This window comes from Tamandua tetradactyla, chromosome 1 (assembly GCF_023851605.1).
Source record: "Tamandua tetradactyla isolate mTamTet1 chromosome 1, mTamTet1.pri, whole genome shotgun sequence".
NCBI lineage: Eukaryota > Metazoa > Chordata > Mammalia > Pilosa > Myrmecophagidae > Tamandua > Tamandua tetradactyla.
In genome coordinates, this window is record NC_135327.1 from 101120229 (window position 1) to 101408586 (window position 288358).

A 288358-nucleotide genomic window follows, 5' to 3' on the forward strand; every position below is an offset into this window, starting at 1 on the left:
GTTATTCACAAACCTGAACATAATTATTCACAATACTTCTAGGAAATGTATGAATTAAGGTATAAAATAGAATTATATTTAGTTGCACATTCAATATCTCAAATATATCACTTTTATTAATAAGAATAATAGATTTGCTGAAACACCGCCCACTTTAAAACAAATACTAAAAACACTTTAACTCTACATTCTGCAACAAAAACCTCATTTCTTTACTTTGGTTTATAGCAAAACTTCTCAGAAGGAACATCTATGTTTGTCTCCAGTTCCTCGCCTCCATTCTCTTCTGAAGATGATAGTTGTGGGCAGCCTCTGAGATGTCCCTCAGTGACCCCCACCTCCTGCTCTTCATGCCCTTGTATAGTCCCCTCCCGCTGAGTGTGGGCCACACCTGGTGGATTTCCTCCAAAAAATAGAACGCAGTGAAAGTGATGGGATGACGTTTCTGAGATTAGGCTATGAAAGACTGTAGTTTCCATCTTGGACTGCCCTTTCTTGCTGTCTCTCGCAGATCCCTCACTCTGGGGAAAGCCAACCATGTGAAGAGGTCCACTGAACAGAGAACCAATGCCTTGGGCCATTAGCCCACAAGATCTGAGTCCTGCCAGTGGTCACACTAGCAAGCTTGTAAGCGGATCCTCCCCGAGTTCAGCTTTGAGATGACTCCAGCTCCAGCTGATACTTTGCAGCCTTGTGAGAAACCCTAAGCCACAGACACTCAGCCAGGCTTGCCCAGATAGTATTTATTGTTGCAAGCTGCTAAGTTTGGGGGTATTCTGTAATGGCAGTTGATAACTGGTATACAGTCCAGACAGATTTTTGTTTCCATGATACCCTGAAAACAGCTCCTCTCAAGGTCAGCAGTAATCCCAATCTTTCCTTTACTTGACCTGTGAGTTGCAGGTGACATGTGTTCACTGTCTCATTCTTGAAACACTTTTTCATGGCTTCCAGGTCCCCACATTTCCCTGGTTTTTCTCCTAACTCGTGACAGCTTCTTCTCAGGCTCTAAGACGGGCTCCTCTTCATCTTACTCACCTCTGCACTGCGCAGCCCCTCAGGGCTCAGGGCTCAGATCTCGCTCTCCTTGATCTTCTCTTAAATTTAAAATTCTGTCTCTAGCGGAGTGCATTCCCCGACCTGCAGACTCATATATCCCGCTGACCACACCATTTTTACTCTTGGGCTTCTGAAAGACCCTTCATTTTTCATCCCTCAAAACTCTTCTTCCCACCTTTACTCCCGTTTCAGTCAATAACAACTTCGTCTTTCACATGCCTCAGGCAAAACCCCCGGAGGCATCCCTGCCGCTTCTCTTTCTCTTACTCCTTCCATCCTCCTATCCATGAGCAGGGACTCACCTCCCTAGTCCCTGGTTATTTTAACAAACTCCTAATTGGTGCTTTGCTTTCAGCTTTGCCACCTACACTCCATTATCCACACAGCAGAGCCAGAGGGAGGTTTTTTTGTTTTTTTGTTTTTAAACAAAAACATAAAGTCTTGTTATTCCTCTGCTCATAACTCACGGGAGGTTTCCCGTTTCTCTGAGTGTAAAGCCAAAGTCCTTTCAATGGCCTACAAGCCCTCGCAGGACTCAGTCTCCATTTCCAATCTGTCCTCCCCCTCATACTCTAACCCCTTGCTCATTTGCTTCAGATACAATAGCTCCTTGTTGCCCCTTAAACAAACCAAACGTACTCCACCTCAGGCCTTTGCACTTGCTGTTCCTCCACCTGAAATTCTCTTTCCTGGGTTTCATTTCAACTTTCACTGTCTCTTCTTTCCAGGCTTTGCTCATAAGCCACCTCATAGGTGAGGCTGAACTCAACGACCCTGTATAGAGTGCCAACTCTCCTCATCCTGTCCAATGCATTTATTTTCCTTGCTCTGCTTTATTTTTTTCCATAGCACTTTCACCTCCCATCATATTGGAGATTTTCTTGTTTGTTTACTGTTCCTTTCCCCTCGTAGAATGTCAGTACCGTGAGTACAGAAGCTTGTACCCACCGCACCCAGCACTGTGCTTGGCACATCTTAGAGCCTCACTCATTTGTTGTTAAATGCTCATGATTGAACTGGAGCAAAATTCCACCATGCTAACAGTGCTCCACAGCCTTAGACAGCTTACATGTGTTCAAAAGGAAGAAAAGACTATTAAAAAAAAGTGAGGTCTTTTTGCTCTCAACTTACTTAGAACCTGACTATAGGGGCTTAAACAGATAGGGATTTTGTTTTCCTCACATAACAATTAAAAGCTAAATGCAAAGGTTCCACATTGGCAACAGGAATCCAGGGTATTTCTTTCTGTTCAAAATCCTTAAAATGGAGTGTTAGCCCTTCTGATTGATTCTTCATAGTCACAAGTTGGTTGCTCCACATCTGTCATCTCATTTGCATTCCAGGCAAGAAGACTGGGAAGGGAAAGGGCACAGGTAGAGGCAACTGAGGTAGTAGCCCTTTTCAAAAGTGCTTTCCTATAAGCCCCATTCAGTGATAATGTGTTATATATCCTCTAATAGCTGCAAGAGATACTGGGAATTGTGATTTTTTTGGTTTTATTTTATTATATTACCATCATGAACAAAAATGCTTTTGTAGTAAAGAAATGAGGTGGTCATGGAAATAGGCTAGGCATTCAGCGGTGGCTATGCGCCTCTTCCTTTTGCACAAGAAAAACAATTTTTCCACTTTCTAGTTCCTAAAAGAATGTAACCCCAACACCATGTTACATGTTTCTTCTTTAATCCAGATGGAGTCCCAGGTAGTGAGAACAGCATGTATAGACTTTCTGCAGGGACATGGAGGAGCTTCTCAGTGACTGGATCTCAGAGTAGGTGTATGGGATGGAGAATAACTGCAGACCGAGCATTGTTTGGTGGTTTAGTATGTAATTCTCCAGATCACTGTTGCCAAGTTTAAATTTCAAGAGGGTAGAGATTGTGACTGCATAATTTCTGTGTAACTACAAGCAGGCAGTTGCTAATAACTGTGCTTGGACATATGGCGATGGGTGATGCCAAGTCTCCTGATAACATTGTCCTTTCCGATTAACGCATATTTATGACCCACATTTGGAAGCTGGGAAATAGCTGCCAGGCCCGACCAAATTTGGGCTGAGTAATTGTATGCAGCATGCCACAAATGACCTTCCCTAAATTGTGGTTTTAATTTTAGAAAAATTATAATGAAAAAAAAAAAGAATAATCCTTTTTCTCTCTCCAGAGAAGTATACAATGTGTATCTAGTTTCTAAGTTGACTGATTAAACGTCTGTGTGAGTGTAACTGCCCTCCCTTGAAGAAAAATAACAGGACCCTTTTAGCTTCTTCTTGCTACCATTCAGTGTTATTTCTCCTCTCCTTGCCAAATGTTACCTTAAAGTTGGGGCAGCAGCATCACAGTTGTCCTCTGCTACGCTGGCTGCATCGAGAGCAGTTATTTTATGTTTCCCAATTGCTGATCTGCTAGATAGAACAGAGGTGCCTGGGTGGAGGCAGAGGGGGGACCCTTACATTTTAGTCCACTCAAGTAGATTTATTTAGATTCAGTAATTTATACAGGTGGTTGAGGTGATGTTCTGTTTACTTTTGTAAATGACCCTATGTTTTCCTTTTCCACTAGGGATGGCATCTGAGCGAATCTCGGGAGGGGAGAAGGTACTTAATGTAATGCAAGGAAACAGGGCTGACGTGTATCCTCTGGATCTGCACTGGATTCTGCTACAGTGTGAGCAGCCCTTGGGATTTGACCTTCTCAGCCCTGGGTCTTCGCTGCAAACTTCCCTTCAGTTTACTGCTGAAACCTGGCATTTGGAGACTCATGACCACACTTGCTCCTGGCTTTGGCAGGTGTTGGGAATATGCCCTGGACAACTCCAGTGTCTCCTGCCCTCCTACCCTATCTAAAAATAAGCCCCGCCCTCCACTTATTTCTACATCTTTACCCTGCTTTCATTGCAGCATTTATCTATTTGTCCATCTGTCTCAACTGGTTTCTTCTAGTAAATTTCCTAATTCTCTCTCCATCTTTCTTCTTCTGACCTTCCTGTCTCTGCCTTGGTATGGATTGCCTCTTTAATTCTAGCCTTGGGATCTGCAGTCACCCAGAAGGCAAAGAAGTGGTCCCCTAATGTAATGGAAGAGGGTTTGATCACTGTCCAGTCCTATCCAAAAAAAAGTGTTAGGGTTCCATCCCTTTGGGCATCAAAGGCTCCCAGTATTTGTTCAGGGGGTATTCTGTGTCACCAGAGATGGTGTTTGGGTTTGCTTAGGACAGTCTGGAAGGGCTAAGCAATGTCTTGGGGCATGAGTGGGCTTCCTGCTTCTGGAAGAACTATGGGCATCTTGCAGGTGTCTGTTGACAGAAGACCTCACCCCAGAGCCTTAAAGTGACTCTTCTACCCGCCTGCTCCCTCGAAGGCATAAGCTGGTCTGCAGATGTTAGCTTGGCATTCAGGTCAGCCAGGCCAGAGATGGGGAGAGAATTTCTTCTCCTTGACAGACCCTTATATTGCTAATTAATTGGCTCTTTTTATATGGTAATGAAAGACTCTCTCAGAGAATGATATATCAATGTTTCTGCAATCGTTTCTGTATTTTTCTTTTCTGAGGAATTATGCGTGCATGCTACTATATAATTTTTCTATAAAATACCCATGGTTACCCAAAAGTTGTTAACATACTGGATTCTTTAGCCCTCTACTAGTGAGGTGGCTGTTGTTCCAAAAATCTGAATGGTAGAGAATCCCTGCTTTTAATCCAATCCCAGTCTTTGGTGGGGCAAGAAGAATGATTCTTGTATGCTGAAGCTCTGTGGGTGTGATCTAGCCACTGCCTCCTAGGGTCAACCAACCCCCTCTTTTAACATCAAGGAAATTGTGGTGACACCCAGTTTTTACTTTTCTTTATACATTTGAGTCCTGCCAGTATAACTTTTACCTTCCAATAGAAATGTTACAATGAAGCCTGCATGCAAATTCCTTGGAAGAGAAAAAATGTATAAGGGATGTTGCAGAACCTTTTATATTTTTCGTCTTATCCCTTATCATTTTTGTTAGAAATAGGAAATAGGGCCATGGACGCTAGTGGCGATGTATCCTGTGATATGTGTTGCATGTGTTTGGAAGAAAAGTAAAATCAGGGAAATGGAATGGAGCGTGATAGGCAAAGAGTTCCTGTTTTAGAGAGGGTGGCAAGGGAGGCCTCTCTGAGGGGCTAATATATCTGAAGAGAAATGAGGGACTGAGCCGTGGGAATATCTGCTGGAAGAGCATTCCAGGCAGAGGGGACATACATGCAAAGGCCCCGAGATGGGAACATGTGTGGCATGTTTGAAGGTCATCAGAAAGGTGAGAGTATAGCAATCTCCTGACATGGCCCCCCCCTACAGGAACCATGGTTCCGTGAGCAGGCCCTCTTGTCTCCAGGTCTGGGACTCCTGGCCTTCCTCTCTAACCTCTTTCCCTTCCTTCTGCCCCACACTCCCTTCAAGCCTCCTTGGGACAGGGACTGAGGTAGCTTCTTCCTCTACTTTTCTCTCCCAAACTCCATCCCGAACGTGATATTAGTTCTGTATCACCACCCCACCCCACCCCACCCCATCCTGAGGCCTGATGCTTTCATTCAGAAAACCACTTGTGGGCATTTTTTTTAAGTTGAAATAGTTTCCATTTCTTTCCAATTCAGCTGTAACAATCCTGTTGAAGCACCTCTACTGGAGTATAGTTATGTACATGGCAAGACCAAGAGAAGCATAAAGAAGAATAATAGTTACTACCTCCTCTTTTATCACCCACCTCCCCTTAGTTCCTGGAGTTCTGGTTTTATATCTTCAAACCATGAAATTGTCTTCTGGAATTGTGACCTGTGACTTCTCCATTTCCAAAAGCAATGCTTTTAACCTAAGACTTCATCTTAGGCTATTTATCTGCTGAATCTGACACCATGGGCCACATAATTCTTCCAGAAACTGACTATCTCACTGACTAATTGGCTAACTCATTAATGCAGAGTACGCACATGGAGTGCCAGCCAGAAGAGGGTCTGCTGCAGAGGGTGGGTATAGAAATGAACCCCGCTGTGCTGGTTTGAAAGGATTATGTGCCCTAAAAAACCATGTTTACATCCTGATTCAATCTTGTGGGAGCAATATTTCTTTTAAATCCTATTCAACAATGTAGGTCAGAATCTTTTGATTAGATTATCTCCACAGAGGTGTGACTCACCCAATTGTGGGTATTAACTTTCGAATAGAGGGAGCTGTGATTCCACCCATTCCAGGTGGGTCTCGATTAGTTTACTAGAATCCTTTAAAAGAGGAACCATTTTGGAGAAAGCTTCAGAATGATGAGGTAGCCATGAGAACTACCAGAGCCCACACAGCCAGAGACCTTTGGAGATGAAGAAGGAAAACACCATGGGGTTGCTCCATGAATAGAAGATTCCTGGAGAGAAAGCTAGCAGATTCTGCCATGTTCACCCCATGCCTTTCCAGTTGAGAGAAAAACCCTGAACTTCATTGGCCTTTCTTGAGTGAAGGCAACTTCTTGATGGTGCCTTTATTTGGACATTTTTATAGACTTGCTTTAATTTGGAGATTTTCATGACTTTAGAACTGTGAACTTGTAACTTATTAAATTCCCCTTTTTAAAAGCCATTCCATTTCTGGTATATCGCATTCCAGCAGCTAGCAAACTAGAACACCCACATGTACCTGTCCAAGGGAGATGCAATCCCTATGGATGACAGCAGACAGAGGGAGCTAAGGGAGTGCACAGGAGGGGCATCTTTTCTGACCAGGAATGATCAAGAAAGATTTCCCTTGACTTCTACACCTGCCCTGACTCTAATTTTATAGGGCCCTGGTTCTTCTCCTGCTGTCCTTTCTGCTCCACTAGGCTACCTTTGTCTTCTTGTTTCACTGTCTTGATTGGTCATTTTTATGAGACCTTCTCTGAACATGTTCTCTTTCTACATTCTCTCCCTTGGAAGTTGTTCTAGTTTGCTAGTTGCTGGAATGCAATATACTAGAAACGGAACAGCTTTTGAAAAGGGAAATTTATTAAGTTGAAGTTTACAGTTCTAATGCTATAAAAATGCCCAAATTAAAGTAAGGCTAAAGAAATCTCCAATCTAAGGCATCCAGGGAAAGATACCTTGGTTCAAGAATCCAGTGAAGTTCATGGTTTCTCTCTCAATTGGAAAGGCACATGGTGAACATGGCAAGGTCTGCTAGCTTTCTCTCCAGGCTTCTTGTTTCATAAAGCTCTCCAGGGGGCGTTTTCCTTCTACATCTCCAAAGGTCTCTGGCTGTAAGTCCTCTCAAGTCTCTCAAGCTTTTTCCAAATGGTTCCCTCTTAACGGGCTTGTTCTAGTTTGCTAGCTGCCAGAATGCAACACACCAGAGACCGATTAGCTTTTAATAAAACGGGATTTATTTTGTTAGTTCTTCAGAGGAAAGGCAGCTAACTTTCCACTGAGGTTATTTCTTATGTGGGAAGGCACAGGATGGTCTCTACTGGCCTTCTCTTCAGGCCCCGGAGTTCCAACAACTTTCCCCGGGGTGACTTCTTTCTGCATCTCCAAAGGCCTGGGCTGAGCTGCAAGTGCTGAGATGAGGAATGCCGAGCTGCTTAGGCTGTGCTACATTGTGCTCTCTCATTTAAGCACCGGCCAATTAAGTCAAACATCATTCATTGCAGCAGGCCCGCCTCCTAGCCGACTGCAGATGTAATTAGTAACAAATGAGGTTCACGTACCATTGGCTCATGTCCACAGCAACAAAACTAGGTGCCTTCACCTGGCCAAGTTGACAACTGAATCTAACTACCACAGGGCTCCAGTAAGCAGCCACACCTTGAATGGGTGAGACACATCTCCACGGAAGCCACCTAATCAAAAGTTACCACCTACAATTGGGTGGGTCACATCTCCATGGATAATCAAAAATCTCCCACCCAGCAATATTGAATGAGGATTAAAGGACCTGGCTTTTCTGGAGTATACCACATATTCAAACAGGCACAGGGGTCTTATCCTTTCATATTTTTCCTACCTTGGAAATGTCCCACATCCCAGTCTTTAGTCTATTCTCATCTCTGGAGTCAGCCACCAATTTGCCTTCTCTTTTCAGCTCCTCACTTTTGGGCTTTAAGAGACTTTTGACTTTGACTTAATTCAGCTTTGACTAAAGTCTCTATCATGGCTTAAAATTGTTATTGGGAGAGGAAAACCTCTTTGGTTGCTCAGATGTGGTCTATGTCTTTAAGCCTACTTGGCAAGTGAGCTCACTGCCCACCCCCTTTATGGGACATGACTCCCCAGAGTGTACATCTCCCCAGCAACATGGGACAGAAATCCCAGGATGAACTGGAACCAGTATCAAGGGGTTGAGAAAGCCTTTTTGACCAAAAGGAGGAAGAGAAAAATGAGATCAAATAAAGTTTCAGTGACTGAGAGACTTCAAACAGAGTCGAGAGGTTATCCTGGAAGTTATTCTTATGCATTTTATAAATATCTCTTTTTAGTTTATAGTGTATTGAAGTGGGTAGAGGGAAGTACCTGAAATTGTTGAGTTATGTTCTAGTAGCTTTGATTCTTGAAGACAATTATATAAAGATATAATGTTTACAGTGTGACTGTGTGATTGTCAAAACTTTGTGTCTGATGCTCCTTTTATCCAGGGTATGGACAGATAGTAAAAAAATATGATAAATAAATAATGAAGGGGGCAAAGGTTAAAATAAATTGGGTAGATTGAAATACTAGTGGTCAATGAGAGGGAGGGGTTAGGGGTATGGTATGTATGAGTCTTTTTCTTTATTCTTTTATTTCTTTTTCTGTAGCGATACAATTGTTGTAAAAAAAATCATGGTGATGAACACACTACTATGTGGTGATATTGTGAGCCATTGATTGTACACCACGTATGGAATGTATGTATGTGAAGATTTCTCAATAAAAATATTTAAAAAATTTGTTATTGGCAGAGGCAATTCACCGTGGACCCTGAGCATCCCTGTATGTTGTTTTCGGATGTGTTCTGAATGAAAGGCCCTGGCGTTCTTTCCCCAGCTATTTCTCAGGGTTGTGTTTGCAGCAAACAACCTTCAGGCAGGAGACAATATCACCCCCTAGAAAAAGAGCAGGCCTGCCCTGCTCTTATACAAGCAGTGAATCCCCTGTCCCCCAGCTCAGTGTCTCCAGTAGAGCATAGCCTATTGTATATATAGGCGTCCTTGATGGGTCCTTTTCATCACCCTTGCAAGACTTGGGATGGGGAATCAAGGCAAACCAAAATGAATTTCTGGCTGCTTCTTTTGCATGTGTAAAAATCCTTTGTTTTCAACTCAGGAGTCTCCTTTCTTTGGTCAGTATCCATGAAAGAATAACTTGTAAGCTTGTGAGTAGGGTAAAATTTCAAACCCTGCACAGATTGCTTCTTGCACTGAATGGCACCATTTTTTCCCCGATGTTGGCCAACCCACTCCATTGACCTTCCCACCCACCACTGTGGTTGGCCGGCTTAAGTCTTCCTCCAGGTTTAAGCTGAGTATTCTCCATAATCTCCTGTCCTGAAATTCTGCCTTTTAAATGGACTGAACTTTTTCCTGGAAACCCAGTGTGAACAGTTGTTCAGTTTCAACTGATCTGTCCACTCACATACCTATTATCCAAAGCCTTGCTCCAAAAATGTTACTTTCCTTTTCTTTCCTTTATTTCCCTTCCTTTTCTTTGCATTTTCTGTTAATGTTTATGGCGTCATCCAAACTTGAAAACTCAAAGCCATATTTGAATCTCCACTTCCCCATCAATTCTTCATTTAATGATCCTTCATGTTCTCATCCTTATTTCTGCTCCCACTGCCATTGTTCACGCTCATGTACTGACCACCTCATATTTCTACATCCACCTGCTTTGGTTCTCTGAAGTCTCTTCTCTTCTAGCTCGTGTCCATATTTAAGCATATTTTTATGGAGTTGTAACCCTGGTGTTCATGAAATTTTGCATTGTGCCTTATGTCAGTTAATGAATATTTTACCTTGATGCTCTATGGCCGATGTAATGAGCATTTAAAGGTCTTACAACTGTGTGTGCCAGCACGGATAACAATTCTTCAGTTGCTGAATATTGAGGTTGTTTCTGCATCAAAAATCATGCTGCAATGAAGAACTTTAGTATGCACAGCTGTTTTCTTATGTTCTTTAGCTGTAATAAACCAACTCAAATTACTGTCAGCCACTTGGAGAATTTTCAGTGATGCTAAATAGGGTGTCACTGAGGCACTGAGGGAGAGGAGACACTGGGCTCACTAACTAGATGGGCCTCTTCCCTGTGCTTCCCTTTGGGTGTGCCTTATTATTCTTGCACAACCAACCAGATTTCTCTGTTTTTTAGGCCCCATGGTGGGAGAAGATGGCTCTCTTCCCTTACTCAGTACTGTAGCTCCTTCTTTCAAGAGCCCATTCTTGAATAAATTAGAGTCTCAGATTTAAACAATAAACTAGTGTTCCCCGAAAGGGGAGGGCAGGCACCCACTAAAGTCAGACTGTGTGCAGTAAGTGACTGCAGAAAAAGCCATGTTTTCCTTATAAAAAAGGCTTTGCCGCTATATATATATATATAAATTAACTCAAAATGGATCAAAGACCTAAATATAAGAATTAAAACTATGAAATTCCCAGAAGAAAACATAGGAAACATCTTCAGGACTTTGTATATACAAGCAATGGTTTCTTAGACATTATACTAAAACACAAACAGCAAAAGAAGAAATAGATAAATGGGACTCCATAAAATTTTTTTAATAATTTGCGCATCAAAGGACTTTATCAAGAAAGTAAAAAAGGTGACTTATAGAATGAGAGGAAATATTTGGACATCATATCATAAGGGTTTAATATCTAGAATATATAAAGAACTGCTACAGTGCAACAACAAAAATACAAACAACCCAATTTAAAAATGGGCAAAAAACTTGAATAGACATTTCTTCAAAGAAGATACACAAATAACCAATAAGCACATGAAAAGATGCTCAACATCATTAACCATTAGGGAGATGTAAATAAAAACCATAATGAGATACCATTTCACACCCACTGAAATGGCTACTATTTTAAAAAACAAGGAAATAAGTGAGGTAAGGATTTGTTGAAATAGGAACACTCATACATTGTTGGTGGGAATCTAAAGTGGTACAGCTACTGTGAAAAACAGTTTGATGATTCCTTAGAAAGAATGACCTTATAATGAAGCAATCCCACTTCTAAGTATATCCCAAACAATTGAAAGGAGGGATAGGTGCAGATATTTGTATGCTGATGCTTGTAGTGGTGTTACTCACAATAGCCAAAAGGTGGAAACAACCCAAGTGTCCATCAACCAATGATTGTATAAACAAAATGCACTTATATATATATATATATATGGAAATAGTATTCAACTGTGAAAAAGAATGAAGTTCTGATACATGTGACAACACATGAAGGTATCATGCTGAATGAAATAAGCCAACCACGTAAGGACAGGTATTGTATGAGCTCACTGATATGAAATAGAATATGTAAATTAACAAAGTCAGATATTAGAATACAGGTTACCAAGGGGAGGGGTGAGAGTAAGCCAAGGGGAATTAAAGCTCAATTGGTACAGAGTTTCTGTTTGGGGTGATGGAAAAGTCTTGGCAATGGATTGTGGTGATAGTACTAACATTGTGAATTTATTTAATTCCACTGAATTGTATACTCGAAGGTGGCTAAAATAATTAATATGGGGTTGTATATATATTCCCAGATTAGAACTGTGCTACTGAAAGGGTGAATATAAACTATGGACTATATTTAATGATGTAATTATAACACTATTCTTTCACCAGTTGTAACAAAGGTACCACACTAATGCAAAATTTAATAATGGGAAAATCTATGTGTGTGTCTGTGTGGGTATATGGGATCGCTACTTTCTGTGTGATTTGTCTGTCAACCCACAACTGCTCTAATAAAAAAAAAATTAAAATGTGAAAAAAGGGCTTTGAATCTCTCCAAGTTCTGCCCTACAGAATACAAGGAGAACATGTTTAGCCTTAAAAAAAAAAATTAAAGACTGGAGTTGACAGCATAGTTTGTTGTTCTTGAAGAAATTCAGTATGAGGTTCTATTTGAAACAAAACAAAAATTCCACTCTGTTCTTCAACCTATTCGGACCAGTGTGGTTGCACTGCTTGTTTGAATGGGTGTCATTCTGATTGGGGCTGTTGTTAAATATTTTGAATATTGCCCCTGAGTAAAAACCCTTTTGGAATGTCTGATTTTTAATAAAAATTTCTTCTCTATGTGCCCAACAGGATGATTTGGCTACAAAATGTAATATTACTGAGTGGCTGGCCGGATGGATGGGGTTATTAGACTGTCCATACAAATGTTGCAAAGTGGCTACCAGATGCAAATGTTATCTTTATCATTGTGATTGTTGTATCAGACCTACTCTCAGTAACTAGTGACTGGATTAGATTACAGAAAGGCCCAGAAAATTGTATTATTTTAAATGAAAAATAATATGTGCATGCTTTAATCAGAGATTGAAGCTGCTGCGATCATTCCTGCCAATTTGCATAACAGATATAGAATTACTATATAGTATATATAAGAAACTGGTAATGTTGGTTGGCCTCGAGGAAGAAAAACATGCAGCAGGGAGACAGAACTGGGAGGGGAACTTGTCACTACATACCCTTTTCTACCTGTTAAATTTGGACTATGTGTATTTATTTCCTTTTCAACAAAATAAAGTGAAAAAAAGAACAAAACCTTAAATCCTAAAAATAAATGATTTTTGCCTTATAATTTATTTCTTTACTTTTTGGCTTTAAAATATTCAGCAGTTTTTCAACTACTCTTGGCAAAAATCCAAATTTCTTCACTTGACATTTACAGTTCACTTGGTCTCTTTGTTTCTTGCCTGGGGTTTTCTGTTCACCTAAAGTGTTTCACTCTTTCCTTGTAATTGCGTGCTTTCTGGCATTTGTTTACTGCTTCTCCTCTTCCTCTTTCTCAGTCATCAGAAACCTGCTCAGGCTCACTTCTGTCAAGTTTTCCCCTGGAACACTCAAGCCCCTTGAGACTTTTCTTTCTTCTAAATTCCTACACAGTGCATTGTCTGCCCTACACATTTGACCCTTATCCCCTGCTGCCTTATCTTATCAGGGGGATGTGTAGTGTCCCCTGTTGGCAGGAAATGGGTCTGACAGTTTTCTGAAATGCCCTTGCACCCAGCAGAGAGCCTTAAATTTTGTTGATGTTCAAGTGATGCTTTTTGATTAATGTGGTCTTTGTGAAGTTTTATTTCATGCGTATGCTTGCCTCATGTGCTTAAGAATTCCAGGAGGTACTGTGGCAATAAGAAATAATTTATTCACCCAAAAAATACTTTAGCAGAAAATAAAAGAGGACAAGGAAAGAGTTAAAAATCAAAAAAGCTCATTGTGTTTTAATACTGATGTATATTTTTAATATAACATTTCTGGAAAACAAGATGCATGATAAAAATTTTCCCTCTTTTTCATTTTGGCTGATATATTTGGCTGCATTTTAAAAACTAGTCCCTGTTTCCTGGTAACCGTGGCGAATTAATTAGCTTTTCAGATATGTTATTAACAGGTTCTCAAACTTCTCATTTTGAGCAAATGGGAGGGTTGGACTTAAACCTGGGCATGTCTGATCTCAGGTCCGTGTGACTCCCAAGCCAGTGTTCTTTTCTTAATAGCAACAAATATTTGTTAGGTAGCCAGCAAATTGTATTAAGACATAATTGGGGAAAAAAAAAAGATCTCATGGAGACAAAGAGAAGTATAAAAAATAGTCCACGCCCTCAAGGAGCTTACATTCTAGTTTCATAGTCCATTAGTCTTTTCCCACTTTATGGCTGTCTGTGTAGAATGTGCAGCCAGTTCTTGAGACGTTGCAAACAGGCAACCTTAGAACAATCTTTAGAAAGGGTTGATCTTTGAAACTGAATCTGGTAAAAATCCAAAAACAAAACAAAACAATAAAAAGACAAAGCCAACACAATCAGGCAATAATAATAGCTCACATTTGATTAAGTCTTTACCTAGCTAGGCCCTATGCTAAGGGTTTTAGACATATCTTTATCTTTACAATGATCAATTGAGGTGGGCACTATTAAGATCCTTTTTTGCCAATGAGAGACTCAGAGAGGTTAAACAACTTTCTCATGATCACATAGCTAAGTGATAGAACCAGGATTCAAATGCAGATCTTTTGACCCCTGGTTCATGTATTAATCTTGACTTTCTGTTATTGTTTTTCCAAAGATTAGTCATATGGACAAGTACCTTTTTTCTTTTTATATATGCTATATGGTGGAGTCACATTTCATTCTTTTTCCACGTGAGCATCCCGTTATTGCAGCACCATTTGTTGAATTTTTGTTTGTTTGTTTGTTTGCTTCCTTGTTTCTTGTTGTGGTTGTTTTTTTGGGGACGTACATGGGCTGGGAATTGAACCCAGGTCTCCTGCATGGCAGGCGAGAATTCTACCACTGAACTACCCTCGCACCCCCAGACAAGCACCTTTTAATATGCTTATCTTAATCTCTCCAACCAGATTGTAAAATCTCTAAGTGGGGGCTATGTTTCTCCACACATGATGATCCATAGCACTGGGAGCTGAACAGAGTTGGTACCCAATATTCCAGAATTAATGAATGGAGAAAACACAAATTATGACTTGTAAGTATGGTGTTAGTAAGAGTGTGGTGTTCAAATTCAAAATTCAAAAATCCAACTGTATGCCAGACAGTGTGAGGCAGTGGAAAGAGTATGAGTTTGGGAGGATAGAGAAGTGTCTGGCAAGGAAGGTGCCCACTACATGATACTTTTATTAATACATTATATCATATGATTTAATTATTGTCAAACACAACCCTGTTAGGTAGTTTTTGTTGTTGTTGTTTTCCCATTCAAAATTTTAAAGTCATTTTGGAAAAGTTATTTTACATAGAAATATTTGTTTTCATGAAATGGACTTATTCCTTTTTTTTTTTAAATTTTCTAGAGATATATTCACACATCACACAAACCATCCAAAGTATACAATCACTGGCTTACAGTATTATCACAGGGATGTGCATACATATGTTAGGTAGATTTTCCCATTTATAGGTGTGTAAATATATATTCAAAAGGGGTCGTTTCTATTTTTCTGTGGAGCCTGGCTATGCTGTTGGGAATATCTAGCAAACATATTTCCATGATCTCATTCTTCCTTCCAACCTGAAGGATCTCAACCGTCTGATCCTCTCTAGAGCCATTTTTCCCCCCTAATAAAACAGAGCCAGTAGCATCTTCTCGGACAATGCTGATGAAACGCTGACAGCTGAAATTTTTTCCTGGGTTTTCACGTCCGTACCTTCCTCTCTCTTCTATCTTTTTAGAATTACCTGAGACCATAGGGTTATAATATAAGTGATTAGTTCTACCTGTCTCTGCATCACAGACAGAACCATGGCACAGCCATCTCACTGACTTTGGAACATAGCTGGTGAACTGGGCAGGTTCAGCATACAGCATCCTTTCAGGGGGGATTATCTTGCTGCCTGTTCACCAGAAAGCATATTATTCTCCATCCTAGCATTCCATCCTCATTATAACCTGATATTCTCTTTTCCATCGTTTCTGCCTACTCATGGCTTCTACTGTTTCATGTCTTTTTTTCTCTGTCTTTCTAGCTTCAGCCAAGCTGATATTTCTGTTTTGAGTTCAAATGTCATTTAGAGATCTGTTTGGTTTAACCAGTCAGCATCCCTTTAGGTCACTGGTCAGCTTTTGGCCTGATCATACGTATCACTCTCATATAGTGGAAATGGATCTCTTAGCTATCACAGCCTGAGGAAAATGTTCTTTGAGGATATTCAACTGCTTTCCTTCTAGATCTATGTTTACTTCTTACCTATGAGTTAGCCTTGTGTTGTGATTAGCCTTGTGTTGTGATTCATATTCAGGCTTTGCCTGGGTTTAGACTTAGCCTCTATCACTTACCAGTATTTGACCCTGAGCAAGTTTTCTTTACCCCCCATGCCTCAGTTTCCTCATCTATGAAATGAAGTTGGTAATACAGTGTCTGTCTCACAGAGTTGTGAGGAAAATGAGTTAATGCATGCGAGCATTTAGCAGAGTGCATGGCACCTAGTCAGCACCCATCAAGTGTTGTTTTATCACCTTTAATTGGTCAGCGGAGTGTGCCTGCCCACCAAGAGGGAGAATGTCAGTTCTTATGCCAACATATCTCTAATTGAAAATGACAGATAAGCATGTTAGATATTAATTCCTTGGATGATTAAGAAGAATGTTATTAGGCCATTAGTTCCTGATGCAATTCATTTACCAATTCCACAAATATCACACATACAGACCTTGGGGATACAAGATTAATGAGACAGCATCTCTACCTGTGGTTTAGTTGGGAAGGCAGTCATGTAAATAGATGATGAGGTGGTGACAGGAACAAGATAGAGTGGGGGCGCCACAAAGTAATTTCTCATTTTGCCCTGAGCAGGACAGGGACAGGCCAGGGAAGACTACATCTTAAAGGAGATATTTGACCGGACCTTAAAAAAAAAGGGGGTGTGGAACAGGGCAGGCATTTCTGGCAGTGGAACAGTAGAGTCCCAGCATGAGATCTTCAGGGACCTTGTAGATTGTGCAATGGATCTCTTATCCTAAAGGCAGTGGGGAGCCTTTGGAGGATTTTAATTTGTTTTACATCTACCTTTATTGTTTTTAGTGATTACAAAGTCATATGTGCACATTATGAAAAATAATGAATGCATTAAAGATATACATGCATGGACAGTGAAGACTCCCCATAATTCCCTGTCTATCCCCTTAGATAGCCACTATTAACAACTTGTAGTGTTTTCATTTAGATTTTTTTATGTGCACATACTAACAAATATTTACTGATTATTGTTATTTATAATAAAAGAGGGGTCTTGTTTTTTTCATTTTTTAATGATATAGTACTGAAGGTTTTGTGATAGGATATTAAGTTTACAAGAAGGACTGGAGAGATCAAAGATGAAGTCAATAAGACAATTTCTTTATCAATAGATGTGGTTGAGTTTCTGAACTTGTAAAGACTCATCAAGGTGAGCCAAATACCACCCTCTCCATGAGGCTTTTCCTGACTAGTTCAGCTCAAAAGGCTAGTATGCTCCTCCTAACCCTGGTTATTTTCTTTGTCAGTTCCACTTACTTAGCATTTGCTTGAGTATTGTGTTATATCACTGGCTATGATATTACTTAATATGTGTATGATAATCTAATGTTTGCAAAGAACTTTCACGAACATTAACTGTTTTAATTTTTCTCCTCACAATATTATTCTGGGAATTGCACCTATTTTCAAAGGATAAAATTGAGATATAGAGAAGAAAAGTTACTCAAGGTCATATGGCTGGAACCTCAAAGTTCTTCTGATTTCAAGTCCAGTCTTCTAAAACCAGACTGCAATCTTCTTGTGTTCATAGGCCCTGTTGGAGTCACTCTGTTTTAAGACAATGCATATTCTAGGCCCCATGTATACTGTCTAATTATTTTAGGTATCCATTCATTCTACAATGAATTATACAATGTGCAGCTCACTGAGCTATATGTCATTCTGAAGAAATATTAAAAAATACAACACAATTTCCCACTTAAGGATTTTCCAATATTGTTTGGAAGATTAAAATGAAACTATACTGGCAACTGAAAAAAGAAAAATTTGAGAAATTCCTTGAAAAAGGAATGAAGTATTCTGGAGCCCATGGAGGGAGAGAAGAGAGAGGGAGAAAGAATGATCTGGGTAGGAAAGAAGTGGGACGGAGGCGGATGGGAGGAAAGCTTTGAAGTATGGGTAAGATTTCCATGGGCAGTGATTATGGGGAGGCCCACGTAAACCCAGGAACATTAAATGTCACTAAATATTTGAAATAGTAAAGTGAATTTGGGGAACAAGTTGTGTATTGGTGGGAAAATTGTTACAAAGAAAGCTGGAAAGTTAGGATGTGGTGAAATGAAGAGGGTTTTGAAGGCTAGATTTTGAGTTTTCACCTTTGTAGTCCTTGGAACTCATTCAAAATTTTGAGAAGGGATGGGGGGAGGGTGGGTGTATGAATAAGGCTGTGATTTAGTAAGACTGACGTTGACTACTCTGTAGAATGAATAGCATGGGTGGAGTTCAAAGGCAGGAGACCAGTTAACTTCCTGCTATTATCATATTCTATTTTTGACTAAGGGCTACGAGAGACTGAAACAGGAGGGTGCATCAAGAGTAAAAGAGACACTCTCAACCTTTTTCCATCAACAACAAATATACTTAAGAAGTATAACATACCTCCATCTATTTTAATGTCGCCCCCGTCCACTATCTGACGTGTGTGGGATCATTATAGAGGTGAATCTATGCAATTTGACTTTGTTGAAGACAAGGAGTGAGGCTACTAACTCAGTAAGTTGCATAAGTCCCAAACCAGGACTCATACTTAACCAGTTCTGTGCCAGTTGGAAAGGATTTATGTGCCCTAGAAAAGCCATGTTTTAATCCTAATCAATCTTGTAGGAGCAACAGTTTCTTTTAATCCCTATTCAAAAATGTAGGTTTGGAAACTTCATTAGGTTATCTCAACGGAGATTTGACTTACCCAATTGTGGGTATTAACCTTTCATTAGAGGGAGATGTAACTCCACCCATTCTATGTGGGTCTTGATTAGTTTATTGGAATCCTTAAAAGAGGAAGCATTTTGGAGAAAGCTTTAGAGCAACTGGAGAGCAACAGAGCAGGGTCACAAGTATGATGAGAGCAACAGAGGAGAACGTCACAGAGCCAGGAAGCAGAGAGTCCACCAGTCAGTTACCTTTGGAGATGAAGAAGAAAAATGCCTCCCAGGGAGCGTCATGAAACAAGAAGACTGGGGATAAAACTAACAGACATCACCATATTTGCTATGTGCCTTTCCAGTTGAGAGAGAAACCCTGAACCTCATTGGCCTTCTTGAATCAAGGTATTTTTCCTTGATGCCTTAGATTGGACATTTGTATAAACTTGCTTTAATTGGGACATTTTCACCACTTTAGAACTGTAAACTTGCAACTTAATAAATCCTCCCTTTTAAAAGCCATTCCATTTCTGTTATATCACATTCTGGCAGCTAGCAACCTAGAACAACTTCTTTCAATTTTGCCCTCAATATTCATTTGACAACAAGTCCTGCTGATTTTATCTTTTTATTGATTCTCAAATTTATTCTTTCCTCTAGTTTGACTGCCACTGGCTTCTTCAAAGCTTGCCTGACTCCCCTACACTGGGTTAAGTGTCCTCCATCTGTCTTCCCATCACATTTTGTGCATAATTTTCTCATGGGACTTAGCACTTTCACATTGCATTGCCATCATCTGCTTACTCATGTTTTCTCCACTTAATCATGAGTCTTAAAGGCATTGCCTTTTTTTTTCAAATCTTATATCTCTCTTGTCTACATTTGTATTGCAGTATAGTAAGGTTCAATAAATGTTTGATGAAGGTAAATGACTAGCTGACAAATAAATGCCACCACTCACTGCATCTTATTATGTACCAGGCACTTGGATAAAGAGGTGAGAACAAACAGTTTTTGCTCTGGAGGAGGTTAGAATGATGCAAAGCACAATTTAACATAACGATTAAGAATACTAACCACCTGTGTGACCTTGGGCCAATTATTTAATATCTCTGAGTCTCAGTTTCCTTATCCATAAAAGGAGACATATATACTTTAATTCTTACAGAATTTATAAGATAGACTATAATGCAACTTCATTTTACAAATCACTGAAAAGATTAAAATGAATTATTGTATTTAAAGGACTTAACACAGTGGACAGGGCACAGTAGACACAGGCTGTTACTGTTACGAGTATGAGCTAAGCACAGGAATGGCCATAATGTAAAGTGAAATTTTTTAGGAGCCATTGTGCATTTTAAGAGTTTAACCAAAAATGTGGTCATGTTTGTTAAAGATGAGCCAGGGATGGCTTCAAGACCAAAGCCTAAGAACTCCTAGAGCCTTAGAAGACATGAAGTCCTGGACTTAGAAACAAAAGCTCAAATAACAGACAGGGACCAGGCAGTTACTGTATTACAAGTTTGCTATCTTGGCTACACATTAGAATTACCTGGGGAACTTCAAAGGCAAAACAGTGGCCAGGCCCTAACCCAGACTATCCGGATTTCTAGGAGTAGGTTTCCTGCATCAGCATATCTTTAAATCGCCTCAGGTGATCCTCATGTGCAGCCAGTTTGAGAACCAGGCAATTCTAAACAGATGAGCCAGCAGACGTGTCATTTCCCATATTCGTTAATTGTTGCGGAGACATTTCGTCATCCTCTAATTTCCCCAATTTTAAAGTATTGACAAGTAATTTAAAGTGTTAAAAAACACCACGGGAATCCAAGAAAATATAGATAGTGGCCCTACTGAGGTCATTTCTTGCAGCTGAACTTCCGCTTTGAAGAAATAAACTGAAATGAACGTTAGTTAAAATAACTTGCCCGTGAGCCACGGTGGCTCAACAGGCACAGTTATCACCTACCATGCCAGAGACCAGGGTTTGATTCCCAGTGCCCGCCCATGCAAAGAATTAAAAAAAAAAAAAGAAAATAACTTGCCCCAAATCACACAGCAAGTTAGTTTAGGAGCTAGACCTAAAAGCCAGTACATTTCAATTAATGTTCCTTCTTGGTCAGGGAAGGAACATTTTAACAACTGGGTATGACTTTGCGAAGAGAGAGAACAACTGAGTATGACTTGGCGAAGAGAGAGAACAACTGAGTATGACTTTGCGAAGAGAGTGTTCCGGGCTGAAAGAATACCAAGAACAGCGACCCAACTACCCCGGCGCCAGCGAAAACAGGTGATTCTTAAAACTTGAGCAGGAACACGAAACCAGCAAACTTCCAACGGAAGGGTAAGGGGCCCGAATGCGCCTATCTCAGGCTGAGAGGCGCAGGGGCGGTTAAGTTGAGGGCCATGAATTACGACCTCGTTGGCGGCGCTCACGACTCCTGCCGTAAAGGTCGCGTGCGGCGCGTGCGCACCTCCTCTCTCGGATTTCCTACGCGGTCGCTGGTTGTCCTGGTACCCCCAGTCCCGTCTCGACGGTCGCGATGGTGAAGCTGAGCAAAGAGGCCAAGCAGAGGCTGCAGCAGCTCTTCAAGGGCGGACAGTTTGCTATCCGCTGGGGCTTCATCCCTCTCGTAATTTACCTGGGTTAGTGGAAGAAGAACTTGGGAGATATCTGGAGGGAGTGGCGTGCGTGGCCTGGGACTCCAGTTTTAGCTTTCGGGGGGCGAGAGAGGAACTCTGGCGTCCACTCGCACTTCCTTTGAGGCTGTGTGGTCAAGTGGGGTCGGTCTAACTCGACAGCGAGTTCCGTTCTATCTTTTACTAGTTGGGTGATCTTTAGCAAGTCATGTAATTCCTTCCATTCTCATTTTCTGTCTGTGAACTGGAGTGAGAGACCTACTTCTCAGGATTATTGTGAGAGTTAGATGATCTAGTATATGTGAAAGAGTCTGTCTGTTTGGCATTAGGTGGGTTTTTCAGAGCGTTTCCCCGTACGTTTCGCGGAGGTCCTAGGGGGAAGACGACTAACTGTATTGGGAATCTAGAGACCTCATGGATATGCTATTCCCTTGAAGCAAGATCATGATAATAGTCATCGGATGCCTCTGTTACACTGGGTCTGTCTCTCCTCTTAGATAAGAAATGTATAGTGATCTTGATTTTTCCCTTATTTGTATCACTGCCCTTTTCCCCATTTGTGCGTGTGGAGTCCTGTATTAACCTGCTCTTATTGTCTTTGTTTTGTTTTATTTTTGCTGCTCTGTAAGTCTCTCCATTTAACTTCTCCATTTTTGATATTCCTTTTCTACTGTGAGAAACCAATAGGTGGTTGCTGCAATATATGTACCAAGAGCTTTGGACTAAGGAGTGCATAATGATTTCTTTTTCAACCCTAGAGTTTATTCTTTTTTTTGCACAGTGGCTGTATTCCCTTTCTCAGGACTCCCATTGTGATTTTTATCCTAGCATCCTACTCAGGTTATTTGAGGTTGATGTTAAGGCTATCTTTCCAGTACCTCCTCCGTGTTAATCATTGTCTTTTTCCTTACACTATATATGAAATTTAATTTTTTATCTTACCCAGTTCTCAGATTGTTTCTTTTATTTCCACTTCAGCGTTCACTGAAACCTGTGATGCAGATTGAGCTTCTTGTGTAATTTAGGTTTAGGTTTACCTTTTGGGGCTTTAGGGAATGTAGTGCTCTAAAACAGACGGTCATGATATGATGATAAAGAAATATATCTGGAAATAATTTACCAACAAAAAGACAGTTTTCTGTTTTTCTGCAAATTTTGTGAGCAGAGTCCCAGATCACCCTTTGTTCCATTTTATCTTTTTAAGGATGTTTGTGTAATGAACACCTTGGAAGTTAAAGATTGTACTTCCCTTCAAACTAAAGGGGAGACATGCTTACTGCCCATTACAAAAGATTCTGGTTCTTTAAGCTTAAGGATCCTCTCCTGTAAAGCAGCCCACTGTATGTGCAGGTATCATCTGACTCCCTTTGCATGGAAATTGGGGCTTAGAACTGATGCAGAAAGGATAATACTCTACTACTGCCATTTTGGGAGTAATAAACGCTTTGTCTTTGACTCCGGGATCTTGTGTCTTCTACTGGCATCCATGAAACTAAGAGTCTAATTTGTTGAGATGAAAATAAGGTAAAGTTTCAGATACTTCACAGTTCTTGACAATAACTCTAATTTTAATAATCGTTTTTGGTAAATAGCCTATGTATCAAATTGTTAATAAATCAGTCTGTCTCAGGTGATGGAAGAGGTTTATTTACCTATACTTGTAATTAAGAGTGTTGATTTAATTAGATTGAGAAATAATGACTGGTATGATTTTTTTTTTCTATCAGTAGTCCTTGATTACTTTACAAAAAGAGGAATTCATGAGGGATAAAATAATGCATATAATAGAATCACGAAGCTTGTCCTTCCCTTTGATTAGTCCTAGAAAATCTTAATACTTCAGTGAAAGATTTGAGTCTTCTGCAACACAGGTAAATCTAAATATACAGGTAGATCTGGATACCATTTTAGCCACTCTAAGTTGGAATAAAAAAAAAGAAAGTCTTGTTTGTAAGTTTTCTTATCTGCTGGGATTTTAATTAGTATTTCTTTCTCTTCCCATCCTTCTCCCCTAGGATTTAAGAGGGGTGCGGATCCTGGAATGCCTGAACCAACAGTTTTGAGGTACTGGTTTTACAGATAAACGTTTCAGGGCCAGTGTTCATATATAAAGTCTTTGGTTTTGGGTTTTGGAAAATTTCAGATTTGTAGGCCAATTTAGCTTGTGTTGTCAGGTAACTACTTTCCCTTCCTCTACTAATTTTTATTTTCTGTACAATGTTATTACCATAATTAAGCATGTTTTAATTTAGCATCCTATCACTTTAAAAGGTGAGCAGTTTTTACTTTCTTATATTCCCATCTCATCCTTACTCAGGTGAATACAACTTTTTATACCATTGTAACAAGGGTACATAAAATTTTGTTTTCTTTATCTCAAATTCGATTTTATCCCCCATACGTTTTCCAGTTGTTGATTACTTAGTTTTTTCAATTTTGCAATATTTTAAAAAACAATATACTGAACATTTTTATGTACATAGCTTTTATGGTTTATTTCCTTATGATAAATTGTCGTATGGGATTAATAAGTCAAAGGTATAAACATTTATTGCATTATGAAAATGCGTTGTCACATTCTTTTCTCAAAAACAACCTTGCCTTTATTGGATAAGCCCTTTTGAAATCTTTATACTGTATGCATATTCACACACATAACATATGTATACTTGTGAAAAATTATACATATAAACTGTATATATACACACACACATAAAGGCAGAATCTCAAACAGAGGCAGGTTATGTGTACTCTTGTAGGAAGGACCAACACTCATGGCTTTGTGATGATCTGCCTGGACCACTGCCACTGATAATCTGAGATTTCAGATTTCTTACAGACATTTCTTGTAGATTCCCCTCACAGACTATTCAGTTTCTTCAAACTCCTACTCTAAACCACTTTTTTCTAAAATGGGTAGAAAATAATAATGGCAATATTAAAAACAGTCACCTCTAATGTGTTAAGTCATTGGTTTAGGTGCTTTATTCATGATATTTCTGATTATCACTTTAGTCTTTTAGAGTAAGCAGGTCACACAGTTAGTAGATGGTAGCATATGTATCTTCAAAGCTTATAATTTTTCCACTGGATCACACAGCCTCCCCCTTACTTAGCACAGTGTCATCTGATAGGAATTTCTTCTGTTCTCTTTGTCTTGTCGGTCTCTCCTTTCTCAGTGGAAAGGTTACCATGACATGTGCCCTCAACCTGTCCAGTTCTGCAGTTATTCTCTCTTCCCTGATAAATTCTTCAACAAATTGTCTTCATTTGCTGCTTACTTGCTTCCCTTCCTTCTTTCCCTTATGGTATGTCTTCTTAAAACTTCTTTCAAGGATCCTTATTGAGTTCTTTTTTCTTAACCCTTACTCCTTGAACTATCACTTTCCCTTCCTGTAAAATGACAATTGAGATAATGCATCTGCTTACTAGCTGAGTAACCTAAGACCAGTTATTTCCTTAGGGAAACATTACCTTAGGAAAATGCCGTAGATGGGACTACTGGGTCAAAATGTGTAAACTTCTTAAGGCTGATAGGATTAAATAAGAAAAATGTATGTAAAGTATTAATAGTACTTGTCAAGTAATATGGGATCAGTAAGCTATTAATAGTAATTTTTAATCTTATGTTTTCATTGTCATCTCCTTTACCCTCACTTCCTTCTCCTGTGTGTACTATGCTATAGCTACATATACTACATGCTAGTCCTTGAACAAAATGTATATTTTGATTCCTTTGTCCATATGCTTGAATTCATCAACCTGGAATGGTCCCTTCCCCTCAGTATCTACCTGATGAAAATCTGCTTCTAGAAAAGCTCAATCTCACATGTCACCGCTTCGCTCCATCTTCTTCCCATTCTCCTACCTGAAACCATTCCCTTTTCTTTGCTCCCATAGTGTTCTTTTATGTCTGTCATTCTCTGCTTTGTAGTATGCTTGTGGCTTATTTACGTATATTTTCTGTAAGCAACTAAAGTAGCTGCTCAACAAGTGTTGGATTAAATTAATTAAATGGACTTAACTTCTTGGTGGTCCTTTGAATAGGAAGAAATACAGAATCGCATCTTGTGGTATGACTTGTGGACTGGATCTGAATGCTTGAAGAATACATTTTTTTGTGCATACATGCCTTATGATCCAGTGGTTGCCCTTCACCCTGGTTTATAATCAAATTTAAGATGTATTTCTTTTTTTGGCTTCAATTATTCTACCAAGATTTGATCTTAAAAAGGGTCGAATGAAGCAAACTCCTTGCTTTTCATTTCTTCACCTTTTTGTCTTCTCAGTGCTTCCCTCCTTTCTGATGCTGACTCATCCCTTTCTGTCATTAGGGACATCTTTTGGTTTCCTTCCAGAGGCATTTATGTTTTAGATAAAAATTGATTGAATGCCAGAAAAGGGTTATCTAGTTATAGAATTTCATGTATTGTACTACCTGGGTTGGGGAGACTGACTGGAGAGGTCTTCCTGGGCTACCTAGTGTATACCCTGAAAGGAACAGAATTGTAGCTGCTATGGTTTTTATTAATGTAAAGTGTATTTTATACATAGACATTTATAATTGTTTCCATGACCAAATTATTAGATTCCTTGTGAATAGGACCACATTTATTTTAAGAGTGTGTTGTTGAGCCTCCATGTATTTGTGAATTTTCTGGCACTCCGCCTATTATTGATTTCCAACTTCATTCCTTTATGATCCGAGAAAGTGTTGTGTATGATTTCAATCTTTTTAAATTTGTTAAGACTTGCTTTGTGACCCAGCATATGGTCTATCTTTGAGAATGATCCATGAGCACTTGAAAAAAAGGTGTATCCTGCTGTTGTGGGATGTAATGTCCTATAGATGTCTGTTAAGTCTAGCTCATTTATAGTAATATTCAGATTCTCTATTTCTTTATTGATCCTCTGTCTAGATGTTCTGTCCATTGATGAGAGTGGTGAATTGAAGTCTCCAACTATTATGGTATATGTGTCTATTTCCCTTTTCAGTGTTTGCAGTGTATTCCTCACGTATTTTGGGGCATTCTGGTTCGGTGCATAAATATTTATGATTGTTATGTCTTCTTGTTTAATTGTTCCTTTTATTAGTAGATAGTGTCCTTCTTTGTCTCTTTTAACTGTTTTACATTTGAAGTGTAATTTGTTGGATATTAGTATAGCCACTCCTGCTCTTTTCTGGTTGTTATTTGCATGAAATATCTTTTCCCAACCTCTCACTTTCAACCTATATTTATCTTTGGGTCTAAGATGCGTTTCCTGTAGACAGCATATAGAAGGATGCTGTTTTTTAATCCATTCTGCCAGTCTATGTCTTTTGATTGGGGAATTCAGTCCATTAACATTTAGAGTTATTACTGTTTGGATAATATTTTCCTCTACCATTTTGTCTTTTGTATTATATATATCATATCTGACTTTCCTTCTTTCTACACTCTTCTCCATATCTCTCTCTTCTGTCTTTTTGTATCTGACTCTAGTGCTCCCTTTAGTATTTCTTGCAGAGCTGGTCTCTTGGTCACAAATTCTCTCAGGGACTTTTTGTCTGAGAATGTTTTAATTTCTCCCTCATTTTTGAAGGACAATTTTGCTGGATATAGGAGTCTTGGTTGGCAGTTTTTCTCTTTTAGTAACTTAAATATACCATCCCACTGTCTTCTAGCTTCCATGGTTTCTGCTGAGAAATCTACACATAGTCTTATTGGGTTTCCCTTGTATGTGATGGATTGCTTCTCTCTCGCTGCTTTCAAGATCCTCTCTTTCTCCTTGACCTCCGACATTCTAACTAATAAGTGTCTTGGGGAACGCCTATTTGGGTCTAATCTCTTTGGGGTGCGCTGCACTTCTTGGATCTGTAATTTTAGGTCTTTCATAAGAGTTGGGAAATTTTCAGTGATAATTTCTTCCATTAGTTTTTCTCCTCCTTTTCCCTTCTCTTCTCCTTCTGGGACACCCACAACATGTATATTTGTGCGGTTCATATTGTCCTTGAGTTCCCTGATACCCTGTTCGAATTTTTCCATTCTTTTCCTGATAGTTTCTGTTTCTTTTTGGAATTCAGATGTTGTATCCTCCAAATCACTAATTCTATCTTCTGTCTCTTTAAATCTATCATTGTAGGTATCCATTGTTTTTTCCATCTTTTCTACTTTATCCTTCACTTCCATAAGCTCTGTGATTTGTTTTTTCAGTTTTTCTATTTCTTCTTTATGTTCAGCCCATGTCTTCTTCATGTCCTCCCTCAATTTATCGATTTCGTTTTTGAAGAGGTTTTCCATTTCTGTTCGTATATTCAGCATTAGTTGTTTCAGCTCCTGTATCTCATTTGAACTATTGGTTTGTTCCTTTGACTGGGCCATATTTTCAATTTTCTGAGCGTGATCCGTTATCTTCTGCTGGCGTCTGGGCATTTAGTCAGATTTCCCTGAGTGTTGGACCCCACAGGTTGTAAGATTTTTCTGTGAAATCTTTGGGTTCTGTTTTTCTTATCCTGCCCAGTAGGTGGCGCTCGTGGCACACGTTTGTCTACCGGATCCACCAGTAAAAGTTGCTGTGGGTCCTTTAACTCTGGAAAACTCTCGCCATAGGGGAGGTTTGGCAGCCGAAGCGTCTTGGAAGAGTGCCAGCCGGCCCGGGGGTCCGAACGCGGGGAGGGTCGCCGGCCGCCACAGCACGTGAGAGCGCCCGACCAAATTTCCTAGTCGGCCCGGGGCGCCAAGCGTGGCGGAAGGGCGCCAGCTGTCGCAACCCCGGAGAGTGCACTGTTCCCAGGCGGACCGGGGAGTCGCGTGTTTGGAAGGGACCCCCTGGTCACCGTTCTCCGCAGTCTGGGGATTTCTGACCCAACTCTTTCAGTTGGTCCGGGGGGCCTCGCATGGTGGGGACGCCAGCCGCCGCGGCCTGAGGGGATCGCCTGTCCAATTCTGCCAGCTGGCCTGGGAAGGAGGAAGGGAGGGACTCCGGCCGCTTGCCGTCCCGCCCAGGAAACCCGCGTCCCTCGGTGTTCTCACCGGAGCTGGTTCTCCCAGACAGTCAGCCGTTCCAGGATGGGGTACACTGTCCCTTTGATCTCCGTCGTGGCTCCGGGAGCTGCTCTGTATTGTCTCCACTCCCCCAGTAGCTGTTCTGGAGGAGGAAAGGTGAGGGCGGCAAGGCTGTCGAGGCTGGTAGCGGAGGAGCCCGTGAAGGCGGAAGAGGGCACCGTGGTGGTTGGAGAGCCGCCGGAGCAGGAGGGGGAAGAGAGGGGAGAAGGAGGGTGGGCGGGTCGGCTGCTGCGGGGCGTGGGCGCCGTGCGGCGGGCTGGTGGAGAAAGAGAGGGGAGAAGGAGGGCGGGCGGGTTGGCTGCTGCGGGGCGTGGGCGCAGCGCAGCGGGCCGGCGGAGAAAGCCACATTTATTTTAGTATCCTCTGCTTTCACCCAGGATGGTGCATTGTGGGTATTGGCTGAATTAATGTCTTATTCAAATGCAATACTTTAATGAATTATGGGGCAATATATTAGTAAAACATTATTTGGGCAAAATACATGAGTACTAAGGCTAAATAAGAGAATCATTTTCATATCTTACTGTATGCAGAAATACTTGAAGTTTAATGGGGACTTGAATCACACATTTGAAAATTGGAAATAAGATATATTTTTTTGTAGATACAGGTAAGATACTTTTTAAAAACAAACTTTACAGAATGCTCAAATTGTTGTTTTGTAAAGCAATTTTATTCAATTGGACATAATAGAAATCGGATTTTTAATTATCAGGATTTAGAAATGAAACATGTCTTTTTTTCTTCCTGGATCCTGTTGTTTTGATTTAACAAATGATATAGGAGTTTGGGTTAGTTTTATATAAGCTACTAAAATGTCTGTGTTAAGAATTGGTTTTGATGGAAATGCAAGTTGAGAACATCTGATGAATCCCACTATACTATTTATGATATGTATGCTCCCAAAGCCTCAGTTTCCACATCTTTAAAATAGGGATCATAATTGAGTCGTGGTGAATTTTCAGCGCAGTGCCTAACCTCCCCAGAAAGCAGTCAGTATATGTTGAATCTAATAATGGTGCAGCTAATTTTCTGGATTCATCTGTGCTTACATGTTAATGAAAGTCATTAATCATTTATCTGTTAAATGACTTCACCTTACATATCAGCTTACACTTTCCTTTTTGTTTATAATAGGGAACTGCACTCAAAAATTACAAAACTGTATTTCTTTAAATATAGTTCTATGTATTTGTTTTTTTGCTCAATGAGATTGATCATTGTCTTCTAATAACTCTGAACTAATTGAACAGATAGCAAATACAAGTATAAAAAAATCTCCTAGTTCTTAAGCTAAGCTTAGAAAGTTTTTATTTTTAGGTTTAATTTATCTCTCCTCTTCACAAACATTTTAGCTTACTTTGGGGATGAAGGACTGTTTGGTCATCTGGATTTGAAAGCAGTCTTGGACAGGAGGAACGTGGAAGGTGTGCCTGCCGGCTGGGATAAGAAATGGGACATCATGCAGACTTTTACCATTTGGGTGGCACAGGCTCTTAACAGATGCATCTGAGGCTGAGTGAAATCTCGTCCGAGTTATTTATGATAAACTGTATCAAAATAAATGTTTGTAACGACATTCTGTCTTGAGTCCTTTTTGAGTTGAACATAAGACTATAGTGTAAAAATTAAGTGTTTGATACTTGTTTTAAACAGGGAATCTATGTATGTGGCTAGATGTGAACTTAAAAAATAAAATTTCCAAGTTAATTCCTGGCCATTCACTTGGTAAATGGGTTCCAGTTTCCCTTTACAGTGAATTAATAACTCCCTCTGGGATGTTCTGAGGTAATAAGACTGTTCTCAGTTTGTGACAAACTGGGCCACTGGAGGAAATTTCCAACTGGAAGAAATAGGGCCCTTTTGGTGCTATTGGTAGGGGGTGGAAATGACATTGGCTAGTTACGTGTCTAATTTATTTGTAAGTCCAATGTGAATCTAAAATTTCCTTCTGTGGCGCTAGTCAGCCAGAGCTGACTGGACAAGAGCCTATGGTAAATTCCAAATAAAGCACTTTCTGTTTTCTGCTGAAGAATGGGAACTAGCTTTCAGTTTTTGATACTGGTTTCCTGAGACCATTACTATTTTTATTTAATTTTTTCTGTTGTTCTATTTACTTAATAATGTGGGAAAGTCAAAACATGTGGGACAGTCTGCAATTAATGTGGGAAAGTTTGAAACAGAAGAGAATAGAGTTTGGGAGGAGTCCATTGGGTTGAATGTTTAAAATACTTAGTGTTGAAATGTAGAGATAAATGTAATTCTTCTCAGGTGACTGAAGCTATCATTACCAGAAATTTCCTCCTCATATCTAATGTAAAAGTTGCTTAGCTACTTAAGCCTGTTTTCCTCAAGTCCTGCTACCTTTGCTATGGAGACATGGAAAACTGTTGTAGAGGTTTTAAAAATGAAAATGTCCCAATTAAGACATCAAAAGGGTGATGGACCCTAAAGGAAGGCCGCTAGCATCTGGGACACCTCTGTCACATGAAAAAGCACATGGCCAGCTTCTCCTAGTCCTTTGCTTCCAGTATCTGATTCCAGTGGCTTTCTCTCTGAGCATCTGTGAGTCCTCTCAGCATTTCTGGGGCTTTTCCCCTCTGTGAGCTCTTTCTCTGGGGTTTTCTCCTCCGAGCTCTCTGGATGTTTCTCTCTATTAGCCTCTCTGGACTTTTTGTGTCTTTTATCCTCATAAAGAACTCCAGTAAAGGATTAAGACCCACCTTGAATGGGCTTTGTCACATCTCAATTGAAACAACTAATCAAAAGGTCCCACCCCCAACAGGTCTCCCCCCACAGGAATAGAATAAAAGAACATTGCCTTTTCTGAGGTGCATAACAACTTCAAACCAGCACACTCCCCCTATGGACCCCAAAAGGCATGTTCTTTCCATATGCAAAATACATAAATTATATCACAATATCACAAATGCCTTAAATCATTTCAGTAACAAATTAAGTATAAAATCCCATAAAAGTCAGTTACAGATGTGGTCTGTCCTAAGACAAAATTCCCCTTTGGCTATGGACCTGTGAAACTTAGAAGAAGTTATCTGCTTCCAGTATACAAAAGAGGGACAGTCAGGATAAATGTTCAGCCAAACAGGAGTCATGGGTCCTAAACAGTTCCTAAGAACTGCAGGGCATACATCATTAGATTTTAAGGTCTGAGAATCATCTGTAGAATGGTGTTTTATCCTCAGGGTTTGAGAGAGTGGTAGGTTTACCCTTTCCAAGAGCTCATGTAGGCAACCCTATTCTTTCAAAACACTGGGGTGGGGCTTCAACATCTCCAAGCATTGAGGAGACTGCCATGCTCTCTGTTTTGCCCTCTTTAAGCATCTAGATGACAGCCAAACTCTCCATGAAAAGCAGGGTGGCCAGGTTTCCCTCAATTCCCCAGGTATCTGAGAGCCCTGGGGTGATAGTACTCTTCCTGAACAATAGAGGAAGGCCCACCTTCTGCAAACTCTGGGGCAAATGCACCCTTTCCATATGCATGGATGGGTCTGCTTCCCTGGCCCAAGGTTTCCTGACTCCAGACCTCATTTTTCCTTCAATCTGTCCCTTTTAGTCCAGGCTGGCAGTGGATACAGATCTCATAAAAAACTCATTGGTTGCTCATGCAGCATACAGGGGTCCCAATTGTCAAACAATAAGACTCTCCACAAATCCTTTCTGGATTACTGCATTTCTGGTCCTGGCTTATACTGAAATGGCTGACTGGTGCCAGATTTAGTTAAATCCTCATATGGGGCAGTATTTTCTGGGGACTCATTTTCCAAAAGATCAGAATTTTCCAAACTATCAATTTCTGGTTTCTTTGTACCCAAGAGTTCAGCTCTCAGATTATCCCTTTCCTCTCCCATTTTACTATATGCTGCAAGAAGCAGCTAGGCCTCACTTTCCATGTTTAATTTGGAAATCTCTTCAGCTGGGTATCCAAGCTCATTGCTTTCAAATTCTGCTTTCCATCTGACATCAGGACTCACTTTTGCCAAATTATCTGCCACTTTAAAACAATGGTTACCATTCTTGTAGTTTGCAATGACACATCATTTCTGTCTAAAGCCTCAGCAGAAGTACCTTTAGTGTCCATATTTCTACAAAAAATCTCTTCAAAGCAATGTAGATCTTTTCTATCAATCATCTCCCAGTTCTTCCAGAATTTCCCCACTTCCCCATCTATAAAGCTATTCCAGCATTTTGGGTATTTGAAAATAGCAGCATCCCACTCTCCTGGTACCAAAATCTGTTTCCTTTTGCTAAAGATGTCAGAATGCAATATATCAGAAATGGGTTAGCTTTTACAATGGGAATTTATTAGCTTAAAATTTACAGTTCATAGGCCTTGAAAATGTCCCAATTAAGGCATCAATAGGATGATAACTGGACGTTTAAGAAAGGCTTTCAGTATCTGGGATACTTCTGTCACATGAGAAGGCACATGGGCAGTATCTGCTGTTCCTTCACTCCCAGGTTTCATTGCTTTCAGCTTCTGATTACAGTGACTTTCTGAGCATCTCTGGAGCTTATCTCCCTCTGTGAGCTCTCTATCCAAGTTTCTATCTCTCTGAGCTCTCTGGGTGTTTCTCTCTTGTGCCAGTTTGAAACTGTTGTGCACTTCAGAAAAGCCCTGTTCTTTAATCCTGATTCAATATTGTAGGGTGGGACCTTTTGATTAGGTGGTTTCCATGGAGATATGTCTCTACTCATTCAAGGTGGGTCACTTAATAGAATCCTTTAAGATGGAACCATTTTGGAAAAAGCTCCAGAGCCAACACAGAGAGAGACATTTAGACACATCAAAAGAAAATGTCCCTGGGGAAGCTGTTTGAAATGAGAAATCAGGAGAGAAAGCTAGCAGATGTCACCTTGTGCCTTCCCAGCAGATAGAGAAACTCCATATGTCATTGGCCCTTTCCTGAGTCAAGGTATCCTTACCTGGATGCCTTAGTTTGGACATTTTATGGCCTTAGAACAGTAAACTTGTAACTTATAATTTGCTTTATAAAAGCTGTTCCATTCTGGTATATTGCATTTCCAGCAGCATTCACAAACCAAAACATCTCTTGTAGCTCTCTTGTCTGTTCCTGTCTTTATCCTCATAAAGGACTCCAGTAAAGGATTAATACCCACCTAGAATGGGCTGGTTCACATCTCAATTGAAACAACCTAATCAAAAGGCCCCACTCACAATAGGTCTGCCCTCACAGAGATGGATTAAAACAACATGGCCTTTTCTGGGGTACATAACAGTTTCAAACTAGCACAGGAATCTTGATTGCTAACTCCAGTATCTGGAACGTCTTGTACCTGCTTCTGTCTGTTGTTTGTTAGTTACACTTGCCTGCTTGTTCTGATTTAGTAATTATTTATTATATGCCAGATACTGTGGACAATACTTTGTAGAAGCTCTGGATTATGCTATCTTCCTCTAAAGAGTGTTGAATTTTACTTTGCTTGGCAATTAAATTACTGGCAGATAGCTTTAAATTTGATGAAGACTGAATTTAGATTTTCTTAAAACCTAGACCATGATCTATATTCCTAGGCATAGCCTTTTATTTATCTCTACTAAAAGCCTGGGAATTCACCAGTATATCTCTATTCTGACTGAGTTGTAACTCTACCATTATTGAAGCACTGTCTAATCTCTGAAATTACTGCTCAGTTCTCCAGTCTCCCTGACTGATCTCTACTAGGTCTCCTGGATTTTTCTTTATGTTCATGCAGTTAAGAACCAATTCAGAGAAGAATTTCTAGGAATATTTCATAGGAATTGAGTGAAACCAGCAAGAAGACTCAATAAGGCACCCTAGACAAAGGCCTCCCTTAAAAACAGAGAAAATGGGCAGAATCTTTCAGAATCAGTTTTACCAGAAATCTAGGAGATGATCAAGAATAGACAATAATTTAAAAATGCTGAATCTAAAGAAAGAAAACCTAAAAATGGTAAGAATACCATAGAATACATTTATTTGTCCAAGCCCTTCCTTTTTCCTCTTAGTTGCAGCGGTTTGTGTTATTCATGGTGGCTGAGCAGCTTGGTGACTTATGCGCAGTCAAGTGTGGGTCCCTGGTTCCTGATTATTAGCTCAACAAACTTATGATTTGGGTGTCTTTGTATATTGGCTCCAACGCTCTCCTTGAAAGACTGACTCAAGAGACATATTTGGGTCACCTAACCTGGAATTTACCCAGAGTGGAGAAGCAGTGCAGAAAGGTGGAGCAGAGCTGGGCAAAAGCTTTGTTTGAGACAAAGAGGATGGTCTGGGACTTTGGAAGGATAAATTGGGTGAGAAACTCCTTGTTTGGAGGGGAAACATAATGGGGAATTCTTTATTTTTTCTTCTTGAAAGAAACAATTTATTTTTTCTCATATCCATTGTTGCCACTGAAAAAATCTGATGTTTGTCTAGGTTTTTTTATGTATATACCATGTTTTATTTATCCATTCATCTGTTGATGGACACCTGGGTTACTTTCACCTTTGTCAGTTGTGAATAATGTCACTATGACCATTGGTGTGCAAATCATTTTAACCATTTTAAATGTACAGTTCATTGGTATTAATTATATTCATAATCTTGTCCTATCATCACCACTATCCATTACCAAGATTTTTCATGACCCCAAACAGACAACTGTAACCTTTAAGCATTACATTCCTCTCCTCACCCATCTCCCTGTCCCCACTCACCTTATCCCACACCCTGGATCTGGCCTTAGTCCCTCACAACCTCTACTCTACTTTTTGTCTCTATTTTATTTGTTTATTTCTGGTATTTTATATATAGAGGAATCATACAATGTTTGTCTTTTTGTGTCTGGCTTATTTCACCAATTATGGGTGATAATCTTTGATTAGGTGGTTTCCATGAAGATGTGTCTCCACCATTTAAGGTGGGGTTGCTTATGGAGCCTTTTAAGAGGGAAACATTTTGGAAAAAGCTTTGGAGCCAACAGAACTGACAGAGCCCCTGGGAAGTAATGGAAAGAAAGCTGACAGATGTTGCAATGTGCCTTTTCAGCTGAGGTTGAAATCCGAACATCATGGGCTTTCTTGAACAAGCTGTCTTTTCCTGGGTACCTTAATTTGGACATTTGTATAGCCATGCCTTAATTTGAACATTTTCATGGCCTTAGAACTGTAAACTTGCAGCTCAGTAAATTCCCATCTTTAAAAGCCATTTCATTTCTGGTATATCACATTCTGGCAGCTTGCAAACTAAAACAGGAATGAAGCTAGAAATCAATACAGAGAAAAACTGGAAAATTTGCAAATATGTGGAAATAAACACAAAGAAAAAATCACAATGAATATCAGAAAATTCTTAGAGACAAATTAAAAGGAAACTCAACATACCAAAATATATGGATGCAGCAAAGACAGTGCTCAGAAGGAAACTATAGATATAAATGCCTATGTTAAAAAAAGCAGTGATCTCAAATCAATAACTTAGCTTTACATCTTGAGGAACTATAAAAGAAAAAGCAAATTAAACCTAAAGTTAGTAGAAGGAAGGAAATAGTAAAGATTAGAGTAGAGATAAATGAAATACAGAGTAGAAAACAACAGGGGCAATCAATGAAATGAAAATTTGTTTTTTTAAAAATATCAATAGAATTGACAAACCTTTAACTAGACTGACAAAGGAAAAAGAAGACACAAATAACTAAAACCAGAAATGAACATGGGGGTGGGGGTGGGGGGGGGGTGAGGCATTTCTGCTGATCTTGCAGAAATTAAAAGGACCATAAAAATACTAAGAACAATTCTATGCCAACAAATCAGATACGCTAGAGCTAACTCCTAGACATACAACTTACCTCCTCAGTTGTGGGGCCATACTACCAGCAAAGTACAATCTAAAATGGAAATTTGTAAACCAATTCCATTTACAATAGCATTTAAAAGAATAAAATATCTAAGAATAAACTTAGCCAAGGAGATGAAGGACTTGTATGCTGAAAACTAAAACAAATGCAATCAAACAAACAAAACACACTGCTGAAAGAAATTAAAGACCTAATAATATGGCCAGATATCCTATCTTCATGGATAGAAAGACTTAATATTAAGAAGTCAATACTACTCAAAGTAATCTACAGATTCAATGCAACCCCTGACAAAAGCCCAACAGCCTTCTTTGCAGAAATGGAAAAAAACAATCCTCAAACCACAGGAGGCCCCCAATAGCCATGTTAATATTGAAAAAAGGAATAAAGCTGGAGGTCTCACACGTCCTGATTCCAAAACTTACTATAAAACTGTAATAAATAAAACAGCATGGTACTGGCATAAAGATAGGCACATAGACTAATGGAATAGAATTGAGACCTCAGAAATGAACCCACACATGTAGAGCCAACTGATTCTCAACAAGGATGCTGGTCTTAGTTTCTGTCTGCTAAGACAAAAACAATACAGTGGGAATTTATTGGCTCACAGTTTTAAGACTAGGAGTATTCTATGCCAGTTTGAAGGCATTATGTACCCCAGAAAAGCCACGTCCTTTAATCCTCATTCATTATTGCTGGGTGGGATCTTTTTAATAGTTTCCATGGAGATGTGACCCATCCAATTGTGGGTGGTAGCTTTTGGTTAGATGGTGTCCATGGAGATGTGTTTCCACCCATTCAAGGTGGGTTGCTTGCTGGAGCCCCTTAAGAAGGAACCATTTTGGAAAAAGCTTTAGAGCCACCAGAACCAACAGAGCCCACATAGCCAGAGACCTTTGGAGATGAAGAAGGAAAACGCCCCCAGGGGAGCTTCATGAAACAAGAAGCCAGGGAGAAACCTTGTAGAAGTCACAATATGCTCTTCCAGCTGACAGAGCCATCCCAAACTTCACTGGCCCTTTTTCAGTGAAGGTAACCTCTTGGTGCCTTAATTTGGACATTTTCACAGCCTTAGAACTGTAAACTTGCAACTTAATAAATTCCCCTTCTTAAAAGCCATTCTGTTTCTGGTATATCACATCCGGGCAGCTTGCAAACTAGAACAAAATCCAAAATCAAGGTTTCAACAACGTGATACTTTCTCCCCAGACTATGGAATTCTGTGGCTGCCTGCTAGCAATTCTTGGCCCTTAGCTTTTCTGTCACATAACAATTCATGTGTTGATATCTTCTCCTTTCTCCTTCAGTTCTGCTGACTCCTGGCTTTTTCCTGTGGCTTTCTCTCTCTGTTTTCTAGTAGTATGGATTAAAGCCCAACCTGATTCAGAGGGACCACATTTTTACTGAAATCATTTCTTCAAGAGATACTTTTTTTTTAGAGTTAGGGTTTTAATTTGTCCCAAAGTCACTGAAGCAAAAATCACAAAACATTCTTCTTTCCTTTACAACCCCTTTACAAAAAACTGTTAGTAGGAAAAAAAAGTTTTGTACATGGGATGAAACTTAATATAAATTCAAAACTTACAGATATCACTCATTTCTTTAAAAAGTTTATATGAATATCCACTCAATACCAACAGGGCATCTCCCATGAAATGTTATAGATAACACTTGGCCTATTTCCAAGTAGGCCACAGGACTGTCTATTGTCTTGAAATGTCCTCAGAAGGCTTTGTCATTGATCAGGTAACAGAGTAAAAACCCCAGAGTCCTTTCTCTCAAATAGAAGAGGAATAGATAGAGACAGAAGAACTATTCAATTTTGTTTTCTTTCCTTGTGGCTTGTGGTCTCCTCCTCAGCCTCCTCTAAAGCTTCCTCACCCACCAAAGCTTTCCCAGCCTCTGACACCACTAAATCCTCCTCAGCCTCCTCTGCCACCACCACAGCCTCCAAATCCTCCTCTCTCTGCCATGACCCCCAAATCCACCTTCGCCCTTAGGCTTGACTCAGCCCAAAGTAACTTCGTTTCCTCAATTTTACCATCCTCCATGGCCTGCTTGGCAGCTTTGGCATCTTCCTCACTGTTCAAGTCTACAAAACCAAACCCTTTGGAAGATCCTGTCTCCCGGTCAGTGACTATCCCAGCATGAATGGAGCTACCAAGTAACTCCTTCAGTGTCTCTTTGGTGGTGTCCTCAGACAGGCACTGACAAACAAGAGTTTTGGATGGCTGGCTTCTTGCATTAGGTGATCCCTGAGCCCTTATAATTCCAGCCTGATTGCTCTGCCCTCAATTTCTCTTTATTACAGGAATTTAAAGCTTCTTTAGCATCTTCAAATGAAACAAACTCTGTAAATGCATACACTTTAGATTTGCCATTTTAGTTCTGGGGCACCTTGTTTGAACTTGCCTTCTCAGATACTTCTTTATCATCAACCTCCTCCTTCTCCTCTTCATCTTCAGCAATGCTCTTGGCATTCACAGGAACAGCCTTTGTAGGAGCTTTCTTTCCTTTGGCTGGTGTAATCTCCATAGCTTCTTCTTCAGAATTGTCTTCTTTGTCATTGTCATCCTCATCATTGTCTTTGTCATTTTCATCTTCATCATTGTCTTCATCCTCTGAGGCAGAAGCAGTAGCTGCTGCTTTCATTATTGCTGGCTCAAATTCATCCTCATCCTCATCTACTTCCTTACTGTCTTCATCATCTTCTTCATCACTGTCATCCTTCTTGGCATTTTTACCATTCTTTGCCCCCTTGTCTGGGGCCATGGCTCCCTTCTTACTAGGGGTTGCCACTACCACTGCCTTACCAGGTGTGGTTCCCTTCTTGCCAGACGTTGCTACTGCTTTGGTTGGTGTAGCCGTCTTCTTGGCTGGTATGGCTGCTGCTTTTTTTTTTTTTTTTTTTTGTCAGGAGTGACAGCTGCTTTCTTGGCAGGTGTGGCAACTGCAACCTTTTTTGTTGGGAAACCATCACCTTCTTTGCTGGAGTTGTGATGGCCTTCTTGCCTTTTTTTCTGAGGAAAGACAACCTCTTCTCCCCTGTTATCTTCTTCATCTTCTGACATTTTCTCATCATCACTATTTTTTTCTACCTCCTTTAGGGGAGGAGCCATTTTCTTGGGGTCACCTTGATTTTTACCAGCCTAGACGAGTTTCACCATGATGGCAGCTTATGATGGTGGAGTGTAAGGCAGAAGAGTGGTGCAGATGAGCCTTGAGAAACAAAAGCAACGTTGATGGTGGACACAGCTATTGAAGATGCTGGAGTGGGGCCCTTGCTGCCAGCTAGAGCTGGAGACTCTTCAAGAGATCTGTTTTACAGTGGGTCCATATCCACCAGAATGTGGACCAAGAACATGTCCAAACTGAGGTACACAATTCAATCCACCACAGGTACTAACTACATTAATTGGGGAAGAATGGTCTCGTCAATGAATGCTGCTAAGAAAACTGGAGGAGAAACTTTGGGTATTTATGTGACACCTGAGACTCAGAGTTAGAGCCCTGAAGCTATGAAAGTCAGCAGTATCCCATACAGGTGCTGTTTAAAAAAGTTGAAAAAGTAATCAGACATTGAGTAGAGACATGGATGAAGCAGATCTGGATAGGACTAAGGTATATCAGAAGACTGGATAAAGGATAATATTGTCCATGTTTTAAAACTTCAACTTCTTGTGAAACTAAAGGGAGAGATGTTTATTTGGTACAAATTTTATATTTTGGGTATTGTATTTCTTACTGTACGGGTGGTACTTTCTTCTACCATCTTGCCTTTTGGATTTTATATGTCATATCTAATTTTCCTTCTTTTTACCTTTACTTATAGTCTTCCTTTCTACACTCTTCTCCACACCTCTCTCTTCTGTCTTTTCATATCTGTCTCTAGTGTTCCCTTTAGTATTTCTTGTAGAGCTGGTCTCTTGGTCACAAACTCTCTCAGTGATTTTTTTGTCTGAAAATGTTTTAATTTCTCCCTCATTTTTGAAGGACAATTTTGCTGGATATAGAATTCTTCATTGGCAGTTTTTCTCTTTTAGTAGTTTAAATATATCATCTCACTGTCTTCTCGCCTCCATGGTTTCTACTGAGAAATCTATGCATAGTCTTATTGGGTTTCCCTTGTATGTGATGGATTGCTTTTCTCTTGCTGCTTTCAAGATCCTCTCTTTCTCTTTGACCTCTGACATTCTGACTAGTAAGTGTCTTGGAGAACGTCTATTTGGATCTATTCTCTTTGGGGTGTGCTGCACTTGTTGGATCTGTAATTTTAAGTCTCTCATAAGAGTTGGGAAATTTTCAGTGATAATTTCCTCCATTAGTTTTTCTCCTCTTTTTCCCTTCTCTTCTCCTTCTGGGACACCCACAACATGTATATTCATGTGCTTCCTATTGTCATTCAATTCCCTGAGTCCCTGCTCATATTTTTCCATTTTTTCCCTATATTTTCTTTTTCTTGTCGGATTTCAGATGTTCTGTCCTCCAGTTCACTAATCCTGTGTTCTGCCTCTCAAAATTTACTATTGTAGGTTTCCATTGTTCTACTGTGACTTTCATTCCCATAAGTTCTGTGATTTGTTTTTTCAGACTTTCCATTTCTTCTTTTTGTTCATTCCTTGCCTTCTTTATATCCTCCCTCAATTCATTGATTTGGTTTTTCTTTTCTTTTTTTACATGGGCAGGCACTGGGAATCGAACCTGGGTCCTCTGGCATCGCAGGCAAGCATTCTTGCCTGCTGAGCCACCGCAGCCCGCCTTGGTTTTTTTTTTTATTAATTAAAAAAAATTACAAGAAACAAACATTCCCAACACATACACTCAGCAATTCACAATATCATCACATAGTTGCATATTCATCATCATGATCATTTCTCAAAACATTAGCATCAATTCAGAAAAAGAAATAAAAAGACAACAGAAAAGTAAAACAAACAGAAAAAAAAAATTTACAGGTCATGCTCCTTACTGATCCCTTTTATTGATCACTAGCATTTCAAACTGAATCTATTTTAACATTTGTTTCCCCTATTATTTATTTTTATTCCATATGTTTCTCTCATCTGTTGACAAGGTAGATAAAAGGAACATCAGACACAAGGTTTTCACAATCACACAGTCACATTTTGAAAGCTATATCCTTATACAATCATCATCAAGAAACATGGCTACTGGAACACAGCTCTACATTTTCAGGCAGTTCACTCCAGCCTCTCCATTACATCTTGGATAACAAGGTGATATCTACTTAATGCATAAGAATAACCTCCAGGATAACCTCTCGACTCTGTTTGGAATCTCTCAGCCATTGACAGTTTGTCTCATTTCACTCTTCCCCCTTTTGGTCGAGAAGGTTTTCTCAATCCCTTGATGCTGGGTCTCAGCTCATTCTAGAGTTTTTCTCAATCCCTTGATGCTGAATCTCAGCTCATTCTGGGATTTCTATCCCACGTTGCCAGGAAGATCCACACCCCTGGTAGTCATGTCCCACGTAGACAGGGGTGGGTGATGAGTCTGCTTGTTGTGTTGGCTGGAGAGAGAGGCCACATCTGAGCAACAAAGAGGTTCTCTTGGGGGTGACTCTTAGGCTGAATTTTAAGTAGGCTTGACCTATCCTTTGTGGGTTTAAGGTTCATAAGAACAAACCCCAAGACTGGGGGCTCAGCCTATAGCTTTGGTTGTCCACACTGCTTGTGAGAATATCAAGAATTTTGATGTGGTTTTTGATGAGGTTTTCTATGTCTGTTCGTATATTCTGAATTAATTGTTTCAGCTCCTGTATCTCATTTGAATTGTTGGTTTGTTCCTTTGACTGGGCCATATCTTCAATTTTCCTGGTGTGATTTGTTATTTTTTGCTGGCATCCAGACATTTAAACTTAACTAGTTTATTCTGGAGATTGCTTTCACTTCTTTTATCTAGGGTTTTCTTGCTGGATGAATTTGTTGTCTAGTTGTTCTTTGACATTCAGTTCAGCTTTTTCTGAACCTCTAGCTTAGGATTTGTTTAACAGAGGAGACTTTTTCAGTTCTTGTTTTCTTGTTTCTTGCCCTGCTTATATGGTGCCTTCCCCACCCCCCACCCCCACCCCCACCCTTAGGAGGGTCTACATAGGTATTATAAACCCCAGTTGGATTTTCCCAGACCAAACTGGCCTCCAATCAGGGGGAAAGAGCCACCTGCATCAGTTTTCCCTGAGGGTGAGACCCAGCAGGTTGAAAGGCTTTCATGTGAAGTCTCTGGACTCTGTTTTTCTTATCCTGCCCAGTATGTGGCGCTTGGCTGCCTGCAGGTCCCACCAGCATAAGATGATGCGGTATCTTTAACTTTGGAAGACTCTCCCTGCTGGGGGCGTGGTGGAGACAGAGGAGAGGTTGTAGGCTGGTTTTAATGGCTTCACATTACCAAGCTCTGGTGCCTGAATTCCTTGAGGGAGGGATTCCACCTGAGTTGGGCTTCACCTCTCCCCTGGGGAAGGCACAGGCTCTAGACAAGCCCTCAAACGAGCTTATTTCTGCCTATGCCTGGGGCAGTTGCAGTCTGAGAAGCCCTGCCACTGTATCCAAATGCAGTCAAGTCTTTGTAGAAACACAGCTACAAAAACCTCTGTTTCTTTTCTTTTTTCCATCATCCCAATGAGCGACCTCCGCTTTGACCAGGTTCACCTGAGCTGGAGGCCTATTTCTAGTAGTCAGAATTTGTTAATCAATGCCACAATTGGTGTTTGGTTGGGCTCAGCCCCTGCTGCTGGTAAAGTCTCTCTTTCCTTTCCCCTCTGGGAAGCAGCCTGTGGGGGAGGGATGCCAGCCGCCATGGCCTGGGGAACTCACGGTTCTGAGGAGGCTCGCAGCCGGTCCAACTGGTACAGACTTGGGTATGCTGTGTGTCCGGTCACTGATGTGGCCCCAGGAGCTGTTCTGTACTGTTTCTGGTTATTTAGTAGTTGTTCTGGAGGACGAACTAAAACGTGCACATTGCTAAGCTGCCATCTTGGCCCCCTCTCCTCAATGCAACACTTTTACCAATCGGGTATTGTTTATCTTAATTTAACTTGTATGGTCAGTTTAGTTAACACCATAGGTACATGGAATCTTGAATAGGGCATGGGATTTTGTTGTTTTGTCCAAGTTAGCATAATACCCCGATAAATCCCAGAGAGATTTGGACAATGAATAAAGAAGTATTTGCAAATCCCCCTTGGGGGAATGGGAGAAAGGGGACAATATTCAACTTTCCCATTTGGAGAATTTCTGATATTCTAGCAAGCAGTGGGTACAACCAAATAAGCTGAGCCCTCAGTCTTGGGTTTCGCTCCTATGGAATTTATTCTTACAAAGGATAGGCTAAGCCTACTTTAAAAAGCCTTATGCCTAAGAAGTCACCCTCAGAGAACCTCTTTTGTTGCTCACATGTGGCCTCTCCCTCTAAGCTGACACAGCAAGTGAACTCACTGCCCTCCCTCTCTACTTGGAATATGACTCCCAGAGGTGTAAATATCCCTGGCAATGTGGGACAGAAATCCCTGGATGAGATGGGACCCAGCCTCAAGGAATTGAGAAAGCCTTCCTGACCAAAAGGGGGAAGAGAGAAATGAGACAAAATAAAGTGTCAGTGTCTGAGAGATTTCAAAGAAAATTGAGAGGTTATCCTGGAGGTTATTCTTACGCATTATATAAATAACTCCTTTTTAGTTTATGGTGTATTAAAGTGGCTGGAGGGAAGTACCTGAGAGTGTAGAGCTGTGTTCCAGTAGCCTTGTTCCTTGAAGATAATTGTAAAATAATATAGCTTTTACAATGTGACTGTGTGATTGGGAAAAACCTTGTATCTGTTGTTCCATTTAATTAGGATATGGACAGATGAGTAAAAAATATGGTTAAAAAATGAACAAATAAGAGGGGGAACAAAGGTTAACATAAATTAGGTAGATGGAAATACTAGTGGTCAATGAGAGGGAGGGGTGAGGGGTATGGTAAATATGAGGTTTTTCTTTTTTTTTTTCTTTTGTGGCATGTTCAAAAAAATGATCATAGTGCTGAATACACAACTATGTGATGACATTGTGAGCCACTGATTGTTTACACCATATACAAAAATTAACTAAATGGCTCTAGGACCTAAACCATGAGCTACAACCATGAAACTGGAAAATTTTATGTTTATTAAATAAAACATAAAAGAAACCTTTATGCCTTTGTACTACACAATGGATTTTTAGACTTTACACCAAAAATACAACAACAGAAGTAAAACTAGATAAAAAGGACTTCTTCAAATTTAAAATTAAGTAGCTCTAGCTCTGTGCATTAAAGGACATATCAAAAAAGTAAAAAGGCAACCTACAGAATGGGAGAAAATGGGATATTATAAGGGTTTAATATCCAGAATATATAATGTACAGCTTTATCTATAGGATATATAAACCTTTATAAAGGTTTAATATCCAGAAAATATAAGGTACAGCTACAATTTAACAACCAAAAGACAAATAACCCAATTTAAAAATGGCAAAAGGACTTGAATAGATATATTTCCTTTGGAGGTGGTCAATAAGCACATGAGAAGATACTAAACATTACTGGTCATCAAGGAAATGCAGATCAAAACCACAATGAGACATGCGATACTTCTTGCTAACTAGAAAGGCTATTATTAAAAAAATATATGACAAGTATTGGTGAGGATGTGGAGAAATTGGAACCCTTATACATTGTTGGCAGCATCATAACATGGTACGGCCACTGTGGAAATCATTTTGGTAATTCCTCAAAAGTTGTTTTATGATCTGGCAATCCAACTTCTAGGCATATACTCCAAAGAATTGAAAGCAGAGACTTGTACAGATACTTGTACAGCAGTGTTCATAGAAGCATTAATCACAGTAACCACGAGATGGAAGCAATATAAATGTCCATCAACAGATAAATGGGATAAGCAAAATATGGTATATCTATACAATAGAATGCTATTCAGCTGTAAAAAGGAATGAACTTCTAATACATGTGACAACATGGATGAACATTGAAGACATCATGTTGCGTGAAATAACTCAGACACAAAAAAGACAAATGTTGTATTATTTTACTTATATGAAATACCTAGAATAAGCAAATTCATAGAGACAGAAAGTAGAGTATAGGTTACCAGGGGCTGGGGCTGGGGTGGGGAATGGTGAGTTGTTGCTTAATGCATAAAATTTCTGTTTGGGGTGATACAAATTTTTGATAATAGATGGTAATGATGGTGGCACATTATGTGTGTAACTAATACCAATGAATTACACACTTTAAATGTTTAAAGTGGGGAATTCTGAATTGTGTATGTTACTACAATTAAAAGTTGGGAAAAAAAATTCAGGAGCGCTTTCTCTAAAGTTCTCTGTTGTGCAATTCCCTCCTCTCCAGCATCTGACCTCCACATCCCAACTGCTTTGGCAGCCCCAAATTCCAGTGTCTCTTTCCCCTGCCCTATGAAATTGTCACTTTCTGCTGGGAATCAATTTCCCAAGCAGGGGTGAATGTGGACGTCACATCATTACTTCCCTTTCTTCTAGTATCATGGCTGTTTTATATATTTTGTCTAGTGTTTGGCAGGAAGGTTAAGTTTAATACTGACTTCTCTGCTGTTGTTGGAACTGGAAGTTCAGTATGACTTTTTGTTAATTGACAGAGTTGTCAATGAGACGTCGAGGTGGCATATCTTCTTAGTTTAAATCTTATTTTTCTTTTGATTTTTTTGTGTTATACTTCCTTTGAAGTAGAGAGACTATAGTTAGCAGCGTTGATGTGGGTGCTAGTTAGATTATTAGAATTTTTGAAAGCTTTGAAGAGAACTCCCACAAGTTATTTTACATTGAAAAGGTTTCCATAGAACTATTAAGTTTAATTTCTTTTTCTTCAAGAGCAAGACTCCTCCCTGAAAGGCTGTAGCTGTTAGAAACTCAGCATACGTCCAGCACTTTTTAGCTTTTTAAAAGCTCAGCTGAAAGAAATTGTATTACTGTGGTTTTGCTTTCTAATGTGAAAAGAGAATGCATGGTGTATGCGTATATCTAAAAATGATGTCAAATGCAATAGGTCTAATCTCAAATAAGACAGCTTTTTCAAACACAGTAAATTAAGACACCTGGGGCTGAATCTAAAAGTCTTTTTAATGTTCTGTACTCTAAAATTAGTGTAGTGTTGAATTCTTCAGAACTGGTATCAGGACTAGCTACATGATTTGTGGGGTCCTGTGCAAAAATGTGAGGCCCCATGTTAAAAAATTATTAAGAATTTGAAAATTGCAATCGCAGAGCATAAACCAAGTGCGGGGCTCTTCTGATTATGGGGCTCTGTGTGGCTACACAGGTTGCCCATGAAGCTGACCCTAGCTGGCACTTTTACCTACAATATTGCCTCTCACAAATGAGGTAGAAAAATTCATTATAGATGATGATGCTGAAGTCAGTTAGGCAGTGTGACACGGCTGAGATTCAAGTGACCTCATTCTGAGCCTACACCTCCTTTCTCTATATCACACTAACTCCCTACATTCTCCTTGACGCCTTACCTGGGCTTGGAAACTTCTAATGGGTCCTCTGCCCACTAATAGGCTCTTCAGTCAAGTTGATAGGAACACTGATACACTAGGCCATATTCTAGTGTATGTTCTATAGAGGGCAATGGTCCCCATGTGGAAGGAGGCACACAGCAACAAGGAGACTTGCTTTTAATCCTGATATCATCTGGGGGGGCTTCTTTCTACAAGGAAAACTCTTTCCTTGATGATTTCCTGTGCAGCAAAGGGTTGACTCAGCAGGTCTGTTATGTCTAAACCCTGGACATTCCAGAGGTCTTCAAGACTTGTCCTTCACCAGCTCCTGGGCATAACCTCCAAATCTTTGAAATATCCTGCCTAAGAATGCCTTTGTAAGCCTGGGGCCTTGGGCCTGCCAGATAGTTTATGCTAACAATGTTATTAATTTATGGTGAATGTCTGTTTTTGTTCACCTAGGTTCCTGGTCACACTATCAGTCTGACCTCTGGAGGGGGAGGGTGCTGGGAATTGAGTAGCTAAGGTCAATCACGTGTGTGCTCCACAATTATGTGACTGATACCAATAAAAACCCTGGATATCAAGGCTAAGGGGAATTACTCTGGTTGGCAATACTTCATACATGTCAAAATAATTTCTGGGAAAATTAAGTGCTGTCTATATGACTCCACTGGAAGAGGACAACTGAAAACTCATGTTTGGTTTCTTTTGGGCTCTGCCCTATGCATCTTTTTCCTTTGCTGATTTTGGTCTGCATCTTTTTGCTGTAATAAACTGTAACCATGAGCATAACAGCTTTTTGAGTTCTGTAAGTCCTTTTAGTGCATCACTGAATCTAAAGGTAGTCTTTGGGGATCTCTGAATCACTTCCCCATTACATTTCTAAATTAATACAGATTAGCTTTTTAGGTTAGCTTCTTACAGTAGTAGGTATATTGAGTGGACTCTCCCAGTTTTCAATAAAATCAGGGAAATATTTTTATAATGATGAGGAAAGCAGCAGGATGCATGTATTATACATGTATTATACATGCATTCTGATCTTTTTGTTTAAAGCACAGACTAGAAGGAAGTATACTTGTGGATGCATATTAGTATATTGAATGATGTTTGTTCTTATTTATGCCTTTATTTTCCACGTTGAGCATATATGACTTCTCATAAAAGAAAATTTGGAGGACTTCCGGGCCAAGATGGCGGCTTAGCAATGTGCGCATTTTAGTTCGTCCTCCAGAACAACTACTAAATAACCAGAAACAGTACAGAACAGCTCCTGGGGCCATGTCAGTGACCGGACACACAGCGTACCCCAGTCTGGACCAGCTGGACTGGCTGCAAGACCCCCCCCCAGAACCGTGAGCGGCGGGTGCCCCTCCCCCACAGGCTGCTTCCCAGAGGGGAAAGGAAAGAGACTTTATCAGCAGCAGGGGCTGAACCCAACCAAATGCCAATTGTGGAATTAATTAACAACTTCTGACTACTAAAAATAGGCCCCAGCTTAGGTGAACCTGGTCAAAGTGGAGGTCACTCATTTTTGCCCCGGTGCCAAGGGGGCAGGGCTGATGGAAAAAGAAAAAAAAAAAAAAAAACACAGGTTTATGTGGCTGTGTTTCTACAAAGACTTGACTGCATTTGGATACAGTGGTAGGACTTCTCAGGCTGCAACTGCCCCAGGCATAGGCAGAAACAAGCTTGTTTGAGGGCTTGTCTAGAGCCTGTGCCTTCCCCAGGGGAGGGGTGAAGCCCAACTCAGGTGGAATCTCTCCCTCAAGGAATTCAGGCACCAGAGCTTGGTAATGTGAAGCCATTAAAACCAGCCTACAACCTCTCCTCTGTCTCCACCACGCCCCCAGCAGGGAGAGTCTTCCAAAGTTAAAGATACCGCATCATCTTATGCTGGTGGGACCTGCAGGCAGACAAGCGCCACATACTGGGCAGGATAAGAAAAACAGAGTCCAGAGACTTCACATGAAAGTCTTTCAACCTGCTGGGTCTCACCCTCAGGGAAAACTGATGCAGGTGACTCTTTCCCCCTGATTGGAGGCCAGTATGGTCTGGGAAAATCCAGCTGGGGTCTATAATACCTACGTAGACTCTCCTAAGGGTGGGGGGTGGGGGGGGGAAGGCACCATACAAGCAGGGCAAGAAACTAGAAAACAAGAACTGAAAAAGTCTCCTCTGTTAAACAAATCCTAAGCTAGAGGTTCAGAAAAAGCTGAACTGAATGTCAAAGAACAGCTAGACAACAAATTCATCCAGCAAGAAAACCCTAGATAAAAGACGTGAAAGCAATCTCCAGAATAAACTAGTTAAGTTAAAATGCCTGGATGCCAGCAAAAAATAACAAATCACACCAGGAAAATTGAAGATATGGCCCAGTCAAAGGAACAAACCAACAATTCAAATGAGATACAGGAGCTGAAACAATTAATTCAGAATATACAAACAGACATGGAAAACCTCATCAAAAACCAAATCAATGAATTGAGGGAGGATATAAAGAAGGCAAAGAATGAGCAAAAAGAAGAAATGGAAAATCTGAAAAAACAAATCACAGAACTTATGGGAATGAAAAGCATGGTAGAAGAGATGAAAAAAAATAATGGAAACCTACAATGGTAGATTTCGAGAGGCAGGACACAGGATTAGTGAACTGGAGGATGGAACATCTGAAATCCGACAAGAAAAAGAAAATATAGGGAAAAAATGGAAAAATATGAGCAGGGACTCAGGGAATTGAATGACAATAGGAAGCACATGAATATACGTGTTATGGGTGTCCCAGAAGGAGAAGAGAAGGGAAAAGGAGGAGAAAAACTAATGGAGGAAATTATCACTGAAAATTTCCCAACTCTTATGAGAGACTTAAAATTACAGATCCAACAAGTGCAGCACACCCCAAAGAGAATAGATCCAAATAGACATACTCCAAGACACTTACTAGTCAGAATGTCAGAGGTCAAAGAGAAAGAGAGGATCTTGAAAGCAGCAAGAGAAAAACAATCCATCACATACAAGGGAAGCCCAATAAGACTATGTGCAGATTTCTCAGCAGAAACCATGGAGGCGAGAAGACAGTGGGATGATATATTTAAACTACTAAAAGAGAAAAACTGCCAACCAAGAATTCTATATCCAGCAAAATTGTCCTTCAAAAATGAGGGAGAAATTAAAACACTTTCAGGCAAAAAATCACTGAGAGAGTTTGTGACCAAGAGACCAACTCTGTAAGAAATACTAAAGGGAACACTAGAGACAGATACTAAAAGACAGAAGAGAGAGGTGTGAAGAAGAGTGTAGAAAGGAAGACTGAGTAAAGGTAAAAAAGAAGGAAAATTAGATATGACATATAAAATCCAAAAGGCAAAATGGTAGAAGAAAGTACTACCCATGCAGTAATAACACTGAATGTTAATGGATTAAATTAGTGAATAAACTTAGAATATTTCATTGGTAACAGAGACCATCAGGAGATAGAAATAGGGTAAGATGTCGGGTAATTGGAGCTTAAGGGATACAGATTGTGCAACAGGACTGAATATAAAAACTCAGAAATGGACAGCACAATACTACCTAACTGTAATACAATTATGTTAAAACACTGAATGAAGCTGAATATGAGAATGATAGAGGGAGGAAGGCTGGGGGTATAAATGAAATCACAAAGAACAATAGACAATAAAGATTGAGATGGTATAATCTAGGAATGCCTAGAGTGTGTAATGATAGTGACAAAATGTACAAATTTTAAAAATGTTTTTGCATGAGGAAAAACAAAGGAATGTCATTACTGCAGCATGCTGAAAGTAGATGGTAATTAATATTTAAAATTTTCAACTTATGTGTGAGACTAAAGCAAAAAATGTTTATTTGGTACAAAATTTAAATTTTGACTAGTGCATCTCCTAATATAACTTATGTAGATAGTTGATTGAACAACATAAGTACATGGAACCTTGGGTAGGACGTGAGATTTTGTTGGTTTGTCCAGAGTGATACCCCAATGAATCCCAGAGTGATTTGATCAGTGAGTGGAAAAGTATTCGCGAAGTCCCCTTTGGGGAATGGTGAGAATGGGGGAAAATTCAACCTCCCCAAGTTGAATTCTTGATATTCTCACAAGCAATGTGGACAACCAAAGCTATAGGCTGAGCCCCCAATCTTGGGGTTTGTTCATATGAACCTTAACCCCACAAAGGATAGGTCAAGCCTACTTAAAATTAGGCCTAAGAGTCACCCCCAAGAGAACCTCTTTTGTTGCTCAGATGTGGCCTCTCTCTCCAGCCAACACAACAAGCAGACTCACCACCCTCCCCCTGCCTACATGGGACATGACTCCCAGGGGTGTGGACCTTCTTGGCAACGTGGGACAGAAATCCTAGAATGAGCTGAGACTCAGCATCAAGGGATTGAGAAAACCTTCTCAACCAAAAGGGGGAAGAGTGAAATGAGACAAAGTGTCAATGGCTGAGAGATTCCAAACAGTCGAGAGGTTATCCTGGAGGTTATTCTTATGCATTAAGTAGATATCAACTTGTTAGTCAAGATGTAATGGAGAGGCTGGAGGGAACTGCCTGAAAATGTAGAGCTGTGTTCCAGTAGCCATGTTTCTTGATGATGATTGTATAAGGATATAGCTTTCACAATGTGACTGTGTGATTGTGAAAACCTTGTGTCTGATGCTCCTTTTATCTACCTTGTTAACAGATGAGTAGAGCATATGTAATATAAATAATAGGGGGAACAAATGTTAAAATAGATTTAGTTTGAAATGCTAGTGATCAATGAAAGGAAGGGATAAGGGGTATGGTATGTATAATTTTTTTTTCTGTTTTCGTTTTATTTTTCTGTTGTCTTTTTATTTCTTTTTATGAATTGATGCAAATATTCTAAGAAATGATCATGTTGATGATATGCAACTATGTGATGATATTGTGAATTACTGATTATATATGTAGAATGGAATGAGCATATGTTAAGAATGTTTGTGTTTCTTTCTTATAACATTATTTAAAAAAATTAATAAAAAAAGAAAATTTGGAAAAATTGAAAAATTTTTTTCCTACTAAGATGGCTTGATATGCAGTTTTCTAATTTGGGCATATGCTTAATGATATAGCTTTTTAAAATATCTGTTAATTATGAAACAGGTAGTGTGCTGAAGAAAAACCCTCATCCTTGCTGTTATAATTTGACCATTCCCTAACTGTGTGTTGTCTTTGTTTTCTCAAATTGGTCAGTGGGGTGAAAAATATTGATGAAAGATATTCATTTTGCATGGGCTGTTTTCCAATCTAACTGGGAATACCAGAAAGATAAATTCCCAAATGTACAGGATGATCTTGTGGTAGCTACGAGAAGAAATGGATATGCTGCTGCCCTCAGCCTATGTTTTAAGCACAGTATAATCAAAGCAGCTGTTTAAGTATATGTTGACTGAATGTATATCACTGAAATGTATTTCTGAAATTTACCCACTCAGAGATTAATTTCACCGCATCCCCATTTGTGCCCTAGTAATTCTAGAAGTCTGCCAGAGAAGCACTTTGTATAATTTTATCTTACTGCTTCTATCTTTTTGTGGATTACTTAAGAATGGGATCAATTAGAGCCCACAGCATTTTTCATGATATTTTTTTTTCTTTGGTACATGTAGAACTGAGTGATTTTGTCTTTGTCTCCAATAATGTGATGTAAAACCTTACATTTATATATTTTATCTTTGTCCCCTCTTTTTAATTCTTTATCTCCTCCTGCCTTTGCTGAATCATTCCAGGCCCTCTTTTCTTTTTGGCAATCATAATTCCTTTCTGTATGTGCTCTCGTTCTCCCCAGCCCATGCCACCTTTCACATGTCTTCAGTAAACTTCCTCAGACATCCTGCTCACAAGCTTTGGATGACTCGTCACTGCTTATACCCTATAAAGTTCAATCCCAATAAGCACATAAAATTCAATCCCACTAAACACTTTAGGGCCCCAACTTGTCTTTCTAGCCCCATTTCCCACTAGGGCATGTCATTCCACACTGCAGCCAAACTGGAGTTCTTGGTCTCTCCTGAACCCTCCATGACTCTGTGTCTTTCCTCTCACTGTTTTTTGGGTGCACGATGTCCTCTCCTCATTTCTGCTGACTGAAATCTTAGTTGTTTCTGGGAGTGGTTAAGTGTGGACACACTCATGAAGCCATCTATGACTCTCACCCCTTCCCCCCTCTTCCGACAAATTAATTTTTCTTTCTTTTGTGTTCCCTTTGATCTTTTCCTGTGTAACTAATATGCCACTTAGTCTCTGTTTTGAAGCATAGTTTTTCTTACACGTATTTATTTCATCTATAAATTTATAAAACTCCACAAAGATGGAAACTGCCATTGCCATCTTTGTCTCTTCACAAAGAGTGTTAGGCAGGTGCTGTTTTCATTGATGAATTTAAATCGGATAGCACCTCACAACTGTCAGAGTTTTGACACATATCTGTTCTCTCATTTGTCCTGTCCAACTTTTACAAGTAGGCTGATATTATCATCGTCTCACAGATGGAGACACTGAGGCACCAAGACAGTGAGTCCATTTGGGGAAGAAGGGAAAGACAATGATTAACAATTGAATACCCGCCATAGACCAGGCACAGTCAGAAGTACTATCTCATTTAAACCTCACTGAACCACGTAGGGTGGGTATGATCATCTGCATTTTGCAGATGAGGAAACTGAGGCTCAGGGACACGCAGAATAACTTTCCTCATATCAGATAATGAGAGTGACAAAATGAGGACTCAGACTTTGGTCTGACAAATGTTTTAGGCCTTTTTCACGATATTGTACTCCCTTTTTCTTATATGGCATTGAAGTTAATGAAATACGATTGGCATTTGTGGCTTCTCTTTAATGTTGGTCTCTGCGTCTTTGAGGGCATCAGATCAGCCTGGAGCTGTCAACTTTGGAAGAAATGCAGTGGGGCCACTTTCCAGCAGGGGGAGCAGGAGAGCAGCCTGTGTCTGATAAAAATGTCCCAGTGTGGCTGCCTTCAGTGCCTTAGTATTTCACTTGGCCTCTAGCTTGTGGTTCATGATAGTGCTTTGCCTTTGTTCTTGTTTTGACAGGAGGAGCACTTTCACCACTATTGTTGACCTGTCTTAGAAGGGGCAGGATTCGTTTCTTAGAAAAGCACTGTCTTTGAACTCCATTGTGTTTTATTGCAGGGTAAAATGAGAAGCTACACGGGCTAAGAATCCCATCTGAGAAAACATGGTAGGATCAGCATAGGTGTTATCTGAAATCCTTTATGGAACAAGCCCAGTCATAAATAAATAAACAGAAAGTGGGAGTCAGTGAAATCTAGTCTTTTGCCGGCATGGTACATGTGGGGAAATTGGGCCCCGGAGGCAGAGTGTAGAAAGCAGGTGGTGGAGGTGGGCCAGCAGGAAGGCCTGGGGGCAGCGGGGGGTGGCATACACTGAGTGGCTAAGCAGATGCTACAGTGTGCCCCAGGAGCTGGCAGCGCAGGTTTGGCCTGCAGAGATGAAGCTGAAACAGAGAGAGCAGGGAACCAGTCGTGGTTGAAAGCTAAAGAGCTAGATAGAGATGCAAAGGTGCACCATCTCAGAACTGTGGCTAGAGTTGGGCTGGGAGGTGGGGAATGGGGAGTAGGGAGCATGGAGAGACGAACCTGGGGCCAGGTGTTGAGCTTGTCAGTGGTATGGGGGATATTGATGGATCTGAGAGGGCAAAGTGCTCATTTCACCTGAGAAGACAGACTGATGATGGTCGAGCAGTAAACAGTGGATGCCTGAAGAGGGTAGCACCCAGGATGGCCAGGACTTGGCAGCCCTTGTCGCAGGGGCTCTGCGCCCTCCTGTCCGCTGCTCCTGCATGGTGCCACGAGTTTACAGCTCCCCACACCAACCCTCTGGTTTTCCTTCTCTTTCAGGAATTAGTGAAGTGTTGGCAGGTGACACATTTGGACATTTGATGCAGGCAGATGGGGATGAATTTTGGAAATTTAAAATTCTTCTAATGTCAAGGAAATGAAACTTTTTGTGGCCAGTGCCTGGATGGAGGAAGCAGACACATACATATACATTATCTCCCAGAAAAGGTATTTTGGGTGGGGGTGGCCATGCTTTACACCTCCTCAAATGTGCATTGCTAAATATCCTGATTACTCAGAAGGCTGTCATATACAGCAGAGAAATCCAAGACACCTGGTGGCCGCCTTGAGTTGTCGCCCCGCAAGATGTGCTTTCTTGTTTATTTCCCAGCCTCTGGCACAAATATATTCTTCCTCTGACTTGCAAAAAGCGGAGGAGAAATGATTAGGTTCCTGTTTCTTCTCTTCTTGATTGGGGTTCAAGCGGGCATAGGTTTGAGCTTCCCTGATTAACCTGGGAATCGTTCCAGTTATTTAGTGGAAATGAAGCAATTGTTTCATCATAGGAGTTCCAAAGGACTTAGGGGCACAGAATGCCAAGAATTCAACTTTAAATAGTTAGTGAAATCAGTAAGGATATTTTTGTTACTGTTGTTAAACTAAGAAACTCATATAAGCCAAAACTTATCATTATTTGTTTAACACCCTCTGGTTGTGTTTTTTTTTAAGGCAAAGTTTTGAAAAAAATTTATTTTTTAGTAGAATAAATTATAAGAATATGCCTAAATTTTTTTGTGATGTAAAATTCATACTGTTTTTCCCTTTCCTTTTTTCTTTAAACAACTTTGAGATATAATTCATGTACCATTTAACTCACCCATTTAAAGAACACAGTGATTTTTAGTGTATTCACAGGTATGTGCAGTCATCACAACAGTTAATTTTAGAACATTTTCATTACCTCAAAAAGAAACCCTGAACCCTTTAGTTATCACCTCCCCAGTCCCCACTCTCCGCCCACTCCCCCAGTCCTAAGCAAGCACTTAGAAAATATCACCTGTCATCTTCTACTTAGAGATCACCGTTCTTAACATTTTAGTGCTTTCTTGCTGGGCTTTAGTTTTCCATGCATAATTTATATAGTCGAATTCTTTCTTTATAATCAAATTAGCAATCTGTTTTTTTCCCCCACAATACTATACTGTCAACATTTATCAATGTCACTAAGATTATGTGTAAATATTTTTGATGGCTTCATAATCACTAAATGAATGTACCATATTTTAGTGTTCTAAATTTTACACTTTTCAATTTGAGATAATTTCAGACATACAAAATGTTGCAAATATAGTACAAAGATTTTCAGTATATCTTTCACCTAGCTTTTGCAGATGTTAACTTCTTACATAATCACAGTACAATGACCAAAGCCAGAAAATTAACAATGATATGTTATTATTAGCTAATCTACAGAACTTATCCAAATTTTTTTTACTTTTTTATTAATTTTTAATTTTTTAAAAAAATATGACAAGAAAGAAACACAAACATTCTTAACATATGGTCATTCCATTCTACATATTTAATCAGTAATTCACAATAACCTATCCAAGTTTTGCCAGTTTTTCTGCTAACGTCCAGGATCTTGCATTGCATTTACTTGCAAGTCTTCTTAGTTTCCTCCAATTTAGGATAGTTCCTTCATCTGTCTTTGCCTTTCATTGCCTTGACTTATTTTGTAGAATGTCCTTCAATTTGTGTTTGCCTGACATTTTCTCATGATTAAATTCAGAGTATGCATTTTTGACAAAAATATCAAGAAGTAATATTGTGTGCTTCTCAGTGCATCATTTCAAAAGATGATGAACCATAATTTGTTAAGCCTATAATATTTGTCTATAGTTGTATATTTAGATGGTTTTTCATTTTTACACTTAATTCTGCAATGAGCATATTTGAACCACAAATTTCTCTGTATATGATTATTTTCTAAGGAGTAAGTCTTAAAAATGAAATGATGAATCAGAACTTTTTTTTTTCTTACTCATCATGATTTTACGTTTATTTATTTATTTTTTATTTTTGTTTTTTTCTGGTAATCCTGAACTCATTTTTTTTAATTAATTAAAAAAAATAAACTAACACAACATTTAGAAATCATTCCATTCTACATATGCAATCAGTAATTCTTAATATCATCACATAGATGTATGATCATCATATCTTAGTACATATGCATCAATTTAGAAAAAGAAATAGCAAGACAACAGAAAAAGAAATAAAATGATAATATAGAGAAAAAATAAAAATAAAAAATACAAAAATATATAAGAAAAAAAAAACTATAGCTCAGATGCAGCTTCATTCAGTGTTTTAACATAATTACATTACAATTATGTAGTATTGTGCTGTCCATTTTTTTTTTTTTTTTTTTTTTAGAAATCATACCATTCTACATATGCAATCAGTAATTCTTAACATCATCACATAGATGCATGATCATCGTTTCTTAGTATATTTGCATCGGTTTAGAAGAACTAGCAATATAACCGAAAAAGATATAGAATGTTGATATAGAGAAAAAAAATAAAAGTAATAATAGTAAGAACAAAACAAAACAAAACAAAAACCTATAGCTCGGATGCAGCTTCATTCAGTGTTTTAACATGATTACTTTACAATTAGATATTATTGTGCTGTCCATTTTTGAGTTTTTGTATCTAGTCCTATTGCACAGTCTGTATCCCATCAGCTCCAATTACCCATTATCTTACCCTGTTTCTAACTCCTGCTGAACTCTGTTACCAATGACATATTCCAAGTTTATTCTTGAGTGTCGATTCACATCATTGGGACCATACAGTATTTGTCTTTTAGTTTTTGGCTAGACTCACTCAGCATAATGTTCTCTAGGTCCATCCATGTTATTACATGCTTCATAAGTTTATCCTGTCTTAAAGCTGCATAATATTCCATCGTATGTATATACCACAGTTTGTTTAGCCACTCGTCTGTTGATGGACATTTTGGCTGTTTCCATCTCTTTGCAATTGTAAATAACGCTGCTATAAACATTGGTGTGCAAATGTCTGTTTGAGTTTTTGTCCTTAATTCCTTTGAGTAGATTCCCAGCAATGGTATTGCTGGGTCGTATGGCAATTCTATATTCAGCTTTTTGAGGAACCGCCAAACTGCCTTCCACAGTGGTTGCACCATTTGACATTCCCACCAACAGTGGATAAGTGTGCCTTTTTCTCCACATCCTCTCCAGCACTTGTCATTTTCTGTTTTGTTGATAATGGCCATTCTGGTGGGTGTGAGATGATATCTCATTGTGGTTTTGATTTGCATTTCTCTAATGGCCAGGGACATTGAGCATCTCTTCATGTGCCTTTTGGCCATTTGTATTTCCTCCTCTGAGAGGTGTCTATTCAAGTCTTTTTCCCATTTTGTAATTGGGTTGGCTGTCTTTTTGTTGTTGAGTTGAATAATCTCATTATAAATTCTGGATACTAGACCTTTATCTGATATGTCGTTTCCAAATATTGATTCCCATTGTGTAGGCTTTCTACTTTCTTGATGAAGTTCTTTGATGCACAAAAGTGTTTAATTTTGAGGAGTTCCCATTTATTTATTTCCTTCTTCAGTGCTCTTGCTTTAGGTTTAAGGTCCATAAAACTGCCTTCAATTGTAAGATTCATAAGATATCTCCCTACATTTTCCTCTAACTGTTTTATGGTCTTAGACCTAATGTTTAGATCTTTGATCCATTTTGAGTTAACTTTTGTATAGGGTGTGAGAGATGGGTCTTCTTTCATTCTTTTGCATATGGATATCCAGTTCTCTAGGCACCATTTGTTGAAGAGACTGTTCTGTCCCAGGTGAGTTGGCTTGACTGCCTTATCAAAGATCAAATGTCCATAGATGAGAGGGTCTATATCTGAGCACTCTATTCGATTCCATTGGTCGATATATCTATCTTTATGCCAATACCATGCTGTTTTGACCACTGTGGCTTCATAATATGCCTTAAAGTCAGGCAGTGCAAGACCTCCAGCTTCGGTTTTTTTCCTCAAGATGTTTTTAGCAATTCGGGGCACCCTCCCCTTCCAGATAAATTTGCTTATTGGTTTTTCTATTTCTGAAAAATAAGTTGTTGGGATTTTGATTGGTATTGCATTGAATCTGCAAATCAATTTAGGTAGGATTGACATCTTAACTATATTTAGTCTTCCAATCCATGAACACGGTATGCCCTTCCATCTATTTAGGTCTTCTGTGATTTCTTTTAGCAGTTTTTTGTGGTTTTCTTTATATAGGTTTTTTGGCTCTTTAGTTAAATTTATTCCTAGGTATTTTATTCTTTTAGTTGCAATTGTAAATGGGATTCGTTTCTTGATTTCCCCCTCCGCTTGTTCATTGCTAGTGTATAGAAATGCTACAGATTTTTGAATGTTGATCTTGTAACCTGCTACTTTGCTGTACTCATTTATTAGCTCTAGTAGTTTTGTTGTGGATTTTTCCGGGTTTTCGATGTATAGTATCATATCGTCTGCAAACAGTGATAGTTTTACTTCTTCCTTTCCAATTTTGATGCCTTGTATTTCTTTTTCTTGTCTAATTGCTCTGGCTAGAACCTCCAACACAATGTTGAATAATAGTGGTGATAGTGGACATCCTTGTCTTGTTCCTGATCTTAGGGGGAAAGTTTTCAATTTTTCCCCATTGAGGATGATATTAGCTGTGGGTTTTTCATATATTCCCTCTATCATTTTAGGGAAGTTCCCTTGTATTCCTATCCTTTGAAGTGTTTTCAACAGGAAAGGATGTTGAATCTTGTCAAATGCCTTCTCTGCATCAATTGAGATGATCATGTGATTTTTCTGCTTTGATTTGTTGATATGGTGTATTACATTAATTGATTTTCTTATGTTGAACTATCCTTGCATACCTGGGATGAATCCTACTTGGTCATGATGTATAATTCTTTTAATGTGTTGTTGGATACGATTTGCTAGAATTTTATTGAGGATTTTTGCATCTATATTCATTAGAGAGATTGGCCTGTAGTTTTCTTAGCCAGAACATTTTTAAGGGTTTTAACAATCTATTATTGCCTACTTGTTTCCCAGAAAGATTTTTATCCATTTACTCTTTTTTTTTTTTTTTTTTTTTTTTTTTTATTAACGGAAAGAAAAAAAAAGAAATTAACACAACATTTAGAAATCATACCATTCTACATATGCACTCAGTAATTCTTAACATCATCACATAGATGCATGATCATTGTTTCTTAGTACATTTGCATCAGTTTAGAGGAACTAGCAACACAACAGAAAAAGATATAAAATATTAATATAAAGAAAAGAAATAAAAGTAGTAGTAATAGTAAAAAACAACAACAACAAACAAACCAACAAGCAAACAAAAACAAAAAAAAACCCTATAGCTCAGATGCAGCTTCATTCAGTATTTTAACATGATTACTTTACAATTAGGTATTATTGTGCTGTCCATTTTTGAGTTTTTGTATCTAGTCCTGTTGCACAATCTGTATCCCTTCAGCTTCAATTACCCATTGTCTTACCCTGTTTCTAACTCCTGCTGAACTCTGTTACCAATGACATATTTCAAGTTTATTCTCGAATGTCCGTTCACAACAGTGGGACCATACAGTATTTGTCCTTTAGTTTTTGGCTGGATTCACTCAGCATAATATTCTCTAGGTCCATCCATGTTATTACATGGTTCACAAGTTTATCTTGTCTTAAAGCTGCATAATATTCCATCGTATGTATATACCACAGTTTGTTTAGCCACTCTTCTGTTGATGGACATTTTGGCTGTTTCCATCTCTTTGCAATTGTAAATAACGCTGCTATAAACATTGGTGTGCAAATGTCCGTTTGTGTCTTTGCCCTTAAGTCCTTTGAGTAGATACCTAGCAATGGTATTGCTGGGTCGTATGGCAATTCTATATTCAGCTTTTTGAGGAACCGCCAAACTGCCTTCCACAGTGGTTGCACCCTTTGACATTCCCACCAACAGTGAATAAGTGTGCCTCTTTCTCCGCATCCTCTCCAGCACTTGTCATTTTCTGTTTTGTTGATAATGGCCATTCTGGTGGGTGTGAGATGATATCTCATTGTGGTTTTGATTTGCATTTCTCTAATGGCCAGGGACATTGAGCATCTCTTCATGTGCCTCTTGGCCATCCGTATTTCTTCTTCTGGTAGGTGTCTGTTTAAGTCTTTTTCCCATTTTGTAATTGGGTTGGCTGTCTTTTTGTTGTTGAGTTGAATAATCTCTTTATAAATTCTGGATACTAGACCCTTATCTGATATGTCATTTCCAAATATTGTCTCCCATTGTGTAGGCTGTCTTTCTACTTTCTTGATGAAGTTCTCTGATGCACAAAAGTGTTTAATTTTGAGAAGCTCCCATTTATTTATTTCCTTCTTCAGTGTTCTTGCTTTAGGTTTAAGGTCCATAAAACCACCTCCAGTTGTAAGATCCATAAGATATCTCCCAACATTTTCCTCTAACTGTTTTATGGTCTTAGACCTAATGTTTAGATCTTTGATCCATTTTGAGTTAACTTTTGTATAGGGTGTGAGAGATGGGTCTTCTTTCATTCTTTTGCATATGGATATCCAGTTCTCTAGGCACCATTTATTGAAGAGACTGTTCTGTCCCAGGTGAGTTGGCTTGACTGCCTTATCAAAGATCAAATGTCCATAGATGAGAGGGTCTATATCTGAGCACTCTATTCGATTCCATTGGTCGATATATCTATCTTTATGCCAATACCATGCTGTTTTGACCACTGTGGCTTCATAATATGCCTTAAAGTCAGGCAGCGCGAGACCTCCAGCTTCGTTTTTTTTTCCTCAAGATGTTTTTAGCAATTCGGGGTACCCTGCCCTTCCAGATAAATTTGCTTATTGGTTTTTCTATTTCTGAAAAATATGTTGTTGGGATTTTGATTGGTATTGCATTGAATCTGTAAATCAATTTAGGTAGGATTGACATCTTAACTATATTTAGTCTTCCAATCCACGAACACGGTACGCCCTTCCATCTATTTAGGTCTTCTGTGATTTCTTTTAACAGTTTTTTGTAGTTTTCTTTATATAGGTTTTTTGTCTCTTTGGTTAAATTTATTCCTAGGTATTTTATTCTTTTAGTTGCGATTGTAAATGGGATTCGTTTCTTGATTTCCCCCTCAGCTTGTTCATTACTAATGTATAGAAAAGCTACAGATTTTTGAATGTTGATCTTGTAGCCTGCTACTTTGCTGTACTCATTTATTAGCTCTAGTAATTTTCTTGTGGATTTTTCTGGGTTTTCTACATATAGTATCATATCGTCTGCAAACAGTGATAGTTTTACTTCTTCCTTTCCAATTTTGATGCCTTGTATTTCTTTTTCTTGCCTAATTGCTCTGGCTAGAACTTCCAACACAATGTTGAATAATAGTGGTGATAGTGGACATCCTTGTCTTGTTCCTGATCTTAGGGGGAAAGTTTTCAATTTTTCCCCATTGAGGATGATATTAGCTGTGGGTTTTTCATATATTCCCTCTATCATTTTAAGGAAGTTCCCTTGTATTCCTATCTTTTGAAGTGTTTTCAACAGGAAAGGATGTTGAATCTTGTCAAATGCCTTCTCTGCATCAATTGAGATGATCATGTGATTTTTCTGCTTTGATTTGTTGATATGGTGTATTACATTAATTGATTTTCTTATGTTGAACCATCCTTGCATACCTGGGATGAATCCTACTTGGTCATGATGTATAATTCTTTTAATGTGTTGTTGGATACGATTTGCTAGAATTTTATTGAGGATTTTTGCATCTGTATTCATTAGAGAGATTGGTCTGTAGTTTTCTTTTTTTGTAATATCTTTGCCTGGTTTTGGTATGAGGGTGATGTTGGCTTCATAGAATGAATTAGGTAGTTTTCCCTCCACTTCGATTATGTTGAAGAGTTTGAGGAGAGTAGGTACTAATTCTTTCTGGAATGTTTGATAGAATTCACATGTGAAGCCGTCTGGTCCTGGACTTTTCTTTTTAGGGAGGTTTTGAATAACTAATTCAATCTCTTTACTTGTGATTGGTTTGTTGAGGTCGTCTATTTCTTCTTGAGTCAAAGTTGGTTGTTCCTGTCTTTCCAGGAACCTGTCCATTTCTTCTAAATTGTTGTATTTATTAGCGTAAAGTTGTTCATAGTATCCTGTTATTACCTCCTTTATTTCTGTGAGGTCAGTAGTTATGTCTCCTCTTTCATTTCTAATCTTATTTATTTGCATCCTCTCTCTTCTTCTTTTTGTCAATCTTGCTAAGGGCCCATCAATCTTGTTGATTTTCTCATAGAACCAACTTCTGGTCTTATTGATTTTCTCTATTGTTTTCATGTTTTCAATTTCATTTATTTCTGCTCTAATCTTTGTTATTTCTTTCCTTTTGCTTGCTTTGGGATTAGTTTGCTGTTCTTTCTCCAGTTCTTCCAAGTGGACAGTTAATTCCTGCATTTTTGCCTTTTCTTCTTTTCTGATAAAGGCATTTAGGGCAATAAATTTCCCTCTTAGCACTGCCTTTGCTGCGTCCCATAAGTTTTGATATGTTGTGTCTTCATTTTCATTTGCCTCTAGGTATTTACTAATTTCTCTTGCAATTTCTTCTTTGACCCACTTGTTGTTTAAGAGTGTGTTGTTGAGCCTCCATGTATTTATGAATTTTCTGGCACTCCGCCTATTATTGATTTCCAACTTCATTCCTTTATGATCCGAGAAAGTGTTGTGTATGATTTCAATCTTTTTAAATTTGTTAAGACTTGCTTTGTGACCCAGCATATGGTCTATCTTTGAGAATGATCCATGAGCACTTGAAAAAAAGGTGTATCCTGCTGTTGTGGGATGTAATGTCCTATAAATGTCTGTTAAGTCAAGTTCATTTATAGTAATATTCAGGTTCTCTATTTCTTTATTGATCCTCTGTGTAGATGTTCTGTCCATTGATGAGAGTGGTGAATTGAAGTCTCCAACTATTATGGTATATGTGTCTATTTCCCTTTTCAGTGTTTGCAGTGTATTCCTCACGTATTTTGGGGCATTCTGGTTCGGTGCGTAAATATTTATGATTGTTATGTCTTCTTGTTTAATTGTTCCTTTTATTAGTATATAGTGTCCTTCTTTGTCTCTTTTAACTGTTTTACATTTGAAGTCTAACTTGTTGGATATTAGTATAGCCACTCCTGCTCTTTTCTGGTTGTTGTTTGCATGAAATATCTTTTCCCAACCTTTCACTTTCAACCTATATTTATCTTTGGGTCTAAGATGTGTTTCCTGTAGACAGCATATAGAAGGATCCTGTTTTTTAATCCATTCTGCCAGTCTATGTCTTTTAATTGGGGAATTCAGTCCATTGACATTTAGAGTTATTACTGTTTGGATAATATTTTCCTCTACCATTTTGCCTTTTGTATTATATATATCATATCTGTCTTTCCTTCTTTCTACACTTTTCTCCATGTCTCTCTCTTCTGTCTTTTTGTATCTGACTCTAGTGCTTCCTTTAGTATTTCTTGCAAAGCTGGTCTCTTGGTCACAAATTCTCTTAGTGACTTTTTGTCTGAGAATGTTTTAAATTCTCCCTCATTTTTGAAGGACAATTTTGCTGGATATAGGAGTCTTGGCTGGCAGTTTTTCTCTTTTAGTAACTTAAATATATCATCCCACTGTCTTCTAGCTTCCATGGTTTCTGCTGAGAAATCTACACATAGTCTTATTGGGTTTCCCTTGTATGTGACGGATTGTTTTTCTCTCGCTGCCTTCAAGATCCTCTCTTTCTCTTTGACCTCTGACATTCTAACTAGTAAGTGTCTTGGGGAACGCCTATTTGTGTCTAATCTCTTTGGGGTGCGCTGCACTTCTTGGATCTGTAATTTTAGGTCTTTCATAAGAGTTGGGAAATTTTCAGTGATAATTTCTTCCATTAGTTTTTCTCCTCCTTTTCCCTTCTCTTCTCCTTCTGGGATACCCACTACACGTATATTTGTACGGTTCACATTGTCCTTGAGTTCCCTGATACCTTGTTCAAATTTTTCCATTCTTTTCCGGATAGTTTCTGTTTCTTTTTGGAGTTCAGATGTTTCATCCTCCAAATCACTAATTCTATCTTCTGTTTCTTTCCATTTACTCTTTTTAAAAATGTTTTTTATTGTTAAATATAACATATGTACAAAGTAAAAAAAAAAAAAATGATTTTCAAAGTACACTTCAATAAGTAGATACAGAACATATTTCACAGTTTGTTATGAGTTACCATTCCACTATTTCAGATTTTCTTTCTAGCTTCTCCAAAATACTAGATCCTTGAAGGAATATATATTTTTCTTTCATGTGAAAAATAACATATATACTAACAAGCAATAAATTTCAAAGCACATCACAACAATTAGTTGTAGAACAGATTTCAGAGTTTGGTATAGGTTACAATCCCATCATTTGAGGTTTTTACTTCTAACTGCTCAAGGTACTGGAGACTAAAAGAAATATCAATATAATGATTCAACAATCATACTCATTTGTTAAACCCTACCATCTCTGTATAACTCCACCATCACCTTTGATCTTTCTCCCACTCTTTAGGGGTGTTTGGGCTATGGCCATTCTAACTTTTTCATGTTGAAAGGGGCTATTGATAGTATGGGATAGGAGGATGGAACTAGTTGATGTTATGGAGAGGTTGCCCCTCTGCCTTTCAGAACTTAGGTACAGGGACCCATCTGGAGGTTGTAGGTTTCTGGAAAGTTACCTTACTGCGTGGAACCTTTGTAAAATCTTATATAATGCCCTAGGTATTCTTTAGGATTGGCTGGAATGGTTTTACATTGGCAAGTAGCAATGTCTTACTGAAGTTTGCACAAAAGTGACCTCCAGAGTAGCCTCTCGACTCTATTTGAAGTCTCTCAGCCACTGATACCTTATTTGTTACACTTCCTTTCCCCGTTTTGGTCAGGATGGCATTGTTGATCCCACGGTGCCAGAGCCAGATTCATTCGTGGGAGTCGTCTCCTACACTGCTAGGAAGATTTTCATCTCTGGATGTTATGTCCCATGTGCTGCATGAGATTTTAAAACAGTTTCAGCAAACATAGGATATTCAGTTTTAACACAGTAAAGCAAGTGATTCATTACTTTCAAAATACATCTTAAATTTTTCACTGGTAATGAGTTCCAATAATTTATACGGTAATATTACTGTTAAATTTAGATTATATTTCGATGAAAGAAATGGATTCCAGATCCAAGAGTTTTTACTATGTAGAACTTTGTTTAGATGGAAAATAAAAATGAAAACATTGTATCAAACTCATAGAGTATTTGATAACATTCACAGTTGTAAAATAGCATTATCCTCTTAATTGATCACTATTGTTAGATTATAGAAACTTTTTCCAAGCTTCAAGTTTTCCTTTTTGATCTCCAGTGTTATTTGATCTGCCATTGAGAAACATGCCGCATGGAAGTATAAAGAGCATAAAGAGTACTGATTATACCAGCAAGCCTGGCTATCCACTTCACATCTGTAGAATGTTGCGGCCAAATTGTTTTCTTTTTTTTCTTTTGCAGAAGCACTAAGAATTTGTTCATCATTTAAACATTCTTGACCATGTTTCCCCACAGTAACTATTGTACTGTTGTTGCAATAATAGTTCTTTATGGTCACTCTACATATTATAACCCAACAAAGAAAAGAGATTCATATGAAATTTAACTCATTAGACTTAATTTTATTGAAAATGTTTACTGGGTCACTAAAACATGTCATTTAGTTCTGCTGACATTTTTCTCATAGGAAAATTTTCTTGATAAAGGAAGCAGTGTGTTGATTAACATTCTGTGCAAACCTCTTAATCTGAGTAAACACTCCTGAATGCCTTCCTGTCATTGCAGCATACTTCCCTCTGAAACTTAAACTCCAAACCACATTTGTGGACGATGTAATCTTTCATAGTTTTATACAATTTAGAGCTGGTTGTGTTTTTTTTTTTTTTTTTTTTTTTGAGCTGGTTGTGTTTGATGGCAGTGAAGCTGAGAAAATAATTCTTCCTTCACAGCACCATCATGTTCAAATTGGATAGGAACCAGGAGACCTGACATGTTGGCTACATCTGTGCATTCAAGTTGCAATGAAAAATACTTTGCTAGGGTTCCTTGTTCATTGTGTTAGACTTTCATGGTATTAGCCAGTTTCTGAATATGTCAATCTATGGCATCACCAGAAAGTGGTATTTGAGCTGTATTTTTTGCTGTATATTCACTGAACAATTTGAAGCAATTATTTGGATTCAGTCTTTCACTAATGTCTTTGACGAATGTTTATTGTGTATGGTTTGTTGGTCTTAGCAACCTGAAGTGCAGCTCTATAAAAATCAAAGTACTAATGTTTGTGTATGAAACATTAATTTGTGTGTGAACTTTTTAATTCAGTATTTTTCCTTTCAAATCTTTTGTTTTGAACTTGTTTATATTTTTAATGCAAATGTTGCTTCAGTTTAGGTGATTTCATTGATTCATTAGTTGTGTTTCTACAAATAACACACTGTGGTTTTAGCTGTTGCTATCAGTTACTGCTACAGAACCAAACAAACCCAGTACAAGAGGGATCATAATCTGAGTAAACTGGTATAAATTCTTTTAATGTTTATTTATTTGGAATCACTCTCATTGTCATCATTTGTCGCATTCAGAAAAGGTGTGTGTTTTAAATTTTTTTTTTGGCAGAAAGTCTAGTGAAGCTTATTTTGCCATCAGCAAATTGGAGTTAAAAATATATTATAGAAATTTACTTCCCTATTGCTAAAAATTAATTTAAAAAAAGATTTGGTTAAAATTTAAATTTATTGTAATTTAAATTTAAATTTATTGTAAAAAGATGTTATTAAAAATGCTAACATCTTCCAGGTTTTTATACACATTGGGGTTTCAGTGGACTTACTTCAAATACATCGTCCTCCTGCGCATGACCTATATATAGCCGATGCCACGTGCGACTGATTCATCTAGTGAGTTCAGCAAATTGGGACTGGTCTGTATTTTGCAGTCAGAGAAAGCCAGTGATAACGTTTGGATTTGGGGCAATGTCAAATGACAGTTTCTAGAGGTTTACTCAATCAGCTTTGGCTTGTCTTGTTGCGGACCCCTATCTAAGAGTTCATGGGCCGGCATCAGTTCACTCAATATGGTCCGTGAACTGATGCTGATGTTTTGGGCATTTGAATACTGTGTTACAGCCTGCAGAGCATTCCCACATGCCTTCATCCTAATATGGCTAATATCCTCGTTCTGCTGTCAAATTTCCCACAGCTAGGAAGTGGCAGTCTGAATTTGAAATCATCAGGTATTCCGTCCTCACCACCGCCAGCCCCTTCACGCCCTCCCTCCCCCATATTCGATGAACAGTTTAACTACAATTCCTGAACACCTACACAGTACCGAAGTACATAAAGAATGTTTATTTGTTATTACTTCTTCACAGTTATTTGCTGTGACAACTCAGCTCTGGATGCATGAGATATTCTTTTATGACAACTCATTTTCTAAATAGATTTGAGTTTATTTTATTTGTGATCACATAAAATGTCCTAGAATTAGTTTTGTCCTCTAAAGTGTTATTATATTAGGGTACAATTAGGAAAGTAAATTCACTGTCACTTTGATAATATATAAAAATTGAAATCTTGACTAACTTTGTTTTTGGCTATTGGTAATGTCAATAATATTGCACTTTATTTATTTATTTATTTTTGCATGGGCAGGCACCAGGAATTGAACCCCGGTCTCTGGCATGGCAGGCGAGAACTCTGCCTGCTGAGCCACCTTGACCTGCCCTGCACTTTATTTTTAAATCCATTAATTTCATATCTATTAATTTGATTGAATACTCATAAATTATTTTATTGCAACTATAAATAACTTGAGAATGTATCTAAATTAATAATGAACTTTAAGTGCTAATAAGGTTGTCTAATAATCTTCCTGAAGGAAAATTCAGCGTTATTTTGTGCCATGGTGCTTTCTTAATGCAGTTTTATTGAGATATGTTCACACACCATATAATCCATCAGAAGTATACAATCAGTGGCTTACAGAATCATCATATAGTTGTACATTCATCACCGCAATCAATTTTAGAACATTTTCATTACTCAAAAAAAATTAATTAATTAAAATAAAAAAGAACATCCAAAACACTCCCATACCCCTTATCCCCCCATTATTTGTTTATTTATTTGTCTGTATTTTCTTACTCATCTGCCTATATACTGGTGAAGAAGTGTTAGTCACAAGGTTTCCACAGTCACATGGTCATACCATAAAAGCTATTTAGTTGTATAATCATCATTAAGAATCAAGTCTATTGGATTACAGTTCAACAGTTTCAAGTCTTTCCTTCTAGCTATTCTAATATTCTAGAAACTAAAAAGGAGTATCTATATAAATGCTTAAGAATAATCTCCAGAATGCCCTATCAACTCTATTTGAAATATTTTAGCCACTGAAATTTTATTTTGTTTCGTTTCTTTTTCCCCTTTGGTCAAAAAGGCTTTCTTAATCCCATAATGCCAGGGCCAGGCTTATTCCTGGGAGACATGCCCCATGTTGCCAGGGAGAATTACACTACTGGAATCATGTCCCACATAGCAGAGAAGGCAGTGAGTTTATCTATAGAGTTGACTTTGAGAGAGAGGCCACATCTAAGCAACAAAAGAGGTTCTTTTGGGGTGATTCTTAGGCATACTTAATAAACAGATTTAGCTTCTCCTTTGCGGGTATAAATTTCATAAGGGCAAGCCCCAAAGATTAAGGGCTTGGCTTATTAAATTGGGTTGACTAACCTTTCTTAAGGTACAAGGATTTAAATACCTCGCCTCCATTTGCAGTGAAAATGGGAAGCTGAAAACAGGTATGCCAGGACTACTATATTTCATCAGATTTATAGATTAACTCCTTCATTTCCATTCTCAACTATGTCTTATAAAACAGGATGAAAACAAAAATTCCTGTAGGGGCCAGGCAGGTAAAATAACAAGGGAAGTAGATTGGATTAGACTGTGGTGAACTGAGGCACTCTGTTTAAACGGGCCAGCTACTGGCTACTTAGCTTCAGCTCATTGTTACCATGCCTGACTGGTGAGCTTGGAGCTGCTAGCACCTCTGATTTTTAGGAAAGTTGGAGATCCAGATTTTTTTTAGAATTTTTTTTTATTTTCTAAAGTTGGCAGTAATTTAAAATGTTTTGAAACACTGTGTGGCCAAAGAAAACTCAGCTGCAGGTGAACTGAACTGCCAGCTAACCATTCATTGCTAGTCTGCACAGATATCACTGGATGCAGCTGAACATTCTGAACTGTTTAGGGTCATTAAGAAGAAAAATGAGTTTTTTAAGTTTTAGAAAGATTTCCAACAAGAGGTGAGATGAAAGGTTTTCTGTTCAAGCCTAACTTTGCCAGAAAATTGAGATCACAGAGCAATATTATGCTGATAACTCTGTAGTTTGGGGTATGTACATCCTAGTTTTAAATGACTCTATTTTATTTTTAAAAAGGAGGGGGGATCTTCAGGAATACAATGGTAGCTTTAATATACCTATCTAATTTTGCTAGGATGCTACACTTTTTAGGGTTTCCCTTGGTTCTGTCCTCAGTCTCTCTTGCTGGTCATCTCCTTCGGCCTGGTAGTTGCATGTGGTATTCTTTGGGCTTTGTCCTAAGCTTTATAAACCTGAGCTTTGGTTTCATCATTCTCTTTCTGTTTTGGGATCTATTGCTGCATGACAAACTATTCCAAATGCAGTGGCTCAAAGCTACAATCATTTAATAATTCCTCATGATTCTGTAGGTTGACTAGAACTCAGCTAAACAGTTCTCTTCTCACCGAGATCTGTCATGTGGCTGCTTTCAGAAGGTGATGGGAACTGGAATGTTTAAGATGGCTCATTCACATGTCTTGGTGTCCTGGCAGAAATAGCTGTAACATTGAAATGGCTGGATCTCTCCCTCTCTCTCCCTTCATGCGGTCTCAAGGCCTCCCAATTCAGGGGTCTCTGCACAGAGTAGCTGATTGTTTACATGAGAATTTAGGGTGTTTCAAAAGCACAAAAGTGAAAGCTCCTAAGTCTTCTTTTTTTTTTTTATAATAATATTAATTTCATAGGTTTATTGTGACCAGGAATGGAAGGCAAAATATCGGGCACACCCCGAGTATGCCATAAACATCACTTATTAGTAATAGTTTTACTTTTATTATTAAGTTTTAAGATATTATACTTTATAGTACTGAATCAGAAATCACTCTATAGTGCCTGTTCTAGTTTGCTAGTTGCTGGAATGCAATATACCAGAAACAAAACAACTTTTAAAAAGGGCAATTTGTTAAGTTGCAAGTTTACAGTTCTAAAGCCTTGAAAATATCCAAATTAGAGCAAGCCTATAGAAAGTCCAATCTAAGGCATCCAGGAAAAGATGTGCAATATCTGACTTTTTCATTCAGTATAATTCCTTGGAGATTCATTAGGTGAACAGTCATGTACAGGTTTTCGTGTGAACCTAAGTTTTCACTTGTCTGTGATAAATGCCCAGGTTTGCAATCATTTGGGTTGTATAAGCATGTCATGCTAGACTGTCTTCCAGAGTGGCCATACCATTCTGCATCCCCACCAGCAATGTGTGAGTGACACAGTTTCTCTACAATCTCACCAGCATTTGGTGTAGTCACTGTTTTATTTAATTTCACTTTAGCCATCTTGATATAGTGAGTCTTATTATAGTTTTGGTTTGTACTTCTCTGGTAGGTGGTGATTTTGAGCATCTTGTCATGTGCTTGTTTGCCATTTGTGTGTCCTCTTCCTTGAGGTGTCTGCTCATATCATTTACCCATTTTGTAATTAAATTGTTTGGTTTTTTAAGAGTTTTATGAATTCTTTATATGTCTTGAATATTGGCCCTTTATCATGTATGTGTTTGCAAGTGTTCTGTCCACTCTGAACCTTGTCCTGTCATCCTCCTTATACAGGATTTCATAGAACGAGGTTTTCATTTTGATGTGATCCCTTTTATTCATTTGTTCCTGCTATAGATAATGCTTTAGGTGTCAAGTCAGTGTTATTATTTTTTTTACTTGAGATTATAATCAAGTTCATCAGTGGCCACAATTCAGTTCAGATTCCTGACAATTGAATTCACTCAATCAGTTTATAAACACATAATTATGCTTGGTCCTATTTCCTGCAATGGAGTGTTTTTCAATAACACAGAAATACTGGCGGGGGAAAGTAGCAAATGCACATGGTACAAAGTTCAAGGTACAAAAGGTAAAGACGAGTTTTCCTTACATCAGGCCCCAAGCCACTAATTGCATCCACTGTTGCCAGCTTCTTATGCACCTTTCCAGAGAAATTCCACCCAATACATGTATGGATTGACAAGAGGATTTATCTTTTGGGGGGCAGATTTGCCTTTTTGCTGCATGACAGTCTATGAGGACCAGAAAGCTCTTGCTAAGATGCTGATCAGGAAGCACGGGGCTTCATTTCCTTGGAAGCACGGGGCTTCATTTCCTCGATCAAACACCATCATCCTAGCATTTCATTTTTGAAATGATAAACTGTTAGAAATGGAGGACAGATTAGTCGTTGCCAGAGGTTAAGGATGGGGTGGGAGCAGTCTGGGGGGAAAGTGCTTATACAAGAGCAGGGTGAAGGATCCTTGTGATGAAGGAAAGACTCTTTATCTTGACTATATTAATGTCAATATCCTGGTTATGATTTTGTGCTCTGGTTTTGCATGAGGTTACCATTGGGGAAACCGGAGAATGGGTTCAGACTCTCTGTGTGTTATTTCTTACAAGTGGGTGTGAACCTAGAATTCTCTCAAAATACAAAAAAGTTTAGTTAAAAAAATTAACACTGATGTATAAAGTGACAAACTGAATTCATAGCGCAGTCACGTGTGTCATCTCTGGATGGGAGGGGCAGTTCTCTCTAGAAGAGTGCTCTGTTCACTGGGACGTGACCTTGACTACTGCCAGACTTCCCAATAACATTAATGATTCTTGCAGGCTTTCTCTACTTGTCAAATATTGGGAAAAGTCAGATTTGCTGACAGCAAAATAGGATTCTGCTGCCTTTTGCTTTGGTTAATAATTGGTGACAGAACAGAAATGATGTCTGCCCTTGGGGTACTTACAGGCTTGTAGGGAAGACCAGCAAGAACCATCGCCCGACGCATACGCGCCATAAAGGAGAATATCTGTAAGTGAGGGGGCAGTCAGGGAGGGCTTCTTGAAGAAGTGGTTTGAATTGAGATATGAAGAGTGAGTAGGAGTTAACTAGGTGAAAAGGAAGAAAACAAAGAAGCACGTGCAAAGGCCCTGGATTAGGAAGGAGCCCAGCGCATAGGAATATGTTAAAGAAGACCTGTGTGTCTGGAACATGGGCAGTAAGAAGGTCAATGATGGAGGACAAGGCTGAAGATGTCATTCATGGTGTCTAAGGGCATTTATAAGTTTTCAAAAAATGAATAAAATAAAATACTTTCCTCCAACTCTTAAGTAATGCATGTAAAATATCAGGAAATTGAGAATTGCCATCCATTATGTGACCTGAGATAAGCTTTCAATAAATATTTGTTGAGCAAATGAATAAAATAGAGAAAAGACATGCCCCATCCTCATTTCTCAGAGATAACCATGAAAATGACTTGGTGTATAGCCTTTTGAACTCTTTTTTTCCCAATGTATATAGAAACATACACGTGTTAAACAAAAGTTGCATCATGCAATGCATACTTCTCTTAATTTTTTTTTCCTCACTTACTCCTATTTTGGGCATCGGGCCAAGTGAGAATATACAGTTATTCCATTCTTTAATGGCTGCACAGGATTTCATTCAGTAGGTGGACTGAAATTTATTTAATCATTCTCCTAATTGTTAGACATTTTTTTGCTAATGTAAAGAATGTTGCAGTAAATGTCCTCCTTTATATAGCTTTGCAAATGCATGTAAATATTATTGGAGAATAATTTCACAGCAGTAGATTTGTCAGTCAAATGTTATGCCAGTTTTAAATATTGATAGCTGCTGATTAAGTTGCCCTTTAAAAAGATTATACCGTGGTTTATTTTTTCTGAAAAAAAATGTCATTATATATAAGTAAAATGATAATTTCTTATAAGTTTTTTTTCCTTTTTTCTTTTTTTCAAGAATGGAAACTGAATTTCATCAGGAGTCTTTTTGGAATCCATTAGATGATCATATGACACTTTAATCTATTAATGAAAAGAATTTTATTGAAGGGTGTCTTAATATTTCATAACCTTTGCATTCCTGGAATATATCTGACTTGTTCATAATGTGTTATTACTTCTACTAATCTGCTAAATTCATTTTGCTAAGATTAAATCTTTATTCTTAAGTGAAAATACTTTGTAATTTTATTTTTTATGCTATCTGCATGAAGCTTTGCTAGTAAGATTATTTAGTCTCCATAATTTTCTCTTGTTTGAAACAAGTTACATGACATTGGCACTATCATTTCTTTCGGTTTTAATACAGGACTTGGCTGTAAGACCATTTAGCTTGTGCTTTTAGAGATATGTTCATTCAGTCTTTTCTAATTATTTAATGATTGTTGAGTCATTCCTTGTTTTTCCTTGGGTTAATTTTGGTAATATGTAATTTCCTGAAATATAATCCATTTTATCAATAAAAATATTACTGGCCTGAACTTGTACCTGACATTTTAAAAATACAATTTAAAAAATTTTCAAAACTTTGGTGATGTCCATTTTCTAAACACTAATCTGTGTTGTGTGTTTTCTGTTCTTGCTCAGTCTTACCAGAGATTTATTTACTAGTTTATTGGTCTTTTATGGCACTAACTCTCGGAATTATCAATTCTTGGGTTATAGGGGCTTTTTGTTTGTTTCCTTTGACTAGTTAATTTGTGGCTTTGGAAAAATAATTTTTCTGTTCATATTTCATTTGTTTTTCTAGCTTCTGAAGTTGGATGTTTGGTTTTCTCTTTCTTTAAGATAAAGGTTTTGAAGTTATGACCAGTTCTCTGAGACTGCTCCTGAAACTTCCACATTGTCAAATGCGATAATCAAACTATTTCCTGCTAGCTGTAGCAGCAGCACCCAGTGCAGCTGACCACTCTTTCTCCTTGAAACATTTTCTTTTCTCGTCTTCCAGGCATCACTGTGTTTTCATCCTGCTTCAATCTCCTTTGCTGATCCTTTCTTTTCTCCTCTATCTCTTGATGTTGAAGAGGCCCAAAGCCCAAAGCTTGGTCCTCTATTTCTTTGTTGGTGATTTCTTCCAGCCTGTGGCTTTACTTTCACTATTCATGGGGCTTGTAATACTCACAATTATCTCTTCAATCTGGACATCTGTACTGAACCATGAATTAGTATATCAGTTGGCTCATCAGTATCACCACAAGCATATCTATTGGGCATCTCATGATCAGTACTGGACTCCTGATCTTCCCCTTGAAGTCTCTTCTTCCTGTAGCCTCTCCAGTGTCATTCAATGGCAACTTCATCCCTCCAGTTGCTCATGTGAAAACCTTGGAGTCATCTTGACTTCTCTTTTTCTCTTCTTCTTGCATATGTGTGTTGGCAACTACTGAAGGCTCTCCGTTAAGAAGATTTCAAGAATTTAGCTATTTCTCACCTCTTCCATTGCTACCATCATAGTCCAAGCCATTATCACTTTTTACTTGATTTATTAGATTAACTTCCAAAATGATCTTTCTGCTTCCACCCTTGCCATCCTGCCCAAATTGATTATTAACACAGAAACTAAAGTGATCCTCTTAAATAAAGTCAAAGTTATTTGTCTCTCCTTTGCTCAAAAGCCTCCGTGCTCTGATCTGCTCCCTCAAAGGTCCAGTACTACTCATGTGTGTCTTCCTGTGAATTAGGGCAGGTTCCCCTTTCTCCAGCAGGACATAACCTTCTTTCAGGATGCATAGCCTGGCAAACAGAACACAAGCTGGACTTCAGCCCCTCCTCACCCCTTGTGCTGGTACCCCTGCAAACAAACACAACCCTGTGCAGTGACCATGCTCCTTCATCTATCCACCTCCTCATGAGATGGCTTTTGGTAGTCCCCTGCTCCAGCCTCTTCTGTGGGAAGAGTATTCTCCAGCCTCTGTGAGAATACTCTTTCCACAGATAGCTAATCGCTTGCTCCCTTGTCTCCTTCAAGTCACTTCCTTGGCAATGCCTTCCTGACTACTCTGTTTATAACTGCAGCTTCCCAACCCTCTTCCTTGCATTATTTTCCTCCATGTCACTTAGTACCTTCTAAAATTCTATAGAGTTTATTTAATTATTTACCTTGAAGGTGAGCTCAGTGAAGGCAGGGGTTTTGTTCATGATTTTATCCTTAGTGCCTGGCACTTAGTAGGCACTCACTATATATCTATTTATCTATGTATATAGATTTGTTAAATGAATGCATGATTGGCTTTGGATGCATCCCATTGCTTTAGCTGTGTTGTTAATTTTAAATAGTTCCTAAAAATTTTTCAAATAAAAAGTGTTACTGATTAGGGAAATCAAACTAATAAATAAAATGAATTAATGACACCTGCTTTCTAAGTGGCCAGAATAATAGGGGCAGCACTTTAGCTTGATCGGAAGTATAGGGGGGCAAAAAAACCAGATTCCTTGGATAAACTTGGATACCTGGGCAGAGATACCAAGGACTGAAGATCCTGGATCTAAACAAAGTGGATCCTAGAGCTACTGTAAGCTTTACATGTGCATTTCATTTCTATGGTTGTGAGTTGCTGAGCCAGGCATAAAGGTGCTTTGGAGCATGAGTGGTAACTGACTCTAAGTGTGTTACAGTCATGCTGACGTAGGCTCCAGTTCTTAGACAAGGCAGCAGTGTGACCTTGGACATCATGGAGCAGTTCTGGTTTGGGAGGATGCACTAAATCAATCTCTCTCTCATCCTCTCTCTCAAGGCCTAGTAATAGGAGGTAGCTTCCTAAACTTTACACCCAAAGCACAAACAAAAAATGAAAAAAATAAAAAGATTAAGGGGGACTTCTCAAAATCAAATGCTTTTGCACCTCAACAGACTTTGTCAAAAAGGTGAAGAGTCAGCCAACTCAATGGAAGAAAAAATTTGGAAATCACACATTGGACAAATGTTTGATATCCTATATACATAAACAAAAGAACAACCCAATTATAAAATTGGCTAAAGACGTGAATAAGCATTTTTCTGAAGAGCAAATACAGATGGGTTAAAAGCACACGAAGAGATGCTCATTTTTATCAGCTTATAAGGGAAATGCAGATCAAGACTACAATGAGATACCACCTCACACCTATAAGAATGGATGCTATTAAACAAACAGAAAACTACAAATGTTGGAGAGGATGTGGAGAAATTGTGACATTTATGCACTGCTGGTGGGATTGTATAATGGTACAGCCACTATGGAAGACAGTTTGGTAGTTCCTTAGGAAACTAAATATAGACTTGCCTATGACCCAGAAATAGCACTACTCAGTATATACCCAGAAAAGCTGAAAGCAATGACACAAACAGACATTTGCACACTTATATTAATAGCAGCATTATTCACAATTACCAAAAGATGGAAACAATTCAAGTGCCCATCAACAGATGAGTGGATTAACAAAATGTGGTATATACATTCAATGGAATATTATGCAGCAGTAGAATAAAATGATGTTCTGAAGCACATGACAAAATAAATGAGCCTTGAGGGTATAATGCTGAGTGGAATAAGCCAGACACAAAAGGATAGATACTGTATGACTGTACTTTTATGACCATGGTAAAGGTAAAATCAGAGGCTTATAATACAGAATATAGGGGGTTTAGAGATACATAGAAGTTAGAAAAGATGGGTGAACGATTAGCTAATGAGGTTGAATTCAAATGTAAGGGAATAGATAGAAGTGAAGGTGGTTCACTAGTTCGTCTATAAGTAATAGTACCCTATTGAAAGTAAACATGATTGAAAGGGGTTGCATAGAACTATGTGTCCCACTGATTAACACTACAAATATAAATAAGCTCTTGCATGAACTTCTTCAAAGGTAAAAAAAAAACTATAGCTTTTCCTGTAACATAAAAATAAAATTATTATATATTATATATATATAAATTTATATAATATATAATATATAATATGAAAATTTATATTTTGGGGTGATGCAACACTGGCTCAGTGGCAGAATTCTCGCCTGTCATGCCGGAGACCCGGGTTCAATTCCCAGAGCCTGCCTATGCCAAAAAAAAAAATTATATTTTTATAATGTTACATGAAAAGCTATAGAATTTTTGTTTCCTATGAAATTGTGAGGAGAACACTGTATCTCCACCTGAAGTAAACAGCATTTTAGGTCTTCAGATGTGGCCAGTTCTCTGGATTTGCTATCTACCACAGGAGTATCTCCCACATGACTGAGGGCTGGAAGGCAAGTTCTAACCATGGCAGTCCTGCTGAACCGGACACGCAGGACATGGGAAGTTGGAAAAACTGGCAGAAGCCTCCATATGCATAAATTTTGTATCTTTTGAAAAAGAGCAGAGGTATTGCTAACTTTTTCTGAACAGTAACATTTTTATAATTTTTAACAGCAAGAATGAAAAATTGTAACTTAAAGGACTAGAAAGGGATGTGATGGAGTTTTAAGGTGGTGGGGCGGCATGTTCTCTGAAGGAAACTGGTGTTTGTCTCTTAGTCCTCTGGCAGGCAATGAGGTGACCTTGGAACTAGTTGGCAGAGAAACATCCTTCTTGCTCCAAGACAAAGCCAGGCAGATTCTAGCTCTGTGACCTACTCGCTGTGGGACCTGGGTGCAATCCAGCCCCACCACTTCACAAGCCATGTAATCTTGGGCAAGTTACTGAACTTCTTATTGAGCTATGGTTAATTTGTGCTCAGGAGTGTGTTATGCGAACGTATCAGTACAGTATAACATCTGAAAACTGATTATTCAGCTATCTAGATTATGAACATTACCAGATATTCTTTAGCTCTTTTACTCCTGTAATGTAAAGACTATGTTATTAGTAAAGATAAAATTGATAGAAACAAGTTGGACCGGGTGGGTGACAAAATCTTGGGAACGTTTTGTGGTGTGACTGAGGAGCCCTGTCTGGGTGTCATTCCCGACGTGCTAGTGAGTGACCCATGTGGTCAGACACTAACGTGGTCACCCAAGTTGGGAGAGCAGGCCATTACCACGAGGTCTGCTGTGCAGCTGACTAGCCTTCTCTTCAGGGAAAATGAGTGTTTTTTTTTTTTTTATAAATAGAACAGTGTGTGTCATACGCTTCCAGGAATCTCAAGTGTTTGGCTTAAATTTTTTTTTAAATAAATCATCCCAAGTATCTGCAAGTCAGGTGGTTCTGAGAGGCTTTGCTTGAAAACAGTTACACTGCTGCATGCATTAAGCTTCTTTGGGTTGTAAGTGACAGAAATAGGTTCTGGCTAGCTGAAGCAGAAAGGAAATATATTAGACAGAGGCAGGGTTATACCACGCATCCAAGAAATCACTGACCAGCCATACTTGCGAAGGGCTGGAGCTGAAGATTCTGCGGATTCCAGGAGCAGGAGTTTGTGGAACTCTGCAGTCAGTATGCTTGCTCCAGCAAACTCCAGTGTGGGGGTCTTAGATTTAAGATCCCCCAGTTCATGGAGAATTGGATAGGCCTAGTTTGAGTCCACCATGGGTTCTATCAGCTGTGGCAAAGGCCTAGGGTCTTGTAGTTGAGATAAAGCAATTGAGGGCCCAACCTACACTACTTGGGCAGCCCCCAGGTGTTATCTCCCACAGGAGTATTTTACCTCTGAGCTGCTTTCTTCTTTTCCCCACACCTTTAAAGGCTTTGGTGAATTTTCTCTTCTGTTTTCACTTGGGGAAGTTAAAGGAGTCCCTACCACTCTGCCTGGACTCTTGATCAATAATTTTTGAGAAGTTCTCTCAGTACCAGAAATTCTACTTATTCTAACATAGTCTTTGCTTAGTTTTTGTGTTGTTTGTACTTCATTAATTCTTTGCTTATGTTTCTTTTCCCCATTTTGGTTGTTCTTGCAATTTTAATGTATTGATCCTGCATTGATTGCCATCTGACTATTACACATCTTTGAATGGATTGGCCACCAGATGTAGGGATGAGGCTAGGTAGTGAGCTGGGGCAGTCTGACCTGTTTTGGGTTTATTGTCACAAATATCCCCTTGGCAAATCTTTTATTACTTTTGTCCTGGAGGAACATCTCTTCCCCTGTTTTTGTGAGAGGGGCTGTTAGATAGGAAGGTGTTACTTCCTCTTTTTTTTAAAAAAAATATGGGTTATATAATTTGTACAGAAGAATAAATAAGACATATGTATTATTAGTCTTTAATTACAACTAGTGAAAGGAATATCCATATATTCAACACCCAGGTTAAGAAAAAGTACATTCCAGTGTCTTAGAGATCTACAATATGCCCTGCCTAATCACACTCTCCTTGCCCCCATGGTAATCAATTGCAGTTTTGTGTTCATTATTTCCTTGCCTTAAAATGATTTTTAAAATCCCCTGTGCAGGCATGTATGCTTAAGCATAAAAAGAAAAATGAGTAGTCAGCACAGGACCACCTGAATGGGGAAGCAGTGATAGTGCCATTGCTAGAAGACTCCAGGAAAAAATAAGCTCTAGCCACAGTTTACAAGAGTCCCTCCTAGAGAAGTCTGTGGGCAAAGGCTTGAATGAGTCCTGGGAAAATCAAAAACATCTGGCCTGGTAGGCCAGAAGTGTGGGCTGAGGGAAATGGGTGGAGGGCAGGGAGGCTTTGTGCTGCCTGTTCTTGGCTCATCATGACTTGCTTCCAGGATCCAGAGCTAAGTAAACGCAGTGGTTCTCGAAGTATGTTTCTTTGATCTGCAGCATCAGTATCACCTGCGAACTTGTTAGAAATCCTTAGGCTCCACTCCAAACCAACTGATCTGAATTCTGGGGTGGGGACCCAACAATCTGTGTTTTAACCAGTTCTCTAGTGATTTTGACACATGCGAAAAAAAAAAAAAAAAAAAAAGGGAAACACTGGGTGAAGGCATACACCCTACATATCCTCATTGATCCAGGTTGTAGGACCTGGAGGGGAAAGCAGGAGCCTAATTAATTAGCATATAGGGTCAAGATAGCTGAGTATCAATAATAACCTGAACCGGGCTCACTAGCAATCTGTCCTCAGTTAAAAAGGCAGGACAAGGCAGTGGGCATTCAAGGGTTGACAGCCTTTACAGAGCCACCTTTTGGTAACATGACTTCATTCTGGGCTATTTTCCTCTATCCCTGGTGCACATTTATTAACCCAGGATCTCTCTTCATCATTCACTCTTGAGATTACTTTCAATTCTTCCCTCTTTCCTGTACACTATGTCTGCCGTTTTCTTGGTTTGCTTTCTTGTTTTGGTGAAGCTCAGTATTTAGCAGTTTATTCCAAAAGGGTGCATGGAATGTAAATTTTTTGTCCTCAAATGTCGGAAAATTTTATCTTATTTTAAGCACAATTTTTTTGAGATTTATTCTCACACCATACAATCCATCCAAAATATACAATCAGTGGCTCTCAGTATCATCACATTCATTCTATCTTTACACTTGACATTGTTTAGCTGAATTTGGAGGAATGGTTGAGAGCATTGCTCCATTGCTTCTTGTTCTTCCAATTTCTTGCTTCCAGGGCTGCTGTTGAGCAGTCAAAGCCATCTGACTACTGATTTTTTGTACTAGTTTGGTTTTTTTCCCTCTCTAGTATCTTGTATTTGTTGCTAGAGTTTTGAAATTTCATAAGAAAATGCCATGATATGTGGTTTTTTTAAAAAAATGTGGAGTGTTTTCTTAAAAATCAGCTTTGCTGGACATCCAGTGGCCCTTTCTATCTGGGAATTTTCTTGAATTATTTTGTTGATGATTTCAATCCCTTTGTTTTCTCTGTTCACTCTGTAATTTCTGTTATTTTTGGATTTTGTTATCCAGAACTGGTCACTTTTAAAATTTTTTCATGACTTAGCTCTATTTTGTTCTTAGAATGGTCCCCTTTTTTTTTTTTTTTCAATATTTCAATGAAAACTTTCTATTGGCCTTTTGGATAGAAATGAGAGTTTATTTGCCAGGAAGGAAAATGCCATCATATTTCTGTTGGAACCAGTACATGGCCTCCTCTTTGCTGATTCTGTGTTTGGCCCCAATGCAGCCTGTCCTGCGCTTCTTGCCTGCGTGGCTGAGACCTAGCCCACCCAGTACCGCAGAGAAGTCCGGGCCACAGAAGTCCAGGGGTCATATTTGATCCCCAGATTGATGTGTTCCTGGATCCCAAAACTGAAGTTTCCAGTATCTGAGAAGTTATTTCTTCTTAACTCGTATTTGCGTACCTTTAGAACTTTCTCCAGGATTTCCTCTGCCTTGACCCCACACACTGTGCAGTGGACAGCAATCTTTCCATTTCTCCTAATGCAAAAGGATCTCAGGGGGTATCTAGCTTTGGAGAGCATGGGGGTCTGACCTGTGAGCTGCTCCAACACCTTCACTGCCCAGGTCAGTCTGTCTCCACTCTTCCCCATGCAGATGTTGAGGCAAAGCTTGCAGATGCGAAGTTCTCACATGGGGTTCTCTTTTTTACTTTGATCCTACACCATGATGGAGAACAGGAAGAGAATGATCCCCTTTTAAATCCTCCCATTCTTGTTTCATGAATGAAATGCCTTTTCTTACCACTCTGTAGATTTTGATATTTTTAAAATTCTTCTGTGTATTATTTGTTTCCACCAAATTGCTTTTTATTCTTTGCTTGTCTTTGAACTCAATCTTTCATCTTAGAGACTTTCCTTAGATGTTTAGCAATTCTTGTTTGACTGCTTATATTAAAGAGTGAAGAGCGGAAAAGCACATTGGAAGCTTTAGGTAGTGTGTGCAGGGCTTGTCATCATTGAATGATACTATATAATGACAGCTGGGCTATTTGTTGGAGAGCCCCTGATATCCGTATTTTAAATCAAATTCCCCAGAAAAGACTTTTCCAAAATTCTGCCTGGAGAGTAAAGTCCTGGCTCTTAGCACTGTGGAATCTGAGTAGGAGACAATGGCTGAGGATTTTAGCAGTCATCTTTTCAGATCACATTCATCCAATTTTCCTTTTTTGGCAACACCCCAGCTCCCTTCACTGAGATGCCAAGGGCAGTAATGTTCACAGTTTCTCCTTTAGTCTTTCCTTAACTCAGCATTCAATGGAGTTGAACTGGGCTTCTCCATAGGGCTAAAGGCATTTATGTTATAACACCATTTATACATTACTTCAAAACTTGTGCTCTGTAAAAGCACTCTCTAAAAATAATTGGGATTCTGGGGAAAAAAGGGTTAGGAGAAGACCACTCAAAACCTGAGTAATTTTGTAATCAATGCACCATAAAACCAACAACTATTCTAATAAAAGTGTTAGTTCAATTAGATCTGCATGGGAATTGCGAACAGCATCATCTAGTAGAGCATTTGCAGACTTAAACCAAGTGTAATTCTTTGAGATAATATGCATCCTTTAAAATCTGTTCTGATCCAGGGTGTATATATTTCTTCATTAATTGATTTTTTTTTTCCTAACATGGGGGAAATGCCTTTGCAGCATCTTGTGTATGCTTTCAGTTCCTGAGATGGTTAATATAGTGGAAAATGTAGAGGTGTTTAAAGCCACTAAGCCAGTGACTAGTTGCATGAAAGGATTTTCAGCTTTTTTAAAATCAGCTTTTTAAAATAAAAAAACATTATTCCATATATTGTTACAGCTTTCTCTTTTTGAGAAACCTTGCCCTTGGTATCTTCAAAATATTAAAGGGCTGAGAAAGATAGTAAATGAATCCACATAATATCCGCATTATACTGGTACCATTCCCCTAATTACCAATAGCATTTAAATTAGTTCTCATTAAAGAAACGTGTTCTATCAGAACGGCTTATACATTGCACTTTTGTGGGCCATTCCCGTGCACAGGATTGTTGAACTAATGGAAGGGTCCTTGGCTAGAACCTTCAGGATGACAACAGTTCCTTTTGGGGAGTTACATTCTGGGCACGTCCTCTGCTTCCTCCTGCATCTGTTCCAAATACCACAACCTTTGAGCTACATGCTTGTGGACTGACATTGTAGTTGTTTCTTTTTCACTGATGATGTTGCTATTTTTCTTTTTTTCCTCAAATTTTCATTTTCATTTCAAAAAAATTTTGTTTGTTGTTTCCACTAAATCTTGAAAAGGGGGGATGGAGTAAAATATTACTCCACTATCCAGAAGCCTACTAGGCACAGTTATCTTAGAGGAAAATGACTTACAATTTAACTTTGGCCCCAGAGAGGAGTCAACACTGGGGACTTCTGAGGAACGCAAGGCCAGTGTGGGGTTAGTTAAAGGAAAGAAGAGTGTGAAAGGAGCTCTCCTAGAAACAGCTGAGTCTGTGACTATTAAGCCAATTTAATTAAAATCCTGAATAGAGCCCGTTTAGAGTACTCCCTGGGTCTCTGCCTTTAATCATCAAAATCACCTGAGAATTTGTAAAACGAATGAGGGGAGGGGAGAGCTGGGGAGGGGAGGGGAGGGGAGGGGAGGGGAGGGGAGGGGAGGAAGGGTCGTGCCTTCTAGGGCACCAGAAATTAAAAAAGAATGGCAGAGGAAACCAGCGTGTGACTGTGAAGTAGCATTTCACATAAAAACGTGCAACCTCATAGTTCCGTTTTTAGATCTGTTGCTTATCTTAGAGATATAAAAATTCTTGCAACCGCTTTTTCTGCAGGAGGCCAACCACTACCTAGTTAAATTGAATCAATTCTGTTAAGCATACAAATAAATTATAACTGCCACAGTGACCAGTACTCAGGATATGGCAGAGTAGCTATGCCTTTGAATTGTTTTCCCTCAACTCTAAGTTCCTTGACAACAGAGACCTTGCCTGTCTTATTCTCTTATTCACCTTATAGGTGCTCAGAGAATATTTGAATAAATGAATGAATACCCTCAAATCCAAAATTCTCTGCTTATACCTCCACCCAGCCCTACTTATTCCCTCCCTCAAAACTTTCACTGTATCATCTGGAGTTCCTGAAAGTTGCTCACCTGTCACCAAATCCAAACCGAATCTAGCTGCTAATATCTTTCTTTGGTTGTTGCCATTGGCTTCTCTTCTCTTGCCATTGCCACCACCCTATTTTAGGACATTGTCATCTCTCCTCTGGACCACAGTGAGGCCTCTGCAATGTTCTCCCAACATCCTCTCCTAGTTCTTTGCCATCTATCTTCCACAGGACAGCTTGAATGGTCTTATTAAAATGCAAATCTCATACTTTCTTCCACTACTTAAAATCCACCAATGCCTTCTAAGCACATGTGGGATAAATTCCAAAAGTTTAAATATATTTGTAATGTGGCTTCTGATACTGTCCATGATCTGTTCCCTCTCCACCCCATTTCAACCACCTTCCTTCCTGTTCTTTATGCACTGAACATACTGTACAGTTTCCAATGTTTCAACTATCATGTGCTATTTTTGGATCCAGATCTTAGCATATGCTGTTCCCTCTTCCTGGAATGCCTTTCCTTTCCATCTTGGCATGGTTAACTCTTACATACTTTCTGCATCTCAGCCCAAACCTCTCTTTCTTGAGGGAGCCTCTGTAATTGCCCTCCCCAGGCTTAGTCAGGTCCCCTTGCCATGGATGCCCCCAATGTAGGTTCTCAGTGCACCTCACATATTTCTTTTGTAACCCTCATCACACTTACGTGCTTTGTTCAATGTCTGTCTTCTCTGCTATAGGGCACACTACAGGAGGGCAGGGATCATGTCTATCTTGTTCATCTCTATCCCTAGCATTTCCTGACATATTTGGTGCTAAATACATTTTTTTAAATGCATTTTCATTTTCAACTTTGAAATGAAAGTTCCAACTTTTGAAATGAAAGTTCAAACCTAAAACTTCAAATGGTTCCTAGGCCAGATAAGTCCTGAAACCCAGAGGTGTCAGTGTCTCCTAGAGTATCAACCAGTTCCATCCGCCTACCCCATATTGGCGACACCATTTTGCAACTCAAAAAATGTTAAAATGGACATAACCCAAATATCCCTAAAGAAAGGGAGAAGGATTAAAGGAGTTGGAGGAGTTATGACAGAGAAGTTAGGATTTGACAAATGAGTATGCTGCATCATTATATTGATATTTCCTCTTAGTCTCCAGTGTCTTGGAACAGCTACAAGGAAAAACCTGAAATTGTTGACTTGTGACCCATATCAAACTTTGAAATCTGTTCTAAAACTACTTGTTAAAATGTACTTTGAAATTTATTGCTTTTTTTGTAGATGTTATATTTCACAATAAAAAATATTTAAAAAAAAAAGTGTGCATTGGTCAACTTCTATTTTTCTGTGCTCTTTGATTTGGCCCTAATTTTGAGAATCTCACTTGTGATGCAAGATCTCTAGAAATCAGAGTATGTGACTGTTCTTGCTCAGTACCTCTCGGTTCTTAGTTTCTGTGGAATTTCCCTTGCCCAGCTGAACTCTTCCCTGGGAGAGGGAAGTATATGGTGGTTAGTATGAGAGAAAGCTTTATTAGAAGGCATATTTCTGGAATTAGAAAGAGGGGATATTTACCAAATTCTCAATGTTGAGATGGGAATCATGTACAGTTTTCCAGGTTGCCTCTCTTTCAACACCACTCTCAATAGGATATGCTGGAGGGGCGAGTAATATTGCCACTGAGAAGGGAAATGGAGGTAGGAGGATATGTATGGACTATTTATTGCCTCTTCCAGACGTCCTTAGAATGGGTCTTTCTAACTATTGTTCCCTTAAATGAAGATATGTAAGTGCACAGTTTTTGCAATTTTTCCACTTACCAGCCAGCAGGATATGTGTCCAGGAGTGGAAGTGTCTTATATTTGATTATCTAACATATGCTTTCTTCATTCAACAAAAGTTTATAGGGGCCACCTGTGTTCAGGTTCTGGGCCATGGGCCCAGGATGCAAAGATGAATGTGATATAGTCTGCTTTCTTGGCTGGGAAGAAGAAAATCCACAAATTGAAAGAAAAATCCACAAATTTTAAGATGTTACATAATGTGGTAGGTGATACAATGTGGGATACAGATGGGTATGTACAGTGTTTGAGGAACCCAGAGGACAGAATCAGTTTGAATCTGTCATGTACCTCAGAAAAACCAAGTTCTTTAATCCTCATTCAGTATTGCTGGGTGAGAGCTTTTTGATTGTTTCCATGGAGATATTATCCACCCAATTTGGTGGTAACTTTTGATTAGATGGTTTCCATGGAGATGTGTCTCCACCCATTCAAGGTGGGGTTACTTACTAGAGCCCCCTAAGAGGGAAGGATTTTGGAAAAAGCTTTGTAGCCACCAGAACTGACAGAGCAACCAGAACCAATAGAGCCCACGCAGCTAGAGACCTTTGGAGATGAAGAAAAACGCCCTCAGGGAAGCTTCATGAAACAAGAAGCCAGGAGAGAAAGCTAGCAGACATCACCATGTGCACTCCCAGCTGAGCTAGAGACGCTGAACTTCATCAGCCTTTCTCGAGTGAAGGTAACCTCTTGTTGGTGCCTTAATTTGGACATTTTCACAGCCTTAGAAGTACAAACTTGCAACTTAATGAATTCACTCTTTTAAAAGTTATTCTGCACCCACCAGAATGGCCATTATCAACAAAACAGAAAATGACAAGTGCTGGAGAGGATGCGGTGAAAGAGGCACACTTATCCACTGTTGGTGGGAATGTCAAATGGTGCAACCACTATGGAAGGCAGTTTGGCGGTTCCTCAAAAAGCTGAATATAGAATTGCCATACGACCCAGCAATACCATTGCTGGGAATCTACTCAAAGGAATTAAGGGCAAAAACTCAAACGGACATTTGCACACCAATGTTTATAGCAGTGTTATTTACAATTGCAAAGAGATGGAAACAGCCAAAATGTCCATCAACAGACGAGTGGCTAAACAAACTGTGGCATATACATACGATGGAATATTATGCAGCTTTAAGACAGGATAAACTTACGAAGCATGTAATAACATGGATGGACCTAGAGAACATTATGCTGAGTGAGTCTAGCGAAAAACTAAAAGACAAATACTGTATGGTCCCAATGATGTGAATCGACATTCGAGAATAAACTTGGAATATGTCATTGGTAACAGAGTTCAGCAGGAGTTAGAAACAGGGTAAGATAATGGGTAATTGGAGCTGATGGGATACAGACTTTGCAACAGGACTAGATACAAAAACTCAAAAATGGACAGCACAATACCTAATTGTAAAGTAATCATGTTAAAACACTGAATGAAGCTGCATCCGAGCTATAGGTTTTTGTTTTGTTTTTACTATTATTACTTTTATTTTTTTCTCTATATTAACATTCTATATCTTTAAAAAAAAAAGTTATTCTGTTTGTGGTATATAGCATTCCAGTGGCTAGTAAACTAAAACAGAGGCTGGACTTCTAATTATTAGGAAACTTGCACATTGCTATGTCTTTTACAAGTATTTACCTAGTCTCAAGGGCTTTTGATTGCATCCTTAAATTTATTCCCTGTATTAATATGCCTTGGAACATTATCCATCATCTCTCAGTTCCCTGGGAGGCAGTGGAGCCTAAAGGTTAAAAGCAAGGGGATTGGTGACTGATAGTACTGGGTTTGAAATCTTGCCTTTGTGTAACTTTCCCACTGAGTGACTGAGCAAATCACGTACTCTCCCATACCCAAAGAGTCTGCTAGCACCATGATTAAATATGATAGATACAATGCATTAAGCTTAGCATCTTACATGTAGTAGCTGCTCGACTTGATCATTCTCTGGGAGATTCTAGCTCTTTTGTTTTGGTGTTTGGCGACAACTTATTTATATTAAGCTTCATAGAACATACAAGCATGTCTGCTGATTTTTGTAAAAAGGTGCTTTATTGGTATAAAAACAATTCAAACATTATATAAATACAATATAAATATTTTTAAAAAAATATGTATAAGTTAGCAATTTATTTGAGGTAAGCCTACACATTCCAAGAAATGATTCGGCTCTGAAACAAAGATATTTGATCTGTATAGCCATTTTATGTTACTATTTCAAAACTAATACAGAAAATATTTCAAGTGGCACTTCATAAAAATATAAATACCTATCCCTTATATAAATTAACTGAACTTCACATAGTTAAATATCAATAAATTAAAAATAATTAAAATAGTGTCCTAACGCTCATACTTTTAGTTCTTCATAGAGAACAACATAAGTTATGTGCCCAACGGACAGGTTTCTGACCAGAGGAAGGAATGCCCACAAATTACACTGATCTTAGATACTCGGGCTGCTTAACCGAAGAACCCTCAGGCTGGCCTCCATGAAGTTCTTAAGGCTTTGCAGGATGAGGTGAACTGTTGTATTCTTCAGCCAGTCGGTCTGTGGCTGCTTAGTCAGCAGGGTGGCATTTGTGTTTGGGTCAGGGGTGGTTACTTCATCTGGATTCTTTATCTGAAGGGAAAAGAAAGCAGAAAGGATTGTTTAAATAGCGAAGCATTCTTTGCAGTGGACAGATGCTCTAATTTGTGGGAAGATGTTTAACATTGGGGTGAATGAGACCATTGGGGCTGCTGGTTCCAACTCTCCCAGGTGGAGTGAGCTTCTTCTCCACAGAGCCCATGGCACTGCATAAGCCCCTCTCATAACTACTCAGTCAGGATGGTATCTTTGCTGCTCTGCCTCCCTTTAGGCCACAAGCATCTCGAAAGCAGCAATGGTATCTTATATTCTAGTTTCTGAAACAGAGCCTAGCATATAGTTGGAATGCAATAGATGTTTGTTGCCTGAAGGAGTATGGATAACCTATAGTTAAAGATGTTTGGTAGATTCTTTAGTGGTCTCGAATACTCCTCACTGGTTTCCCTTTCCCCCATTCATCTAGCATCTATTTAGAGTGTCCTCAGAGCCAGTGAACTGTGAACTCAGATCCAGTGGTATAAAAAAGCACGAGGAAACACTTTTCCATAGACCCACAGAACTTGGGGATAAGTCACTTTTTGGAAGCCTTCTGCCTCAAAGTGTGGTCCTGGAGGGGCAGGGTCACCTGGGAGCTTGTTAGAAATTTGAATCTCAGGCTCTACCCAGACCACAGAGTCAGACTCTGCCTTGTAACAAGATCCCCAGGAGATTCGCATGCATATGAAAAAGCATTAGAATTCCTGGTTTAGAGCAAACAGTCCATGATAGAACAGATGGATTGGCTCATTCATACCTTGTGCAGCCAACCCTCCATTATTTGGCATTTGAACAGTTAGCTACCTGCTCTACTGCCCTTCACTTTTGGGCCATTTCTCTGCAATAACTCTCCTGGTAATAAATAGGGAAAATTAGTTGAAGCTACCAGGATGTCAAGAATGTTACTTGGCGATAATTAAAATATTAAAGTACTTCTTATGCTCTCTGTTCTTTGTTATGATGGACCACTGAGTATGGTTGCATGTACCTCCTTCTGCCTCAGATTTTTTTTTATTACTTAATTAGATATTGAGTTAAAATCCATCATATTTAAATGGAACAGTTTTAAAAGGAATTATGGGTACCCTTTGTAGAAAGGAGAGAACAAAAGTTTTTAATTATCAGGAAATATTTCCTGGATCCTTCTATTTCCACATAGCTATCTTTTTTGACTTGGCTTTGTACCCCCAAATTCTCTAGTTTGCTTCTTTTAAGCCTCTCTTCCTCCATGTCAAGTCAGGGGGTGAAGAGACTTCTCACCTTTTGCTTCAGGATCTGGACCAGGGCTTTGGTACCCATCTGTACATCTTCGATCTTTTCTTTATAACCCTCAAAATTCTTCAGGTACTCCAGGTAGATCTGAAACTCCAGAAGACCAGTGGTGATTCGCATCAGGCAAGTTTCCTAAAAGGAAAGATGAGGAAAAAATGGCTATTGCAAGGAAGACAGACATCCATTTTTAAAGTTAAAGTTGTAATTTAGCAATTTCTCCCTCTATCCTTCCAAGGAATTTCAAATACTCCTTAGGCATCATGTTTTGGGACACAGGACAGCATCAGCCACTCCATTAAAAACATCTGGACAATCAACACACTACAGTCAGTTTTACTCAAAACCCAACAGATGCTAGAATGTGGCAATAGGGCCCCTTCTCTAATTCTTCTCTTGATGTCCTTCCCTCTGGCTGCCTTCCTGCCCTTGCCACTGTTGGGCTGAAACTACCTTTTGTGGAAAAATCAGAAGTCAGTGCAGGCTACCTCACTGTTTGGAGGGAGAAGGATGTGGAGAAAGGCCTCAGCAGGGAGGGAGGACAAAGGAGCTCGCCGGGGGCAGCCAAAGAGGAAGACGGTCAAAATTGACCAGCCAAACATGCAAGTTTTGCTCTTAACATTTCACAGATGGGGCCATTTCTAACCATGCCTGGGCACAGATAAGTTGCCTTCAAAAAAAGTTTTAAATTGTCTTTCTCAGGAAATCTATATACTGCACTTAACATCTACCCCATTCTTTGTTGCCTTTGAGTACCTGTCTTTATACAGGTCCTGCACACAAGAGGGAGAACTTTTCCCCAAGCAACAGCTGAAAGTGAATATGATGAGTCCATACCTCGTTGAACCCAAGCTGGAAGCATCCATCTTCTTCTACCAGGGTTGGAAGGTTCAGCTTGTTTTCTGCCAGTACCCCAAGTGTTTTTCCACACTTGTCATATTTGTCACATATCTGAGAAGGAGTACCAGAATATTTATTATACAAGTGCCCCTAAGACAAACGCCACTAGAGGGCCGATTCAAGTTCTAAGACGCTTAGTAAGTTCTCCAAGAAAAATGAGGTCACAACCCATTGGCATCCCAGCAAGTAAGGTACATAAGAGCTGGGTACATTTGGGTTCCACTTCAGGCTCAGCTGTGCCTGCAGGCTTGTCATTTATCCATAGTCTCAGTTTCCTTATCTTCAAGTTAGGGGAAATTAAACACATCTTTTCCAAGTTTGTGAGGATTAGACATAATATCTATAGATAATTGCTCAGTACTAGTAGGTACTTAATAAATGACAATAACTGATGAAAAGGGGTTAAAAATAATTGGAGCCAGCTGGAAGGCCCTCTGAGATCATCTAGTCCACATGCAGAATTTTACAGGTGGGACTCGGAGCTCGTAAAGATTTGCCCAGAACTACAAATCCAGGCTCCCAACCCCCTTTCCCGTATTCTTTCTTTGCTACCAAATAGAGCATCTTGGAGGCCGCTGTAACCTACTTACGATTTTGCCTGAAATGACATTGGGAAGTCCTAACTGCTCAGCTTGCAAAACCTAGAAGTACTGCACCTGCCCTGAGAAGCGGAACATTCATTTCAGGTGGTACTTTTCTAATCTTCCCAAAGTCCAAGGGACAAAAGAAGGCCGATATCTTGTTTTTGGCTAGGGAAAAGAGAGCCTTGAGAAGCAATGATCCTCAGTTCATGCCAAGTGTGGAGCTGGGAATGGGCCAGTGGGCATGGATTCCAGCTCAGTTTTGCATTTTCCAGGAAGGAAAGTTAACATCCTGAGATCAGCAGCAGAGGAGAAACACAGAAGACAGCCTGCCCCTTTGGCCACTAACATGAACGATCCCAGACCCCAGCAGAGACCTCCCAGGCATGAGAGCCCCTGTCTGCTTCCAGGAGCAAGGAGATTGAATGCCCCACATGGGTCTTTCAACACCAATCAAGGCTACCCACCTCCTGTTTCAGTTCAGAGACTTTGCCGTGGATGTACTTAATGAGTTCTTGGGGTGAAGAGGTGAGTGGTGGTCTGCTGGGGGTGCCACCGTCTTTGGCATCTTCTCCCAGTTGAGCTGGGGTGGGGAAAGCAGTAGCCATCACCAGGAGCAGCCCCAGAGAGAAGACAACTTGGCTGAGGGCGCCTGCGTGGAGGGAAGAGAGAGCAGCAAGTTAGGCGGCTTCAGCGCTGGGGGAGCAGTGCTGCTGGCCGTCTGCCAGCCAGCACACACACGCCCTCCCATGGGCGCTCGCAGCCAGCAGCTGCAGGGCTGGGATTTTCTTCACTTACTTGTGGAGAGGGAGTTCATAGCTCAGCTCCTGGAGGGCAGATGGGGCTCTGGTTCCTGGTGGGCTTGAGGGCTGAATGAGCCTCATACATCCCCAGTCTCATATTTATTGGGGCTTGAGACTCTAGTATTGAGACTCATGGGAAAATCCCACATTTGATAAATCTTTGTTGGAGGGTGGAGGTGGGGCCAGAGCGGGTGGGGCTGATTGGAAACCTTATTAAGATTGTGCAACGTGACGTCCTTTAGCATCACAGGAATCACAACTGGGGGGGGGGGGAGGCGAGGAAAGTGCGACTTAGGTCATCATTGAGGCTAGTTCTAGAGGCAGGATCCCTTTCCCCTAACTTTTCTTTTTCCTTTTCTTTTAGTGACTCAGCACTTTGGCATCTCTTGAGAAAGAAAGTAAGGCTTAAGAATGCACGAATTACTACAAGACAAAAAAGCTAAAGCTGACTATGATTAAAAACACACACAAGACTTCAATTACAAGATTAATAGGGTAGGCTTCAGTATCTCAGTTTTTTTTGTATTTGAAAAAAACCTAAGATATTCTGATCTGAGCTTCCTCAGACAATACCACACGACCCATCAGCCTGGGATCACAAACCTGGTCTTACCAGTAACCTGCTGTAGTTTTCTTTTCCTGGCTCTCACCGTGACTTGCCGTTATAGAATCCTCTGGCAGCCCTCAACTCGTGCAGTTATTTATAAGAGTCTCTAGTTGCTCACTTAAATGATTGCATCTGCCCCTCTCCTCCTCACCTGATTCTGCCCACTTGGGTGAGTGCACTATCAGCTGCGCTTGCTCCCTTTATGGTCCCTTGGAGATCCTCCCCATGGAGCTTTTGATTTCTGCTGAGGGTAATCTCTTGCACCTTCCCCACTGCTGCCGGGCCCCGCCAGCAGTGCCTGCCACCCTGCGATCCTGCTCCTGTTGGGGACCCGGGAGGTGGCCTGGTGGTGCTGGATCTGCTGGAGCCATGAAGGTAAAGAAGCCCGCTTGGTTCTGGACTGAAATAGGGAGAACACGCCTCACCTCTTTAACAGGGATGTCAAAGGAGGAGCTTGTGGCAACCTTTGGAATCTGCGGTCACAGCTCCCCTCTCCCTGTATGACTTGATTTGAATCCAAAGGTACCTAATGTAAACATGGCTCTAAGCTCTGAATCACGCTTCCCCTCCTACACCCAAGTCTTTGCTTACGGACTCCCCCTGCCCTTAGGATGAAGTCTCTTGCTGAAGGGTCTTGGTCTCATGCAAATGGACTCTGGACATGGCTGCAGGACCAGTTTCCAGGCACACAGCAGCTCTGAGGGTTATTGGCTCCAGATTGAAGCTGGAATCCTTGTATTGTCCGTACCAAATGTATGTGCCAAACACAGTGATAACATTGCAATTGGGTTCTTTGCTTTGGCAAAGGGGACTCTTCAGGATTGCTAAAACAACCACTTCTGCTAGCTAGGACATTTAAAATATGAATTGACTTTGGAAAGTTTTGTTTTGCGTGTATTTCAGGCCGTGCCTATTGGGGAAAGTGAGGTCATCCACTCTTTTACTGACATTCTAAACAGAGAAGCTGGTTGGCCCTCTGGAACTAGCTGGGTTTTTAGTTTGAAAATGAAAATGGAGGAGGATGGCTGATGGTTTCACTTTTAGTGCTCTTTGGTCTTGAGCGACTTGGTCACTCTGGAGCTGAGTTCTCTCTCATGCGCTGAATGGAGCCTCCTCTCCCAGCACCCTGTGCTCTGTGCCCTGATAGGCCTCTGGTTTTCCTCAAATATCTATTTTTTAAAAATATAATATAGTAAAATTCAGATACTTAAATATTGTGGATGAACAACAACATCCAGGTTTATCTTTTCATTAACAGTGTTTTTAAAGTAGGAAGTACATACACAGGATAAAAGGTTCAAACAGGACATAAGGGCATACAGGAAAAGTAAGTCTCCCTTTCCTCAGAGGTGGTGCCTAACCCAGTTTGTCAACTAAATCCTCCATTACTAACCTGGGTTTCTCAACTACCAGATCCTTACCTCTGTTTTTGCTGTATTGGCTCAGTACGTGTACACACACACACACACACAGACACGCCCTCACTTCCAGTGGTCTGGATGCATTCATGCATTTCCACGTGGAAAAGCACATGTAGATTGTAGACTTTGAGTCACCGACTCGGGTCAGAACCCAGCTTTGCCACTTGCTAGCTGGTGACCCTGGCTAAGTTACTGTAAAGATCTGTGCCCTTGTTTGCTCATCTGTAAAACTGGGATAATGATAGTTCTCTCCTTATTAGGGCTGTTGTGAAGATTGAATGAGATAAAGTATGAAAACACTCATGGTGCACAGTAATCATGCCATAAACATTAGCTTCCTTTGTCTCCCTGTCCGTCAACTCACCCAGTGTCTTATCTGAAGGAACTATGAATAAGCTAGTGATCCTCAGGTCTCCCAATTATTTAGCCTCTGGAAAAATGAATTTTTATGTTTCATTGAAAATAATTCATGGCACAAAGTGAGAAATGAAAAAGAAAATGTGACTTCTTTTTTGAGAACATTAAGATCTCCAAATCAGGCCCCTCAATTTAGATCATCAGCATAGCTTGCTTCTCTTAGAGTTTCTGCAGTGCCTTCTGCTGAGTGTTCTATGTCAGAAGTTAGCAGCCCTCCCTGTAAGTGGCCTTATCATTATTCAAACTCCTGAGGGTGGCACTCAGATTATTTTCTTCTGGAAAGGGACAGGAAAGGGACAGGTGTATGTGTGTGTGTTTGTGTGAGAGAGAGTTTGAGGGACACTGACACCTAGCATGGGTCTTTTATAGCTCAATACCTTGGGTTGGCTTTTGCTTGTGGGAGAAATGGATTCTCCCTGGATCTGAAGCTGTAATTCCACCATTAGCACTTCCTTCCTTTTCATCTTAATAGGGCTTCTACCTAGAGAGCACATCCTTCTTATTTTAATACGCACTGATGACCAGGAAAGGCTTTGTTGTCAGCCTTTATTAATTCACACCTTAATTATGAGACTGCCAGCTGAGACCAAAAGAGCAGGACAAATGGGAACACATTGGGAGGAAGAAGGAGCCCTAAGTCGGTTTTCCTTCCTTTACCACTTTATCTAGGGCTGGCTGGTCCTGTAGATCCCTCAGAATTATTGCCCATGCATGCCCTACATGTTGGTGGAGTCCAGTTCATAGGGTCCCTTACTGCATTCAAGGTGAAGGGGGGAAACTAACTTAAGCTTTTAGGGAGAATGATGATCTCCACATCTCATAAGTGTGTGGTGTGCCTTCTGTTTGCATTCTGGGTGGTGGGGGTATGGGATTGGGTGGGTCTGTGATTTAAAAGGAGGGAGGATCCCAAGGTAAAAAAAGGGAAGTCACTGGGTACTGAGGAACTTGCAGTTGCTGTCAGAATTTAGTTTCACTTGTCACGATGTCTTAAGTCTGCAAACTGAAACAGTGGGTAATTTAACAGCTCCTTCCAGGATTGAGACCTTCTGAGCAGGTCTACAAGGCTCTTGGAAGTGTCTCTACTTTAAGGAAAGTGGTGGTATTGCTTGGAGAGAGAACATAAGGGATCTGTGAGATGCTTCTTTGGAAAGGCGGGTTGATTTTGGAAGGCAGCCAGGCCTGGGGACCAAAGCTCCTGAGAGTTTTCAGCCTGGCCCCATCTCAGTGTTGGCCCTCATAACCTCAGTTCTGAGGCCACATTTGCTGCCCGTCTGTGGCTCTGGCCTCAGCTTTTCTGAGGAGGGGAGGGTGTTCTGAGATTGGGCCTAGCTCTCTGCAGGCCAGAAAAATGGCGTAGGACCTGCTATGATTCCGATTCCAGACTAGGCAGGGAAGTCGGCCTTGTTTTGCCCTCCTTGTTCTACTATGTGCCGAGTTACCACCCCCTGCTGAGGTGGGAAAACCCAGGCATCCTAGGAGGGAAGTAACCTCCTTTGGGACAATTAAGACTCCCCTGTCTTGGACCCTACACCTCTCCCCCCCACCCCCCCAGGACCATAGCCCCTTTCTCCCCTTTCTCTAGGCCTGGAAAGGTACTACAGTCTCAAAATGTTGATAGCCATCTGCTCTGAACCTGGTTTGCTGAGGAGAAATTACCTTGCTAATTCCAAAGGAGTCCCATTTTCTCTGCACCCTCAGGGGTGGGGAGGTCCCTGAGGCTGAGTTTCAGTGCTTTGTTCTCCATCTGTGGGGCAGGCCTTCTATGTTGATGGCAGCTGATTCTGCTTTACAATTAGGAAACTTCAATTTGTCAGCTAGGAGCAATAAGTTAATTTATTCTCATAAGAGTCATTTGAACCATCTTTGGTTTCTCCAAAGATCTCAGTTCTCTTGAGCTCAGTGTCATAGGCAGAAACTAAGCATGCAAAAATATTGGCTGATTTTCTCTACTCTTTTCCCTCAAAATTAAGGTACTAAGAACCCATTTACAGGCATCACATGTAACGGCTAGACCAGGGGATTCTGTTGGCCTGGTTGTGGCATATTTCATCTCCCTTCCCTGCCCTTTTGGTGACTTATTTGTTAAAAAGCATGACTTAGTCCTCTGGACTTAGCCTTGTGTGTGCTCTTCTTTGCAGGCTGAATCCATGAAGGGAGGGAAGATTTCTCTAGTCTTCTTAATGGAATAATTCCCATGAAATGCTTTGGAGTATTGAGAGCTCTGTAATTCTGAGAGTTTCTTTATTTCTAAAGAAGGGTCTACCTTGATTGAAAAATGTGACGGGAGAATCTAGATCCAGGTAAGAAGGTCAAAGAACCACAGGTGATTATTCCAAGCTATTGAATTCTGTGTTTTCTCTCTCTCTGTGTGTGTGTGTGTGTGTGTGTGTGTGTGTGAGTATGTGCTGCACAGGACAGAGTCCTTGACCCTAGACGTGCCATAGACATAGATGTGCCATAGACATTGCACCCTCTCTGTGCAAGGACAGCCTTAAATGCCAAACATCCCCCATGAAGTCTGAACTGGTTGGCTGCTGGTGCTTTGACCCAGCAGGTCCATGGCTCCTCCTGGGCTGCTTAGGTCTCCACAGTGGTCTATGTCTGAGCCCCAGGATTATGTCCCCCAGGGCTCTGTGGGGTGATTGCTCTAAAACCACCACCCTGGAGGCCATGTTTCTTATGTGCTGCTTTCCTGGGTGGGGGGGAGGGCATGAGGCACAGAAAGAAAGCCATGACCTAATATAGCACTCAGCTTGTCACATAAACAGGATTTGTAGAAACTCTTCCTTTTACCCTAGATCTGAAATTGTCTTTTGATGTACACAGCAAGGCGTTTCTTAGGAAGTTTGCTTGGGCACTTGCCACCTGTGCTATTGCTGCTGACTGCCTGAGATTCTTCCATCCTCCTGGGACAACCAAGAAGGAAGCCTTCCTACATACTCCTCTCTCTGTATCGTTTGTTCATTGTGGTTTCAGGAAAGCTGTTGAAAACACTAGAGGTGTCATCTGAGGCAGGTCAAGTGTCAGTGGGAGATTTGGGTGCCAGGCTATTTTGGTCTGGCATTGTGTGGCTACTCTCCTGGCCAAATTTCTAAAGGCCACCTGGCCTTCTTGACTGCAGGATTCAGAATGGGGTTGTGGCGTAACTTGCCAGCAAAAACTTTTGGCTGAATATAGGGTTTCCCTGAATTAAGCTTATCTTTTCTCTGCATTACCGAATCCTTGGTTTCTTGTGTTTTACAAGTATAGCTGCAAGCAGATATGAGTGCTGAGAAGGTCACTAAAAAGTGAATTGTGAGCTGGGTACTCTCCCATCTCAGGGCTCCATTTCCTCCTTTGTAACAGGAGACAGGCAGGGAGATGCTTTCTGAATTCCCTGCAACATTTTGTGATTCCGTGGATCTTCATTAGCTATGCTTAACAGTCCAATGCTTATTCTTGATGAAACTAGAGGGCTAGGAGACTCCATATTGAGAAGTAGTTCTTAAATGTCCAAAAGTCATACCCCAAAAAGCTGTTTGTAGACCTGTTGTGACTGGTTAAGGTACCACCCATTATGACATGTGGAGGATCTTGGTGCCCTTGGGACAGACCAAACTGGTTCAGAAGAGGCCAGAATTAAGACATACCAGTGCAAGGAGGCAGCAGTTTTTTTGGTTATTGTACACACACAAACAGATCAACATTCAAAATTAAACGTTTAAAAATTAAGCAAATAATACATGTTCAATGTAGAAAATGGATAAAAAGAGAAAGAGGCTAAAAGGAAAAAAACTACCTTTGCCAAATTATCTTATTACCTGGAGTTACGTAATAATTATTATCATTACGGTGTAATTGTTCTGGAGGTTTTTCAATATAGTTATACATATACAAGTATCTAGGAAACAGCATATATAGTGTTTTTATAACCTGCTTTTCTTTTTAATATAGCTTTTTATGCACAACATTCTGGGTAATTCTCTGAGTAGTGGGGATATAAATAATAGATCTACAATAGAAGTACAATCAGAATTCAGAAGGAAAACATAAAGCGAGGTTTATAGATGACTCATGAATATAAACACTTTCTAAGGCACTGAGAAAAAGTTCATATCTTTTTTTTTTATTAGAGAAGTTGTAGTTTTACAGAAAAATCATACAGAAAATACAGAGTTCCTATAAACCCCCAGTTATCAGCATCTTATATTAGTGTGGTACATTTATCACAGTTCATCAAAGTATATTATTACAATTGTTTCATTAACTATAGTCCATGTTTTATGTTAGATTTCCCTAAAATTGTGTTATACAGGCCCATGTGTGTTTTTGTTTAATTTTTATTCTAGTAACATGTATACGACTTAAGATTTCCCCTTTTAACCACTTTCAAATATAAGATTCAGTGCTGTTAATTATATTCATAACGTTGTGCTACCATCACCACCATCCATTCGCAAAACTTTTCCACCATGTCAAATAGGAACTGTACAATTTAGGCATTAAGGAGTTCATATCTTAATGAGGGTAAGGAGCATTTGAAAAAAGAATCACTGGTTTTCCCTGGCGGTTAATTTAAAGGTTTTTCATGGAGTAATGAAATCTCTAAATCAGTGTGTCATGTTGATTGTTTGATATCATGTACATGAAATTTGAAGTTCGGCGGAAACTTGCTTTTCAGCTGGTTCTAGTAACGTGACACTGCCGAGAGTTGGTCGGAACTCCGAGTGGGCGTCAGTAGCTCATTGCTTCTCAGCGCTGGAGGGAGAGGACAGGTGGAGTCCTGTCGCGGTGATGGCGTCATATCTCTCGGCATCTCGTGTGCCTCATTTCCTCTAGTACCTTGAAATTCCTTATTGGGGAGTATTTTACCAAGCCAAAAATAAATAAATAAGTGCATCTTGATAAGGAGTTTGCAGTCTTATGACATCTCTTTTCTTTCCACTGTCAGTTCCGGTTGTATCTCCCTGAGGTGACCTATTGCTTGGTGTGGCTCAGTTGTTCCTGTAGGAGAAAAGGCATTTCTGATGGGAACTGAAGCTAGACCCACCACAAAGCTAAACCCTCCTGTAGGGGTGGTGGGGGAGGTGTTTCGGGGAGGGGTGAATAGCCTTGGGGAAACTGAGATATGGGAAACTACTGGGCTATTTTAGCACTTCTTTCACCTTTAGATACCTTTAAAAAATGTAATCCCAAATACCTATTTGGGATAGTTTGGATGTACTGTGACATTCCAGGAGGTCTCCTGGCCCTTGGCTTCTATGACCATGTTTTTGTTTTGTTTTATTTTGTTTTTTCCTTATAAGATACTGGGAATAATTGGAATAACCAATCAGTATTTGTTAAGAGCTGGGTTCTGGGATGGATACTTTACTTACATTAATTCCTTTAAGCTTCCCTTTATTGGAACTGGGTATTATCTTCACTTGTGGGACTTGAGCAAAGGGTGATGTTCGGAAGGAGAGTTAAAATGTAGTAGGTAGGTTACCTGCAGGGTTGCCAGATAAAATACAGGATGCCCAGATAAATTGAAATTTCAGATAAACAGTTTTTTAGTATAGGTATGTTCCTATACTTTGCACAGGACATACTTATGATAAAAAATTGTTCACTGTTCACCTAAAATTCAAACTTAACTGATCCCCCTGTATTTAACTGGGCACCTTGTATTTTTATTTGTTAAGTTTAGCTACTCTAGATAGGTGGGACCAGATCATGGGGAAGGAGGTTTTGTTGAAAGGTAGGTGGAAATGAAGGAAATAAGGAGCCAAGAAAGGTGGTTTGAGCAGAACAGTGATACGATGAAAATATTTAATCTGAGATGACGGGAAGTAGGCTCTGGAGGATTGGAGTCAGGGAGCTGAACCTGGAGGCTGTTGCAGCATCTTGACACAGGACTAGGACGGGGGCCAGGCAGGGAGATGTTGGAGCTGGCACAGGCTCCGGAGAGCCCATCATGCATATCTCTTTCCAGCTCTGCATCACTGACTCCATCAGACATGGTGTGAGTCTTTACACCACGGAAGTTGGCAAATGTTCCAAGTTAGATATTGCCCTCCACCCTGAGAGCTAGTTGTGAAACATTTTCCAGTATGCCACTGGGTCCAAGGTGATGGAGGGATATTTTGAAGGCAAAATCAATGGAATCAAGAGAGAGATTGGTTAATATGTGGGTACTATTTGGGGAGTGCAGGAAAAGCATGCACCAAAGGCATTAAAGTCTATTTGACTTTATTATATTTCAGAGGCAATCAGCCATAAAATGTGTCAAGGAGATTATTCTGGTATATGCATACTGATTCTATGCCCCCAGATGAAAGATGCTGACAGAGAGAGTGAGGTAAGCACAGGGCAAGCTGGTTCTATAGCAAGAGATTTTGTAGATTTTCCCCCAGACAGATACTGGACCATGCCTTGGTGGATTAGGATAGAGGCTGACTCCAGCTCTTTTTTTATGCCGTGAGTCAAATTAGAGACTGAAGATTGGTCACCGTGAGGAAATTAGACACGAAAAAGAGACAGCCCAGAGGCCAAGAGTTCCGCTTTGTCATTGTCTTTTTCCCACCCACAGTGGATGAATAAGAAGCTGCTTTGGGGCCCGTGTTCTGAATGGCCAGGAAGGGTTCAGAGGGTCCCCAAGAGACTGCTTGTACTTGGGTCATAAGCTAAGCTTTTGACTGTACCAGAATCACAAGGAATCACTTCTAATGTTGTTTTTGGCATTATGTCTTAGTGTGCTGCATCCTCCTTCTGATTCATCTCTGCTAGTTCTATTGCATGTTTCTAGGACATTGCATTAGGAAAATAAACTGTCATTAAATCCACCCCCCCTGCCGTCTTCTAACAACCTGGTTGGTACTTGACTGTGTTGTATCCAAACTTCAGAATATTGAGTAAATTATAAAACTCCCTAAAAGAAATGTAGTCCCATTACATGGCACAACTCCCAGGCAGGTCACACGGGACTCTACGCTACGTTTTTTTTCTCCAAAGGATGTCAGTCTTTCAAAACTGTTTCAGTGCAGGATCAAATGACATCTTGCGGATGCTGTGACGTCTCTATAATCTGAATATCCATCAAAACTCAGATCATTCCTTGATACTCCGGGAAGTCTTCTCTGACCCATTTCCAGGAATAATGAGAGGTTTCCCTTACTCTCCTGCAGGTCATGTACTATGGAAACTAATCTGTTTCCAAGCAGTGCTGCAATGGTACACAGACTCTGAGGTTGACTGCCTGGATTCAAACCCCTGTTCCACAATTTATAAACTGCAGAGAGCTAGGAAGTTATTTTCAATCTGGGCTTCATTTTTCTCATTTGTAAAATGGGGAGAACAATCAAACCTTACATCATACAGTTATTGGAACCTATGTAATGTGTTTTGTCTGGCATACAGTACGGGCTCTATAAGCATTACCTATTATGATTATTTCTCTCTCTGCATTTGAGAATTTTATAAGGACTCTATCTTTCTAATTCCAACAAACAGCACAGAACTGAACACCTGGTAGTTGCTCAGGGTGATGAATGAATAAAAGGTGGGCTCTCTTTCTTACTGATGTTTTGAAAATTATCATCAAAGGTTTGGAAGTAAAAAACAACTTCAGTTGTCTGATTTGCTTTGTGTGCTTGTGTTTTAAAAGTCGTAAAATATTAAGCTCACTTGACTTGCAAATTAGACACAAAGATTGTAATATTTTATGCAAAATTTTAAAAAAATGTTCATTCCATATTTCAGACAGTGTGGCTTGCTAGGAAAAGCATGGATTTCAGATTCAGAAAAATTGGTTTAAATGCCAGCTTCATCCCTTACTGCTTGTGTGTCCTTGGGCAGGGGGCTTGATTCCCTGTGCCTGAGTCTCCTCATTTGTAAACTGTGGCAGATAAAACTTACCTTCTGAGGTGGTTAGGAGAATTAAATGAAATCACATATATGAAGCACAATTATTTGTGTATGTTAGAGTGTTGGTAGATGCTATTTTTTTGGTTGATGTTATAATAGGAAAAGATGGGGCAAGGGAAAGAATAGAGGAGAAGGAAAAAAGAGAGAAAAGGATTAAGATAGACAAAGCAAGAAGGGAAGAGAGCTAAAAACAAAACCAAACCAGAAATAGCTACTAAAAAAAAAAGGCAAATAAATTGGCTTGTAGATTTCATTTTATTTTTAAATGTTTATACACACACACACACACACACATGCACACACACATATAGTTTTTGCATAGATAACTTGTAGCCATGACACAAAATTCAAAGGGTGTCAGTGAAAATTGAGTTACTTCCACCATGCCTGAGCCAACTAATTCAGCTTTTTAGAGGCAACTACTATTACAGGTTTCTTGTGATTCCTTCTAGAAATATTCCATACATCTATGTGTACTCATATTTCCCATGATTTAATTTTATTCTTCTATTTAAATGGTGGCACATTAATTACACTGTCTACACCTTGCTTTCTTTGCTGAATGTGTCTGAACAGTCTTTTCTTATCAGGAGGTTCAGGGCTGCCTTCTCCTCTTAGCAACTGTATTCCATTTATTTAACCAATCCCCTTTGATGGAATTTTAGGTTGTTTCCAACCTTTTGTTATTACAGATAAGGCTACAATGAATAATCTTGTCCAAGTGTGATTTCACACATGTGAGTGTATTCGTAGGAACATTTCCTAGAAATGGAATTGCTGACTGAAGGGATATGGTCAGTTTTGATAGATAGAGGCAGATAGAGGTTGTACCAATTTACACTCCATCGGATGTGGTGGAGAACACCTGCTCCTCATACTTCCGTCCGCGTATGATACGATGAGTCTTCTTGATCTTTGCCAGACTGATAAATGAAAAAAAAAAAGTATCTCAGGGTAGTTTTAATTAGTATTCTTTTATTATAAGTTAGCTCACATATTTAAGAGTCATTTTTATTTCTTTTTCCTGTCAGCTATCCTTTGTCTATTTTTCTGTTGGTTATTGACACTTTTCATGTCAATTTGAAGGAGTGCTTGATAAACTCCAAAAGATAAACTTTTGTTTTCCATATGTATTTTTGGTTTATTGTTCCTCTTTTTACCCAGTTAATGGTGTTTTTGTCGTGCAGAAAGTTTTGATTTATATGAGGCAGACTTTATATGCTTTCTTTAATGACTTGTAGGTTTTGTGACATACTGTTAAAAGACTCAGTCTACTCTGATATCATAAAATATTTTTCCAGTTTTCTCCTAGTATCTTCAAATAATAGGTTTTGAAGTATTGGGAAAATACAGATTACACTTGTCACAAGATAAACTATTCTTGTCACCACTGTTGTAAATACATATACATAGAAAAAATGCTGCCATGTGTGAGTGGTGGAATAAGTGGTAGTTTTTCTCTCTTTGTTTTCCGCATCCATTATGCATTGCTTTAGCACTTAGAAAAATATTAACTAAAAGCCTACTTTTACCTGCTTTAAGTTTCTTTAGAGGTGTTTCTAGGTGCCGGAGTCTCTCGGGAGGCTGGTAATGCCTCACTTCTACCCTGAAACAGCTTTGGCCCAAGTCCTAATGACTTCCCTGTTACTAATCCAGTAGAAGCCTGGTTGTCCTAATCTTGCTTTTCCTCTGGCATACCTGAGGCCCCATCACTCCTTCCTGCTGGGCCTGCTCCTCCTCTCTCTCTGCTGCTCCCCTTTCCCAGCCCTTGCTCCTTCCTAGTCTTGGATGTTCCTTAGGCCACTGGCCTAGCTGGGCCCTATAACAGGCAATGTTACGGGGGACCCAGCATGTTCCTGGTGCATCATGTATATTATTTCATTTAATCTTCACCATAGTCTTCTAAAGGAGCTTCAGTTATTAACTGGATTTTCAGTTGAGAAAATGTTAAAATTAGAAAAGTTAAGTAAGCCCAAGAGCACCCAGCTAGCAAAGGGTAGAGCACAGATTTAAACACAGGAACCCCGTGCTCTTAATGGGCACTCTGAACTGCAAGTCTGTGATTCCACTAAACTATCCCAGCCTCCCCCTCTGCATCTTCCATGGGCCAACCCATGCTTCATGGCTCTACTCGCCTTTTCTCTTTTGTATATATGACTCCCAAGATTATGACCTTAGCTCAGATCTCTTTCCTGTGCTCTAGAGAGCCCACTGGCCATTTCCATTTAGACAATCCACAGGCACCTTAAATCATAATCTCTCAATATTGTGAACCTGGGAAGCTGGGGGTTGGTATTTTTTATAGTACCTGGTATAAAATGCAGACAGATAATAGTACTTGGGTAAATTAGAATCAGTTCATAAGCATTTATTGAGCACTAACTATAGGCCATTGTCCTTGTCCTCACGGAACTTTCAATGATTCAGCTTGGTTAGCATATTCTAGGCTTTGGAGGTCAAGAAATCTTTTTTTTACAAGATCGGTTGCCTCTTCCCACAGCCCAAAGTAATTTGCTTATCTGGATGGGAAGGCCCATTCATTTCCTAAAAGGGAAAGGGGGTTCCTCTCTAGGAGTAATTCTCAGAAAGTAATTAGCATTGCAGCCCTGAAGCCTTTAAAGTCAGTCCATTGGAATTTATTACAGACTATTCTAATAGAGCAGTAGATTGAAGAAACAATTGGATTCCAGAGGTAAGAGGAAATTTCAATAGGAAAAGGAGTTTTCTGTTTGAAAGTCTGGGTTTATAGTTTTGCAGTTTTTTATAATCAAAATAGGAAGAATGTTACTAATTCCAATTCTTATTTCTCTTTAATTAAAGAAATAAATTATAAAAGTAACACATGCTTATTGTAACTATGACAAGACCGCCAGCCCCTCGAGATGGCCACTGTTAATGCCCTGTGGTTTCCTCCACACCCTGTCCCAGGCTCCCTCCAATGCATACAAACAGCCTTCCTAATACACTTAGTTTTCAGGGTTTGTTTTGTTTTTATAATCCTGAAATCATACAGTACAATTTGGTTTTCTCCCTTAATGCTACATCACAGTTATCCTATCTAGGTCAATTAATTTATAGTTTTCATTATTTTTAACAGTATGTAGTATAGCATGTTCCACAATTTATTCAACCAATTTCTGCTTGAAGCACATTCAGGTTGTTTTCAGTTTTCTGTCTCTAAAGGAGACATCTCTAAAGGACATCTGCAGGAGATATCCTTGTACATATATTCTTACGTAATGAAGCATTTATTTCTAAAGAGTCCTAAAAAATAAGACTGCTGAGCTCCAGGGTATTAACTAGTTTCTAAAACTACATTAAAATATGAGCAAGGAAAAGGGAAAAGAGAAGTAATGTACTTTTGTGAACCAGGTACCACCCTAGATACTTTCTATAAATTGTTTTAATTTCATCTTGGTCTCCTGCCTGAAGTACTACCCTAGTATCCCTCCTCTGCATAGTCACACATAAGCTTGTCATTCCTTTGCTTAAAAACCCTGCGGGTCCCCATTTCCTCCAGGATAAAGGCCAAGCTACTAAGATGGTGCACCATGATTTGATCCCTCTCTTGCTTCTCTCTATCTCCCTCTTTGCATTCTAGGACTCCTGTACTGTTTGCAGTTACCCACAACCAGGCTGCTGCTGACCTCTAGAACTTTGCTCATGACTTCCCCTCTGTTCTGATTGTCTTTCTTCACCTCTTCCCCTGACTATTCTCTCGTGTATCAATTAGCACTCGGTCAGTCTTTGCCTCTTTATACCTTTTCTTCTTGGGTACATGCTCCGGGGATTGTTTTTATAACACCTTTTGCAGGTTGGTTTGTGAATTGGTCAAATCTCTATGGCTTAACATAGTACAGGTTCATTGCTTGGTCATTAACAGTCTGCTGCAGGTCTGGGTCATTCTTCAGGCAGCTCTCATCAGCTGACAGAGGTGCCACCAATCCTGCATAGTTGTACTGTTTGGAACACAGGGCCTCCTTGGTTGATCTGGCAGAAAAGAGTGCAGAGAGTATCATGTTGGCCCAGGAATGACCATGCTACTCCCATTCTCAGGCCACTGGTCAGACCTGTTACACAGTCCTGCCAACTAGAAGGCGTAATCCTCTCATGAGGCTGGAAGGAAAAGAGAACTGAACATAGGTGTGCACTGAAAGTCCCTACCACAGGTGAAATAAGACCACTCTCCATATGTCTGTTGTAATTATTGCATGGCATTAGAATCATGATTTATGTGTATCTTCCCCACTAGAGTAGGCATTTTTTTGAAGGTAAAGGATTGTCTTATTCAACTTTGTATCTCCAATATCTGGCAAAGTCTGGCACATAGCAAGTGGCCAAGAAACATTTGTTGAACAAATTTGTAATCTTCATTTTATAGATGGAGATACTAAATTAGTTCACCTATGATTACACAGCTAGGAGGTAACTAAATTGGATCAAACCCAAGTCTATCAGATTTGTAAACCCATGCTTTTAGGAAAGGTTCTAGAAGTTAAGATTTCCAGGTCTGATTTGGGACAATAAACAGTTCACCTATAGGGAACAGGTTCAATCTTACAGACCTGAATCCTAACAGTCACTTTAATACACCAAGTCCAGGATTTCCAGGAGTGTATCTACCAGGGGGCCTCTTCTTTATGTTCTGGGAAGTAGTGTTGAGGAATTAAGCAGCACAGACCTTTATGACCCAAGATCTCTCAGGTGTGGATGTAAAAGCAAAAACAAAGCAAGAGAAAACCAGTCCCTGACCAAATCAAAGGACGTTCAGGTCACCATCAGAGAATCCCTCTGTCCCAGTTTAGTGAATTTGAATTTAAATAACACCCTTATTTTCATGTAACCTGTGTGACTACTGTAGAACATGTGGTTTGACATTGAGTTTGAGCACCAGCTCTGCCACGTCAACCTTATCGCGGAATTTTTTGGAGTTGTCTTTTCCTTATCTATTAAATAATACAAGCATAAGAATGTTCATCTCACTGTAATTTCAGGTGGACTACAAGGTGCTAATTTTGTATTCCATTGTGCTCAAAATTCCAATAGAATTTGATAAGTAACCTACCTTCCTCAACCTCCCATAATTGATACTATTTGTTAATCTTCTACAGGACTCTTATGTTTGTATTCCTTTTATGTTGCTATTTTTATGTGGCTAAAAGAGCATTAAAAGACATTTTTCAAAGGTAAAGTACAGGAAGTGGAATAATTTTACCCTCTAAAAACAGTTGTGGGTGAAAATTATTTGCTAGGAGTCCGACCAGTAAGTATTCAGTTCAAAATAATACTTATCACTAATCACTTGTTTTCCTTTGCCCTGATTTGTTTTCATCATAGCATTTGCAACAAATTATATTATTTTTCTATTTGCATACCTGTTCATTGTCCATATCTCTCACTATCATGGACGTTTCTTGAGGGCAGGGACTTTATTTTGTTCACCACTGTATCCCAGTCCCTATGGAAGTGCCTAGTGCATAACCAGCTCTCAGTATTTACTGAATGAATGAACAGATGGGTCATTAATAAATATAAGCCCCTCATTTAGGTAATTGTTTTTTTGATATGTGTGATACACGTGCTAATCTGATACTGCTCTTTTAATGGGATTTAAATGTGATGAACTCTTAAAAGTTTTATTTATTTATTTTTTTAATTTGGCTATGGAACTGGAGAGTTCATGAATGGTCAGTAAAATAGAAGAACTCGGTTTCCAGCAAAGTACATTTTTATATAGAAATGGAATAAATGGGAAGTGAGGCTGATTTTGCACTGCTAGTGCTTCTAGTGATGACTATTTAAGATGTTTTACATATTTGTATTATAAAAGTAATGAGGTTCCCTTCTACCCACTGACCCTTTTTCCCACTGCCCACAGATGAGCACATCTGAGTTCTAGTGTTTTATGCAATGTGTAATATTTTTATGTAGTGAGTGGGTCACAAACTAACTCACCCCCTACAACTGGATGTACAAAGTGCCGCATCTCTCTATTTTGCTCTGATGTATTGTCATTTTTCTCACAAGTCCTTCCTGTTGGGTGACAAGGAAGCCTAAACCTGCCTGTCACTGGGAGCTCAGTCTCTTCTGCTTTCAGCAATCTCCTTTTGCTCTGTCACTGTGCCTTTCCAGGAAATTGTTGGCCCTTCGGTACTCTGTTCCTCTGACTTCTCTACTCCAAGAGAGCACTTGAATATATTTGAGAATTTACTGGGTACCTGTGGCTGGAATGTGGGCCATTGGTTACCTTGCCCCTCTGGTCAGCCTGCTGGTACCTCCTCCTGCAGCCTGCAGCTAGGGGCCCCGAGGTCCATCTGCCATTTCCCCTGGGGTCTGCTTGGCAGCTCTCAGCTGCTGGTCCCTCATTCCCACTTCCCCACATACCTTCCACGCAGATACCCATTGTAAGCTGGCCAGCCAACACTTCTGGCCACATTCTGTGCCCTTTCCAGGGACGCAGGAACTTGTATATACTCCCCATCACATGCCAGCTGAGGGGTCTCTGGGTCATTAAACTCAGATCTTTCTTCTGCCTCATCCTACTCTACCCTGGATTTCCCCCCCTCGGTGTTATGTGTGGGGCACTATGTGGGGCAGTGTCTTCCCCATGTCTCAAATGGAAAAGGAACAAGAGGTTCTCTGCTTTGAACTTTCCCCTCAACCTAACACCCACTCTCTGGGATTTTGGCTTGGGAGGCAGGATTTCCATAACACACAGCTCACTCTGTGCCTCTCTCTTGGTCTCTCCTCTTCCCACAGTCCATTGACCCTGAAGGTTGGGCTTTTACTTCTCTTTCCGGTCTTATAGGGACTTCTCCTATGACATATCTTCCTCTGTCTCAATTCTAGTACTGCGTCTTAGTCTAAACGCTAAATGCAGAGATCAGGGACAGAAATAAGCCTGCCAATAGAGGAACATAAATTAGGAAATACTTCAACAAAGGCATGCTGTTACATGTGTATATCTTTTATTGAGTTAGCTAATCGAAAGTGAGGCCAAACTACATAAAATGCTGTACCTTTTGTTTCAATTCAATATTTCATGAAATTCTTCCTATACTCACATAGCTACCTATTCTTTTTATTTTTTAGAGCTATATAATATTCCATAAAGATAAGCAATCTGAATAGGCAAAGTCATACTGATGGACATTTAGGTTATTTTCATGCATTTTTTTTTGTATTTACAGTACTGTAGTGAACATTACTACATTTTTTTTTCCATAGTTGTTGGAGTTTATCTTTTGGCTATATCTCTAGCAATGAAACTGCTAGATCAACTGGTCTGTACATTTCAAATTGTCTGAGAAGTTTCTGCTATTTTACAATCCTATCTACCAGTGTGAGAGTGACAGTTTTCTCTTAAGTTAATAGTATTAACTATGCCAGTAATTAAAAGAGCATGAGGATACATTTGGAAGAAAGAGGAAAAAGTAGGAAGAAAAGAAGTGGTGACTCCCAACGTAATGTGAGGGGTAGGTAGATGATTGTTGGAAATCATACAGACCCGAGTGGGAATTCCAGCTCTGCTGTTTACTTGCTGTATACTCAGCTTTCTCATTTATATTGGCTATTGTGAAGACCAAATCAGGCAATACTTGTAAAAGTATTTAGTATAAATAAACACGCGTTCTCATTGTTATTATCACGCACCAGGTACTAAGCTAGATGCTTAACATGCACCATACACTAGAGGGGATATTAAAGAAAGCGTGAAATTTGATCCCAGATTAGTTGGAAAAATACAACCAGACCACTGGAAACCAACAGGGAACAATGAAGTCCTTCAAAAGTTCTAAGTGCCCCAGAAACCCAGATCTGCTTTGGAGATTATTTATATGGATAATTAAAAATAAGTTCTAATGAACTAATTAATCTCTTTTTAGGAATTTGATGCTTTGAATAGCTCTAATTTCACATCGCATTCTTGTTATAGCATCTCATAAAATATACTACAAGTTGATATGTTAACAACCTCACTTTGCAAAAGTTCAGTTACAGTGTCATTTTTGTCATGGTTTCTACAGAATTGACATGCTGAAGTTCTTTAAAAAATATTATTGGTGTCTGGGTTAAAATTAGCTTCAGAGTAGAGTTGAGGTAGTTTTTATTCTTCTAGGTTTCAAAGGAAAAATTTAGGCTTGTTTTTAGGATTATCTTATAAAATGCCAGTCTTGTCTCTGGTCATGAGTGCAGTGGTGCCTGGGCTTGGACAGAGGAAATGATGAAATAATGGAATTTAACTGAAGTATTGCTGAATTAGGGGATGGAAGGACAAATGTAGATTTTCCCCAAATCTGACCCTCTTACAATCATCACATATCAGTAGTGATACTTTGGAGATGCTGTTTTGGATCTTTTCCATTCTGTCTTTAAATTACTCATCTCTTACAATTTGAATGAGTAATATCTCAATGAAGATTTGAGTATTCTTCATTCTGTCTCTTACTACCTGTGTGATTTTAGGCAATTCTTTTAAGTCTGTGCTTTTCAATTGTCCAATGGGGGCCAAATGTCCATAGGTGTGCATTTTAGCATACACTTCAGGGGATTTTGATATGAGAGGAAGGTGTGGGGGACCTTTTGGGTCATGAAATCTGGAGAGGCGAAGTGTCTTGCTTAAGACCATACAATTAATCTGTGTAAAACCATTCAACTAATCTGTGGCCAAGTTCAAGATTGATCTAGAGTTTCCTGACTCCTGGTAGAGCATTCTATACAGACAAGCAGTGACCTGCTGCAGATATTTCTATGTTGTCTCTCATCATTAAGCATATAAAATTTTCCTCTTCAGAAAGACATCCTACAAGAAGCTTTCAGTTCCAAAGTGCACTAGCTTCCCTGCTTCTCCTTCTGCACAGCTTCTGCTAATGCCACTCCCTGCTTCTTCAAACTTCATGTAAAGCCTAGGAGTTGGTACAGATGTCCTCCACTCCCTCATCCCTCTATGTAATCTTCTAGAAGTCCTGTAGTTTTACCCTATAAATAACTGATTAACTGCTTCTATCTCCACTATCACCAAACCAGTCCAACTTTCCCTTATCTCTCACTTAGACAACTAAAAAAATTTTCTGTCAAATCTCAAAGTGAACTTTTCATAAGATGAATCTGCTATCCCTCCATCCCTTGGTTAAAAACCTTCAATGGCTCCCTATTGCTCTTAGGCTAGAGGTGCAACATGACATGGCCTATTAGGGCCCTTCAAAGTGTGGCTCTTTAGTCTTTTCTTACACCCTTCTTCTCCACTTTTTTTTCCAGTTCCCTGAGTGTGCCAGCTCCTTCCTGCCTAGAGGTTTTGCATGCACTGCTCTTTTACTTGGAACACTCTTCTCTCCATTTCCTTTTCTTGTCCAATCAAATTTTCCTCATCCTTCAGATCTCAGCTCAAGGCTAGGCTCAGTTTCTCAAGAAAACCTTTCCTAACTGTTCCCAGTTTCAGGTTCATGTTACAGGTGCTCCTAGAACAATTTTCTTTCTCTATATATGTTTATCACAGTCTGTCCTCAGTACACCCATTTATGTAAACTACTAGATTAATTTCTGTCTTTCTCCTCTACTGTATTTCTGTGAGAGCAGATAACATGGATTATTTTGCTATTGTGCTCAGTTTCCAGCACAGTACCCAGTACACAGAGGTCTTCCATAAAAATGTTTAGTGGATGATTGGAAGTTTATGCTTAAATCTTCTTTAAATGTCCCCTTTACCTGTCTCATCTAGCCCCAGTTCCGTTTTTCGTACATTTACATTTAGTTGGGCACACATAAATTTTTATGTGTCTAAACTGAGTGCCTCAGATAGGAAATATCAGGGGACCATGTGACTATAAGGAAGAGAAGTACTTAGTAAGTTAACCTTCCTCTCTCTTTCTTAGCTGTTGGGGAAATCCTTCAACCATGAAAACCGGGGACAGAGTCTGGCTGGAGGCCACAGACCGTCATTGTTTGCATCAAGGCTTGAATCCTAGATGCCTCAGGGAAAAAGAGATGGATATCCACACTATTCATAATCCATTGAAGTCTGTTAACCATGGGAAGAGTAGCATTTGGGTGCTGAGACCTTTTAATTGGTCATTTCACAGATTTCTTTAACCTGCAAATTTTGTTAAATGATTAGCTATACCTAGATGGGATCTAAGATTAGTGGATGGTTGGATTGTATGGTGTAGGGCACCCCACCAGGTGTGTGTTGAACAGACTGTAAAATCTATCCATGCAGATGCAGTGGGGAGGCCCTGAGATCTTCCTGGGGCACCTGAGAGTGTCCCCAAGAACCAGAAAGTTGGCATTGTGAAACTAGGGACTATCCAAGATAAAGTCTGCAGTGCCTTAGCACCTAGTGCTTAGTAAATACTAGCAATTCTTTTATTACTGTAGAGAGCGCATAGATGCCTGTGCTTTAGTTTGGGGGAGAAATAATCTCCCTGGCTTTCCATTTCTCCAGGGTGTAGGTACATTGAAATCTGTCTACTTATTTAGTAAGATACTCCAATGGTCTGTCACACCTTTAAAAAGGGAGGTATTTCTTTTCAAATAAAATCCTAAAGGGAAGAATCAATAACATGCTTCAAGTATTGGCAAAGTGGAAATTTTTGCTAAATGCCTTTTGTTGCTATAGGCATTGAATTCCTGTCTGAGCTATAAAAATTTCTTAAGGACAAGGCCCCCTCTGGTCCTCATCTTGCTCCTCTATGGACCTTATGGCAGTATGTGTTTTGGAGTTTTTTTGCCAGTTTTTTGTTTGTTTGTTTTTTAATTTTTACTTTTCCTCTAGTCGGTCACCTCCAGGCTAACAGGAATTTCTAGTTTGATAACTTTTTTTTTTTATCCACAGGACCTAGAACCATCTCTGGTATAGGGTTGGTGCTCAAATAACATTTTACAAGTATCAATTTACTTAGACCTCTCAATGGCTAAGAAGGCTGATATCATCACCCCCATTTTATAAAGGAAGAAGCCTGGGGCACAGAGAGATTAAGTAGTTGCTAGTTGGTAGAGCCAGGATTTGAACCCAATTAATCTGGATGCTGAGTTTAAACCTTAATCATTATGCTCCTTTTCCACAAATATTTGTTAAAAGAATGAAGACTCTGAGAGAAGACTGGCAGTAGCTTTGGCTATGTGAAATATGAATCACTCAAAACCAACATGTTCAGGGTTTCTCTTAGCTGGGAAGACCTGAGTATGGGTGCATGCCTGAGCTGGTAGGGAATGCTGAGGACAACAGGAGAGGGCATGGTGAACGAAGTGGCACATCTGGACAGTTCCACGGGAGCCAAATTGGTCGGTCCTGATTTGTTTCATACCATTCCTCTTTTTCTGGCCCTGAAGTCAAAATCTAAATGGTTTCTGTAGTTAGAGGCAAATAAACCTAAGTGGGAGGAGTACTTCCACAGATTCTTAAGCGAAGAATAGTGCTTATATAATTTGTAGATGCATAATTGTTTATAATCTCTCTGATACAATTGACAAGCTGGAGCAGGTGATGGTTTCAGAGAGTTTCATGCTGGCCAATGACATGCTTACTTTCTTAATTTTGATTTTATTTTTAAACTAGGTCTTTAAAATGTATTTTAAATTTTTCATGCTTAATGTTTTACACAAATAGATCAGTATAGAAGGGTACAAAGTATAGAATAAAATTACCCCACCCTCATTTATTTTTCCAGTATTCTGTTATGTATATATATCAGCCTATGTATAGACTTATCTTTTTTCCTATAAATGGTAACATACCATGTTTTCAATTAAAAAAATAGATTTATTTTGGGGACTTCTGAGTTAAGTTGGCAGATTAAACACATACTTTTACTCCCTTCTAAAACCCCAGTAAAACTATAGAAAGGGATTTTTTTTTTAAGGTATACACTTTCATGGATATGGATAAAAGGAGAAGAGGCAGAAAAGCAAGTGGATGAAGACTAATTGATGTAGTAGACCCAAGAATGCTGAACCCAGAACTAACCATAGGGAAGGCATACAACTACCTGCACTAACTCAGGATACTCAAAGGCTCAGCAGCTGACAGTACCACCACTTACTTCTGGAATCATGTGTTTTAGGATGATGGGGAGCAAGGGATTTAGGGAACAGGATGTCTAGACATTTGAAGGTATGGATTCTACTGCAAACAGGGGGATTAAGTGAACATATGCATGTTAAATATGTTTCCTCACTTGGCTCCCTGAGTCAGTCTTTCACCCTATAGGTCGGGACTAGAAGAGTAGACCCTAAAGTGACCCGTACAAGGGGAAAGACATAGGATGCTGACCCTGTGTCATCCTACAATGAAGCTCATTCATCCTACAATGAAGCTCAAACTTAGTCCTATCCTTAGTCTTAAAACTCCAACCCTTTACTTCTCTTCTTTTAAACATAAGATGACAACCAAGGGTCAGCAGCTGTCTGAGCTCTGTAACATGGGAAAGTCCAAAACAAGCAGAAAAGCAACTTGGAGGAAAACCTGACATTAATATTTCCAGGGAAAATAATTTTTTTCCACAAAACAAGAATAGGATACTATTTAAAAGGAATGTTTGGAAACAAAAAGGACTCTTGCATATGGGAAACATACAAAAAGTGGAAAACTCAAAATAAAGGTTGGATATAAACTTGAGAAGTTTTTCAGAAAGTGGAGCCAAAAGAGTTGAAGTAGGAGAGCAAAGTGGAAGAAACTTGAGGATGAATCCAGGAGGTTCAAGAACAACAATGAAACTCCTCGAAAGAAAGAAGAGAGAATAGAGAACATGGTTGGGAGAGCACTTATTGGCCAGTGAGGGAAAAGATGAGAAGAACATTAATTTTTAGATGAAAAGGGCCTAATAATTGCTAAGTACAATTTAAAAAGTAAGGAAAATGTAAAAATTAGCATAATTGTAAAATTTCATTATGCTGGGAATAAGGAAGATCCTACAAACTCCCAGAGAGAAAACATAAATCACATGGAAAAGATTAATAATCAAAAGAGCTCTGAACGTCTCAACATCAGCACTGAAAACTAGAAGACAATGGGCGATGCTTTAAAAAATGTGAAGGCTGTTTTCTTCCAGACTAAATTAACAACCCAATCAACTTCCCCAAGTTGAATTCTTATATTCTCACAAGCAGTGCAGACAACCAAAGCTATAGGCTGAGCCCCTAATCTTGGGGTTTGTTCGTATGAAACTTAACCCCAGAAAGGATAGGTCAAGCCTACTTAAAATTAGGCCTAAGAGTCACCCCCAAGAGAACCTCTTTTGTTGCTCAGATGTGGCCTCTCTCTCCAGCCAACACAACATGCAAACTCACCACCCTCCCCCTGCCTACGTGGGACACGACTCCCAGGGGTGTGGACCTTCCTGGCAGCAAGGGACAGAAATCCTAGAATGAGCTGAGACTCAGCATCAAGGGATTGAGAAAACCCCTAGAATGAACTGAGACTCAGCATCAGGGGACTGAGAAAACCTTCTTGACCAAAAGGGGGAAGAGCGAAATGAAACAAAATAAACTGTCAATGGCTGAGAGATTCCAGAGTCGAGAGGTTATCCAGGAGGTTATTCTTATGCATTAAAAAGATATCACCCTGTTAGTCAAGATGTAGTGGAGAGGCTGGAGGGAACTGCCTGAAAATGTGGAGCTGTGTTCCAGTAGCCATGTTTCTTGAAGATGACTGCATAATGATACAGCTTTCACAATGTGACTGTGTGATTGTGAAAACCTTGTGTCTGATGCTCCTTTTATCTACCTTATCAACAGCCAAGTAAAACATATGGAATAAAAATAAATAATAGGGGGAACAAATGTTAAACTAAATTTAGTTTGAAATGCTAGTGATCAATGAAAGGGAGGGGTTAAGGGTATGGTATGTATGAATTTTTTCTGTTGTCTTTTTCTGAATAGATGCACATGTTCTAAGAAATGATCATGATGAATATGCAACTATGTGATGATATTGTGAATTACTGATTATATATGTAGAATGGAATGATCAAAAGTTAAGAATGTTTGCATTTGTTTGGTGTTTTTTGGTATTTTTTAAAAAATTAAAAAATTAATAAATTCCCAAGCCAAACTATGAATCAAGTGAGAAGATGGGGAGAAAAAGAGATGCTCTCAGATAGGCAAACCTCAAAAAAAAATTAAAAAGTTCCCCTTTCTAGGAAGCTCCTGGAGGATACATTCCATATAAATACATGAATAAGCCAAGAAAGAGGAAGGCATAGAATGCAGATATTAGGAAATCTATCACCCAGGAGAAGAGAAGGGAATCTCCTGGGCAGTGGTGAAGGGAGATGCCAGAATGACAGCTATGCATGAGATATGAAAGGCAATCGGTACAGCTGGAATGAAGTTGGTTTAGGAGATGGTTTGAAAGCTGTCATTACTAAATTTTCTGCCAGTTTATTTTTATTTAAATTTTTTTTTAATTTAAAAGCTTTATTAAAGTGTAATTGATCTACAATAAACTACACATATTTGAAGGGTACTATTTGGTAAGTTTTGACATGTTTCATTGCCACAATCAAGATAAGGAATATATTCATCATCCCCCAAAGTTTCCTTGTACCTTTTTGTAGTCCTTCTCTTTCAGCTCTCCCTTACACCCTTTCCTCAGGCAACCATTGATTGTCTTTAGTACAGTTTATTTTTAACTGGAGGATGAGTTTGACCAAAAGAGGGTATAAAGTAAGAAAGTAGAAGATGAGAGACCACTGGGAATTGAGATTGCCTTACAGCATTGACGAGAACATTGTACTGAAAGACTATTGTATGATGTGGAAGCGGTAGTATAATAGGTCTAAAGATATACAAGGTAATACAAAAAGGCAATGATTAAATTTAGGGAAAACAAAAAACCCAGAAAGAAAACATTATCACTATACTGCAAAGCTTACCTGAGATTATATGCAAGGGTGTATAATGTAAATACTGAATATTTAATCAAAAAGTAGAATGTATTATAAGGTTATGAGAGAGAAAGGAAAGGAGATAACAGTGTTAGGAAAGCTGGATCTCTATTTAAGCATGATGGGAAGTCGTAATGAATCAAGAGACAGCCATGTTTCTAGGTTGTTTGGAGCGATGTGGTCTAATATATGGTTACCAGCCATGTGTGAGCACTGGAAATGTGGCTGCTCCAAATTGAGATGTGCTGCTAATGTAAACTACCCACTCAATTTTTAAGACTTAGTACAAAAAAAGTGTGAAATGTCTCAATTTTTATATTGAATACATGTTAATATTTTGGCAGTATTTTGAAGATTGGGTTAAATAGCAGGTGTTTGAATTCATTTCTCCTGTTTCTCTTTAATTTTCTTAAATGTGGCTTCTAGGAGATTTAAAATTACTTATGTGGTTTATATTACATTTCTATTGAAGAAATAAGAAATGAGTTGAATAAATGCCAGAAGTTAGTGATTATCTCTGAGTAAGGAGCTGCGGGTGGTGGTGAAATGGAATTATGAAATTTGTTCTAAGCCTTTTAATATAATTTGACTTTTATAATAATTGTATATCTGATTGTAAATAAAATTACATTAAAATATATTTATTTTGGACAGTTTTCTATGTTAGCCTAAACAGATTTAAAGAATCTGTTTAAGATCTACAAAATATTCCACTATATAGAGTCATCATACTTGCTATAAGTAGTCCCCCTTTTTGATAGTTACTTAAGTTGCTTCCAGATTTTCTTGTTGTTGCTTCAAATATCACTTTAAAGAATATGTCTGAACATAGGTAGTTGTCATATTTTCTGCAGGGTGACTATCCAGAAGTGGACTCTCTGGGGCAATGGTTACGTGCATTTAAAATTTTGATAGACCTATAAAATTTCCCCTTGGGGAAATTACACTCGTTTACATTCCCACCTGCTTTTCCACCCATTGATCAATAGTGGGTTTTATCAGTCTTTTTAGTCCTCACCCTTTTGAGTTTGCAGGTCTTTAATTGTTAGTAATGCTGAGTATCCTGTCTATGTTTCATTGGCCAGTGACCTCTTATCTGTTCATTTCCTTTACTCATTTTTGTTTTGGATTGCTTTCAGTTTCTAATCGACTTATAAGGGCTGTTGTAGGTGGGAGAGATGTTTGTCCACTTAAAGGAAGACCAATCCAGAAGTTTCTGATGAGGAGAAAGATGAGAATTTCTATCCTGGCCACATTTCATATTTGGTAAAATACTCATTTAAGTCAATAGGAACATATGTGCCCAGAAACCTTGTTAAAATCATCACTCATTATTGGGTGATAAAAAATGGTTTTGAGGAGAAGGTAATTTGGTGGCAAGCAACAGATGGATTCTTACTTAGTCTTTAGATCTGTGCTACCTTTTTTCTGATCCCTTTGTTTAATTTTATTAGGAATTTACATAATTTGTCCTCCATTGCAACCTCTTAAAAGTACTCTCTCATTCAGACTGAATATTTACACACATGCAGTCCCCATTTTAATAAGAAACTGTGACAGGGTCCCCCCACCCCCACCCCCCCATATTCTTTCCCTTCACACCCTGGCAGATAGGCCTTCAGGAGCAGCAGCTATTGGGAAGACAGTTGGAGCAGTTGAGGACATCCCCTCACGTAGAGAGTTAAAGTAGAAGGACAATGTGGGGTTAATCATCACCCTTCTGCTTTCTGGGAGAGAGTTGTTCCTTATATAGCAGCAAATGAATATAGTTTACCTAAATGATCTTTCTTTCCCCCAAGTTAGTTGTAAAATATCTGCAGAAAAAAATCAAGAAGAAAAATATGACATGGGGTGGGAAGGCACGTGATAGAAATTTGGAGGGCACAAGTCAACACAGAGAAATAATAGCCAAGAAACTAAAAATAACTCTCTCTCCATTTTTTTTATGGAAATACATGGCCAAACAGCCTTGTTTAAAGCCATGGAGTATGTCCCTTTATTACTAGGGAGGTTTCTCCTGGGCTATACCAGACTGCCTTGTGAACCCTCCTGCCCTTAAATATTTCTAGGGGAGGAAAACCCCCACGACCAACCTCAAACAATCATTTGGATACTAAAGCCCTCTTCAAGTTAGAACGTTCTTCTCCTTTAAGTCAGAGGGCTCTTGCTTCGCTTGGGTGAAATCATTTCTTCTTCTCTCCTTTATGGATATGGAAAGGGACTGGGCTACTATTCATATCCTAATAATCTTCCATAGCCTTTTTGCATAATTTCTATCCTGGTTTCTTAAAACAAAAAGAATCTTCTTCTGTGATACACTCTTTTCTCTACATCTTTGAAGAATTTCAAAGCTCCTTCCTGACTTCTCCATCTGACACTAAAATTATCCTCTTTTTGCAACTGAGCATTCGCTCATTCTAATGTAATGATGATAGAAACTGAAAACAGTATTACTTTGTCATTGCTGAAAGATTTCACTTATTTCTCTCCTGCTTCCAACCTCCAGCTCTGGCAATCAATAACAAGTCTGTTTCCAGAACTTCCGATAAGAATCCAACAAAATTTATGAGTGCTGACATTGTGTCACAAGCTTTTTCCTTCTGGAACAGTCCAAGAGAGAATAAGCTGTTTTTACAACAGCATTCTGTGAGGATCAGCCAATCTAAGCACCAGAATTTTTTTAAAAATATTTTTATTGAGAAATATCCACACACATATAGTTCAACCATATTGTACAATCAGTGTCTCACTATATCATCACATAGTTGTGTATTCTTCACCATGATGATTTTTTCTAATATTTGCATCACTCCAGAAAAAGAAATAAAAAGAAAAAAAAAAGAACTCATACATCCCATACCCCTTACCCCTCCCTCTCATTGACCCAGTATGTCAATCTATCCATTTTTTACCCTTTATCTCCTCCTGTCATTTACTTATTTTTTATCCTTATTTTTTCCACTCATCTACCCATACTCTGGATAAAAGGAGCATCAGACACAAGGTTTTCACCATCACAACATCACATTGTAAAAGCTGTATAGTTATATATATAGTTATGTAGTCTTCTTCAAGAATCAGGGCTAGTGGAGCACAGTTCAACAGTTTCAAGTCCTTCCCTCCAGCCACTCCAATACATCATAAACTAAAAAGGGATATCTATCTATATATATAATGCATAAGAATAACCTCCAGGATAACCTCTCAACTCTGTTTGAAATCTCTCAGCCACTGAGACTTTATTTGATCTAATTTCTCTCTTCCTCTTTTTTGGTCAAGAAGGCTTTCTCATTCCCATGATGCCAGGTCCTGGCTCATGCCCAGGATTCAGGCCCCATGTTGCCAGGGAGATTTACACCCCTGGGAGTCATGTCCTATGTAGAGTATGCACAGTGAGTTCACCTGCTGAGTTGGCTTAGAGGGAGATGCCACATATGAACAACAAAAGAAGTTCTCTGGGGGAAGCACCAGAATTTTGATGTGAGGCCAGGGATGTATCCAGACAAATAGAGGAAACTCTATCTCTAACCTCTGAAGACAACATAAAAGATCACTTGACATTGAAGGAGCATATACCATGGAATTAGAGCTTGATCCAATTTACTATGCAATTGGCTCCAGCATAATGATATACAAGACTTTATTAATGATTTTCAGTCGGGTAATGATACCAACTTCCTTTTCCTCCTCACCCAAAGCACTGGTTAATCCAATCCTTATCCAAGGATGGTTATGAGACTTGCCTTCCATTCTGGCTCAGATCTTTGTCTAGGTTAATGCTGACCTATTCTTGTACTATACTAGTCAGGGGAGGGGCAACCAAGTTTGTGAAGGCAGAATCTTATTCTCTCTCTGTTTTTGAGTACTTTCAAAGTTGTTTCTAGTCTTTACCAACTATATTCTGAGAAAGCTTAGCTTCTCATCAAAGGAATCTGTAGTGAGCCTATTCCTTGTCACTTACTACTGAGAAATGGCTTCTGTCTTTATGTGCTGCCTTGTCCTACTAGGCCCCCTTTTCCTCTGGTGATCTTGCACTCTGGTCTGTGTGTTCCTCTCAGCTGGAAAAGTTGCTTCCAGTTTTTTTCCTTTTTCATAAAAATGAATGTTGTCCCCCTTATTTACAGAACATATTGAATAGAGAAAATTTGGAAAACACCAAAACATATAAGGGAAAATATTCATAATTCTACTCCCCAGAAATTGCCACTATTAATATTTTAGGATATATAGGTAGATGATAGATAATCTCCTTTCAGACATTTTAATTTGGATTTAAAAACATCAGTCATACTGTGCCTCCTGTTCCATAACATTTAAAAATTTGGCAATGTTATATTTTTCTTCTCGTGCCATTCACATCAAAAATATCTTTTATAACATTATTTTATTAGCAGAATTGTATTAGATTTTATGGATGTAGTTTAATTCCATTTTTCAGTCAAACATAGTATGACAATGAACATGATTACACAGACATCTTTGTACTTATTTGACATTTTCTTCAGAATGAATTTCTAGAAGTGAAATTATAGAGTCAAAGTGCATGCACGTTTCAAGTCTTTTGATAAATACTGCCCCACTGCCCTTCATAGAGGTAGTTCACAGTTTGCTCTCCTACCAGCAGTGTATGAAAGTGTTCATCTCTCAGGGCTGAGGCCAACAGCAGGTACTTAACTTTTAATCTTTGTCTATTTGATATGTATAAAATAGTGTCTCAGTGTTTTATGTGGCAATTCTTTCATTATGAGATTGAATATATTTACATATGTTGCATGGTTATATATACTTTTTTGTGTGTGATTTGCTTCTTATTTTCTTTGTCTTTTTCTTGTTTCTTCGTATTGATATGTGAGCTCCACGTATTTACTGGCAACATGGCAGAGTGGTTATGAGCATGACTCCAGACTGCATGAGCACAACCCCCTCTCTGCCCTCTTACTAGATGGTGTCCCTGGATAAGTTACTTAGCTACCCTGTGCCACTGTTTCCTCATCTTTTAAGTGAAGAATCATGCCTATCTGATGGGCTGAATGTGAATATTAAATAAATTAATATATGGAAAGCACTTGAAACAGTATCTGGCACATTACTGCTAAGTGTGAACTATGATATATGTTTAAATACTCTTTCTATAGTGAGGATACTGACCCTTTGTCATATGGCTATAAATACTTTCCCCTATTTTCTTAATTCTGCGTATGGATTTTTGACCTACAAAAATCAAATCAGATTTATCAATATTTCTTTAGAATTTTTGTCATGGTGTCATACAAATAATTCCAAACTCTCTTATTTCAGGATGATATAAAAAGTCTCCATGTTTCTATCTAGGATTTTGTTTGTTTTTTCATTTTTGTAAATTAGCTACTTAATCTACGTGGTAACTAGAGGTAAGATACCAATATTATTGATTTTTAAAACAGTGTTATTTATTGAATAATCTCTCATCTTCCTATTTATTTGAAATACCACTTATATGGAGAATATTTATGTATATTTGTTGATTTCTGGACTCTCTATTCTACTTCATTGAGCATGCCAACTCTCTTAATATCCCATTGTTTAAGTTATTGTAGCTTTAAAATATATCTTACTCTTGGCAGTGAAGTTGCTTCCTTTTATATTCCTTTTCTTTGTTTTCTTAGCTAATTTTCTTATTAACTTGGAATAATTTTTTCAAATTTTAAAAAAATCTCTTGAAAATTTTAATTGAAATTCCACTAAATACATAAGTTGTGGAATGAATTGACATCTTTACCATGCTGGTTTCTCTCATTCACGAAGTTAATTTATGTCTGTTTGTCAAATACCTACTACATTTCAATAAAATTCAATAAACTATTGTCCTAGTTTGCTTGCTGCCAAATGCAATATACCAGGAATGGAATGGCTTTTAAAAAGAGGAATTTAATAAGTTTCAGGTTTACAGTTTTAAAACTGTGAAAAAAGTCCTAATTAAAGCAAGGCTATAGAAATGTCCAATTTAAGGCATCCAGGGAAAAATACTTTGGTTCAAGAAGGCCAATGACATTCATGGTTTCTCTCTCAATGGAAAGGTACATGGTGAACTTGGCAATGTCTCCAAGGCCTTCTCTCCAGGTTTCTTGTTTCATGCACCTCCCCCAGGGGCATTTTCTTTCATCATCTCCAAAGGTCTCTGGCTGTTTGGGCTTTCGTGGTTCTCATAGTTCTGAAGCTTTTTCTAAAATGTTTCCTCTTTTAAAGGATTCCAGTAAACCAGTCGAGAGCCACCTGAAATGGGTAGAGTCACATCTTCATCTAATCAAAAGTTAATATCCACAATTGGGCATGCCACATCTCTGTGGAGATAATCTAATCAAAAGATTCCAACCTACATTATTGAATAGGGATTTAAAAAAAAGGTTGCTCCCACAAGATTGGAACAAGATTAAGACATGGCATTTCTAGAGTGCACAATCCTTTCAAACCAGCATATTCCACCCTCTGGATCCTAAGAAAAGACATGCTTTTTCCCCCATAAACAAAATACATTTGTTCTATCACAATATCAGAAATCCTTAAACAATTTCAGTAACAATGCAAATACAATAAAAGGTTAAAACCAGTATAGAGACTCATCGAAGTCTGTTACAGGCATGATCTGTCCTAAGGCAAAATTCTTCTCTGGCTCTGGACCTGTAAAACTCAGAACAAGTTATTTGCTGCCAACATACAAAGGAGGGACAGTCACAGGATAAATACCCCCATTTCCATAGGGAGAAACTGGAAGGAACACAGGGGTTACTGGTCCCAAGTAGTTTTGAAAACATGCAGGGCAAACTCCATTAGATTTCGAAGTCTGAGAGTCATTTATTTTCAGGGCTTTAGAAAGCGGCAGTCCCACCCTTTCCAAGGGCCTATGCAGCAGTCTCCTGTCTCTGAATGCAACCTTGGGGGGACACTGGAGAGCCCACCTTTTTCTCAGTTCCACCCTCTCCAAGCATCAGGGCTGCACTCGGGCTCTCTGCCATCTCCCGGACACATGTACATCCCCTCCAAGTGGTGGCATACAGGCACTCCCCAATCTCTGAGGAATGTGCTCCACCCTCTCCAAGGCCTGAGGCAGAACAACTCTTCCACTGCAATGAGGTATAATAATAGTGAAATGTACAATGTACAAATTTTAAAAATGTTTTTGCATGAGGAAGAACAAAGGATTGTCATTATTGCAGGGTGCTGAAAATAGATGATATCTAATACTTTAAAATGTCACATTATGTGTGAGACTAAAGCAAAAAATGTTTATTTGTTACAAAATTTAGATTTTTACTAGAGCATTTCCTAATATAACTAATGTAGATAGTTTGATTGAATGTCATAAGTACTTGGAATCTCAGGTATCACATGAGTTTTTGTTGGTTTGTCCAGAGTGATCCCCCGATGAATCCCAGAATGATTTGATCAGTGACTGGAAAAGTATTTGCAAGCCCCCTTCAGGGAATGGTGAGAGTGGGGAGAAATTCAACCTCCCCAAGTTGAATTCTTGATATTCTCACAAGCAGTGTGGACAACCAAGCTATAGGCTGAGCCCCCAGTCTTGGGGTTTGTTCACATGAAACTTAAACCAACAAAAGATAGGTCAAGTCTACTTAAAATTTAGGCCTAAGAGTCACCCCCAAGAGAGCCTCTTTTGTTGTTCAGATGTGGCCTCTCTCCAGCCAATATGATGAGCATTCTCACCACCCTCCCCCTCTCTGCATGGGACATGACTCCCAGGGGTGTGGACCTTCCTGGCAACGTGGGACAAAGATCCTGGAATGAGCTGAGACTCAGCATCGAAGGACTGAGAAAAACCCCAGAATGAGCTGAGAATTAACATCAAGAGACTGAGAGAACCTTCTCGACCAAAAGGGGGAAGAGTGAAATGAGACAAAGTGTCAATGGCTGAGAGATTCCAAACAGAGTCCAGAGGTTATCCTGGAGGTTATTCTTACGCATTAAGTAGATATCACCTTGTTGTTCAAGATGTAGTGGAGAGGCTGGAGGGAATTGCCTGAAAATGTAGTGCTGTGTTCCAGTAGCCATGTTTCCTGATGATGATTGAACAATGATATAGCTTTCACAATGAGACTCTGTGAATGTGAAAACCTTATGTCTGATGCTCCTTTTAGCTACTATATCAACAGAAGAGTAGAACATATGGAATAAAAATAAATAACAGGGGGAACAGATGTTAAAATAAATTCAGTTTGAAATAGTGGTAGTGAAGGCGAGGGGTAAGGGGTATGGTACATATAATTTTTTTTTTCTCTCTATTATCGTTTTATTTCTTTTTCTGTTGTCTTTTTATTTCTTTTTCTAAATCGATGCAAATGTACTAAGAAATGATGATATGCAACTATGTGATGATATTAAGAATTACTGATTATATATGTAGAATGGAATGCTTTCTAATTGTTTTGTTAGTTAATTTTTTTAATTAATTAAAAAAAAATCTATTCCAACATGTTTGATATTTGCAAATCACAGCAGCACTCCACTTGCCTGATACCAAAATCTGTCCTAGTTTGCTAGCCGCTGGAATGTGATGTACCAGAAATGGAATGGCTTTTAAAAGGGGGAATTTAATAAGTTGCTAGTTTACGGCTCTAAGACTGTCAAAATGTCCAAATTAAAGCAAGGCTATAGAAATGTCATAACATATAAAAGCCCGATATATTTCCTTTTAGATTAATTCCTATGTATTTCGTGTTTTTTGTGTCCTTTTGGAATAGAGTATATTTCTATTATATTTCAAACTTGCTGTTATTTATATAGAGAAAAGCTTTTCCTTTTTGTATATTTTGTAACTGTTTACCAAACTGCCCTATTTGTACAAATAGATGTTTTACTTGATATGTTTTCCTAATAGTCATATTGTTCAAATAACATTTTTATGGCTTCTTTTTTGACAATTATACTTTTTTTGTCTTATTACTACTCACACTTCTAGAATGTTAAATATTTGTAGTGTTTCTGAGTATTAAATTCTTGCTTTAGTTTTTATTGGGAATGGTGGTATTATTTGAGGTAACTATTCCCTGATTGGCATTTTTAATTAAGAACAGATTCCTCACAAGCAAAATCATGAAGGCCTTATCACTTCCCTTGTAAAATCACTAAATGTCCCTTGAGATTGTAGGAGCTTCAGGGTGGAACTGTTTATCATTTTGTGCCCAGTATGACTTAATGTGCATATATTACATTATTAAATCTTCCTAAAAACTATGAAATAGACATTGTTATCTATATTTTCAGATGAGGAAATAAAAATTCAGAAGAATATGCAAATTACTTATCCCCAATCACACCTCATGAAAGCAGTGACATTTGACTAATTCTACTCCCCCTGCCCCACTGTTTTATAAAGTAATGGGAGTAGTGGAAATTATAAATTTAATTATTCTGTGAAATTCAGCAGTATTTCTAGTTTTAACTCAGTAGTTCTCAAATTTGAATGATCACAAGTATATAGATTCTTGGGCCCTACCTTCAGAAATTCCAATTTAAAGGGATTAGAGTGGGCCCAGGGATCAGTATTTCTGAAAGAAGAGATCCAGAAATCATCTTAAAGAAACAACATTTTAACTGTATAACTCAGGCTATTCAGTCAATCATATCTCATAACTGGGATATAAAAATTCAGCCCAGAGCCAGTTGCACAAAGGCATGTTCTTATACAGCACAATGGTCCTAGATAATCACTAGGCCTCTTTAGTATATTCCCTTCATTTAAAGCAAGAAAGAAGAAACTGGTTTTCTGGCTGAGTTGTTTGTGAAAAGTTAATATTTTATTTAATAATATTTTGCTTATAGCATCTATGATGTTGAGTGAGTATTTTTTCAATCCTTTGCTAAGACCCTCATCCAAAATTGATTAATGAATTTCTCCAATTTGTCATCTATTCCATATTTGACTACATTCTTATTTGAATTTGCTCTCTTTTCCATGTGGTTTAAGCCACTGAATTTGGGCACCTTTAGAAGGAATCAAATAATTGTTTATTATTAGAGTATATTAGAGTATAAGGATAAAGCACTACATCTTCAATTTAATCAGGAAGAAATGCTTTGCATTTACATGTAGGATACACAAGATACATCGACTCTAGTGGCATTAAACAGACACAGACTGAGTACTTGTCTTGGTCTTGTGCTATTTTGTACTATAGTTTTCCTAGTAGAGAATTGAACTTACATATATATTGGGGTGAGTTGATCCTCCCATATTTTCAAACATCAAAAGCTCTCAATTTCTAAGATACGGATGGGCACTGATTTTATTATAGGTTTTGGAAAGCAGTTCCGATGACTCATCCCAGATGAGATGCTGACTAAAAAAATTTCACTTTGGTGTGGGCCTCATGAAAGGGTGTTTTCAATTATTTCAAAGAATATCTTAAAAAATAGAAAACATTTTAAAAAAATCTCCAAACACAATTCATCTTAATTCATCTGTGTTGGCAAGAAGAATGTACCTCATAGGAAAGGAGGCTGTGAAGTCCTATCCCAGCACAGCTGCCAGCTGTAGATGAGTTAGAACAATTGAGACTGAGTTCTTTACAAGATACTGGGATACTCATGAACCGATACAAATACTATGTCAGGTGGGTGGCTACATGGTGCGATTACAGGTTCCCAAATAACTGTTGGGTCTGGATGCCTTGGAGTCTAAAATTCACTCTTAGACACATTAATTCTTCTCACCAGATAGTCCTCTTTTCACAATTCCATGGGGAGATGGTTTAATCAGTCTCTCATTTCCTTGATTTATCAGAATGTTTTCTGCCTTAATGTGACCTACAGAGAGAAAAATAGTGAAAGATGGTGAGCTGAAGTGGGGCAGGTCTCTGAAAAGTATGAGACCACATGTTGGCACAAAGACCTCTTGGCTAGTCTGTCCCAAGCCAGGACCTTGGAGCTTGCTGTCTCCTCTACTTAGCTCACTTAACTCTGCCAATCTGTGTTCCCTCTATCAGATGGTCTGTTTGAGGGGGTTACCTTAAAGGCCTAGAAGAAAATCTTGCAGGTTGATTAAGCTTTGCTTCCTATTTGGACATATGCAGATTCTGATTTCTGCTTGGGCTCACGTGGAAACTTTGATGAATGCTCTTTTAGGAGAGTGCATGAGGAGTGGTGGTTGGTGGTGATGGTGATGGTGATGATGATAATTTTACATCACAATCTGTTTTATATAGTAAAACTAGGGGATTACTCTACCCATAATACTTTACCAGATTTAATGCAGTGGCCAGTTGGGTTACACCTTTCATTCAACCCAGCTTCTTGGAAAGCAGGCTTATTACAGTACTTGCCTTTTTGGGAGGGCTTGGGAAATGATTGCCTCCAGATCATTTGAAACCTTATCAGCTCATTAATTAGTTAGTTACCTGTATTAGAACATGTCTAACACAGTCAAATGTTTTGTATTTTAAAATTTTATTTCCCAATAAACTTTCAGTATTATAACTCTGTACTTTACAGTATTAATTTTTAGACTCTACTTATCTCATCATGATGTGGTTTAATTTACTTTTAAAAATTGTAACCTGATTTTTAAAAAAATCTAGATCCTTCCTTGCCTTCTTCCTTTCTTCCTCCCCTTTCTTTCTTTTCTTCCTTTCACTCACTAAACATTCATTGCACTGCAGACATTGTGAGAGGCACTGTCTTGAAATAGCTTATAGACTGGGGTGGGGATGTTGGGGAGAATATTGGCTAGTTTGTTAGGGATTAGTAGCACAGAGGGCTGTCGTAGCAAATAGAAGGTGACCTGAACTCAACATGTCTTCCCTGCCTTCTAGACTATAACACTAACCTTTAAATTTTTCATTTTTACTTAAAAAAAGCATTTCTCAAGAGTTACTTACCCTAAGCCAGTTACTTGAAATTTCCCCTTTACTGTCATTATCAAAAAACAATTCATGAATCACTTTAGTGGTTTGCTGTTATCTCAAGCTGTCATCTGCTCACTTTGGCCACTTCCCCAAACTCTTTTGAGGTTTTTGACACCTTGAATTCCTACTCCTCCCATCTTCCTTGGGAGCACTGGTGATTAATTAACGGATCCTTCTAATGTTCCTTTCTCTTTGAGATCTCCTGAGTTTCAATGATCTTCACCTCCTTTCTATTTCAGTCTTTTCCTTTTTCAGCCCCACCTTTAACTTTGCCATCTAGCAGGGCTGCTTCACCCCATGAGGTCCTAAAGCCTGAATGAGGCTACCTGATAGTCACTTCTGATTTCCCCTCGCCATCACACCTTTTTTTCATAGCATCAGCTCTTTGCTGTCACTGGGTCCAGTTCCTTTCACTTCCCTGGATTTCAAGTGGATCATAAACTTTTGATTTCATTTTCTTTCCTGGGCAACATAGATCCTATCATGTATCCATCCATTTGTGTGTGTGTGTATGTGTGTCTATGTGTGATGGGGGAGGTATGCATGCTATACCTTTTTTGTTTTAGATTACCTATTTTACTGATATAGAATTTATATGCAATAAAACACACCAATCTTAAGTGTGCAGCTTGAACAATTTTTACCTATGTACCACCTACATAACCCAGATTAAGATCTAGAACATTTCCATTACCCAATGGAAATCTGTTAGGCTGCTTTGCAGTCAATAACCACCCTCCAGATATAACCACTACCATGACTTCTAATCATCAGATCTAACTAGTACCTATTTTGGAACTTCCTATAAATGAAAAAGTATTTCACAGAAATCAAAATTTATGTTATGATATAAGATCAATTAATGTGTTTCTGGTCACCACATGATAGGAACTAGAATTTAAATGTGTTTGTTCTGCTATGGGCACACACACGATCATTATAATAAAGGCAGAAAATCCTTTTCCCCATATACTACTGAGATCTTTGTCCCTTTCTTCAGCATTATCTGTCCCTAGAGATTCTCCTATTGCCCTTGTCGTCTTGCTTTTGTCATTTTGCTCAATGTCCTGGTATTCAGGTCTCATCACCAAACCCAGCTCCAGAGAAGGGACTTTTGTGTTTTTCTCTGACTCTACCATTATGCAGGAAAGCAATTGGGCCCAAGCAAACAAAACCTTCAGTTAGGAATAAAACCAACTTTTGGGGAGCCAAGCTCCTATGCAGACATTGCCACATACCTGTAGGGCAAGCATGTTATACCTTGATTTGAGCACAGAAGGAAGCACAATTTACTGTAATTTTGAATGTGCATACTTCTCTAAGCCTTCCATTATAATAATAGACAAGGTATTATTATTCGTCCAATTTGTCCATAACCTATATTATTATATTGTAAGAGAAGAAACAAAGTCAGGATCCAAAGAAGTCAACGTTTTTTGTTTATCTCAATCACTTTGTAGTCTCCAGATGGCTTTTTTATATGTTCTCAGAAATCTGTCCTGGCCTCTCTTCTCCCTCCACCCCATTGGCTCTCCCTGGGGAATTTCATCATCTTCTGCTGTGACTTCAGTCATCCTCTTTATGGGTGTGGCTTCTCCATACGCACATCTCAACCCAGCCTTGCACTGAGCCCTTGACTCTAGCCCACCCTTCCTAGATACCTCCACTTGTATGTCTTTCAGACAATTTCAAGTCAGCAGGTCCTGAGCTGAATTCAGACCCTCCTCTGCTCCAAATCTGCTCACCCTTCTGTAGCCTGTGTATTGATGAATGGCACCATTACCCACAAACTTGGAAGGTATGAGATCTACCTCATCAAGTTATCCTTGATCTGTTCCTTCCTCTCCACTTGTACTGGTTGTTGCCCTGGTTCAGATTCCATCATCTCCTTTTGGAACTTTCCACAGACCCTCCCTGCTTTGCTCCCCCACATCTTTCTGTTCCTACTGCCAGGGAGAGCTCTGTGACACAAGATCTGATCATGTCACTCTGATTCTTAATCTGGCATGCAGACCTTTTATGACTTTGTCCCTGCCTACTTATCCAGATATATTTTGCTTTGCACCCTCCTTTCAAACTTTGAGCTTCCACCATACTGAACCATTAGACATTTCCCTGAATATACTATTTGCTATGCTTTTGGGCTGCTGTTTACTTTTCCTGGAATGTCCTCATCCTATTGTCATCTGGAAAGAATGGAACAGTCACTTGGTTCTGTTATATGTGAAGTCTTTCCTAGCTCTCTATTTCCTTCAACATAGGATCCAGAGAGGCAAATGTCTTCCTGTATTATAATTATTTGCAATCTCCATCTCCTCATCTCTAAGTTCCTGGAGGTCAGAGAGTCTCTTGTTCAATTTTGCACAGAGGAGATGCTCAGTATCCATTTTTTAAATGAATGAAGAGTATAGCATTATGCTGGATACTTTACAAAGTAAATTGGATACCATTTCTACTTTCTTCAGACTTACCTGTGAAAGAATGATGAAGGCCAGAACGGTAAACTACCAATCAATAAGAAGTTTGTTCTTTGGGAAATACCCACCCCTCCTTTCTTAAAACAATAAGTTAAGGACTTTTTAAATAATTGAGTGTTGGGGACTGACACTGCTAAATTTATCTTCTCTTTCACATTAATCATTGGAGCCTTGACTACTAGTTGGGCTGAGGCTTCAGGAACTGGGACTAGGGTGACAGTGAGATAGCTGGTTTAGAGGGTGGGAAGGGCTTTCCAAGCATTGGGTGTGTTTTTGGAAGACTCCTATTCATGAGTAGAATGTTGCTAGGAAGACATTTAGAGAAGATTTGCCTAAGCAGTGACAAGGGTCTGTAGGAGAGGAGTGAGATAAGCACTGAGATAATGAGATAATTCAGAACTCACTAACTGAGAAGATTGCTGGCACAAGTTTCTATCAAGTGTGCTCAGATAGTTCACCCTTGGGGATGACATCCAATTCATCTGTCTTGTCTCCTTGGGTAACCTATTGTAATCACCAGTGAAGTGCTATCCTTTCTCCAGGACCACCAAGAACAGAAAAGTTAGGAAAAGATTTTCCTGCCCATCTTCCACCAACAGACACACAGACACACACACACACTCATTCACTCGCTCATTCCACACATTAACAATATTTTACCTGAGAAGAAATGTAAGAGCACGGTATTTAAGACAATTTTGGGTGAGGTCATTTGATGTCATCTCTTAGGTTTTCATTATACTCTTCTGGGGTGGAGGCAGCTTAATATGTAATGCAAACTTCCTGATGGCATTTTTAGCTCCCTATAATAAAAGAAATAGTTGAGAATCAGGGAGGTTAGGTGACTTTCCTCTGACCACAGAGTGATTTTGGACAAGTTACTTAGTCTTTCTGAGCCTCAGATTGCTCACCTCTGTAATGAAGATGATAATATTGTACTGGATATTGTTGTTATCTTGTAATATTTATTCTCCTCCTTCTCTGTATAGCTGCCACCATTTTTGTTTTAAAGAGTTAGAATGGTTCTTGACGTAATATAGTTAATCCCTGGAGTAGTTTGAAAATGCGTTTGAGCATTCTTGATTGCCTCCATGACAGGAAGAGGACACTTTTGACATTTAGTGGAATTGAACTGCTCCCAATCATGGTCTGGGTCCTGATTAGTCTAAATCATTCAGGGTAATCCGTCTACTTTCCACAGTGAGGGATTGAGGTTTCCCCTAACTTCAAAGGACTACCATCCAGGATGACAAACTTGCCAAAGGAAGACATAGGAACACTTATAAAGTGATCTCATTGGTGGTAGAAGTTTGGCCCTTAATCATGTCCATGTTGTTTTCTACTATTTCTGATGGGGTTATCTTATCCATTTCAACCGGACTGAAAACTGTGTGAGGGCAGAGGTCTCTTTTCCCCATAGCATCAATTCCAATGCTTTGCATATAAACTATCCTCAATAAATTACTGCTGAACTGCATTGAGTTGATTTTGGGGTTAAGATCCAGCCTAGAAATATGAGTTGAGGAGAAATTCTAGTTCTTTTAGGTATGGCCTGACTGAGAACACCCAAAGCACAGATGGGTTGGCTCAGTAATTTCTTAGACTCTCTGGGTTAGAATGGCCCTTAAAGGTTATGGGACACCCCCCTACCCACCTGTGCAGCAGTTCTGGGTATGTCATCATGATTTCTAGCCATGAATAGTAAATTTCACCCTAGGGTACTTGAAAATGTGGTGGATATCATTTTGGGTTGCCACATTGATTGAGGGACATCACTGGCACAGATTCTAAATGACTTAAAAAAAAAAGGACCATCTATATAATGAAGAATTTTCTAGCCTTAAGTACCAAGAGCAGTCGTTTTGTCAAACACTGCAAAACTGGAGCTCCACCAAGGAAGAGTGATGTTCACTAATGGCTGGGTTTTATATGGAACATATTTCTATTCAATTTAGAGAGGCACTTTCTTTTTTCTTTCTGTAACCTTATTTTACCTCTCCCCTAAGTATTAATAGTGAACAGAAATTTTCTCTATATATGTCTAAGTGTAAATATTTGTATGATTTTCAAAAAAATTTTAACAAAAGAGATCATACTATGTATTGTTCTACAACTGTTTTCCACTTTACAATATTCCTTGGAAATATATCCATATCGGTATAGAGATAATGATAAAAATAATAAATGCTAATATTTATTTGGTGTTAACTATAACCAGGCACTGCCTAATTGCTTTATATGTAGAAACTCATTTAATCCTCACAACAACCCTTTGATATAGGTGCTGCTAACACTTATGGAGACTGATCCTTGGAAGCCCCCCCATCCCCATGATCTCAGCTTCCTGGTGTTCACACCCTTGTGTAATCCCTCCCCCTTGAATGTTGGTGGGACTTGTGACTTGTTTCTAACTGAAGGAATGTGGCAACTGTGATGGGGTGAAACTCCCATCATTATTTTACATTATATAAGATTCCATGTTGCTGGCAGATCAGCTCCAGAGGCTCTCTTTGCTGGCTTGATGAAGTAAGTGGCCATGCTATATGGGACCATGGGTACCCTCTAGGAGCTGGGGTGGCCTCTGGCTGATAGCCAGCAAGAAGCTGTAGTGCCCAGTCCAATGGAAACAAGGAAATGAACTCTGCCAGTAAATTAAGTGAGCTTGAAAGGTCATTCTTTCACAGACAAGCCTGCAGATGAGAACACAGCCTGGTTGACACCCTGATTGCAGTCATGTGGAAACCCAAGCAGAGGAGCCAAATAAGTTGTGCCCAGACTGCTGACCATGAAAACAGTGAGATAATACATGTGTATTAAGCCACTAAATTTGTGGTAGTTTGCTATTCAGCATATTTACAGATGAGGCAACTGAGGTGCAGAGGAGTTAAATAACTTACCTAAGGTCATGCAGTTAGTAAGTGGCCCAGCTCATATGTGAACCTTGGCTTCAGAGTTCATGCTCTTAGTCATGCTGCTTGTCCACCTTGCCACAGACCTACCTTTCTTTCAAGCATCAAAGGTCTCACATCATATGGATATACTATAATTTATTTATCCACACTTCTCCTGACAGACACTTAAGTGGTTTCTTGTCTGTTCTTTTGTTTATTTATTTGGATGAAAAATGTGCTGTAGTGAGTACTTTTATCTCTTTGCCCACTTCTATAAGTACATTTATTTTTATCCCTGTTAGAAGTTAGTTGTGTTTTTTCTTTTTTTTATTTAATTAACTTATTTCATTTTTTATTAAATACCAAAAAAACCAAACAAACGCAAATGTTCTTAACTTTTGATCATTCCGTTCTACATATATAATCAGTAATTCACAATATCATCACATAGTTGCATATTCATCATCATGATCATTTCCAAGAACATTAGCATCAATTCAGAAAAAGAAATAAAAAGAGAACAGAAAAATAAAACAAACAGAAAAAAAAAATTTTACAGGTCATGCCCCTTACTGATCCCTTTCATTGATCACTAGCATTTCAAACTAAATCTATTTTAACATTTGTTCCCCCTATTATTTATTTTTATTCCATATGTTCCTCTCATCTGTTGACAAGGTAGATAAAAGGAGCATCAGACACAAGGTTTTCACAATCACACAGTCACATTGTGAAAGCTATATCCTTATACGATCATCCTCAAGAAACATGGCTGCTGGAACACAGCTCTACATTTTCAGGCAATTCCCTCCAGCCTCTCCATTACATCTTGACTAACAAGGTGATATCTATTTAATGTATAAGAATAACCTCCAGGATAACCTCTCGACTCTGTTTGGAGTCTCTCAGCCATTGACACTTTATTTTGTCTCATTTCGCTCTTCCCCCTTTTGGTCGAGAAGGTTTTCTCAATCCCTTGATGCTGAGTCTCAGCTCATTCTAGGATTTCTGTCCCACGTTGCCAGGAAGGTCCACACCCCTGGGAGTCATGCCCCACATAGACAGGGGTTGGTGGTGAGTTTGCTTGTTGTGTTGGCTGGAGAGAGAGGCCACATCTGAGCAACAGAAGAGGTTCTCTTGGGGTGACTCTTATGCCTAATTTTAAGTAGGCTTGACCTATCCTTTGTGGGTTTAAGTTTCATATGAATAATCCCCGAGATTGGGGACTCAGCCTATTACTTTGGTTGTCCCCACTGTGCTTTAAAAATTTTGATACATTATCAGTTTTCCTCCAAAGGGGTCACACCATTAGGGAAGAGTTTTTGTTAGAACTGCCCAAAAATGTGATAGGTGGACTTTGGGTAAAGATGTGAGAAAACCTGGAAATTGAGCGCATATTTCTACTTTTTTCCCTCCCTTCCCCCAATTTACTAAAACTAAAGAGATATTTTTCAAAAGGCACAAACCCATAAGGACAGGGGATGAAAGAGGAGGTCACAGCAAGAATATTTAGAAAGTTGAAAATCAGATGGAAAAGTGGTAACTGACTTAGCAGACCCAGGAAAGGTGAATTTTAAGCTGGTATTGGGGAAATTTGAGAACTTCCTGATCAAAACATCAAAATCTCCCAAAGAATTTGGCATCGGTAGCACCAGTTATCTTTGGAACTAGAGTGAAGGGTGAGGTCTAAAATTAGGTGATTGATCTAAAAGTCAACAAGTGGTTAAGGTCCTAGAACCCCTCAACAGTTCATCAGTGCTAGATCACTGCCACATCCCCTTGCCAAACCTAGCAGAAACATGGAAGTTTTGTTTTTGTTTTCTCTAGAGATGGTAAAATACAATCTCATGGCGGGCTCAAGCATAGTTGAGGCAGTAGTATAGATATTATCCAAAAACACCCCTGGGCTCTTAGAATTCTGGTAGTCAGACCTTGAGCTTCCAAGCAGAAGAACAGAACAGAATTCTCTGACACATCTAACCAACCCAAGAAGAAATATTTGAAATGTTTAATGTTAGAGGCTCCCCTACAAACAACCCAGCCAGATCCTACTACTGGGAAACCAAAACTGGACAAGCCCCATCAAAAGGTAAGAGCTTCCAGTCAGTTTTTTAATTCCTTCCTCTTTAACATGTTTAGATGATAAAAGAATACCAAAATTTTGAGAAAAGCCTGGAATGAAAGGCAGACACCTAAATAGTTAAACAACTGGAGAACGCTAATTTGGAGGAGGAAAAAACAGATGTTGTAAGGAGAAGAAACTGTCAAGGGAAAAACCCTTTTTTTTCAGCATTTTTAGAGATATAAGAGAAATTATTTTTACCAAAAAATGAGACTAAGAAGATAGTAAAAGGAATTAATAGCATGACAACAAAACTCTTAGAAATTAATAATGACATGAAAAAATGAACATTTCAATAGAAGGGTTAGAAGATCATGTTGAGGAAACTTCTCAGAAATTAGAATGGAGAGAAAAGGAGATAGAAAACAGAATGTTTTGTAAAATAGAGGCTCAGATCAGGAAGTACAGAATCTGAGTAACAGGATTGTTTAGAGGAGGGAGCAGAGAGAACCAAAGGGAGGAAATAATCCACAAATTAATTCAAGTACATTTCCTAGTACTGAAAGATATGCATTCCTGCCTGAAATGGCTAATTGCCCAGCAGAATGCAAGAGAATAGACTCACACCCAAGGTACAGCATTGTGAAATTTCAGGACACAAGAGAACAGGGAAAGATCTTAAAAACTTAAAAGGAGAAGAATAGGGCACATATATGAAACCAGTTGTCACAATGGCTTCCAACTTTGCATAGCAACACTAGAAGCTGTATTAAAATTTCGAATCACATGTGAAGTAAAGACATATTTAGTCTTGAAAAGATTTGAAAAGTTTGACCACCCACACAACTTTTCTCAAGAAGTTATTGTGGGCTGAGCTCTAATGAAATAATGGAGAAAACCAATACGCAAGAACAACAGGAGATATAGGAACCAGGAGGAAGGTGATGGGGATCCCCAGGTGATGGCTAAGGGAAGTTCCCAGGTGGCAACTCTGCCCTGGGAGTGGAAGGGTAACCAGTCCACATTAGAGCCGGTTGGGAGGCTCCGGGAGAGGCTCTTCAAAGAGTCGGAATGGCTAGAATACCTGAGGAGTCTGAATGTCTTGGGAGGAAATTCGGACATTTGGCAAAAAGCTGGGGGTATGAATTGCTAATAAGTACATAGAAAATTAAGCAAAGGCAAAAAAGCGAGATGTTTTACTCATTCCAGGGGAAACACAAAATTACGTGGGAAGAGAAAAATAATAAGACTCATGAGTCAGTTCTGAATAGCGTTTGTGTAGTTGTAATAATATAAACACTAAATACTGATCTAGCTCAAATCACTACATATAGTATATTAGAACACCAAGGGCATAAAAAGTGTGTATGTGTATATATTCTGGGTGGGGAAGGAAAGAGAATGAACTCTTCATCTGATTTTGTGGAAAGTTAACGAATAAATGCCTAATACTAAAAAAAAAAACAAAAAAAACCCCAAGAATAACAATATAAGCATGTGATTTAGAGCTATAGATGTACAGTTTTTCTAAAAGAATCACCTAAAAAAATTGTATGGTGATGGCTCCAGGGAAGGACTTCAGTCTTTCATAATACATCTTGTAGAACTATTCCACTCCCTAAAGTGCATGCATATATTACTTTCATTAAAAAAAAAAAAAAGTGCTGCCTATGGTATGCTTTTTATCTCTGAAATATTTAAGAAGCACATTTAAGGCGGTCGTGTAAAGGGATGATTGGATGAAATTCCTTTGGGGTTTCTTCCAAGCCTGGAGTTTGATGAGGTCATGATTTTCCATAGTGGGATAGACTATTTTCCAAAGCATTTGAATTCCCATTGAAGTGTGAAAAAGTTCTTGCTTAAACTGAGTTGAAATGTATGTAGCCTTGGGCAATCTCTACTATTTATTCTACTTTTAATAAATTAGTACATTGAGACAATTAATAAGTTGAGACAACTAAAACAAGTCTAATTCCTCTTCCTTATCAGCCCCCTTCACACATGATTAGAGCACATCATTGACTAACTATCCCTATTCCCCACAACCACTTTCATAGTTTTTGGTCTCCTTACATGTTGTTTAGCTTCCTGTGATGATATGCTGCGTTGTCATAGCCCTTCTAATGTGTGTACGTGCATGTGGCCATGTGTGCATGTCCAGACAGGAGCAGAATGCTCTCGACATGGCCAGCCCAGGAGCACGTAAGAGCAGAGGCCCCATGTCCAGCCAGCCTGGGGTTGGATCCAGCTTTTACACCTCCTAGCTGTATGACCTGTATGAATTGTACAACCTCTCTTCCTCCAGTTTCCTCATCTGTAAAATGGGGATAACGGCATTTTCCTCACAGGATTGCTGGAAGGGTGAAATGAGATGGTATATGTCCAGCACTTAGAACAGAACCTATTAGAACACTAACAGAACACTTATAACAGAAGTGCAATATTAACCTTTTTTCTAGAACTGTTCTATTAATGTAGCCCAAGTAGCCATTAATATTTTTCACAGCTTGTTTCATTTATCAGTCAAGCATTCAATCAAACAATAATGTGTTGAGTGCGTCCTCTGTGCTAGATGCTGGGAAGGAGGAGGGCAAGACCAGCCTCTTATCTGAGGGGTTGATAGTCTATCACCTCATTGACTCATTGAGTTAATTAAGAACTAAATTTGTTTATTTTTTAGTTTTGAAAAAATTATATAATTAAAAATTATTTTATTAAAGATATATATATATATATATATATATATATATTTAACATATTAAAAGTCATAATGAAACATAGTTCCCTGTGCCATTCCTCTACTTTCCTGGTCCCCTTTCCCACAGACAACCACTTTTGATTCTTTGGACCATTTATCCTGGCATATATATCCTGGTGCTTTTAAATAATATGCTTAGATTATACTGTTTTGAATTGTTTCAGACATTTTCTATCAACTCTTGAGCACCCAACTCTCTTATACCACCCTCCATCACCCTATGTTCCTGTGCTTCACCCTGCCAAGATTGATTAAATCACATTGTGTATTTGTATAGGTTGTCTATGCAAATATATTTCATAATTAAGCATCCTGTGTTAGGTTTCTTTTCTTTTTATTTTCCCTGAAATTACTGGTTGCCATTATTTTCCCCATTTGCTTCATTTTTCTTGAACCTACCTTCTAATAGACATACCATCTAATAAACTTATGGTTCATTGGCATTAGGTAATCTATTGATCTATTTTTTTTTCACTTGAAGTCAGCCCGCCCTCCCCCACACCACAACGCTGTTCTCCTGGGTCTGTTGCTCTCCAGACTGGTGCAGAGCGGTCACACTGGGACTTCCCTTCACTGTCAACCTTGGAATTCCCTCTGTTTTTCTCCTGAGTTGGATTCCTCATTTCTTCCTCTTTATTGTTTACTCTCTTGTTTTTTGTGGAGAACATCCTCCAAAAGTCAAGTTAAAATCATTTTCTCTTTGTCCACAGTGTTCTGAAATTTCACAATGATGTGTATGGGAGTGGGTTTATTTTCATCCATTTTTCTGGACTCTCAATGGCTTTTCGAGAAATCTGAGAACTTTTCTCTTTCATTTCTGAGAAATTTGTGTGGATTAATTTGCTGATGATTTCTCTCCCCTTGGTTTTCTGTTCCTTCTTTCTGAAATTCTTATTTGTCAGATATTGGAACTCTTGAGTAGGTCCTCTAATTTTCTCATCTTTTCTTTCCTATTTTTCTCTTTGTTTCGATTTTCTTTTCTAGAAGAATACTTTAATTCCAATCCGGCTTTTGATTGAATAAAATTTCTGTTAATAACGTTTATTAATTTTAATACTTCTTTATTTTTGGTAATTAGAATGTTCCTTTTTAGGACTTCCTACTTTTGTTTCATGTATATATTATATTCTCTTATTTACCTGATGATTTTAATGGCACTTGACTTTAAATTCCTGTACATTTTGTTTTATCCAAATGGCTTTCATCCATTTGTTTTCTTCTCTAGTTTTCTTGTTTGAGATTTTCCTTAGATATCTAGTAATTCTTGGATGTCTGCTCAGGATTAGAGTAGGGGACCAAAAAAGATGATTGTAAGCTTTGAGCTCATAGCTGGCACTTGTTGACTTTGAACTTCACTGCAGGTGATCTGAAATCACTGGTTATTTCAGCAAAATACTCATTCAGTATTTTCTGGACTTTTTCCCTTGGATTTGTTATATTCCCTGGAAAAAGATTTATTTCCTACCAAGGTTATAGGTATGCTGCCAGTATTCTGGGAGCTGAGTGGGGAGAAGGGTAAAATACTGGCGTGGTCTCAACATTCACTAAATACCCTAGTTTTAAGTACTGTTTCCATGCCAGCAACTATGCCAGTTGACCTCTAGTCCAAAAAGAATCCCTTCAGAGGTAAACCTTAATGGGCAATGCTCCTTCGTCTGTGCAGTTAATAGGCAACATTGCCTATTAATGTGGAGTTAGAGGGGGTCAAAGGACCTAAATGGCCCTTATGTTTGTTTGCTTCACTTTAACTCCCAGTTTCAGAAGTATCTGTCACTGCCAGTTCTTGAGACCTTTAAGAATGTACCACTATACATTTTGTTGGTTTTCTTTTTTTGCCATTGTTGTCTGGAACTCAACATTCTGTGATGTGCTAAGTCACATCAGCCCTCACTGCATTTGAGGTTCCCAAATGTCATTGATATTATCTCTTTGGTTTCGCCCCTTCCAATGGGTTCTGCCTTAAATTTTCATGGGATTTGGAAGAAATCTTCTAATGTATACAGGCAAGACTCCATCTTTACTCTATAAACTCCATCATAATTTATTACTGTTCTAGATATCATATTATTTCACACATAAATGCTTCAGGAAGCATGTCTAATTTAGGGACTTTTACTGATAACTCTATGCCATTATCTTCTATAACACAACTCATAATAATTACTTGATATTATTTAATATCCATTTCATATTCAAATTAACCTGATAGTCTGGAAAAAAATTTTTTTCACAATCCCACATATATTTGAATTAATTTTTTTTAAATTACTGTTATAAGTTGTAAAAACAGAATTCCCCCAGTATTCAACTTATAAGTCCTGCTTTCTAGAGGTAAACAGTTTTAATTACTTTAGCTGTTTCTTCTGGGACTTATTTACCTATTTATTACAAATAGCGTTGCCATACTATTATTTCCTGATTTTTTAGATTTAGATATTATCTATTGATTTCCTACTTTGAAAATGAAGATTTAGTCCTCCCCTATCCCTCTTTTCCACCCACTCCTTTACACATAACATACTTCTCCATTTCTCTTCCTAATATGTAACACTGTTCTTTTCGGTTAAATTTGTATCTGGTGTTTACATTACCAGTACCATATGAATATTATTTACAGCTAAGCTGCATTGTATGCCAGGATCATATTTTTTCTTCTCCCCTCCCCTCTCTATATTCCCTTTTCTCCTCCTTTCCTTCATTCCCTTCCTTCCTTCTTTCCTTTTCCTTTGGTGATGGTACTCTTTTTTTTTGTTCTCTGTTCTGGACTGGCTGTTCTCTATATCTGTGCACTGATGTTAAGGTATTTTCTTTACTATCATCCTGGAGATTTCTTTGCTTCTCTCTTGTGCTGGGTCTCTTGTGAAATATATCCTATGCTTTCCTTCTCTTGTTTTACTTTCTTATTTTAGTGGACAACATCCATCAGAGGCTTCTCGAGAAAGAATATACAGTTGATGATTTTTTTTGAGTCTTTGGGTGTCTGAAAATACTTTCTTTATTGTACTTTTCCCCTTAGTAGTTTTGCTGAGTAGGTTGGACATCATTTTATTTCAGGAATTTTAAGGTATTTTTCCATTATCATCTAGCTTCCAGTGTTGCTGCTGTGAAGTGTGAACTCACTCTGATTCTTGACCTTTTGTCTGTTCTGCCTCCTTCCCCTTGCCCCAGGCTCTCCCACTTCTTGTCCACCTCAACTTTGGAAGCTTAGAATTTTCCCTTCATCCCCTATGTTCTGAAATTTTATGATAATGTGCTTTGGAGTGGAATGGTTTTCTTCTATTTTATTGGACACTCAATAGGACTTTTCACTCTGGAAACACATATCCTTTCTGAAGATAATGATTTTTCTTCCCTTTCTATTTTTAAAATTCTTTTTCTGGATATTGGTCCTCCTGGGCTGATATTCTCTCTCTGTTTTTAAAATTTTTCCCCCTCATTTCAGTTACTCTTTCTTTTTGCTATACTTTTCAGGAGATTTACTCAAGTCAAGTATTCTGGCTACTGAGCTGCAAAATGTGTAGGTAGTATGGATATCTGAGTTTATGTGCGTGTATGTGTATGTGTGTGTGAACACTGATGAGCATCTTGTTACCCAGTGTGTTCCTTCTTTCACTCTCCGTGGTTCTGGTTGGTTTTTACACTGCCCATATCTGTGTTTGAGTGCTATATCTAGTGTTCCTTCTCTTTTTATAGCTCTTTTTCTTTAAAAAATTTTTATAATGTCATTTTTAATGGGTTTGGAAGAGATGAACACAATCCTTAATTTTTCAAGTGAAGAAGTCCCACTTTTATACTTATTCTTAAGTACTTTGGTCAACATATGCCTTCTCTCTGAGTTTGTGTAGTTGTTTAGATGGAGCCTCATTCCCCTGCATCTTGCTTAATGAGACATCTTGCTTAATGGCCTTTTAGGATTTTGATTCTGTCATGTAATATGAGTTAGAGTACTTAGGTGCTGGCTTTCTGGAAATTGGACCAATTTCCCTCAGGACTCTGGAATATGGATTAGTCTACGAATTTATGCAGGATTGCCATGGGCAAGAGAAAGGGGACTGTATGTGTGAAGGGGACAAAGGTGTAGTGGAGTGTGATAAGACTTGAACTGATACATATGCTGAACTAACATGGCGCACATTCTTTCTCAGCTTGGGGACCCTGGCACTGCTTGTGGACCTCTGGGAAGTTGTGTTGATGCCCTTGCTTTATGCTTCATGCTGCATTTTGTCATGCGGAATGCCAGTTGTTCCCTTCTCCTGGAGCAAGGTTTCTTGAGGGAGCCATGGGGTGTAGCATTTCCTTCTTGAAGGCTTGCATGCAGTTGATGGTCTGAAAAGAGGTCATAACTTAGGATGAAGTGAACAATGGTAGATCTGCCAATTCACACTGGGAAAATCCATTGCTGTTATGTTGGAATGGGAATAGAATTCTCAAAAGAAAAAAAAAAGCTAGAAAACAAACCAAAAAAACTAAAAAGAATAAGTGGTTTTCAAGTGCAATTTGGACATTTTAGAAGTTAATTAGTAGTTATCTTGAAAATATTTCTTACCTAATCACTAAGCCAGAGATACCCACAAAAGAGTCTTTTGTTGGTCTACCCTATTGTTATACCATGACTTTGAAAGTAATAGAACTGCTTTTAAAAACAATCCTACAATTCACACTAAAGCATAAAGGAGATTTTCATCAATTCACTAATTCCTCCTGTTACGTCAAATGACCAATAGTGTCAAGCAATTTTAAGGTTTTCTTTTGAACAATCCATGGATGTTTTAACAGTGCTTGCTTCCTGTTCACATCCAGAGCCTGGATGGTGTTTTGCCACCAGGGCTGAGCTGAGTACCATGGGGAGATATGGGCAGGAATGGAAGTCTGTTCAAGGTTGGCATGGAGTCCTCCGTCTCTGTTCTGTCTGCTCTCTGTGTCCATCAGTCCCCATTTTTTAGGGCCAGAAGAAAGGAAAGTCAACTTGTCTTAGCCTTGGGTGTATTAAAACATCTGCTAAGAGAATGGTTTTCAGTTGGGAATAGGATACCTCTTGTGACCCAGAAAATTTTGTAGGTGAAATGTGGAGCTTTGAAACAGTTCCTAAGAAGCCAGTGCACTTTCATATCCATAATCATATGTGAGTATGCCATGCATTGTTACTAACTTTTTAAGTGTTTGTAGGAATTAAATCCTGTCCCCCGCAAAAGACAGTCCAAGTCCTCATCTGCATTCCTTGGGATGTGAACCCATTTGTAAATAGGACCTTTGGAGATGTTAAGATTTATATTAGATTAAGATTAGTTGAAGTGTGGACCTTTTTGTGAATAGGATCTTTAAAGATCCTTTTTAGATGAGACAAATTGAATTGTGGGCCTTAATCCATATGACTAGAGTTCTTTTAAAACAAAAGAATTTGTACACAGTCAGTCAGAGAAACCTGAAGAGATAGAGGCCAGAAGTCAGAGAAAGCCACAGGAAGGGTCCAAGGACATTGTCATTCTTGGAGGCTGAGAAGTAAGCCAAAGGAACCTCAAGGACTGCAGTAAGCCAGCACAGAAACGCTGTAGACTCTAGGAGAAAGCATGACCTTTCAAGACCTTCGTTTCGGATTTCCAGCCTCTGAAACAGCGAGAGAGACAATAAATTTCTGTTGTTTAAGCCAGCCAGTGTATACGATTTGTCATAGCAGTCCTGGCAAACTAGGACAGCATTCCATGGATTTTTTAATGTGTGGCAAATGACATTTACAGAATTCATTTTCAGTGTATTATGTATCTGCATTGTTGTTTAGACTTGAGGTAAGTATAAAATCCTCAATCACTGTAATGCAAAATTCAACCACTATAGCATCATCATTTACTAATTTATGTTTTATAGATGTAGAAATCAAATTTACTGCCTAGTAATACTTCTGTAATCTTTAATATCTCCATAACATCACCTTTTAGTAAAGGGTAAGAATAACACTGGACTGCTTGTTAATATATAATTTCCTTCTCAGAACCTTTCATTTCTATCATGATGAAACCAAACTTCCTTTATAGAAGTATTGGTGGGAGGTAAGATATGAAACAGTGAGCCCTTCTTTTAAGCAACTGAGCAAAATGAGCTGGAACTCAGGGAAGATTTAGCCTGAAGTTCAGCTTTTGGAGCAGTTCCTTTGTGGAAGTCCGGTGGGGCTGAAGAGGGGAAGTAAACCAACAAGGATCCTGCAGCATGTGACAGAGCTCATTGTTTCTTTTCTTTTCTTTCTTTTTTTAACCATTTACCATTCAAATTTCAAGCATACACAAAACTGGAGAGACTCATACAATGAACCACCATCGTAAGAATTTGTTTTTAATCTAATATCTTCAACCTGATATGGGAAAAACAAAGTTGCAAATCTAAGTCCTTATAAACATGGGGGTTTAAAGTGGGTCTTAAAATCTTCAACAAAGACCTATATCGATGTCTGCCCAGGTCCACTTTAATGACAAAAACAACCAAAAAAACAATGTCCTAGACTTTTCTATTTCCTTGGAGCCCCATTCATTTGACAGGGCTCAGGGCAGGCCTGGGAATGGATCCAGACATTGTCACTGTCCTAAGACAGTTGTAAATGGAGTTAATAGTAATGGATATGGTGGGAGAAGCAGGTGCTAAAAGGACAAATGTCACAAGTCCACAGTGGCCTGGGGAGACTATCAGATGAAGGACATCCTTGGTTGATGGGCTTTAAAGATGCTAGTGACCTGCTTTACCCAAGAGCAAGTTGAGATATAGTTGGAAGCTTTATATTCTGTGCCCCTGGGATTCCCACTCACTTTTGAGGCTCTAATTTATTGGCTGTTGCAGGTGAGTGCTCCAGGGAGCAAGGGTGTGGCATACCTTTTTCAGAGGAATGCCTCTATCACTGGCATGGAAAGCCCTAAAACCCCATAAGGCCTTCCAAAAATAGATGGAGTTAGTCAGTGGTGACATTTACAGGTTCCTTGCCACTACCTCCTTACCCCCTTCTCAGGAAGGGCAAACTTTTTTATTCTTTCTGCTTAGTAAACTGATCTCCCTTGAGGATTTCCATCTTATAAAGACATGACTAAATTCTATACTGTATTTACCGGAGCTTATTGCAAAAAAAAAAAAAAAAAAAGAAAAGAAAAAATCTAAATTGCTGTGGTCAGTTTGGGAAGGTGTTCCAATTATGTTGATAATTGAGAGGGCAGAAATGTCTAACTTTTAATTAGAAAAAATTTGAGTAAACTAGTGAAAAGCTGAAAGGAGTGATGCCTTTGAGATAAAAGGTCTGAGCTCTCTCAGGCACCCATTTGGATGAAGAGTATTTTCCCTGCAGTAGAAACTGAGAAAATGGTTATAAATACAAATGGTGAAAATTTTTTTCTAATTCAATGGTAGGAGCCCAGTACCCACATCTACTTTATAGAGTGATGGACTGCAACCACGTGTCCAGCAACAAGGATGCACTCATTGAGAAAGGACCCTAATAAAAGGTAGACTGTCAGTCACCAGAGGTTAAGGCCAGGCTGCCCATTCATTGGCCTGCTCATTTATTTGTCCATCCATCTATTCCTTCCTTTTCTTCTGCTGCAGGGCGTTTGGCCAGCTCTTGTGGATTCTTCCCCTCTAGCAGGTTGTCTCCTACTCTTCTTTCAGATCTCAGCCAAGCTTCACTCCCTTAGAAAATCCTTCCTATCCTGTCCTCCACTCCAATCCATGGGTTGGGGGCAGGTTCTTACTGAACTATATACTCTGTGGTACATAATAGACACTCAGTAAATATTTGTTGAATGAACAAGTTAATCCACTTGTCCACACATTCTTTCCTTTATCCTTTCACTAAGCAAGAACTTACTAAACAGCAGCTGTGCAGAGTCTGGCCAGGTGGGCCCAGGCTGGGATGAGAGCAGCCTTTCCTACCTGAGACTGAGTGGGCTTAGCCAGGGAATTTAAGCAAGTTTGGGTCTACTTTCTTCAAAACCCAAGGGAGCTGAAAGTGAGGTGGATTTCAGTCTGGGCCTAAGGATGGAAGTTTATGGAACTAGGCAGGGAGTTAGGAAAGAGTGGAAAACTAAGTTTAAACTTGTGCCAAGCTCATGTGAGTCTTAGAATTTGATATATCATTTTCCTGGTAAGGAAGCTGAGCCCTAGAAAGATAAAATGACTTACTTTGAGGTCACAGAAGTGATGTGTGTGGTTCTTTGAGATTTCTTTAAACTGATTAAAAATAGTTGTGGGTTGAGCTGTAGAAACCTGAAGTATGTTTGGTGCCTTGGATTTGAAGGGAGCCTAGTTATTTCCAGAGAAGTGAAAGGATCCAATGTGGAACCCAGAGGAAAGGTCTGGAAGAGAAAGGGAGCCCCTCAGGGTCTCAGGGCTTTTATTCCCCAGGGCCTCCTAGGTGAGGGCTGCGCTAAGGGAAGAGTGTTCTGGGAGGGTCTAACCCATCAGCAGGTCATTTAGCCACTGCTGAGCTTTACTACAAAGTACTAGAAAGCAAACTTTTCTCTTGGCACAGTAGAAACCCCACAGTTCCCAGATACTCATTCTATTTAACTTTGCTATTCTATTTAATGGCCCGTCAATTATGACCATTAGGAGGATAAGGATTGTTAGTGATTATCTAGCATTTACTATGTGAGAGGGACCAAGCGCTTCACATATATTAGTTAATTTAATCCTTACAATAGACCTGGGAGCCAAGTACTATAATTATCTCCATTTTACAGAAGTGGCAACTAAGGTACAGAGGGATAAGGAAACTTTATCAAGGTCTCACAGTGGGTTTATTGTCTGAACTCTGTGTTCTTAACCACTATCCCATACTGACTTTTTATATATAAAGTTAGTTTCAATTAAACCATTTGAGTGCAAAGGCCCCAATATTGTATACTGGAAAATATTCTGAAAACCTAGGGTTCAAGAAAGTCACCTTGCTTTTTGAGTAGGTGATCTATATGTACAACATTCAAAACTTTTAGAAAGTGTGTAAAAAGGTCAGTCTCTTTCCCCTTCCATCTCCTGGCCATACTGTTCCCCTCTCTAGCAGCATCTGTTGTTAACAGTTTCATATGTTGAAAATGTTTGTTTTAATTTCCAAAACTGCTTAAGCAAATACCATGAAATGGTTCAGCTTAAACAACAGGAATTTATTAGCCTATGGTTTTGAGGCCAGGAAAATATCCAAATCAAGGCATTATCAAGGGGAGACTTTCTCCCCAAGACTGTGGCATTCTGGGACTGGCTGCTGTCGTCACTTGGTCCTTACTTTGTCATATGGGAAAAACACGTCACAAGGCAAGGCGGAATCTCCTTCTCTTCCAGCTTCTTGCTCCCCGTGGCATTCTCCCACTCTCTCCATTCCATTTATAAATAACTCCAGTAATAGGATTAGGACCCGTCCTGACTGGGCTTAGGCCACACATACCTTTACTGAAGTAATCTCATCAAAAGGTCCTATTTACAATGGATTCATACACACAGGAGTGGATTAGATTTAGGAACATGTTTTTCCGGGTACATATAGCTTCAAATCACCTCAGTGTTTTTGAAGAAATTGTGTAGCAGGGGTTCCAGCTCAAGCCTCAGGACTGAAGTGCATCTAAGCTGTCAGGCACATTGGCAGGTCAGCTGCCCAGAAGTCAAATGGCAATGGAATGAGGAACTGTCTGGGAGAGAAGCAGGCTGAGGGAGAAAAGAACTTGGCTGAGCAACAGAGGCCTGGGTCTTAATGAGGGAGGCAGATTCTGAGGAAGCAGTGGTGATTTTCTCTATCTCTTGTGAGACTGCCCAATGAAGGCAATTCTGAATCCCTTGGCTTAGAGGGAACCCAGTGGGTTGAGGTAAAGCATGTAAGGGCTGAGTATTCCATAAGACATTGAACACTGCTCAGAAAACTCTCTGTTACAATAGACGACACTATGGGAGAGAGGCTCCCACCGCAGTTCACTCCAGATAATTAGGCAGTGTTGGCACCTCTGTGTTTCCTGAAAATAGTGATGGAGAAGTCATCAGAGGCAGGTGCCTAGAAGGAAGTGACTGTTGAATGGACATTAGAGGCAGAGCAAGGCACTTTGCTTACCTACAAAAGCTGCAGAGACCTCAGAAGCCAAACTCTCTACAAGGCTCCAGAGAAAGTGAGGAACAAAATGGCAGCCTTGGCTTCTCAAATAGTGGCTGTAGCACTTGTTCACATAAAAAAAATATATATGTATAAGGTGAAAATGCTTGCTGGTTCTCAGGATAGGGCATTCTCTTTTTAGTTTTAACTCTTTCTTCATGTAATTCTCTTTGCTTAGATCGGCCTTTTTTTCTCCCCTTCTGCTCAGTTTCTGCTCATCCTTTAAGACTTGATCAAGTAATCCCTTTCCTAAATCCTATCACCTCTCTCAGTCTCTGCACCTGTGTGTCACTGTCGTTACCTGAATGCATAAAAATCATCTACCTAAGGGTCAGTCCATCTTATGAGACCATGGACTTCTTGTGGTTAGGGCTGTTTTGATCAGCTAGGTAGTTCTAGTGTCTGGCTTAATTATGGAGAAAATACAGAGTCCTCCAAGATGCTCTTAGATAAACCAGAGGTATCGTTAGTCTTTGGGAAAGGTCTTTCAGTGACAGGTGGAATTGTCTAATGATCCACCTTTTGCAGGCTTCACAGACTTAGTGAAATAATGATAGAAATAGACCCTTATATATCTACCCTTTGGTTGACAGTCAGTCTAAAATGTCTGCTAAACTCTAGGTGATCTTGATTTAGGAGTGAGGGTATCTGGAACAGAATACCGTCTGCATTTACATAGCACCATAACCATTTAATTATCTTAGATATCTATCAGTCAAAGTACTCCCTGTATTACTCAAGTTTGGTTCATTAAAAAAAAATCACTGAGAAATCTTATCCCGCTTCTGTGAGGAAAATGTAAGTGTGTGCATGTTGGGACAGTTGGAGCAAGACTCCATGTTATAATTATTTTTCTTCTCTTGCTGTTGTTCTTATTTTTAATGTCTTTCTCCATTCCAGACATGATACTTTAAATAATTTAACTCACAGGCAAGATTGGAATATAGATGCAGGCCCATCTGGAGGGAATAAGGAAATGCCCAGTTGTTTCTACATGACATAGAGGAAATGGCCTGTAATTGGTACACTTTGGGCATGTCACTCTTCTTTAGAATATTGTCAGAGAAATAGAAAAAAGTTTGCAAGTTCTCTGAGTAATTTCTATTTTGTAAATGAACAAGGCTTGTAGTTAAAGACTAAAAGTCCACATGATATGGTGCAAGCTGTTGATTTTAGACTTTGTAAAAATGGTAATTTTCCCTTTTGTGGAGCAAACAGACAGGAATGGGAGGGGTGGGTGGGGGAATCAATGTGTAGGTCAAACATTGAATTTTAAGTGCAATCTTCTTAGTCATCACTTTCATTTCTGTCTTCTAGGGAAATCTGACACAGCTAGAAAGCAATGGAAAACACTAAGGGTTGCATCAAATGTTGAAGAGGAACTGATCATATCATGGGGATTAAAATGATCTCTTTAAGGAAGATTTTTAAAAGCTGGTTATTTAAAGGTAGCAGCCTTGTAGTTAAGCTAAGAAGAGTTCCAGCGACCAACTAAGCTCTGGTTAGCAAGGGTGGCCCCATGTCAGAAAAAGGAACAGATGTATTCTGATGCCATTCCTTTTCCTCTGAGCAGATTTTCAAGGGTGGCTGTAAATACATTTTCATTCCCTTTCAGGATGTTTCCCTGTAGGGAAGTTCCTAGATTCACTCTGTGGAACAATGTCTACCATAGATTTACCTTGGTTAGAGTCTGGCCTTATATCTGTGAGCAAGTGGTTTTCTTTACTTTTTTTGTTTAAGTGGTTTTCTTTTAATTCATTCTTAATTCTGCATTGAATATGAGCCTATGATATTACTGGCATCATATGTGACCAAGGGGAGAGTTAGAAAGGAAGTAAAAGACATGGACTATGCCCTTGGAGTGCTCAGTATAGGAACATAACACAATAATCATAATTAACATTTTTACTGTAAAATTTTAAGTTCACTTCCCACCACTTTACCTCCTTAGTTTTCTCCACAGCTTGTTGGTTAAGCTTTATTATTTCTATTTTATGAATGAGGACAGTGAAGCTTGGAGAAGCTAAGGGATTCCTCCAGGATCACATTCCTATAAATGGCAGAGCCTGAACTTAGAAATTGTATTCTGACTCTAAAGCTGCATCACATTCCAATATCTCAACAAATTCAATATATGTGCAAGTACATGGTGACACAGCTTTGTGAATGAATGATTAGAGTGGAATGGAGTCCTCAGGAATGCTATTTTGGGGAAGGATGTGGTATACAGACTCGAAATGGGTCCTGCTGTGGGAAGAACAATGGAAAATGGCATGCAGAGAGAAAAAAGGCTGCGATGAGTTCAATATGTGGATCAGGGGAAGAAGATAGATCTTCTTAAGCAGAAGGACTATAGTTAGGAGTAATTGGAGACAAATCTAGGAGGCAGTAGGGAAATTCATGTATAAGGGGTAGGGGAAAAGTTACACCTGAATTTTCTTTTCATTGCCTCAGGAAGCCCATGGCTGTGAGCATGGCCAGGAACGTGGTTCTGCACTGGTACCTCAATGGGTAGAAAAGGGGGTTGCCAAAAGAGTTATATAGAGAAGTCGTACAAGGGAAGTGCTTATGCAAAATGACTAAACATGTGCCAGTGCCCTGACTGGTTACTAATAAAAGTTGTGTATATGCTGAAGCTAATGAGAGTCTAGACATTGTCTATGAGATTGCTCAGAGAATGAAATGAGAATAACGTTTTTATAAAGACAAAGGGCTTCTGGGTGACCGGCAGTCTGTTTGTTGTAGAAAGTTGTAAGCTGCATTCCCATTGATCACTTGTTACGTGTAGTGCTATCACCTTGGAACTTGGAGGAGATGGGTAACTAAGTAACTCAAAGGTTGGTGGAGGGGAGTGAGGTGTGATGCAGACACGGATAATCTGTACACTTATGTTAACTAGCCACAAATCACTAAGTAAACCACTGAACTCGTAAGATCAAGATCATCATGTACTTGGGGCACTCCAGTTCTCTTGAGATTTGGGACACATAAGGCTGGGGGTGACAGCTGATCAGAGGCACTGGCAGAGGAGAGAGCTCAGAACTTGACTGTGACTCATGGGAGGCAGCCCTGGGCCCACAGCAATAATGAGGGGATGCTTACAGACCCTAGAGGAGGGCTGGGTTACAGAAGTTCTACGATCTTGGGATGAGAATGGTGCTCTTGTTTATCTATCCCTTCCCCACTGAGAACCAGGGCTATTCTAGAAATGGCCTAGCCTCTGGTGGCAGACAAAAATAATTTCCAAGATTTTTATGAACTGGAGTAACTTTTCTGTTTTTCTTCAGAAATCTCAGTTTTCAGGGAATACAGTTTGGAAATAAACATTCTGAGAGTTAGTGCCCAACTGGCTGGGCCCAGAGTTCTCTGCTAGGGGATACTTTTTAATTCTAGTGCAGGGATTAGCATATGCTTATCCATTTTGGTAGAGCATGGGCTGTAGGTCTAGGGAGTATGCACATTACTAAACTCTTAGGGCTTGAGTTTCCTCTGTAAAATAGGGAGAATGGTAATACCCGTAAGATTGTGGTGAGGATCAGATTAGATGATGCATGTATTACAGTTCAGTTCATTGGGACACAGATAATGAGATGGAGATTTGCATGCAAGAAGGTTGTTCTGGAGTGATCTTGGGATTAATACTTTGGGAAAGTGAAGGTAGCATAAGTGGACAGAGGAAGAACGTGAACTGTAATACAATTGTGAAAAAAAGCCCTGACTAACCCCATGGATGGCTATGGAGCTACAATAAACCTTTAGATGTGTCATTTAAAAAATATTTTTATTTATAAAAGAACATACAAACACACAAACATTCTTAACATACAAACATTTCATACCTACTATACAATCATTGGCTCACAATATCATCAAATATTTGTATATTCATTGCCATGATCATTTTTTAGAACATTTGCCTCACTCCAGAAAAAGAAGGAAAAAAGAAAAAACTCATACATACCATACCTCTTACCCCTCCCTCTCATCAACTACTAGTATTTCCATCTACCCAATTTATTTTACCTTTGTTCCCCCATTACTTGTTCATTTTTTATCCGTATTTTTTACTCATCTGTCCATACCCTAGTTAAAAGGAACATCAAATACAAGGTTTTCACAATCACACAGTCACATTGTTAAAGCTATAGCATTATACAATCATTTTCAAGAAATAAAGCTATTAGAACACAGCTCTACAGTTCAGGTACTTCCCTCCAGCCACTCCAATACACTATTTACTAACAAGGGGGTATCTATATAATAAGTAAGAATAACCTCCATGATAACCTCTCAACTCTCTTTGAAATCTCTCAGCCACTGATGCTTTATTTTATCTCATTTCTCTCTTCTCCCTTTTGGTCAAGATGGTTTTCTCAATCCCTTCAATTGAGAAATCAATTGCGGTCATCCTGGGATTTCTGTCCCACATTTCCAGGGAGGTTTACAACCCTGGGAATCATGTCTCACGTAGAGGAGGGTAGGCAGTGAGTTCACTTACCCAGTCTACTTAGAGAGAGAGGCCTCATATGAGAAACAAGAGATTCTCTGGGGGTGACTCTCATGCATACTTTTTAGTAGGCTTAGCCTATCCTTTGCAGGAATAAGTTTCATAGGAGTTCAAAGGTGTCTTGAGTTGAGATAAGAAGTTGGTCCTTATTTTCTGTTTTTAGACATGCACTTTCCCCAAGGGGCTGTAAACTTGGGCAAGGAAACTCTGTTCAGCAGTGGGCACTTCCTGGAGAGGTACTTAGCTATTAGCTATCCTTGGTCAACACTCCCAGTAGGTGGAAAATGAGTGCATCGGCCACAAAGGATGCCTCAGATCTGGGTGGTGCCTGCAGATCCACTCTACTCTGCAACTCATGTTCACTTGCTTCAGATAATAGGTTTTGGGAACAGCACTTCCAGATTCTGGTGGGCTTTTTTTTTTCTCCTGGGGAAACTTACCAGAGCCCTCACCTCAGCAGCTGCTCTGGAGGCCACAAGGGAGGCTATAACTGATACTCATTGTCTTGTTCCTTTCCTACCCATTCTAGCTTCCTTTTATCCTTGTCTAGCTTCTTTGCTGGGACAAGTGACTTACTTGGTAGGTGTAAACTAAGCTTTGGCAGCTGCACTTACCTATTTTGGACAAAGTATTATCAAGGGACACCCAAGAAAATCACCTGGCTGCTAAACATAGTCTTCCCTGCTCCCAATCTGTGATAGCCCTACTGCCTCCCTGTGATCTCTTCCCAGCATGGTGGCTCTTTTCTTTGTCTGCTGGCCTTTAGTATGAGAAGCCTAGAGTAACTGGTTGGGACTCACACCCTATCATTTAATGGAAGATTTCTGGGTCCCCTGGCAGAAGTGGGCCACCACTAATGGTATGAGTCACCAAATATTTCTAGGTTTTATCTCCTACCATCTGGAGAGCATGGATCTGACCAAAGTCTCCAATATATTTTCTACTTCTTGCTTCTCAGTTACAGATAACAGAATTTCATCAATATAGTGGACCAATGTCCAGGTAGTCTAGGTTTTTTGGGACTGTATTTTAACTGGGGATGGCGGGGAGGTGGTGATAGAAGAAGTTAACCTAGGCCTGGGGCAAGACTGTAAATGTATACTAACTGTCTCAAGTGAAGGAGAACTGTTTCTGATCCTCCTTTCTGATAGAGATTGAAAATGCATTTGTCATATCTATGGCTACAAACCATGTTCCTGAGGCAATGTTAATCTGTTTTAGCTAAAATATCCTATATGGCATTGCAACTGTAATTGCGACTATTGCTTGGTTAAGTTTGTACCACTCCACATCATCCTCTAGGATCTGTCCAGCTTTTTAAAGGCCAGATTGGTAAATTAAATGGCAATGTGATGGGAATCACCACTCCTTTATCCTTTTAGATTTGCCATTTCACCCATGATATGATGTTGTTTTTTTATTTACTATCTTGGCTGGAGCTGGGGATGGGAAAATTTCAGAAGTTTCCTTTCATCTTTCTCACTATTGTATGTGGGGGTTCTGCCAACAACCAAGAATGCCCATTCCAATTATATATTTGGGGACGGGGATGATGACTAAAATACAGGTCCAGGGACCCATTATACCTACTGTGAGCCAGACCTGAGCCAGGACTCCATTTATTAATTTGTCCCCATAAGCTCCCACTCTAAGAGAGGGATCATGATATTGCTCTGGATTCCTGGGTTTCAATGTCAACTTGTGTACTATGTCCAACTGCCCTCAAGATGTTTTGAATTCCTCTATTCTTGGTGTACAATTACCAAGAGCTAGCCTTAGGGAAGGACTGAGGGGATCATTATTATATATACTTGCCATAACCCCTGTAGGGTCCTCTGTCCTGGGGACTCTGCCTCTTTCAGTGAATGGGTTCTAGGTCTGAACACTGGCTTAGATCCAGAAATTGGGCTAGGGATCATCACTTTTCACTGAGGTGGCTGCCCCTACTCTCTTGATCCTCCCTCCTTGATTTATTTTGTTGTATGGGTTGAACATTACCCTTATTGGCTGCCCATCTATTTTACCCTAGGGATGCTGGGTTCTATTAGCCATCTCCATGGATCATGAAAATTGTGACCACCTTGCATATTGTAGCTACCTGACCTCTTATCAAGATCCTCCCATCCCTACTGCTGTCGATGAGCCCAGTTCTGTAATAACATTTACTACCATCAGAACTGCCCTACAGAGGAGGCCACCATTGAACTTCTTGATAACACTGATGCCCTTTTAATCAGGGCATTCCTTATCATTTTCACAAACTGAGTATCTTCTGGGCCCTCCCATGACACAAGGCATTTTCCCATCTTATCTCAATGTGTCCATTCTGGCATGCCTATTTCTCTGAACCCTTTGATCCCTTCTCCCACTGACTGCCATGAAAGTTCTGGCATGTCTGCTTTACTTTTTCTCCAAGATTGCAAGCCATCCTAGACGTGTCTTAGCACTGATTCCTGTGCTGTAGAAACCTCCATTGCAAACATGGTGTCCTAGTTCCTGCTTATATAAACTAGCCAGGTCATGCAGTTTATTTGAGGGTATAAATCACCCCCCCCCCCTTTTTTTTTTTGTAGAAAATCCAGAACTTCCTCCATTTGGCTATGAGGTGAGTTAACCCCAGTTATTTGTCTGATGACTGAATGGGAGGTGGGAATAGATCCTGAGGGAGTGCATTAGCTTGCTATTGCTGTGTAATAAATTACTCCAAAACTTAACAACTTCAGACAACAAAATATATCTCACAGTTGCTGTGGGTCAGAAATTTGGGCATATTTTCACTGTGTGGTTCTGGATCATGGTCTCTCATGAGGTTGCAATCAAGATGTTGGCTGGGGCTGCACTCATTTGAAGGCTTGATTGAGGATAGAGGATCCACTTCTGAGATGGCTCATAACATGACCCATAGAACTTACTAATGGAACTCTGATATTTGATAGTTAACCAGATACTTCAGGCCTAGGGATAAATTCTAATTGGCCTAAGCCAGTCTTGCCAGTGAGTGGTTTAAGCCTGGACACATGATACAATTCTGGCCAATGAATAAGGGGAAGTGTACTGGAGGGCTCTTGGACAGGTTTTCCTCATTGATAAAAACAAATTCTCTTGTGGAAGCATCTTTTGGGTCTACACCTGACTCTTAGAACTACAGCAGTCATTTTGGGGTTTGAGGGGAACCAGCTAACAGGTCAAACCAATATGTTGAGGATGGCAAAGACTCTGGTCAATGATGACCTTTTTGAGAGACTGAATATTAGGACCACCATACCTTGACCTTTGGTTATGTGATATAATGAGCATTCTTATTATTTAAGCTATATTGATTGTTTTCTTTTACCTGCAGCTAAAGCACCCTATTCTAATTCATACAATAATGCCAGTTGATCAGGGTCAATAAAACATTATCTTTAAGGTGATGAATAGCCAATGTAATTTATTACCTGTGATCAGCATATAATTTACATAAAATTAGCAGGTTTGTTGTATGAGGTCTTTATCAAACTATCAGATTTGCTCTAGAGTATAACCCACATTCTCTTCAGGCCTCATCTGCTTAAAGACACAGTGAAACCTGTATTTTAATATTTAGTCCTTAAATAACCCCATGTTTGTCCATCCTTTAGAAAATAAACCTCAGGAAGGGATTGGAAAGAGTACATAGAAAGTCAATCACAGGCTAGAGAGCTTCTAGTTCCTGACACTGATCTAGATATAATTGTACTAGGAGATAGGAACCTGAGCTAGAAGACTAGTAGCCCTAATGGAGAGGGAGGGACAGAGATCAAAGTAAGTTTTAGGAGAAGGCACTGAAGAACTAGGAAATGACCAGGTGCATAATATCAAACACACTTGAGAGGTGAAAGAAGATGAGTTTGAAAGGGCTCCAATGTTTCAGCCTTGGGTGACAGTGGCTGGCTGAATTTCCATGAAATGTTGCTGCTCTGGCTGTGGAACGCTCTGACAGTGAAGTTCTATTCAGGCACGAGGCTGAGGCAGACGTTTATGGACCTGGTGCTGTTGCTGGAAGAGACGTTTTGGGTTTGTAACTCTGCCTTACAGGTGATCATCTTTTGGAGCAGTTCCTCAGCTCACAGGCCAACAAATCCCCTTTCCTAGGAATTAAGCCTTCTCCCCAGCATGGTCCATAGGCATGGACCCCTAGCAGTCAGGTATTGCTGACAGATCCTGACTATAGGTGATTGGTATAGGGTTAGACACCTGATCCAAAATGAATCAATCATTTTCTCTCTTGGGAATTTGGAGTTGTGGCCTTGAGAGACAGCATTCTCTATAGTTCCATTTATAATGCTTAAACTTGGGAGCTATAGAGTGGCCGTCTTCTGTATACCATGAAATTGATAATCTGATAAGATCAGTCTGCAAAGAGACATGGACAGTGCTCACCTTGCCTCAGTTCAGTCTTCTCTGAGCATCTGTTAAGTTTGATGTGTTTGTCCTTATTTTACTCCCTCACCCCTGGCTTACATTGCTTTTACTGCTGTATACATGGGTTGCTTTTCTTCCCAACTATATTCACTCTCCAAATCTTTCATTTCTGTGAGTTATAACTTGATGAAATTTAAAATCATCGGTCAATTGTAATCATCAACTAGGACTTTATAAGTGCTGTGATTTGACCACACAGCACTAGAAAGGGAACAGAGGAGCTATGACACCTGGAGTTTGACAAAAACTCCCTCATTGCTCTAATGGGGCCCCATTATTCTCACATTCAAAAGTTTTGTGTTTCACCGTGTATTTTATCCTCTCTGCCTTTGTTCTGTTAAAGTCTTTTTATATGTCCTTGCACTTGCACTTCCTGTAAAGCTCAGCTGCCAAGAAACAAGGACAGGCCTAACTTGTTGATATGAAACTCAGTGTTAATAAGAGAAGAGAGAAGGAAAGTTGACTGACATTGGAAGTGCTTTGGGCCTGCTCAGTCCACACCAGAAATGATGTCTTTTGCAACATCAAGATCAAGGAAGTTTTGAAGGATGCAGCCTTTACTATGGGAGTAAAGTCATTTATTGTGAAACTTCTGGGCCGGGAGTTTCGCAATAACGAGAATGGAATTGGTGCTCTGCGTTGGCTTGAACAGAATCGATACTGCACCCTGGTTTTGATTCAAGCCAAGCCTTTTGATACCAGTGGAGGGTGGTTTGAGAACACTGGAAATTGACACATGCAATTGAACAGGATGATGAGTTTTTAGATTATTTTTTTAAATCATAAATTATAGGTGGCCCATGGTGGCTCAGTGGCAGAGTTCTCACCTGCCATGCCAGAGACCCGGGTTTGATTTCTGGTGCCTGCCCATGCAAAAGAAAAAAAAATTACTATAATATTTAAATCTACAATTCTATATGGGAATCAAGCAATCATTTCTGATTGCATCAGTGATATCCAACTAAATTCCTTAATTTGCCACTATTTCTAAAATTTTTAAAAATTATTTAAAGAAGTTCTAATTGTATTTTTTTTTCTGGCAATATAACCTCCTCAGTGCTAATCAGCTTGGTTTACACAGTGTGTTGATACTTATGTCTGTGCGTGAGAGAGTATCTAAATGGTGATTTGGGACGTGCGTCTCTAATTTTAATGTGCTTTAAGATTACCTGGGGATTTTTGTTAAAAGCATATTCTGACTCATTGAGTAAATCGGGCTGGGGCTTGAGAGGCTACATTTCTGATAAGCTTCATTTTGCTGTTCTGTTGGCCACATTTGAATAGAAGGATTTAGAAGACTATGAAGAAAGGGCTTTATACTGGTCAGTACCCTTTGGTGTTTTATTCCTCCTGCCTGAGTCATTGGTAAGGTGAATTGAGCAGTGAATGTAGCCGCTGGTCTGGAGACCTTAGTTCAAGTCCCATTCCTGACATTAAATACCTCCATGACTTTTAGCAAATTGCTCACCCTCTTTGAACCTCAGTTTTCATTCTTGTAAAATGTGGGGATAGGGTCAGAACATGTTTCAAGCTGTCTTGAGGGAGCCCTACAACTGCAAAGGAGCTTCAGACAACCCTAAGAGAAGTATGAGGATAGTGCAAGAAGGAGGGGAGCAGAGAAGGGAAAGGAAACTTTTCCAGTGAACATTTTTATGGTTAGAAACTACGTTTCTCTTCCAGGGCTACACATAAGAATCACCTTGAGAACTTTATAAAAATACTGATGTCCAAGTCCATCTCCAGAGGTTCTTATTAAATTAGAATAGTATGGGAATTTTTTCCTTATGTTCCGCAGGTGATTGTAATGGGTAACTGAACAAGAAAACTGGTCTAGAGCTTAGGCTCAGTATTTCCCCTCTTCTTTCAGTGTGACCTGACTGTTGGGCAATTTGCCCAGAGTCCTAAACTGCTTGATGAGAAGACTGTGATGGGTATGGTTATTTAAGGACCTTTTTATCTGGAAAGAAATGTTAAGTTAGCCTTTTGCTCAAAAGTGATGTATTCCCAGATTCCTGCAAGGTTTCCGCCTCTATAGCCCCAGGTGATCAGATGGTTCTGGAGTGCAACTCCAAGCCAGAACAGTGGTTCTTAGGTAGCTGGGGCTTTCAGCTGGCATTCCAGGAACCCAGAAGTAATTCTTCTAACTTCAATATATGTGATAGGAAGAATGCTTTAGCTAAACATCATCTCCCTCGATAGCAAAGATTGTTCCTGTCTTGATTTACCAGACAATGGCAAATGCGGTAAAACTTGCAGTATACTTCTTGCTTGGGAGTAGAATTCAGAGTCAAAGTCATATGTTCTTGTTTGCAAGCTGCCAGAATGCAATAAACCAGAACTGGAATGGCTTTCAAAAAGGGGAATTTATTAAGTTGCAAGTTTATAGTTCTAAGGCCATGAAAATGTCCAAATTAAGGCAAGCCTATGAAAATGTCCAAATTAAGGCATCCAGGGACAGATACCTTGGTTCAAGAAAGCCAGTGACGTTCAGAGTTTCTCTCTCAGCTGGAAAGGCACTTGGCAATGTCTGCTAGCTTTCTCTCTTCCTTCCTAAGGCTTCCCCAGGGGCATCTTTCTTCTGCTCCAACGCCCTTTGGCTCTGTGGGCTCTGTTGGTTCTGATGGCTCTAAAGCTTTTTCCAAAATGGTTTCCTCTTAATGGGCTCTAGTAAGCAACCCCACCTTGAATGGACACATCTCCATGGAAACCATCTAATCTAAAGTTACCACCCACAATTGGGTGGGTCATATCTCCATGAAACAATTAAAAAGATTCTACCCAGCAATATTGAATGAGGATTAAAGGACATGGCTTTTCTGGGATACATAATAGCATCAAATCAGCACATCGTAGGCCCTCAGATTAGGATTCACAATCGGCCTCAAGCATTGCATAGGATGACCTCATTCAATAAGTGGTGTTCTCTTTTTCTACCATCTCATTTTCCTGCATGGTTTCAACCATAACCTACTGATAGTTCCCAAATTTGAAGGTCTCTCCCAATATTCAACTCACTATCTGTTGAAACCTCTATCTCATGTGCTCCCTCAATGCTCAACATTTGCAAATCTCCCCAAAATGTCCCCCGTTTTACCCCTTTCCTGAAGCAGGGTGGACCTGGCCTGTATTCAAATTGTAGGTCTCTGGCCCTATTCTGGAGAAAGCAGAGTATCCTTTATGTTCATATTGGGATGCCTAAATGTCAGTACCAATCTATCAGCCTAAAACAATGAATCAGGTAACCTCTCTCTGGCTTGATCTCCCAGAACTTGCCCTATAGGCAGAAACAGCTTGCAGAAAGCTAAGGCAGTGTAAGAAACAATTCAGCCAAAATGGGCTGGTACAAAGAATTACAGCTTGAAGTTATACAGTAGAGCACTAGGAAGGGGGGGAGAGTCAATTTCATAGAGAGTAGAAGAAATACTCAAAATCCTATAAATAGAGAATTCCTAAAGCCATAAGGTAGTAGCATAAGCCTAATTAAGCTAGCACAAGCCTAATCTTCTAGATAGAGGAGGTAAACTCTGAAGGAGAGCACCGACCAAGCAAAGCCAGTTTGAAAAGATGGTAAGGTTTTTTTTTTATTTTTATTTTTTTATGCTTGTGCATCAACATTGACAGCAGTGCATTCTATCGGTAAGGTTTTTGAGTTATTTGTTTTTGTTAGCTCATGTCACTCAAGGAAATCTCTGTCATATCACTAGTTGAATACAAACTTAAGTAACACACAGCTCCGGGACAATCTCAGAGATGTAAACACTTTAAAATATCAAAATATACCAGGTGCAACAAAAGATTACAAGATAAATGAAGAAACAAGAAATGATGGCCCATTCAAATGAAATAGACTGGACTTTGGACATACCAGAAAAATGTTTTTAAAAAATGATCCTCATCCAGTGTCTTGGAGCAGCTAGATATAAAAACTTAAAATTGTGGAATTGTAACCCATACCAAATTCTGAAATCTGTTCTACAACTAATTGTTGTGGTGTGTTTGAAGTGAATATGTTATTTTTCATTATGAAAAAAAAGTAAATAAAAAAATTATCTTCAATATGCTCAAAGAGATAAAAGTAAATGTAGAGAAAGAACTGAAAGATATCCAGAAAACAATGAGTGAACAATATGAAAATGTCAATAAAGAGATAAAAATTTTGTAAAAGAAACCAAAGAGAAATACTGGAGTTGAAGACCAAAATAACCGAGATGAAAAATTTCCTACATGGTTTCAATAGCAGACTAGGGCTAGCAGAAGAATGACCTTGAAGATAATATAATTGAAGTGTTTCAGGATGAAAAGCAAAAATAAACAAAGAATGAGTAAAAGTGAACAGAGCCCAGGAGAAAAAAGTACATGTATTATGGGAGTCTCAGAAAGAGGAGAAGAAGGTCAGAAGGAATAGACAAAGAAACAGTGGCAGAAAACATTTCAAATATAATGATGGACATGAATTTATACATTTAAGAAGCCCAATGAAACCCATATAGGATAAACTTGAAGAGATCCCTGCCCAGACACAAAATAGTTAAACTGTCACAGGTCAAGAAAAAGGAGAGAGTTTTGAAAGCTGAAAAGGAAAAGTACCGTGTTATGTACAAGGGAATTTCAATGAGACTAAATGGTTTCCTCATCAGAAACTACAAAGACAAGAAGGCAGAGAGGAAAAGTGTTTAAGGTGCTGAAAGAATTTTATATATGGCAAGACTGTCTTCAAATAATGTGGGAGAGATTAAAACATTACCAGATAAACAAAAGCTGAGGGGTTTTGTCACAACTAGACCTGCCCTCCAAGCAATGATAAAGGGGATTCTTCAGATGGAAAGGGAAGGACACTAGATAAGTAGGTCAAAGTGGCATAAAGAAATAAAGACCTCTAGTTAAGGTAACCATTTGGGTAATTTCAAATTCTAATACTGTTGTGTTGTATTTTTTTGTATGTAGCTCCACTTTTTATTTTTAAAGTTTCTAAAATGTAAGTGCATAAAAAATAATGATGAATCTATGGTTTTGGACATGCAGTGTATAAAGATATAATTTGTTATGAGTACAGCAAAAATGTGGAGGGGTAGAGAGGTAAAGGAAAAGTGTTTCTGTATGCTATTGAAGTTAAGTCAGTATCAAATCAAATATGATTGTAATAGATTTAGGTTGTTAAATTTAAGCTCCATGGTAACCACAAAGAAAAATGTGAAAAAATATATACAGAAAGAAACAAGAAGGGACTCAAAATGGTACAACACAAAAATCAAATAAATATGAAACTAGGTATTAATGGAATAATTGAGGGACTAGTATGGTATTAAAGACTTACAAAGACCAAATAACAAAGTGGCAGAAGAAAGTCTCACATTATTAGTAGTTAATTTAATCGTAAATGTTTTAAATTCTCTTGTTGAAAGGCAGATATTGGAAGGATGAATTAAAAAGCATTATATAAATATATGCTATTTACAAAACACTAACCTTAAAATCAAAGAAACAAGTAAGTTGAAAGTGATGAGACAAAAAATATGCCATGCAAAAAGCAACCAAAAGAGAGGTTGGGTAGCTAAAAAATATCAGATAAAATATACTATAAGTAAGAAACTGTTATGGACAAAGAAGGTCACCATATACAAATAAAGGGGTCAATTCAAGAAGCCATAACAACTATTAACATATATGTACTTGTCAGCAGAGCCTCAAAATATTTGAAGCAAATATCAACAGATATGAAGGGAGAAATACAGTTTTGCATTAATAGTAGCAGGCTTCAAAACACCACTTTCAATAACAGATAGAACTTCTAGACAGAAGATCAATAATGAAACAGAAGACATAAAAATGATACTCTAAACCAACTAGACCTAACAGACATATATAGAACACTTCACCCAACAGCAGCAAAATACATATTCTTCTCTAGTGCATATGGATCATTCCCTGGAAAGAGCATATGTTAGGTCACAAAATAGTTCTCAATAAATTAAAAAATACTGAAATCATACAATGTATTTTCTCTGACCACAATGGAATGAAGCAAGAAATCAATAACAGAGGGAGAAATGGAAACTAATACACTCTTAAACAACCAGTGGGTCAAAGAAAAAGTTACAAAAGGAAGTATCATATAGAAATATCTTGAGGAAAATGAAAGTGAAAACACAACATACCAAAACTTACGAGATATAGCAAAGGCTGAGGGGGAAATTTATGGGTCTAAATGCTTATATTAAAAAAGAAGAAAAATCTGAAATCAGAGACCAAACATCATGACTGGAAGATAAAGAAAAAGAGAAGTAAACCAGACCCAAAGCAGGCAAAAGGAAGGAAATAAAGATTAGAGCATAGATGTATGAAATAGAGAATTAAAAAAACAACAACAATAGAACTCAACAAAACCAAATGTTGGTTCTTTGAATAGGTTGATAACACTGACAAACTTTTAGCTAGACTGGAGAGAAAGCAAGAGCGAGAGAATATAACACAAATAACCAAAATCAGAAATGAAAAGGGGACATTACTGCTGACCCTCCCCAAAGAAAAAGGACTATAAAAGGATATTATGAACAACAGTATGCCAAAAAAATTATGTAACCTTGGTTAAATGGAAAATTATCTAGAAACACACAAACCACCTACACTAACTCAAGAAGAAATAAAAGATCCCAACAAACCAATAACCAGTAAAGAGAGAGTCAGTAATCAAAAGCCTCCCAACGAAGAAAATCCCAGAAGCAGATGGCTTCACAGGGGAATTGTCCAAACATTCCAAGAAGAACTAACACCAATCCTACTCAATCTTTTGCAAAAAGTTGAAGAGGAGGGAACAATTCTGTTCTAAGTTGCAAGCTGCTGGAATGTGATATACTAGAAACAGAACAGCTTTTAAAAAAGGGAATTTATCAAGTTGAAAGTTTATTGTTCTAAGTCCGTGAAAATGTCCAAATTAAGGCACCAACAAGAAGACTTAATTTACTCGAGGAAGGCCGATGAAGTTCGGAGTTTCTCTCTCAGCTGGAAGGGCACATGGTGACGTCTGCTACCTTTCTCTCCTGGCTTCCTGTTTCATGAAGCTCCCCAGGGGGCATTTCCTTCTTCATCTCCAAAGGTCTCTGGTTGTGTGGGTTCTGGTGGCCCTTGTGGCTCTTTCCAAAATGGTTCTCTCTTAAACTGCTCCAGTAAGCAACCCCATCTCGAATGGGTGGAGACACATCTCCATGAAAACCATCTAATCAAAAGTTACCACCCACAATTGGGTGGGTCATTTCTTCTTGGAAACAGTCAGAAAGGTTTGTACCCAGTAATGTTGAATGAGCATTAAAGGACATGGCTTTTCTGGTGTACATAATAGCCTCAAACCACCACAACTTCTAACTTATTTTATGAGGCCTTCATAATCCTTACACCAGGTAGCAGATAATGCTACCACAAGAAAAGAAAACTACATAACAGTATCTCAGGATTTATTCCAGGTATGCATGTATGGTTCACCAGGAGGAAATTAATATAATGCATCATGTTAACAGAACAAAGAAAGAAAACTACATGACTATCTCAATTGTTGCAGAAAAGTCATTTGACAAAATCTAGCACCACTTTTTTACAAAAACATCTAGAAAACTAGGAATAGGTAGAAACTTCCTCAACACAATAAACGGCATATATGAAAAACCCAAGCTAACATCTCATTTGATGGTGAAAGACTGAAAGCTTTCCTCCTAAAATCAGGAACAATACAAGTTGCCTACTGTTATTCCACACTGTACTGGGAGTACTAGCTAAAGCAATTAGGCAAGAGAAATTAAAGGTACCCAAATTGGAAAGGAAGAAGTGAAACATTACCTATTTGCAGATGACATGATCCTATACACAAAGAATCCTGAAAAATCCTCAACAGAGAAGCTGGAAATAATACATGAATTCCATAATGTTGGGGTACAAGATCAACATGCAAAAATCAGTAATATTTCTATATCTTAGTAAGAACAATCTGAAGAAGAGGTAAAAAAAATTCCAACTGAGAGAATAAAATATTTAGGAATAAATCTAACCAAGGATGTAAAGGACTTGTATAAAACTAGAAATCAAAGAAGACCTAAATAAATGGAAGGACATTCTGTATTCATGTGTTGGAAGGCTAAATATTGTTAAGATCTCAATTCTACCCAAATAATTTTACAGATTCAGTGCAATCCTTATCCAAATTTCAACAGTCATCTTTGCAGAAATACCAATATCAAATTTATATGAAAGGGTAAGGAGACCTGACTAGCCAGAGCCATCTTGAAAAAGAAGAATGAAGGTGGAGGACTCACACTTCCTGATCTTAAAACTTATTACAAAGACACAGTAATTAAAAAGGGACAGTCCTGGAACAAGGACAGATATTTGCACCAATGGAATAGAAATAAGAGTTCAGAAATCAACCCTCATATTTATGACCAACTGATTTTTGACAAGGGTGCTAATTCCACTAAACTGGGAAAGAATGGTCTCTAGTGAATGGTGCTGGGAAAACTGGATATCCATATGCAAATAATTGAGGTGGACCCCTACCTCACACCGTATACAAAAATCAACTCAGAATGGATCAATGACTTAAATTAAGAACCAAAAATAGAAAGCTCCTAGAAATAAATATAGGGAAATATCTTTCGGAACCTGGGTTAGGCAATGGTTTCTTAGACTTGATACTCAAAGCATGTGCAATTAAAGAAAAAATAGATAAATGGGACTTCAACAAAATGTAAGACTTTTGTTTATCAAAGAACTTCATCACTAAAGTAAAAGGACAACCTATGCAATGGAAAATTATATATCTGATAAGAGTGTAATATCCAGAATATATTAAATCCAACAACTCAACAACAAAAAGACAAGCAATCCAATTTTAAAATGGGCAAAAATTTGAATAGATGTTTCTTCCAAGAAAATATAAAATTAGCCAAAAAGTATATCAAAAGAAACTCAACATCAGCCATCAGGGAAATGAAAATCAAAACCACAATGAGATACCATATCACACCTGCTAAATTGGCTAGTATTAAAAAAAGCAGAAAATCACAAGTGTAGGAGAGTATGTGGAAAAATAGAAGCACTTGTTCATTGTTAGTAGGAATATAAAATGTTGTAACTGCTGTGGAAGACAATTTGGCAGTTCCTGAGAAAGTCAAGTATAGAATTATCATATGACTTGGCAATCCTACTTCTAGGTATATCCCAAAAGAATTGAAAGCAGGAACTTGAACAGATATTTGCACACCAATGTTGGCATTATTCACATTTGCCAAAATATGGAAGCAATCCTTGTGCCCATCAACCATGATTGGATAAACAAAATGCAATGTATACACACACAATGGAATATTATTGAGCTATAAAAAGGAATGAAATTCTGATGCATGTCATGACATGGATGAACCTTGAAGACATCACGGTGAGTGAAATAATCCAGGCACAAAAGCACAAATGTTTTATGACCTCATTGATATGAGATAATTAGAATAAGTAAAGTCATAGAGTCAGAAACTAGAACAGAGGTTATCAGGAGCTACTGGGGGTAAAGAATGGGGAGTTACTTTTTGGGGGGTGGGGGTAGGTACATGGTCCAGGAAGGGAGTTAACTTTTTGGGGTAGTGGAAAAGTTATGGTAATGGATGGTGCTGATAATAGGAAAACATTATGAGTGTACTAAACACCACTGAATTATATATTTGAATATATATATTGGAATGTGCTTAAAAGGGGAAATTTTAGGTTGTGTATATGTTGCTAGAAAAAAAGTTTTAAAAAGTCATATGACTACAACACAACACAAATAGTGAACCCTAATATAAATCGTGGGTTATAGTTAATAGCATAATTATATAATAATATTATTTCACTTATTACAAAATTATCATATAAAGCCAAGTGTTAATAGTAGTGAAAACTGTGTGTGTATTGGGGGGGAGTGTATATGGGAACTCTATTTTCTGCATTATTTTTCTTTAAACCTACAACTTCTCTATTAAACATATTTTAAACATTTTTTCCTTTTCTTATCTTTCATGTGTCAGTTAACAGTAGCCCCACACTCCCCAATATTTGGCTGAATATATCAGAGTCAACTTAATCTCTTCTGTCTTCCTCCTAATCAATTCATGAAGGAAACATTTATTGGGCACCTACTTTGTGCCACCCCCTGTTTCAGTCATTGTTCATATAGTGGTGAAGAAGCCAGCCCAGAGCCTGCTCTTATGGAGCTTTTGTCTAGTGGGAGAAAGGTAATAGACAATGAAGACATTTCATTTCAAGGGTGAGTAGTCTTATAAAGAAAATAAAACAGTGGGAGAGAGAGTGATAGGGGAAGTTCCTTTTTAAAGTGTAATCAGAGAGGAGCTCTGAGAATAGGGATGAGAATAATGAGAATATTGGGGTATGTTCTCTGGAGACCAAGAGAACTGTAAGTGCCTGGGCCCTGAAGTGGGAACCAGCTTGTGTTTGAAAAAAGAGGAAGGTCTGCAGAGTTGTGTCTGCAGAATCCAACAATCATATTGGAGCTTTTGGGACATGATGAAGATGTTGGATTCAATTGTGTTTTATTTTATTCCTGTGGCATACATTTCCACAGCATCTCTTTTACCTACCTTCCTTGCCACTCTTCTACTCACATCCTTGGTCAAGATCTTGTTATGTTTGATTTGGAATATTTTCACAGCTCCCACCCCCTTCTCAGCTTTTCTGACTCTTCTGCCTCCTCCTCAGGTTCCTCTGCTGGCTCATCTCTTTCCCCTCCTCGCCTTATGACCCTCAGGAGGCCCCAAGTTTCTCTCAGCAGTCTTCCAGGGTTCTGCCCTGGAGCAGCAGTCCCAACTTCATTCTGAGACCTAAGGAGCAGAGTGTATGTTTAATCATTTTCTTCAGGTCATGAAACTTTACCATAATTAGAACTGGCAAGATCCTCACTGGATATAAGACTTGATTTCCTTTTAATCCCACTTTCATTCTTCTCCCCTCATCTACATTTTAACATGTATCTTTTTATTTGGATAGGTTCTTGCATATCCAAATTTGCATATCCTGCAAAATGTGCATTTTCATTTGGGTGCATTTATTTTAATTATGTGTGTGATATGTTATATTACGTTCTATTTCCTGCTTTTTCATTGAGCACTGTTTTTAAGATCTGTGTATGGGTCTATGTATTTTTCTAATCTGTTGCTTCTAACTAACGATAGTATTTAATGGCATGCCCATTCATGAAGTAGACTGGGATATATGTTGTAAGAAACAACCCTCAGTCACAGGGGCTCAACACATGAGAGTTTGTCATTTACCCAGAGTCCCCCTTTGCTTGTTCTTGAGGGTAGCTTCCTTCAAAACAGTGACTCACCACTTGTGTCTCAGAGCTATGTCCTGGGAACACAGGACCTCCAGAGTTGCTGAGGCAGGGAAGGAGAGAGTGTGAAAAACTCACAACCAGTCTTATGTCCTTCACACTAGAAAGAGTACACATCACTGCCACTCCCAGCCCATTGATCAAATCAGGTTCATGCATGGCCCTGCCCAATTGCATGGAGGCTAGGAAATGTGGGGGAGCCACTGATAGCCAGTGAGTGTGACTGTCTCTGCACGTTAGCACCCACTGTATTCCATCCACATACTGTCCCAGTGTTGGGCATCCAGCTCCTGTTACTACCAACCATGCTGCAGTGAATAGCATCTTTGAACTTATCCCTCAGGAACCTAAGTGAGAATTTGCATGGGATTTGCATAATGGGTTGTTGGGTGGCTCTTCAAAAGATACATATCCACAGAATCTATGAATGTGAACTTATTTGGAAATGTCTTTTCAGATGTAATTAAGAATCTCAAAATGAGATCGTACTAGATTATTTAAGTGGGCCCTAAATGCAATGACCAACATCCGTAGAAGAGAAGAGAAGACACAGAGGAGGAGGCCATGTGAAGACAGAAGTGGAGATTGGAGTGATGTGGCCACAAGTCAGGGAACACCTGAAGCTGCCAGAAGCTGCAAGAGGCAAGGAAGTATTCTTCCCTAGAGCATTATGAGCCCTACTGACACTTTGATTTTGAACTTCTGGCCTCCAGAACTATGAGAGAATAAATTTCTGCTGTGTTAAGCCATCAAGTTTGTCATAATTTGTTACAGCCGTCCTGGGTAAGTAATACAGGTGTTTACCTGGGAGAGGTCATGAGTGAGCATGCACTTTAAGTGTCTGCCAGATTGTACTCCATATTGGATGTACCAGTTTATGCTCCCACCCATAGTACATGGAAATCCTTGCATCTCTGCAAACCCTTGGTGTCATCCAGCTTTCTAATTCTTACTAGCCTAATAGGTATAAAGTAATATTTCTTCATTCCTTTAATTTTCCTTTTCTCTGAGCTTTCCTTGTGTATCTCCTGGTATGTTTACTAGCTTTTGGGTTTCCTCTTTTGGAAATTACCTTTGCAGATTTTTCTATTAGATATGCTTTGTTTTTCTTATTGATCTGCAGGAATTCCAACATATTCTAGTTATTAATCCCTTGTTGGTTTTAAACTTTGTAAATATCTTCCTCTGTTTTGTCAGCTTTAATCTAATCCATAATGTCCTCTATTAAATAGAAAACCTTAATTTGTTTCATTTTCTCTTTGTTTGCCCTCACGCATGCCATACTATACTAAAGCCTTTTACTTGGCTTAAATGTCACATTAGATGACTTTTTTGTTCACTCACCCTTTAGCTATTGTACATTATTTTTTCTGAACCAAGTAAATTTTGCAATCATGTGTTTAGTAAAATCATGTCTGGAAATGGCAAGCCTTATTCTGTAACCAGAAGTACTGCAAGTAATCTGGCACATTTGGGACCTCAGCATGTTTCCTTGTAGCCAAGTTGTGTACATGTGAATGAGATGCTGTGCAGTCGGGCCAGAATTACAGCTCCTGTGCCTCACAGCCCCTTTAGGGAACCTGTTGAGGCATATCAGGGCAAGCGACAAAAAGCTCTGTGGCCAGGAGTGCACGTGAGAGCAGGCGTGTCTAATCTTATTGGGGGATTTTTTGGAGTGCGCATTCAGTGAATCATAGAAGGTGAGAGCTGGAAAGGACCTCAGGGGTCATCCATTGTTGCCCCCTAATTTCACAGATACAGAAACTGAGACCCAGGGAAATAAAGGGGCTTGTCCTAGTCATGCAGGTCTCAGTGAATTGCTCTGCCTACAACCCAGGTCTCTTGCCTCCCACTTTTCTGCCTTTTTCCAGAGGATGTTAGAAATCATTTTCAGAGGACTCTGTATTAGAGCCAGGCTCTGAATTCATCCTTATATGGGAGGTCAGGGGCTATGAGGGTTTGGACCCTCTCAATCTCTCCAACCTCACCTCTGGCCATTCTAGATTAGTTTTTGCCTTTTCCTCTTAATACTCCACACTGCCTCTTACCTGTAAGCTTTTGCTCATGCTGCAGTCATGCATGCTTTTTCCTGGAATCCCCTTTGCTCTGCTCCCTGCCTGTTTCATTCTTCAAGACTCAGTCTTTTCCTCCACACCACTGCTACCAAACATTGTTTTCTTTCTCTTTTAGATTTTCACAGAATCTGTTATCCATGCAAATACAATTTTGACTTGACCACATACTGCATTTTTTCCTGGAATGATGATATTGTAAAACTGACTATGCAAGTCAGTTAAGGTATCTGGGCCTTCCTATTAAAAAAAAGAAGAGTTGATCAAGTATTTCCTAGGATGCTTCTGTACCTAGTATTCTTTGTTTCAGTAGAATTTAAACTCCTCAAGGAAAGGGATGCCGTCTTATATTTCTCTTGCAATTCTCTTAGTGCAGTGGTTCTCAGCCAGGCATGAATTTGCTATCCAGAGGATATTTAATAATGTTTGGAGACATTTTTAGTGTTACACCTCAGGGATGGGGTGCTCCTGATTTCTGGTGGGTAGAGAGGTCAGCGATGCTGCACAACATTATAAAATGCACAGGAAAGCCTGCCCACAACAAGGAATTATCTGGTCCAAAATGTTGTTCTTACTAAGGTTGAGAAACCCTGCTTAAGTTTCTAAACCAGCATCAGAGACATATGGTAGGCAGTGTGTAAACACTTCCATCTTTCAATCAAAGAAAATTGCCCTCGTGGAAGGGATTCTGTCAGATTTGGAGCTGCTGTGGGAAAAAAAATAAAAGGAAGTAGGCACTCATGCAAAATTAATGCCAAGTCAGAGAAGATAATCTTATTTCCCTTAGGTAGGAGGTAAGACTATGGAGTACAGTAAAGAAGGAAATGTTAGATGAGTAAAAATTGTGACCTGGGAAGTTATTTACTTTGTAGGAGGTGCTGATTTAAATTGCCCATCTTCTATATATTCCTGTAGAATAGCTTGTGATTGTGGTAATAACATTGGAACACATGAAGGAATGTTCTGGGAACTATAATTTGTGTTTTCAAGAAAACTCATGTTTGTATGATCTTCATCCTTATACCTTCCCTGGGGTGATGAGAGTGGCCTTAATTTAGAGATGAGAAAAGGACCTTGAGCTCATTGAATCCATGAGCTCTGATCTCTTTCCAAAACTCGCAGACTCTCTTTCCCAGACCTCTCGACAGGGTTTCCTGTGATTGGGGATGGTGGATGATTAAATGCTTCTAGTGACTCCTCCCGGCCTCCACCTTGGCTCTGCTCCCAGTGCTTTCGTGCCTTGTGTCAGGTCTGTCGTTCTTCTTAAGTTGTGTAGTGTAGGAAAGCTAACTTATTTTTTATTTGCTCCTCTCTCCTGCCATCTTCTCCATTAAATGAATATAATAAGAAATATCCTAGACATACAAAATGGAAAGCTCCCAGAAAGTTGGGGTTGGAGGGGAAATCTATGACCTAAAAACTCTCTTGAGGTGTACATTGTTACTCTCCCCACTTGGCAGAAGATTCCATTATTGGTTGTCCTAGCTACCAGAGATATTTGGCAAAGTTTCTGTTTAGATTTATTTGGGGGAAGGAATGCTTAAATTAAACATTAAAATTCATGAGAATATTTCAGTTCCTTTTAAAATCTACTAATCTCAATTGCTTCAAGTGAGGTGTCACTTGTGGCTCCTCATTAAAGACAAGTTCTTCTCAGGGGGACTTCCAGCATTTCGTTTCAGGAGACCTCAGTCCATCTCGAATGCAGTACTTCATAAAACTAGCTGAAATATGTGTTTAGCAACATCCATGAACTTTAAAAAATATGTAATTTAGATTCTTCTCTATTGCATTATAAATTGGGTTCTTAGAAAAACAAGTGCCTGGGGTCTTTTTCCAGGTTATACAGCAAAAGAAAAATCAAATAAGGAAATTGAAGCACCTCTGTATCTCTTATAACTTTCCTTTAAAGGTTTTTGGGAAAATATTCTGAAACAAGGTCTGAGTGTCAGTTGTGTCACCAGAGCAGAGATCTATGTATCATTGGAATTTGATAAATGCATACTGTGGCTGTGGCTGCTGGGTTTTTCAGCAGGTGAATGCACAACTTCTCTCGATAGAATGATCTGGAAAAACCACAGGAAGGGGCTATGGAAAGGAAAAACCTGTAAGTGTGCAGCAAATTGTGCAGTCCAGCTGCTGTTTCTGTTAGTCTAGGGTTTTGTTTTTGCACACATACTTCAAAGATGTCTTTTGCACCTTTCATTTGCTTCCCTCATGCCAAATAGCAATACACATGGTGATTAGTGTAAGGACCTGAGTGTAAGGCTTCAAGCCTCCTTGTGTGTTCATTTAAAAATGTGATGCCAAAAGCAGCTCTTTGTTTAATTTCTGGTTTTGCTTTCAGAGGACTTTTATGCCTATTCGGCTGGGCACAGCTGAGGCTGGTTTCATGAGAAGCTTCCAATAAAGCCCAGAATGGGAAAAAATGAGTAAACACTTACTCTGAAAGCTTGGTTTGTAGAAGGGGAGATCCCCTTTACACTTTATGAGAATGCATGATCTAGAAAGGCTCTATTTAAAATTTCTCCTATCCTATATGGAAAGGCATGGTTCAGTGACTAGCTACCTTTTTATATTCATTAGGAAACAGTTTTGGGCTCATCAGTTAATTTTTTGAGCATCTCTCCATAATTCTATTCTTTCCTTGAAAATGGAGGACAATATAGAGGCAGAATGCTAAGATGGCCCCCAAGACTTCCCATTCTCTCCCACCCCACCCTGCCTCAGGGTCACAACTAGTATCTAGACTTATGACCTACAGAACTTGTGAGATACATTTGTGTTGTAATCTGCTAAATTGTGTGGTAATTTGTACACAGCAGTAGAAAACTAATACAAAACAGGAGAAAGTCTTGGGGAGAAAGAAGTTATGTATAAACAGCATTCTTGTGTTTGGTTCTAGAACAAACTCGCCAGTCCTCACGTGTTGGTGGGCTGGGGATTAATCAGAAAATGACAAGGAACGCCCTGCTGTCCGCTGCAGCACGGGCATCCTCTCAGCCAGCAGCACTGTGATGGTCTCCAGACAGAGTCCAGGCCTGCAACTGCCAAGTCTTTTGATGTTTTGCAAAAGAAGCCAGAAATCCAGAATTCTACCTGAAACTGCCTGAATTCTAAATATAGGTTGCTACTTCAAAAATAGATTTTTAAAAAACATTGCGTGTACCACCAGGAAAGGATCAGGCATGTCCAGAACCCAGGCCCTGCTAGAAGACCAGCTGATCTGGTCCCTTCAATAAGTCAAAGTGATTAAAAAAAAAAATCAGGGCTGGGGTTAGGGGCAGGCTGTTTGGAAGGGACTTAACATGCGATGTGTCTTTAAAGCCTAGCTTGAAGAAAAATCATCTATATTAGACATTTGGGGGACAGTTGTGGAAATTTGAATATAAACTGGATATTAGATGATATTAGGAGCTTATAGTTAGTTTATTTGGGTGTGATATTAGTATGTGACTATGGAGGTGGAGTTCTTAAATTTTTTAAGGATGCATACTTAAGTATTTAGGTATGGATTATAACAATGTCTGTAATTTACTTAAAATATTTTTCAGTATTTACATGTAATATATTTGTAATATATGTAATACATACATATAGTAAAAATGTTTGAATGGTTTGAACAATGTTTGACTCTCAATACTGGGTATATGTGCAATTATCTGTTCCTTCTATTTTTCTGTATGTTTGAAACAATTTATAATAAGTAATTTTTTAAGAAGCCACTAAATAGACCACCAGTCCCCTTTTCCATGCTTCTATGATGCTGCTTTGGCGGGTGTCCCATTGTTGTGTGTTTATCTTTCTGCTCTGCTTCTACATTTGTATTCTTCTTCAGCTACAGGGGAAACTTATTCACCTATTTGTTCCTGGTGCCTGCATGTAAGCGATTATTCAATATGTGTTTTTGCCGAAAACCTGGAAAAGCTATAATATATTTATTTTTTTAATAGCAGCTAACATTCATTGAGCCCTTAAAATGTTCTGGACTAAGACCTCACAGCAATCATATGAATTCGACTGAATTAAATGCCAAGAGTAGTAGTAGTTGATCCCATTTTACTAATGAAGAAGGTGAAGCTCAAGAGGACTGGAAAGCTGCTCAAGCACCACACGTTTGATTCTAAATGGGCTGGTGCCAGAGCCCCCTTTTCAGAACAACACCCCTCAATGCCTCTGAAATCTCCTGAGCTGTCCAACAATCAGAATTGCACTAAAATAAGTTTTAATACATTCCCCATGGCCAAGAAGGGAAATTCAGGAAGGACCGGAAAAGGGAGCGAGGTGGCAGGGCTGTGGCGCCCAGTGCAGCTTGGCTGAGTTGCCACTTCTGTGGAGGGACACCCTGCAGGGTGAGCTTGGGGCCCCGGGAGCAGCAGCCCTGTGGCCTGTGTGCCTTCAGCAGGCAGGAAGGATGAGCGGGTGGAGGCTGAAACAGTGAGAGGTCAGGGGCCGCGCCGAGTTCTGTGCTCTGGGGCAGCTTGACCAGGCTGCCAGGGACACAGGTGAACTTCCTTTTTCCCCACAAGTGGCTGCCATTCTGTCTGCTTCTCACTGCAACCAGGGATCCAGTGTGGCCCCAGGGTGATCGCATCAATCCTGGATGAATGTGAACCAAAAATAATGACTCTGCTGTCTGCCTGCGGAGATCCACAGCAAGGCATCTCACTGGAAAAGGGAGGGAGACTAATTGTGCTCGTCTTCCTCTCCAGAAAACCTCCACCAATATATTTTGAAGTCATGCAGTACATATTTCTGGAGACATTTGTAAGTGGGGCAAATCTGTTTAAAGTTTTTGCTGTTGGCTGGTTTGGAAAGAGAGAGAACTTTAATAAATGAACGTCAGGGATTAGGGTCACCAGAAAGCTGTCTGCTGGAGTTGCTCTCCCTCACCTTGAAACCTTCACTATGAGAGTGGGCAGCTGATATCCCACAGCTGGCCCCGCCACACCCGCTTCTGTGGGTCCTTTCTACTGCTAATGTGATTCCTCACACATTAGTCCTTCCTAGCTCTTTTTCCTCTGCACTTACTCCAGGCTGCTAGCCTCGCACACTTGCCTATTCAGAATGTATTAGTTTCCTGTTGCTGCTGTAACGAATTACTACAAAATTAGAGACTTAAAACAAATTAATTATCTTACAGGTCTGGGGGTTAGAAGCCCAAAATCAATCTCATGGGGGCTAAAATCAAGGTGCTGGCAGAGCTGTGTTCCTTTTGGAAACTCCAGGGAAGGATCTCTTTCCTTGCCTTTCCCAGCTACTAGAAAGCCACCTACATTCCTTGGCTCATGATCCCTTCCTCCATCTTTAAAGCCAGCAGCACAGCATCTTCAAATTTCTCTTTGACTCTTTCTATTTGCTTCCATCATCACATTTCATTTTTTCCCTTTGATCCTCCTTCTTCCCTCTTATAAAGGACACTTGTGATTGTATTGTCAGCCCAATTTAATCACAAGGGTGATTACAAGATCCTCAGTGAAGTCACATCTGCAATGTCGTTTTTGCCACATAAGGTACAAATGCACAGGTTTCGGGGATTAGGGCGTGGGCATGTCTGAGTGGCCATTCTGCCTGCCACCACTAGTGTTTGGAATAGGTGGCAATTCTAGAACAAGGGCTTTTCTTCTCTTTCTTGAAATCTATTTCCAGATGATGGCAACTCCAGCTGATTTTTAAAGTTACAGCCAAAATGTCTCATTCATCCTCACACTCTTCCCGTATAGTCGCTTGGTAAATGTAAAAGTTTGTTCTTTTGCCTGCTTTACCAGAATTGCTATTTTCAGTTTCCCAGCTTCACCAGTTTATAGGACCCCCCCCCCCTCTCTTTCTCTTTCTCTCCTCTCCCTCACCCCCTACTGCAAACTGTTTCCCTGTATTTTTTTTTTAATGTTTTGGGGACAAAACTCACTAAGAATTTCACTAGATAAAATGAGAGTGGGGATTTTTCAAACTATAATCTTTAGTGAAAGGCCAGTGCCTAATATAACCTATTAAAGCCTGATATAATCTGCCAATATATTTTGAACTAGCCACATTTTTGTGAGCTCAAGTGCGTGGGAGCTTTAATTTTTCACTACAGCATAGGATGAAATAATATCCTTACAAAGATAAAAGCTGATTTAATACCTTGACATTTTTCAATAAATTACGATTTTGGAATTTTAGTCAAACTTCTAACTCCAGATCCATTCTAGCTAAGTTTAGTACCACATCAACCTTTTAAAAATTCCCATAAAGAATTAAAGTCTACGTGACAAAAATATAAACTATAAATACTTGTTTTAATAAGTATAAGGGACTCTTTGGTAAGTGTGAGATACATTTCCTTTCAGAGTAGTTTACCTATTTTTAGAAGTGAAATGCAAGGTCTTGTCTTCCATTTACAGTAAGCAGCAGTGTCCATACCAACACGCTGGCTATTTGTATATTGGGGGAGAGAAGGGAAATTCCTATGAGGGTTTGCTTTTCCCAAATTGAGTATTGACATCAAATTATCATCAGTTTGTAAATTAGTATGGACTTTGTTTATAGTTCAAATTTTAGATTTATAGCTTCCTTTTCTTATCAAAAATCACTTCACTGTTTCCCTTGGAATTTGAATTAGTCCAAGCTGAAGTGTTATGAGAACATTTGGCAGAAATTCAGGAATGGCTCTTGAACATTTTGGTATGCATAAATCCAAGAGAGCCACAATAAAAAAGCGTGATTGGGGCACTAGATAGAATATTTCTGTGAATTTTCAGCTCTCTTAAAACAGTATCTGGAATCTTTGCAGGAATTGAAATGAGTAAAAATTTTTTTAACAGATACAATTCCCATATGGCTTGCCACCCCTTTTTTGCCCTACCTCCCCACCCCCCTTCCAGTCTAGAGACTTCCACCTGAACACAACAAAGAATGGAATGCTACTTTATTCTTTCTGGAGAAAATTATCAGAGACCACATCATTGGTCTGGAATCCAGAAAGAGAAGTGAGCTGCTCTATAAGGAACGTGTGGTGACACAATGGTCAGCACGCACTTGAGAAAGCATTGGGAGGTCTTTGGAAGATATTTTTCAAGTTATCTGTTTTAACTAATTATTATTTGTACTCAGGAGAGAGATGAGAAAAACAAGGAGTGGGTTGGTGGTATGTGTGTGTCAACTCTTCAAAATGGGAATTCAATGTCTTTTCTTTGCCTTGGACTTAGAGTAGTGGTAAAAAATAAGAACATTTGACTAACTACCAATATTATTTTCCATTTACTCAATCATTTAGATTGCAGATGGGGATGTTAAAACTCTTTTCAAATATTTGAAAAGAAAGATGTTAGGTCACTGTATTCGCTCTTTATTCTAGATGAATTAAAGACTCATGCAAAGACAACAGAACTCCAGAAGGATAAGGATTTTTTATTATCATGGGATAGGAAAGGCCTTTCTAAGCATAACATAAAACAAAAAAATCCTAAAGGAAAAGAACAACAGATCTGACCTCATGAAAATTGAAAATATCTACATAGCAAAATATGTCCTGAATAAAGTAAAAGGACAAATGAACGATGGGGAGAAAATGTGCAATATATATAGAAGATCAAAAGGTTTATTTCCTAATTTATAAGAAATAAGGAAAAAGGAAAACTCCATTTAAAGAAGAAACCCCAATCCATAATAAACCTGCTAATAACAAAAAAAAATGCAAATTAAAATACCAATTTTATCTGCAACAAAATGGTATACTCTTACAATTTTATTTGTATGGATATAGATACATATACATAAACATATATATTGTTTTTACAAAACAGATCTGGCAAAATTAAATAGTCTGATAAATATTGAATGTCTAGTGTTGATGAGAGTGGGGGAAGCAGACAGTCTCCTGGGTGGGAGGACAGATTGTCATAATCTTCTTGGAGGGCATTTTGATGATCTCTTTCAAAATTAATAACATACTGTCCCTTCTACCCAGCAATTCTACTTGCACCGATAGATGAAAACTTGACAGAGATGTTGCAGAGAAAACCCTACATCAGGCAAGCAGTTCAATCAGCCCCCTCATGTTGACTGAGAATCTGCAATGCTGAGAATCTGTAATGCTGTGGTGAAGAGTAACATCTGATTTCCAATTATGGGACAAATGCCTCCTCTGTCACAGTTGACTTTGGTCCACACAATGGGAGTGAGTTTTTAGGGACAGAGCTCATCAAGAGTGAGTTTACTCAGAAGCTCGCCATCTGGCTTTTGTCCTCAGTTGCCAGGATCACATGTTGATTTGGAATAGGATGGAATTTGGTATGGGAAAATATATTCCCAGTATGTCCCCAGTTTACTGGAATGGAGGCAGCAACTCCTTGCTTCTACTGACAGGGTAGGGGTCTGAAGCAGCTTAGAAATTCCCAGGAAAGTGATGCTATGTCTTAGTAGTTTGGTTATATGAAGATGACATTGGTGACATTGGAAATAGTGGGCCATATTAAACACTAAATGTCATGCAAGTTAGGAGGAGAATGTACTTACCTTCAGGGCACCTTTTACTCTTTAAAAGGTAAGACAGTTTTTGTTACTGTTTTATTCTACTTATTTATAGATTAGAGTGAGCAAAATTCCCTGCTCATTTGGGACAGTTTTGAGACAATTGGGACAATTTTGTGATATACCCAAGACAAGAAATACTCTAACTTTCTCAAGAATTTTGAGGAGACTAAATGCCATATTTTCTTTGTCTCTGTTTGTCAGCTAAGTCACTCCTTAGCTTTCTCCTGAACCACATCTTTTGGCTGACTGCAGAGGGTCAAGAATTCCAGACAAAGGAAGAAGGAGGGGGGTGTACCCAGATTGCATTGCTGAATCCATAGGCAGGGTCTGGAACCCTATGACCGCAAAGGAGCATAGAAGCCTTTCTGTAACATATTTAAGTGTTTGAAAAAAAGACTAAGATAAGTTTTCAAAATGAGGGAAAATAATTTTAGATGGATTATCTTCTTCATTTGAATTAAATTGTCTGCAATTTATTAACTTTTTAACTCGATCTAAATTCTACTCATTCCCTTCTCCACATCCCAGAAAAAGGGTTCTCTCTGGAGTTTCTCTAATAGGTCATATCATTACCTTGACTAAAGATAAAAATAATACAGCTATTGAGAATCATTTTAATTTTACCTCAGAATCATTATAATTCTGTTTGTATTAGTGATCATTCCTAGGCTTTTGTGGCTTTTTTCCAGGGCCCTATTAACCCATGAGGCACCTTTCTGCAAATTAAAACAGGTGCCCTTGGGGATCACACAGCCCCAGGCTGATCCATGGTGGACTGTGGCCATGTTCCACTTCCAAGTCATCCTCAGCCTTGCACAGTGGTTTTCCTTTGTAAGGGTGTATGTTTGCCCTGATTCCTCCCATTTCTCCTCCTTTCAAATATAAGAAAGATGAATGGTTAGAAAGAAGGATGTTTGCAGTGCTGAGAGAAGTAATTTATGGAAGTCAAATGCAATATCAGGCCAAGTCTGGCTGCAACAGCTGTGCTGACTCTATGCACTCATTCTTTCAAAAATATGTTCCAATGGAACGTTAAAATGAACTCTCTTTACTCTCAGAGTTTTGGCAGAGGTCCCCAAGTCTGAGAACCAAATATTCCTGTATCCTTAAGAGAGGCACTGGACTAATACATGGTATGCTAATGGCTTTTATATCTGTTCTGTGGCATTAGTCCATTGCCTACCTCCAAGTGACGTAACAGCAGCCAGGTTTGAGAATATCTTTGGAGAGAGTTGTGATTGAGAAGAAGAAAGGGATGTTTCTACCATCTCAAACCTACAGAGAGGGCCTGCAAGAGAAGATCCCAGAGAAGTTGATGCGTATTCCCTAAAGTGTGAGGGAACACCTAATATATTTGTAGAGGAGAGATTTTCTCTTGCCTTCTACTCTAGATCCATGTCATTGGTTATGAATTGGACTTCCGGAGTTTGGTGAGGAAAGGGTATTTCCCTTTGGTCAAATGAAGACCCCACAGAATTGACCATAATGGGTGATTTTGTGATGTACTCTATCCAAAAGGATTGCCTGGAGGGGAAAGATGACCCCAACAGATGGGGGTCAGCTGTCAGAAACCTCATGGCAAGAGTTCATCTGCTGTCAACGAGAGATTCTCATTTATGGAAACTCTGAAGAATCCATAAAAATGCATCAGAAAAGAGAGAAATGACATTTAAATTCTGTATCCCAAAGACCATTAATGCCAAATTACAACTCACCAATTGAATAAGATCTTTCTTCCCATTACCTTTTATTCTTTCATAGCATCCAACCTTTGAAGGGCCCCAAACAGTACATCAGGCTGCTGCATGAGGTGGAGTAAGCAAGAAAGGAGAGAAGCCACCCATCCTTTTTCTTCCCCCACTGATAATTTCCTGGTCTGAGTAGATCAGAGCTAGGGGAGGGGAGAAACTTAAAACTAAATGAAATGCGGAGTTCTGTGAATATACTTGGTGATAAACACAACTAATGGATGTTTTATAAGAGTATGACTGGAAAAGCTGTGAGATCTGGAGGTTTTATCCAGAAGCAGGAAAGTGCAAACTGAGACGACTAGTTTCATGGGATAGTGGAAGAAAAGAACAAAATTGCTTTCTGTTTCCACCTTTTCAAATTTCAGTTTATTCATTGAACCAATTATATATTAAATACAAAGACTCTTACTTGCAGAGAAGGTCCCCATTATGTTCTAGATCCTTTCTCCTTCTCAAGGCTGTCTATCCTGCAGTTGTCTCTTTTCTCTCATCAATCATTGATTTGTCTCTCTCTCTGCTGGCTCTTTCCCAGTAGCTTATAAAAATGGCTTAAGATCATTGATCTAAATCAAATCTTCTCTTGGTCTCATCTCCCCTTTAATCACTGTTTCATTTCATTTCCTTTCTCTGAAAAACTCCTTGAAGAAGTTAGACTTTGTGGTTTATGCTTTCTCATTTCTCATTCTTTCCTCAGCCCACTCCAACTACATTTTAATCACCACACCATTGAAAGAGTTCTTATCAGGAACAACAGTTCTCTATATGCGTCTTATTTGATTTTCCGGTGGCACTTGATATAGTTGACCAGTTCCTCCTTCTAGAGACACGCTCTTCTCTAGGGTCCTAGAGAACTAGAGCTCCTAGGAACTCCTAGAGTTCTACATTTATCTGGGCTCTTCCTACTCCATCAGCTACTCCTCATTTGCTTGCTGCTCCTCTTCTGCCGCACCTTGTCCTTGGCCTCTTTTCTGTCAACGTTTTCTTCCTAGGTGATCTTATCCAGTCCCAAGGCTTTACTGGACAGTGAAGATATAAAACATGGCCATTGCTGCAGAAAGTGTTAGTGGTCAGTGGTTGACTAAGAAGAAAACAATTTTTAGACAAACAGGAATATCTGTGTGTGTGTGTGTGTGTGTTTGTTAATTTAGGAAAATGTTCTTTTAGTTGTGAAGGAAACCAAAGCAAATTTCGTAGGAGAAAAGAAATGCAGTGGCTGATATAAGCTAAAAAATTGAAAGATTCAGAAAGCCGCAGGTATAGCTTAATGGAAGGCTTGGCCCGTGTCACCAGGATCTCTCTCTGCTCTCTATCCTCTGATCTGACTCAAACAAGTATATTCTCAAAACTCCACATATCACTTTTGTATTTGCCTATTGGCCCCTTACTCCCACCCAACATCATCAGGCTCACATTGTTATACGCCCAGTCCAAGAAAATTTGTTTTCTTCATAGTCTCAAAAAAGTCCTGGACTTGAGTCTCATTGGTCTTCATTGGCTTATGCTGCCTTTTCTATCTCTGAAGCTCAAGTGTGGTATCATCCCTATAAGAATGCAGAAAAGAAATAAATGTATAAATAAATGTATCTTCTAGCCACGAGAAGATACACAAATATCTATATATGCATACAAAACTTTAAGTGAGCATGGAGCTAAAGAAACATTAAATGAATAATTCATTAAATGAGTAACTGCTGCGCACTAGGCACTGCCCTGAGCACTTCGTTACCTCTGAAACAATTAACTTATTAAAAAATTCACTTATATCTTTTAATTTCTTCAGCTTTGGATTTACAATGGACAACTGTAAAAAGCTATCCCTGTCCCTTATACATTATATCCAAAACACAGAAAACAAGCAAACAAACCATATTTGTGATCAAGAGAGGAAATCTGCTGTCAGGTTTTTAGGTTGTTGGTCTTTGGAGTATGAGTATGAGAACCTCATACTCTAAGAACCTTTGTGTATGAGTTGTTTTTTTTCCTTTAGGTTAAATTCCTGAATTATCTTAACCAAGAATAAAGAGACATATTAGAATGAAGTGAAAACATTTGTGTAATATTGATACTATTTCTTCTTTAAATATTTGTAAGGATTTATCAGTGAAGCCATCTGGACTTGGTTTTCTTAGTGAAAAAGTTATTAATTACTTTTCTATTTCTTGTGTCAATTTTGGCTAGGTTTTTTTAAGGAATTTATCTGTTTCATCTACATTTTTTTCTGGGGGCAGGTGCTGGTGCATGGTCTGGGAATAGAACCTGGGTCTCCTGCATGGAAGGGAGCAGTCTACCTCTGAACCACCCGTGTACCCTTCATCTATATTTTTAAAAATAAAGTGACTTAAGATTGTTCATGATATACGCTATCCAATACATGTCTGTAGTCTACCCAATAAATATCTGTAGCAGTGTTCCCTGTTTCATTTTTGGTGTTGGTAATTGATGTATTCTCTCTCAGTTTTCTTGATCATTTAATTAAGTGTTTATCGATGGTTCTTTGAAAATAGTAAGACAAACTTTTGACTTCATTTTCTCTGGTATATGTTTCTTATCTATTTCACGAATTTCTACTCATTAATGTTTCCTTTCTTCTATTTTCTATGCATTTAGTTATCTGAAACACAAATTAGCTTAATTATTTTAGCAATCTTTTTCTTTTTTCCCTCCCTCAAATATGCCTTATGTATTTGGAACTGTAAATTTCTTTTTTGGCATCACTATTTGATATTTTAATGCAGTTCAAAATATTTTCTAATTTTTATTTATTTTTTTACCCTTGAGTTATATTTAAAAGTGTATTGTGGGTGCACGGGTGGTTCAGTGATAGAATGCTCACCTTCCATGTGGGAGACCTGGGTTCGATTTCTGGACCATACAGCTCCCCCACTTCCCCCCCAAAACAAAAATATATTGCATAATTTCTAAGCATTTGGAGGTATTTCTTGTCTTTCTTGTTATTGATTTATAGTTTAATTCTACTGTAGTCAGAGAACATGTTCTATATAGTTTCAATCCTTACAAATATTTTAAGAACTCCCTTAAGTCTAGCAAATAATATATTTTAGTAAATATCTATTATTAATATAACAATACCAGCTTTCTTTTGGATGTATCTTTTTCTATCCTTTCACTTTCACCCTTTCTGAATCCTTATATTTAAAGTGAGTCTGTTGTCAAAGTATAATTGGGATTTTTTCTTTTATTTATACATATAAATAAAAATGGAAATAAATTAAAATATATAATATTTAAAATTTTTTATTACTTTGCTTATCTATATTAAAAGGAATTACTGATATATCTGGTCTACCAATTTGCCAGTTTTTATTTTATTCGTCCTTCTGTTCTTTGTTAATTTATCCCTCTTTTCCAGCCTTCTTTTGGATAAACAAAGTATGTTTTATGAGTTCATTTCTTTACTAAATCAGTTATTAGTTAATTATAAATTACTGTATTATTATTTTAATGCTACCCTAGATATTATAATATTTATCCTTGACTTAAGATAGTCTACTTTAAATTAGTACTTTTACCACTTCCTGAGCAAGAAGCTTACAACTGTTTGATTCCATTCACTCCTTTTAATTCCACTTACTCTTCAATGACATATCTTTATGCTATTGCTGTCATACATTTTATTTCTAAGTCTACAAAACATCATTATTGTTATATGAAACAGTCAGTAGCATTTTATATTTATCTACATATTATTCTTTTGGTGAGCTTCTTGAATCTGTGAGATGGTATCTTATCAACTCTGGAAAAAATTTGGTCATTATTTCTTTAAATATTACTTCCATACCAATTCCTCTCTCCTGTTCTTCTGAGATAAATATTGTAGACCTTTTAACTTTGTACCATATGTCTCTTAAGCTCAGTTTTATTTTATGCACTCTTTGCTATCTGGCATTTTGTACACTTTCTGTTGTTTTATCTTAGAGTTTCATATTCTTTCTTTTCTGTCTAGTCTGTTGTTAAACTCATCCAATATGTTATTAACTTCTTATATTACATTTTTCAGTTATTGAATGTCCATTGATTTCTTTTTCTATAAATTTCAACTCTCTGTTGATATTCTCCATATTTTCATCCATTTTTGTCTTTTCTTCCATTTTAAAGTCCTTATCTGCTAGCTTTAATATCTGTATTATCTGTGGGTTTTTTTTTATGTGTTTATCTTTGGCTTCATTGTGATTATCAGTTACCTTTTCCTGCTTCTCTGCATGCCTATTCATATTTTTCTTTTTATGTATTTTTATTTAGATATCTTCACCATCCATACAATCCATCCAAAGTATACAATCAAAGATTTACACTATCATCACATAGTTGTGTATTCATCACCACAATCATTTTTGGAACATTTGCATTACTCCAGTAAACTAAATTAAAAGAAAAATAAAACCCTAATCATTCCGTACCCCTTACCTCTCCCTCTTATTGGCCACTAGTATTGTAATCTACCCAATTTTAAGACTTACAATAGAGGTAAGTTACTTAAGACAGAATAGTATCGACAGACATATATGTAACAAAACAAAACATCCTGAAGTAGATCCCTGCAAACACAAGCAACTGACTTTTTTTTTTTGGCAATATAGTTATACAATCATTTTTAAAGATCAGGGCTGCTGGATTACAGTTCAGCAACTTCAGGTATGTTCTTCTGGCTATTCTAAAATGCTAGACTCTAAAAAATATCTGTGTAATGAGTCAGTGGTCACACTCATTTGTTAAATCCTAATTTATCATTACCCCTCTTCCCTCTGGTTTGATCATTCTCTCTATCTTCAGGGATATCTGGGCAATGACCATTCTAACTTCTCCATGCTGGAAAGGAGTGTTGACCTTCTGGAGTAGAGGAATGAAACTGGTTGATGTTCTTGGAGAGGCCAGTACCTCTGGGCTTCAGGGCTTATCTGGCCAGTGGTCACTCTGGAGGCCTTAAGTTCTGAGAAAATAAACTTATTAAGAAAAACTTTTATAGGGACTTAGATAGAGCCCAGGGCCCTCCCTGGGGTTTTCAGGAATACTGCTGGTTGGGGCATGGCATACTATGGTAGTTTGAAATATCTGGCTAAAACTTGCATAAAGGTAACCTCCTCAATGAACTTTCAACTCTATTTGAAATCTCTTAGTCACTGAAATTTTATTTTATTTCATTTTGTTCTTCCCTTTTTTTTTTTTGGTCAATCTCAATTCCATGATGCCAGGACCAGGCTCATCCCTGGGAGTCATGTCCTATTTTGCCAGAAAGTTTTATACCCCTGGGGGTCACGTATATAGGGATTCTATACATATATTGGGTCATGACATAGGGATTCTGAATTTTTGCAGAGTTGACTTCAAGAGAGAGGCCACATTTGAGCAATAAAAGAGGCCTCTGTGGGTATTTCTTAAGCATAATTATATGCAAGCCTGTCCTTACCACTGCAGAAATAAGTTTCATAAGGGCAAGTCGCAAGATAGAGTTTGTAGGCCAGACAGCGTATATAAAAAGGGCTTCAGAAGCACCAGATAATGTCTTTTATTGGAGAGGATTCCATTTTCCCCTAAAGTCAAATATCATAAAGAGCTTATGTTTGAGTTAAGTAGGGACTAGGTTGCAGCTTTTGTAAGACTTAGTCCAGGTCAGGATTTTCCGTTTCTCAAACTTAGTTCTTTTGAGATTTTTCTTAGAACATGCAGGCTCTCTGTCTTTTCAGTCTTGAAAAGATTGTGGGAAATTTACATTTGGAGGCTTTTAATTTAGCTCCTTAGCCTCCCACCTCTTGTTCCATCACAGCTTCAAAACATGGAAGGTATAATAAGGAAGTGCCTGGCTGTGTGTTTGAGGTACAGGGCCCCTTTTTCTAGTTGGACTTTTTGCTTTAGCAACATGAAACTGCAGGAGATGTTTTTATGTCTATGTCCAATTTCCCAGCCTTCTTTGCATAGCCCCTGAACTTAGAAGATGTCCCATGGGGAAAACCGGTTGTGTGTTTAGAACTTCTTAAGTTTTCAGTTTCTCTTGCCAGCTCCACATGACTGGAAAAAACTTTCTGGTTTCTCTTTCCCTAAGCAGATTCCTTCTATTCAAGTCAGGTCTAATTCTCAATCCATGCTCAGAATTGTCAAATATCTCCAAGAAAGAAAACAACTGGTAATTTATGTAGTCCTTATTGCTTCCTCATTTTCTCATATCCTTAAAAATGTGATTTTGTAATTTATCTGGTTGTCTCCAGTTGTTGCAATGGGAATTCTAGTCTGCCAAGACCTACTACATTTTACTCAGAAGCAGGAGTCCTCTGACCTTACATACTGAAGATGAAGGCCTACTGATATGGTTACTATGTCAAGGATTGGAAAGGACCATGTCCTACCTCTTGTACTCAGATACCAGAAGGTGGGAGGTGATATCATTGGCCCAGATTTGGCCCTTCAGTTACAGAGGTCCTGAGCAAATAAGTAGTATGATTTTGGTAGCTATTGATAGATTTGCTATGGGAAGAAGAGCTGTCAGAATGAATGGTGGATTTTGAAGGGAACATGTAAGCTTGTAGCAACTATAGCTAGCAACCATCAAAATTGACTGAGTGCCTGGCAATTTTCCTGAATGTAAATTCTCATGTGATCTAAGGGTGGGACAGGAATCCTCTGTGGGTGGGAGTTTAAACTAGATTTAATTTGATTCAGAAAATTACATCAATGTGTACTCCGTATTTCACAGAGGATAGCATATTTATTACACTGTTATTCCTAGTAGTATGATCAAGCAACTCAAGCAACTGAGTATAAAGTAGATTCAGAGCTATGGTACTCTGAACATGAAGACGTTTTATGAATCCCTGAATAAGTCTATTTTGGTTATGTGGTCTTTTGAATGTGTGTGTGTGTGTGTGTGTGTGTGTATATACACATGTATAAATGTATACATATTATTTTCCTCTACCCTCCCTTTTCAGTCATTGTTAATATTTATAGGGATTCAGAAAAGAATTGTTCTTAAATATGCTTTTTTAGTATATTATATATTCTTTCTCAAGAATAATATTTGACATTTTAAACTAGATCCATAATTTTTATACCATGATTTTACTAGTTTTGAATACTTTGTTTTGCTTCATGGTTTGGTTAGTTGATAGAAGTCTTCACGTTATTTATTCCAGAAGATATATTGGTTTTTTGTAATTTTTGCATGTTTGACTTTGTCTTCTGATTTCTTCATGAATGGAAAATAACCTTGAAATCTTCAGGCTTCAGGTTTTTACCCCCAAAACTCTAGAGCAGTATTTCTCAACCCAGAGTGCACATTGGAATCTCCTAGGGAACTTTAAAAAATATTGATGCTTAGATCCACCCCCAGTGATTCTGATTAAACAGGTTTGAGAGACAGCCTGCATATCATGATTAAAAACAAAACAACAGAAACAAAAACACACTTGGACCCTATTCCAGGTCAACTACATCAGAATTCTTGGGGGTGGCCTTCAGTTTTGGCACACCCTAAAGTCTTCCCAAACGATTCTAATGTGGAGCCGTGGTTGAGAAGGGCTCCTTTTTGTACTGCTCCTTTTCAATCTAGTCTTTGATGTTGCAGAGAAGTGTGCGACCAGGCTAATTTTAGTTCTTTGTAGGAAATCATTTTGTTTGTTTGTTTCTCCTTGTCTGGAAAATTGTGGGACTTTTTCCTTATACCTGCTGTTGAAAAAGTATCCAAACTCATCTAGATTAGTTGACTTTTTATTATTATTATTATTTTTTTAAGAACATAGCAATACTTTAATTTTTTCCAGTTCTGGAAATTTTATTTTATTTCTTTCTCTTAGATGTCTTCTTTGGCAACACATATTCTGTACGTTGAGTTTGTCCATGTCCTGTGTATTTCTCAATCACTTCTTAAGGTTATCATTTCCTTGTCCTATTTTTCTGCTATGTGTGAAAACTCAAGTTGCAACCATATTTTCAATTTCCTGCAGTGTCAATTTTGTTCTTTATTGCCATCAATGTGCATTGAAAGTTTGATTTTACATTTTTAGAATTTTTGCTACCCTTTCTTATCTGTTGTCTCCCTTTTTAGTTTGTCCTCAAGTCTCTTCAAGTCAGACAAATCTCTTCTCACAGCTTTATGCTCTTTTCTTATGGAGGTGATATCATTGTGTATTTTTATCAAACATTTTTTGCATGTGAAATTTTCTTCTATATTTTGCCAAAAATCATTTCTTAGAGGCTTACTTTTCTTCTTTATCTTTAGAATGATGTTCCATTTTTCTTTTCCCATAGCATTGTTTTGTTAGCCCCCTATTTTTGTTTTTATTCAGTTGTGGTTTTGCAGGTGATTCTCCTTATTCACAGATTCCAAATTTGTACATTCACCTACTGGCTAAAATTTATTTGTAACCCCCAAATCAATACTTGTGGCGCTTTCCCCGTCATTCATGGACGTGTCCAGAGTGGCAAAAAATTTGAGTCTCCGGGTGCTCAGGGTCCCAGCTGAGGTCAAACAAGGTAACACTCTGCCTTCTCATTTCAATTCTCATACAGTAAACAAGTGTGCCTTTTGCAGTATATGTTGTGGCAAAGTTTTTGCATTTTTGTGATTTTGTGGATGATTTTACTGTTTAAAATAGCCCCCAAGCATAGTGCTGAAGTGCTGTCTAGTGTTCCTAAGTACGAGGCTGTGATGTGCCTTACAGAGCAAATGTGTGTGTTAGTTAAGCTTCATTCAGGCATAAATTATTGTGCTGTTGGCATTGAGTGAGCTGGGTATTATGAGAAAGGAGATGGCTCTGCCCTTAGGTAAACACCCCTAAGTGTTGATTTAGCTGTACTAGTAAACCCTTAGGTTTACTGTAAATGAGCTTTGCTCATTTCTACCTGCAAATCAACCTTGTACATTGTCCCTACTCTATTCGGTCTAAGCAAACAAGAAGTTTTGTTATGTCCTACTTATGAAATTCTATAATTTATGATGATTAATAAAATAAAAAGGTTTCCTTGCATAAAGCTGCCATGAATATTTAGTCAGGCCTGGAAGGTCTAGAATGGCCCAATATCTCTCCAATGCAAATGTCACCAAAGCCATCTCTTACTGTATATCCAGTAGGTTTTCAGTAAGGAAACCACAGGACCTGACCTAGTCTCTGCCTGTAAATGAGCAAATGATCATTACTATGTCTACATTGTGCTTCTCAGGACTTTATGAAGGCTCTGCCATTTTAGTCTTTAAACAAATTTATTATAATCTGTGGTCACCAAGATGATTCCTCTTCACCTATATTCTTTTCATATACCACCCCCTCAAGTCCCCTCATCAACCAAGCTAAGTCAAAGTGGGAGAAAAAAATTAAAACCCCATTAGAAAAAATTAGCACCAATTCTTTCAGAAAGCACACCCAATGTTTGCCAGTTTGTAGTTCCTCAAAGTGTAGTCCATAACTGTCAGAATTAATGCAGGGTGATCTTCCTTCTGTTTTTAAATTGATTTTTTCCTACTAAATATTTAATTCCTTTGATCTACTTTTTTCCCCAAACCTTACATGTTTCTTATTTTGGGCTTTTATGTGATTTTGCAGTGAACAGAACTTTACAATCTACACCTTTGCTGGGTATCCCCAAGTCTCTCTACCTTTCTCTTCTAATCTTCCAATTTCCTCTCTCACTCTCACTCTCTCGCTCTCATTCATGCTTATGCTCTCTCGTTCTGTCTTGCTCTCACTCTCTTATTCTGTCTTGTTCTCACTTTCTTACTCTTCACATACTCTCTGGTTTTCACTCTCAATCTCATCTTGCCCTGGCTCCTTTCTTTCTTACTCATACTTTCTCTCTATTTCTTTCTCTCACTGTTGCTCTCTCAGTCTCTCTCTCCCCCCTACTTGTTCTCTCTCCTGTAATTTGTGAAATGACCTCCCCACCTTTGTAGTTTCAGCTACCACCTTGGCAGAGGTGTCTTCTCTATGTTTGTAATTACATGGGACTCTTTGTGTTGCTAATACAAAAACCAACAGTGGTTGCCAAATGAAGGTGAAATCTATTAAAAGGATACAGACATATCCCAGAATAATAAGAGATTTACAATTATGAACAAGAATGGTTCTGAAATCTACTGCCATTGCCTGAACTCAATGCCAGTAATTTACAGTCTCCTTGTTTGTCTGTTCTTGGCTTCAAATCGCTCAGCTCTAACCCTGGATCAACCAGCTATGGCCAGAGGCACAGGGTTGTGTTGTACAGTCTAGACCACTCTAGGCTATTCCCAATGAAGAGGAATAAGTATACAAACTAGACAGCAATCAAAATGGCTGTACATTGGAATACAAATCCAGTCCTGGTTTTCTGACTGTACCGTAGATCTACTTGAATGAACTATAGTAATGACTGAAATTCTCATCTTTCTTATGATACCCACTGCTCTTCAGTGCGATTCACTCTTACCAAGACAGTGTTTTTTCACCTGGTCCTCTAGCTTGGCTGTTATCACCAATCACTAGTATTCTCACTCCATATCACACATAAGTCAAAAATCATACAAGCCCAGATCTGCTTGAAAGAAAAAGGAGAACCAAAACTATCAGAACAAATAAAGGTCAGGGGATGATTATAGCTAATTCATGGATTTTTCAACTGGAATTGGGTTTTAGTTACAGTATTAGAATAGCTTAATTAACACTAGAAATTGCTTCATAATTCTGTTTGTCCAATTTAAAGTACTTTCTGAGCCTCTATTCTGTGCAAGGTTCTCTACTGGGGCCCAAGGGCACAACAGTGACCAATACCAGACAAATCCCTGGCCTTAGATCCATTGGTCTAGGAGGGAGGTGAGACGTTACTCAGAGACCCTCACAGCACCATAGGTAATTTAAAGCCATTTTAAGAGCTCTAAAGAAGAGTCACAAGGGCCTATGAGGACATTGAATGGGATGCCAGGAGAGTCTTCTTTGAGGGACTGATGATTTCTCTGAAATCAGGTGGCTGAGGGATGAGGGTTAGGGAGGGGAAATAGGAGCTTCCCAGGTGGAGAAACACATTGTGTGTGGCTCCTGTGCTTGAGGAGCCCCAGGGCATCTGAGGAAGTGGGAATATAGTGTGCCGTTGGAAAGCAGAGAAGGGTGGGAGCAGGATGGGAAGCAGATGGGATGGGCAGGCAGGGGCAGCCCTTGTCAGCAGGCCATACATTTTGGCTGTGAAGCCATTAAGGGTGTTTTAAGTAGTAGTGTAACAATATCAAATTCAAGTTTTAAAATCGTCCGTATGTGGAGAATAAATTGGATAGGATTGAGAGAGGATATGGGCAAAGTGAGAGAAGCAGTGAGTGAAATCTGGCAATGAATATGGCAAAATGTCAACTATTCATAGAATTGGCAGAAGGACAAAATTCTCTGATAATTTTATGGTTATTTTCATTTTGAACCTGCCTGTCATCATAGTTCAGAGGTTGCATGAATAAAATGGTAATAACGTCAAGATAGAAATGTTAAATGAGTGGGATTGTCCCAGATGATGAAACAACTAGGTCTTTTTTCCCCCTGGGACCTAAGAATATGAGGCTTGCAATGATGAATTTGATGTGACTGCCAAGGCTGTTTCCTTTATTTCTTTCTGAGAGTGGGTTACCCAGTGAGAAGGCACCATTTTGATTATGCCTCTTCGTGAGTTGGTTAAGTTTCCAACACACCCTACATATTTAATAGTTATCCCTTGTTGTCTACCATATTGGAGATAATACACTTTTTCATGTATATGTATTTTTCAAAGAGCCTGTAAATGTTATATTTCAAAGGCTGCAGGAAATACAAGATATAGGTACTTAAGTCATTATGAAAGATATCCTTCAAAACTCTCCATGAGTCTGTGACTCACTCTAACTCAAGTTTATGAAAAACATATTGGAGACTTTAGAAAAGTATCATTTGAATGTTGTCTTTTGATGATGGATGGAGACAATCTTACTATCCATTGATGAAGAATGGAAAGGCAAATTGTGGTGGATGTGGAGATTAGGAGCAACAAACTAGATGTCCCCATAGCAACATGAATGGATCTTGTTGATACAGAACTATGTTACAAATTAAGAAATGGTGTAAAATGCCCTTTACACAAATTAAAATGCAAGTGGACAAAGCAATATTCATGGCCAAGTGAAAGAATATATATTAAGTACATTTGAATAGTTGACCTTGAGAGGTGAGGGTAGGCAAGGAGGGCCAAAGAAATAGGGAATGAAGATAAAATCAATAATTAAAAAAGATGAGGGCTTTCTGAAAACTAACAGTGATAATGGGTCATGAACTGAGATTTATAATTAACCCTCTCCATAGATGTCCAAAAAAGGAAAAGAAGATTATTTGTTACTGCAGAGAAATCAACCTGTCAGCAAATATATTGTGCTGCTTTGAAACTTATGTACCTCAGAAAAGCCATGTTCTTTCTCCTAATCCAATCTTGTGAAGGCAGACCTATTGTTTGGGTGGGATCTTTTTGATTAGGTGGTTTTCATGGAGATGTGTCTCTGCCCATTCAGGGTGGGCCTTAATCCACTTATTGGAGTCCTTTAAGAGGGAACCGTTTTGGAAAAAGCTCAGAGCCAACGCAACACCTCTGGAGATGCAGAAAGAAAATGCCTCAGGGAAGCTGTTTGAAACAAGAAGCCAAAGGACCAGCAGATGTCAGCCACGTGCTTTCCCAGATAACAGAGGTGTTCTGGATACCATCGGTCTTCTTGAGTCAGGGTGTCTTTTCCTGGATCCTGTAGTTTGGACATTTTTATGGCCTTAGAACTGTAAATTTGTAACTTAATAAACCTTCTGTATTAGAGCTAACTCAGTTCTGGTATATTGCATTCCAGCAGCTTTAGCAAACTAAAGCACACTTTCATCGTGTTTGGTCAATGTCTTGTGGACAATGTCCTGTGGAATTCATTCAGAATTTGTTCAATAATTGTGTTCCTTCCTTCATAGAGCAGGAAGACAGACATTAAGCAAATAATTGCAAAAGTAAATGTATTATTATAAACTGTGATAAATTCCTTCAAAAAAACCTGAAGTTGCTAAATTACAGAGAGGTAGACCAGTGTGGGCCTCTTTGAGGAAGTGACATTTGATCTGAGAACTAAACAATGGGATTTCCCCAGGAGAAGCAGGAGAATAGCAGTTCAGTAAGCAGGCATAACACACCCAAAGAGGAGAAGGGCCTGAGGTCTATGAGAAACTGAAAGGAGATTGATATGGATGAAGCATTTGAGGGAGGAAGGTGCACAATGGGCTGGAGAAACATGGGGAGGCCAGGCCATCACAGGCCCTCTAGGTCTTGTTACTCATTTTAGATTCTAAACCAAATACAATCAGTTTTATCTGTAGAAGTGTTTTGAGCTAGGGAGTGAAATAATTTGATTAACTTAGTAAGACTATGTCTTTGGCAGCTCTATGGAGAACAGAATGGAGTAGGGACAAGAATGGATGCAGGAACACCTGTTAGGAGTTTTTTTTTTTTTTCAGGAGTCTAGGTGAGAGATGGTGGTGACTTGGAGAAGGGTGTTTATAGTGGAGTTCGAAAGAAGTAGTTGCATTTGAGAGATATTCTAATGGTAGAATGAAAAGAATTTGGTGTTGTATGGATATGCTGGTGAGAGGGTGGAATCAAGGATAACCCTTAGTTCTCTGGCTTGAGCAATTAGGTTGTAAAACCATTTACTGAGTGGGATGGACTAGAAAAACATTTTCGAGAAAAGATCAGGAGTCCCATTTTGGACATGTTAAATAGGAGGTTCCTGTGTAGTTGTGTGCAAATGATTATAAGACTCTGGAGTTCAGAAGAGCAATTGAGGCTGGTAAATAAATGTAAGACCTCTGTTTATAAAGAACAGGAAGTATATTTAGAGTCATTAAAGTGCATGAGTTAACCAAGAGGAAGAGTATATAGTGAGAAGAGAGGAGGCTGTGTGGTGAAGATTTGAGGGCATCCAACACCAGAAGAGGAAGAGCTGGGAAAGAACACTGAAAAGGAGAGTCCAGGGGAAAATTCTTGAGCTGTGGTGCCATGAAAATCAAGAGAGTATTTTGAGAAGTAAGTAGATTCCAAGTGTGTTGAATAGTGCTAAGTTATCGAGTAAAATAAGCCTGAAAAAGCGCCACTGATTTTGGCCACTTGGAAATCATTAGTGATCTAGAGAAGAAGAGTTTGAGAGAGCTGTGGGGGTCAAAGCCAGCCTAGGATGGAATTAAATGTGATTAAGTAGTGAAAGAGTAGAGGTAGCATCTTTATACCAGACTTTCAAGAAGTGTGACTATCAAGGAACATAAAGAGGTGTTAGTCTATGAAGGGAACTTATTGTACACACTTTCATGTCACTTCAGATCCTCTTTATCCCTTTCTTACTTTCTTTGGTAAGTTTTTAGGTAGACATCAACCAGATTACTCCAAGTGTGACTTGAAAATACTTTGCCTTGCGCCCTGCATCTCATTTTAACTTTTCTAGGGCTTCTTTGTCTTTGTGGCTGGGAATGCCTGAGTGAACCCTTTTGGCATTCATGCCTGTGCAACTCAGAAGCCAGGGAAGTTAATACCCAAAGGACATGCCCTGAAAAGGGAGCTGATAAATATGTTTTCTCTCTCATCTCTTGTGTACAATTTTGAGACACAGTTCACAAGTCTCCTCAGAAGTTCTCATGGGATTGAGCATCAGGGACCTGTAGAGGTGGTCAAACTCTTTGACTTTACTCCTTTCACTGTTGTACTATTACCACACGTGTACAAACTCTTGCACTGCATCCTGGGGTAGCCACTAGGTAAACCACCTACATGTAAGACTTTTGACTCACACTAGAGAATGATGGGAAGGATCCAGTAAAAAGGAAAAGAAGAAGAGGAAAGGATAACTATGGAGGAACGCCTTTGAGAAGGTGAAAGGTGATGGGATCCAGAGTACTGTGGAAAGATGAGCTGTTAAAAGGAGGCAGGATATTTCCTCTGCTGTGAGGAGGAGAGCAAGGGAAGGTGATTTGGGGGCAGATTGATGTACAGTACTAGTAGGAAACTTACATTAAGAGAGTTATTGCAAGGAATTAGCTTATGTGATCATGGGAGATGGCTAAGCAGCTCTTAAATCTGTAGAGCAGGTTGTCAGGAAGGACAAGCTGAAACTCTTAGGCACCAGCTGAAAATAATGTCTACAGCAGAAGTTTTTCTTTATCAGGGAAGCTACAGCCCTGCTCATATGGCCTTTCAACTGATTGGATCAGGTATTCAACTGATTATCTGGTATAATCCCGTAACTTAAAGTCACTTGATTATGGATTTTAATCACATCTACAAAATACCTTCACAGCAGCACCTAGAGTAGTATTTGAATAACTGGGAACTGTAGCCTAGCCAAGTTGACCCATTTAGTGACCATTATACTATGTTTCTTTTTTTTTTTTTTTTTACCTCTAGGGTGGCACTATCTAATAGAAGTTTTGTGGTGATGGAAATGTTTTATATCTGCATTGTCTAATATGACAGCCACTAGCCACATGTGGCTACTGTTTGATATGCTATTCATACTGAGGAACTGAATTTAAGATTTTATTTAATTTTAATTAAATTTAAACAGCTAACAATGTCTAGTGGCTACCATATTGGACAATGCAGCTTTAGGGCACAAGGCACTATTGCTAGCTAAAAATAATAAATTAGCTGATCAAAACTGATGAAACAAACATAGGATATTCTCTTTTGCCCTTTGACCTATGCAAGCAGGAGTCCCTCAGTCACAGCTATCACCTTTGACATTGACCTTACAGTTTGCATGTATCACAGTTGCAAACATTAACAACAAACACAAGCTGGTGGTTTTAGCTAAGCATTCTACTATGTAAAGTAGGTGTTTATTCCAGCACTGAACAAGCCACAGCCCATTTCTAGTGTGCCCAGAGCCTGTACAGATGACACCACCCATTATAAACATCAACAGTCTGTGTTCTAAAAATTATGCTCTCTGATTAATGGATTGCATTATATCCCATTAGCACTTAGAAAACAGATGTGGTAGCAGAAATGCCTCTTCTACCACAAAGAAAACTCAGTAATTTTTTGAATAATGGAAAGCAGACAGGCCACATTCCTTAGACAAATGCAATAAAACTCAAACTTAGCAATAACAAAAGACAAAACAAAACAAAAAAACTATTTGCAACATTTGGAAATGAAAAAACATTATCCAAAATAATTCCTGGATCAAAGAGGAACTCAAAACTGAAATTAAGATTTATTTAGAAAAACTTATATTAAGACTATGATATAGTAAACTATAAAGGATGCAGTCAAAGCCATATTAAGATTCTTTCCTTAGATAACTTTAAAATACTTTTTTTTAGAAAGCTGAAAAAAAATCATAACTAAATATTCAATTCTGGAAGCTAGAAGAGCACCAAAATAAACCCAAAGAAATTAAAGCATAGCAAAGTATGCATATTTCTGCAAATTTTTACATTAAAAAAGAAGAAAAAATAGATACACTGTTTTAGGAATGAGAAAATATAGATAAGGAGTTATGGGGATATTTGTATGATTATAAACAGTAGTCAACATTTATTAAGAGCTTTTATGTCCTGGATACTGTTCTAGTGCTCAGTGAGTATTAACTTGAGATAAGAGAACAGAGACAAGAAAATAAAGGCATGGAGTGACCTGCAGAGTCACTGAGATAGGGAGCTAGATTTACACACAGGCACTCTCACTCTAGAACCCTGGAGTCAATCCCTGCAATCCAAAAACAGGTGCCATGTACATCTATTTTATGAATAAAGCAAACATCTGAATTACCACATTAAAATGAGAAGAGACAGAAAATCTAAATAGGTCAACTGGATGGAAAATTGAATTTTTTTAAAGATCTACCCATAATATGTTATGTTTTTCATTTAAATCAAAAATTCAAGGAAGAGCTAATTTTTGTTACTTAATCTATTTTGGGACATGGAAAATGATGAGATCTTTCCAAATCATATAGTGTCAATATAACTAAATGAATAGGAAGTCTGGAAAGAAATCCATGGGGGTATGATAATTCAGTATATGATAAAGGTGGCATATACAATTAAGAGGAGTTGGGATTGTTGGATTAATATAGTTGGAATAATTGGCTTACTATTTATATAAAGAATTATCAGCTCCCTACATAAAAGTATACAAAAAAGAATCCCAGATGAATTAAAGATTTCAATTTAAAAAGAAAGACCATATGTTTTTCATATTAGAAGTTTTTTTTTTTAATCCAGAATGGGAAAAGCCTTTCTTAGTGGGACCCAAAACTTGGAATGCTAAAAGGAAAACCTGGACAAATATAACTCTATAAAATTGTAAAAATTCTATAATACAAAATCACAATATACAAATTTAAAATATAATGACAAATTGAAAGAAATCATCTGTAATCTAAAATCAATTAATACCTATCCTATATAAAAAGTACCTCCAAAATGGTAAAATCATATAACCAAATAGAAAAATGGGTAAATAGATGTTTTTGGTCTGCTAATGCTGCCAGAATGCAATATAGCAGAAATGGATTGGCTTTTACAAAGGGGATTTATTAGGTTACAAATTTACCGTTCTAAGGCCATGAAAATGTCCAAATTATGACATCAAGAGGAAAATACGTTGACTCTGAAGAAAGGCCATCGGCTTCTGGAACTTCTCTGTCCCATGTGAAGGCACGTGGTGATGTCTGGTGGCCCCTTTCTCCTGGGTTGGTTTCAAAATGGCTCTCTCAGCTCCTGTGGGTCCTTCCTTAGCATCTCCAGGGTGTTTCTCTCTGAGCTATCTCCAAAATGTCTCTCCCTTGCAGGATCTAGTAAATGGATTAGGACCCACCTTGAATTGGCAGGGTCATATCTCCATGGAAACAACCTAATCTAAAGGTCCCACCCAAAACCAGGTCTGCCCCCACAAGACTGGATCAGAAACATGGTTTTTCTGGGGTACGTAACAGTTTCAAACCAGCACAACATGCAATTAATGTAAAAATATATACAAATGTTTAACAAACATCAGAAGATGTCTCATCTACTACTAATACAACATTGCCAATGAAATGTGTTTCTTTAAACTACTATATTGGCAAAAACTAAAGATTGATACCCTCTGTCGTTGGTGAGGATGACAGAAAATGGGCCTCTTATGCACTTTGGGTGAATATTTTGATGGTTAATTGGGTGGTAATTGGTAAAACCTTCTGGGAACCAACTGATAATGTTTCTGCATATCTTTTGATATGCTGATTCACTTCTATGAATTCATCCTAAAGAGCTACATATATATGATGGGAAAGATCAGTGACAATCCAAAGGTTGTTGAAATAAACTATGGTTAAATAAACCATTCATACAATAGAATACTGGGAAACCATTATATGGAAAAAGGCAGATCCATACATACAAAATATTGAAAGTTGCCCACAATATACTGACAAGTGAAGAAGGCAACTTATAAAATTGAATGAACCTATTTAATTTTTTTTAAAGTAACTATTTGTCTGTATCTATATCAGATCTCTCTCGCACTCTCCCTCTAGATTTTAAAATCCAGAATAATTTGGGATTGGAATTGAATTAGAGGAGAGAACTGTTGCATTCTACTTTATCTACTACTGTATTATTTGATTGTTTTAACAATGTGCAAGAATTACTTTTAATAAGTAAGCAGATGATATTTTAAAACCCGCTATGTCAGATACAGTATCAGTTCCTGAAAGACTGCTGGTTGGAGAACACTATTTCACTCAGGGGGGGTATCCAAAGCAAAGCTTCTATCACACTTTCCCTTCTGCTCCATACTACCCATCACCCTCACTTAAATAAGACACGCTTTGCTGACTACCTGGTGTACTTTATGGTCATTTTCTTCAAGCATGGTTGTGAGGTAATGCATCTTGGTGAGGATAATTGGGGAATTTCAGAATGCTCAAAGAGCTGAAATTGAGATCTACAAGAACTGCAGCCTCTAGAGGGCTATATCAGTTAAACCCCATGAGATGTGGCTGTGCGGGGATGGTTGGGGGACTGAGGCTGAAGGAGACCGAGGCTGTGGTGAGCTTTGACAGGGCTCAGGTAGGGGCAAAAGGCTGTTCCTCTCCAGTTGACCCCACTGCCGAGTGTCTCAGCCATTCACCCTGGCTTGGCACCCAGACCCGTTTTATATTATGGCATAGTCATCATGGTTTCATTTTCCCCTGTGCTGATTTCACATCTGTTTCTTGCTGACAATATTTATCAATGATTGACTGACTTTCAGACGAATTTTAAGCTTAATAGGGTCCATAGAGATGAAATCATTTCTTCACAAAATTTATCAAGGCCCAGTTATGCTCTGGACATCACCTCTTTCCCTTGGAGCTATCTCCCTGGGTGGTGTATGAATTAGGATCATCTGGAGGGCCTGTTGAGCCACAGGTGGCTGGCGCCATCACAGAGTTTCTGAATCAGTAGGTCTGCGATGGGACTCGAGGATTTGCATTTCCAAGAAGTTCCTACCTGACACTGATACTTCTGGACCGAGGGCCACCCTTGCAAAACCCTGACTCCAGGGCAGTGCTGTGCAACAGAGATAGAATGTGAGACACAGGTAATTTTAAATTTTCTAGAAGGAACACTAAAAAAAGTAAACAGAAACAGGTGAAAATAATTTCAATAGCATGCTATTTGACCGAAAAGATCCAAAATACTATCATTTCAACTTAAAAAGTTAATGGCATATTTTATGTTCTTTTTCTCTGAGGAAGTCTGTCAAGTCTCGTGTGTGTTTTATACTCATAGCACATCTTAGTTCTGACTAGCCGTGTTGCCAGGGCTGGATACTGCATGTGGTTAGATGCTACTGTGCTGGACAGTGCAGTTCTAGAGTTTTATCTAGTGTGTCTTTAACCATTTTTTTTTGTTGTTGTTGTTGTTTTGCCTCAACATACCTGAGGGGTGTGATATATTTTTCCAAATAATAGTGGCTTGCGAAGGCTGCATTTTCTGGAAACTGTGTGGGCAGGCCAGCCCCCCATCCACGTGGAAGGGGCCGATGAGCAGGTATAGCTCACTGGACTCAGTAAGAATGCTGGGTGGGTCAGCTGGAAGGTAGGTGGATTACAAGTACAGAACAATCTCTTGTCCACATTGACCTAACATCTGAATATCTGAATCCTATGGATTCAAAAGATATCTGGTGAGAGTGCGAGGTGGGGGACAAAACAGAAAGAACTGTTTTACAGGAATTTAAGAAAACTGGGACATCAACAGCATTCTTTGAGGAGCCCTGTAATAGAGTGGCTCAGTAAGGATGAGTTATGAATTCTTTGTATAGCTTATCACAGAACACAGTACAATGCTGACATGGTAGGGGCTCAGTACCCTGAGTATGGCAGAAGCAGGCTTGGCGCAAGATGGCAGAGCTATGGCAAGGCCTGAAAGGGGTGTCCTTGATCTGTGAGTACATGTGAGGCACTCTGGGAACTTCCAGAAACACTGATAGAATGGACTTAGCAGGTGGATGAAGTCCATATAAGCTTGTGTGTCAGAGCCAGCAGCACCTGGTTTTTTATTGTTACGGTGGCCCCATTATGTGGATAACATCTATAAGGGTTCAGAACAAAGATGAGCTAGAGAGGCAAGGGAAGGCTGCATAGACAAGGTCAAGCTTGAATTAGGCCTGTGGTTTGGGGTGTGTAGAGATGAAGGAAGGGAGGCAGAGGAAACAGTGGAGAAAAGTCCAGGTAAGAAAGAGGCATGTTGGGCAGGGCAGTGAGAACCAGAAAGGAGACAGGGAGAGGGAGAGCTGCAAAAGAGGATAAGAGCCAGACCACGTTGGGCCTAGAATATCAAGCTTTTAACTTTGAACCTTGTTTCAGAGAAAATGGGGAGCCCTAGAACATTTTTTAATGATTAGAATGCTGTTGTGGAGGAAATAATTTGGCAGCTGCGTGTAGGATAAGATATGTTGAGAAGAGTTTGGAGTCAAGAAGTGACTGGGAAGGGGAAGGGATGACCTGGACCTGCAATAAGGTATAGTGGACAGGATTGGGAGGGAGGATGTGAGAGGCTGCAGGCAGACATGGGGTAGTATTTAACACAGGGTGCTGCTGGGGCAGGAAGGAACAAGGGAAGAAAGTTTGAAAGATGTTGTAAAGGGATTAGAGAGCACAGAAGCAAGGAAAGTATGGAGATGTTGGGGAGAAAGAAGACAAAGACACATAAGAGAGAGAAAGAGAGGAGGAGAGAGGCAGACGAGAGAAAGGCACAAGTGACACCAAGGTTTTGGAGCAGAGTAGGTTCAAGGGTAAAGTCTTTCTAGAAATTGGGAAACTTTCAGGGTAATCTCCACAAAGCATTAACTCAGATTAGTTAATCCAGGTCTTGGAAATGATGCCTCATTAGGATCATGCATTGATTTGGAAGGCGAATGGCTTAATTTGTTCTGACTTTTCTGTTAGTTATTGGTAGTGCTGTGGGCAGCAGAGCAAGTATTCTTTATGAGAAAGCCTTATAATACAATGGTGAAATATCCCTGTTGCTAGGAGACATATTCCAGCGTCTTCTACTGAGAGAGGGAGAGATGCCTAACTCTTAAGCAGGTCAGCTAATTTTCAGAAGAGGTTTTAAAATCTATCCATGGAAGATTTTTCCCACCTTTCAGATTGCCCTTGGAGAGACTGCAGTCCTCTAACTCCCTCCCCATCCTCACCACCAGGGCAGCTGCGTCTGCCTTTTCTTGCCCACAGCTGTCCCTTGGGGAACTCTGCCTCTGTTGCCCGAGCAGGTGGGTGGGCCACAGATGCAGCTGTGGAAGCAGCTGGCCTTGTCTCAGCCTCAGGTATTGCCACCCTCCCAGGCCTTCTCCGTCACTCCCAAGCAACAGATTCAAAGCCCAGACTTAGAGAAAGGGCAGAAATGATAGCAATAATCAGTTGGGGAGAAAACTCCCAGCCCTTCCTTCACATTTTTGAACCAAGAAAGAGAAGAAAAAGTACCCTGTGGTATAATGAAGGGGGCTGGGAAAAAGAGAAATTTTCATTTGTGCTTCACTTTGTCTGTGGACCGCATTTTGACCTTTTTTTGGTATACTTTGTTGAAGGGAGATACTTAATATGGCTTTTTAAAACCTTTAAAAACCTGGCATTTATTTGATAAGAAATTTACCCTTTTGTTTCCCTAGAAAAAAACAAACAGTCCTGGAGAGTTGACAAATATTCCCTTTTCGCATCCTGGCAACACTTGAAGCCAAAATGAGGTAAGCAAAATTTTCTAAGCAGATATGTGGCCACCCTAATTTGCATACTATTTGCATAACTAGGGATACAGGGATTTTCTCCTGCTCCTATGAGAGAAATGCTACCACAGACTCTTCTTGTGTTCATTTTGTGTCTAATTTCCTGCTTTAGACACAATGCTATGAGGATTTCCCCCTGCCTTACTATAATCTGATTGCCCATCTCCAGCCATTCTTTAATGATCCACATTAAATACTCAACTCCTCATCCTGTACAACAGCAGGAAATCCATTCGCTTCCAGGATATTCCAAAGGACTCCAGGGAGTGGTTTCTTACTACCTAGTAACAGCTTCTGCAGGCTGCTGCCTCTCTTTCCCGGCTTTGCTTAAGAATAAATACAGTTAGTTCCTGCTTCATTCCCTTAAGACATTGCTAACACAGGGCTCAACCTCAATTGCAGTGGTTATTCAGTTTCCTGATGAGGCTAGCAAGGAGAATTACATAACAGAAAAGGAAATTTAAAGCCATCAGACATCACAGTTTGTCTTAAGCCATTCCATTTCACAATGTGTCCTCTCTTCCTTTTTCCTGGGGTTCTGACTAGTTGCTGGGTCCCATTATTTCACCCACATCCAGGCCATCTTTGCTGTTCCCCACATCCCCAGGCCCCCAATTCTGCAGAGGAAAATGAAAATCCATTAGTTACACAATTCTCTTCCACAGAACTCCAACCCACCACTCTCTGCTGAAGAGAGGTCCCTTTGTACATTAAGATGACATTTATCTCCTTTTCTGACAATGTTCTCCATATCAGATTAGCCTGGGCCTTATCTAGACAACCATAAAGTCCTTTAAAGCTTTTCCCAAACAAAATGAATTGACCACCCCCACCCAGAAATAGACACACTCTGTAGGTAGATTTTTGTTCCCACCAAAAAACCGTATTGAAATATTAGAGTTTTTCACTGCTGCCTATGTCCTCATTTATATTCAATGGAATGGCCAGAGAGAGAGGTGAGAGAGAGAATATTTCTGGGATTAGAGAATCTGTGAAGGAGAAAAGAGCCAATTGGAAAACCACTGTAAGTATTAAGTGTGAAGATTTTCAAACTCTTTATATTGAGGAAGAAGGTATATTGGGGAAAATGACAGACCCGTATTCAAATCCAAGTCCAATGATTTACTGTTTGTCCTTAGGCAAGGTACTAACTTCTATGAAACAGGAATGAACATTCATACATCACAGGTTGTTGTGAAAATTGAGAAAATATATGCAAAGCACTTGGTCCCTAACAGGGGCTCAATAAAACATCCTTCTCTTCCCACTTAGCCAAGTAAGCTGCTATGGCTACTCTTTATAAATTGGTATTTTAAAATACTTCAGGATTAAATCCATTAGTAAAAATGTATGGTCCAGTGGTGATTTAGAAGCCAAAACTGTTCTATCACCCATAGCATCTATGCCATACTGCCTGTCTTCTCCCCACCCTCCTTTCTCCTCATCCTATCATTTTGATCTTGGCATATGTATTAGCTAGGATTCTCTAGAGAAACAGAATCAGCAGGAGATATCCATAAATATAAAATTTATAAAAGTGTCTCATGTAAGCATGGGGATATAGAGTCCAAGGTCTGCAGGACAGGCCGCAAGCTGGCAACTTCCAAGAAGGTCCTCAAGAAACTCTCAGCAGAGGCTGGCCGGCTGAAGCAGGAAGAGTGACTGTCTCTTCTGAATCCATCTGTAAAAAGCCTTCTGGTGATCAGATTAAGCATCACTCATTGCAGAATACACTCACCTTAGATGATTATAAGTGCAACCAGCTGTGGATGCAGCAAACATGATCATGATTTAAGTTCATGAAATGTCCTCATAGCAACAGACAGGCCAGCACTTGCCCGACCACCTGGCCAAGTTGACACACGAACCTGACCATGACAGCATATAATGGGAAACTAGCCATTGGTTGGAGCCACAATATAATTAGTGCTTGTTTTAATTATTGAGTAACATTTTATATTCCCTCTTTTTCTTAAGCTCAGTGAAAAAAATTAGAGTTCTCTTTCTAAGAAACCAAATTCAGTACATTGATCTCAGTTAAGTTTTGAGGTGGGGATAGAGGATTGATATTAAAAAGAAGCTGCCTTCAACCACTTTGCTTCCTGTTTTATTTAATTAGAATTTACCAAACAGCTGCATTTCTGCAGGCTTTGTAGAGAAACAAGCAAGCAGAGAAAACTACACTCAGCCTAGTGCCAAAAGCCTAGGAGACATCCTTGATGTTTTTCTTTCCTTCCTACCTCACACCAGTGCATCAACAAGCTCTTTTGGCTCTACCTCCAAAATATATTCTTTACCAACCTACTTTCCTACGTTTCTAGGGCCACCACTCTCATCACCTGGACTGCACAAATAGCCTCTTAAAGATTGCTCTGCTTCCGTTCTCCCACCCCTCCAAACAAGCCCCTAAAACAGCAGAACAGGGTGGCTAGATTTACTAAATAAAAATTCTATAAACAACTGTTTATTATTTATTTGAAATCAAATTTAACTGGCCATCCTGTATTTTATCTTAAATCCCTAAAATAGAATAATCCCTTAAAAATATAAATCATAGCATATCAATCCTCCATCAACTTCCCATTGCTTTGTAAATAAAAATCAAGCTCCTGCTATGGCCTGCTAAGGCCCTGTGGACTGACCCTGTCTGCCTCTTGGGCCTTAGCCTTACCATTCTCCTTCTCTCTTTCCCCTGTCCCCCACATGAGCCCTCTGCCTCTTCCCAGACTCAGTCAAGTCCATTAGGTATGCCACGCCCTCAGCCTCGAACTTTCTTCCACCAGATCTTCACCCAACTGGCTCCTTGTTGCCATTCAGGTCCTACCTCATTTGTTTCTACCTTAGTAGGACCTTCCCTGACTACCTTTACTGGTTTGAAAGTATTATGTACCCCAGAAAAAACATGTTTTAGATGTGATCCAATCTTGTAGGAACCACTTATTCTTTTAATCCACTGGAATTTAAAACACTGGAATTTACAGTGTTTAATTCCAACACTGTATGTTGGAATCTTTTAACTAGATTTTCCACAGAGATGTGCCACCCATTTGTGGGTATGACCTTTGATTAGATGGAGATGTGACCCTACCCATACCAGGTAGGTCTTGATTAGTTTACTGGAATCCTTTAAAAGAGGAAATATTTTGGACAGAGCCAGAAATAAAGAGCCACCAGAAATGACAGAAGCCTCAGAGCCGACAGAAACTTCACAGCAGAGCTGACACAGATGCCGACAAATGTAGAACACAGACATGGATACTTGGAGATGCCTGGAGCCCAGCAAATGTTGCCATGAGATATTAAACAAGCCAGAACCTGGAGAGAGCTAAGGGAAGCCAAGAGATAAAAGCCAGCCCCAGAGAAGCAAAGTGAGGAAGCCCCACAGGAACAGAGGCCGAAAGCAACAGAGCCCAGGAACAAGGGACCAGCAGATGCCAGCCACATGGCTACCCAGGTGACAGAGGTGTTCTTGACCCATCGGCCTTCCTTGAATTAAGGTATCTTGCCTTGGATGCCTTAGTTTGTACATTTGTATAGGCTTAGAACTGTAAACTTGTAACTTATTAAATTCCCCTTTTTAAAAATCATTCCAGTTCTAGTATATTACATTCCAGCAGCTTGCAAACTAGCACACCACCCAATCCATGGATCTCTACCACATATTTTATTTTCTTCTTAAGACACATTCCACTCTAAAATTATCTTATTTATTGTCTGTCTACTTCACTGACCTCTATAAGATCAGGGAATTTTCCAACCTTTTTCCTATTGTAGTCTCAGCATTTCAAACTGAGTCTGATGCACAGTAGGAGTTGAATAAATATTTGTTCTGTGGGTGATTCTCTGTAGCTGAGCAGAGGGGTAAGATCTTTTCATCTTTGTAGCACTCCACTGTCAATCCATGTCACCAGAGTCTCCATCAGAACAGGGTATCAGCCCAGAAAGGGTGTAAGAGACCACATTATTGTGTGTTGAATTGTGTTTGGAACTCTTTTGACTCAATGGTCTGTACTGACAGGCTAAGAGCAAAATTTCCATGATCCATTGTTCAATGAAAAAAGCAAGTTACAAAAATGGTATATGTAGTGTGACCCTTTTAATACTCATAACACAGTAAATATTTGTTGGATGAATCACATTTTTCTAAAGCCCTGTCTATATCCAACGGTTTGGAAAATGGCCTGGAAAAAAAGACACACAACTGTAAAAATGTAGGTATTCTTGGGCATGAGATTATGAGTAATTCCTTTTATTTTCTTTATATAAATGTTTGGCCCATGAGCTTGTAATCATAATTATTTGTATACTCAGAATAAGCAAAGCCATTTCCATTTTTAAAAAAAGAGAAAGGGACTTATCCACAAAAACTTGATATTTGGAATAAAGTGCATCAAAGGATATGAACTGATGGTTGACCAAAAAGAAACAACGAATGGCTTGTAAGCATATGCAAAAATTCATTCTCAGAGAAACACAAATTAAAATTACTCTGAAATATTGTTTTGACCTGATTGATTGACAAAAACTCAAAAGCTCCATAATATACTCTGTTGGCAAGACTGATGGTGAAATAAGCAACCTATATATTACTGGTGGAAGTATAAAGTGATAGAAACAATGCTATGGATGAAATTGTGTCCTCTAAAAAGATATGTTCAAGTATTAACCCTGGGTCCCAGGAATGTGATCATATTTGAAAACAGGATCTTTGAAGATGTTAGTAGTTAAGATGAGACCAAAATGAATTTGGGTGGGTCTTATAAGATAAAATACTTCTGTTGTTTTAAATCCAGTTTGAGGTTCTTTGTTGTGACAGCCCTAGAAACAAGGTAGCCTAAATGAAGGGCCATTAGGTAATGTTCAATGAGATTTCTATTGCATAAACCAGAAGATGGCAGACTACAGCCTGTGGCTAACACCCGTCTTAGTATAGCACATGAGACAAGAATGATTTTTACCTTTTTAAATGATTGAAACACAAAATTGAAAGAAGAATATTTTGGATCATGGAAGGTATATGAAATTCAAATGTCAGTGTCTGTAGACAAAGTTATACTGGAATACAGCCATGCTTGTTCACTTATGTATTGACTGTGTCTGCTTTCGCAGTACAACTGAAGTATTGAGAGTGAAGGAGAGAGAAGGTATAGCCCACAGAGCCTAGAACATTTCTATCTGGCCCTTTACTGAAAATATTTGCCTACCTACTTCTGGCAGAAACACTTTTTGACATTGAGGAATTCATCTTACATACTAGGTATAGTGAGTTATATTGTGTCTCCCAAAAGATGAGGCTAAGTCCTAAGCCCCAGGACCTGTGAACTATAGGCTATAGACTGCCACCCATCTGTGCAGCACGAGACAAAAATGATTTTTACCTTTTTAAATGGTTGAAACACAAAATACACAAAAACAAAATAGGGGCTTTAGATGGACTCAAGTTAAGGTGAGGTCCTGCTGGATTAGGGTGGGCACTCAATCCCATGACTGCTATCCTTATGGGAAGAGGAGAGACCTACAGAAACACCCAGGGAAGGACACCATGGGAAGCCAGGGGCAGAGATTGGAGTGATGCAGCTACTAGCCCAGGAGTGCTGAGGATTGCCGGAAGCCACCAGAAACTAGGAAGAGCAAGGTAGGAACCTCCCATACAGCCCCCCAAGAGAGCATGGCTTTGCTGACACCTTGGTTTCAAACTTCTAGCCTCCAGAACTACAAAAGAATAAATTTCTCTTGTTTTAAACCACTCAGTTTATGGTAATTTGCTGTAGAAGCTCTAGAAAGTGAATACTTTTGGACACATGCAAAATGAAATATTCAGCATTGATTGTAAAGCATGTAATTGGGAATAACCAAAATGTCCACTGTAGCACATTTAATAAATTATGGTACATCTACACCATGGCATAGTAGGCAGTTTTTAAAAAGGGTGGAGGGGTGTTTTAGGTACTAATATGGAAAGATATCCAAGATCTACTTTTTAAAAAAAATTTAATGCAATTTTATTGATATATATTATATATTCACATGCCATGTAATCATCCAAAGTATAATCAGTGGTTCACAATATCATCATGTAGCTATGCATTTATCATCACAATCAATTTTTTTTCTTTTTTTGTGAAAAAATAACATATATACGAAATAATAAATTCGAAAGCACATTGCAACAATTAGTTGTAGAACAAATTTCAGAGTTTGGTATGGGATACAGTTCCACAATTTTAGGTTTTTACTACTAGCTGCTCCAAGACATTGGAGCAAGAGCTACTTTTAAGTGAGAAAAAAAAATAGTTGCCTATGTCTTCGCACATTTTCAAGTTGAATAATTCTTGGGGCACTATCATTAGTCTATGTAAATGTAAAGTAAATGTCGCCCCTTGGAGTTACACAATATCAGCAGCTCAGGTTATGTGATGTAACTATGTAAACAAGAGGAGGATCATATTCACTTATCCTTACATGTGCGCACAAAACCTTTACTCTTTGAATAGTACATGAGACACTAATATATAGCTATTGAAATGATAGGAGCTGGGAAAGTAGGGACAGAAATGGAAAGACTTTTGACTATAGGTGTATACCTGTTAATATGTTTGTGATTGTTTTAGTTTGTTAAAGCTGCCAGAAATACACTATACCAGAGATGGGTTGGCTTTTTTTTTAGAATCACAGTCTGGGACTTGAACCTGGGTCTCCCACATGAAAGGCGAGCATTCTCCCACTGAACCACCCATGCACCCTGGGTTGGCTTTTATAAAGGGAATTTATTAAGTTACAAGTTTACAGTTCTAAGACCATAAAAATTTCCAAACTAAGGCATCCAGAGAAAGATACCTTGACTTCAGAAAGGGCTCATGACGTTTGGGGTTTCTCTGTCATCTAGGAAGGCACATGGTGATATCTGTCAGCTTTCTCTTCTGGCTTCTTATTTCAAATGACTTCCCTGGGGGCATTTACTTTCTGGCGTTTCTGTGTCAGTTCTGAAGCTTTTTCCAAAATGGTTCCCTCTGAAAGGACTCCAATAGGCGGATTAAGGCTCACCTTGAATGGGTGGAGACATATCTCCATGGAAACTACTTAATCAAAATGTCCTACCCACAATTGGGTGGGTGACATCTCCATGGAAACAACTTAATAAAAAAAAATCCCACCCTACAATATTGAATCAGGATTAAAGAACATGGCTTTTTTGGGATACACAATAGGTTCAAACTGGCACAGTGATAATTAAACCATTGAAGGTACAGCTGATTGAAAAATTAAGTAATTTTTTTTTAAGAAATGAGAAAATGATATATAATGCTTTTATGATGCCATCCGTTTTACAGGAGTCCACTGATCTGGCCTCCCAGAAGGCAGCTATCAGTCAGCCTTGTTCTTCTCTCTCGCACACAGTGCTGTCCTGTCTTCTGCATCTTCCTCTCCTCAGCTTGTAAACTGAGTCTCTGTTCTCACCACCACTATCTCCTATAAAGTTCTCTTCCCCACCCCACAAACATCTTTCACCTCTGTCTTTCCCACCACTTCTCACATGCTTTGTGCTCTGAGAAACTCCTGCCTTTCGGGACAAGCTCACCTTAATTCTAATCAATTTCATACCCCTTTCTTGGCTTTGTGGAGAGTCTGGCTCTCAGGATCTCTGAAAGCCTGGTGTCCACTGCTGCTTTTTCTTGAACAGATCTCATCTCCTCTCAGTTCCCCTCTTTGCCTTGGCAGTGGAGGGGGTCGGGCAGGATCTCCTCAATCTTCAGGGCCATTCTAGGTGGTCAAAGCCCAAGTGTCCTTTCTGTTTCATCCTTTGCACTCCATGCCATCAGCACACTGCTCCTGTCTACCCATGGACACCTCCACATGTCTTCACAATGTCCTTTCCTCTCCCCATGTAAGTCACTCCATCCTTCCTGATTATGCCACATCCTTCTCCTTCTCCTCCAGGATGTGGCAGGCCTCCACCTTGATTTGACAAATCAGAGAAGCAGCACCCTCACATCTCAGATTGTGTTATTCCAAAGCCCCCTTGAGAATCCCCTACTTCTGAAATCCATTCTTGGGCTTGTCCTCTCTGAACACATCTCTCAGCTCTCTGCTCATCCCATTTCTCAATTCTATTCTCCCCACTCTGATCACCACAGTGAACTTGCTCAGCACTTCAGTCCCCTCTGCCTAACCCCCACTGAGTCTGCCACACCAATCCCTACCATGGTGCTATTCCACGCGCATTCTTCCTCTGCCACAGGCAGTACTGGTGGAAGCTACAGACAAGGCTTATTCCAGGGTCCTACTGTCTGAGTTCAATAATGTAATATGCTCTGCTTATCAATCTTTTATTCTTCTTATGCTCCCAAAACATTACCCAAATGGTTATTTCACTCTTACTTTCTTCTTTAATTCTAGTGAAATGGTTCCCAAACTTTTCTCCTTTAGAACCACCTGGGGAGCTTTTAAAAATCCTGATCTTCAAATTGTGTTCCATACCAACTAAATCAGAACATCTGGCAGTAGGAACCAGGTATCAGTATTTTTTAAATGCCTGCAGATGATGCCAAGGTTCTGCAAAGTCTGGAACCCGTGCTTTCTGCATCTCTGTCATGCTCACTCTTAAGAAGACCCTTAAAGTTGGGAACCAAGACTGCCTGTGTTGATAGAGCTTAATTCTCAGGACTGAGAACTAAGAACACCTCCAATAACATGATAATTGTTTTTTTTGTTTTTTTTCTAGGAATAACAGGCTATAAAACAATAACTAACTTCACTGGTTGCTTTTGACCAGGAAAGAGTATGCTCATCTGGGCAAATAGCTTCTTTCTCAAGACAATAGATCACTTACGTAGACAAATAGTTCAAACAACTGATTACTTATGTAAGACTCAGCTCACCTTGCTGTGTCTACCAATCTTAAATTAACATTACAGACTTTGCCAAAAACCAGTAGAATCCCTGTCACCCACCCCCAAAAGAAAGACCTGTATTATACTACTTGAACCCAGACCCCCAAACTCTGAAAATATCCTTCTTAGCTCTGCTTAACAGGTTTCTCTGTGGTCTTCTGGGGAAGTTGACTTTTAATAACATAACCTCCTTCACTTTCTTCCCTGTCTTTACTTCAGAATTCTACTAGCCCTTTGCCTGCACCCACGTTTTGTCCCTCTAGCCTAGGAGGAAGAGGTTTCTGACCTCCAACATCTGAATTCCATCCTTTCCTATAAATCCTGAACTTCTCTTTGGAACCTCCCCCTCTCCTTTAGCTCGTTTTCTCCTACTAACAGGTGTGTTAAGATTTACCCAAATTGAAAAGACCTTCATTGGATTCTGATGTTTCTCCTCACTGCAGTCCAAGAACTCTTTTCTGCCCACATCCTTAAATGTGTGAACTGCCACCACAGCTCTCCTGGCTGCCTTCTGACTCATATCACTGCATGGCTGAACCTTTTTTTCCTGTGTCTTACTAATGACCTCTCTTTATTGCCACATAGAGTAGTATTTCCTCAGACTTCACTTTTGGTGACCTCTTTGTGATATGACACTATTACATCCCCTCTTTTTTTTCCCCTGGCTTCCATGACATAGCAGTTTCCCAGTGTGACTCCCTTTTATTCTTTTTTTCTAACTTTCTTCCTCCCCATTGCTAGTGCCTCTTCCTCCCTCCCACTTTCCAACTGTAAGAATCCTGTCTGAGTTTGCCAGGTTGCTATGAAAAATACAATATGGTTTGACTTAAACAACAGGAATTTATTGGCTCATAGTTTTGCAGCTGGAAATCCAAAATCGAGACATAAGCAAGTGATGCTTTCTCCCCCAAAGTCTGTAGCACTCTGGTGCTGGCTGCCAGTGATCCTTGGGGTTCCTTGGCCTTCCTACCACATGACAATGCCCTTTCCTTTCTCTTCCTTATCCTATTGCCTTCTGGCCCCTCCCTATGGCTTTCTCTGACTTTGGCTTCCAGTTTCTTTCTCTTTAGAAGGCCTCTAGTAATCTGGACTAAGGGCAACCTCCTTCAGTTGGGCAACATATTAACTTAAAATAACCTCTTCAAAAGATACTATTTACAGTGGCTTCACATCCTCAGGAATGTAGATTAAGAACATGTCTAAATTGGAATATGTCATTCAATCTGCTACATCCTTCCATGCTCCAGTATACTCCCACAACCCCCTAGGAGGCATTTGCTCTTATGGCTTCAGCTACCACCTTTCTGAACAACTTCCATGTCAGTAATTGAAGCATAGAATTGAGCAGGTGCTTCACAGACAAACATCCCGAAACTAATTAACCAAGTAGCTGATGAGGGTTTCACACTTCTTTCCCAGGGAGTGTCTCATAAGGCCAGCATGGAATTGCCAGCAGAATTGGCAGCTGGGTAAGGTTGCCCAGCAGTGGGCCTGGGACCAACAGAGGAAATTGCCCCACAATCACTGCTCTGCTGGGTCATGGAGGGCTGTGACTCCATGGCTGTCACTCCATCCTGGTAGCATTGTCTTCAGGACACCAGCTGAAGATCTCTAGCCAACCATCAGCATAACTGGAAATGGATTTACAAGAGGAAAATGGGAAATTCCCTCTTGAGAGTGAGATTGTAGAAGGACAACCCTTCGCTCTTACCCTTCTTAATGCTAGCCTGGGACACGTGAGTGATCTTTCTGCTGCAGCAGAGGCACTGTGGCTATCTTGCCCTGGTATAGTCATGGCATGAGAACTGAAATAGAGATGGAAGAGTAATTCCTCAGAGTCATAAGTGATCCCTGAAATAACTCCAGAGACATTCAGAACTGCCTTTGGAAAAGTTGTATTTATGTTTCATCCACTCATCCATTAACCCATTGTATAACAAATATGTTTAAAGCAACTTTTTAGGAAACACTGTACTAAGTGCTGATGATACAAACCTAAATAAACATGTCTTCTGCCTCCAAAGAACTCACACTCTGGTACTGACACAACCACATGTTACACTAACATGGTAACAAAGTTTGATAGGCCTTTGAAGAGATAAGCACAAAGTGCTATCACATTTGTAATTGTGTTTTATGTTTCACAAAGTCATTTCACATTCATGAAACTTATTTAATATTAATGACCACCCAATAAGGTGGACAGAGAAAATAGTGTTGACTGTGCTTTATGAAAGGATATCAAAGCAAAGAGAGGTCACACAGTTTATATAAAATTGTGTGTCTAGCAAGTAGCTGAGAGCTGTGTCTGGAACCCAGGTGCCCAAGTTGAGTACCATGCTTATCCCAACATCTCATTCTGCCTTCCTAACTCATTTTCTTCCTCTATAAAAGGGAGGTTTGAGGCTGGGTATCTTTCTTCTGTGCTTCCTTCCAGACATGAGTCACTCTAACTACAAGTGCCCAGTCCAGGGAAGGGAGAGATGACCAAAATCTAACAGTATTATTTCTGCTGCCTACCTCATAGGGTTGTTGTGAAGAATCCAGTATATAGTGCACTAGTCCGTTGAGAGCATTTTGAGATTCAATGCACCAACATGTAATGACCTTAGCACTTTGTACGCATCACTTTATAGCAATTATTTTTCCAGGTTCTCATTAATTTTCTGACTATCTGCCTCCTCCAGGAGACTGATGGGGCAGAGAGCATGCTACACCACTAAGAACGCTGTTCTCAGCATGGATTTTTGAGGAAACAATGAAACTGAGACAGGTTAATCTTAGAAAAGAAAGTAGCCAGATCTCATGCCTTATGTTCTTTTCACCTCAACCCACATTCTTTTCTGTTACGTGATGTATCTAACTTAGTCTGTTGGTGGAAGTTCACAGTGGAAGTTCAATGACTATAAAACGGGAGGGCAGGAAGGAGGAAGAAGAAGGGAACAATAGAGGGAAGAAGAAAGACCATCAGATCTATAAAATGCTTTTATCCCCATAGTTGGAGGTGCTGGGACTTAAATTTGGCTTGTATCCTCACATTTTTCAGTACCCCAAATGTACGCACCAGTTGCTCCAGTCTCCCAGGGGCCAGGACAGAAGGGGAGACAGCATGACGACTTCAAGTTCCAGGAAGTCAAGCGTAGTTGCAGCCACAATAGGTCCCCTCCCCCCACCCCCACATTCCTCTGGAAAGGCTGGAGCTTTGCTTCGTGTTGTTTTAGGCTCCGTCTCAGGAAGCTCTTGGGTGAAAACACTCCACCCTCCTCCCCTCCATCCCCCAGTGCCGTCCTGTGGTCAGTGAAGTAAATTAAATTTGTGCCTCTTAAGAAATGCAGGACGGGAGCGCGCTTGGGGTGCTGGCCATATGACAGTGGAGGTGCGTCAGCTGGCTCAGGGGGCAGGCGGCAGAGGCCAGGGGCTGGGGAAGCACTGTTACAGAGGCTCCTTTTGCTCCATTCACTAATGGGAATGAGGTAGTGAACAGCCAAGCCACACAACAGGAATAGAGAAAGAAATCCGGAAATTTGCAAATGAGTTTCCTTGTTCAAACAACTGTTCTAGTTTGCTAGCTGCCGGAATGCAGCACACCAGAGATGGATTGGCTTTTAATAAAAGGGGATTTATTTTGTTAGTTCTTCAGAGGAAAGGCAGCTAACTTTCCACTGAGGTTCTTTCTTACGTGGGAAGGCACAGGATGGTCTCTGCTGGCCTTCTCTCCAGTCCCCTGGGTTCCAACAACTTTCCCTGGGGTGATTTCTTTCTGCACCTCCAAAGGCCTGGGCTGAACTGTGAGTGCTGAGATGAGGTATGCTGAGCTGCTTCAGCTGTGCTACGTTGAGCTCTCTCATTTAAGCACCAGCCAATTAAGTCAAACATCATTCATTGCAGCAGGCACGCCTCCTAGCCGACTGCAGATGTAAATCAGCAACAGATGAGGTTCATGTAACATTGGCTCATATCCACAGCAACAGAACTAGGTGCCTTCATCTGGCCAAGTTGACAACTGAATCTAACTACCACAATAACCTACACAGTAAGTCAATATCTCTGAGAAAATTCGCTGATTGACTGACATTTATTTATCTGAAAAAATAAAATCTCTTAAGATGCCTCTCTTGCTCAGGCTTGTATTCTTTTAATACTGAAGTTCTACCCTCAATGAATTAGGAAGGAGCTGGCTTTGAACTTGGGACAGGAGCAGGCACAAGGTCAATGAGATGGTGAGTTCATTTTGCAGACATGTGAGGACAGAAGGGGTACCATCCAAGGAAGAGGGAGAGGTCTGAGGGACTAGATCTGCAAAGCTGGCAGTCCTAGGGCAATGAACAAAAGATAGGGTTGTGGAAGGCTACAGTTTGAAAAATCTGCAAATCAAGAGTTGCTTATGTGCAATATGGGGTCTGTATTGATTTCCCACATGGAGCTAGGCAGTGGTGTACTGGTAAACCAGCTGTTTGGGAAAAAAAAAAAAGAGAGAGAGAGAGAGAGAAAGCCCTGATTCTATAGTGTTAGCCAGTTGTCATGATGTAAAGACTCCAATTTCCAGCTATCAATGGTGGACCTGCCTGCAAAATTCTTGAATATTTAACCATCAGCTCTCAGGATGCTGGTACCAGGCCTACTTTACCACACTGTGCTCCCTCCGACACTGGTCACCCCAATAAAAGATTTTCTTCAGCTTCGCAACTTTCTAGCTATGTGTTACTTGGCAGGTCTCTTATTCTCCTCAATTACAATTCTCTTTTTTGGAAAACAAAACTTCAGGTGATGTGGTCAAAATTGTTTGGGGTCTCTGTCAAACCCATACCACTCTTCTCTGAGCGCCACACCCTTCTCCCACATGGTGCCATATGGGACTCAGGAATTGTGCACCCTTGGCTCAGGCTGATTAAATTGGGGGGAGGCACCTGCCCTAGGGGGAATTATTTCATTGCCTGGCCGGTGGCCAGTTAGGTCTCTTCCTTGATCATTTAACTCGAGCAACCCAGAGCTCAGATTTGGGAACTGAGAGGGAGAGAGACGGAAGGTTCCCTCCCTCCTTGTCCCGCTGCTGTCTTCGATCTACTTGCTCTTAGGCCTGATTGTTCAACTGCGTCCTGGAGTCTGTGAGATACCTCAGCTGCTTCCAATAAAGTCTCTCCTGGGCTCCTGCCAGCTTGAGTGGGCTTTTGTAAATTGTCACCATTAGAGCTTTAAATTAAGCAGAAATGATCCTCAAGGGCTCGTTGAGTGCTGATATTACACCAGAAGTTCTCAAAGAGTGGTCCCTGAACCAGCAGCACAAGCTTCGTCTGGGAACTTGTTAGAAATGCCAATTCTCAGGTCTCATCCTAGAACTGTTAAACCAGAAACTCTGGAGGTGGGGTCCAGAATTTCCTGTTTTAACAAGCTGGGTAGGTTGAATTATGTAGCCAAACAAACACATGTTCTTAATCTTAATCAGCATCCCTGTGGGTGAGAGCTCAAATAGGACCTTTGGAAGATGTTATTTTTGTTAAGGCATGATCAACCAAATCTGAGTGGGTCTTATCCAAATTACTGGTGAACTTATAAGGAAAAACTGGAAGTTACAGAAGCCAGAAAGGAGAGGATAGCATTATGTGACAGGAGGCAGAGATACAAGCCAAGGATTGCCAGTAGCCAAGCACCAGAAGGCTATAGATTTTCAGAAGAAAGCAAGCCTTGCTGATATCTTGATTTTGGACTTCTAGCTTCAAAACCATGAGCCAATAAATACTTGGTATTTAAGCAAATTATGTAGTGTTTGCCATAGCAACCTAGCAAACTAAGATACAAGCCTTCCACGTGATCCTGAGGCATGCTCACATTCGAGAACTACTGAATTGCTGTGCTAAGGGGAGTGTGTTTTACACAAGAAGGGTGTTTTCTGCTGCAGTTTTATTTTCTGATTAATTTATTAGATGAAGTCCAAAAAATCATGTTTATTGGCAAAAAAGTAATCTTATAAGCAATATATATTACTTGTATAACTTTAAAGAAATTCCAAAAAATTTCCTCTTTTCCTTTTTTTTAATTTTAATTTCAGCAGACCGGGACTGACACTTCAACTAGTCTAAAGGACTGTAAGGGGAGAAAAAATGTAACGCTGCCAATAAATGAACAGAAATGGAAAATATACAGGAGACAATTTCAAAATTGTGAAGGCCAGAGGGAAATACAAAAGAGATAACCCAGATGCCATGAGGCTTTGCCTTGGAGAGAATTTCACAAAATTTGCCATTAAGCATTGAAATGACTAATAATTTTTGGCATCAGAAAACGGTCTGAGAGTCCGGTAGTGATAGATTTACATAAGTACAGTAAGACGTGAAACAGGAAATTTTGACTTGACTTCATCCTGACGTACACCAAAGCAAAGTTTCACTGTTAGGTTTGGAAAGATGTGGTCACAAAGGAATTTTCCCCACAAAACGATCTTTTACAGGCAGTTCAGAACTTGGGAATGGACAGGGCTCATGTGTAAGTTACTTAAGTGAAACTCACATGATTTTTCCTGTGGGAAATCTTGTCGTTGGAAGAGGCTGCAGGTGGAACAGCATAATCCTAAAGTAAATCAACTGCAATCCTGGCAGAAGCGTAGGTCCCCGGGAAGGGCTGGGCCCAGGAATTGAACTGCACTCTAACATTTCTCCATCAACCCTGAGAGGGCAACCCTTGGGCTGAGGTGGGAGAGAGAGGCAAGTGGAGGGAGGGGAATGGGGGAGGTGGGGAGTCTTTGAGTGGAAGGCATGGGGGATGGAAGGGCTCCTTTTGCAGAAGTGTCTACAGTCGGGGAACTGAGGTGAGGTAAGGTTCCACAGTTGAGTGGTCACATGTGTGTGTTGTTAGTAAGTTGGCTAATCAAAAGCTGGCAACTGCCCCTTCTTGCCCTCAGATGCTGTGGCCCTACACTGTGGGTTGTGGACATCAGAAGAAATTTTGAATAACACCATGGTTCTGTTTGCTGTCTCTGCAGTCAGATGGATTCTGGTTTGTGTCCCAATTTTAACCAGTTCCTTAGTGTGTGACCTTGGGCTAGTTACTGAAACATGCTCTAATTTCCTCATCTGTAAAACGAGGAGGAGGAGGAGGGTGATAGTACTCCCTGACAAGGTCGTTGTGAGAATTCAGTGAGATAATTCATGTGAAGCACTTAACACTCCAAATATTTAATATATTTTAGAGACTGTCATTGGAAGCTAGTCCCTGAGATACCTTAGTTAAATGATTCTCATTCTTTAAAAAAAAGAAAAACAGTTAGAATTTAGAGAGGTAGATTAGTCAGAACATGTAATAAGTAAAAAGAGGACTTTAATAGTTATAGAAAACTGCATCTACGTGCTTATGTGAACCAGTAACCCATATCTCTGAATCTCCATAAAAGATCCCACCAATGGGAGATCTTATTAAGAGTATGTTTCATAGAAATTTAAGAATTCTGGAGAAGATAAGAATAGGGAAATTACTCCGTAATAATTCATGATGTAGAAAGGGACATCTATCAACGTAGTGCTGATTTCTTCATTATTACTGTTGTTTGAAGGAGTTAGGATTTTCAGACAAAACAAATCCTGCCTAATGAAGCAAGGAAACCACCTGAATATGTTTAGTTGTGTGTCTAGCTTTTTCTGACAGCACCAAGTGCCGAACATATTGGTGAGCGTGGTTTTCGCCCTCCCTGTGCTGGGTAAATGCAGATGACACACTGCTTTGAAAAGCCTGAACGTTAACAGCAGTTTGGCTCCCACATTGGGGTTTCCCAAAGCCCTTCACAGCGTGTGGGCAAAGCATTGCCAGTTAGCACGGTGCCCAGTGGTGTGCTAGCTGTGCCCAGTGTCATCTGGAGAACCGCACTGAGAACTTGCTCCCAGTTGCCATCTGTCACAGGGATTTTTGAGCACATCCCCATATAGTGCTTCAGTCTTCCAGCAGGGAGATTTACGTAGGTTCTCTTGGTGGTACCATGTTTACTGAAGAAGACTCCATCTCAGTAATAAATGATAGACACACCTTGAAAGTCTAAGTATTTAAAGAGTGAAAGAGCAAACTTGAAACTCACCTGAATCATTGCACCAGATGGGATTTGAAGGCTCCCACCCTCATTTTCTGGGTACCTCCTGGTTGGCTATACATCCTCTGGCACTACCCAGGTGCCCCAGGATGATGGATACAGATTAGAGCAAGCTCCAGGCAGTGTGGCTGGGTCACACAGAGACAAAAGTACTGTCATCAGGTCATTAGCTAATGAGTTTCAGTCAGTTAAGGAACATCTCTAATTGCAGTACAGTGTAAGTAGTTTCCTGAAGTCATCTGTGCTTGGAACTTTCCATCTGGATGGCTTATTTTGAAAGCAATAACCCTTTCTGCCAATCTCCCAGACCTTGATAAGATGGTAGCTGACAATTTGCTGGGGACACAAGCCCTCTTAAGAGTACTTTCATTTTAATAAGAAACGACTGGAGATCTAAACATTCATCAACTAAAGAAATCATCTATGAGAGTAGAACATTGGATACAGTGGTGACCAATATGAGAAATACTTGTGAGTTCATAGTCCTGCCTGGTGGTTTTAAATCACTTGTACTCCACTTCTCTAATTGGATTGAATTTTTCTCTTCTGTGAAGTGGGGAAAATGACACCAGACTTTGCTGACTCAGAAGAGTATATAAGAACAAAAACAGATAATAGACATGCACCTACTTTTAAATGGGTAGACACCAGGGCATTTTACAGTAAATTTTAATAAGCAGCTATTCAGTGATGAGGAAAAGGCATAGATTTTGTAGTCAGGTAGAAATATTAGCTGTGTGCCAAATGGTTGAACTTCTGTGAGCTTCTGGGTTTTTATGCTGTAAAATAGGGATGATTGGCCCCACCTTCTGGGTTTATTTTGAGGAGTGAGTGAGAATATTGCTGTTGTGTGTCCTTCATGGTGTACCACTAAAGTCCATTGAAATGCTAGCAGTTATCACTCTTCAGAGTAAGATGCAGATGTAAGCTTTTGTTATCTGCTAAGGGCAGTTACAGCAGGAAATCTGCTTAAGCCTCAGGTTGAAGGAAGACTGTAGACCTTTTGAGGATCCAGGGGAGCTCCAGGGGAGCCTGTGGAGTCCAGTATGAACTAAACTGGGTGAACTGTGAGATCATTTCAGACCCAGAGGTTGTGGTTATAGGTGGCTTCCTTGGCCATCTCTTCCAGCTGCATTATCTTTCAGGTATTCTTTAAAATGTCAGCGTTGAATTAATGGAGCCCACTCTGTCTTCTTCACTGTTGTATCCCCAGCCCCTCATACTGGGTCTGGGTCACAGTAGGGACTCTACCAACATTTATGAAATGGATGAATGACCAGAGTTGTCCGTCTGGCTTGCATGGGCTCCTATCAAAGTCTAGTCTCTATCCAAGGTCCAAGAATCTAGAATTGGAAGGCAGATTGGGATCACATACTGAAAATACCTGCCCAGATAATATCAAGGCCAAGTGAAGTGGGTGAGAATCATGGGGATGATGTGCCTTCCTTTCCACCATATTCCAGCCTAGAAGATGAGGCTTGATGTTAGAGGTGAAGGAAGTGTGGAAATTGTTAGTTCAAATGTGTGGAAGGCGAATGCATGTCAGTACTTCCTGGCACTTTGAGAAACAGGTTCATGGATCATTCATTCATTAAACAAATATTTATTAAGGGCCTACTGTGTGCCAAGAATTTTCTAGGCATTAGTGATACATCATGAACAAAAGAGACAAAATCCCCATCCTCATGGCACTTGTTCTAGTGGGGCAAACAGATAAGAAGCAAATAAAGAGATCAATAGCAAAGGTGGGTGACACAAATATGAAGACAAAGTAGTGTTAGGGGATGGAGAAAAGTAAGGGGCATTATTTTAATTAGAATGCTCTGGGAAGACTTCCCTGAGGTGAAGAAATTTGACCGGTGACATGAATGAAAACATCATTATAATATCTAAAGTATTCTAGACTGCAGGAGGAGTGAGCTCAAAGAGCCTGAGGAGGGTGTGTGATTGGCTTACTTGCAAAACACCAAGAAGGCAGGTCTGGCTAAGACCAGGGCAAGAGGAGAGCAATAGGAAATGAGGTGGATAAGGAGGCAGGGAACAGATCCTGTAGCACATTATAGGTCAAGGCAAGGACTTTGAGTTTATTCTAGGAGTTGGGAGAAGATTTTGAGCAGACAAGTGAGTTCCAGTTTTAAAGGACCACTCTGACCACCAAGTGGAGAAGAAATACCAAAGAGGCAAGGATGAGAGCAGGAAGATCAGGTAAGCAGTTACTACAAAAGCTCTGGTGGGAGATATCTGTGGCTTGGGCAAGGATGGAGGAGCAGAAGTAATCAATGAAGACATTTGGGATATGGTTTGCAGATGGAGTCAGCAGCATTTCCTAAAGGGTTGGATGTGGCATGTGAGAAAAAGAGTAGATGAAGTATAACTCATAGCTTTTGACTTGACTTGACTGAGCTGTAGTTTTTTCCTAGATTGGGATACACAGAGGGAGGAACAGGTTTTGTGAGGGGAAGTGGTGGTCTTGATTTGAGGCACTCTAGTTACCTATTGCTGCATAACAAGCCACCTGAAACTCAATGACTTAAACAACATTTTATTATGATCTTTCATGTTTCTATAGTTTGACTGGGCTCAGTTGGGTGATTTTCAGTTGTGTTTCTCTTGCAGTTGCAGATAGATGTCATTTGGTACCAGATCATCATCCAAGATGGCTCCCTCACAGGATGCTGGTCATCATCTGGGAGCTCAGCTGGAGCTGTCAACTGCAACACCAACACTTGCCTCTTCCCGTGGCTTGGGCTTCTCACAGCATGGTAGCTAGGTTCCAAGAGGGAATGCCCCCAAGCATTAGCATTCCAAAAGACACAGGTGGAAATTCCAAGGATTCTTATAACTTAGTCTTACAAGTGCAGTCTTGGTACATGCCAGGCCTGCTATGACAAACAGCACACAATGGGTTGACAGGAATTTATTGTTTCAGGGTTTTAGAGACTAGAAGTCCAAAATCAAGATCTCAATAGACCACAATTTTCCCAGAGTCTGTAGCATTCTTTTGTTGACTTGCTGCAATTTTGGGGGTTCCTTGGCTTTCATCTCTGCCTCTATAATGTAGAGATTTGTCTCCTCTGTCATTCCTGTGGCTTTCTCTGATTTCTGGCTTCTAATGACTAATTGTCGAAATTCCTATCTTATAAGGACTCCATTCAGATGGATTAAAGCCAACTTTAATTCAGTTTGGCTTCAACGAAATAGGATCTTCAGCGATCCTATTTACAAAGGATAAGAAAATCATTGTAGGGAGTAAATTTTTTCCCTCCTAGAGAGTTGACGAGCTTACAAAATTCTGGGTCTAGTTGTTGTTGTTGTTTTAAGATTTTGTTTGTTTTGCCTGTGTGGAACAAAGCATAAATTTAAACATGCATCTCCACATGTGTTTTATGATTTTCTAGAGAAATTTGTTCACAGTGCTCTGACTATACCATTCTACATTCAGTTTCAAGAGGATTCCAAGCTCCTTTCCACCTCAGCATCTTTGTACTTGCTGTGTTCTCTGTCTAACCTAGAGCACGTTTCCTTGCCTTTTCCTGACTCATCCTTTTTAACCTTTAAGTCTCTGCTTAAATGTCACTTCCCCAGAGTGGTCTTCCATGTCCACCTTGTCTAAAGGAAATTCTCCTCACCATCTTTAGTTCCTTCTAAAGGAACTAAAATACTTACAGGAGCTCATTTAAATGTTTATTTTACATGTTCATTGCATGCCTCCCTCAACAGAGTATAAGTTATGAGGGCAGGTTCTATGTCTATCGTTTTGGCTTTGTATTGCTAACACCTGGAACGCTCGCTCTATGGCACACAACAAGTGACCAATAAATGTAGGTTGAATTTGAAAATATAGTGATTCTTGTTTTTGTGACATGGTGTGTTCCTGAAAACCCTAGCATCAAGGAAGCCATTGTGAATGTATTGAGCTCTTATTCAATGGTGAAAAACATCCTGTGAATGAATTAAGGTAACCAGTAAGAAGGTCTAGGTGTATCAGTTGAGCTGAGTAATACAGAGCAAGTAAAAGTAGGGACCAACTTTCCAATAGAGAGTAGCTTTGCTATTTGAGCTACAAAGACTCGGTTGTTCTCCTGATTCCCAGGGGTTACCTCTCCCCCTGGATTGATGAGGTCCTGGGAGCTAGAACCCAGGCCTTGTGGACCTGGAACCTAGCTACCGTGCTGTGAACATGCTCCCAATGGCCTTGTTCTATTGGACCTCGGGGCAGGATGAGTGCCTTAGTCAGGATGAGATCTATGCAAGTTTGAATTCAGCAGGGTCAGTGATCAAAATAATTTCTAGCTTTCAAACCTCGAATTTTTATCCATTGTCTCATAACTCTGCTGAGTTGTGTGTGTTGTATAATTAACATTTTCATTAACTCTAATATGTAAATTTTCTCCTTTTAAATCTCTGAAATTGAGATGTAGTCTTAACAATTTATTTCATGTTGTAGTTCCATTGGTGGTATTTTTCTTTTTAAATGGTACATAAAATAATGTGCATCTTACAATTCATGGTATTCTGGACTCAATAAAGTAAGGTAATTCTCTCTATTCCTTTGAGGCAATTGCTTAATATTAATATTAATTAATTACAAGAGATATCTGTAAATGTGAGATTTATAAAAGTTTCTCACACAATCATGGGGATAGAAGAGTCCAAAATCTGTAAGGCAGGCTGTGAGCTGGCAGCTTCGATGAAGGTCCTTAATGAACTCCCAGAAAAGGCTGGCAGGCTGAAATGGAGAAAGAGGATTCTTTCTTCTGAATTCTCCTTAAAAGCCTTCAGGTGATTAGATTAAGCATCTCTCATTGTAAGAGACACTCCCCGTAGCCATCTGCAGATGCAATCAGCCATGGATGCAACCAACATGCTCATGATTTAAGTCCACGAAATAACTCCCAGCAACAGATGGGCCAGTGCTTGTTTGACCAGACGTCTGGACACCATCACCATGTCAAGGTGACACATGAACCTGACCATCGCATGGAGGAACTTAAGAGCACATTGGTCACCAACAAGTCCTGTGCACCCATGATGCTCTTTCAGTCAAGGCTAGGAGAAATTTCTCCTCTCTTGAATCTAGGTTGACCCCATGATTCACTTTGATCAGTAAAATGAGGGAAGAATAACAGTGTGTGATTTCTGAGCCTTCAAAGGATTTCCAATCCCTTTGGAGAGCCAGCTACCTCAATGTAAATAAACTGCTGAATGGTAAGAGTCCATGTGGAGAGAGACAGTGGCCCTTAGAGAAGAGGGTGCCCTAGCCTGTAGCTAGCACCAAAGCCCTATGCATGTGAGTGAGGCTGTTTGAATCTTCTAGCCCAGTTAAGCTACCCCAGTTGAGGAACATCATGTGGAGCAGAGATGAGCCGTCACTACTGAGCGCTGTCTGAATTCCTGGCCCACAGAAGCATGAACAAGAAAGTTTTTTATATTTAAACTGTTACATTTCAGGGTGGTTTGTTACATAGCAATAGATAACTGAGACGGCTCTAGAACTCGAATTTAAGTCCTACAAACTATCCTCCCTGTTTTCCCCAATTTGTAAGATAATCTCCCCTGTCTGATAAAGAAATATATTTCAATGACATGAATCTTAGGAAAAATTTCCCAGGTTTCTCCCAGACCAGATTTCCTGGTGTTAACAAAAAATCCAAGTGCTATAAGAAGTTAGCATCCAAAAACAAAGCCTGCTGGGATCACCATTTCCTCAAATCACCTCCTCACTCACAATTGTTTCCATTCAATGTGATGGTGCTTCATTGAGTGTCTGAAGCTCCTAAAATATGTCTCTCTGCAGAATCTAATGTAAAACAGCATCTACCAAGGTGTGACTTCTAAAAATGCCTAGTGCTTCTAAATAATAACTGATTACCTAACCATGGAAATTACATAAGATAGCAAATTTTGCATAACAAACGTTGTTCAAAACCCTGTTTAGTTCAAGAGAATGATTGTCATCTGACAAACCTCAGAACTTCTGGGGCACTAGGTATGCCCCCAAGGCAACAATGGGGTGTATACTGGAGGCATATCTCCTGAGAAATGCCACTCAGAACCACCAAGCCTGCTGACCAAACAGGATATCCTCAGTGTGTGCAGCAGTTTCTCAATAGGAAATATGAAATTCAGGAACATTGCAAAAGGGAGGTCAGAGTTTCTGAAAGATTAATATCTGGTGAGGTATGATAGAGAAACTAAACTTACTTACTTTGCAGTAATAACCTCAGAATGGAAACCTATTTTGATAGCCAAACGTGGAAGGTTAACATTAACCAAAGAAAACCATAGGGTCATAAAGCTAGGAATGTGCGTGAATTCATACATCTGGTTTTCCTAATTGATTTGCTTTTTGGATGAAATTTTCCCTTATTGCTCCATGAATATGACTGTGTGTTTATGTGTGTTTATACTTCAAAATAAACCACAATATCTCTTTAGGTCCTATTATCCCTGTTCCACACCTCAATCCATGTATGCAATCCAATAATTATAATAATTACCTAAACATTTCTTTAAAAGTAAACACAGCATTTTCTCTGTCCATGTCTGCATAACTTTTTAGTGGGGCACTGAAATTGAGAATGAAATATCTCCTACAGCCTGTGACCAGCATACGAGATCTCTAGGGACTAGCTGTGGTTATAAAAACTTCTGTAAATTAGAATTCAAATCAATCCATCATCCCAGACAACCCAGCAGCCAGTTCCACTCCTTATGGCATCTGTCTGAACACCTATACACAGATGGATGCCATCAAATCCAAGACTAATACCATCTTTATTCAGTAGAGTGCATACTTGGCTTTGGTTTTCTACATAACATGCAAGAAATTCAGAAACCCAGAAAGAAAACTACAGAATGGAATCCTTACCAAGAAAAAGCAAACCACAAAGGAGAATGCAGTGTAAGAATAGTTCAGCCTGACGAATTCTGCTGTGCAGACAGTGATTTGCAAGGAGAAGCAGGCCAAGAGAAAGGTACCCTTTTCCTAGTAAGTGTGAAAGTACATTGTTATTTTATCATTGCTGCAAGAACACACTGACTGACACTCAGTAGGCAGCACCCTCCTGAGGCCTCCCTTTCTTCTGGATCCCATCACCAGGTCAGGAGAAACATGGCCAGAGGTAGTTCATGGCTTACAAATCCTCCTTTGAAACTAGAAAATCACCGTCCATTTTTTCTTTAAGTAAATCTAGATAAAACATCTCACATTCTTTTCTAGAAAAGGAAATAGGGGAATTCACACAAAATCAGAGGCCTAAAGTCAAGTTTCATGGGGCATGACCCTTCTCTCTTGACAGGAATAGCTTAAAGTAGCTTTGGGGGTGGGAGTGAGAGATGTCCTCGTGACATCTCTCCAGTCCCCAACGTTTCCCCTCACAACACCTGAACTGTTTTCACTTCTCTTTGTGAAGCTCTACTGCAGGGTCACCAATTATGGTGGCCTTTGAAATTTTTCCTATTTCAAAAAATGCAAAATGCTCTGAGGAAGGAGGTGTGAAGATAGTAACCCTGCTTTCAAGGCTGAGCCCAGAGCCTGGAGCAGAGCGGGCTTGGGAGCTGTGTATTGAAAGCTTGGAGGTACAATGTCCATAGAACGGTGATTTTGTAGGGGCCCTCGGATGGCTGAGGCTCAGGGAAGCTGAGATATTGAGGCTAGGGCAGATAACACTGGGGCACACAGAGGCCAGGGTGCGATGGGACAAGAGCTTAAGTCAGAGAGAAGAACTGGGCATTTGGGGAGAGCAACCTTCACAGGGGGTCAAAAGGTTGGTGGAAGGGGCCTTCCAGAAGGAAAACACTGTTTAAGGTCAGCCCTACTTGGAGGCAGGGGATAGGAGAATGCTCTTTTTCCTCCTATCTTCCTCTCTTCTGTTCCCAGGGTACAAGACTTGGGGTGGAACCACATGCCCTGAGGCTTAACGTTACTCTGGGCTCCTTCAGCCCTTTTGGCATCTGAGAACTGGTCTCCTCAGAACTTAATCACCCTTGTTAACCATATGGACAGAGCGCATTTTATTCTGCAGACTTCTTAGGCTTATCTAAGCAACGTGTGGCCTGTTTTCAAGATGAGACTACACCTCAGGGATAGGTGGTCGCATTGTAGCTACACCCAGAGTAGGGCAACTACATTCCCTCTTGGTTGGCTTAGGGAGTAATGGGTTGCTAATCAGGGCTGGGCTTGAAACTGTTGGGCAATGAGAGAGTTTCCTTTATCCTCCTATATATCTCACAGGTCGTGATTCATCCGACATCGTTCCTCGAAAGACCCACAAAAAAAAGATGATGAAACAAAGTAGAATACTTTCTCTTGTATATGGTTTATATATTCATATTTTAATATTATTTACAAGTACAGAGTTAACACTTTCAATCTTCAGTGTTGGAAACATAAAGAACTGTTTCTGGTAATTAAGTGTAAGTACTGAATAGTTGTGTGCTTCTAATTTGTTTTTTAACTTTTTTACTGCAAACCAATCTATGAATAAAGACTTTTAGTACAAGGCTGATTACTCAAATGTGAAAGTAGATAGAGTTGAGATTTTATAGCTATGTGCATGACAAATTTTACATTATGGATTAAAATCCTGAGCTTTGAATCCCTTGTAGCAGTTCAGTTAGAAGAAGGTTCCAATTGGAATGTAACAAGATAATAAAACCACTAGTCCCGCAGTTCTCAAAGTGTGCCTGAGGGCTTGCGGGGGCTCCCCAGGTTCTTTTCAAGGGAGCCAATATTCTTCCCTTTTCCAGTGACACATCTGTGCAAGGCCAGGTTTCCCCATACACTGCAGTCAAAGCGACATAGGCAACAAATTGAATGCTGTCTTCCGTGAGGCCTCAGACATCAGATTTCCAAAAACGAAACACAATGCCAATCTTCTCACTACATTTTGGGGGGGGAATGTAGTTACTTTTATTCATACACATATGTTATTTATGTTACTATGTACAGGGTTTATTTTAAATGAGTGAATAAGCATATTAAAATTTTTGTTTTAATTTCTAGCATAAGTAAATATCGATGCATATAACCCATACAAACAAAAGCTCTTTAAGGTCCTCAATAATTTTTAAGAGTATAAAGGGGTACTGATACGAATATGTCCCAGAATTGCTGCACTAATCCTGTCTCATTTCTCTCAAGCTAATTCTCTAAATATTGTACCCATCTAAAGCCCATATCTTTAGCTTAAGTTTGTTACCACCTCCACTCTCCAAACAGTATGCTCATGTGCATGGGTGATATAAAAACAGCTAGCAACTGGGTTGGTGTGGAAACCAACCAGTCAAAATGTTCTCACGAGTAGTAAACAAGGGGTTCACCCCACTGTCTCTGAGCTTCTCGGCTCTCCCACGTCTAAATCCCATGTGCCTGTGGGTGAGTGGGAACCCTCTCTCCCACCCAGGAGATGACTCTGCTCACAAGGACATCCCCAGTACTTAGTGCAGTACCTGGAATGCTGCAGGTGCTCAGCCCTCACCAATGCATAAGCCCATATTTACTTGGCCTGAGGGCCCTAGCAGGGCCCGTACCCAAACCAATTCGGAGGAGCACAGTATAGGGTTTCACTGCAATGACAACCTAACTTGCCCCCAAGGATGGAGTTTCAACTGGTCTGACATTGCACAATGTCTTCAATGCCTGGATCAGATCCCTGTGGACTTAAAGAAAGGGCAAAATGTCACAGAGGCTCTTATTTTAACTGTACCAGTTAAACCACTTTCGTTAAAACCTAGCTAGCAAATTGCAGAGAGTGCAGCAGAGTGAGCCTCTCACCAGACATGTATGGAATGTACTTAGATGTCTTTTTCCACGGGATGAGGTTACAAAAACTGGGAAAACCAGATGCAGGGGATTTCCGAAGGCCTGAAGCTAAGAAATGACAGCCAAGTCCATGCACACTTTGACTTTTGTGAACTCTCCTGTAACATGTGCTTCCTCAGGTTCTTGCTCTTTCCTTCTTACTTGCCGACAGGTTTCCAAATCACAACCCCATTTTCTCTGGCCGGAGATTTTTCTCTTGGAGGAATAATGCTGAAGGGCTCTTTATTAGGATAAGTGAGGTACAGGAGAATATCAAGCATTTCCCCCTGAAACAGCTCTGACAACTGCCTCAGCCACACAAGTGAGGTTGGCTGATGAGGTTGGGTCATCCTCCACCTTCAGACTGAAAGGGACTTCAGCAGTATATGAGCCTGAAGTATTTGGTCTCCTCAATAGTGGAAACTGGGGAAGGTGCTTCAGCATACATGGAAACCAGGTCTCTGCAGCCTTCTGGATACAGCCCTCATTTGGGGACCTCTTTCTCAAGGAATTCTTCCTCTGCTCTTCAGCTTTGCTAGAACCTGACCCTAACATGTATCTTTTCCACACATCTTGTGCTAGCTATGCTGTCTCTATTCTGTCCCAGAAGGAAGCTGCTCAGTCCTGACATTACCTCTGACCTTAGCCTGCCCCAGTTCAAACTCATCCTCTTCCCCCTGTTTGCCACACCCTCTTCTGTTCCCACTTCCTGTGTCTTCACTGTTCATATTACATGCTGACCAGAGAGTTATTTTAGCCACTCTCTATATCCTTTCTGAGATGCCCATTCTGTTGCCATATCCTGTGGGTTTTTCCTTCTAATTTTCTCTCCCATCTGCCTTTCTGATGTGCCCATGGCCAACCACCCTAGGTCAGGCCATCGGTCTCCCATGTGTGGACATTTGGATGACACTGTTGGGACATCAGGCACATTTTGATATTGGAGCACTTGGAAGGATAAGGTATATAGGGAGGTGTGAAGAGGGGATGGGTGAGTGTCAAAGAAGGGCGATGGGGGGGCAACAAGGGATGGAATAAGGGTACCTATTGCACAGATTTTGTGATAATAAAAGGAGTTAAAGTTTAATGGTTTGTTTGGGGGGATTAAAAATTGCTGTGAATGTCAAATGTCAACAACTACCACACAATGGCAATATCAGAGTGTCATGGATCATTGCAGAAGCCTCCTCTTAGTTGCTTGAGTTTCCTTTCTCTAATCTTTTACACACTACTACCATATTTAAATATGTAATTTTGGTTAAGTGCGCCATTTCTTCATATAATCAAAAAACATTTACTGAGTACACTTATTGACGTTAGGCTTCAGTAGGAAACAAGACAGACCATGTCCCCGTTCTCTTCCCACCATCCTTTCTAATAACTTCTATGACATATAATAGTTTCAGGCTGACTCATAAAGAGTAAGTTATCAAGTGTGTGTGTGTGTATATATATATACACACACACACATATATAATGCATATATATGCCAAACATCACTAAAGGCCACAGACAGAGATTTTTCACTCATTTATTATAAACCAAAATGAAGATACTAAGGAGATATTAATCAAGCCACTCTGATTACCGAGGTGACAAGCACTGTGTGAGTAATATTATTTCCTTCTGATTTTTTTTCATATGTAAGATGTAATGGAAAAATTATGGAACTTTTCCCCAAAATATTGGAATTATCCCCTTTGTAATACCATACATTTGTTTTTATTGTTTACTCTTTCAGATTTTTAAGCTGGAAAACTTTTAAGCTTGCTCATTAAAGGTCATGCAAAGAAACCAAACTTAATTGCTTGGTTTGGCATTCTACTAAGCCCTTAAAGTTGTAATAGAAACAGCTTTCAATTTTTAATTTTGAAAGGCAAAGAGATGTGCTGTAGCCTCCATCTTTCTCCCAGCTCCCCTTGTCTAGATACTCCAAAATGAAAAAGATGCAGGCAGTTCTCTCCTTCAACCCAAATACAAGAAACTTTCAATTTTCTCGCTCAACTAATGATCATAAGTTTTTGGAGATGCCAGTCAATTAAAATATCGTATGACATTAAAAAAGATTACTCACACAGGCCTTACAGAGTGGTCAAAGATAAATTATAAACTGCTGGGCATTTTCTGGATTTAAGCCAACTAAGGGGAAAGTTTGGTCCATGTTAGGCAAGCATGAAGATGAACTCCATCTGTGATTGAGAGCTTAATTCATTATGCCTCAAGTCTCCTTCAGCCATCTACTTGTGTAGGCTTGGACAGGGACCAGGAGAGGAAATGGGGGAGAGAGCAAGCCAGAGGAAAATGCCCAGTTTTCATTCTCCTGAAGGGATATGGCTTGTCTGGACTTGTTTGAAAACTTTTGGAGAAATACCTTGCACATGACAAATGGAGAAGTTCTGGTTATAGGAACAGGAACTTACCTGGATTGTAGCCCAGTCATGGGCAGAAAGGGACAGGAAAGAGAAGCCTTTGACTAAGGTATATATATATATATGAAAAGGAAGAGATATGGGCATAGAGAGATGGGTCCCTGGAGACTAGCTATTGCCTTATAAAGCCGGACACCTTGCCTTCCTGCCAAGTCCTCATGCAGGAGGCTTGCCTCACATGCAGGAAAGTCTTCAGCCACACGTGCCACATGATTTCAAAGCCAGCATTTATCAAGCATTTGCAGGTGCTGGGCCCTGAAAAGTGCACTTTGCAGGCTTTGTCTGATTTGATCCTCTTAGGGCCCAGGGACTATTAGCTCCAGCTGATGGTGGAGAACACTGAGACCCAGAAAAGGAATTTTCCACAAGACACAGACTCAGTCTATCCATCTCCTAGAGCTTCTTAAATACCACCCTACTTTCGCTAATGCTAACACTAGCTCTTCCAAATTTTTCTGAACTGTATGGAATAAATGCAGAAACCTTTCTGTATGCCATTCATTCAAAATTCAACAAGCATTTCCCAAGAATTATTGGGCGTCAGATTTGATCTAAACAGATGAAAATGTATAGCCCCTGGCACTGAAATTGACATTCTCATTCATTCACTCAGCCAACCAGCCAGTCAGCCAGCTTTTCCTAAGCACTTCCCATGTCACAGGCACTGTGTTAGGTGCCAGGAATAAAAAGTCAAGTAAGATATCCTGGGTAATGTTAGTACTGATAATAAAACCAATAATCATGTCTGACATTTATTGAAGACTTACTGTTTGCCCTGTGCTGCTCTAAGCACTTTGTATGTATTAACTCAGTCAATCCTCACCACACCCCTGTGAGGTGGGTTCTCTTATAATCTGTCCTTTTCCGCATGAGGAGATGGAGGCCCAGAGGGATTAACACACTGTGATGCAGCTCACATTTAAACACAGGCAGTCTGAACCCTGTATCTGGGAGGTGAATGCAGTGAAATTAGTGAGAATCGGGGCCAGCCTTGGTCCTCAAGACCAAGGGGAATCCATGACTATACATGTCTGTCTCCAGCGTCCAGGGAAGGCATCTGGTCTTCAAGCAGGTGTGTGGCTGTCAGCAAGGTTGGACCAGGACAGTGGCCAGGGCGTGGTAAGCTGGGTGCTCAAGAGGCGGAGGGGAATCCTTACACCTTTTGCTTGAGCTTCATTTTGAGTACATGGGACTCTTTCTATAACGAATGAACTGAGGGTCACATGGAGAAATGGCTTTCGTTGAGTTTGGAAAAGGGCCAGCAAGATGCTTGAGGCCTCATATAAGTCCAAATCCCTGGATGGTCATTTCCCTTCTTAAGTTTCAAACACAAGGACTTTGTGTAGTGTTCATTCTTCCAACAAATATTTATTAAGCACCTACTATGTGCCTAGAAACTGTTCTAAGCTGTTGGGACACATTGGTGAACAAAAATATCCTTGTTTTCATTGGGCATACATTCTTGTGGGTGAAAGACAAGAAATCACAAGAATAATAAATAAATTATAAAGTAAGTTAGAAATGTGTTATGATGTGGAACAGAAATCCCAGGATTAGCCGGGACATGGCATCAAGGGATTGAGAAAGCCTTCTTGGCCAAAACAGGAACAAGAGAAATGAGACAAAATAAAGTTTCAGTGGCTGAGAGATTTCAAACAGAATCAAGAAGTTATCCTGGAGGTTATTCTTATACATTATATAGATACCCCTTTTTAGTTTATGGTGTATTGGAATGGCTGGAGGAAAGTACCTGAAACTGTTGAGCTGTGTTCCAGTAGCCTTGATTCTTTAATATGATTGTATAAAGGTATAACTTTTACAATGTGACTGTGTGATTGTGAAACCTTGTGTCTGATGCTCCTTTTATTCAGGGTATAGACAGTAAAAAAATAATGGATAAAAAATAAATAATACAGGGGATAAAGGGTAAATTAAATTGGGTAGATTGAAATGCTAGTGGCCAATGAGAGGGAGGGGTAAACTGTTTGGTGTGTATGAGTTTTTCTTTTTTCTTCCTACTTCTTTTTCTGGAGCGATGTAAATATTCTAAAGCATGACCATGGTGATGAATACACAACTATGTGATGATATTGTGAGCCATCGATTGCACACCATGTATGGAATGTATGTGTGTGAAGATTTGTCAATAACAGTATTTAAAAAAAAAGAATTTAGTAGAAGTGGTTGTCTAAAGAACTATTAAAAATCCCTTAGAATATGCATGATTGTCTTGTAAACCCACAACTTCTCTAATAAAAATTAAACCCCTTAGAAATGTAAAAAAAAAAAAAATGTGTTATGAAAATATACAGCAGATAAGGGTGTGGGAGTGCAAGCACGGGGGTCTGGAGTCCGTGACTTAAGTGGAGTAGCCACATGAACCTCACTGAGCAGGGACATTTGAGCGAAGCCTAAAGGAGATGGGAATAACCAAAGCCCAGAGCCTAAGGCCAGAGGTGCCTGTGTGTTTGGACAACAGCCAGGAAACCAGTGAGTGACAAGGAGAGTAGTCAGGAATGCAGTTGGTGAGAAGATGCCTTATAAGGCCCTCTAGAAAATCGTGAGAACTTTGGCTTTTAGGCTGAGTGAAATGGGGAGAAGAGCTCAAAGGATAATTCTGGATGCTATATTGAGACCATGATGAAAGCAGGCTGGCCATTCAGGAAAGCGTTACAGTTTACCTGCGCGAGCGGTTACAGTGGCTTGAACCAGGCAATCGTATGGAGGACCTGAGAAACAGCCAGACTTCCCGACAGATGGTAGGTAGGGAGCCAGAGGAGAGAGGTCAGGGACTTCTGTGCTTTAAGCATCTGCAAGCAAGGGGCTGCTGCTAACTGTGTTGGGAGGACTTCCTGTGGAGCGACTTGGGAAGACCTGGCATTCAGTGTTAGACCTACCGAGTTAGAGTTGGCCATTGGACCTCAGAGTGGGAAGTAAAATCAGGGCTTGGAGATGTGCACTGGGTCCAAGCTGGGGGCACAGCTATGGGAGTTCATGGCATGTAGGTGCTCCTGAAAGCCACAAAACTGGGTGAGCTTACCAAAGCAGTGAGATAAAGAAGCAACGAGGACCCAGGCCTGAATGCTGGCGCTTCAGGGTTTAAGGATTGGACAGGAGCTCGTCAAGGACACCAAGAAGAAGCAACCACTGCAGCAGGAGGAAAACAAAGAATGTGGGGATCTGGAAGCAGGAGGGGACACATGTCCACAAGAAGGAGTATCCTGACCTGTCTGTGTCTGCAGGGTCGGCCATGTTCCGGGCAGAAGTCTCGTCCATGCCACACGTGGGGTCCAGGGGCCAGGACTTAGGCAAAATGGTTTTAAGTGAGGGAAACAGCTTCTCTTTTCCTGCCAGAGGGAGAGAAAGACTACTTCAGCAATTTGCATAAGTGGGTTCAGGGATGAATGGAGGAGATTTTAGCAACATAAGTCAGTCATTACATAAGTCACTTCTTCATTTGCTATATACATGTGGTTTGCAACCAAGCTGGTATTTGTTTAACAGAATAATCACAATCTCCATTTCCCCCAAAATCCTTGAATCTAAATATGATCTTTTTTAAATGTTAAGTCATGTTATAGAATACTACTAGAGCTACCCTATTTCCATTCTCCTAATTTTACAGGGGAAAAAATGGAATCTCAAGGAACAAACATGAAATTCAAACCCAAACCATTCTTTGTGTTCACTAATCTCTTCAACCTTCTTATGCCTCCAAAATATATTCTCCAGCCATCTGTGGTCCTTAGTGTCCCCAAGCTGATTCTTACAGCATTTGTGATGTAAAACGGTCCGTTCCTCAAACTGTTTCAGCATTCTTTCATCCATCCTGTCTGGTTTGGACTGGATCCCAAAGGAGCCGGGTTCAACTGCATCACAATGTGAGCTCAGACTAAAGTTTGAGATCTGAGCAAACACTGTCAGGAGACAAGAAACTAACTGAAGATTCAAGCCCACAGGGGCCTGCGAGGCCAGGCAGCAGGCCAGCTGGTTTGGTGTGCAGAGCCTGGAGACAGCCATGACGTAATGGCCTTCAGGCACCTGGGCTGGGGACGCACTTGCACTGAGCCTGTGGGTGGAGAGGGAGACACTGACAGTTCCAGTCCACTCATCCATTCAACATTCACTTTCTGAATATCTTCCACACCTCATGTACTTTGCTTCTTTATGAATTCATCATGCACTTCGTTTATTATATTTAAAAACCCAAACATAGCCCAATAATGAGAGGTTGGAAGATAGTAGATGCTGCGGGGAAGGTAAAAATGGCACCTGCTCTTGAGCCAGGCTGGCTTGGGTTCATATCGTGGCCCTAGCCAACTCTACTTTGAGGTGTTGCCAAACCTCCTTGAGTCTCGGCAGTCTCATCCAAAGGGGGCATTGTATTTTTCTTGAAGAATCGTTGCAAAGATCACAGGTGATGTGGGAAAAATATCTGATACAGTGGTTTTCACGTAATAAGGACTCGATTTATTGTAGCTGTTATCATGTTGTTTGTTTTAGCGTGAAGGTGTTGATGTAAGTAGCCTGAATGGGCCTTCCAGTGCAGAGGCTGAGAAACCGAAGAATTATTGCTCCAGAAGAGATCTGGTGAATGTGCCACATTCAAGAAATTGTTTGTTACTTGTTGCCTTCAGTGCATACTGCTAATCAGTCACCGCAGTCCTGCCACTCGAGCCCAAGGGCGGCCTCAGAGTTACAGCTCTAGGCCAATACCAATTATTTGGAGTTTGCTTGGGAGACAAAATATCTTTGCCACAGTCATCCAGAGCTGGAAGCCAAGACAGGTATTTCTGAGCCCTTGTGTGTTGACACCCTTTTTAGTAAGGTGAATGATCTGACTCCAAGACTGCTCCCAACAGTGAAAAATCCTGAAGAGCCTTTAAGCCTAAGAGATAGCTTGTACCTGCCAGAAAGAAGGTTCAAGGTTCTCTCCATTCTCTCCTCAACTGTGAGTGATGGTAGGTTCTCTCCACTGTCCATACCCTAGGAAGGAGGATACGTAGCTACAGACAGCCCTGCATGCTGAAACAGCATGGTGTGAGTCCAGCCTTTCCCAGGGCCTGGACCTCCCCAGGAAGAGGTGCTGCTGCCTCCCTCCGTCCCTCACTTTCTTAAGGCCCAGCCCTGGCTGGGTTCCATGTTGACAGAAGGGTTGCCCAGTCCTTAGCTGGGGAAATAGGAAGGACAGTTTCTTCCCTTCCTGAAGGTGGTTTACTGCTTAGTCGAAATCTCCGTAGGTTACGCAGTCTCAGCGCCGACGGACACACCAAGTACAGAAGGAGGGAAGTAGGTCATTAATAGTGCTCACTACCTCACAGAAGAAGGGAGGCGAGAGCCAGAGCACGCTCGGTTTCAGATTCCTAATCTGGCCTGATCCTAGGTGTTCCTGCTGCTTGTTGGATAAATCACGGATTCTGCCCGAACAGGTAGGGTATGGTGGGGCCAAACTGTGGGGTGTATTTTCTGATGACTCAGCCAATCTCAGGGTTTTTTTAAATGATATTTTCTGATATATGACCTCTTATATAGGTCTCTGCAAAGAGTCTCCTTCAGAGACCAAGGAAAGAAAAAAACTAAGAGCGAAACATGCTGCTTCTAGACCCTGGGCGGATCCTTCCATACTCCAGTATTAATGATGTCAGCAAACATCCACTGTATTCAGGCACACTACGTATTTTATGGGATATACTTAGAAAAGCAGCAGATAAGCTGGAATGAGCTCAGGTTTCCCAGTGCCTAAGTAATAGGCAAACTGATTTCATTTCATCACGTGAGTCTTAGAAGCCATGTTATTAGGGGGCAGGGAACATGGGAATGCTCAATAATTTGGGGAGTTTATTGAGGTCAAATCTGATTCAGCAAGACTGGGGAGATAAACCTTTAATGAGTCCATGAAGCAAGAATGAAAGTTTAGATACAGTTGTTGTAGACTGACTGATTAATAATGGAAAATTAAGCAATTTCTCTGAAGAAAAAACACAAGCTCGCTATGGCTACGGATAAGATAATAACAGTGGATAGAGTGGTGCTATAAAAGCTCTCAGAGCTGCTTTTCTTAGTTTCACATAACTAATAATAACCTCTTTCTCTGTACTAAGAACCATGTGCAGCCTTTTCCTCACATTAGCTCATTTGATGCTAATAATAACCATACACAGGCTGTATTATTTCCCCCATGTTTCAGATGGCGGAACAGGCTCAGAGAAGTGTAGCAAGTCTGGGTCACACAGAAGGAAATAAGCCTGACTGTGAACTCAGGTAGACTTGACTTTGAAATCCAGACTCTTGACTGACTCACCAAACAGTTCTCCAGTGACAGCAGGCGTGAGAGAGAGCAAGGTCCACAAGTGGCCCTCCGACACCCTCCAGCCTCTCTATGCGGTCTCTTTCTCTGGATCAGGCTTTCTCATCACAAACACCTGGAAGGCTGGTAAAAGTTCAGACTGCTGGGTTCCAGCCCCGAGTTTCTGATTCCCAAGGTCTGGGGCGGAGCCTGGGAATTTGCATTTCTAACAACCAGGGAGTACTCAAGGACTACTGCTAAGAATAAGCCCACTTTCCTTTCTTGGAGCACAGTGCTACTATTACAGAGAGGCTATTTTAACACACCTTTTCTTATTCTAATAAGTAAATAAATCACAAACAAATAAGTAAGGTTGTGTTTCATTATCAGCCGTTTTCCTCCATTGCAAAAGAAGAGTTTTCCAGCTCTCCTACACGTTAAATAGGGCCCGGTAGGTTGGCCCCATATAACAGCAACCATTTGTAACCAAGTATTTTTCCTATGTGAAATTGACCTCTGAGTTCTGGCAAGGAACGGTTTCAGTCTGTGTCAGAACTCAACCAGTCTGGAGAGTAGATGCTCCCAGAGTGTTTGCAGTAGGCTCGCACTCAAGTTGGAACTGACCCGCGGAGCAGCTGTTGTCGTAGTGCTGCCCCAGTGGGAAGGGCCAGCCAGTGGCTGCAGGGACGTTTCTTTTCCAGGTCCAGCTGCCAGGGTGTGGGCCTTAGTTGGGGGAATGCTGTCAGAACCGTGGGTGGTCAAGACTTCTTCCCCCCGCCGAGCTTGGCATTTTTTTTTTCCAGTCTTGCCAAAGTTTCAGCAAGTTAAAGTTAATCCTCTACCCAGCACTGCCAATAGAAATAAATTACGGGCCAGAGATGCAATTCAATTTTTCTGGTAGCCACATTGAAAACATAAAAAAAAAGCAAATGAAATTAATTTAACAATAAAATTTTATTTTACCCAATGTAAAAGGATATTTCAACATATCTCAATAACTTTTTATTCCTTTCTCCCCCCTACCAAGTCTTTGAAATCTGGTATTATTTAACACGAACAGCACATCTCAATTCAGACCGACCATATTTCAAATGTAACTCAATGGCTACAACATCTGACAGGGCAGTTCTTCTGTATTTGGTACTATGAGAGGCCTTGACCCCAAAAGGGCCACATTGCAAAAGGCAGGACTATCTAAATATTCATACCTAAGCATCGGCTTTATGCTTATTATATGTACAGCTACATGTATCCACTGGGAGGCCTGTTAAAAACGTGGATGCTGACACCTAACCCCAAAGTTGCTTAATTAGAATTGGGGAAGGCAGGGTCTGCATTTTTCATAAGCTCCTTGGGTAATTTTGATACATCTAGCCCAGAACTTTCCACAGAGGAACATTTCAGAATCATCAGCCAGAGAAGTATGAAATCCTGCCCAGAGGTGTCAAGCCCCAGGCCCGAGGCTGCACAGCATATTAGCTCCTTTTTTCTGTCTCTCAGTGTACTATTCTTGTACTTGAAGCCTGACTTGCATGAGTATGTAATTTTTATAGGTAAATGTCAAGATTTTGTTTATCATGTTTAAGTTCACATCTCGTTTATAGAATAAACGCTGTTCACATGGTTTTCTTAACCTTGCTTTTGTAACTAGATTTTTTAATCCATTTAAATTGAATGCCCGAGAGCTACAGATTTGTATGCAGGTGCTGCCACCTAACGATGTAGGATGCGACTGGCACATGTTAGAATCGCTGTAGGTTTGCCCTCTGCTGGTAAAGTGTGGGCATATTGGTCACAGCTGCTACAGAAAATCCTAAGGCGAGAGTTTCCAAAGTGTGGTCTCGGGAGCAGCAGCAGCATCTCCCGGGGAACTTGTAAGAATGAAAATCCTTGGACCCATGCCTAGGCCTACTAAGTTAGAAACTCTGTGGGTGAGGCGTGGTAATCTGTGGTTTAACCAGCTCTCCAGGTGATGTCAATGTACAATAAAGTCTGCAAAGCATTGCTGCAGTCTGAAGTAATGGTCCTTGATCTATCTGGAATTATGGATCCTTTTGAAGCATTCTATGAACATCATGGAGAGTGGACTTAGGAAAAATAGTACAAATGCACATACATGCAGACTTTTGCAGCCACTTTTGGGGAGTTCATAGGTCACATGAAATTGGGCCCCTGCTCCAAAGCATGTTTTTAGTAATAGATGGGGTGAGGGGTGAGATTGAAATAAAGGAGTGTACATGCTGGAAGATTGCAGGAAGATCGTGGAGTGGGAAGTTCCAGGAATCAGTTTCTCCACTAGAACAACCATTAAATAGGCAGGAACTGTCGGAATCAACTGTTTCAGAACTTGAGCCCAGCAGGACACTGCAGCATCCAGGGTAGAGCAGAAGGAAGAGGCTGACAAATTGCAGAAAATAACCAGTGAATTGCTCTCTCTGCCGTGGCTACCAACCCCCAGCTCACGGCTGACAGCAGTGAGGTGCTCAAACCCGGCCCCTACTGAGGACTCTGATGCCAGGGTGGGCACGACCTCTGTGCTGGAGCTGTGTGTGATTCCTCTGCTGATCACTTTTGATTAGCTACTTCAGATCACGGGACTCCTGGCCCTGAGGGGAGCCAGTGTTTGAACCCACCCCAGACACAGGTGGGCGAGGAGACGCAGGGATGGTATGCCTCCTCAGCACTGCTGAGAAGAGTCGAAGGTCTACATTTATGAGGCAGGTGCCAAGTCAAGCCAGCGTGGCTTTGTGGAACCTTGAGACAAGCTCCTGGCACCCTTCCTGGTGCCTCCTTCGTCCCTTACCCCAGGGCAATCGGGAGCCTGGCTGGTGCTCCACGTGTGGGTCCCTGGCCTTGCTCTGACTTGGGAAACTCCTCTCTGGCTTGCATGCCCCCCAGAATTTTCCCTCCAGGAAAAAATAGCCTGAGACAGGGAAAGCAGAGGGAGAAACAGTTTAATTGGGTGGCCTAGGGCAAAGGCTTGCTTGCATTAAGTCCTGAAGTGGAACACCTGGAAGAGGGAGCAGCCCTGTTTCCTGAGTGTGGAAGGGGCATTCAGATTCCTGTAAACAATCAGGCCTATGCCATGAGATCCCTTGTAAACTTGAGTTCAGGTGAGCTTCCATGACTGATAGTATGCAGGGTGTCCAAGAAGGGACTCACTGGGGCTCCAAGTGCAGGACAGAGAGGCTTGCATTAGAGATCCTCCCAGACCTCACCCTCCGGGTCTCTTCTTTCGGCTTCTTCTGATTGTCGGAGGATGTATTCCTTCCCTCCCGGCAGCACAGAGTCTCAGCAGGCAGCCGCCCTGTGGCCCTCTCCCGCTGATGCTGCCTGCAGGACAGCGACCTGAGCCCTGGTTGGCTGCGAGAGGAGCCGGGGAGGAATTCCAGGAGCATGGACAGGCCCTGTCACCACCTTAGCCCCTTAGTTCAGTTTGGACTATACACGCAGCACCATCTCCTGCGATGTGCTGTGCAGACACCAAGTGGAGAAGTGAAAACACAGGAGAAAAGCTCCTGAAGGGAAGCTAGGTTCTAACCCAGGGGCCAGAATGAAGGAGGGTGCGTGGTCTGGCATCACAGAGAACATAATATGCCACAACCCTGACTCCAAGGGCACAGGCAGCCACCCGCCTTCAGTCATATTTCTGTGTCCACTGCTGGAAAACCCACGAGGAGGCAGAACAGACCGTGTGAAGCCTACACAGAGGCCCCCCCCCCCCCCCCCCCGGGTCTGCTCAAGTCTGCTCACGAACACGCCCTTGCTCCGGAAGCAGCACCACAAATGCCTTAAGACTGAAACTTGGGAAGAAATCTCATCTGCAAATTCGGGTTTGGGCAGAGCCGTAAGAAGGGACCGCACATTACGAAGGAACACAATGATTTGAGCGGCACCCCTCCCCCCTCCTTCAGTCTCTGAGCACGTTGACCAACCCCACCCCACTGCAGGCTGCTGGCTCCTCTCTCGGTAGCTTCGCGGGGCAGCCTCCCGCCTAGGTCAGAGGACGCCTGCAGGTTCCTAACGTGCTGCAAGCTCAGGCTTCTCTGGACCTCAAAGCCCGTTTCTGCAGCCACACTCCGGACTGACGAGCCTTCAGAGTGGCAGGTGGACCGTCACCGCGGCTCGGGGCATCATCTTGAGCATGGGCGGTGCCACGTTGTTTTCTGGGGGGCAGAGAGGAGGGTCGTCTTTAAGAAAAGTGATAACAAAGTTACAAATACAAAAGTAGCTATTTAGAATGAGAAAAGAAGCCACCACAAATTACAATTTTTTTTTGTTAAAAAGCCTACAAATATCACAAACCATAATAAAATCCGAAAAACAATATTTTTATTAATTAACTGCCTGGCACACCTCTATAATTTTTCCCTATATATTTTTGGCTGCATATTCATTGGTTGCCTCTTCATATGACAACAGTTTTGAGATATTTTCTATAACAGAGAATAGAAAGATCAAAATTTGTTTGGATTACAAAAAAAAAAAGTCCTAAAAACAAGGAAACTCTTAAGGTCACTAGCAAACACCAACCCAGGACAAGACAGAACTAGAAAAAACCAGGAAGGACCAGCACTTTGCATTTGCCTTGGACTTCTTGATAGGAGAGTTGAACCTGGCAGGAGAACACTGGCCAATGCAAACCCAACTTGCAAAGACTATGAAAGGTGTTTTGTTTGTTTAGGTTTGCTCAGGTGTGTTAACTCCTGATACTCAAGAAAATCTGACATGTCACCAGCTGGGCACAAACTCAAAAAACAGACATCTCAGGGAATAAATCCCAGAGTCAACATTTTAAAATATCAAAATGTACAGTGTGCAACAAAAGATTGCAAGATGAACAAAGAAACAAGAAATGATGGTCCATTCAAATGAAAAGGATAAAAATCCAGAAAACATCAATGAAGACAAGTCTGGATGTACTGGACACAGACATGTAAAACAATAATCCTCCAAGAAATAGAGAAGGAGATATGATGACCAAAACTGAGGTCAGAGTGATGTGATTCTTGGCTGGGACCACAAGCCAAGGGATGCAAGAAGCCTCCAGAAATAGAAGGGCTTCTTTTGTGAAGCTTGTTTCCTGCAAGTGATGGTTCATGACTATATCAACACCAGCAATGGCTGTGCTTTCAGTGCCTTCATCCTCGGGGCCCTTGGGGGGAGGTATTTCCACCATTGGATGGGTCACCAATGCCACCCTCTGTCCTACTGACCATCTTTCCTTCCTTCTCCAGGCACTGCTTGCTTGTGATCTCCTGGATCTTATAAATGGCAGAGAACATCTCATCATGGCTAACAAGGTCCTGGTAGATGATTGTATTGGCAGCTGGAGGAAGGCAGCAAGTGGCAACTCTGGCATGCGAAGAGGCAGGAGCTCAGAGCAAGCACCGAGTGGCCAGAGCTGCTGGGGGTTGGGGGGAGTAGGCAGAAAAATTATTAATAATTTTTTTTTTTGCATGAGCAGGCACCAGGAATCAAACCCATGTCTCTGGCATGGCAGGCGAGAACTCTGCCACTGCACCACCATTGTCCGCCCTGTTAATAATCTTTTGAGACAAAGAATACCACAGAAATGCCAAAAAAAGTGAAATATGGAATGAGATATTCTCTTGTGCTTTAGGAGGTGTCCATAAGACTCTATCTTTTTTTTTTTTTTTGCATAGGAGAAAGTTGTTGAATGGGATAAAGTTGAGATATGATGACAAAATGAGTTAAAACACTTCATTTGGTTCTTCGAACATTTAATGATTCAAAGGAAGAGTTATCTATCTTTCCAAGTCAATTTTTGACAGACTATATATTGCATATATGGTAGACAATGATAAGATACTAATCAAGCTGACTCTTCATCTTTCATTTTGTTAGTCAACTACATTTATTGGGTATAAAATATGCTAAGCACCTTGGGGAATAGGAAAGGAAGATGGAGGTCTTATTGTGGAGCATAAGTAGAGTTTTCTCCAGGCTTTTGTTACAGAATTTGGCCCGTCTTGGGCTTTCAGATTGTAAATACTTCGGGAACTACAACCTTTTCTTCCATTTCCACCTTCGCTTACTTATTCATGCTCTGTAGAATGCCACTTTCTCCAGGGGAGCCAAGCTATCCATTCTTTCTTCACTGTGGAGTACCAGCAGATTTGTTTCTCCCCATTTTATTGAAAGCTAAATAGATTATAAAGGTCACATCTGGTGAATTCATCTAACTCTGAAGTCTTAAGATTTCACTACAACAAGTGACAGAAGGAAAGGGTCATAAATGAGGAATGCAGGGTCTGCTTAATATTAAGTTCTCTGTTTTTATATGTAGTGCTTCCTAGAAGAGTATACAGAAGCAGAGTGGTGTCTCTCTGCACTCATGAAAAAGAGAAACCTTCAAGAAATCAGTGAACATGCACACCACCTCCTATGACAAAAATGAGTCCCCTGACTTTTCAGAGTGAGTTTTAAAGTCATGTACATTGGGCAAATGCTCACATAGCAGACGCTGCTGGCCAGACAAGTACGCAAGCAATTCTGAGTGATGGAAATCAGGCTGCTTAGTAATGGCGCTGGCAACCAAATCTCTCACTCGCATCAGACACTGCCGCAGATGGAGGTGGGTCAGTGGCAGGAGGTGGGGTGGTGGTGGGGCAGTGCCTCGGCAAATGAACAAGGAAAACGCTTGTTAAACAGAAACAGTCTGAAATGGGGAGAGGTGGGAGAGGTGACCCGGATACAGGATTTTCAGCAGATCTTGTAAATACTCAAGGCAGCTCTGGCCTGGACCAGCATGGTATTTATTTCAAAGCAATTTAAGCAATGGGATTCCCAATTCCCAAATCAAGGATGTTATTAAAATGAAGAACAGAGGCAGTTTGTCTGCTCAGTGGTACCTGAATCACAGGCCAGCCTGGCTGCCGACTCCTCATCTCCCCTTGAGAAGTGGCTCAGACTCTGGTTTTCCAAGTCCCCCCCACCCCGCCCCAGATTCCTGTTTCATTTGCTTGGGCATTTTTATTTGGGGAGGGTACTATTGCGTGGCTCTGATGGGTTGACCAATGGAGCACCCTAGGAGAGGGAGGTTGGTCTAGGTTTTTAAAAACTTGAGAATGGAAGTCTTTACCCTCCCCACTACAGGAGACATGACATTCAGGGGCGGAAGTCTCCCTGACAATGTGGGACATGAGCCCCAGGGTTGAGCCTGGCTATGGCACCGTGGAATCAACAATGCCTTCCTGACTAAAAGGGGGAAAAGAATTGCAACAAATAAGGTATCTGTCTGAGAGAGTTCAAATAGAGTTGAGAGGCTGTTCTGAAGACTACTTTTATACAGCTTCATTTAGATATTACTATCATCATGGTTTGTCAAGCCCCAACCAAAACCATTCCTGTTAACCTAAAGAACACCCAGGGCTCTATCTGAGAGTTTACAGAAGTTTCATGCACTAAGTTTACTTTCATGAAACCTACAATCTCCAGAGGGTTCCTAGGTTGGGTAAGTCCTGAAACCTAGAGGGCCCAGCCTGTCCAAGAACATCAACTAATTCTAACCCTCTATCCTATATTGTGGACACCCCTTTTCAACATGAAAAAGTTGGAATGGGCATAGCCCAAAGACCCCTTTACTGGGAGTAGGATCAAAGGAGAAGGAAGAGCTATAACACAGAAGAAAGGATTTAACAAATGAGTATGACTGCTGAAATCACTATAATGACATTTCTTTTAGCGTTCAGTGTTTTGGAGTAGCTAGAAGGAAAAATCTGAAATAGCGGAATGGTAACCCATAACAAACTCTGAAATCTGATCTATAACTACTTGTTGATGCTTCTTTTCTTTGTATACGTGTTTATTTAACAATAACAAACATTTAAAAAACTCATGTACGTACCAACTTGAAAGGCATAGTAACAAAAAACCTTTAGACAATAGACATATTTGGTAGAATTCTTGAGGAACATTGTTTGACAAAACAAACCTAAATATTTAAGGAATGCTAAGCCTTCCCAGAGGAAACTTCTTTCCCTCTCCAGCATGGCATGTGATCTGTCTGCAGGCTTTTCTAGTCAAAGAAGCCACCTACATCTCTCACAAAGTGAATATTTAGAAAGACTCTCAATGTGTCTGCTAATTCATGTCTGTGTGATTAACATTTATTGGAATATTGCACAGTAACATAAAAAAGCCAGGGGACTTGGGAACAGCACAATAAACCCAGAAACCCCTCTGATGGGGTGGATGCACATTAGAAAAGATCACACATCCCTTGTCAGTTAGTTCTTAAGATTCATGTTCTGGGAAAGCAATTAAATCAGTCTAGTGCTTAGCAATGGCAAGTATAATACAGTAAAATATTTCATCATGAATTTAGCTCAATTCACTTGGAAAGCAGAGGGTAGAGGCCAAGAGAAAGACAGAATAGTTGTATAGTTCAGACTTTTCTGAGAAATAATAAATGGACTTGTTGACTCTCTCAGTATGCCTAGATAAAATGTTTCATTCCAATCGTACCATAATCAAAGTCTTAAATAATTGGGAGAAGGATATAGGTAAAAAGGAGAAATTTATTTACATTAAATTATCAAGACAAAAACAATAATCCTCAAAGAGATAAAGGAAAATACAGAAAAGAAACTAAAGGATATCAGGATGACAATGAAGGGACAACATGAGAATCTCATAGAAATTTTTAAAAGAAACCGAAGAGAATGGAGTTGAAGTTGACAATAACTGAAATTTAAAAATTCCCACGAAGATTTCAAAAGCAGATGGGAGCCAGCAGCAGAAAAGATCAGTGAACTTGACAACAAGACAATTAAAATGAGTCAGGCTGAGGAACAGAAAGAAACAAGAATTATAAAAAGCAAAAGTAGCCTAAAAGACATCTGGGACAACCATCAAGTGTCCCAATATATACAGTATGGGAGTCCTAGAAGGAGAAAAAAGAGAGGAGCAGAAAGAATATTCAAAGAAATAATGACAGAAAACTTCCTAAATTTAGCAAAAGATGTGGATATGCACATCCAAGAAGCCCAGAGAACATCAAACAAGGCGAACTTGAATAGACTGTGCCTCGACACACACTGGTCAAACCGTCGAATACAAAGGACAAAGAGGGAGTTCTGAGAGCTGCAAGAGAAAAGCAACATGTTATGTAGAAAGGAGTACCAATTAGATCAAGTGCTGATTTCTCATCAGAAGCCATGGAGGCAGAAGAAAGATGGCGGCAGCCATGTGGCAGGATTTGACTCAGCTCCTGAATTCTAGCAGCTCTCATAAAGATCTGGCAGGGAACTTGTTGTGTTCCTCTTTTGAGGGAGAATTGGCCCATTCATCTTGTTGACCATTACTGTATCCTCAGATTTTGGAAGAGGCCATTCAGTTATCTGGGGCAGAACAACTAAAGCTTTGAAAGCCTTCATGGAAGCAATGGTAAATGAGAATTCCAGCCTCATGATCTTTCAACAGTAGCTGAAGGATTTCTGCACACATCTCCCTAACCTGCCAGGCAACACAGCCAAAGAAATCTATCATTTCACCTTGGAAAAGACTCAGACTGGAGTCATTTCATTTGAGGAGCTGGTTGCTTCAATAAGACAGCATCTTGCATCCATATATAAGAAAGAAGAAGGCTGGAGAAATGCAACCCAAATGGTGGTGGGAATTCCTTTGGAAACAGGCCAAAAGCAGTACAATGTAGGTTATAAACTGGAGCCTTACCTGAAGATTGCTAGACTATATCTGGAGGATGATGATCCAGTCCAGGCAGAGGCTTACGTAAAAATCGAGCATTATTGCTTCAGAATGCATCAACCAATGAAAGTTACAAATACATTATAAGGTGTGCTGTGCTTGTGTTCTTGGTTATGGAAGAAAATTCACTGAGGCTGTGCAAAGATACAATGCACTCTTTTACAAGACAACAGCCATGAAAATGAAAGAGTAGAGGCCTTAAAACATGATTTGCACCTTACCATCTCAGGATCAGCAGGCTCCGGCATCTTGGACAGAGCAGTTATTGAACATAATTTGTTGTCTGCAAGCAAATTATATAATAATATTACTTTTGAAGAACTTGGAGATCTTTTAGAGATCCCTGCAGCTAAGGCAGAAAAGATAGCATCTCAAATGATAACAGAAGGACATATGGATGGATTTATTGATCAAATTGATGGAATAGTTCATTTTGAAACACAAGAAGCCCTGCCATCATGGAATAGACAGATCTGATTACTTTGTTTCCAACTGAATAACCTCTTGGAAAAATCAGACAGCACCAGAATGAACAGCACAAGCCATGAAAGCCCAAATGGCTCAATCACTCTGCAAAACTTCTACACACATTACATCTTTTTTCATGTTGTGCAGATTAATTTCACTATGTCTCCAAAGCATTTGCATCATGACCTTGCATGTTTCAATTCTTTTTATGATGGATTCCTTTGAAAGAAGACATTATTACAGCAGGAAATACAAGCATTTAAAAATATGTCATTTCCATATATTCAGGGTCTCTTTGTAACAAGCTACCTCAGATGTTTTGGAAGCTTTTTCTTTAAATGGAATAAGGGAAATATCTGTGGCTATTTGGGATTCATGTTAACTTTGTAGTCCTGTAAAACTTAAGTGCTTTGTGCCTCTGCAAATGTGGGTTATTCTAATAAATGGAGAAATGAGAAGAAAAAAAGAAAAGAGACCATGGAGAGCGGTCGCAAGAAGGAATGAAGTTGTGAGGCATGCAACTAGGTGTATGAACCTTAAGGACCGTATGTTGAATGAAATGTCAGGAACAGAAAGACAAATGTTATCATGCCTCAATTGTATGGACTAACTATAATATAAAAGCTCGGTGAGGGGGTACGAGGGTAGTCAGTGATAGAATTCTCACCTGCCATGTAGGAGACACAGGTTCGATTCATGGTCCATCCCCAAACAAAGAAACCAAACAAACAAACAATTCAACAAATGGTGGTACAATAACAGGATACTCACATGGAAAAAGAATGAAATGTGACCCTGCCATACAGCATACAAAAAATAAAAAACTCAGTGAACTGAAGTCAAGAATCTGAGTTATGGGTGGGCCACGGTGGTTCAGCAGGCAGGAATGCTTGCCTGCCATGCCAGAGGACCCGGGTTCAATTCCCGGTGCCTGCCCTTGTAAAAAAAAGAAAGAAAGAAAGAAAGAATCTGCATTATCAGGTTGGGGCCTATTGGAAAGAGTCCTAGATTGTAAGCTTTTACAGCAGTCACATATATTCAGGAGTTGTAACTGTTATTTCTAAATTCTGAGATACTGAGCTGTTTGTTTATAACATGGTTGTACTCAGAAATTTTGGGTATTTATGTGACACCTGAGACTTAGAATTAGAGCTCTGAAACTGTGAAAGTCAGCAGTACCACATGTAGGAACTGTTTAAAAAGTTGAATAAGTGGTCAGACTTTGAGCAGAAAGATGAATGGATAGGACTTAGATAAATCAGAATACAAGGTAAAGGCTGATATGGGCCACATTTTAAAACTTCAACTTCTGTGTAAGACTAAAGAGAAAGATGTTTATTTGGTGCAAAATTTATATTTTGGGTAGCGCATTTCCTAATTTAACTTTTATGTTCAGTTTAGTTGAACACCATAATTACATGGAATCTTGAATAGGGCATGAGATCTTGTTGGTTTGTCCAGGTTAGTGTGATGCCCCAATATATTCCAGAGTAATTTGGGCAGTGAATAAAGAAGTATTTGCAAGGTCCCCCTCAGGGACTGGGAAGAAAGGACGAAAAATTCAACCTCCCCATTTGGAGAATTTCTGATATTCTCGCAAGCAGTGGGGACAACTAAATATAGGCCAAACCCTCTATCTTGGGGTTTGCCCGTATGAAATTTATTTCTGCAAAGGGTAGATAAGCCTACTTCAAATTAGGTCTAAGAGTCACCCCAGAGAACCTCTTTTGTTGCTCAGATACGGCCTCTCTGTCTAAGCTAACTTGGCAGGTGAACTCCCTACCCTCCTCGTTACATGGGACATGACTCCCAGGGGGTGTTTATCTCCCTGGCAATGTGGGACAGAAATCCCAGGATAAGCCAGGACCTGGCATTAAGGGATTGAGAAAGCCTTTCTGACCAAAAGGGAGAAGAGAGAAATGAGACAAAATAAAGTATCAGTGGATGAGAGATTTCAAACAGAGTGTAGAGGGTATCCTGGAGCTTATTCTTATGCATTCTATAGATATCCCCTTTTTAGTTTATGGTGTACTGGAGTGTCTGGAGGGAAGTATCTGTAACTGTTTATCTGTGTCTAGTAGCCTTTACTCTTGAAGATGATTGTATAAAGATACAACTTTTACAATGTGACTGTGGGATTATTTAAATCTTGTGTCTGATGCTCCTTTTATCCAGGGTATGGACAGATGAGTAAAAAAAACATATGGATAAAAATAAATAATAGGGGAGGCAAAGGGTAAAATAAACTGGGTAGACTGAAACACAGTGGTCAAGGAGAGGTAGGGGTGAAGGGTATGATATGTATGAGTTTTTTTTCTTTGTTTTTATTTCTTTTTCTGGAGTGATGCTGTCCTTAAAAATGATCATAGTGATGAATATACCACTATGTGATGATATTGTGAACCACTGATTGTACACCATGTATGGAATGTATGTGTGTGAAGATTTATCAGTAAAAATATTAAAAAAAGAAACCATGGAGGCAAGAAGACAATGGGATGAAATACTTAAAGTATAAAGAGAAAACAGTTGTCAACCAAGAATTTTATATCTGGTGAGACTTTCTTTCAAAAATGAGGGCGAGATGAAGACACTCACAGATAAACAAAAGCTGAAGGAGTTCATCACCACGAGACTTGCCATATAAACAATGCTAGAGGGAGTTTTTCAGACTGAAAGGAGAGGACACTGGACAGTGGCTCATAGAAGCATAAAAATAAAAGAAAGGCTTCCAGTAAAGGTAAGCATGTGTGTAATTATAAATGCCAGTACTATTGTACTGTGTTTTTTTATATGTAATTCCACTTAGTAGTAATAGATCTATAGTTTGGGACATACAGTGTATGAAGGTATAATTTGTAATAAGTACAAAAACAGTAGAGGGGCATAGGAATAGCATATGTGTATACTAATGAATTCAAGCTGGCGCCAAATCAAATATGATTGGTATATATTTTGGTTGTTAAATTTTAAATCCCATGGTAACTGCAAAGAAAATATATGAAAAATAAACCAAAAAGCAATGAGAAGAGTCTCAATATGACACAATACAAAAAGTCAAATAAATATGAAAGCAGGCATTAATGAATAATTGAGGGACAAAAATGTATTAGATTTATATAAAGAATAAGCAGCAAAATGGCAGAAGAAAGTCCTACATTATCAGTAGTTACTTCAAATGTCAATGAACTAAACTCTCCAGTCAAAAGGCAGGGATGGCAGAACGGATAAAAAGCACTTCCTAACAATATGCTGCTTACAAGAGACTAAACTTAAATTCAAAGTCATAAATAGGTAGGAAGTGAAAGGATGGAAAAATATACCATTCAACTAGTAACCAAAAGAGAGCTGGGATTAGGCTCATCCTATCCTTGGCTGAGCGTAAGTTTTCAAAGCAAGCTAACTTTTGATAATTTGACCTAATCTTTTTCTTCAGTATAGTCAAGACCAACTGAGGCTGGCACCAGTTTGCCATGTCTTATGCCAATGAAAGCATGACTCAGTATGAGGCTCTTCCCAGAGGAGCTGTACAGTGTTTCCAAATAATCAACATGTTAATTCTTCTGAGAAGACTCCAAAAAAAGATGGGATCACTTGTGTGCAATTAACTAAAAATAAATTCTACTATATGTATATATATTATATATATATAATAGCTATACTAATGTCAGATAAAATAGACTTTAAGTCAAAAAACGTTATAAGGGACAAAGATTGTCATTATAAAGAGATATAGGGCCAATTTAGAAAGAAGATGTAACAATTTTAATTATACATGCACCTAACTGGTAGAGCCCTCAAATATATGAAGCAAATATTGACAGATTTGAAGATAGATAAAGATGGGTCTAAGTTAACAGTAGGAGACTTCCACATGACATTTTCAATAATGGCTAGAAATCTGGTCAGAAGATCAGTAAGGAAATAGAAGGCTTGAATGATACTCTAAGCCAATCAGACCTAACAGATGTATATAGAACACTTCACCCACCACCAATATGCGCATTCCTCTCTACTGCACGTGGTTCATTCTCCAGGATAGATAGGTCACAAAGCTAGTCTAAATAAATTCATAAACATTGAAACCATACAGTGTATCTTTTCTGACCGTCTTTGCTTCTGAGCGTCCCAAGTGGGCACAATTTTCCACAGAAATCACAAGGCACGGGGATGCCCTTCTTTGGATCCCCTCAGCACTAGGAATGCTGTTGTTCTAACCTGTGCAGAGATCATCGCTAGGAGGTTCTAGTACCTGATAAAGAACATATGGAAAGATAAAAGAGTTTATAGAATCTAAGTAGTGAGTACTTGAGAGTATCAGTCAGGGACCAGACAGGAGATAGAAACCATCTAGTGGTCTGAATAGGGAAAATTTAATATAAAGAATCATGAGTAACCATGTACTGAGTACTAAGGGGTAAGGAGAATTCTCAAGAATATAGTAAAACAGCAGATTTAGGGAGCAGGCACCATCTTTAGGGCTGAAGCAGAGCACCCAAGGAAGGAACAAACTTGGAAGGGAGCCTCCCTGTTGGAAAGGGTGTGGTTGTGTCCCTTGAATGGTGGAGAAGTTTGCTAAAGTGCCTCAGGCCAGGGCTTGCAAGCAGGGAACTCAGTTAGCAGCTGCCCACAAGTGGGCTGCTGGCACATGCTGGGGCAGGCACCGCTGGGCGGCCCTCATGCTGCTGGCCAACACGTGCCATGGGAGTTGGTCACAGAGAGCACACCAGGATCAGGTGGTGAAGCCCCTTCCTTCTCCAGGATACCCTCAGTACTGTACTATCACTGACAAAGCTTAGCACTATGCCATTTGGCATAGGAGAAATATTCACAGAGACCAGCAGGACAAGGGAGATTTAGAGCCGAGAGAAAATAAATAGAGAGCTGGCACAATGGCTAGTCACTGGACTGTGCCTGATACAGTAATTCCTGGTGAATGCTCATTAAATTGTTTTGGGAGGAGAAAGGGAAGGACAGTTCAGGATCTAGAGAAAGATATGCTGCCAGAAAGTCCTTTTTCTCATTTCAAGTTAGAATGCCAGGTTTTCTTGTTCCCTGCTTCATTTCATACCATCTTGAGAATTCCCTGGTTTTCAAGGCCCCTTAGCTTTCATTGTCCAGGTGTCTGAGGGGACCCAGCTGTGCAGTTGACATAGCTTGTCAGGACTATTCCCTTGCCTCCAAAGAACCCTAGGAAGAGTGAGGTCCACTGGGGAGGTGGGAAAGGACCATGAAACATAGATGGGAAGAGACAGTTTGGTTCTACCATTTCTTGACTTTAGGTCAAAGGTTGGCAATGTCTTAGACTCCCTGCTCAAGACCGATGGACTCATGGTGCCACCTGAGCCTGTGGAGGGCAGAGAACCCAGAGTCTCAGAGTCCACAAGAGCAAGAGACCGCAGGAGGAAGCTCCTTGATTTACACATGGATGAGGAGACCAAGTCCAGAGAAGCCAACAGGAAAGTGGGAAATATGTTCTAAAGACTTCCCTGGAGCTTCTCAAAACTAATCCAAGGCACTGACAATGAACCATATATTGTTAACACTATAAGGCAATCAAAAGCAAAGCTTCTGGAAATATCTTTTACTTTTCTGTTCATGAGCACAGAAAGCCCACATTCAGCTTTTTCTGATTTCCTAGCATCCAGTTCACCACGTTCTGACTTTCAGGCTCCAGCTCCCTAAAAGTAATGACTCACAACAAATGGAAACACGGCCCAGGGGTTGCAAGGCATTTGCTTGTCACCCTCCCCTGCCTTCAAGTGAGACTATTACCATTCCAGCCTTCAGTCCTTTGTCTTTACCCGTTATGAGGCTTCCTCATATTCTGTTTATAGATCATAACTAAAAGCAGGGTTTGTCCCCACCAAATTTGATTCCATATGCCTACCTGGCATCCTAAAATAAGTAAAAACATATATTTTAGTTACTGTGACCAAAGAACTTGAAAACTTTTTCTCTTGTGGCCTGCAACACCCTGTGGAAGAGAATAGGAGGAGTGTGAAATCTGAAATATGTTTATGCATCAACGTATCTGCCATTTGAACAAGGAAACTGGTCCAGATGGGTAAGGAAACTATTGCCTAAAATATACTGATTAGTTTGTTAAGTTGCCAGAATGCAATACAGCAGATATAGAATGGCTGTTAAAAAGGGAACTTAATGAGTTACAAGTTTACAGTTCTAAGGCCATAAATAGTCCTAACTAAGGCATCCAGAGAAAGATACCTTGGCTCAAGGAAGGCTGATCTGAGAAGGCACATGGCTGGCATCTGCTGGCCCTTGTTTCCAGTTCCATTGCTTCCAGCTTCTGATGCCACGGGTTTCCTCTCTAAGCATCTGTGGGCATATACTTAGCTGCTCTGGGAAAAAATTCTGGGTTTCATCTCTTAGCTTAGCATCTGTCAGGACCAGAGATTTTCTTTTTAGGTTGTGGCTATTGCTCTGAGTCCTTGCTTAGCACCTGGGCTATTTCTGTCTCGATCTCCAAATATCTACATAGGCTCTCTCCGTTGGCTCTGAGGTTTCTTCAAAGTGTTTCCTCTTTTAAAGGATTCCAGTAAACTAATCAAGACCCCATCTTGAATAGGTGGCGTCAAATCTCCATCTAATCAAAAGATCACACCTACAACTAATCTAATCAAAAGTTTCCGCTCTATGTTATTGAAGTTTTAATCAGGATTAAAAGTTTCTATGGGTACTTTATTTAAATATGCCTATGGTTAAGCTAACTAAGATATCCATTGATGGTGGTTCTAAGTGTATTGTTTGTTTTCTTAAATAAAAAAATTAACAACAACAAAAAAAACAACTCATGATAGACAAATTTATTTAGCAAAAAAATAAAATAAAATAAATGACTGCCCCTACAAGATTGGATCAGAGTTAAAACCTGGCTTTTCTGAGGTACATAACAGCTTCAAACCAGCACATGGGGTCTGGGGTTGTTTGTGGATTTCAGTTTTCCATGAGTGCTGGTTATTTAGAACCAAGGTGTCACAAGTATAATTTCCAATTTTTCTTCATCTCAGCAAGGATGCTGCAGTTCTGACTGTAAAATATATTAGGACATGAGAGGAGGGTGAAGAAAGTAAGGAGAATTATATAGTTCATCTGGAGAAGTTAGAGGTTCACCTTTGTTTTTCATGACAGTGATATTGCCACTATCAAAATGAGATCTTAGAAACATATTCAAGTTGTACTTCTATGGATATTGTAAGAATGGGGGAATTGATTAAATGGATTAGTCAGGATAGGCTAAGCCATGCTATAATAACAAATCAAGCCCCAGATCTCAATTACTTCACACACTAAAGATATATTTTTCTATTAACCTAAAACATAGTGGAATCAGATTTCCATCTTTCCATCTTGTAAGTCTGATTTATGGAACATATCTCTTCCAAAATCACTTTGGCAGAGGACCCCATGGAATATTTTTAAGGCCCTGGCTTGGCACATCTGCCCACATTGCATTGGCCAAAGTTTATTCACATGGTACTAATCTAAATGCAAGGGAGGCTGGAAAACACAGAGGCAAAAATAACATTTGGGAATCAAAAGGCCACATCCACAATTGGGTAGCCGCACATCTCCGTGGAAATAATCTAATCAAAAGCTTCCAGGGTGCACGGGTGGTTCAGTGGTAGAATGCTGGCCTTCCATGCGGGAGACCTGGGTTCAACTCCCAGATCATGCACCTCCCTCCCCCCCAAAAAAAGTTTCTGTCCTATGGTATTGAAGTTTAAATCAGGACCCTTAAGGGACACTATCAATATTGTTTAATTATCAGCCCACCATATTCTGAGATGTATCTGGGTATTACATTAAGCTATACAGGATTACAAGCCTTTATTCTCATTGTGGACTCCAGGAGTTTGGGTTGTTTAAATGAGCTATCCAGATAGGTTGATTTAGATTGTGTGCCACAGAAAATTTAGGTTCTAGACACAATAACCTCTGCCTTTGGTCTGAAATAGTAGGTGAAGGTCTAGAGTACATATACCATGATCTTTTACCTGTATTCTGCTTTACCTTAGTCCCAGCCAGATTGGCTTCGTCTTTACCTCTACTTTAGGCCTGATCTCTTTTTTTGGTTACTTTAACTGTTATTGTATGTAGCTGTGCTGTGCTAACTTTTAGGGCTGCAGCACTCCATTTCTGGGTCTTAGGTATGACAAAGGTACTTAGAGTTCCAGGGAAATATTAGGTGATACACATATAGCTCAGTGTCTCAGAACCTATAAATACACTTACAGCTTCAGACTAAGTGTGGCTGCTGTTAAGGCTTATAATCTAGGCTCCAATTATCATATTATAATTATTTTCTGAAAGAGGCTTTAGCATATTTTTTGTTTGTTTCTGGCTTATTTTGCCCAAGACATGTCCCCAAGGTTTATTCAGTTCATTGTGTGCCGCTCAACATCCTTCTTTTTTGTAACCACACCGTGTTCTGTCATATGAATGTAGCATAGTTCATGATTCTGCTTCTCAGTCATTGTACCCTTCAGCTCCCTTCATCTAACGGGCATCACGGATAATGTCCGAAATAAACAAACCACGTCTTACAGTACCCTCACTTGGTTGTACAATCAGCAGCACTCTGAATTTTAGGCAATTTTCATTGATCCCTAGAGACAGAGTCAAAAACACAGCCTCAACAAGTATCAAATCAAAACTACCTCTTATTACTTGCCCCCCTTCCCAATGAATTACTCCTGGTAGTCTGTGGTTCTGTTGATGTCTTCCTGTTAACTACTGGCCATAGTATGCGATTTTAGTCTACCCTCTATACCCCTCTACTATTGGCTCTTTGTCTAATATCAAACCTTTGAAATAGTTCATGCGAGAACTTTTTTATAACTGTAGATTTAATTAGTGGGATACACAGTACTGTATATCACCTTTCAGCCATTTTCACCTGCAGTATGGCAATGCCACTTATAACCCCACTAATTAGTTACCATCACCTCTATCTGTTCCCTTGCATTTAAAGTTCACCTTCATTGGGTAGCCTTTCACTATCTCTAGCTTCTCTGTACTTCTAGGTCTGCTATATTTTACAGTGTAACCTCTGAGATTACCTTTATCAGAGTCAACAGTGAAATCACTCAGTATTTGTCTTTTTGTGTCTAACTTATTTCACTCAACATTATGTCCTCAAGTTTCACCCATATTGTCATGTGCTTCAGGACCTCATTTTGTTTTAAAGCTGCATAATACTGCATGGTGTACACATTTTGTTTATCTACTCATCTGTGGATGGGCACTTGGATTGTTTCCATCTTTTGGCAATTGTGAATAGTGCTGCTATGAACATCAGTGTGAAAATGTCTGTTCATGTCACTGCTTTCAGTTCTTTTGGGTATATAGGGAGTATTGGTATTGCCAGATCATAGGGCAACTCAATACTTAGTTTTCTGAGGAATGCCATATTGTTTTCCACAGTGGCTACACCATTATACATTCTTACCAACTATTCCAATTTCTCCACAAGCTCTCCAACATTTGTAGTTTTCTGTTTGTTTAATTTCAGTCATTCTTATAGGTCTGAGGTGATATCTCTGTCATCTTGAGTTACATTTCCTTATAGCTAATGAAAATGAGCATCTCTTCATGTGCTTTTTTAGCCATTTTATTTGCTCTTTGAAAAAGTGTGTATTCATATCCTCTCCTCATTTTCAATTGGGTTGTTTGTTCTTTTGTTATTGAGTTGTAGAAGTTCTTTATGTACACAGGATATCAAGCCTTTGTCCAATATGTGATTTCCAAATATTTTCTCCCATTAAATTGGCTGCCTCCTCACCTTTCTGATAAAGTCCTTTCAGGCACAGATGCCCTTGATCTTAAGGAGCTCCCATTTATCTATTTTTCTTTTGTGGCTCATGCTTAGATGTAAAGTTTATGAAGCTTTAGATCCTATTACTAGATCTTGAAGATGTTTACCTACATTTTCTTCTATAAGTCTTATGGTATTGCTTCTCACATTTAGGTCTTTAATCTATTTTGAATTAGCTTTTGTATAGGGTGTAAGGTAAGGATCCTCTTTCATTCTTTTGGCTATTGGTATCCAGTTTTCCCATGCCCAGTTATTGAAAAGACTAATTTTTTTTCCCAGTTCAGTGGATTTGGGGGACTTATCAAAGTTAAATTGTCCATAGATTTGGTGGTCCATCTCCCCACTCTCAATTTGATTCTATTGGTCAATACTTCTACCTTTGTGCCAGTACCATGCTGTTTTGACCACTGTAGCTTTATAGTAAGCTTTAAAATCTGGAAGTGTTAGTTCTCCCACTTCACTCTTCTTTTTTAGGATATCTTTAGCTATTTGGGGTCTCTTTCCCTTTGAAATAAATTGACAACAAACTTTTCCAAGTCTTCAAAGTAGGTTTTTGGGATTTTAATTGGTATTGCATTAATCTGTAGCTCAAGTTGGGTAGAATTGACATTTCAGTGACGTTCAACCTTTCTATCAATGAGCATGGAATGTCTTTCCAGCTATTTAGGTCATTTTTATTTTAGCAATATTTTCTGTGTACAAGCCCTTGACATCCCTGGTTAGGCTTAATCCTAGATACCTCTTTCTTTTGGTCGCAATTTTGAATGGCATTTTTTCCTTATTTGTCTCCCTAGTAGGTCACTACCTGTATATAGAAACATTACTGATTTTTACGTGTTAATCTTGCATCCCATCACTTTGCTGAGTTTGTTTATTAGCTCAAGAAGCTTTGTCATAGATTTCACAGAATTTTCCTAGTATCAGGTCATCTGCAAATAATGAAAGTTTTATTTCTTCCTTTCTGATTTGGATACTTTTTATATCTTTTTTCAGCTTGATTGCTGTAGCTAGAACTTCTAATACAATGTTGAATTATAGTGGTGACAGAGGGCATCCTTGTCTTGTTCCCAATATTAAGGGGGAGTACAATGCTGGTTACAGGTTTTTCATATATGCCTCTTATGATATTGAGGATGTTTCCTTCTATTCCTACATTTAAAATTGTTTTTATCAGGAAAGAATGCTGAATTTTGTCAAATGCTTTTTCAAGATCAGTCGATATGATCATGCGAATTTTCCCTTTCAATGTGTTAATGTGCTGAATTATGTTTATTGACTTTCTTGTGTTAAACCACCCTTGCATTCCTGGTATAAGCCCTACTTGGTCATGATGTACAATAGTTTTAAAGTGTTGTTGCATTTGATTTGCTATATTTGGTCGAGAATTTTTGCATCTACGTCATTAGGAAGATTGGTCTGTAGTTCTCCTTTCTTGTAGCACCTTTATCCAGTTTTAATGTTAGAGTGATGTTAGCTTCATAAAATCCATTAGTAGCATTCCTTTTTCCTGGATTTTTTTGAGGAGTATGAGCAAGATTGGTGCTAATTCTTTTTGCAATGTTAACATGCCCTTGTGAAGCCATCTGGTCCTGGGCTTTTCTTTTGGGGAAGATTTTTGATGACTGATTGAATCTCTTTATTTGTAATTGGTTTGTTGAGATCTTCTATTTCTTCTCAAATCAGTATAGGTAGTGTGTGCTTCTAGGTATTTGTGTATTTCATCTAAGTTGTCTAGTTTGTTGGCCTATAGTTGTTCATAGTATTCTGTTATGTTTTTTAATTTCCTCAGGATCCATAGTAACGATCCCACGCTCATTTCTGATTTTGTTTATCTGCATCCTTTCTCCTTTTTTTCTTTGTCAGTCTAGCTTGAGGTCCATCCATTTTATTGATTTTCTAAAAGGACCAACTTTTGGTTTTGTTGATTCTTTCTTTCTTTCTTTTTGTTTTTCAGTTCATTTATTTCTGCTTTGATTTTTGTTATTTCTCTTATTTTATTTGCCTTGAGGTTTGTTGTTCTTTCTCTAATTTCTTTTGGTGCGCAGTTAAGTCCTAGAGTTTTGATCATTCTTATTTTTTTATATAGGTATTTAGGACAACAAATTTCCCTCTCAGCACTGCCTCTGCCTCATCCTGTCAGTTCTGATATGCTATTATCAGTCATATCCAGATATTTACCAATTTCTCTAGCAATTTCTTCTTTGACCCACTGATTATTTAAGAGAGTGTTGTTTAATCTCTCTGTATATGTGAAAGCTCTGGTTCTTTGTTGATTATTACTTTCCAGCTTCATTCCATTGTGGTTATAGAAAGTGCTTTGGATAGTTTCAGTCTTATTATATTTATAAAGACTCATTTTATGAGTCTTTATAAAAACCCAGCATATGATCTATCCTGGAGAACATTCCATGTGCACTAAAGAATATACATCCTGGTGTTTTGGTGTGAAATGATCTATACATATCTAATAGGTTTAAATAGTTTATCACATTGTTTAGGCTCTCTATTTCCCTGTTGATCCTCTGTCTGGTTGTTCTATCTGTAGAGGAGAGTGGTGTATTGAAGTTTCCCACTATCATTATTGAAATGTCTTATCGCTTCCTTCAGTTTTGCCAATGCTTGACTCATGTACTTTGCAGCTTCTTGATTGGGAGCATAAACATGTATGACTGTTATTTCCTTTTGCTGAGTTGCCCCTTTTATTAATATGTCGTGTCCTTCTTTGTATCTTATGATGTTTTTACATTTAAAGTCTATTTGATCTGATATTAGGATAGCTACTCCTGCTTTCTTTTGATTACAGCTTACATAGAATATCTTTTTCCATCCTTTCACTTTCAATCCATTCATGTTCTTGGGTCTAAGATGCATTCCCTTTTGCACTTGGTTTGTCAGTAATTTCCCAGTAAACAGCATATAGATGATATTTTAAAATCCATTCTGCCACTCTGCATCTTTTAATTGATGAGTTTAATCTGTTATTGTTCAAATTCATCACTGTAAAAACAGTTCTTGAGTCTACCATCTTATCCTTTAGTTTTTATTTATCAGATCTATATATTTTTTTCCTCTTTCTATTTATACACTTTAAATTACTCTACTGGTCCACTTCAATTCTTGTGCTCTCCTCCATTCCTCTCTCCTGCCTTTCTTTCTTTCTTTTTTTTTTTTCAGCTAATAGGGCTCCTTTTAGTATTTCTTATAGAACAGGTCTCTTGCTGATTAATTCTCTCAGGCTTTGTTGGTCTTGAAGATTTTCATCTTTCCCTCAATGCTGAAGGACAGCTTGGCTGGCTAAAAAGTTCTTGGCCGGAAGCCCTTCTTGTTCAGGATCTTATATATATCATATCACTGCCTTCTCACCTCCATGGTGCCTGTTGAGTAGTCTGAACTCAGTCTTATGTGTTTTCCCTTCTATGTAGCAGATGGTTTTTCTTGTGCTGCTTTCAGGACTTTCTGCTTCTCTTTGACATTTGACAGTCTGTTTAGTATGTGCCTTGGAGTAGGCCCATTTGGATTTAATCTATTTTGAGTTTGTTGGGCCTCTTTGATTTGCATATTTACGTCTTTTATAAGGGTTGGGGAGTTTTCCATGATTATATCTTCAAATAACCTTCCCAGCCCTTTACTCTTCTCTTCTCTTTCTAGGACACCAATGGTTTTTAATTTGAATACCTTTTGTTGTCCATCATTTCCCTAAGATCCCATTTCACTTTTCCCATCTTGCCATTTGTTCCTTTGTGCATGCTAGTTCAATTGTTCTCTCTTCTAACTTATTTATTTTTCCTTCTGCTTCTTTGAATCTGCTATCATGTGTCTCTAATACATTTCTAATTTGATCTACTCTATCTTTTATCTCTGTGAGATCTGCCATTTTTCTATTTAATATTTAGAACATTTAGAATTCTTTTTTTATGTTCTTCTAGTGTCTTCTTGATATCCTCTATTTCTTCATAAATATCCTTGAGTAGTTTTTCCATATTCTGTGTATCCTCTGGTGTTTTGATTTGGTCACTTGGCTGGGTATTTCTGCCTGGATCTTCACATGCTTTGTGATTTTCTGTTGTGTTCAGGGCATTTGACTACCTTAATAGGATTATTTTGCAAGTTAGCTTCCTTCACTTGTCTAAAGTTTTGCATTTAATTGGCTTTGCATCGAAGGTTCCCTTTTGCACTGGTTTGTTGGTAATTCCCCACCAAACCAAGGCCCAGATCTCATGAAGGGGGTACAATACTACTTGAGGGTCTATTAAAAGCCAGGGAGGGATGCATGGGCAGTTTAGTGACAGAATATCCACTTATAACATGGGAGACCTAGGCTTGACTCCCAGACTATGCACACCTCCCAAAAAAATTTTTTAAAGGGATAAAATAAAAAATACATTAAAACAAAAATACACCTCAGCAGTAGCATGCCCTGAAGTCAGAAAGAGACATCCCAACATATATTGGGAATAAACTCTGACTGTGCCCACAGAAGAGAGAGAAAAAATTTTAAATATAAAATAAAAATGTAAAAATATATAAAAATAAAAACACTACTAATACAAATATAGAAAGAACATATTTTTTAAAAACGAAGCAGACAGGGAATTTTCCAAGCTGTACTTACTGCTTCTTCCCAGCAGGTGGTGCTATTGAGGCTCCTCCTCCCCTCAGGCCAGCCCCTCCCCAACTGCAGTGGCCAGCTGGCAAGACAGTGTGCACAGTGGGAGCAGCGGGGAGGGGACTGCTCCCAGCATGTGGCAGCGAGATGACCATTCCCATGTGTGGGATGGCGGAGCTGACTGCAGCACTGGGAGGAACAGGTGATCACAGTGCCCTGGCACCCAGCAGATCCACTGTTCATTATGCCCAATTGGATGGCTATTTGTGGTGCCCAGCTGGGCAAATGATCCCAGTGCCCATGTCCAGGGGTATGACTTTTCATAGTAGACGGCATGAAAAAAAAAGAAGAAAACCCTGGATCAGTGGTTCTCAAACTTAGGTGGGCAGGAAAGCTATATAAGGCCATGTTAAAATTAGATGCCCAGATGGGACTCCACTTAGAAATTCTAATCCCTGACAACAACCATCTCTGAAGATTCGCTGCATGTACCTACACATCTCAGATTGAGAAATATAGCTTTGGGCTTCACAGATTATTTCCTTGCACATCACCTTATTTAATCATCTCACAAGGTTTTTTGGGGGTTAGGAAAATATTACTACTTCCATGAGATAAACGGAGAGGCAGAGGGTCAAACACAAAGCAAGACTCTAATTCATTTATATGCTCTTCGATCCATAGTCCTCATACTTTAGCATATACAAGAACAGCCTTGGCAGACAGTTAAAAATGCAGATACCCACGTTATATCCCCAGAGGCTTTATCAGTAGATCTCATGCTGGTCCCAGGAACCTGTATTCTAACAATTTTCAGGTGATTCATCTCAAACATTCTCCTAGAGCAAACTCAAGAAAATAGCAAATTGAATAAAGAGTTCTTTTCCTGTAGTTAATTCCTTAAAAAGTTAGAGGGCAAGGCCTTGTGCTAGGACGTTCCACACTGAGGATTACGGGCTCATTCATGGAGATGGACAAGTCACGTAGTCTCTAGCTCAGTTAGGTGACCTTGTCCCAAACCCTGGGAAGAATCACGGCTCTTATAGTAATGATCCAGGAAAACATATGGGATCAGTAACCCCTGGTTTTTGGACAAGACCCAGTCTATTTAGAGGAAGCCATGTGGTACCATGGTGGTTGAGAGCATTAGGGTTTTGTCTCAAATTGCCTATTTTGAATCCTCATTGTAACATTCCCTAGATGTTTAACCTTGGCCAAGTTATTTAACCTCTCTATGCTTCTTATAACAATAAGAGAACTTGTCATAGGACTGCTATGAGGATTAACAAAAAATACTGTAATGAGGAACAAGTAAGATATCAGTGACTGAAAGAGTTCAGAGTCGAGAGGCTACTCTGGAGGTCATTCTTATGCAAGCTTCAGTTAGACATCGCTACCATCATAACTTGCCAAACCCCAACCAGGACCATTCCAGCCAATCCTAAAGAACACCCAGGGCATTAAATAAAATTCTGCAAAGGTTCCATGCACTAGGGTAACTTTCCAGAAACTTACAACCGCCAGATGGATCCCTAGACCAGTAAATCCTGAAATGCATCAGGGCCAACCTCTCCAGAACATCAACTAGTTCCATCTCCCTAACCCATATTACTGCCAGCCCCTTCCAACATGAAAAATTTAGAATGGGCATAGAAATACTCCTAAAGAGTGGGAGAAAGATCAAAGGTGATGGTGGAGTTAAACAGAGAAGGTAGGCTTTAACAAATGAGAATGATTGCTGAATCATTATACTGATACTTCTTATAGTCTCCAGTATCTTAGAGCAGCTAGAAGTAAAAACCCGAAATTGTGAATTGTAACCTACACCAAACTCTGAAATCTGTTCTACAACTAATTGTTGCACTGTGCTTTGAAATTTATTGCTTTTTAGTATATATGTTATTTTACACAAAAGGAAAAAAATTCTTCTAGCCTCCAGTGTTCTGGTGCAGCTAGAAGGAAAAATACGAAATAGTGGAATGGTAACCCATAACAAACTCTGAAATCTGTTCTGTATCTACTTATTGTAGTGGACTTTGAAAATCATTGCTTTTTTCCCTTTTCTTTGCATATTTGTTATATTTAACAATAAGAAATGTTTAAAAAATTAACAACAACAATAACAAAAAAGAAATACTGTAATGAGTATGAAGTGTTGAGCACATAGTAAATGATCATAAAACAACTAACCATTATGGCTAATTCCTGAACCAAAGGAAACAGAGCTTTGCTCTGCATCTGCCTCAGTGTATAATTGTCCCACCTCTACCCCCTTTCAGGAGCCCTGGATCTGAGGTTAGAAAATCAGAGTTTAGGTTACGGCCCATCATTCTCCCATCTTGACTACCCCTTTTCTTCTACCTCTGCCTTGGCAGTACGACAAGGCTTCACCCTAGCCGTGGCTGCAGCTGACTTTAACTCCCACCCCCCTGTCTAAACAAGGTTGTCAACTCACCTGTTTTCCCTGCAGCTTGACAGCCTACCTCCCTGGGAATGCAGAACCCAGGGCAGGGGCCCATCCGCTGGGAGCTTACCCAGGCGGGCTGAGGTCGTCTGTAACACTGCTGAGTCAGGGGGAACCTAAGGTCCATGACTGGGGGTAGTGAGCATATATTCTCAGGAGACGACACACTGGGCTCCAATTCTCTCTCTCTTCCCTGCAGCTTTCAGATTCATGGCAGAGGCTGTGCAACTTCATTACTATTTACACCCACAGCGGCTCTCAGACTTTGGTAAACCCAAGAATCACTGTGGGAGCTTATTAACAATGCAGCCTCTGCATTCCTTTCCCTGCAATTTATAATCTGTAGGTCTGGGGTGGGGCTTGGGGAGACGTATGCTCAAAACTCAGCTATTCAACATAATAAGTGGATTATGTAGTTTATGCCAGGTGGTACTCTCAGCACTAGTGATACATCAAAGTGAAAAACAGAAATAAACCTCTGCTCTCATGCAGCTTACATTCTAGTGTGGGAGAGGAACAGACAATAAACAGAATAAGTGAATTTTATACTATTTAAAAGGTGATGAATGCTATAGGGAAAATAGAGCTGGATGATGGGGATGGAAGAAATAGAATTTCTTGCATTTCTATCGGAGCTGGCCTCACTGAGAAGGCCTTGAAGGAGGACAGGGAGGGAGCTGGCAGGTATCTGGGAAGGGCACAGACTCTGAGGTGGGGAAGGGCCTGGTTGTTGAAGGAGTGGCCAGAGGGGCTGGAGGGCAGTGAGCCTGAGGGGAGAGGTAGGAGACAGGCCAGAGAGGAGAGGGCTGCTTCCCATGGAGTCTGGGGGTGTGGTTGGGACTTTGGCTGTGTGAAAGGGGAGCCACTGCAGGGTTCAGGGCACCCTTGCCTAAGTTTGCCTTGCTGCATCCATGTGCCCTAGTGGCGGTGGTAGCTGTGGTGGGTGAAATAGCATATTTTAGCCCTAGCAGAACCCATCTGCATGCCACCCATATGCACAGAAACAGAGTATCATATTGCCATCTGGACATGGCCATGTTCTGGTCACCCTGGTACATTTCCTTTTGAAGCCTGAGTCATGGGTTCTCTGATAATTCTCTGAGTCTACGGAGTTACCCAGCCCAACGCATACCTCATCAGCACCTGGACCCTCTTTGTTAGTAAGTCAAGTCAGACATTTATTCTGTGACTACCAGACCCTCCATCTCCCTGCACTGGCTCCAGACCTGTCAGTTCTTGCAGTTTGCAGCCTGCAAGAATCAGAGGAGGCCAGAATCCAAGCTCTGTGTCACTGCTTCAGCAACTGACAATAACAAGTGATGGCGAGGATGTGGAGAAACCGGAACCCACAGAGATCACTGGTGAGCAGGTTAAATGGGCAAGCCCTTTTTGAAAATTGTCTCAGTAGCTCATAAAGTTAAACAAACGTTTTACCATACATACTACTAATTCAGGTATTTACCAAAGACAGATTAAAAACATACTTTCACAAAAATATACACAAAATTGCTCATAGCAGCTTTACTCATAAAACCCCCAAACTGGAAACCATCCAAATGTCCATCAACTGTTGAATGGATAAACAAATTGTGGTAGCCCTCCTTACCATGGACTGCTAGCCAATAATGAAAAGAAACAAAATATGAAGACTGCAACATGGGTGAATTTCCAAGCATTATGTTAAGTGACTGTATGATTACAGTTATATGACATTCTGGAATAGGAAAAAGTGTAGTAACAGAAAGCGGATGGAGGGTTGTCCCAGGCTGACTGGTGGTACAGGGAGACAATGAAGTACAAAGGGGTACAAGGAAACAGAATAATGGAACTGTTTCATAGCTTGTTTTGGTGGTTAAAAATTCTAATCACCTACCAAAATTTATCAAACTGTACACTTAAAATGTGTGAACATTATTGTATATAAATAATGTCATAAACAAAAAATCAAGGGCGTGGGGGAGGTGACAGCAGGCAAAATAACTGGTCAAAATCAAACCAGTAAACCAAAATTCCTGGACAGTCCCGGGCTTGAATTCCTACCAACCATGTGGCTGGAACCCCAGTCTCCTGCTGCGTGTAGGGCTCCAAGCCAAAGCGTCCCGGCCCCCATCTCATTTTGTAATTCAGTTTAGCAGCTGCGCCCTTCTCTGGCCAGCTCCTGTTATGGGACGTTGCTGGGGCCGGCCTCCACTCTGAAGGTCGCAGCCACCTGTGTGGCTGCTACTTCCTTGGGGCCGCAGCATCGGTTTCGCCTGCTAAGAGACAGGTGCACACCTTAGACCGGGCGGGGGCGTCTCTGCTGGGTTTGCACTCGGGCCGCGTTTTCTCGGCCGTGGGGGGTGGCATTCTCCCTCCTCCTGCCTCCCACCTAGCTCCTTTGCTAGTCGTGGCACCTACCCTCAGGTGCCAGGTACCAGTGCGCATCGCGCAGCTTCCTCCTCGCTCCAGCCCGAGGCTCAGGGTCTGAAAGTCAGCTGGGGCCGTCCTCCTGCGCTCAGGCCCTGTGTGCCGCCCCTCCACCCCCACCGCCCGCTACCGCCCCGCATACTAGCCTCTGCCCCACCCCCTACCCCTGCAGCACCGCCCTTTTCTTTTCCCGACTCCGAGGGCAGCAGTGGTTTCTTTTCCCTCCCTTGCACAGAGAAGGGTTGGGCTGCTATTCTGCCCCCTCTCCTAGGCGGATTTGCAGATCTTTGCCCGCAGGGCGAGTGGACTTCGACCCCACCGGGACCAGCGAGGCAGATCCAGCACTAGTCTGGCAAGTTTCTGCTCCCCTCCAAGTATACTCTTTCTCAGGGAACCTCTCGCTATGGCTGGATGAGAAAAAAACCTGCTACAGCCAGCACGTTTCCCAGGAGGGCCAGCACCACCTCCCATTGCACCACCTGGGCAAAGCACTTGTTCATTAAGACCATTTGAGCCCTGAATGCCCTGCTTGGCCCCAGATGGATAGCTCATTTCAGCTAGTGACAGACGCGACGTCTTTACTACTACTTTTATTATTGCTGTTAGTTTAATAATCAAAACAACCCATGCATGTTGTCAATTGAAGCAGTATAAAGTGGGCACAAAAAAGCCTCTCCCTCTCTCATCCCTGCCCACTGCCCAGAAGAGAATGTTGTCAACTTCCTGTTCCATTTCAGCCACTTTCTGAGCAGGTATACATCTATTTGGATTCATAAGCAAATGAGACATGCCTATCAGTCTTTCGTTTGCTCTTTTTAAGTTACTGTGTCTTGGGAATTTTTCTACATCAGTGTTGTGATTTATATAAATGAGCCAAAGCTGGCCTCTGTGTAGTGTCCCTGTGTAGTCACATCTTCACAGCTGCTGGGGTCATTAGAAAAACCCACCAGCACCAAACTAAAACTCTTAACACATCCATTGTTAGTGAATGGATGTGTGTGTGTGGGGAGGGGTGTCTTGTGTGTTTAAATAGCCCCAAATAAGCAACTTTTCATAGCTTGGAGTAAACCTGCTTTACACATCCCTTGAAACTACAGCCAGCTTTCCCCCGCTGATTTGGTAAGAACCTGCACACAGATGGCCCCGTGTTGCTTCTGCCCCTCCGAGCTCTCTGGCCTGGAAGCTTCTCACCCTGGCTGTCACACCTGGACATAGACTCCCCCATTCCTCTTCCTTCTCGTCTTCCCAGAATTGGGGGATTTTCCCCTAGCCCTGTTTTCCCTCTGGTGGCTTCTTCCTAAAGTCCCAACCCCCTCCCCACTGCAAACCTGTCAGTCACCCCCCAATAAATAGTTTGTATGTTACTGCCACCTAGTGGCTAGAGCTTTTCCTTGGTCACAGCAGAAATCCTCTCACTGGAACCCACTGCAAAGTGTATATATATATATAAAGCTATTTTGCGTCTTTGGTGCAGTGGTTCTTCAAGTGTGGTCCCCTGTTCGGCTACTCCAGTATCATCACAGAACTTGTTAGAAATGCACATTCGGGGCCCTACTCCAGACCGTGGAATCAGGAAACTGGGCTGGGGCTTGTTGGGAATGTTTTTACAAGCCCTCTGAGCTCAGGTTTGAAAACCACTGGTTGAGGGAGGGGGAAAAGCAGGGTGAGGAAAGGAGGGATAGGAAGCAAGCTAGCTCTTGTCTTTGCTCTATTGTTTTGGTGTGCCATACTTTATTTAACTAATTATAAAAGAGAAGAGATTTTAAATGTGCTTTAAATGGTAAATCTGGTATTGATGCCATTTAAGGATCACTTTACTTGCATAAATCTATGAAAGGAAAAAGCCAAAATAAAGATATATTCCCATCTCCAAGAGAAACTTGGAAATAGTTTTCATGCCAATTTATTATTACAAGACCCATGAAGTAAGCCATAGTGAGTGGTTAAGTGTCACAAGGTTGATGGGCACGTTGAATCTCTTATGCAAACGTATTACAGGTGAAGAAATACAAATATTTATGTGTAGTTTACAATAACAAACATACGCAGTTTCAAGGTTACAGGTCAATGGTCCTTGAAAGATAACTATGAATACAAACCTCTAAATGTTACAGGAAAACTTGTTGCTCTTTCTCAGTAAACTGACTTTGACAGAAACACAGCTTCATTCATATAAGATTCAGAAATAAGTATAGACTTCTCAATGTTACGGTAATCAGTTGGTAAATATTCTCTAAATTTAATTACTTGCTAAGTATTTTCTAACTTTTCTTCTTATCTTTTAGACAACACAAAATGGCTAACCAGAAGCTTCACCTATTAAAAGCGTTTGTATCAACAACTTCTTCATTCCAAATGTCCATTAGTACCATTGAAACTTGTGATCCCTGGTTTCAAATTATAATTTTAACTAAAGTTGGGCTTATAATTTTCAACTTACCCCAGTCCTCAAAATAATGGGTATTTGAAGTGCTTCCAGTTTTTGGGCCATCATTGCTTCAGTGACATATGAACTAGTGCAAGGGGAGCTGACAGAGTTATTATGTAGAGAATAACAACCGGCCTCTAAAAAATAAAATTAAAAAGTTAAAAAAAAAGAATAAAAAGATTTAAGAGAAAAAAAATAATAACCTGTCTCTGATTCATAACATTTGTGCACACTCAGGGTGAAATTAATAAAAATGATATTAAAAACCCAACAGTAACTGGTTGATTAGTGAAGATCTATAGTTATTCTCCATGACCCATCTACGATTTGTACCAGCCAAGCAGGAGGATTCAACGGGGCTGCAGCTTTCAAGTCTTTGGGGGTGGCACTAACTTGGGCAGTTTCCCGAGGATGGGGTGTTACTTGAGATTTAACACCTTGGCAGGAGGTTAGTTCCAGGGGTCTCTATTCAGTCCTTCCAGCCACAATAGCCCATACTCCGTGGTCAGGGAACCCATGAGAGAATTCTGCCAGTTTGCTAAGTTTCTCTCTTCCTTTTATATCCTCTGAGATTGAGGAAGTAGCCACACTCAGTGTCCATGCTGGACCCACTGTGAGAGGGACTCAGGCCAGGATACTGTCACTTTCTCCCATTCTGCAAAGTGGTCCCTGGTGGACTGTGGGGATTCCTGTAAATTCAAATTCAGAGCCGGTATCTAATAACTCCTAGGAGGTTTGAATATTTCCCCTTCTCCAGCTACAATTACTAAGGTAAAGGGCCACAGTTCCCTCTGGGAATGCTTTGGGAGAAAAATCTTATGTTGCTTTGCAGGGTCTTCATTCTATGGCTCCAGGTCTGTGAATTGTAGAAGAGGCCATACATCCCCTTATCATGTTTTGATTTAGGTTTCCATCCATAAATATACACTCTTCCTACCTTTGTATGTCAGAAGCATTTTAGTAGACTATCCATCTGTTTCATGGGAGTAAAAGTCTGACCTTGTGGCTTGTTGTAGTAATTATGTTCCATTGTCACTGGCTAATTGATGCCACCTGAGCTCCATCACATTCGTGTTGGAGCTCAAAATCATCTGCCTACAGAGGACAGCACCACAGAGTTTTTCAGATATGTGTGTACCCGTCCCCAATACATTTTTCAATGTGTTTGTGTGTGGAGAGTACTTCAGGATCTACCAGTGGGGTATGGCTGGGTAGGGTGTGGTTGGGTGGGGAGTGGCTGGGTGGGGTGTGGTTGGGTGGGGAGTGGCTGGGTGGGGTGTGGTTGGGTGGGGAGTGGCTGGGTGGGGTGTGGTTGGGTGGGGAGTGGCTGGGTAGGGTGTGGTTGGGTGGGGAGTGGCTGGGTGGGGTGGGGTGCTGAATAGATTCATTCAGATGTCCCTATTTTTCTGAGCCTTTGCAGGGATGTTCTGGCAATTCACTCTGTCTGTAGGTTACTCTGGTAGGTAGAATAGTAGCAGATGGGATGAAGTTTGCTGATTAGCTAACCTTAAAACAAGGAGAGTATTCTGGATTATCCAGGTGGGCCTGGATCACAAGAGTCCTTCAATGGAGAAGAAGAATCTAGAAGACTCAGAACCAGAGAAAGCACATCATGAAAAAGACGCAGCTGTCCACTTCTAGTCGTGGCCGTGGAGGAAGGGGCCTCAAGCTGAGGAATGCAGGCAGCCCCCAGAAACTGGAGAGGTAATTAAACAGATTCTCTCCCGGAGCCTCCCGAATGGAACACACCTGCACCACCTTGATTTTAGCCTCCTGAGATGAATTTTGGACTTCTGGTCTTTGGAGTTGTAAGATAATATATGTAGCTTTATGGCACTGAGTTTATAGTAATATGTTACAGCAGCAATAGGAAACAAATACAGCTACCACTGAGTCCAGGCTTGAATTTAACGTCATTCCCAAGTTCTAGAGCCCATATGTTAGATCCTGAATTTCAGATAAGCAATGCATGATCATAAATTTAGCCTTATCAAGCTTGATAGTAGTGGTATGCTTGTAAATGTTTAACAATCATCCTTCTAAGGAAAATAAACCGAACAAACCCTGATTTATAGCATTTGCCAGTTTCCAAGTTGTAAATACTCTCAGCATGGCTCATTTCAAGCTACAGGTATGATATTACTGAATACAGAATTGGGAATAGATGCATTATGTAGTATTTACACTGCACAATAGAGGTAAATAACCTTAAGAGCATAGATAACAGGAAAATGTAGCAAAGATAAATAGAAGCAATGAGCTTTGAGTATTTATTTTTAATATACTAGTTGTAGTATATACATATTAGATTTATTTAATTTAAGTTTTAATAATGGCTGCGGATAGAAAGTAGGTTGCAAAATCCCGAAAGATTTAAAAGTTGTCTCCCATGATCTGGCACACCCAGCACTTATATTTCATCGTCTGTCCATCATCCTTAGCGTGCATTCTCGACTCCTGCCAGCACAGATCAAGGAGAGCACGTTGCGTTTTTGCCTGTGCTACGTCGGGATCTAACTCTTGTTATAGTCCTGGAGGCATATCCTGGTGGTAGGATGGATTCTGAGAAGAATTGGCGTCTCTTTATGAGCAACTGCTTCCCTGGACTTCACTGAAAGCTTTTATGCAAGGGTCATTTATTTCCCTGGACGGATGAGGGTCTGCTTCTAAGGAGAAAGCAGATTTAAGGAAAATTGGGAGGTTCAGAATTCTTAGCGTCATCTGTGTCTGTCCAAATGTCCCCATTCTTTATCTCAGAGTTCCGCACCTTCCTCATCAGTGTCCTCACCTCCTCCCAGCGGCTCTCCGAGTGGATGTGCCTCCGGATCCCGGGAGGAGGAACTTGGCAAAACCCCAACCCCAGAGATTCTGGTTCAGTAGCTGTGGAGGACCCAGGAATTTGCACCTCTCACATGTTTCCGGCGGACGTTGCTGCTGCTGGTGTGGAGACTGTGCTCGGAAATGACCGTCTTAGTGTAAGACCCCTGGTGGGGTTGCATGTTTATCTGTCGCTGCACTTTTGCAGCCCTGATAATCAGACGCTGGGCTTGGTTCCGAGGCATGACTGCCTGAGGTTTTAGGAGATGAAGGATTCCTTCAAAGCTGCCACAGAGGCTTTGGATTTCCCAGATGTGTTCTCAGTTGGGCATTCAAAGCCTTCAATTTCTCCTTTTCCTTCTGCATTCTCTCCAGCTCCATTAGAAAAAAGCCAGCTGACTCTACGAACTGTATAATTACTCTTTGCTAGCCTTTGACGTGGGACAAATCACCCCAAAACATAAAGGATAACTATGTTTAAAATGTTAAAATGACAATTTTAAATGCATAAAAGGTTAAAATGACAATTATGTTATTTGCTTACAGTTCTGTGGGTCAGCTGGTTCGTTGTTTTACCATGCCTGGGGCTCAGCTGGGATGCTGGAGACACCTGGGGTGGCCGAGACCTCTTTTCATGTGCGGTCTCTCCCCCCAGGAGGTCGGTCTGAGTGTCTGCTCATGCTCGCCAAAGGGTTGTACTGGGACAATTTTTCCGGAGGATAGATTCTTAGAAGTGGAACTGTCAAGCCTGATAGAGTATTGCCAAATCCTTACTTGGCGTGAATCTGTTCTAAACAGCAGATGTCACTGTTGCCTGCTTATGACTCTTCATCTTCCAGAAAGCAGCCTTGAGCAGAAGAAACAACAATGCATTTGCAGAGTGAGAAAACTGACTCAGGCTCTGCAGCCCCAGTACTTGCAACTGTAACCATTTCTCTCATTCACTCAACTCTCAACTCTCAGATCCATTTGGGGGCATCTCTGTGGCACGATGTAAAACCTTCCTGGCTTTTCTCTTATCTCTAGGGCCTCTCTCAGTCTCTACTTTGCATGCACTAACTTGGGGCGTAGCAGGCTGAGGCCAGAAGTTTAGGCGCATTGGGACAAGGCCTTTGCAGTCCAAATCTACATTTTTCAGATTTTCCCCATTATTGCTTCTGCCCTGCTGGGCAGAGGGCAGCAGTGGTTCCTCTCAAGGGGCCATTGGGATGATCATCTGTGCTATGGTTCCTCTGAAAACAAGATTAGTTCCCACCTTCCCCTTTGGGTAGGACTAAAGTGTTCATTTTAAATGTGCTGCAGGATCTACATTTCAAGGTTGAACTTTATGTTTAGGAAAGAGAAGGGTATAATGAAGCCCGTAGGGGAGGGGATGAGGGTGGGGGTCCATATATTCAAATATCCCCGATTCCCGCTTTCCACTGGGCACTGAGCCCACTCGGTGATTAGGTCACGCAGGGTGCTAGCCTTTCCTCTGGCTTCTAGAATAACATATGGGAGGGAGCTTAGTTCCTAAAGGTTGTGACTCAAATAATAAAACTCTTTTCTCCTCCTCTTCTCCCTCCCCCAAACATAAACAAACAATAAAAAGCAAGGCTCCGCAGGAAATCTGGGGAAGGAATACTCGGCTGGCTGCGGGAAGGATGGGTGGGGCCCGGGAAGAAGAGGAAATAGCAGCTGCCTGGGCAGCTTCTGGGGCCATGGGTTGGGCAGCTGCTCCTAGAGGGTGGAGTTGAGGAAGGGCCAGGGGAGAAGGAAGCCGAGGTCAGGGACAATACTGCAGACACCTGTTTCAGAAGTGGCTGGAGGTTTGTGCAGCAACAGCAGTTTCCGCCATGGCCCGTGGGAGGGGAGTGGGTCCCTCGGGTAGATTCCCAATCTCAAGAATGGTTTAGGATGACAGTATCTGTGCATCAGGGTGGTTCTGGGACAGTCCTGATTTCAATGGCTCAAATAGAGACAGTTATTGATTAATTATTTGCTCAGTGTATTTCTTTGCCTGTTCTCTTATTCCTTTTGGAAAAAGCTACATGGTAAATGTGCAACAAGATGTGCTTTAATTTTCATAGTTTTGTAAGAATTTTCAAATATTCATGTAACTGATAAAGAAAAAGAAATCTTTTATTGAACCTTTGGTCCTGAATGTTAGTTTGGATCATGGTGACATTTAGGAAGCCATCAGATGCATCTGATATTAACTCCTTGGAGCAAAATGCATACCCTTATTTTTGTATCCACATGGCAGAAAATCAAATGATGGACTCCAGGCACAGAAATGGTAGTTCTTATCAATGGAGATTTCTCACCCCTGGGACTCATTCTTCCTTTCTTTCATTCATCTCTCTCCCCACATCCCTACCTGAAGAGACAAGCAAACCCACAAGTACTATAACCCTGAGAGTCATCTAACAACAGCCTTTACCACTCAGCCTGTTAGGGGGAAACAGTTTCGGAGACATCTTTCTAGAGAGGGGCAGAGGGGGCTGAGCAGGGCCTGAGGGTACAAGAATGTGTCTTAGTTCCCAGGGCAGCTGGCGGAGAGGGAATAAGAGGCCCATGGGGGAAGTGCGAGTGGCCAGAGTGGCTGGATGAGGAAGGCGAACTCCCCTGAGGGGGTCCATGGAAGGGAGGCATCAGGCAGGCACTTCAGTGGGATAATTCCTTAGCAGGTGAGAGGTGGGCTGGAAGAGAAACATCTACTTGAGGCACCTACATGGGCGATGATGAAGCGATCAGATGAGAAGTGGCGAGGACCTGCATGTGAGGGTACCTGGGCATTCTAAAGAAGGGACCGGCTGCCCAAGACAGCAAGGAGGTAGGCGGGACTGGATGTGGGCACCAGAGGCCGGGTGAGCTGCCCACTGGGCAGTGTGTTGGAGAGGCTTTTCTGAAGCCTCAGGAGGGAAGGAGCGAGTTGCAGACTGGCCTGGAGAAGTGACGGGTTGGTACACACCCCAAAGAGGGGTGGGATAGGTGGGGGCTTGAGGCAAGTCCTGAGGAGGCAGAGGCAGAGGTATCGGGGTCTGGATTGGAAGGAATCTCTTGGACTGTGCTTCCCTTGGCCCCTTCCCTCTCTTGATAGGTGAGCTCATTTAGCTCATTTGGGGCGCGGTCTTTCAGTATGGCACAAGTGATGGGCTTCTTGTTCATTTCTGTTAGCAGCTATTAGGGATGAGTGCATTCTATGAATACCTGGGTTACTTTCTCTTTAAACTAGCATTTATGACAGTGCATCTAAACCATGGCCGCACAGTGGAATCACCGGGGATCTCTAAAAAGCAATGATGTCTGGGTCTCATCCCCGAGAGATTCTGATTTAATTGGCCTGGGGATACAGGCTGAACATAGGAATTTTTTAAAAGCTCCCCAGGTAGCTGTAATTTGCAGCCAAGCTTGAGAACCACTGAGTATGGTGGGCTTAAAGTATGCCTGGCATGCTAATAGCCATACATATGCATCCTTTCACTTAGTCCTCTTAACCGGGGATTCTCCAAGTGGGATTTCTGTACCAGCAGCAGCAGCAGCACCTGGGAACCTGTTAGAAATGCAAGTTCTCGGGTTCCTAGTGAATGAGGAACTCTTGGGGGAGGGCCCACCAGTATGTTTTAACTGGTTGTCTTCTAGTTGTGGGAGCGGAACAAGCTGGAGATTGTCCCCACTTGAGAGTCACTCACTGACTCAAAGAAAAAAATCTCTAATGGTGGAATTTCAGCACCAGTAAGTTGTGTTGAGATGTATTGGGGACAGAAAGACTCTCTCACTCCCTTTCAGATAACACCTATCGGTTAGTTCCCCACATTTCCTTTCTTTTAACTGGAGGAAAAGTGAACTTGTTCAGTCTGCACCCACTATCCTTATGTAGAATAAAAACTCTTAAATGTGGCAGAACAAAGTACATCGATTGCTTCCTTCTAAGGGTGACTTTTCTCCCAGGTCTCCAGTTTTCCCCCCTCTTTCTCCTCAGCCTGAGGCATCGAGTTTGTTGTCACTCCCCACCCCCCCAAAGATTTTTCTTTAAAAAGGCAAAAGTGCAATATTTTCTTAATTCCTCAGTCTGCAGGGACTTTTAACAGGTATTCTCAAGGGCTCCCCCACTGGTGATTCTAAGATAATAACCTGCGCACACTGGCTTTTCTTTTGGTATGCGCTCAAGGTAGGGGAGGGAAGTGGGGGTGGGAAGATGAAGGGGCAAGGAATGGCAGGGGGATCTGTTGGATAACATCCTGAGGCCAACTAATCGTCTAACTGCCTTTCATTTCTTTTCCAAGAGACACTAGTAATGGAGGAAGAAGAGGCTGCAAAGAAGGCTCAGTGGAGTAGATGTAAGAGAGGAGGCCTACTTTGGTAGCTACGTTTTGCCCCCTGCCCTCTTTTGCCTGGTGCTGGGGCTTGCTCAGCCCTTCCCAGCACCTATCCCACAGAATTCCTGGTGATCTGCACACGTGGACATTTGCAAAAACCTGAGTTTCTTCACTGCAGGACTTCTCAGGTCCTTTATAATACAGATGGCTACTGTTCGCAAAGTTTTCAAACTCTTAACCACACAGCCTCTTTCACAAGGGATGTTTACAGGATTGGTGTTCTGGGGACCCCACTCTGGGGAAGCCAATCTCGCTATGTGAGGTCTGGGGATAACAGGCAGAGGTGTTGAGGCGAGAGGGGATTCTGAGGTTTCTGAATGTAGTTCCTGTGGCTTCCTTGCTGAGTAATTGGGGGAGAAATCTCCTTTCTTCTTTGCCAACCAATCTGAATTTCCCCAGTATTTGGTCCTAAATACTTCTTTCTATTCACCTCTAAATTTCGGCTGGGCCTTAAATGGGAAAACACATATCACAGTGCTGGAAATTTCTTTAGCTGATTTTTCCTTATGTCTACATTATTTAATGTATTTAATGTGTCGGTGGCCTTACCTATAAGCCAACATGGGCATTTTGCGTTCCTGAAGTGGCCCCGGCTGAGTCAGCCCAGAAAGAAGACTGCCAGGTCCCTACGAGGGAAGGAGGGAACAGAGCAGGAGGCTTCTCCTCCTCCCCACTTTCTGATCCTGGTGAAACGATGACTGTTCTAGAAGCACCATGGAAAGAAGGTGCTCCGCCCAGCTCTGGGAGGACCCAGAGTAAACCAGCGTTGACAGGATAACACATCGATGATGCAGATGCAGCTCTTAATGGACAAAGCCAACTTCCGTTCTGTTTTTGAAAGACTTGTTTATGGATCTAGTCCCATCAAAATGAGACTGATGGGAATAAAAAAAATCTAAGGATACTTTCCCAGTTCAAAAATATCAACAAGGTGTCATTGGCTTCTCAAGGATGAAGGGGGAGAGGGATTTTGTGCAACCATTGTGCCCTATTTGCTCTTGTCAGCTCCCACCTGTCCCCCCTTCTCTGGAGAATTGCCTGGGCCAAATGGGAGCCACCTCTCCCCACCGCCTATTACCCATCCCCCCAGGAGTAGACTTGCTCGGTGACTGACAGGCACAAGGACACAAAATGCCACCCATTTACCTCAAGGCGGGACAACTTCTCTGGTGCACTTTGTGATCCTGGGTCCCCTGTGGGGTCAGGCTGAAGCCAGGCTCCCGCTGAATCCAGCTCCCTGGCTTACCTAGCTCTCTTTCCTGCTGATCCTGCATCCCTTGCCCCTAGAAATGCCAGATTTAGCAAATAAAAATAATGATGCCCTGTTAAATTTCAGATAAACAACATTATTAGTATAGGTTTGCCCCACGAAATATTGGGGCCAGCTTATCCTGAAAAACTTTTTACCTGAAATTTCAGGGCATCCTGTTCTTTACCTGGCAGCCCTACTTGCACCTCTTCTCCTGAGTGTGCTCCCCCCAAAAACCACTCAAACCAAGGCTCTGTCTCATACTCTGCTTTGGGGAACTTCCTAAGAAAGGAGGGTGGGTGAGAGGGCGGGAAACAAAGGAGACAGTTTGAAGCATTCAGGACACTTTGTTCTGAGCTGCTCGGGCAGTGGCACGTAAGCAGCTTTTCTTACAAGTGGAAGTTGGGGACACTGAGGACCAGGATGAGGGGCAGCTGTGCCTCCAGTGGGGGTCCGTCAGGTCCCAGAGAGAATGCAGTGGCCAGCCTGTGCCCCCAGGGTGGGATTCTGGCTTCATGGGTTTTGCCTAACTAGGCCTGAGATCTTGATGGGAACCTGCGCCAGCAGATTTCAGTTTACCTAAGTGACGCTTCCTTCCCAGCCCTCGTGGGCGGCAGGCGCGGTCCTGCTAATGTTACGTCACTGGCTCTGGTCCTGACAGCAACCATTCAGCCTCATTTCCTCATCTTTCAACGCAATAACCCTGTGACTTACCATGGCCGTGTTCCCCTGAGAACGCGTCTGTGGTATAGACCTCTAAGTGCAGATGTGAAGCTTCACTAGACCTGTCATGTGTCTGGTCTTACACAACTAGCTCATTTGGGAGGCTTGCTTTACAGAAGATTTCCTCATAGTGCGCTGTTTTCTAGGATAGGATGGTGCTTTTCAGACTTCAGTGGGGACCTTGATAAAATGCAGGCTCTGACTCAGCGGGTCTGCAGCGAGACCTAAGGTTCTGCATTGCTGCTGGCACTCAGGTGAGGCCACATGCTGGGCACGTCCCTTCTTACAGGTGGGAAACCAGGCCCAGAGGGCGTAGGGAAGGGCACCTGGTGGCTGAAAGCAGAACCCGTGCCCTTAACCACTAAGCTGGGAGAATGGGGAAGCTGGCTTTTTGAAATATTGGTGGACAGGTTGGGCGTATACATGAAGTGACAAAAAACTGTGCCGGGAGACTTGCAGAGACCCGGAGCAGTTGCCAGATCACCTGCACACGACCTTGGGACATCCTAACTTCGTTGTGTTACTGTGAGATGGGCCCTAACAGTGACGCCTCCTGCTGGAGGGTTTTGTGGCGTAACCCATGCAAGTGCTTAGCTCTGTGCCTGTCGCTGTAAACACCTGACAGCCGGTGACCATTATTAATGTGCCCTCAACAACAGACCCCAGCGGGGCAATGTGCCAGGGAGGACTGGCCACGGCCACAGAGGCAGGCGGGACGACTGAGGCAAGACTTGGGATGGAAGCTGTGGCTTCTGTTTCTTTAGGATGAAACTTAAATGCTTATGTTCTGCTCCTGCTGCTTCTAGAAGGTGTAGGCACGCTGCAGCTGCCACATATGAGAAAAAAGGGCAAAGACTTCTAAAGAGAGGCAGCTTTGGGGTTACAAAGCTCACCCACAGCAGCAACAGATTGAAAGGCATTGTCCCCTGGAAAATGATGGGGAGCATCAAACCATTATGTGGATAATCAGTCGGAGTAGACAGTGTACCAAGACAGCTCAATAGAGGTGATCGCTTAATGCCTTCATTACCTGTTCTGAACAGCAACTCCCCATTGACTTCGCTGTTACAGATGGAGCCTCCCTGGGGTGAGCTGTAAATTGTATGGATTTAACCCATGTCGGCAGCAGGGCATTGATTTCACCGCCTGGGGCACAGAGCCCCACGTTCTCACCGTTTGCAAGGAACACCTGGGTGTCTGTACACAAAGGTTTCACCGCTCACAGGTCACGACTAGAGACTTAGTATATTGTAGGTTCCCAGGAAGCAAAACGGTTTAAGCTTTGAAAAGAAAGAAAAGTGCCGCGTGCATGTGGGAGGACTTAGCTTTTGATTTTTAGCTGTGAGTGATACGTAAAATTATGACTCTGGGTCATTGTTCTAGTTTGCTAGCTGCCAGAATGCAATATACCAGAAATAGAATGGCTTTTGAAAAGGGGAATTTAATAAGTTACTAGTTTATAGTTCTAAGGCCAAGAAAATGTCCCAGTTAAAACAAGTCTATAGAGATGTCCAATCCAAGGCATCCATCCAGGGAAAGAAACCTTGGCTCAAGAAAGCTGATGAAGTTCAGGGTTTCTCTCTCAAGTGAGAAGGCACATGGCGAACACAGTCAGGGCTTCTCTCTCGGCTGGAAGGGCACATGGCAAACACGGCGTCATCTGCTAGCTTCCTCTCCTGACTTCCAGTTTCATGAAGCTCCCCAGGAGGTGTTTTCCTTCTTCATCTCTACAGGTCACTGGCTCGTGGACTCTCTGATTTGTGATGCTGCAGCATTCTCTGTTTTCCCCGAATCTCCTTCATTCTCCAAAATGTTTCCTCTCTTATAGGACTCCAGAAACTTATCAAGACCCACCAAATGGGTGGAGACATGTCGTCACCTAATCCAGTTTAACAACCATTCTTGATTAAGTCACATCTCCAGGGAGATGATCTGATTACAGTTTCAAACATAAAGTATTGAATAAGGATTATTCTACCTTTATGAAATGGGATTTAGATTAAAAATGGCTTTTCTAGGGGACATATATCCTTTCAAACCAGCACAGTCATGATTCTTTAGGACTTAGAACAGGGTGAGGCCTGTTCTCATTTTTAAAATGTAAATTAAATTATTGTTTAGAACAACTAAAAAAGTGGTCACCGAAAGCATTTTCCTAGGCATGCATTCATAGTACTCCTTTCTAAAGAGGGCTGTATGATAGAACATGTTGCAAAGATGGAAATGTCGTGCCTCTGTTCTGGCCAATGGAGAAGACACCAGCCAGATGTGGCTACCGAGTACTGGGAATGTGGCTAGTGCGACTGAGGATATGAGCTTTTAATTTTAATTATGTTTTATTAAATAAATAACTGTAAACGGCCACAGATGGCTAGTGGCTACCATCTCGCACAGCGCACTTCTAGAGAGAGAACTTTATCTATCAAAGTCCCAGAAGCTGTCATTAACATATGGGATATCAGGTGAGTATGAAGTCAGCAAGTTAAACATAAAATATTGGCCAGCCAGCAGGTTGTTTCCCTTACTTCTCAGTTCGATGGGAGGTTATTTTACAAGGATAATGATATAATGAATAAAATCTGTCTTCTTTTCTACTTACCTGGCAGAAAGAAATAGTTGTTATAGTTCAGAGGCTGTTAATGAGCTAGGCTGCACATTGTAAAATACCATTCAGTATAATGCAGTTCTACGACAGGAAGGCAGACAGTGCTCTTAGCGGCAGCAGTTGCCCTGCTGCCGTGTGGTGTGGTTGTCATGCTTTGCTCCTTCCCACTTCCTGCTCTTCTGTTTTTCCCTAGTATCTCTCTCTTTTGAAACTTTTTTCCATCGATCCTCCCCTGGCCCTCTTCCTCACCCCAGTCTATGGTGCAGTCCCACCGATGGGCACCGTGGTGAAAATGATGAAGGTACGTAGCATGGATGACTCTTATTCCTGCAAGATCTGTCTTCATTTTCTTTAAGCCAAATTGCCACACTGGTCAGGTGTCTAATCTCAGCCGGGCGGGCAGGCAGGCAGGCGGGCTTGGAGACAAGCCCTGGGTGCCACACTAAGCCGTTCATCTCGGAGGTCCTGCCCCTTCCGTGGTGCAGCTGGCCAGGAACCTGGAGGGCAGGACATTCCCCCCCGTTACCTCCCGCCCCCACTCTATCAGATGCTTTCCTCCCAGTGTGACCCTCAGGAACTCAGGTTCACTGAAACCCCAGACAGAAAGTGGGGACATCTTTCGTGTCCCTGGGGAAAGGGAAAACAACAGCCTGACTTGCCTTCTTGGGATTGAGGAGGGAAAACAATTCAGAGAACAAAATGCAAACATCACTCGTTCTTTCTGATTCTTCTAAAGCTGTGAACATAAAAGATAAATTAACATCATGCTTTGAGATATTATTTTGAACTGTGCTGCCTAATAAGTTAGCCACTAGCCATCTGTGTCTATTTAAATTTAATTAAAATGAAATAGAAAGAAAAGATTCAGTCCCCCAGTTGCACTAGTCACATTTTAGGCGCTCAGTGGACACACACGGCTGCTCTGTCGGTCAGTGCCAATACAGAGCATTTCCATCATGGCCAGAAGTTCTGTTGGGCAGTGCTAATGTAGACCAAGCTCTACAGTAAGATTTCACATGGAATAAATCATTTAATTTTCATAACACACCAATGAGATAAATATTCTCATTTTATAGAGCACGAGCAAAGATCCAAAGAGGCTTAAGGTTAACCAGGTTCCAAATGGCAAACTTGAGGATTTCAGTTCAGTTCTCTCAGACTTTTGATCACTCATTACTTCAGAGCCTGAAGGGTTCCGCCCAACCCCTGTAGCAGTGAGTGGCTATCATAAGACCAGGTTAAAGAAATGTCCTGCGTATCAGGAGGGAACATTGTGATTAGAACAGAGAGGTAGTCTTTCATGGCTGGAGGAATGGCTTCTTATCTTTGAGTGGTAGGCTGTATTCGAGAGCAGGAATTTTTGCCTTGTTAGCTCCAAGTCTCATTGCCAGAGTGGTGTGGAAATCTCCGAGGTGCCTTACAGAACCAAGGAGAAACCTCAGACTGCTTGAACAAAATGGCGTATTGTTTGCCTCTGCTTTTAAGCATCATGTCAGTTATCCAGCAAACGGAAGCCTAATTGGCACCAGGTTTGGGTCTCACCAGTTTGTGCTGCAGCAGGGACATGTCTCAGCATCCCTCCCTCAGCCCCCAGCCCAGGCACTCCCAGCAACCTCAGCTCCCCCAGTCTTGCTATTTGGAGTTAGAGTGAGCGCTGGGGTCAGATGGGCACAGGGCTCTGGAGTGGAGTGGGAAGGAGGCCTGTGTGCTGGTTCCTATATTTTGGGATATCAAGGGGGTCTGAGCAGACAGCCTGCTCCTCTAACCTAGATGAGTGGCACTTTCATGAAAATCACACATCTAAAGAGAATACATGCTGAGAGAAAGTGGAAAAGAACAAAAGAAGACTAAGAAAAGATTAAAGATATCTTTCTTTGATTAATTTTCTACCATTTATACTCTGGTATGCTACTGAAGCATTTAGATTCTGCCTGAGGCATTTTTTAAAAATTGGCTCCTGTTAATGTGCCAGGAAGCTATGTAAACAAAATCTTGTCTAGGTGTGGGGTTTTCAAAGGGCAAATCCAAATGAGGAATGAGGTCTAGTTTGTTAAAAAGCCAAAAAATCCAAGCTTTCAGTGAGTGAAATTCTGCATAAATATTTGCATAGTGCTTGTCAATATATCAAGTACTTTTATATGCATCATTTCACTGACTAGCAGTCTTGGTAGGTAGGCCAATAGGATTATTATCAGTACTGTATAAACTAAGTAGACCAGAAAGACACGGAATTTGTAATCAAACAGACCCAGGTTCACATTCCATCCTTATGGAATCTGTGTGACCTCGGAAAAGACACAGCCAACCCTCCTCCGAATCAGACCCCTGAAAGCAGTTTGATGTACGTACCTGTCGGACTGGTTGTTACCCGCAGGTTAAGGTCCATCATCCAAGAGCATCTGGAGGGGGAAAGAATGGGGGGGAATTGGTGGCAAGCCATCAGGACTCAGTAACAAAAGTTTAGGCCAAGCTCAGCTCTGGCAGGAAGGATCAAAGAGGAAAGTTAATTCTGTGGTCAATACCAAATACAAAAAGCAAATGTCTGGGTGTGGCAGACATACCCTAAAGTGGGCCCCAATGAATTATTCCTATATAATCCTTCCCCTTGAGTGCAGGTAGAACCTCTGACTAGCTTTCACCCAAATAGAATATGGCAAAGGTGATGGATGTCACCCCCTTGATTAGGGTGTTATATGACACAGGTGAAGGACATCACCCCCTTGATTAGGGTACATTTTCTAAGACTCCATCTTAGCAGACTGGAATAAGGGGTTCCTTATTTAGCTTTAAAGGAGTAAACTTCCATGTTGTGAGAGAGCTGTGTGACAGGGGACTGTGGGCAACTTGCAGTAACTGAGAGCAACCCCCAGTTGGAAGCCACAAAAAGCCAGCAGCCACAGGAGGGGGACTCTGAAAACAACACGCGTGAGGTTGGAACCGGATTCTTTCCTAGCCAAGTCTCCAGATGAGAATGCAGCCTAGTCAATACCTTGACTGCAGCCTGTGTGACCCTGAGCAGAGGACCCAGTTAAATTGTGCTTGGAACCCTCGCATGGAAACTGTGAGATAATAAGTGGATATATTAAGCAAATATAAATTTGCGGTCATTTGTTACACAGCAATAGAAAACTAGTGTGCTGATGTTAGGGGGAGACTCCCACCCCTGCTTGAAGGGGGACAGAAAGAGTCAGCTACTCTAGGTACAACAGGGAAGGCCCCTGCCATCCACAGGTGCACACAGCAGGGGCACAGTGTTGCCTTGTGCAAAAGAGTATGCGGAGTCTCCACCCACAGCTCCAGGCAGATGGGACTGTTTGGAAACGATGCTGTTTTGAAGGGCAGGGGCCGCTGATGTACTGACCACCTACTCAGGGGCCCTTCAGGATCAGTGCCCACAGGCTGGGATGGGAAGCCACTCTCTAGGTTGTGTGGGGATAAAATGGTTGATTTAAATAACCCATTGCCTCCAAGCCTGGAGGACTCACGTATGTTACTTTTCTCTTTTCCTTAGAGAAGAGAAAACTGTAAGGGATACCAGAAAATCAAAGAAAAGTAGACACCAGGGAACTGGTCTTCCAAATACTATAGTTTATTCAAAGGTTATGTGACTCATTGTTTGGCAATCAAGAGACCCTGCTAATTTTGGTTCCGGGACCCAAATCCATCAGTACAAGCTACCCTAGGGTACAACTTCCCATGGCACTGGTCTGGGACTTAAGCTCTCTACCAAAGTGGCTGAGCTCTTTAGCAGAGGAGTTGAGGGCTTTTTAGCCATGTTGAGGGATCTCCTCAAGTGGCAAAAGTTCAGCGCCTGCCATACAGGAGACCCAGGTTTGATTCCTGGTGCCTGACCATTCAAAAAAAAAAAAAATTAATAAGACTGTAAATGGGGCCATCAGACTCCAAATAAAGCTTGTTCTTGACCTTGGGGCACATTAGGAGGTCTTGGTCATACTCCAGATGAGTAAAATCAAAATCTGGTGAGAACCAGGCATTAGTAATTTTTAACCCCACCCCCACCCCAGTTATTCCAATGTGTAGCCAAAGTTGAGACCCACTGAAGTAAAGGTCTTTTTTAC

At 40.1% G+C, this 288358-nt stretch overlaps 2 protein-coding genes, 1 long non-coding RNA gene and 3 pseudogenes across 5 annotated transcripts; 3 read left to right on the plus strand and 3 right to left on the minus strand.

The window, feature by feature from the left end:
* The first annotated feature begins 21118 nt into the window (after positions 1–21118).
* Positions 21119–29921, plus strand: TOMM7 (translocase of outer mitochondrial membrane 7). The gene is made up of 3 exons (XM_077122094.1): positions 21119–21302; positions 23312–23360; positions 29698–29921. The coding sequence occupies exons 1-3, from the start codon at positions 21200–21202 to the stop codon at positions 29711–29713; spliced, it is 168 nt and encodes a 55-aa protein (XP_076978209.1). The 5' UTR covers positions 21119–21199; the 3' UTR covers positions 29714–29921.
* Positions 29922–38109: 8188 nt separating this feature from the next.
* On the minus strand, positions 38110–39354 carry LOC143681086 (uncharacterized; annotated as a pseudogene).
* Positions 39355–81809: 42455 nt separating this feature from the next.
* On the minus strand, positions 81810–82342 carry LOC143685763 (large ribosomal subunit protein uL5 pseudogene; annotated as a pseudogene).
* A 5914-nt stretch (positions 82343–88256) lies between these two features.
* Positions 88257–92893, minus strand: IL6 (interleukin 6). The gene is made up of 5 exons (XM_077122107.1): positions 92780–92893; positions 92449–92633; positions 91338–91451; positions 90492–90635; positions 88257–89228 (listed from the first exon to the last, which is right to left on the minus strand). The coding sequence occupies exons 1-5, from the start codon at positions 92796–92798 to the stop codon at positions 89052–89054; spliced, it is 639 nt and encodes a 212-aa protein (XP_076978222.1). The 5' UTR covers positions 92799–92893; the 3' UTR covers positions 88257–89051.
* On the plus strand, positions 88692–205343 carry LOC143650830 (uncharacterized). 3 transcript variants are annotated; one of them, XR_013159680.1, is made up of 6 exons: positions 88692–92086; positions 92257–92509; positions 93149–93279; positions 97368–97529; positions 170955–171280; positions 204987–205343. It is a non-coding gene; the product is annotated as an uncharacterized LOC143650830 (long non-coding RNA). The 3 variants fall into 3 exon arrangements; XR_013159679.1 differs by having other exon boundaries at positions 88692–92509; XR_013159681.1 differs by lacking the exon at positions 170955–171280 and having other exon boundaries at positions 88692–92509.
* Positions 205344–249781: 44438 nt separating this feature from the next.
* On the plus strand, positions 249782–250810 carry LOC143681090 (COP9 signalosome complex subunit 4 pseudogene; annotated as a pseudogene).
* The last annotated feature ends 37548 nt before the right edge of the window (positions 250811–288358 follow it).

Excerpts from the sequence above, each read along its gene's own strand:
- TOMM7 (XM_077122094.1), top strand. The coding sequence starts at position 21,200 with ATGGTGAAGCTGAGCAAAGAGGCCAAGCAGAGGCTGCAGCAGCTCTTC. Across the intron at positions 21,303-23,311 it reads CCCTCTCGTAATTTACCTGG|GATTTAAGAGGGGTGCGGAT; the intron begins GTTAGTGGAAGA and ends CTTCTCCCCTAG.
- IL6 (XM_077122107.1), bottom strand. Across the intron at positions 90,636-91,337 it reads TCCAGCTTGGGTTCAACGAG|GAAACTTGCCTGATGCGAAT; the intron begins GTATGGACTCAT and ends CTTTCCTTTTAG. Across the intron at positions 89,229-90,491 it reads TCCAGATCCTGAAGCAAAAG|ATAAAGAATCCAGATGAAGT; the intron begins GTGAGAAGTCTC and ends TTTTCCCTTCAG.